At 38.9% G+C, this 288,358-nt stretch overlaps 3 protein-coding genes across 5 annotated transcripts; all 3 read left to right on the forward strand.

Annotated features, from left to right (window-relative positions):
* Positions 1 to 26,772: 26,772 nt before the first annotated feature.
* Positions 26,773 to 204,008, forward strand: CRIM1 (cysteine rich transmembrane BMP regulator 1). 3 transcript variants are annotated; one of them, XM_063391002.1, is made up of 17 exons: positions 26,773 to 27,261; positions 41,636 to 41,809; positions 109,468 to 109,710; positions 118,961 to 119,081; positions 133,379 to 133,500; positions 145,616 to 145,798; positions 150,271 to 150,468; positions 166,869 to 166,997; positions 178,488 to 178,644; positions 181,266 to 181,387; positions 185,384 to 185,593; positions 189,883 to 190,098; positions 193,174 to 193,395; positions 197,740 to 197,934; positions 198,926 to 199,048; positions 200,441 to 200,628; positions 201,036 to 204,008. In XM_063391002.1, exons 1-17 carry the CDS (start codon positions 26,910 to 26,912, stop codon positions 201,210 to 201,212), a joined length of 3,132 nt encoding a protein of 1,043 aa, XP_063247072.1. In that variant the 5' UTR covers positions 26,773 to 26,909; the 3' UTR covers positions 201,213 to 204,008. The 3 variants fall into 3 exon arrangements, with proteins under 3 accessions (XP_063247072.1, XP_063247073.1, XP_063247074.1); XM_063391003.1 differs by lacking the exon at positions 109,468 to 109,710; XM_063391004.1 differs by lacking the exons at positions 109,468 to 109,710; positions 118,961 to 119,081; positions 133,379 to 133,500.
* Positions 204,009 to 206,262: 2,254 nt separating this feature from the next.
* On the forward strand, positions 206,263 to 233,176 carry FEZ2 (fasciculation and elongation protein zeta 2). The gene is made up of 9 exons (XM_063391005.1): positions 206,263 to 206,638; positions 208,025 to 208,133; positions 211,046 to 211,162; positions 212,578 to 212,722; positions 215,378 to 215,646; positions 218,405 to 218,485; positions 222,585 to 222,660; positions 224,848 to 224,913; positions 231,010 to 233,176. Exons 1-9 carry the CDS (start codon positions 206,403 to 206,405, stop codon positions 231,024 to 231,026), a joined length of 1,116 nt encoding a protein of 371 aa, XP_063247075.1. The 5' UTR covers positions 206,263 to 206,402; the 3' UTR covers positions 231,027 to 233,176.
* A 17,712-nt stretch (positions 233,177 to 250,888) lies between these two features.
* On the forward strand, positions 250,889 to 279,137 carry LOC134547788 (opsin-5-like). Its single transcript, XM_063391908.1, has 6 exons — positions 250,889 to 251,009; positions 259,533 to 259,738; positions 273,216 to 273,315; positions 274,649 to 274,753; positions 277,655 to 277,878; positions 278,541 to 279,137. The coding sequence occupies exons 1-6, from the start codon at positions 250,889 to 250,891 to the stop codon at positions 278,979 to 278,981; spliced, it is 1,197 nt and encodes a 398-aa protein (XP_063247978.1). The 3' UTR covers positions 278,982 to 279,137.
* Positions 279,138 to 288,358: the final 9,221 nt, after the last annotated feature.

A 288,358-nucleotide genomic window follows, 5' to 3' on the forward strand; every position in this document is an offset into this window, starting at 1 on the left:
TATATTCATAGATGCCAGTGAGGAACAGCATTGGCCTTTTAAATATATTTTATCAGCTTTGATTTGCTGTCTAATCTTAATTCCTTTCCCTCTTCTTTTTCCCTCTCATTTAATGGTACATTTCTATTTTTATCTATTTGGATCTTAATTATGTTGCCCAGAGTTTGTGTTTTGATTTTATATCAACATATTATTTTTTGTATTTTCATATCAACCTGTCTTAGCCCTATGAAGATTTCATGAGAACCATGACATCATAAGAAAGTTATCTAAATTTAATAAGAGGAAACCAAGTGGGGAAAAAAACCTTAAGAAAAGTAAACAAGGGCTTCTATTGCAGTAATTGCCAGTAAAAGTTTACAACATATCCATTCTTAATGAAACAATACTCTGAACAATGTTCTAATGACTCAAGCGTACACAATATCTTTCCTATTCGAAGAATCCATGCAACATCTAAAAAAAAGAGGTTCAGAAATCAAACAAATAGATTATGTAACTCTAAAGTATGCAATTGTAAAGGAAGACAAAACAAAAAGTGCTGAAACAATTCAAACTTACAACAAAATTTATTGAAACAATTAATATATTCAGTCGGTACAAGCAACTTTGTTGTGAATTCTGAGCAGAATGAGAACTAATAAAGAGCAAAACCAAAAAGGCAGGATTGTTCTTGTCATGTGCTGAAGCCAGGCATAGATGCATCCCTCGCTTTGCCTTTGCTGCTGTGATTCTTTTAGTGATTCTGGTGGTGCAAGAGACTCTGTTAGACATCAGCTTATAACTTCTGCCCTGTTTTATCTGGGAGCCTAGCATATTTCAGGATATCCTGTATCCCATTTCCAGAGGCTTATATTACTTCTTAAAGGCCTCCAGTTTCAGGAAAGTTCACTTTAAGTATGTGCTTAATCACATTCCTGAATCAAAACCCAGAAAATCAACTTTGTTAGTGCAATTTTTAATAGATTTTGTTGGCAGAGCAATTTTTATCATATTAGTAGAATCAATCCACCTTGATGCCTTTATCCTTTTAAATAATTGATATTCTCATTTGGCATTTTTACAATCCTACATTAAGCATGAAGATTTCCTATTGGAGGTGTAAAATAGCCCTTCTGAAAGACATGGGAAGGGAAACACCCCAATACTGTTTGTTGAAACTATGCTGATTCTGCTTTGACATTCACCAAAGACAATGAGATACAGTTACCTACTTATTTTGTATCACTTTTGTTATTGCTGAGGTTGAAGCACTTTTTCCTCCTATAAATCTTCATGTGCATATTTACATGAAATCAATAGCTAAAAAAAAATGATATCCAAACCTAAGGCTTTTTATTTTCAAAGGACATTCATTTTTATGTACTGCTCATGATGCAACTCTTGGGGCTTTCCTGTGCAGGGCCAGCAGCTGGACTTCAATGATCCTTGTGTGGTCCTTCCAACTCAGAATATTCTGTGATTCTGTACTACTTGACCCACTGTATTAGATTAAGAAGATATAGATAGATAGATAGATAGATAGATAGATAGATAGATAGATAGATAGATAGATAGAATTAGCTTTATTGCCTAGAAATTATGATAAATGCTAGGATATAGGACAGCTATCCTGTGATACAGGATACAGGATTTAATCAGTGTCTGTATTACTTTAAAAATAGAAGATCACCTAAATAGAAAATAATGTAATAAAATCATCTCACAGGTCTCTGAGATTCTCATCACTTTATTATTCTCAATCCTTCAAAATCTTAGAAAAATTACATCCTTTTAACAATACATAAGGAATATGCTTTTCTTTTTACAGAATTTCTTTCCTGGCAAACTTTGTAAAAAGCAGCAAATCATCATGCTCCATCCAGAGCATCTGTTGCTAAATTTGGCTCTTTTCTACTTACTCAAATGTGAGGAATATTTCTAGAGGCCTACATTTTATAGAATTGACATGCCAAAAGTTCACTGACCACACTGTCTTCATAAAAGCTTTGTTTGCTAGTTAGTTGTTTCTGAGTGCACTTATTCAAAAGGGTTTTGAAGCTGCTGATGTGTTGTATTTGGTTCTTTTGAAATGCTGAAAACAGTGTCTTATTATGTTTAGATTTTAGCTTACCTTTGTAACCAGTTCTAATTGTTTAATTTACTCGTGCTCTTTTAAGGTGGACAACAAAAAAAAATCCTATCTTTTCAAATTACTTGAATTATTTGAAATTACTCCTTCAGTCAACTGTCATTATGTTGAATTAGTAAATAAATAGCTTTTTTAATTGAAACTAAAATTACAGTTGTCAAGTAAATGTATCCAGATGAAACATAAGAGTTCAGGGCTTGGCCAAGATTTCCCTGCCCAGCCTGGACAGGACTCTTCATCTTCTTGCACCTTAGTTTATGTGTTGCAAGATGGAAAAAGAGTAGCTCATCTCTTAGTCCCCATCTTCGTGCATTACTGTGATTTTTATGCAATGAGATTCAAGAGCTTTCACTAATTATACAATAAGAACCATAATTTGAGAACAGATTTAACACATTTGTGATTTTAAGGATAAGAGTAGTCCCCTTTACAGAGTCCTTAGAATTAGTCACAAAGTATGAAGACTACTGTGGTGTATTTGCAGTTAGGTGCCATTAAATTACCTTCTTGCTCTAATTTTTAAGAAAGACTTAGAGTCAGCTCCTGACTTAGCCTTATGATAATGACCAAGATAGAACGAAAGAAACTGCATTTCCCTTTGTATCATGACATTCTGAATCCAGGCTGAAGGTTAGATCTAGCCTACCTTTTTTATGACAGTGAAAATGATACATGTTTTTCTCTAAGTATCAGGTGTGCTTTTCTTCAGCTGCCAATTAGATTTAATTCTGTTGTTAAAGGATTTGGCAGTTTGTGACTATTAAAAACAGTTTACAAGGGATATTGTTGCCCTTGGCTGCGTTTTGCATTTTAGCTGTATCCCTATTTAAAACCTCTGTATTTTCCATGTCGCATGAATTGTCAAGTGTCGTCTTTCAGAAGAATGGAGAGCACCCTTCGCTGCAAGCATACAGAGTATACCTATGCTCCTAGTATGCTGTTTATGTATTTTATGTATTGGCTTAATATTTACTTAAATGCACATAAAAGAAAATAATATCTGTATGCTTCAACAGTGAAAAATAAACAATACAATCATCACAAAAATGAAAGTCAAAATGACAGAATATTTTTTGTATATGCACAGCAGCAACAATATGTAGAAATGATCTAAATTAAATCTTCCCAGATTTAACTTCCAAGTAAACACCAACTTGGGATATTCAGCATTTCTCATTTTAAAGTAACATGCCTTCTAGGAGAACAAATAAATTTAAGCCATTTTAGTTTGGACAGAAAATGAATTCTAATTTGCAGACACCTTCTCAGAGAAACCTCTAACGGTAATGTCTATTCTTAGCAACAGAGGAAATTCTGAGTACCTCTGTGACTTATGTTATCTGATACCTAATGTTTCTGAGCAGTTTTTGGGGGGGGTGGCAGCAGGGTGAAGTCCCGCATGAAGACACCATAGGCGTGCAAGTGTTTGCTCCATCTATGATAGAGTAAGTTCCTTTCAGAGGAGGAATGTCTAAAGTAAAAAGTGTGTATTTCTGTAATTGAGATAAACTAGCCCTAACAATTGATATGAAGTCATGAATTTTGGCTTGGAAAATATGCACTAGCTGCATTTGTATTTTGTTTACATAAAAATTGGCATTCTTGCGTTAACTGTGAAGCCCTTAAAACTAAAAAGAACCATATCTTATTCTGATAAAATACATATGTTTGTTTACATGATTATATCATATACATACACATGTGTGTATATATGTACATATGTATATACACACATATTTCCAAGAAATGAGTAATTAAAAATGGGCTCAAAATATTTCTCCAATCTCTTACTTTCTAATATATTATACCCTTAGTAAAGGGAGGCTTCTCAATATTTGATTTTTTAAACTGATGTCTCTCAGCATCGAGTGTGAAGTTAACACCAGTTATGAATACAACCTCCCTGCTGAGCAGCCATTAGAAAGTTGTTCTTTCCGATTCCTGTGTAAATATCTAGGTTAGATTCCTAATAAAAAATTCTGTGAACTTTAGCTGAAACAAAAATAACAGAACTATTTGAGGTTTGTTACAGTCACTTCTATATCCAGCTGACCTTGTCCCAATTTTAGCTTTGTTTCCCTTTTCTGTGTGGCTTCTGGGAAACCGCCTGAAAATAAAATCTACTCAGAGGATGAAATTCTGAACTTCTTACTCTGATAAAACTTCTATCTAGCTCTGCCTTGCAAACAGTTGCCTTTGCACTCCTCATTTTTTTCAGAATCAGTGCTTAAGTTCAGCTGCAAAGGCAATAATAATCTAGAACAAATTAGGATATATTGAACACAGTCAATTTGTGCCAAATGAAGATTCATAATACCAGGAAAAAATTACCACCAGTTCAAGCATACAGAAATCTTAATAGTAAATAATGGCTGTACATTGAACGTTTAGAATTTGTTTACTGTTTTGGGTTTTTTTTAAGGTGTAGAAAAAGTAGTTAATTAACTTTACCTGAGAAGCTAATATTAAGTTCAGCAAAGTATTTTCATTTCAGACCATACTCTAAGGACTAGACTATGCCTTTGAAAAGTGAGTACAGAGAACTTTTCCCAAGTTTTATTCCTGAGATGAAAGGGGTAGAATGTGTTGCTTCCCTCCTCCAAAGAAGAAGCTAAGATTGTCTAGATTTTAGCTTTGCACTGGGCTGTAAAGCAAGATCAACACAGGTATCTGCCTTTTTGTCCTTTTATGTCCTATACTGAGGGCATGGACTACTTGTGTTACCTACCTAGCAACACTGAGAAAAATATTGGGGGATTATAGTCTTCTTTTTCTTTGTTTCTCGCTCTTCCTTAGTTTTTCTATTTTTATTATCTTGACTTCTTCTGTAAAGTGCTTTAAAATGTTTAATGACAATACTACAATCCTTATATTTATTTTTAATTGAAACAATAGGAGACGAATGCCCAGTCACTGGTAATTGTTAGAGCAATTTTCCTTTAAATAGTAAAGAATGTCAGTCTGTTCAATGATGATCAAGTATGTAGCAGCAAAGTTTAAATTTCTGTCCTTGTTTCTCAAATATGCTAAAAATTTTTATTCTGTTCTGGTAAGCTAAAAGAATCTTAAAACTTAAACCTCAAAGATCTCATAAATCAGAGTTTTCCCAGGGACATAATATATGCTTATTGTGAAATACTGTAATAAAAAATCAGGAAGCCTAATTTGTAGTCACCATTGCACTTCTGGGCATTTTGTAAGCAGAAGATAGACTTCTAACTGAGAATTTACACATAAACTCTTCTGATCTCGTAAGCTGTCACAATAGACAGCACAAACATTCATGTGTGCAGTCCTGGCCCCTGTAAGTGTTGCAGTGCTCCATTAAAATGCTTGCTAAACCTCAAATGCTGCTGCTCAGAATACTGTCAGTGGCTAAGGATAGATCTTTCAAAGCCTCACAAAGCCACAACAAATGAAGCACTCCCCAGTGCAGACCTGAGCTGCTCTGACCTCCAGAGTGGTAAAGGTAGACTGTACAGGCTCCCTGGCTGCCCTCCCAAGTCAGCTGCATGCTATAGTATCAAAAGAAAGAAAAAAAAATCCTGAGGATTGCATGAGACATCTGTGAAAGCCATACTGTGCAAATCTTTTCTCTGTATCCTGTTGTTTTTAGCAGAATCACACAGGGAAGTACAGCTTTTGCATCTTCCCCACTTTACCCAGAGCAGTAAATTGTGAAGTCTAATAGAAATAGCCAAAGGATTAAGACAAGAAGGACCTGTGGGGCGGTATTTCATGCTCATCTGATTTTTTTTTCTTCTAGTAGTACAGCTGTTGACGTCATGTGGGACTACCAACAAAAACGGAACCAAATGTTTTATCTACTGGAGTAAATGCTAATACTCACCATAAGGGGAGCAGACACCAAGAACTTGTGAAACAGGTGCTACAAAACACATAGCTATATTTGGAAGAGATTTTTATATACCACCTACATGGCAGGGCATGAAGTATTGATTTCAAACTCTTTAATCATTCATCTTGTGGAAAACCCCCACAAAGAAATACTTTGAGAGGAAGTCTGCAACAGGATAGATACACAGTCACAAAAATATGGCAACAATTTCATAAGATGATATGATACTAAATGAATGATAAACTATCTATTCAGGATATAACATTGGCCATGTTACATTTTATGACCAGAAAAACATTTGCAAGAAAAGCACTGACATACTTAGAGTTTTGAAAAATTACCCTCTTGAGCATCCGGTAGGATACAAATCATTCCCAAGAGCACCATGAGTTCTAGCATCCTTTAAAAAACAACAACGGATTAAAACCTTTTAATGTATGTCACAGGTAAATTATGGTCTGTTAACTGAAATAGTAGATTTTAACACAATCAGATGAACTTGATTTCAAGTAAAAGTTGTCTTACAAGTACATTAAAGTAGGAAAATGGTAAAATGTCATGAATTAAAGAGCTTTGATTTGACCTACTTGAACATATGCACTGTAACAGTCTTGTTCTGCAGTACACAAAAGTTCCTGGCAAAGCAAAGCTTTTGCAGATCTCACTTTGGTAAAACTAAGTAAAAGAGAAAATTTCTTTCTTCTTTTTGTCTCTTTTGCTTCATTCACCATGTATCTCTAAATGGCAGAGATGATTATGACGTAAATTAGGCACATAATTAGCCAAATGAAGGCTATAGAACATGTCATGTACACAAAGTTAATGACACCCACTTGAAGTGTTTAGTCAGGAAGTGCAAATAAGAAGTTTTGAGACCTTTATCAGTACATCTTTAAAGAACTTTAATGAGGATATAAAAATTATATTCTCAAAGGTTTATAATTTAGATGATTCTGCTTGGATGTTCCTTAGATTGGCACATTCATCTGTCTTATTTAAGGATTGTTTTTTCAGTCTCTTAAAGTTATCTTGATGGCAGTGGTACAGTTCTAGTAAGTAGTGATTTGTGAGAAAAGGAGATGACTGAACATTTGCAGAGACACTTCTTTACCTTTCATTCATTATTTTTCTTTTAAATTTAAGTTAAAATAAAAAATCTGCTTGGAACAAAGAATAGATGTGAATCCTCTGTTCCACCCACCTGGGCAGCCCATTCCAATGCCCAGTCACTCCTTCTGTGAGGAACTTCTCCCTAATACCCAATCTAAACCTCCCTTGGTGCAGCTTAAGACTGTGTTCTCTGTGCTGATGCTGGTTGCCTGGGAGAAGACATCAGTCCCCACCTGGCTACACCCTCCTTTCAGGGAGTTGTAGACAGTGAAAAGGTCACCCCTGAGCCTCCTGGTTAAACACACCCACTCCTTATAGAACTTGTGCTCCAGACCATTCCCCAGCTCCACTGCCCTTCTCTGGAGATACTCCAGCATGTCAACAGCGTTCCTAAACTGAGGGGCCATAACTGGACACAGGACTCAAGCTCTGGCCTAACCAGTGCCAAGTGCAGGGGAAGAACTTCTTCCCCGGTTCTGCTGGCTACACTATTGCTGACACAGGCCAGGAGGCCATTGGCCTTCCCAGCCACCTGAGCACACTGGTGTTGGCTCAAGTTCATCTTGCTGTCAGTCAGTATCCTCAGGTCCCAGGCTGCTGTCCAGCCACTCTGTCCCCAGCTGACTGTGTTGCAGGGAGGGGTTGGGGAAAAGTGCAGGACTCGCCACCTGGTATTGTTAAACCTCATATTGTTGGATTCCGCCCATCTCTCCAGTCTGTCCAGGTCCCTCTGCAGAGCCCTCCTACCCTCCAGCAGATCAACACTTGCACCAACTTGGTGTCATCTGCAAACCTGCTAATGGTGAACTCAATCCCCTCATCTGGATCATCAATGAATATGTTAAAAAGCACTGGGCCCAGTCCTTGGGGGACAGCACTAGTGACCAGACACCAACTGGATTCAGCACCAATCCCCACCACTCTCTGGGCCTGGCCATCAACCAGTTCTTAACCCAGCAAAGATTACACCTGCCCAAGCCACGGGCTGCCAGTTTTCCAGGTAGACATCCACAGCCTTTCCTGCATCCACCCGGTGGGCCGCCTGGTCACAAAAGGAGATCAGGATGGTCGAGCACAACGTGGCCCCCTAAACTTGTGCTGCCTGGGTCTGATCCTCTAGCCATCCTGTAGGTGCTGCATGGTGGCACTCAAGATGATCTGTTCCAAAACCTTGCCAGGCACCAAGGTGAGGCTGCCAGGCCTATGGTTTCCCAGATCCTCCTTTCAGCCCTTCTTATGGACGGGCATCATGCTGGGCAGCTTCCAGTCATCTGGGATGTGCCTGGTGAGCCAGAATTGATGATAAATGATGGAGAATGGCTCGGCAAGCTCATCGGCCAGCTCCCTTATCAGCCTAGGATGGATCCCATCTGGTCCCATAGAATTGTGGGCATCCAAGTGGCTCAGCAGATCACTAGCTGAGTGATTCCTGTCACTATTCCTCCTGGATTACTGGGGTCTATTCTGCTCCCAAAATTGTGCTGATGGGCATCAGCCCCTCAGAAATTTATAGATAACGTGGGTTTTCCTATTCCTTTGATCATCTGTCCTTGCTACTAAAGGGAGTGAGCAGAACGCCTCCTGTCCCAATCAACCAATTGACCAGAACCTTTAAGTCCTTTTTAATTATCCTGGTACTGTTCTTATCAACCTCATCACTGCCAGTGTGAACAAGCAGCAGAGGGTAATAACCAGAGGGCCGAGTTAGTTCAGGGAGTCTCCCAGTAATATCCCATTGTCTGGGCCCCAGGGAGGCAGCATAGAAGTATCTACTCCATAATGAGGAAATGTGCTGGAATTAAGGCTTTTTCCTTTATGGAATATTATAATATGTTCTCAATTATTAATTATTAATCAATTCATTTAAAAAATGTAATGATCAACTTCATCCAAGAAAAACTGGAGCAAGGTCAATTCCAATGGTCAGTACACTTACTATTACTTCTGCAGCAGTCTTTTTAAAAATGGAGACTAGAAGGATGGAAAGAATGAAGATGAATGAAAAAAAGGCTATAAGGTCTGATACTATGAATTCTTCATTTCCCTCTTCTAGCTTGTTTAAGAACTCTTTCCTCATTCTTTAGAGTGCATTCCCCAGAAATTAAGTAAAATTATTCCATATTTTGCTTACCAAAGGGCAGAGGGAACCAAGCCAAGGTCTGTTCCCATCCTGTTCTGGCTTATAAAGAAAGTCTTAATTCTTGGTGGAGTCAACTGCTCCCAAAGGCATGTAGCAATACCATAAATATTTCAAATACCAACTGTATGCTGGGAAGCTCCGGGAGGCATTGAGGTCTCAGTGGAACAAGATGCCTCCCCTGGGAAGCCATGAGGTTGTGTAATGCTGAGCTGTGCTTATGGGGATAACCAGGCTTCCTGTGTTGCTTATTAAAACTTAGATTACTTCTTGTTCCTTTTAAGTCTACATTTGTGGTTTCTTATTAACCATTCCTTTAGCATATTATCAAAGTCTGATGATACAAAGTCCAGTGTGTGCATTCCTTGACTTTTAGTCCAGTTTCCTCAGGAATATGGCTTGCAGCTATAGCGTTTGTAACCTTTTCGTGTTTCCTATCTGCTAGCCCCTGGAAAATCTGTTAGCTACTTCTGCCCAAATTCAACAGGGAGCTGAAAGACTCATCTGTATATATTTCCTACAAGTCTCATGAAAATAACTGGCCTCAAAGGTCGAGGGGATATAGACATTGCTGTTCTGGCAGCAAAGGCTGCAGCATGAGTGCAATCGTAGTTAGGCATAGGAGAACCCACATGGAAGTTCACCCTCAGAAAAAAATAATATAAAATAAGGCTTCATTAGTTCCACTGTCTAGGGAAATACTTGATTTAGATAATATATCTACATTCAAAAATCAGATGACAGGAAGATCTTTGTTAATTTATGGATCATTAACAATTTTGTGTACTAATGCATTCTCCTGATCCTGCTCTCATCAACATCAAAGGGATCTTTCCACCAAGTTAAGAGGTAATTGGCTAGGCCCATGTATAAATTTTTATAACACTAACATTAAAACATAATTATTTTTTAAAAGGCTCAAAAGCAGAAACAATAGAAACATTTTAATCCAGTTTTAAATGCTGTAGTAGATTTCATTTATACAAAACAACAGCATAAAAGGAAACCACAAATTCATATTCATAAAGTCATAAATGAGTGTACCATAAGTGCAAGTAATGTTCACTTCCTTCACTATTCCTGCAATTATTTATATTTTGGAAATGAAATTTTCCATTATTCAGGAACACTCTGCTTACAGAGGAGGTTTTCATTGAAGTGCAAGATGGCCAAAGTTATTCTGCTGGATGGAAAATTATTGTATATGAGGTATGGGATTCCATGACTACTTTTAAAAAAATCTATATAAATTAACATGAGAATATTCAGAAGGCTTGGCTTTCTGAATATTCCACAGATTCATGGAAGTCCTACAGAGGCTTCGGTAAATGCCTCCACTGAGAAAATATTTCATATCTTCCAGTAGCCTGCTATTCCACCCAAGAGAGCATTCATACGCTTTTGAACCTAAGTTAAAGCTCAGCTAAGAAGCCATTAACTGTCCAGATTACTCCTGTATTGGAAAATCCTTCAAGGGGGGATGGAAATTCCATGGCAAACTTTTAGCAGATTTTCCACGGTATTGTTCTTGTAGGGGAAAAGAGGGGTTATGTTCCCACAGAGTGATCAGTGGGCCCAGTCCAAGGGGCTCTCACAGGATTCATCAGGGTCTAGGAGCACCACTCAGACATAAAATTCCTGTGTCTTCTGATAGCGTTTTTGATCTACTTCTCCCAAAAACTGTATTATCAAGTTCTTTCTCTCTTGTTGCTAAATGGCATATGTAAAATTATATACATATATTTTAAAAAAAGAAAACTTGGTATTTTTGCTTAAAGTGTGAGCATTTGAGGTGTCTGTTCTAAGAGAAAGTCATCAACTTGTTGCTCATTCTGCTTGAGACCAAATTAGTTGTGAGAAAAGGCTTCAGGTGGGAAGGTGAGAAAAATTATGGCAGTAGTATTTCATTTGAAATATTTATAAACAGATCCCTATTTTACTCTTCTAGCGTGGCAGTAATTCTGGGTAAAGTTCTGGGTGAGATCACCATGTCCTTCGAAGAGCTAAAGAGGGCAGCATGACACTCAGAGCTTAGGAGGCTGCATTACAGCTTGGTTTACCCAAAATGTGTCAGGAAAAGAGAAGACTGCTGTAAAGGAGACCTGACTGCCACAAAAGAATACAGTAGAGAAACTAGATCAAATTATTACCAAAACAGCAAGAAATCAGACTTCATTAAATAAATTAACCATGTCTATGAGTAACTTGAAACAACTATATCAAGGAATTAATTATCTGAATTATCATTTTTTCTTAAGAAGGCAGAAATAGAAATTAAATGTTATGAATTCCTGATTTATTCTGTGTGGTAATAATTCTGTAAGTATTCAATTGGAAATGGCCTTCCTTGGATAGTAGGAATGTAATGCAATACAGTTTTTTGTTTGTAGAGCTTCCTCTTCTATTTTTATCTGCCTATAATATTCCTTAAACTTTTGTTTACTACCATTCAGAGTGTATTCAGACTTCTTGTAGTAGCTTTGCTGCAAAGGAACTGACATTATACGTTAATAACATATTGTGAGGATGTCACCAAATCACACAGAAAATGGTCACTAGTTTGGTTTGAATTTGCCATGCAACATTAGCAGAATAATTTTTAAAATATCAAAAAGTAATAATTGACATATCTACAGAATGGATGGTTTCAACATAATATTGTTTATGTATGCGACAGAAAAGGCAAAGAAAAGAAGGGCTACGCCATCCAGATGGGAAAGGAAGATGCGTGCTGGTCTCCAGCTTCTTGAGAAGTTTTGAACTAGTGTTACTGGTGCGTGGCACTCTGTTCTCACTGTGTCGTGGTTGCAAGGGAGGTGAATTTTTTTTCCAGGGGGATGTGGGCAGTCCAATCAGTGATCAGCTTTTCTGCTGGCACCTAGATTGGTCACTTGGAGGTTTGGACACGCCTCTGAGGACACAAAGAGTTAAAAGCAGGAGTCTAGGGGGTTCGGCCTCTTTTCAGATCCTGGTTTCAGCAGAGAGAGACGTCTCAGGCCTCCTTCCCCTGCCCAGCCACGAGGCTGGGTGGGGGAGGGGAAACACGTGGTCGGCTCAGGTAAGCCAGAACCCCCGGGGGGGGGGAGAAGAGAAGGGACAGGACTGGAACTGAACTGCCCCATCCAGGATGGAGGGGTGGAAAACTGTGGAAGTGCCTTCTGTGTGTGCTCACCCCCTCTTCCCCCCAAACTCCGGGAGAAGGTGCCCAGCCACGTGGGAGTTGTGGAGCCTGGGAGTGCCTGAGCCTGCACCCTGCCGAGAAAAAAAAAACTGTTAACCCTTGTGTAGCAGAAAGAAACTTTTCTTAGACATTGATTCTCATGACTGGTGGTTTCGGAGAGAGGGAAGCGGCCTGAGACTGAGATGATAAAGCATGATTGGAAGGAACCCGATGGAAGAATGAGAGGAGTAGCCTTCTGAGCTGGACTTCTCTAGCATAATGTCAGCCATGGACTGAACTTAAGTCTCTTTTGAACATAAACTGCATTTTTGGGTGGATGCAGCTGCCCTTGCTTTTGCTACAGTGACTGGCACTTGAAGAGTGGAGCGAGCAGAGAAGAGAGGGGGAGGGTGAGGTGGTGCCCTCTGCCCTCAGGGCAGACCTGCTCCTGGAACCCCGGCCCCTGGGTAAAAAGGGGAGAGCTCGGCATGCAGCATCCTTAAAAAGCCCTGTATGTAGTTTTGGCCTATGAGACAGCGGTGAGAGCGCTGGACATAGGAAAAAGAGAGAGTCACCCTGGCAGACTTCTCCGGGCGGTGCCACGGGTGACATGGGAACACATAAGGAGTAGACCTGTGTGTTCTGGAGAACAGTCTGTGGTGCCAGAGAGACTCCTCTCTCCCTTGCTGAATTGAAGATTAGTTTTTTTTTTGAGTGGTGATTGTTTGATCTAAAACCCAAAGGTTGGTCTGTGAAAAGTGATGGGTGGGGAGGTAGAAACTGGGAGAAGAAATGTTCTAAGAAGTTTTTATTTCTGTCTCTGTGTGTGTTTAAGAGTATTTCTGTCCCTGTTCTTATGTAATTAATAAAGTTTTGGTGGGTTTTTTTGTTTTCAAGGTTTAAGCCTGCTCTGCTCTGTTCCTGATCACATCCCACAGGAGTTGTTAGAGAAAAAACATATATTCATGGGTGCATTAACATCTGGCCAGTGCCAACCCATGACACACTGTTTCCTGATACACTGTGACCGAGGCTTTCTCAGTGCTCTGACACTATCCATCATGAGACAGAGGCCTGTTAGAAAATGAGACACGTAGAAATAATGTAGTGGTTGGTGGCTGGAAAAGACATGAAACCTCTGAGCTCAGTGTTGTGCTTTAATGCAAAGTGGAAGTGTCCCCACCTAAAGAGACTGAGGATCTGCCCAAAGTCATCTGTGCTGTGCTGTGGCCATACTGTTCAAGAAGGAATATAAAACAGATTCAAGTCCTCTCAGGTAAAGACAAGATCTCCTTAACACTTTCCACCTTCCTAAGCTGTCTGATATGAGGAAAACCCCTGACAGTAATACCACTAGGAATCTGATTTTCCATCTCTCTGCCTTTTATCAGTGTGTACCTAAAAACCAAAATACTTTAGTGTCCTAAATGGCAAACTAATGACTAAAAGCTACCAAAATATATTTCAGCTCTGGAGAATCAAAAATCAGATTTCCCCAATGTGAATGAATTGGGTTCCATTCACTTTTCCAGATTTTAATCTTGATGAAGAGAAATAAAAAATATTCAAATAGCCTTATTGTCTGTGTAATTGGTTTGACAGCTGACTAAAAATTTGCCACAAACCAAAACCCAAAAATAAACAGAACAAAACCACAAAGAAACCACTTCAGAGTCTCTGCCCCCCAATCAAGGTTCTTTGTGTAATGCAGCAGAAAGGAGTGTCACCCTTCAAAGATAAACTCTTTCAGATTGTGTTGAATAATTCATTTTCTGTTTTCTGACAATTTCATAATGGTTGGCTTGTCAAGATTCCATGTGATCATGTAGAGCAGACTTGGATACATGTAGAGATTTTCAGCTTTCTCATCTGCCTTGCTGGGGTACAAAAATTGTCACACTGTCCTTAGATTTCCAGCTATTTTTTGCTGATGGAGATGAATGGTCACTGAGACACATAATATACATAATATCATTGTTGCCATACCTCCTGTACTGGAAAAGATGTTATTACTACATTTGCTGTTGTTTGCTTTTGTAGAAAAAGAAGAGACTTGAGCTAAAAACGTCATCTGTTGAGCACATATGCTTCTATTTCCAAGAATCTGGATAATTAAATTATATTATCTGTTACAAAATGTTCTTCATACAAAAAGTGGTATTTGAACAAATTATTTTAATTAATACTGAATTTTAATGCATGTCATAAAATGTCATTTTTTTCCCAGACAGAATATGCTCTTCTTGACTGATGTGATAGTGGTAAATTCATGTAAAATGATAATTTAGTCTATTAATTACCATTTTTGCCAACTGACAACATTCACTCGCTACTTTTTTTTTTTTTTTTTTTTTTTTTTTTTTTTTTTTTTTTTTTTTGTGGTATGTATTTGCTCTCAGAGGATGCTGTATATAGGAACTTCAGCCTCTCTCCTGATCTACTGTTCTTCCCTCATTTACTGCTATGTCCTTTGCCTATAGCCTCAGATTCTTTACTAAGGTCACACTTTTAGATAGTACTTTAAATAATTCCAAAAATCTTTGGGAGAACTTATACATAACATAACAGAAGTCATTCAAATAAGAAATGAGCTCTGTTAAATACCCGAAATACAGAAATCTTTTTCTGGGTTTTTTATAAATTCAGTTTCAATTTCACAGGACTGTGTGAATAGAGATAGCTGCAATTCTGTGAAATCTGTAGAAAATGTGTGGTTTTAAACTTGTCTAACACAAATCTGAGGAGAGGAGAGGAGAGGAGAGGAGAGGAGAGGAGAGGAGAGGAGAGGAGAGGAGAGGAGAGGAGAGGAGAGGAGAGGAGAGGAGAGGAGAGGAGAGGAGAGGAGAGGAGAGGAGAGGAGAGGAGAGGAGAGGAGAGGAGAGGAGAGGAGAGGAGAGGAGAGGAGAGGAGAGGAGAGGAGAGGAGAGGAGAGGAGAGGAGAGGAGAGGAGAGGAGAGGAGAGGAGAGGAGAGGAGAGGAGAGGAGAGGAGAGGAGAGGAGAGGAGAGGAACTAACATGCAGTTCTGACTGAAAATCACCACCATTCTAGAAGTTCAGCATTAGTTAGTGGCCTCTAGAAATTACCTTTTTCTTATATTAGGTTGAGATTATATTTATTTGTAATTGCTGGTTCTTCAGTTTTTGCATTTGGAATATTTTCATAGTATAGTTTTAATCCTCGCATATCCTGAAGGATACAAATATATGTAGACGTAGAAACAGCATTTTAACTAACATTAACATTGGCCACTTCAATGTTATTTCTAAAGATACTGGTGATTTTGTTGCTTTTTTAACAATAATAATAAAGAGAAAGGAAGTGTTCTGCAAACATTGTAGCTGTGAAATAAGCAGAAAAATACATCTAAATGGAGTCCTAGGAATACCAAAGAACCATTTCTCTGCCCTTCTTCACCAAACATATTGATAGTTTCTGATTTCCTTTAGGTTTCATCCAGCAGTGAAGGTCATCCACAACCTGTCCCACCTGACAGAAACTGCCAGTGCATGGTAGAACTTGAGCTTTCATCTCATTCATCTGAATACGTCACAACAGGTGACAGCCGTTGTCTGCACTGTCCCCAAATTGTTGAAAAAGCTCATTTTATAGCCCTAGTGCACCTTGGTATTGATCCCAATGAGTAAAAGCTGTGAACAATAAAACAGGAAAGTAACTGAGAAAACAGACAGAAAGAAATTAGTATTTTGGAATGAATGGGAAGTTTTGCAAAAGACAGAGCACCTGATTGCTCTGATTTGAACTCCAAACAGTAATTTCAGATAATATGGCTTCAATGTAATCTAATATTTCCATATTGAATAGTGAACACTATTCCTCAATTAATATTTTCCCCAGCAGAAGGTTTAAATAGAAAGACACACTTTGGCATTTAAAGCAATATAATCTAAAGGACAACTGTCAGGTTTAACCTTTTACATGTCACGACTGTTAAATGGTTGAGACTATTGATAGACAAATGTATAACAGGGAAAAAACAACTAAAAAAATTAACCTGTAGTAGCTTATAACACAAGAAACATTATTAATAACCAATGGCTTGTTCACATCTGAGAATTTCAAATATCCTAATAATATTCTATGTGTTGATGTTTTCTGGGTAAGTAGTCTTGTTTCCTATTTATTCTACATATGCCATCAATATTGTCATGGTTACAGTCCAGCTAAATTATTAATACATATGTACAAAAATTCTGAGAGCAGATAGATTTAGAATGAAAACAAGCATTCCAGCATTCCAGATTCCTTCTCTGCCTACCAAAAAAAAAAAAAAAAAAGGAGACATCAGAATCATAGTTGAATAAAATTACATGTATTTCACATAAGTAATTATTAGGTAGAACTTTATGAAGTTAATTAGAGCATTTTTACCACCTTCACTGGGTGTTCTGTCCTTTTGTTATGTGCATACAGTTCTTGTGATAGAATGTTAGCTTCAATGGGTTTTAGGAGTGAGACAAATTAAGATTTGTCTACTAAAAATATGTTCATCAGACAGTTATAGTTAAACCAAACTCTTTTTGTCAACCTTAGGCTTTAAATTTCACTTACTAAAAATTGCATTTTAATAGCAAAAAGACAAAGCTTTGAATAGAAACTAAGATGTCTGAATTATTCAGGGTGATCTGGAAAAATTAATTGATACAGAGAGAATAATGGACGTTCTGGGAGTATTCCTTTTGATAATTTTCACTTTTCTTTGCCTATTTTGTAAAATAAAAAAAAATCCTTTTCTTATAACAAATGTAAAATATCAAAGTTATTATGGAATAATTCCTAATATAAATACCCAGGTGGACTTGAAATACTGCATACTGCATAATTACAGGTTTTTTAAGCTTCGGCTAAAGAATTAAAAATCCTTTATCTTTTTCATATTTTTAAAGTTGTGTCTTGGAATTGTTATATTGAGAATGAATACCCACAGAACTTCAAGAATCAGAAGAGTCCATTTGTATCATTTGTTTGTGTTCATTCCAAAAGGTTCTCTATAAAACATATGATCTAAACCCAACTGCACCAATTAAGCTGAATCAAGGACTATGCTTTCTTGTACAAGTTAAAACAACAAAAACAACAACAACAACAACAAACCCAAAAAACCCAAAAAACCCAAAACAAAACAAAACCAAAACAAAATAAAACAAAACAAAAAACCCAAACAAAACAAAGCAAATAAACAAAAACCCCACCAAACTCTCTCTGTAATTTGAGAGATAAGAAGCTTTTGCCCTGCCTTAATGCTGGACATAACACAGAATTGTGTAGAGAGGACGGAGACTTTTTTACATCCCACTGCCAGCTGTTCTGAGTCTCTTTCATGTAGGTCAAGGGAACTCCAAATTGTTTTACTTTTCCTGATTGCCTGCTCAGGTTCTTGAGACAGTATCAATGGTTTTATCCTCATTAAATTTACTACAAAGACCAATATGTCAACAGGACTGGAACACCACTCTAGTCTCGGTCTGACCATAAGATCCAGCTGAAGGCTGAGAAATACATTTCCAAAATGCACATCAGTACAGTATGTTGTGCTTTCCTAAGATGGACTGTAGCTGAGACAGAGGGTGAAAAAGCTGTATAGAGCTTGTACAATAGTCACAAGTGTGATCTGCTTGCTGCTTGCAAATGTAGTAATGAAAAATCACCTGTAGAACCAAATCAACCAGACAGTAAAGAATACCTTTTTACTCCTACTCTGCATGGTTGTGAAGAGTTAAGCAGACACAGCATAACAGTAAATATTTCTCCTTATTACTAAGTATGAAAACTCTAACAGCTTCACTGCCATAAGGTAACAGGAGCCCTGTAGCAGTGTTTCTGGTAGAATTCAAAGATTAGCTTGTGAGAGTTGATTAACTTTTTTTTCAAATTTCTAATCTCAACTCTTTCTATGTTCTTTTCTGAAGAAAAATGTAAAGAGAGGAAAAAAAAAGCAGTCAAGAACTTAAGAGAATACATTAATTATATTAAACCTTACAAAGTCTTTCATAACTAAAGTCACTATCACGAATTAAATCACAATAAAACCTACCTACATGCTCTAGAACCTAGTTACCATGTGGGCAAGTTATGAAAGGCTATAATCAGGTGTGGGGGCTAGGACAACTAACTAGGAAGGGAGATGGGAATTGTTGCTTTATCCCAAAAATAAGGCATTTCCTAGAAAAGGGCTCAGCTTCAGCTCAAAAGCAATGATGACCTGAACATTGAGAGAAGAACCCTTCTGATTTAAAATGGCATAATATCTCTCAAATGGCATAATAGGCTGCTGACATTAATCTCCTATATATTAAGAGGGAAGGACTGGGAGAATAATCTGATAACATCTTGTAGTTTTATTTTATTGTTAGGAAGTGATAGAATTTGAAATATGTAGGAAACTGCTAATATATTGCAAATTCCTACCAATGGTAGGATGCTATTCCCCATAAATCCATCCAACTCATCTATCCCCCTGGTTTGAGAAAACTTTTCTTCTCTGCCTGTTTTCTATGAGTCTGAACTAATCAAACCATCCTCCTCCCCATCTTTCTTCTTGCTGAGACTTCTCCTCAGGGCTTGTTTCCTCTCACCATCATTTTTCATATGAAATGGTAATTTGTGAGGCAGAAATGTTTTGAGAAGCAGGAGATGCTGTGCTCTCTTCCTGACTGCATCACTGCCCCTGTTACAAGCAAGTCTTCTTACCTTCCTGCTTGTTTCCTTAACTCCCATCCAAGTCTCTAAAGTTAAGATTCCAAGGTCACACTTGAACAGATCTGTGTTCAAAGCACGGGGTATACAGCTACATTCATTTGCTTCTTGCAGCCAAGCCTGACCAGGAAAGCTACTAAATGTGCTTTCCTGCAGACTGAAAGAAAAGATGTATGAACTTGCATGTAGTTGAGTATCTCCTAATGTCAGATGGGTGTATTAACATTTGTTGAAGCCTACAACAAAATCCAGATGTGCAACATCTCTCAGGCTACTTACCAATTTACAATATGAATCACCATATTTCTAAGTATGTACAGGGGGAAAAAAACCAAACAAAAAACCAAACAAACAAACAAAAAAAAAAAAAACAAACAAAAAACACCCCAAAAACCACACACCAAAAAACCCACCTAGGGATTAGCAAATAGATATTGCTAATATACTGAAATCAGCCATGGAAAGCCAATTTGTATCCTGACATGAATAAGAAAATATTAACAAACAAAAGAAAAAAATCATAGTAACGAGTAAGTAAGGCCTAAATATCCTTGGAAGAAACCAGTCATATGTGAGGGTTTGCCCTAAGATGTTACAAAAACTAACACAGACTAAACAATTGTTTTGAATGCTGACCTATACTACCTTGTTCTCTCACTGTAACCACACCCCAGTATACTTTAGACCAAGTCTAACCAAGATATTAGAATGCTGAGCAGATAGACTGTCTGCTAATTATCATCAAGAGAAATAAAGAAGCTCAAACATTTTATAGAAGTACACATTTACTCTTGGAAAATGTCTCTGCTTTACTGTCATAAGCAACATTTTCTTCCAAGTATTAATGGATGAACTAGCAAAATCTGATTCCCTCAACGTACTTGGTAGATACCAGAAGACAAACTTCTTTATTTGGCATATATGAAGTTGCTGTAATCAGAACAGCCTTTCACATTGTCCTAAACATTTTTGCTAACCCACATCATCATCCACAGAACCAGTAGGGATAGGTGGCTTTTATGGCCAGTTATATTTATCAGCATTAAAATCTAAAAAGAGCTCAAAAAAACCACTGGAGTTTTTCTGTGATTTCTTGGACTGAAAGCTTCTATCTAGCTTTAATAAAGGCATCAAAAATAGATTAAATTTGCTAAGTAATGGGGCAGGTTGAGGTTGTTGTAAAAACCTCTGGCATCTCTGAATTCCAGCCAGAATATGCAATGGTGCCTGAAAAAATTATAGAAGCATTGTCAGGAAACTCACAGGGGGTTATATAGCCCTCTTGCCATAAAGCAGGATCAGCTATAATTGCCTCTCAATCAGCTGCTGATGGCTTGTCCGGGTTATGGACTACTTGTATATCAAGTCCAGAGACTCCCGAAAGGCTCCGCATGGGCCAGCTCCCATCCATGAGAAGGAGAGTTGTGCTGGCAGGACACCGACACGCTGGTTTGCTCCCACCCCCAGGTCCCCATGCTCTGCAGTCACCACTGTCTCCAGATCTCTCTTTTCCCTGTTTAATTCTCATGGAGTGATCCCATAGATGATCTTGCATTCATCCTATACTTCCTGGGGTTTGAGGTAGGGTTGGGTTTCAGGTGGTTTGTTTCTTTCCTTTTTCAGCATTTGATTGAGCTGAAAGCCAGGAGACAAGCTGGTTTGCCCCTATTTGAATTAGTCATTTGAAGAGTTCCAAGATCAGACAAGTTTTGATGAGTTTGAACTGAAATAGAAAGTACTACAGCTGGGCCCCGACTTACCTAGATAAGCAGCTACCCACCAGTTTTGTCTGTACCCACCAGGTTCAGCCATCCTGATTTTCCTTCAAGAGCTCAAAACCATGTCCAGAATAGGAGGTACCTTTACTAGAATGCCACGAACTTTCCATGGACCTACTAAATTAGGGGATTAGCTGTGACAAACCCTCGTTCACATCCAGTGTATCCCTGATCCTATTTGATTTAATCTATTTTATACTGCAGTTATTGATACATGGCAGATTGCAGTGAAATAAACACAGTATTTTCAGATTTATATTCTAACATTTTAAATCTTATCAGTATGCAGCACTATGAAGAGGATTGTGGATGCTGATCTAATCCACCTACTTTTCTGGTGGCCAGATTTTCTGTAATAAAAATGCAAATAATCCCTAGAATGACATACCAGTTTAAAATACTTCTACTTTTCTTCAGTAAACTGACAGCAAATTGTCTTTCCTTGCTAAGTATGCTTATTTGTTAAGAATATTTTCTTCATGCTAAAGAAGCTAAATCCAACATGATCTTGAGTGTGATCAATTTACATACAGCACTGCATTTCTAGACATAGTAGATATTTCTCCCAATATGTTTCTGGTACATATCCTTAAATAGATATTGAGTCCCCACTTCCTTAACTTGGCAATTTTAAAGTTATATATTCTAGCACATTAAGGTTTAAAGAAATCCTTGGGTTGAATGCACAGTTTCAGTGGCTTAAATGCAATGTGAAGAACTACACGTGTAAATGCCATTCCTATTCATTTATAGCTTATTTATTTTCAATTTGTATTAATATACAGCTTCTAAATTTGAGAAAAAAATTCAAAAGTAAATTAGTCAGGCAATTGTATTTTAAAATTGCTTATGCAGTTGCTCTAAGGCCATTATAAAACCAGATACTTTTGCTTCTATGTTCCACATGAGGAATCAAAGATGTATTAGGAAAAAACTGCAAACCCGCTTGTTAGGTATTCCAAACTTAAATTTTGAACTACTGAGCTGTCCCAAGCTAAGGATTCAACTGAGAGGAGAATCTTGCAGGGCTAGAAAACACCCCAGAGACTTCCTGATGGGATATTTATTAGTTATGAAATGGTTCAAGACAATTCATACAGAGATTGTTTGTATTAAAATGAACTCTTATATTCGCTTTCTCAATTTACCACCATTTTCCACTTAGGGGTTTCAAAACACCTTGCAGCTACTAATGTAATAAGCCCATGATATTTCTGTGAAGATGACAGGAATTATTCTCATGTGATTTAGACTGACTCAGCACTGCTTGTATTAGTGGCAGGTTTCATCTTGATCCTTTTTCTTTTCTGGTAGTAGAGATTGCTCATGTGTATAACCTGTTTACAAAAGAGTTTATGTCAAGAGACTGCTACAAAGGAGACATAAATGATCTTAACAAACTAAGGAATGAAAAAAGAAATTTAATGTGCAGCAAAGACACAATGAGGTACAGAATAGAAACAAAACATTTGTGTAGGAAAAAAAATACAATTTTGGTATTAAAAGCATCAGTGTTCCCAAATGTAGAGATATATAGGGAGTTACCAGCATATCTCGGCACAGTAGAAACAGTGTGCTGTTTTGAATTGAAATGGGGACATTTTGACATTTTATTTAGTGTTGGGGGGGGTGAAGACGTTTTTATTTTTGGTAGTATAAATGTCTTCAACCATGTAATAAAAAGAAATCATTTCAGTTATCACTATTGTGAATTTCAGACTTACAGGAAATTTACACAGAACGCGTATTTTTCACGTGGGGAGATTTACCAGAAGGAAGGGTGGTGAGGAATCAGTGAAGGGGATGGTAGTTTTCTCCTATCACTTTGTGGTTTCGCAAAAGCTCTGCATTCCGTGATGACCAAGAAAGCTATACAGCTCCACTCAATTACTGCTGCAGCTTCATCCAGACTAGATGTGGCTTCAATACAACACTAACATTACAGGAGAACAAGCCCAGGAAATTTCAGCTGCTGCAGCCTGTTTGTCAGAATGCTTTTCTTCCTCCCACAGTTGTATTCAGCAGTATTTACTAACCTGTTTCTAGGGGAAATAAGGAGCTGGGTTTCACTTCAGTAGCTGAATCCACTTAGTCCTAAGCTATTTGGATCAGTAGAAGCCCTAATAAATCAAGAAGCAGGTAGGAGCAGGGATAACTGAATTTCCCAGTAAGAAGAAGATGGATCCACTGCTTCTTGCTGGGGAAAGCAGGGATATTCACTTTCCCTGTGAAGTCATCAGGTATCAGATTTGCTGACTTCCTAGGAGTACCTCGTTGTCCCTATGGACTCTTCTTAGATTTGGGGCAAGAGAATTCTCTACGTTTCCTGTTGAATCTGTGCCACTGTGCAATGCAGTATTTTGATTCCTGGGGCCAGAAGAGGGAAACACAAGCATAAGCATGAATAATTTGTGACTTGTACCTAAAGGGCAAGACCTAAGGAGACAAGAAGCCTAAATTTTGGTCCTTGTTCCATACATGTTTCTGTATTTTCCTCTCTTACATGCAGCTATCACAGGACAAATTGTGTATGGATCAGGGTACTAATCCTGTTCACAGCTGAAGCCTCTCTCACTTGGCAGTCAGCTCAGAAGTTTGCTTCCTTTTTCTCAGGGCCCTACAACATTCTTATCTAAGCTGTCCATAGCTTTCCTCTTCATCTGTTTTTGTACTGCTTCTAGAGCTTCTTTGTTCATTTCCACACAAGCAAACAGGCACAGTAGGTCCAGTGAATTCTTTGTGTGTTGAATATACTATACATCAGTACAGTACATGACGGGTAGGTCTGGCATGTCTGGGAAATATTGAACTGCCTGAGCATGCAATCCAACATGTCTGGGATTTCCATGCTGGCTATGTACATAAGTCCTGGAAAAATACCCACGTATTTTTCATAGACCAGTTCATTTTTTCACATGAGGGGATTAATACATTGTAATCAGTTCACTTTTCATCTTTTGATAAACTAAGCCTATTAAATTCAAGCCTCTGACCACGTATTGTATGGGGCAGCATCCTCCCTAGCACTAAAATCACTGTTGTGATTCCTTTCTGCACAATCTCAGGTTTGTGAACAGTGTTTTAACAATACGGTCACAGGAACTGTATGCCTCATTCAAAAAGCAATCTCAGCGATGCTATACATGGGAGGCAAAACCCCTTCATGTGCCTTGTCAGTAAAATACATGACCAAAAGGCAGCGTTTCCAGGTTCTAGGTAACAGTAGGTTTTTACAAACTACTGTCATCCAAATCACAGCACGGTTTTTGGTGGAAATTTCTGGTGAATCAAAAGTACTCTGACCCCTGCAGGTGCTTCGGCAAACTGACACGAGAGGGCTGAGGATGAGGGCAGGAAAAATTTGCACAAAATTTCTTACTTGGTGTGTTGTTTCACCAGGGAGTATCATTCATTTGCACAACATTCAGAGTTTGAGGCCTTGTCTAACGTGACCTTCAGAGCGCTTTCCTGACCTACTGCTTTCCAGAATTCAGGAACATACAATGTTTTGGTTGTCCTCAAAGGCATACACTGGGTTTGTTTATACCAAAACACAGTGCATTCAGCAAGACCAGCTTGCCATTTACTTTCTAAATCTGTTAAAAAATACATCACAGTATTACTTCAGATACTATTGCCCAGTAAATCGCTGCTTGTCCATTTGTTGTTGAGATATGTCAGCTGAATGGCCCTAATCCATGAAATGTATGCTGTATCAAGTGTTTTATTGCAATAATAGGGTTTCACTGAGAAACAGACCAGTATCTTGCAAACTATTGAGACTAATGAAAACATCGTAGCTCTTGAAAAATACCTCCTACAGTTTAGTTTAAGTTCTGAATGGATCACAGTACAGCCTGCTATCCTGCTATAAATATTGCAATAATGTCTAATAATGGCTATTTTAAAATAGACAAATATGGAAAACATGTTTTTTTAGACAAATATGGAAATGCTTTATTTTTCAACATCATGTTACATGGTTGCACTGTTTCCATTACCAATGGGCCTGTTCTAGCAATAGGGAATCTTTGATGCAGTAGGTATTTAGGCTGAATTACAGTGTTTTTAAAACTCACCTAAAAGGTATGCTAGCACTGGCAGAGCTTTACATGAGGTGACACTATAGTGTTGACTCTTCCTGGTGGCAACTTTGCATTCCCAGTTTGGAGCTTTACTCTTCCATAGCAACTCCTCGGCTGATACGAGAACTAGCTGTTCCTAAGTGGATATGTGTGCAGGACTAGAGAAACTGTAGAAACCATACCTTGGCTCCTCTCTAATAATCTCTGTTAAGGTTCCAGACCCTCCTTCCCAAACTCCTGGCACTGCTACATGCAACACAAGCCTTCCCAGGCTCAGCACCCTGCAGCTGACAAAATCCACTTGCGGAGCCAATGGCTTCGTACCCTAAATGACCCCAGCTCCGGGCATTCCTGACTGCGGGATCCATCGTTCCCTAAGCTGCCGTCGCACCTCGGGCTGGGCAGGACACGGCAGCAGCAGGTCGCGCTCTGGGATTATACCGAGGGGCTGCCCTGTCCGGCCGACTACCGAACCTCTCCTCCGCCCGCTCGCTGCCGCCCGCAGCAAGGCAGCATTCTGACCTCCGGCAACACCGTTCCCCTTGGCGTCTCTCCCTCGCCCCGGCTCCTCGGCCAGCCGCACTCCGCCGGAGCGGGCGCGGCGCCGAGCGCTGCCGCCTGCCGGCCTTGCCGGGCCAGCGCCACAGCGCCGCCGCATCTCCCGCCGCTCCGGGCCGTCCTCGGCCCGCGCAACCCCGGCGCACCGGGCGGCGGCAGGGCCGCGGCTGCCCGGCCGGCTCCGGGCAGGGACGGCAGCCGCTCGGCAGGGAACGCCGGCCGGCGGCCGCGGCCGCCTTTGCCCGTGTGCCGGCGAGGAGCACCGGGCGGCCCGGGGTCGGCTTTTGATGCCGAGCTGGGCGGGCGAGCGGCGGCACCGCCGCTTGTTTATGAGCGGCGGAGGGGCGGCCCGGGATAGCGCCGCGCCGCTGCCGGAGCGGGACGGCCCCTCCCGCCCCCGCGGAGCGGCACCGCCGCGGCCGCCCCGCACCCGCGGGGCACCTGGGCGCGCCCGGGAGCCGGGCTGCGGGAACACAGCGGGGCGGGGCGGGCAGCGACCGGCTCTGCTCTCCCGGGCGCTGGGGCCGAGAGGGTGCGGAGCCGCTCCCCGTCCCGGATCCCCGCGCCCCTCGAGGGAGCAGGCAGAGGAAGAGGAGGAGGCTCTCGCCGCCACGGCCGGGGACGGCGAGGCCCCATGCGCGGCTCCCCGCAGCATCGCCCTGCTGGGGCTGCGCCCTTCGCGGGGCCCTCTCTCTTCCCGCCCCCGGTGTCCCCCGCCGGCCCGTCCCCAGCCCGTCCCCGCGGTCTGGCGCCGCCGCCCCGCTCCGCTCCGCGCCCGGAGCCCCGGGAGGGGGAGGGGAGGGGCAGGGGGAGGCGGAGGCGGCGGCCGCTGTGGGGCCCAGGCTGCTCCTCGCCTCCGCTGCGCCTCTTCCAGCCCCGGGATCTGGGGCTGGGGGGGCGCGGGCGGAGAGGGGCGGGCCAGCCCCGGCAGCGCCCAATGAGCGCGGCGAGGCCGGGCGCTCGGGGCGGCGCGGCGGCGATCGGCGCCCAATGGGGGCAGGGCAGAGGGCGCACTTGGAGCGGGGCGAGAGTGAGGCAGGAGGCGAGTCGGGACTCGGGACGCGAGGGGGACAGAGCCAGCAGCCGCCGCCGCAGCCGCGCTCGCAGCCGCTCGCACGCACCGCGCCGCGGAACCGGGAGCCGGCGGGCGAGGGACGGAGGCACTGAGGGACGCCGCTTCCCGGAGGGGGCAGCGGGCGGAGCCGCCACCCGGAGGAGAAGTTTGGCTGAAGCCGCCGCCGCCGAGAGAGGAAACTTTCCTCGGGGGGCCGGAGGCGGGGGCGGCGGGAAGGAGCCGCGGCACTCTCGGGTCCGCCGCCCGGCGAGGGGGCTTCCGAGAGGCTCCCCCCGGCCCAGGCCGGGCTGCGGCGGCTGGGATGTACCTGGCAGCGGTCTCGGCGGGGAGGAGACGCCCGGGCGGAGACGGCGGCTGGCACCTGGCGGCCGCGGGGTGGCTGTTCCTGCTGGCCCTGCTGCTGGGCGAGTCGGGGACGCGTGCTCTCGTCTGCCTACCCTGCGACGAATCCAAATGCGAAGAACCCAAGAGCTGCCCCGGGAGCATCGTGCTGGGGATCTGCGGCTGCTGTTTCATGTGCGCCCGGCAGCGGAACGAGAGCTGCGGGGGCGTCTATGGGCTGCACGGAGCTTGCGACCGGGGCTTGCGCTGTGTCATCCGACCGCCGCTCAACGGAGACTCCATCACCGAGTACGAAGTGGGCGTCTGCGAAGGTGAGAGGTGGCGGGACGCCATCCATCCCTCCATCCATCCCCCGGGGTGGGGGGACCCGATGGGCGGCGGGAAAGGAAGCAGGGCGCACCTAAGACGTCTTGGGCGCCGGTGCGCCCTCCTTCCCTTCCAGCCCGCCCGCCTGTCCCGTCTGCGAGCGTGGCTTCTAACCTTCCCTGCTTTAAACCCCCTACAAACTCCTACGTAGAAGTTTTGCCCTTAATTTTCTGACCCTAAACTTTAGGGTTCTACCAATTCTCCGTAGCGTGTCACTGGGTTGCTAATAGCTTGTATCAGCTACTGATGCCCAACTAAAATTCCTTGATAAAGGACTCGGGAAGAGTTTGGCAGATGGAGATCGGCGGAGGTCAGTCGTGCACACATGATGCCCATTCCGGATTCCCTCCTGTGTAAAGAAACAACAAAGACTCATCATTTGTTATAAAGTTTTCTTTCCTGTTCCTGTCACTTAATATCTCTCTGCCTGTCCTGCTCGGCATATAATGATAAGGGGTGTCTTTTTCCCTGCTGAAACATCAAGAGCGGGGGGGAAATACCCACGGCAGAACTCCTCTCAGAGTCACTTCAGCTTCCTGCCGTCTTGTGAGGTGATGAATTGGTATGAAATTCAAAAATACTTTGCCCCCCCCTTTGGTTTTTATCTGTCAGAATTCCCAAGATTAATTTTTTATGTGTTATAAATTATTGAAAGGTCAGAGACAAATTTTTAGTCCCTCTTTCTCTTGTACTTCCAATTGCCTTTTCCCCCAAGTTGAGGGAAAACATGGCGCTGTAAAGAGATTGCAAATAAGCAGTAGTTTGGGATGTGTATAAATGTATATGCGATTCGGAGCGGGAGCTTCGACAATTCTGGAAAAGGAGACGGCGCGGTCTCCTCTCGGCGGGTAGAGGGCAGTAGAAAGTCCAGAGCGCTGGCGAGGCAGCATCTGTCCAAAAAACTTGCATTTAAAATGATGCACTATTTTAAGAAAGCTAAACCCGGTCGTTTTTAGTGGGCAGCTGACCTTTGTCCTGGCTCTCGCTCATTATTAGTTTAAAACTCCATTTGCCTCCATAACAAATAAATTGCAAACCACAGCAGAGCACGCAGTGTGTCCCCGCCTGTGCTACAGGCAATGCTGTCAGCCTCGGGAGCTGATGCTTGGGTGGAATGAGCTCTAGATTAAAAGCTGGACTGTTAAACATTTTACAATGGCTCTAAACTATTTTGAAGACCTTGGTTGAGACTATGTTGCTGAATATGTACATTTCCGTAGTCTCTTATTTTTAATATGTATTGGAAAACCTTTTGTAAATAGAAACGTGCAAGCAAAGGTACTTGGAAAACTTACCTGGTTTTGCAGGAGTTTCTCTTGTCGTCAGTTTCTGAGTAAAAGCTGGGCCGTCTCACTAGTTAAAGGAACCAAAAGCCTACAGTCATTAAAGGACTTAATGTTCCAATTCCCTTACTGTATCACAGTATGGACATCTCTGGCAGTTTAGGAGTATTTCATTCCTTTGAAGTGATGCAATCTGTACATTGCTGTAGTTCAGCTCGAAACACGTCCCATCTACTGTTGAAAATAGTATGAAGCATTTGTTGGCAAGATTGTGTTTCAATTAGTGTTGTGGTTAGAAACTAGTTCCAGCTGTCCCTATAGCAATAGTCCTAGGGGATGGAGATAATGATCTATTAACTATAACTAAGGGAGATATGTTAAAAAAAGGACATTAAAGAGGAAAATTATCTGTTTAATTTTCATTCTCATAAATGAAAAGGAACCGAGCTGAGCTGTCAGCCTAATAAATAGCCCTGCAATAGTCCTATCAGTGAATTGTCAGGAAAGTGCCACATTCTAAGGAGCAGAGGTAATATGTTGTTCTTCCTGGTGCATGTTTTGCACATGAGGTGGCAGCAGGGATGAAAGGGTACTGATTGTACTGCCTCTGATTGTGAATATGAGGTTGAATAGCTCTGGGTTTTTTTGATTGTGGTGACCTAAACAGTTGTTCAGTTTACAGGCACACATGCAACAGGCTATGCTGGTGATGCCTGATGTGAGTAGCATTAAGCCATGCCTTTATCCATTAACAGAGTAAAGGCTGCACTTTTTTTCGTGTCTTGCAAGACAAGAATGCAAACCCTTTCCTTCCCCAGTCCAGTGAGGAGGAAGTGGAAGTGTCTTAGAGATCTCTGTGAACAGAAATTCATGTTTTTACTCTCCTTCCTGTCTCTAGTCTTTTCTTTCATTGCAATTTTTTACACTGAAATGACCCCTACTGGCTACAGTTATAAGCATGGTGTTTTGTATCATTTTTGAAGCTTCATCCCTGTCTTATTTCAGACTATCAGCACATGCTAGGCTACAGAAGGCTTTGAGAGCTAGAATAGCAACAGGTAGAAATGCTTGTCTGCTAGCTTGTTTTTAGCATTTAACACACTTGACATAAATGGATTCCCTAACACCTGACAGAGGAGTCTCTGTGGCATCTGTTGCTGGCAGCTTCTCTTTCTGAAATTACAAACAGACTATTCTTTGTTAAAGCACTGTTTATTAATGAAATCTGTTGCTGATCCTGAGGGGTTTTTTTCCTTTTTCATTCTAAAAGCTTAAGAAAGTTCTCATTCATCTCACCACCTTAACTATTCACATCTCTAAGCAGTTCTACTATTCTGTGTTGTTATGGTGAAATGAGTAAATGCCTTTCCTGAATGCAGTTGTATTCTTAATAATTCTGAGGTCCTAGTGCTGGTAACTTCACCACCTAAAGAGCATTCTTGAGAGATTTTGCACACCTCCAGCCTCTGTTGACTCTACAACATTCTTTACAGGGATTTGCTGGATTGGTTCTATGAGGTGTTGAGAATCTACACCCCCTTCCAAAGACTCTTAAGGTTGAGAAATTTTGAATGCAAAGCAGGAACTGCCCTTACTCTCTACCTTTAAAGATAGTCCTAGAGCCGCCACTGAATTAGACTGAAGTTCTCCAGAAACACCTTAGCTTTGGCTTCTGCAGCAGTGCAGCTGGGCAGGGCTCTGGTTTTCCAGAGGATCAGAGAGCCTTGAAAAAGCTCTGCCTAAGAAGTTAGGTTACTCTGTGAAGGCATTTCTTGAGATGACTATTTTTTGTCTGTTTCCATGCTTCTCCAGTTTCTGGTGCTATTAGGTGAAGAAGCCTAGATTGCTTTGCTAAACTCTTCAAAGTCTTGACAGTAGCAAATAACATAACACCGAAAATGACTGGAAATTATTTTAACTATAACAGAAATGTAAGTTTTTGTGATATATTTGAAATGCATAGTTAACAAAACTGCTGGTCTGAAGGTGTTCTTGGTTTCTCTTTAGAATATACTTCCATATGAATTAACCTCTAGATAGACATTGAAAGAAGGTATCTCTGTGCCACTACCTTACCAATAATATCTATTACTTTATTTGGTTTTGGTTTGTTGTCTGTTTTAGTGGGGTTTGGGTGTGCTTTTGCTTTTGTTAGTTGGGTCTTGTTTTTTGATGGGGGTGTACAGTTATTGTTGTGTTCTTTTTTCTTACTGTAGGTAATTTAAGGCTTGCCTTGAATACTCAAGGCTTGTCTGCCTAGTAATAACTTCTGAACTCAAGTTCCCTTGGGACCAGGAGAAGGTTGCTGTAGCAGATTTTAGGCAATTATTGGGAAGTTTGTGTGTTAATCTCCTAGCGTGATGGCAGAAGCTTTCCTTACTGTGGCTAGTCCTAGTCTTATTTACTGAACTGCATCTTTTTGGGGAGTCTGAAGCATTACAGTCTGTTTCACTCCTTGTTGGGGCAAGCTGGGAGAGCTTGGATGTGTTGATTGTCCTCTTCCCAGCCATAAGTCTGCCTAGTTTTCCTCCCTGAGAAATATATAAGTGTATGATATGTAACTGAAGCTTAGTGAAACTGAAGCTGATGAGATAATTTAAACCTTGAAAGCCTAGCTATTTTTTTTCAAAATTTGGAAGAGAAAAGCTGAGCTTGTTTTTTTTTTTTTTTGTTCAGGTGTTGGTTTACATGTGTGCTAGTGGAGTTCTTCCCTGCTTTACTGAAGGAAGAACAACCTGCCTGCAGACTTGATAGTAGTTTTATCACAAGTAACTTTGGTAGCTAGTACCCTGTGGATAACCTTGTTGTTTTCCGTCCTGTGCTCTCTAATGGGTCAATGGACATGAAGCCTTCAACTTGGTGCTCTGTCTTCAGACAGACTGCTGTACTGCATGCTTGGCTTCTTGCCTGTGATGCACTCCAGACCCCTAAAGATCAGGCAGTATTTTGCTTTGAGTACAAGTTACTGAAGTTCAAGTGACCTGGGAGTTGCATGTGGGTAACCCAGTTGTTTACAGCAGTTCAGACTGGAACAGTGCTGCCCAGATTTCTTAACGTTTTGTTTGGTTGGGTTTTTTTTCTTTCATGTGTAGTGAATGGCTGGGCAAATGTCCAAGTGGTTCTGATGTCCGTCAGTGCAAGTGCAGCTGTTACCTCAGTAACATCAGGTGTTGGAACTGATGATCTAGTTGGGGACTTCACCAATATTAAGTGGTGTACCAATAGCTGTTGGTGTGAAGACAAAGTACTTTGTTCAACAGCTGTCAGCAATCCAGACTATCAGGGTGATAAACAGAAAAAATATTTATGTTGTCAATATAGAAAACGATCAGAAGAATTACTTAAGTTGTGAAACTGGAATGAGAAGTAGTTCTTTGAATGTTCAGCTTCTGATATGCTAGTCTTGATCAAATTTAACAGTCCACTTCCCCTACTCCTCCTTCGTGCCGCCCCCCAAAAACACTTAATAGGAGAATGCTGACTTCTTACACACAGACTGGAAAATTTATAAGCTATTTCTATTCTGTATTCCATCAATGCTGAAATCTCAACATCAGTAAGAATATGTAACTCTGAGTGTGGCATGGAATTTGAATTGGATCAGGTGCTTATTTGACTTGGAAATGGTTTCCTCTCTGTTTCTGTGCATCGTGTTTCAATTTTAGAAATGACTTGGTTCCAGTATTTCAGCAAAAATTAAGTGGAAAAGTCTAACAGATATGATGCAGGAATTAGTAGGATTTTGCTGTTGTGGGTCAGTACAGTTAGTTTAAAACAAGAAATCTCACTGTGGATAGGCTGGATTACTAAGTTTTTAAACTTTTGTAAGAGGAATATTGTCTTTTTATTTATTTTTAGTTTTTAAAACTTTATATAAGCATCCTCTACTTATGTGATTTTTTCCACACAGAAAGTGATTATTTCACCAGGTTCCCCAAAATCATGGTGCTTATTATTTTTCCTTTTTTAATTTGTTTAAACTACCTTCAAACTTGCTCCAGGCATCTTTGCTGGTTTAAGCACCCTCTAGCTAATTCAAGGATTCTTGCATAATTTAACTTCTTGCCTGGTACTTAGTCAACCAAAATGTTATTTCACTGACAGGCATATTATGTAATAATTAACCCATTAATATGGTTCAAAAATGCTGTCCTCTTCCCCTCCTTGTGCTGTGCCCCTCTTAAGGATTCTTCATCTCAATAAGTAAAGTTTATAGGATCTTGCAGACAGAACCAAATGTTCTCTGTTTTAGTGGATTAAATACTTTGTAGAGGTGACCTATTAAGTATCTCTTGTGACTTATAAACTGCTTTTCATTTGAGAATGCATTTAATCCACAGGGAATGTAAACTTGGAAATCATGAACTCAGGAGTTTGCCTGAGACTTTGAGCCACACAGGTTCAGTCTGACAGTGCTGGAATTTGGAAAATGACTGATACTGACACAGAAAGCTCCTGTATATGGAGAAACCTACCAACATAAACTAAGATGGAAAGATACATTTGCATAGAGACCATCTAGATTACATTCCACATCAGCATATGGATTAAAAATAGTCCCTGGGGGTGCTCTTGTCTAAACAGATTAGTTTGGCCTTGTTTTGGGGAAGTAAGCCCTTCCTAACGTTTTGAGAAGAATGGAAGCAGTTCACACCTTTACCAGAGGCAATACTCGGTCCCCAGCAGATTTCACTGGGTATACTGGGTTCTTAACTTGAAAATCTGCCAGTCATGTTAACACCACCTTGTGGGTCATGATTGTGCAAGTCTTTATTAAGACTGAATAAGAAAACAAACTGGGGAAGGAAGGGTTGTGGGCAGGAGGAAAAGCACTGACTACCTCATAGGCATGCACCAATTCCCATGTTCTTACTCATTGGCTGAACTTTAGCCTTCTATGACCACTGTTAGGCTTCAGTTGTTGGTTGGGGTTTGTTTGTTTGGATGGGCTTGGGTTTTTCTTTTTATTGGTGAAAAATGTGGCAAGTCTAATGTTTCTGAATCCAAAAGAGCCCATTTTGTTGGGTCATTTATCCTTGAAATGAATTAAAGTTCAGTGTTTTGCTGCAGGCTGTGTTGTACTCTCCTCAAGATTTTTCCAGAAAGGCTGGATGTACATGTGGAGGTATTTCTTCCCCTCACTGATGGGTTGTTGATAAAAAGCTGGGGTCATATTGATAATAGTGTTACGTGCACTGATGTAACCTGTGCTGCTTTCACAATAGAAGTTATGAACTTGATGTCTATCTCTAAGTTAGGTTTTAGGAAAAGAAAAGAAACCTTGAGTGTAATTCTAAATCCAAGCTTGAGTTTTTCCTGTAGTCCTCTGTGACTAAGAGATGGGGTGCAATTCCTCTGAAATACATTGTAATTATGGTGTTCAGTGGTGCTGCATTAATGACTGGGGGGGAAAGTGGCAAAATATTTAGGATATCAGATTTCTTACAATAATGTGGACTGTTCTTGGTATAGGTTGATTCACTCATGGCCCTCTTACAGAATTTGTCTTTGACAGAACTTTTCCTACTCCTGTCAGCTTTGCCTCTGCCTAGCAGCTCCAGCAAGCTGCCAGCCAACTCCTTGTTTGCAGTGAAGCTGCTGTGTGCTGCTGTACTTCTGAAGCTTGTGGGTGCAGAGTGCAGCTTGGGGGGGAAAAAAAGGAAATTGGAATTTTAGACTGCTTTGGAAAATGGTTATGAAGCTTTGGCCCTTTTCTGAGGCTTTAGCAATTATTTTTGTGAAGAGTTTTCTAGAGCTAGAAGAAAAAATTGCTATGACAGCTGAAACACTGCTGTCCATGCTCGTTCTAATCAGGGGAGTACTGGCAGAGGCTTTTTCTGACCAGTTAAATCCTGAGACAGTGCAGTATTTTCAGTCAGCTATTTACCAATAAGACATGTTTCTGGTCATGGGATTAAAATAATTTGCTCATGAGTCTTTTTTCAGGTGTGTAAATGTGTAGGGGTCAGACTTGAAAACTCATGAGTTATTATTTCTGACCATCTTTTGGAAGAAGGCTTTTGGAAGTACTATTTACTTTTGCTGTGGGGAGCCCTAAGATGAAAGTCATAAAAAGCCAGAAGACGAAACTCTCCTCCCCATCCCTCCCTCCCTCCATTCCACCCCCCCCCCCCAAAAAGGGGTGGGGGGCTGTACCTGGAGAAGTAAAATATTCCAGACAGTGTGGGGAAAAGAAAACTTCTAAACTTGCAGTAGTTGTCCATGTCACATGCTTCACTTAATGTTTCCTTGCCTTCTACAAGACTACTGTAGAGTTTCTAGAGATAATTCACTGGAAAGCTGGTCTGTTTAAATACTTTTTGCATTCCTTAGTATGGAATAACTGTCTTCAGACACATGGAGAGCTGCTGCAGTGAAAATCTTTCTCACTACATTGGGGATTTAATCACCTGAGATACATGCTAAGAAGATAAAGCAGGCAGTCAGGTTGGAGACAAGCATTACATGCTTGTGTTCCTGAGGTAGCTAAATGTTATGGTACAGTTCTGCTTTCTAGCTTTAACTAGAAATTTTCTCAGGCAGCTGCAAAATGCTTTTGTACTGCTGTACATTCCACATGAAGATTTGATCTTGGAAAATGGATCATTCCGAAATGTGGAAAAAAAATGCTTTCTCACAAAACTCTTAGCTGTGTGTCTTACCATAAAAGTTTCTGCTGTCTCTAGTCCTTGATTCATGACTTCAGTGGAGGAATAAGTTGCAAGAGGGGAAAGGATTGAAGCCAGTGTATGAGCTCAATCTCACTTCAAGGCTAGTCTTTCCTTCTGCTGCTTTTCAAGGTCTGGGGCTGGGTTTCAAACATTCTTTAGTGGTAATTAGTCATTTCTATTGTTTAGCTCCTCCAAAACATGAATTTCCTTTCCATCATTCTTTTTTCCTGTTCAAAGAGAAGCGAGACTCTACTGCCAAGAAGCATTTCCTTTTTTTATCTTAGCAAGTTAGACTCCTTTCAGAGTCTCATACCATCCTAATGAATACCACTGATTTGAAAATGCTGTTGTGTGTATTAGTGTGCTGGAGTGGTGGGGCTCAGACCTTGGGTCTAGTTTTGTGGAGGAGTTTCTGAAATGTTCCCCCCTCTGCCTCACAGTTCCCAGAGGTCAGTACCAGTCTCAATACGGATTGCTTCTCTGTTGTCTTCAAATGTATATTTAAAAGGATGCAAGAGTCTGTAAGGTGTGACTTGGACAGTTTCACTTTCAGGTCACCAATGTCTTTTACGGTGTCTTTGCTTTTCTCAGCATCCTAAGAGCTGCCTGGGATGCTTTAAAAAAAAGGGGGGGAAGTAGCAGAGTGATATGCTGCTGTTAAATGTAAATTATGGGAGTTGACTCAATCCACTCCAGTTAAATTACAGTTCAAAGGGTAGGGTGGTAAACAGAAGATTATTGTGGGCAAAATACTTGTGTGTTTGTTTTCAACAGTGCATTTATTTCAGTGTGTTTCTTGCTGTTTTGAGGTGATGTGTTATCTAAACTGTGAAGCATTGGTATAGCATTCTCCAAACAGTAGCTGATATTCATTAGATGTCCAGAAAGAAAGACAAGGGTTAGGGCACAAAAGAGAAGTTTCTGTGGCAGGCAGGAGAAACTGAGAACTTGAAGAAAAGGAAAGAAAAAGTTTAAGCAATGAAAAGCAGTCTCTATGAAGGTCTTTCCTGGTTCTTTTAGCTTGCACCAGTTTTGACATGATCCTTTGCCAATGGGGAATAATAAATAATAAATGTAACTATAGTGAGGTTATGTGTGCCTTGAAAGTTAGACTTAAAGTTAGTTTCTCAGTAGCATGCTTTTCTAAAAACACAGGCAGCTCTTCAGGCAAAGAAGATGAATGCTTCAGTCGTGACCATCATGCCTTGCATGATGCTGGTATGTAGGATTTAGTATGGAAGAAGTGATGGAATGCTGCTTACCAGAGACATATTTCTCAGACTATTTCCCAGACTAGACCTGTTTAAGGACCTCTTGTTCAACTTGTTAATGCCTTAATCCTCTTCCCTACTTTAGATGCATGCTATGACAGGACTTGGGAATTCAGCAGCCCAGAGCAGTATGTGAATTTTTAGCAAGCAGAAACATTTGCTTTGCAGAAAGGAAGTGATTAAATGAATGACAGAAGAGAAAAGGAAAAAAGTTTGGAATTAATGTGAAGTCTCCCTTCCTGTGGCTTCCTTTTGGTATGAAAGCACAGTTAGAAGAATTAAAAAGGTATTATATCCGAGACTTAACTTTGATCTGAATAAATGCAGAACTACTTTATTATCTGGAACTTGCCTGAATGAGTTGGAGAGAGTGGGGAACTGCATGTAGATAGAAATTATTTGAAAGAGAAATGACTTTGAAGCTGTAGTTATGAGCCTGCTGGGAGCATTTGAACTGCTGTGAGGCTTGTGTGTAAAAGGTACTTAAGTGACCGTATAACAAGGCTCCGGTGACAACTGAGGATGACTAAAAAGTGCAGCCCTTTGATTTTTTTGCCCTTAGCTGATCATGCCAGCACAATGAGGTGGTGAAAATCAGAGCTAAAGAAAGATCAGTTTGGATGAAAGCTAGTAGTTTACTTGGGCTTCTTTTCAGCTGCATTGCTTCTAAAAACTCTAGAGTGTTAAGTACATACTTGATTTTTGTATTTTTAGATGTCCTGGAAATAGCTAGGGAATAGGATGTGCATACCAAGGTTTGAGGCATAGATTCCTATATTTGGGGTTTTCTGGCCCTGCTTGCAGAGAAATAAAGCTTTCACAAGTTAATGCATTTCAGTTTCTTTGTTCACATCATTCAGATTTGAGTGGTAGGCATAAAAAACCCAGTCTTCTGAAAAGGAAGCCTTAGAGCATGCAGGAAAATGTATACAGCCTGGAATAGTTCTTGAACTGTCCCAGGTCCCAAACCACTGGTATGTATAAGTTTATTTTTTGAATACTCCCCAGGACATGATGATCTTTGTGAGTAACAGAGGCTAGGTTATAAGTTTTGTACAAGATATCATTCCATTGTCAGTTGAAATATTGCTGATCTCTAAAGGTGCAAGAGGCTGTACTGGACCACTGTTTATCTGCATCAAGGAGAGCACTAGAAGGCTTTGTATCAAGTATCCAAAACTTGGAATTGAAGTGATATGCTGGATTCATCCCTTTAGCTCATGTGAATACTTTCATGAATTCCAAAGAATTTTGTTCTGCCTGTATTGACATGACTTCTGAGAATTTATTCAAAGTGGTAAACAATTATTCATCTAACAGGACCTTGAAATTCTGTTCATAAGAGTACTGTTCATAAAATCAGCTAGGAAAAGGAGTCAGTCTTTAGTCTGCAGGAAAAATCATGATAGACTTGGCACCGCTTCACAGAACGAAAATAAGCTCTTGCTACATGTTTGTTACTTCATTGATGGAAATCTTGTTTCTAAATAAACTTGTGTGAAAAGCAGGCTAGTAGAAGATGTGCAGGCTAAAACTGTATTTGCATTCTTCCTGTCTGAATGTAACTTTTTTGTATTCACACAGAGTAATGAAAAATAGACATCTTGTTTGAAGATTCCACGTGTTAGAAGTATACTCTGAACAAGTATTACAAAGGGATTTCTCTTCTCATTGGGACTTTAATGGCTACTGAGCTAATTTTTGAGCTGTGTGGCAGTGAAGATTCAGGTGCACCTACTTTTGGGCCATGTGCTTCCTGTGTACCTCCTTTTCTGGAAACTTAGGAGAGCTAGCAGATGTGGTACGAAGCCCTAAGCTGTCCTGGAAATCAGTGTGTGTAGTGGCACACTGTAACCAGTGTGTGTAGTGGCACACTGTAACCAGTGTGTGTAGTGGCACACTGTGACCAGTGTGTGTAGTGGCACACTGTGACCAGTGTGTGTAGTGGCACACTGTGACCAGTGTGTGTAGTGGCACACTGTGATCAGTGTGTGTAGTGGCACACTGTGATCAGTGTGTGTAGTGGCACACTGTGATCAGTGTGTGTAGTGGCACACTGTGATCAGTGTGTGTAGTGGCACACTGTAACCGGTGTGTGTAGTGGCACACTGTGATCAGTGTGTGTAGTGGCACACTGTAACCGGTGTGTGTAGTGGCACACTGTAACCGGTGTGTGTAGTGGCACACTGTAACCGGTGTGTGTAGTGGCACACTGTAACCGGTGTGTGTAGTGGCACACTGTAACCGGTGTGTGTAGTGGCACACTGTAACCGGTGTGTGTAGTGGCACACTGTAACCGGTGTGTGTAGTGGCACACTGTAACCGGTGTGTGTAGTGGCACACTGTAACCGGTGTGTGTAGTGGCACACTGTAACCAGTGTGTGTAGTGCCACGCTGTGCAGTGCAGCTGCGTGGACGTGTTCTGCCATGGGTAAGGGTCGACTCTGCTCTCCGTGCTGGCTGGGGCCCACCTTACGTGGGGTGGGCAGCGCTCGTGTGACAAGATCCTGCTGATCTGTCTTCCTTGAGAAGATCCAGTGCTGAAAAACCACACGGCAAAGCAGCAGAAATGCTCTAAAATAGTTTGCTAGAAAAGCAGCAGCATTGCCATCTGTGTGTCCATCCAGCCTGCTCTGGCCTGGCAGGAGCAGGGCTGAGAGTGCAGGTGCTGCCTCTGGGTGCCTGTCCTGCACCCAGGGGTGCAGGAGGAGTGCTGGTGTCAGAAACAGGGAGCAGCACAAACACTTGAAGGCTGTTAGGCTGGTCTGGATGAAGCTCTGGTCCTTGCCTTGCAGAGTTTCAAACAGCGAGTCTTGGACCATAGGTGTAGCTTTTGTTCTTGTCCTTACATGCGTTACTGCTGTGACTTCTAAAATACAAATTGTCCAGGCTGTATTCCGGCTTCTCAAAAACAGGATGTATTATTGTTCTCCAAATTCTCAGGATTTTTTGTGGTTTATTTTTTTCCCTTCTGTATGCATGGCCTTATCACAATGAGAGTGTCCCAAGCATTGCTGGAGAGGCATCTTGCTTTGAAAGAATTTTAATAGTTTCTCTTCAGGAACTTCTGCACTTCCTTTGACTTTCATTGATACAGTTGCTGTTTTGGATGATAGGTTAAGCTAAGGAAAAAAATTACTTCCTGAGGTTAGTGACTACTCTTCCTTTGTTATTTTTATGGAGAAGAGCCATGAGGTTCCCATGGAGGTTCCCAACTTCACAACTCAAATGGACTTTGTTGTTTATCAGTGCTTTTTTTTGTCAGCAGAATAGTTTGCCAGCTCATAATAGAAAGCAAGGAGTTTGTTCTACAGGGAGAAATATACCTTTGAGAATCTGCTGTGACACTTCCTGTAGATCATATACAGTACTGAATTGGTAAACAGCTCTTTCTGGATATTTTTTTTCTCCAAAAAACAGGAAAAACTTTAGATTAGCAGATACTCTGCATATTTCTATGAGTGGAAAGAATTTACTTGCCAACCTCAGCATATGTGTGTATATGCTGTTATTTGCTATTAGTTTTTAGGCTCGTGTTGAGCATCAGGCTACTGAATGACAGTTTTGTATTTGCTGTGACCTCTCATACTGGAGGACAGCCTCTGATAACACCAACAAGAAGAAACCCACCCTTCATAACTGGAAGATATTTTAAGTGTTTCTTGGCAGGATCTATAGTGGAAACTTGCTTGTTGCTGATAAATAAAATTGGAGTGAACTACTTAGACTGCACAATGTGAGTGCTGCTGTTGAATGTAAGGATATAAAGATTAAAAATTCCCAGTTTTTCTTTTTGTCATTAGTAGAAGTTAGTGGACTCAAAAAATAGTGCAACTATTTTGTAGGACTTAATTTTCCAAGCTTGTCTGTCTATAAAACATCTGGCATTCTGTAGCGAAGAATACCTGATGCTTAGTTTGGTTCCTTCAATCTTGCTTAAAAAAGCATGTGATAGGACAAGGAGGAATGGTTTAAAACTGAAAGAGAATAGGCTTAGATTCAATTTTGGGAAGAAATTCTTTACTGTTAGGGTGGTGAGGCACTGGAACAGATTGCCCAGAGAAATTGTGGATGCCCTGGAAGTGTTCAGTGCTGGGCTGGATGCAGCTTTGAGCAACCTGGTCTAGTGGAAGGTGTCCCTGTCCATGGCAGGAGGTTGGAACTGGATGGTCTTTGAAGGTCTCTTCAAATCCAGGCTCTTCTATTTTTCCACCTTGATCAGTCTTCTGAATTGGTGGGACGTTGCTGTATGTGCACCTGATCTAAGGAAACTGAGATATTGTAGGACTGGTAATAAATCCAATTCTGGGTTGACTGGATTTGTGTTTCTTTCTGGAGGAAAAAAAAAAAAAAAAAGGTAAATTGTATTGCCTGTGGGCTCCTAAAAGGAAGATGGGCAGTTGTAGAGCGGGAGCACCAGTTACACACATTTGACAGGACTCATTCAAAAGGAACAGTTATTTAAGCAGAAAGACTCATTCTGGCCCCACTATCCCTAGATCCTTGACAGCAAGGAGTGCAATGTGTCTGATCAATTCTCCAAGAATATGTACGATAATTCAGGGCTGCTGGAAAATTCATGTTTGGTCATATAACGGAATCAGAGGTGTGGCATTTTTTCTGTAATAAAAAGTTATCTCCGTGGAGTGAATTTCACATGAAGCATTTTTTAATCATCTCTTAAAATGCTCTCTTTCTGACTCAGTTTTGACTTCTGTAACAGCTGCAGATTCTGTACAATGTTCTCACTTCCATTACAAACATAACTTCAGCTATCTGCAGAAGTTATTTCTGTTAGAATAGCACTCATTTGTACTACAGCTGTGCGCTTTCTTGAGATGATACAGTTTTTCATACAGATGGAAGGAAGTAAACAATGCCAGTCGCTTTAGCAAAATGGGCAGTAGAATAGCTGAAAGATCTGGTATATGGCAAATCCCACTGTTTAGATTGATTGGTTGTTTTTTTTAATCTGTTGTCTTCTGTTTAGCACTGTGTTGAACTTGAAGTGAATCACACCCAACTCCAAAGCAGCTGAAATTTACATACTGCAGCTGAAATCCAATAGTGAGCGAGTTTGTTTGTCTGTTTTAGATGAAAACTGGGATGATGATCAGCTTCTTGGATTTGAACCGTGCAACGAAAACCTTATAACAGGCTGTAACATAATCAATGGGAAGTGCGACTGTGACACCATTCGGACCTGTAACAACCCGTTTGAGTTTCCAAGCCGGGATACTTGTCTGTCAGCCTTAAAAAGGATTGAAGGTAAGCACTTGTCTTCAGTAATTCAGAGTTCGTAATCTTGTCTGTGCAGTTGATGAAAAACTAGAGTACAGTGTGTATATTTAAGGATGACTTGTGTAGTTTCAGATACCTCTGGTCTTCTATGTGTCAGAAAACAGGTGGATGTTTTAGCAGAGGATAGTACCTTGCAAGCTTGGAATTCCAAACGCTTAAGTTTGAGATGGCAAAAAACATGGTTTATGTACTATGGTGTTGGCAGATTTTAAGACTAAATGGTTCTGTTTGTAGTTCGTGGTAGCTACCTTTGCTTATCTTCATGTGGAGAGCAGTGTGGAATACTCTGTAGATGTGTTAATGTGACTGAATCACAGTGGATTTCAAGAATAAAGGCATAGAAAAAAGAGTAGTTACTGATTATACTTACATCTTTTATTATATGAATGCATGAATTGCTATTTTCTTTAAGTTTACGTGACCTTACCTTACTGCTCATATTTTACAGTTCCTGTGTTCCTTTGATTAGATTTGTATTAGGCCCCATATGTTTATGCTTATGCATACATCCATATTTGTTTTTTTGGGTTTTTTTGGTGGTTTGTTTGTTTGTTTGTTTGTTGTTGGTTTTTGTTGTTTTTGTTGCTTATGGCTAAACTGGAAATGAGTTGGCTGAAATATATTCAGCTTGAATTAAATTTGCATGGTGTATTTCTGGATTGTTCTGAACAACAATTAAAGGAGTGATCTTGGACCATTTCTATGATGCTGTAATTACTGTTTATTCTCCAAAGTGTTCAGGAACACGCAGAAGTTGTTTAGTGGTATGGACCTGCTTAATTAGACTACTTTAAACCAATGTTTAAAGTCACCTTGAAAAAGTTAATGTATTTATCTGGCTACTGACCATAAGTTAGGAGAATCTGACTTAAGCAAGTGTGATATGTTGTACTTCTTTTGTGTTACAAAAATTGATTCTGTGCTACAGACTTTAATGAAGGAGATGTTGTGAGAAACTGAAGAAACATACTCATACTCATGATCGTTGTTCATGATGTGCTTACTAAAGGCATACAAGTGCTTGGTCTGGGATTTTTGTGGTTTTTTTCCTTTTGTAACTCTAATAAGAGCAGAGGCAGAACCTTTGGTCTTTGTTGATGTGGTAGTGAGCCAATAGCATGTATGGGTTCTTCAGTCTTACCACTTCTCTTTTGACTTGTGAATATGTGACTAAGTCTGTGGTATTTCAGCAGGACTCCACTGGCATGGCAGTTCATTGTGTGTTTAACTCACTATGAAAATCTGCTGTGGGTTGTCTTTTTGTACTTTGCAGCCTTGGAAGAAATGGACTTAGCGTGTGGAACGGCATAGCTGAGGCAGGTTGATTCTGAGTCACTTGCTTTCAGCGATCTAGTTTTTTCAGCTAAATTTTCATTTTAAAGCACCAGCATTTTATAATTAGCCATGAGGTAACAATATTGTACATGTAAACTGTCTGGTATAAGAGCTGTGGTGCAGTCATTTTTCCAGAGGTGTAATTTTCTTTCTTTTTTCCCCTCGGTTTTATTTCTTTGTGGAGTGAGGGGAGTATTCGTCCAAAGCCTCAGACTGTGGGGCACCAGTAGAAGTGTTTAGGGCCTGTTGACTTTTAATTTTTCACAGTTGGAAAGGATGGCTGATGCAAGTGTTGAAGCAACAACGGTACCTTTAAATAACAGAAGTCTGGCAGTTACAACTTGAGTGTTATAACAGTCCAACTTTTACTCATAAGAATGTGAATTTGCATTTCCATCCTCAGACAATCAAACTGTACCACTGAGGGATGTTGGAAGGTAAATCCCTTTGTATTTCCTAACAGACAGGCAGAAGTCATAATGTAATTTTGGTTTCTGCATTTTACAGATTTAGTCTGTTAAATTTGCCTAGCGAGTTTTGCACTGTAGATGCTCACTCCTTCTTTCTCTGACTAGGATTGGTAATTGAATGCTAACTGCTAATGGAGCTTGTTTCTTTAAATGTGTTAGTTCTTGTTTTGGTAATTAAAACCAAAGTAATGCTTCATGCTGTACCTAAGCTAACGGAAAAGAAGAATAACTTTTTTCCACTGGTGCTTGCCACGTCCCTGTTTGCTAAGCAAGCCAAGTCTCTTAGGTAAAATGGAATAGACACTTTGGTGTGTTCGAGCCAGTATTTGCTGCTTGAATATTTCAGGTTTTCAGATTTTAATAGTCTGAAAATGGAATTCAACCACTTGGAAAGTCCACCTGAAACATGGCTTAGGTAGTACACAAACCAGAGGGCTCTATGAGCTTGTTAAAACAGAGAAATCTTTCAGCTTATTTAAGGCAAGCTAAATCTTAAAGTGTAGTGTCATGTAAAAAGGGATGATTCATAAGATCTGTTAAATATGTCAAATTAAGATTTTCCTGAAATCCGAGGTACTGATGTATACTTCATTCTTCTGGCTTGTCTGTTAAAGATAATAGCAGGAAGATTTAAAACTAGTAATTTAAACCTTTAAATACTCTATTAGGATCTGTTGCCATGGAAAGTGGGACCAAGGGAGGGTAGTCTAACTTCTCTCTCTTCACCACACTTTACATGGATAATTAAATACACAGTGTGATTAAAAAGGCATAAGTTGAATACCTGAATGATGGATACACCATAATCAGAGTTTCTGAAGAAAGCTGCACAGCTTGCTGAAAGCCTGCAGATAAGGAATCTGTTGCATAGATACAACCTGACAAGTAACAGTGAGCTGAAATCTGGAATCCCCTTTTCCATATAGGAATGTGCTAAGGGGTTGAGGCTTTTGCTTGTACTTCATTTTCTTGTGCCTTTTTCTGTTAGCACCTTCCCTTTCAAGAGCCTTTCCAGTCATCTTCCTTCTTTATCTAGTTTGTCTTATACTTGAGTTTTTCAGCTTGTGTGTGGTCTTCCCTTGATGTCAATTCTAGCTTTCTTACTCTGCTAACCCAAAGTTTTCTCTAGTGAGCGTAATGTAGGATCTTTCTTTTCTTGTTGGCTTGGATTCTGTCTGCCTTCCTGGGCTCCTTGTGTTTCATTCCAACTTTACCTCTCTCTCTGTCCCTTTCTTTGCCTACCTATTTACTTCTGTTTGTATCCCACTTCACTTAAAACAACTTCCTCTATTCCTCCTTCCCAAAATCAGGTTACCTTAGCTCTAATGTCGTGTTGTTCAGATGTCGTTGTCAGGCTCTGAATGTTCTTTATTTTATTTCCCTGAGACTTGCTCTACCCTGTACTGGGAAAGCTTGTAATGAGAAGAAATTAATCCCTACTCAACTGTGTGTAACCTCTTTAGGGGCACTGATGTCTGTTGGGAAGAAAGTGTGGTGAGGCTAAAGTGCAATCTCAGTAATGCTCAAGGCAGTCTACATCCCTTGCCATTGTTTTCCTGGAAAACTGTAGGATTAGATACATTTTAAAGGATTGTTTTGGTCATAGAACTTGGTAGCCAAAATCTGTCTAATTTTCATGTAGACATGAAAATGTTTGAAGAGTTGTTACTTCAATAGAGTACATAGCATAAAGCACATTTATGCTTAGAGGCCTCCCAACTCCATCACCAGGCTTGAAGTGCCCATTTCTCTACGTGGACCATCAGTGACCTTTCATAGAGAAGGTTTGTATGGAGGTCATGAACCATCCTACGATGAGGAAATGCACATATTTGGGCCCAAAAAGAAACTGTCTGGAAAAGCTATTGCATACCTAGTGATAATAATACTAACAATAATAGATTCCTGTGTTGGGGTGTTTGAGTTTGGTTTCATTTTTGTTATTGTTGTTTCAAATGCTTTTGGTTATTGTCTTGATGAGTGCCTGTTCTGATATGGTTCAGGAAATCCTGTGTTCTTGAGCTTGGAAAGCTTTTTTCTTTTCAGGAGCCTGATAATGATGACAGCTTGGTTGAGCTGGAGTGGACTGTGAAAAATATGGCTGGGGGTGGAAAGGGACTGTCTGCTGTCCTTCTGTCCTTCTGTCTGCTGAGCCACAGTTAACAGACAGGAGTCTCAATAAACTGCATCTATGCATTCTTGCAGTCAAAATTTGCAGAGAAGTAGCTGCAGCCAGCACAAAAGAGTAAGTTCTTCAGACTTGGTGTGAGATGTTGAGGATTGGGGATGAGGAACTGAGAGGAAGTAATTTGTTTTCATCAAGATAAATTTGTAGGACATTGACAGGAAGTAGCATGGAAAACTTGTAATGTAGTGCCTGTTCAGTTAGCTGAAAATCTAATTTCAATTACTCCGGTTCTGGAGTAATTGCTTTTCTCTGTCTGCTTTTTCTCTCTCTCTGCCTGACTGGGAGAAGTTCAGATAGCCCTACAGAGCTTTAAAGAACAGGAACCTAAGGCTTAAGCCTGCTGTTCCTCCTCTAGTAGAGCAGGCCTGGAGCTGTGCTCTTATGAGCTGCTGCCTCAGAGGCATCATCAGGTCTTCAAGTGATAGCTCATTTCTTACTACAAGTTCCCTGCTGGAATAGCTATCTCCTCTTCCCTCTGGGAAGTGAAGGGAAAGTTGGGGGGCAGTGTATCCAGTCTTTCACTGAGTGGGCTGGGTTCTCTTAAACTGATTTAATAAAAACTTTGGTCTGCAGATTCTTTCCGAGAGTCTGCTTTGATAATACCCAGTTGTGATATGACACAGACAAACACGTTTTCCAGAGAGAGAATAAGTGCCGTCAGTCATAGCAGTGATGGTGGGTTTGCCTCACAGCTTCAGTGTACACTTGAGCTCCGAGAGGAGAAACCAGTCAACTTCATCAGTTCTACTCTATCCAAACCATAAGCATTTTCCATATCAAACTTAAACTCAGTCTTTATTCAGAACAAACGTGAAGGATAAAGTTTGTGCCTTTTTTGATGAAAGATGTGGTTAATCCTTTAGGTAAAAGAACTTCTTTCACTTGTATCTCTGTCCACATGTAAAACATGCTGATGATACTAAATCATTGAAACTGTTCTTTTAAGAATTGCTTCTTGGTTACCTGGCTTGCACCTTTCCAAGGTATTCACTGCTGTCCTTCATAGGTGAAAGGAAAAGGCCTTTTAAGTTGCTGGTATCTATTAAGCTGGCTTATTGCAACACACTCCTTGCATTCCATTATTTTTTACATGTAACTGAATAACTTTATGCTGACAAATGTTGAAATACCTGTTAGACCAGTCCTGGAATAACAAATATGAGAAGGTAATTTTATTCTGAATGCTTGTTGGGTTGTTGTTAAGGTGTATTTTGTGTACAACTTCACTTGTGTGGTCTTAATGGCTGTATTGAAAAACTAGAATGGAATAGATCCAGCTTTATGCTGATTTATCAAGCAAAGAGTGAAATACTTTCAGATGTGTTTAATCTGATATACTTTCCACTCCCCTTGCACAACAATTAATGTATGTTTTTGCTCAAATAACTGAACTTTGAAGGTTGGCATGTATTTGCAATGAGGAATGCAGTTGTGGCAAAGATCCAGATTTTACCCTTAAACATGCTTGTGAGAGCCAAGTAAGTGCCTTTGAAGGCAAAATTTCACATCAACACAGAGAAAACCAGAAGTGTAGCTTTTGGGCTTTTTTTCTGAATGCATAGAGGCAGAAGGGAAAAAACCCCACATTTGATATGGAAATAATACAGATTACTAATGGTTTTTAGTACTGATTACTTCAATATACAAAGCAATATTCCAAAACAAAAAAAGAAAGAGAACTCGATCATTAACTCAATGAGAGGGTTCTGTGACAGTGGCACATCTGGCAGTGCAGTTGCTTTCACAGCTTGACAGTGCAGTGTTACACTTGCAGGACTTATCCCTTTTTCCTGAGTCTAGTTGCTCAGAGAACAATTCCCTGATCAAGGAGGTGTGATCTTTTTAGCCAGTATATTGGTTATTTTAGCATGTCCTGTTTTCAAGGCAAGATATCACACAGACAAAATCTATGTTATGAGATTTCAAGCTAATCAGAGGAAAACTGTATAGAAGTTTCAGAAAGATATCAAAAGGGAAAACAGACTTTCATATTTCTGTATTGATGTGGCCGGATACCTAATTTTAGGCTTAATTAGATTATGAATAATGCAGTTTGTATTAACAGGGGAAAAGCTGCATTGCAGGAACTAGTTTGGAGGAAAGATTGAATATAGAAGACAAAACTGAGCAGCTGGTTAAAAAACCCTAAAGTGTTACCATCACAAAAATTGTTTACAATTTGAAGTAGTGCAGTGTCTTTTCCCTTTTTCCTTGCCATTTTATGTAAATGTGTGGTGTTTTGGCAGTGTAGTAACTGAGCTTATTGCCTTGCTGTGCTGCACTTGCTCATGTGAACACCTGCACAGATGCCATGCCTGCTTTCCTATGTCCTTGGGTGTGTAGTGCATATGGAGAGCATACTGGATCTTCAATTTGTGACACTTCAGTTTCCTTCAAACTTGGCAGTTTTTGAGACTGCTGTGGACAGAAGTGTAACCTTTACTGGAGGCTCTGGGATAGGACTGCAGGGAAAATGCTTCCTACAAAGCCAGCAGTCAGATGTGATGGTCAAAGCAGGGTTGTTCCTAGAGACAAAGGAGCATTATTCTTGCCTTTTTCTATTTCAAATGCTTACCTGCATTCACCTGAAACTGAATACAAGATAACTGATTGTACCTGGAGCTTCTATGAGGCTAGGAAAAAACAGGGCAGGTATCTTAGAGCTGGTCAGCTCTTGCACTTGGTAAATTCTGTGCCTCCCAAAAGCTCTTCTCCATGTTGGCAAGAAGGCTTGAAGTATGTCCACTTCAACTGTAGTGGCAAGCTACAGGTGTAAATGAATGCTTGACCTTACTTCTGTTCAAGTTGAGGAAGAGAGTGAAAATGGAGCAGGTGACTTTCAGCAGAATGTTTCCAGATGCAGTGTTGATTTTAGGGATCAAAAGTTAGCTACATGTGACAGAAGAGACCTGAGCAAAGATCTCAAGTTGAATGGTGTGTAAACATCACGTTAACGTTGTATAGTAGCAGGAAGCTATATTCCTGTGGCTGGGTCACAGGTCTTGTTTTGACAGGGCAAGTCTTGTTTGGATATATGTGGCATTGATGCTGACAGAGATAACTGAGTGTTGAATGAATGTGTGCAGTGATACTGACATACTGGTCAACATGAAAATTTTAGTACAGTGGCTATGTGTCTATAAATAATAGGAAACAGTTTATTGTAAAAGCAACCTTTTGTTGTTGTTGGATCACCTCCAGTAACTTCATAATTGTCTCTTTAAAGGGATGATATACCAATATTTTGTGATTCTGAACAGTTCTATAGCACAGGACAAACTATTTTAGCACTTTTTCGCCAAATTTTGGCCTTGAAGTTGTTGTGGTGTTGTTTTCTAAATAAAACAAACACTATATGTCTTCCACATCATCAGACTAATTTTTCTTTCTAATAAAATGAAGCATTACTAGCAAAGTGTCTAAGATGTATGTATGTATGGAGACTTGAATCAAAGCAAGATCATTTGAACCAGTTGGCTTTTGGAGAAACTTTGGTTTTAAATATGAAGCCTGACCTTGAGATTGGTTGGGTTTTCTTTTGAGAAAGCCATTCAAAGACTTTCTTAGCCTTAATGGTGATAAGAAAGAGCTCTACCTATTCCAGAATTCCTGCATATGTTCTCTTCCCTGTTGTTCTAGATTCCTTCAAGTGTTTTGTGTTCAAAGTATTTTTTAAATTAGAGTTGTTCATGTTCATGAAACTTAAAACTTCCTTCTTCATTCAACGTGGTTTGTCTAGAATCAGGTGTTATGTAAGTTCTGCCTTTCTGTCCAGAAGCGGTAAAGCTTTCAATAAATCTTGGCTTCTGTAAGGAACAGAAAAAAAATCATACTTTTGTATGTTTTAGACATGTAAAAATTGTTGTCATAGTGACAAACCAATCTACATAATTTAGGGTGCTAGAATTTAAACGATTTGTCGGATATGTATGTCAAAATTGCAGCTTCTAGAAATGACTGCACTAATAATGTTAAATGTTGAACATTTTTGGCACTAGCATATAACTTTAGAAGGACAAAGAAAACACTCTTTTGATTTAAAACAAGTATAAAAAAGACTCCCAAGCCCCAGACTGGAAACTCAAATGTGCTTTTGACCCCTGGTTAGGAGGTGCAGTCACACACAGCAGCAGAGGAAATGCTTGACATTCTCATCATGTGAGCTGGGGCTTCCAGCCCTTTTGGCACACTTATATGGGTACGTCTGAGGTCTTTCTTTGCAGTTGTCACGTCAGGCTGCTTGTAGACGTAAATATGGAACAGAGTAATGCCAAAAGCAACATGTTTCATCTTTCTGCTTTGGGTCTTTCTGTAATTTGTGTCTATTGCTTTATGGGAGTTTTGAACACAAGTTCCTAAACTGTTGTTCATGTTTAGAAGTCAGGATAGAATACTGGTATCAAGGTTTTACCGCTTGAGTAAAAATAATATATTTTTAAAAAGCTAATCTGGATGCTTCTGAAGAAAACCACTTCAAACATCCAAAATGGTTTAATAAATTTATGACTGATACACCATACTACAATGATGGATAGAAAACAAGATGTAACGTGTGTTAAACAAAATTTGTTAATTAATATGTTGCTATAGTTTGTGGGCAGTGTGGGTATTCTTCACCTGGATAGATCACTTGTGACAGAAAACTACAATAGCACCATTGATGCTGCTGCTTTTCAGAAGTCTTGAACTTCATACTGCCATATCAGTTGAAGAGTTAAGGGGTGTACTTCAGTCTGTGACATCACTCTGAGCATCTAGTCCTTGCCATGGTGCATGCCCCTGCTCTTGGCTTCCAGCTTGCAATAACTGGATACCTTCTGCTATGGTTTGAATATCCTGTAACTTAGGCATACTGGGTAGAAGGACAAACACCTTGAGCCTGGAACTCATCTGCTAGGCCTGAAGAGCTATTGGGAGTTAAATGCTGTCAGTCTCCTTGAGCTGGGTCTGTCCTTGACCGAGATGCTGGCAGCTGCCAAGTCATGAGTAAGCAGGGCAGAGAAAGGTAGGAGTCCTCATCCCAGCTTTACTAGAACCTGGAAACTCTAAGGGAGCCAAGCAAGATCAAAGTGCAGAGTGTATCTGTGTGTGGAGGAGGGGAGAAGGGAAAGAGAAAGAAATACCTATCTTTTTTTCCCTGACATCTGCTCCTAGTGTTGGAGAGTTAAAATGCTTAATGAGTTGGCATGCTAATGCTGTTTGTTGTGTGACCTTAGATATGTTGAGCAAGAAAGTGAGTATTCCAGGACAGTGGATATTTGGGAGAGCATACAGGTAACAGAGGGTGGATGGGATTCACATCCTGGCTCGAGGGCTATACCCGGGTAGCAGAGCCCTTGCAAAGAAACTTGTGATCTGAGTGGTTCACTGATAGGTGTGAATCTCCTACAAAACATGTGTACCTAACACCTAAGGAATGAGTCTGAGGCATGGTAGAAAATGAGGAGGACAGGAAAATGTTGCCATTTCAACAAGTGTGCTGTTTCAGAAGTTTTCATTACTGCATAAAGTTATTCTTGTTTTAGCAAGATTTTTATTTTCTGGGTGTGTACTTGCTTAGTCTTTTTCAAAACTCTGTGGAGTGTTACTGAGATTCCTAAACCAGGTCTGTAGGAGCTGTCATCATATAAAGGGATGGTACACATTGGTACTGCCTAAAAATGGTTTACCCTCTCCTTTGCCATTGTCTGAGCAAGCTATCTATTGAAGTGAGATTAAATAAGGGCTCTGGCTAACCTGGTTAACAACCCCTTATGTGGATTGTCCTGTTTAGGGAACTGTACTTTACTGCTGTGTTCTGCAGGTTCCCTACACTGCAGAAGAGTTTCAACAGATCTGTTCAGTACTAATGTGAAGTGAGATTAAGTGAAACCTGAAAACTGAGATAAAGGTGAAACTTCACAATAGCACATCCTTAACTTCTTTTGAGTGACACTCTAACATTCCAATAATGTGAGTAGCTGTCCTACATGCAGACCAGAACATGAGTGCTCATTGTAAGAAAGCCCCACACTTTCTGTAAGCCACCATTGGTTTGGTTCAGAAGGCTGCAGACAGAAGTGTCCGTCTGACATTGAGTCTTACTCAGAGTCCTGCATTTGTCAAGCATTGATTTGCCAGTGCACTTATTCTGATAATATGTGTTTCTCAATCCTAGGGACCATTGCTGTAAAAACTACTAGCTCATTGACAAGAGAAAGAGTGCTTTGCTTTCTAGCAGAAATCTAGTCTGTCTTTACAGCTGCAGTCCATGAAACTCATCACTGTGAGATCAAACATGGTTTCACATCAAGTCACTTGTGCACCTCTTTCCATTGCTATGGTAGTTCTTGCTTGATACTCCACATAACTGAAATTCAAATCTGTGGAATATGGAGCAAGAAATAAAACTTACTGGAATCTTATTTTCTCATAAAAGCCCAGAGGTAATCTGTGAATCGTTGCTAGGTCTTCAGGGTTGGCTCACCTGGGAATCCCTTGTGGCAGATCTTCCCTTTTTTTGTTGTTTTTCTCCTCCCTCTTCTTCTTCCCCACCTCTTAAGGGCAAAATTGTCATAGGCTACCTACAGTTAAGGAACTTTCTGGGGAGTGTAAGGATTGCTGTGGAGTTGGAGGAAAAACTTGAGAAGGCAAGGGAAAATTGTCAGAAAGATAAGACAACTGTATTATGTTTGTGATTTTGCTTATATTTTGGGGTTAGGGATTTTTATCCTTGTTGTTTGTAGCATGTGGCTTGTTTTCTTTTGCTTAGTGAGGATTTTTGTTATTCTTTGGGGTTAGTTAGCTTGTTTTTTCTGGACTGAAGTTAAAATACCTCAACCTATGTGTTATTTACTAAGGTATGTGTGGTAGATACAGACCAGAAGTCCTCATGGTGTTCCAGGGTTACAAAAGTTGGCAAATGGGAGCTTAAACCTAAGTAACTGTGATGTATAGCCTAACAAGAATATGACATCACTTTAAATTTCTTTGTCAGTTTTCCCACAGAAGAAGCATATCTGTCTTAATTGTTTGTTACCTGGCTACATTTGTGTGAGGTGTGTTCTCTGAATGTGCCTTTGAAAAGATTTCTTTTATTAAGAATAAATAAAAAAACCAGCAAGCTGCTCTGTGCCATGTAGTCGGGTGGTTTGGACCCATCCTGACTAAGTCAAATGAATTGATACTTCCTTTCTCATCTGTGTTTTGTGTAAATAGAGACTGACCTAGTTTAGGCATTAAAATGCTTCTGGTTTTGAATCCCAAGTGGAAAAGGGGGCTTTTGAGTTTATGGCCTGGTGAAAAGGGCCTTCTGCTGCCTCTGCCTTAAGGAGTTCATGTCTCAGTGCTCCTCTGTGTCCCTTCTCCCCTTGCCTTGACGTGACATGCTGTGTGTCCATGCTGTGACCTGGGGAGGGGAATCCCTTCAGCTATTGGGGCCAACAAAGATTCTTTATTGACAAATTGTGATTCAGACAGTGTTGTGAAGAAATGAGGCTTTTATCATTCTTCTGCTTTTGCCTCTCAGCCTCTGCTTTTCCCTGTTTCCTGCTCATGATTACTTTTGAGATTTATTAGATTTGAACAATGTCAACAAATATTCAAAGATATTACCATTCTGCAAGTACTGAACATGAGCAGGTGACTGAGACCATACAACAGGAAATCCACTTCAGTCTGAGGCAGCAGAGAATCTGTGGGAGCTGGAGGACCGATGAAGAGAAGTATACTATTACTATTTGAACTAGAAAAGCTTCAATTGAAACTCTCATCATCTTGAGTGCTACAGAATGCACTTCTGAAACGAAGCCACAGGCAACCAGGCTTAGTAATTTCAGTGCTAGTGAAACTGTGTGTTCTCTATTCTGTTCTCTGCTGTCAAGTGCTTACCATAATAAAAAAAAAAGTAATAATAATGTGGTAGATACAGTGATTTGAGGCTCTAGATGCCACTAGGTGGCAGAACCCCTGCATCTATTTTATGGATTACTTTCTGTGCCTTGGTTCTTCATCTGAGTATGAAATTTCTGAGTGAAAATACTTTTCAGCTGTCATATAATGAGAACAGACATCAGTAGGGATGTTTACATGCTATCCTATTTGGGCTCATGTTGGCTGCTGTTGTGGGAAACATGGGGGGCTTGCAACACACTCTCATCCTTACCTGTTCAGACTGCTACCCCTTCTGAAAAGCCTGCTATTCAAAGCAGTTGCTTGCGTTTAGTTGCACTGAGATGCCAACACAACTCTTTTTCTTGATCCTGTTGTTAAACGATGAGAAATTAGGAGATGACAGTGACATTTAAGAGGAATGCTTTGTAAAGAATCCAGTGGCAGGAAGATGGAGATGGTGAATGGTTTAACCTGTGGTAGAAGGTGTGATTTTTTGAGTGTTGGAACCTCAGTGTTCTGGAGTGACTCATTTTTGTTGGTGAGACCCTTTTAGCCAAGTAGTTACCAGTTGGGAAACAAATGTGTCTTGAAGAATACCTGTTAATAATTCTTTTCAATAAGGTTCCTCTTCTCTTGATGCTAGCCTTTGATTGCAATGTGCTTGTCATCCATTCATTGAGGGAGATCATTTTAGCTTTATTTTATTGCTGTTTTGACTTATAGGGCAGCTGGGATGGTGGCTGAAAACAGTCCAAGAATAGGACTGCCTGCCTCTATTTACTCGTAGAGGGCTATGTAGTTGTGGGTGTTGGGGGCAGGATGAATTCTGCAATTATGTGTGTTTACATGTTGTATTAACTGGGATGCAGCCCTCATCTTGCTTTAGGGGATACAGTGCTGCTAAGGTAGGAGACATCCCTATCCTCGTGATCTACTCATAAATGTGCCATCTCTTGTAATGAAGACATCTATGAGTGCATGCTTAGTAGTGAATCTGGTAAATACTGATTGACGAAACTAGAAGCAATATGGGTCTGTTTCTTTTGGTGCTGGATTTGAGGAACATCATGTAAATATTTCAATTTGGAGTATTAGACTGAAGTGTCAGATTTCAAAGCAACACGATTAGGGTTTTCAAAAGGTATTAGAATCAACTTTTAAATTCTAAATAATCTTTTAATTAGAATTAACACATTGTGATACCTACTTGTATTTTGCATACAGTTGATGCTGTGTTGCATGAGGACAGTTTTATTCAGATGTTTCTGACCACCCATAAAGACATATGAAGGGATAACAGCTTACTTCATTTGTTGGGTAAATATTGGCTGATTTATGACTTTATTTTGGTCTTCTGGAATAATCATATGTATGAGAATCACCTTTTAAGTGTAGTATCTTGGAGGAATTGTACAAGTCTCTTATTTCTCAGTACGTTCAAATAGAAGCTTGCATGCAAATGGCTTTTTCTCACCTCAGTTTTCTTTCAGTGCTCCAGTCAGCTGTGCACAGTCATCTTTACCATTTTAGTACATCTACTGTGCCTACTTCTCTTCTCCAGCTACCCTGCATGAAATCATTCCTTGCTCCTGATGATCTTTCTGGGCTTGCCCACACCTCATGAATCCCTGATTCCTTCCTTCATCCTCTGTGGATCTGCTCTGAGCAGCTGGCTAAGAAATGCAAGTGCTGGTGCAGCTCTGCAGTACCACACTGGGGATGTGACTGGGATGTTTGTGAACTTGTGCTCTTGGTGGTGCTTGATGTAACTCTCGTTCTAGTCTGGACAGGGTGGGTTTGGGTGGGATTATTTTGCTTTTTTTAAGGAGGAGATTTGGGGCAGTCAGATTCAGGCAGCATGGCCTTTTTGGAAAAGCTCTTTATTGGCAAATATGTCTGAAGCTAGTTTGTTTTTACTGTTCATTTTTAAGCTACTAATGTTTTTTTGAAGCATCTTTGTGGAACATGTATGGAAATGTTCAAAGAAGTGCTGTGAAGGAAAGACATTCAGGCAAAAGTAGAGTAGTTTTCAGGAAGGTGCTACTTTGACTCTCAGTCTCTTTATCATAGGGAGGTAAATTGAAATAACAACTCCAAATACCAAAAAGTCATCTGTTTTTAATTTAACTATATTTTTTAAAATGCACTATGCTGACAGAAATGCCTGAAGCATCTTGGTGTTCAGAATTAGGTGTATAGTTTCTCTCTTGTATCCTGTTCATGTCATCAGCTCTGTATAATTTCTACCTATAAACCAATAGCATGGAGATCATTCAGCAGGCTTCATTTGTGGTGTAACAGCCAGCAGTATTTATGCATAATATGCCTTCAGTTCCAAGTTATGCTCAAGTTATTGTTTCCCTACATCATACAGTAGTAAAGATGGTATTTCTTCAAAGTTTGAGGTTGATTGTAATAAATTACATTATGAGGGGTTTTTCCTACTTTTAAGTAGAACTTTAAAAATTGTGCAGAGGAAGCAATCTTCCTTTCAAGAAAGGAAATTTGTTAACTCTGTATTTTCCTGTGACATGTTCAAAATAGTAGACTGTTGGAAAGTTGCAACTTGAGAGCTCCAACACACAAGATCTGTGTAATGCCTGGTGAATCTTGCTACTGCACCTTGAGATGTAAACCTAGGATACTGAAAGCAAGTTTGTTCTGAGCAGATGAGCAGTGATATCCAGATGTAACATCCTGATTTTGTTGACTGTTTGGAAGTGGTGGTGATTCCTGGTGAAGCTATTGCAATGAGGTAGAGAGAAAATAAACTCCTTAAGCAGTTTTGGCAGACCTGAGATGCTGAAGATTTCAGTGTTGGTGAGGGGGATTACTGAAAGGAAATGTGGTGGGCATGTGGAGACACTGGATATACTATTGCAAAGGTAGCTGTGGAGTATGCATTAGGAACAGAGCTGTTTGAGATAATGCTGTATTTCTGTCCTGTTGATGAGACAATGACTAGTACTGAAGAGATGCTCTCCTTTGTAGTAGAAGTCTTGCATGGGATCTTGTGGGTTTTTGTTTAGAGAGAACTGGAAATCCACCATGAGGGAAATATCTTTTGTGACCCATCAGCCTTGGGTTATGTTAGACCTTGTTTTGAAATATGCGAAACACTGTGTGATATCTGCCCATGAGATTGGGTGACACTCTTGGAAAGAGGCTTTACTTTTAAATACTCTTTTGTCCTGATGTATAGGGTCATACTGAGGCTGTATGAGTGCAGTGAGCTTTATTTAGAAATTCCTGAAATGATAATGATGATCCTTTTAGTCTTCCTGAAACAATATGCAGAGAAGACTGACAATGCTTGTTTGAATGTCCAGATTGTGGATGTGGTTTGAATGAATTTTCTGCTGACTTCTGCGTGAAGAAATTTAATTTTATCCTTGCAAATCTTTTTTCATTTCACAGTAGATGTAACTGCTAACTGGGATGCAAATGTTTTAATTCTCCAGTGTAGCTTGAAGTGGGATATTATTTTTCTGCTTATTTACAAGAGTGTGTCGGGGAGTGATGCATTGGTCTGGTGTATCTTGTTCCCCTTAGGGACCTCACTGACCTCGGGCTATTGGTTTCAGAGGGCTTCTGTGGCTCTGCCTGGCCAAGAAGCTAGGCAGTAAGGTTCTCTAGAGATGTCACACTGCATTAAGTGAATTAGATTTGGACTGTGCAGCCAGTGGTTCTTACCAGCTCCAGCATGATCCTTTTTAGCAGGTGGATTAAGTCTATCAGCTCTGCAGTCCCTGGCTTCCATCAGTCTTGAACTTATGGATTCGTTGGCACTGGAAAAGGTAAGTCCCTTAAAAGGGAATTTTCTTTGGAATAAAACCACCCCATCAAACCCAGCATCACTTTCAGTTAGTTTTGAAGAGGCAATTGTAAAGAGTCAGTGCTGTGTATTTAGCCCTTTATTACTAAAACTGCACATGCCAAATTACCATCACTTGGAGCATAGCTCTTGTGTTTCTCAGCGTGACTTTTTGAGTCTGACAAAGTTCTGCTGGATCCAAGGGGATCACAGAGTGCTCAGGAGCAGTTCTGTGGCTCTTCCTTGTGTGGTCCTGTTTGGACAGGGTGGGAGACAAATTACAGACTGCAGTTGCTGGCTCGTTCTGCAGTAGTGGGGCTGCAGCTGATCCACAGAACTCCAAGAGCAAATGAGCTGAGCAGGAGCTTCCATGTCTTGCAAATGTTTTGAGGCACTCTTCTTGTGTGTGTGAAGGTGCTGACCTTCTTTCCAGAAGACTGTGGTAGAATTACCTTCTTTCAAGTGCAGTAAGTGGTTATTGCCTTCACTTTCTCATTCAGACTCAGCAAAAGGAATGTTAAACAAACAGATGTTTGATCTGTGGAAAACATTTAATATCTCTCAGGTAGAGTCAGGTCATACAGCTTTCTCTCTCTTGTTTAGAAGTTCATCAATGGATTGTGGTTTTTTATGTCCAAAAATAATGACGTGATTGAGACTTCCCCTGTGTGTGATGTAAGAAGAGATCTGGATATTTACAATTCTTACTGTTCCACAGTGAACACTGTGCAGCAGTGGGAAGGAATGATGACCATTGTCTGAGTCAACTCACCTGCCCCACCACAGGTCTTGACCACATAGGAATTCAAATGCAATTCAGTTTTTGATTCTTAATCTATAGAACTTAAAAAAGCAGTTAAATAAAGGGTAGAGCCTTAAGAAAATACTAATGGAAGAAGAATTTAAAAACTGGGGAAGAGGGATAAATGTTAAAAACTGTTCCTGACTCGCTTTCTAGACAATGAGAGATTTTTGGTTTCTGATCCATTAGAAGCATTTCTGCAAAGGATACAGAATTTGTCTTGCCATATTTCCATCCTTTTTGCTTGGAAAACAGGTGCTGAATCATGAGTGAGTGTTCACTGAAATTATAGTACTGGTGCACTGTAGTTTTCACTACTGAAGCTTCTGGTGTAGCAAACATGAGTTGTAATCCATGTTACATTGTAGGTAGTTTGACATGGAAACTTCCTCTTGTTCAGTCAACAAACACGATGGTAACTGCCTCTCCTATTTCTGTCACTAATTTTGCTCTTATAGTTTTCTAACTATAGTAATTTTCCTTTTTACATGCTAACATTTGTGTTGACTTTTTCTCAGCTAGTTGAGGGAGCTTTATATTCTTACATTTCACTTAATTTACTTCTAGGGTTAACATTTTAGAGAGAAGTTCATTGTTCCTGATAATAAAATCCTCTCTTCTGATCAAGACGTCTGCATTGTTCTGTCCTGTATTCCCCAGAAACTATGAAATGTTCCCACTTCAATATTATGCCAAAATTGATCCTTGCTAATTTCATGTGGAAGTACAGGATAAGTTTTTATCACTGTTTATACTTTCATGGTCAAGGCAAAAAATATAAAGTGTGTTTTTAGATGTTAGTAATAAAAATTTTAAAAATTAGATGTAACTAAAAACACCCCCAAAACAATAAAACAATCCTGAAACATCCCAAAATGAAAAAAAAGCCCAATATTTGGATAAGGTAGGAGAAGTGACAACCATGGTCTTTTCCTCTCAATGGCTTCCCTATGAAGAAGAGATAGAATCTAAACTGCCTTAATTTTCAGCATTTTACTTTTGCATAGTCATGTTTAGATTCTCTAGTACTAGGCACCTTGCCTGTGTTCCAGTTAGATTTGAAGAATTTTAATTTTAAGAAGTCAGCTTCTTTATTTTCTTAAAGTTCCAGGTTCTATAAGAAGCAGGTTACTTTTCCTAGGTCAGCAGACATATAAAAATACAATGAAAGCATTAGTGCTTGGAGAGCTTCCTAACACTTAAGTGTGGTGGAAATTCCTTACTTGCAGTCTTCAGCTCAGACACAACCTCATTTTCATGCTTTCACAGCACACTTGTCCTTTTAACAAGAAGAGGAGTAACGTAAATGGGAGTCCTCAATATTGACTCCTTGCTAGTTCTTTTTAATTCTTGTGAAGCATTTCTTCCTTAAGATTTATTTATTTTTGGATTTTGGAAATAACTTTATTAATGATTGTGACAGACTGTGGAGTCCTTTAGCTTTTCTAATTCCTTTTGGAATATAAAATATTTAATGTGAATATTAAATAAATCTCAATTTTTCTCTCTTTGGTAGTTCCCCTTCCCCCTTCCTCCCCACTTTGTGGATAAACCTTTGCCAGTTGTAGTCTTCACCTGTAGTATTTCCACCACTGTTGGAATTCTTTTTACTCTGACATGTTTATACAGATGTAATTACTTCTTGTAATTCCACATTCATAACATTCCTATTACAATGTGCTCCCATTAGTTCTTAGTTCCCACTATTGATGCTGTTTTATTTAATATTGGGAGTTTTCTAAATGTTTTCTGTTATAACACAGCTATGATTTTGTTCACTGAAAAGAATCCTGTTTGCTTTATGTATTTGTGTATATAATGTATATGATTTCAGATTATCTGTTCTTATATTCTTGTCAACTGATATATTGCTGACTGAATTCTAAAATGTTAATTTTTAAAAGTATCTTTTAAATAGTATCTAAAATCTCAGTTAAAAAATAAAAGGACTGTCTGTCCCTGTAAGATTTGAAGAGCAACACCAAAATATTTTTGGAGTAACATACTATTGTACTCAGCCTCATTCCTGTCTCTGTATTGCCTGCCTGTTGCCTTTTACTTTCAAAGCTGGTGGAACAGGTAAACACTTCAAAGACTGAGGAAGAGGATGCACTTGAGCTCCCCTCAAAGCACTTTAGAGAGGAAGTACAACTGACTCATCAATGAAATTGTCTATACAGGAAATGCTGGTAAGTGGACGAAATGAACTGGAAAAACATTGTCTGTGGTCTTTTAATTTTAGCAGCCCTGAAATAGGACTACTGTTTAGATGAAAATGTATGTTTGCTTTTCAAGTTGAATGATGCTAAGTTAATCATTCTGGCTTTACACTTCTCTTCTCTTCTCTTGGATTTAGAGTTGTCCATTTCTTTCAGACAATACAAGAAGTTACTTTTCCTAGCCTGCTACCTGTCCTGACTGGCTTTCTTCCTTACAGTATATTCTCCTGTTCATTTCACAGGAAGAATATTTCTCAGCAGCAGGTCTACTTATCCACATAATTAAAACACTGCTTTTTCTGGTGGAGGGGGGAATTGCGTCCTGCAGTATCCATGGAAACATGTCTGAAAGTGTCTTGGATCTGCATTTAAGTCTTGCTGCTCATTTGCTAACTATGTTGTGTGTTAGTTACGCTCAAACCAGTTTGAATCCTTCTGTAATCAGATTTACTTTGTCTCTCTGAGATGTGGGGGATACATGATCTGATAATAGCTAGGTGAATGTCAGCTCATTAAATTGTAACTGCTCCTGTCCACATGCTTAGCTTACTGCAAATGCAAACTCAAATGTCTAGATTTAGCTGCAATTTGCAGCTGGGACAGAGTGAGCACCCTGTCATTTCTTGTCACCAATTAGCAGATAAGTGCTATCATTTTAAGACAAGGTAATATTAACATGGTTTATATGGCATAATTTGTGTCCTTGCTATCACTGGAAGTGGAAATTTAAAATTTGACCATTATTATCCATGCTTAATTTCTGTTCTGTTTGTGTTTCCTTTATACATTACTGCTACTCTACATTAAACTTTTGTGTTGTTTTGTTTTTTTGTTTTGTAAGCCCAAGAGAGCCCTTCAGTAATAAAATAGATTTTTGTGACTTCTTTTAGAGAAACTTTCACTGTCATAATTTCCTGGAAAAATTTACATAGGCATTTTCAGGTGCTTTGGATTTTCTTTGCTCTGAATTGATCATCCCTACCCTCCTTACCCCCCTACCCCCTTCAAGTTCCAAACACAGTTTTTCATTAGTTAATTCTGCCAACTCCAGACACCTTTAGGTGCATAGTTCTGAGTAGCCTCAGGTGTTAGATGTGTATGTCATTGACTGAAAAATTTTATGCTCGGACCACTAATGATTTTATCCCAGTGAGACCTAGAAATTTTGTGCACTTTTATTTTTTTCTTTCCTTCTTTGGAGGGAGCAGCATGTAGCAGGCTTTCCATCAGTATAGGCTGGAATCTTTGTTTCCCTTCATTATTTTCAAACACCGTTTTTAATGGCTTGAGAGACTGTATTTTAAGCAAAGCTCTGCTTGCTTATCTTACAAACTTTGCTTGCGTTAACAAAAGCAAAAATACTTTCAGAAATACTAGTTGTCCGCTCTGCTGCACAGCTGTTGAAAACTCTCAATAGCATTTTGCTTTTCTGGTGCTGTCATTCCTGCTAATGCTTTTCCATACTATAATTACTGATGTAGTTAATAGTGAACTTTGAGAAGCAAACAGATTTTCTGTGACAATTTTTTTATTAAACTTTCATACAAACATCTGTTAACACCAGAAAGGACTGAAGTAAATGCCATTATGTCTCCAGGTAGTATTTTGGAGCTTAAGGCTCTAAGGAGCTTCCATCACTCCAAGTTAATTTTAGCGATGAGACAGAAAAGTTCAAGGAACAGAAAACTTAAAGTCATCTATTTGATTATTGAGAGACAAATGCTGCTTCACAAAAGTTCTCTTATGAACTGCTTTTGTCCTGAAATGCCTGTCTTCAAGATGTGAAGTGATACCAGACAAGGCAGTGTGTGTGTATGTGGGTTTTGTTAACCTGCAAAGGAACTGAAAACTGAAATGGGATAGAGTAAGAAATGCAGTGATGCCTATTGATGGCAACTTTGACTAAAGAAAAACAGGCAGTGGTGTGATGAAGAACTGGGTGATTTAGATATAAAAACAGAAGAGGAACCAAATAGATAATAAAGTTGACAGCTTAAGGTCTGTGTGAGTATCAAAGAAGAAAGTCTGAGGTGTGATGGTAGCTGGAGTGGTGCACAGGAAGGTCTAGGAATGGAAGTAACAAAAGAGGTGTTAATAACATAACTGAAGAAAACAACTGAGTGTGTTTGAGTTATGAGAAGAGGAAAAGGGAGAAGGTGAAGGCAGCAGTAGCTAAATAAAAGCCCAGCTCTGTAGCTAGGTGAGGATAAGACAGTCTTGAGAAGGCTGCAAGATGCTTGAGCTGCTTGAGAGTGGTTGAGAAGAACGCCTGTCACTGCGGGTGGAAGAGTGTCACTCTTAAGCAAAATTGTCTCACTGGATGATGAATCACTGACAAGGAAAAGCACAGAAGATACAGCTGAGGAAAGTGAAGAGTATTCATTCTCTGGGGCAGAAAGGTCAGCTGTGGATTTGGAATTTAAGGGCTCTCTTTGCTTTTGATTTTGACAGAAACATGACATCTAACAGAAGTGATACTGCAGTCCTGAAAAGTCATTGTAGTGTTAAATACCTGTTGAAGGGCTTTTGGCAGCCTGGTGGTTTACAAATATGTTCAGAGAGCATTTGATAAGATAGATACTGAGTAGTGACAAGGTACAGTCTGTCAGGGTGAAGAACTGCAGTATTGCCCACTTATAAGCTTGTTTTTCTAGGTCAGTGGATCTGTTTGAAGGAATGTTCCTTCTGTTATTGTAATTAATTTTATATTCATGGGCAGTGAGTGAGTGGGAGTAGCACTTAAAGCAATGTTAGAAGCATTGGTTAGGTGTTTGAAGGTGTTTTGAGCACTTCTTTGTAGAGTACCTCCTGGGTCAAGATTTTTGATTGCATAGTGTGGGTTAAATCTTCAGTGCCCTGGGGTATGGATTGTTTTTTTTTTTTTCAACCTGCTGGTCTTCATGCTTAAAGAGAAATGTTTTATTAAGCTTTAAAGTTTTGGAGCTATTCAGCTTCTGACTTCAAACTGGGAATCTTCTCTTCAGTTATCTTGGCTAATTCCATATGCAAACGTTATTCATTTTCATAAGGGTGTTGTATTTGTTTGAATGGCAGGAAGATTTGGTATACTTCTATTTTTCCTTCTATTCTTAGACAAGCTTAATGCTTGTTTTATTCCCCATTTATTATAGCTCCTAATATTCCTTTGCCATAGTTTTTCTGCTTGTGTTTTGCAGGTAAATGTTTTACCATAATTTTGATTGAGTGGTTTTTAAGCACTGTTTGAAAAATACAGTGGTCTAAATGTAAACATCCATCTCTGTTCTTCTGGAGAAATGAAACTATGACCTTTTCATAGAATCAGAGATTCACCAAATGTTTTGGGTTGGAAAGGATCTTTAAGATCATCTAGTTCCAACCCCCTGCTCTAAGCAGGAACACCTTCCATCATCCAACCTGGCACTGAACACTTCCAGGGATGGTACAACCACAACTTTCCTGGGCAACCTGTTCAAATGCCTCACCACTCTCATTGTAAAGAGTTTCTTTCAAATATCTAATCTAAACCTACTCTCAATTTAAAGCCATTCCCCGTTGTCGGGTCACTACATTAATTTCTAATTTGTCCCTCGCTACGTTTCTTGTAGGTACTCTTCAGGTGGGCTGCACTTACATCACCCAAAGCCTTCCCTTTTCCAGACTGAACAAACCAAATTCTCACAGCCTTTCCTTATAGTAGAGGTGTCATCCCTCTAATCATCTTTGTGTCCCTCCTCTGGACTCAGGCCAACAGCTCCATGTCCTTCCTGTGCTGGGACCCCAGAACTCAATGAAGTGTTCCAGGGGGCAGAATCCCCTCCCTGCCCTGCTGCCCGCGCTGCTTTGGATGCAGCCAGGACATATTTGGCTCTCTGGGCTGTGAGTGCCCGTGGCTGGGTCATGCCCAGCCTCATCCACCAGCACCCCCTGGTCCTTCTCCCCAGGGCTGCTCTCAATCTGTTCATCCCAGCCTGTGCTGATACCAGGGGTGCCCCAACCCGGGTGCAGCACCTTGCACTTGCTCCTATTAAACCACATGAAATTCCCATGGGCCTGCTTCTCCAGCTGACATTTTGAGCTATCCCTGTGAGTGTCCCTCCAGGAATACACCTTGGCAGTCTGTAAAGAGAAGACTCCATTCCCTCAACTTTTTCACCTTGGTGTTGGGGTATTGTTTGAACTATGCTTACCTTAAAAGAAGGGAGCTTGACAAGTATCTCAAGTCATTAATTCTAACAGATGTAACTTCATTGATGTGTTGTCTTTATTTGACACGGGATGTTTTCTGTGGTTTTAATCTATTTTATCAAATAATGACAATTTTTCTTATTTACTGTTGTTGCTCATTTTACCCCTCTTTCCTGGGTAGCTGTAGTTCCTGGATGCTTACAACTACATGTAATATGATGGACAGAGCTAAAATAGAAAACCTATTTTTTGAGAGTTTTGAGTTAGAGTGTTTTCTGTAAGTGATAGTAAAATGTGACTGTCCTTGAAAACTTTATATCATTTGTGGAATCAGTGGGTTATTTTTGATTCTTAGCTCCTAAATGATGGAATTTCAACAACTTTATTCACAGAAACTTTCTTGTAAAGAAAGTTAACATCAAGGGAAGGTGAACCTCAAATAGAAAGATTATCTCATTCTTGTTTTCTCTCATCATTTTATGTGTCATCACATCAAACTCTTGAATGTAGCTAAGATTTTATACCTCTAAGTTCCACAAAGATTGAGTTTCAAATGTGATAATGCCAATAACTTTGGCAGCTGAGATGCCTGTCATTTTTACTTTAAAATAAAAGCCACCTTTTTTGATAAAGCAGTTGTAAAAAGCATGTTAGAAGCATGAAGTCTTATGACACTTTGTCATGTGTCCTCATTTTAGACAAGTAAATTATCTCAAATTAGCTCACACAGTTCCTAAAAACAGTGTTTTGCACTAGTCAATACATTTTATATTCCTCCTCTTCAAAGACTTCTGAGAATTGATAGTTTTTCCCCCTCTGTAAAGATTAGATTAATTTTGCAGATACTTCCCTAAATTCCAACAAAAGGAATAGGTAAGTATAACATGCTTGTCCAAGCCCTTTTTAAGAAGCTGTATGTATACAATGCAATCAAAGAATTTGCTGATACACATGTACAGACAGAATATTTTAATATAGGAATGATGCATATAATCTTTGTGTGATCATGCTCTGGAGGTTAGAGAAGATTACATTTGTAGAGAAGCACAAATATCCTTTCGTATCCTTTGTCTTCAAAGGGCAGTAGCCAGTGCAGCTAAATACTGCAGACAGTTAAGTTTTGTTGCCTAAGAGCACATGGTCTTGCCATAGCAAAACCAGAAATTGCCTGTAATAGCAATAAGTTCTATTCCTGTGTAACTTGCTACACCCCATTAAGCTTCAACAGTTCCCCCAGTGTTTAGATTGCACAGGTTTGGATGCCTCGAGTGTGCATTTGGCCTTTGGCAACTGTTTATAGCAATCTTTCTTTTCTCTCTGATTCCTTAAGCAGAGATTCCTATGTAAGAAATATGTGGCGGGGAGAAAGAGATGTCAGCAAGTCAATGCTTCTCTCTAGCCTCCTGCTGCAACAAGCAATTACTTTCCTTTGTTCTTCTTCATGATGGGTTGGTGATGAGGTTTTTCTGGATTTTCACATGCAGCATAGGTCTCCATGACATGGAGATGTGGCTGAGATAGAAGTGCACGTCTGGTACTTCCCATGATTGACGATTCTTTTGCTTCCTGGTAGGTGGGAGCCGTAACTCTTAGTATAAGGACTCTGTTGTAGGCTGGAGGAAGAGGAAGACTGCAATAAAGAGGATAACTGGTAAGTAACACTTATGCCCCTCCCATAAAAGTGCTCCCAATTTATGGCAATTGTTCTGGAAAATAATGTTTGATTCTGGATGAAAAAAGCCCATTCCTGAGACTTCCCAGAAAATGTTCTATATTACCTAGTGACATATCTTAAACTCCCAGAACATCAGAGTAGCTAAGAATAGTTGTTTCAAGTTTTGAGGGTGCCAAGGGCAGTTTCAATATGAAAGGCTTCAAAGTAGCAGGTATTTCCACTATATTTCTAGATTTAAAGTGCTCAAATACTATGTTAGGTAGTGTATTCATTTTTGCTGTTTTCTATTCTTATCTGTTAAATAGGAGAGCATGGTTTCCTTGCAAAAGGAGTACAGCCATTTCAAAACATTTGTTGTTTATTTGTACAGCATTTTGATGTTGTAAGCAAATGTATGCTCATTAATTCAATTGCCCCATATGTGTTTGGAATTATGTGTTTCATTCTAGTACTCTTAAAATCTTTAAGATTTCTAGGCAGTGGTAAAATAGTCTTGAGGTGTTTGACTGCTTGGTGTTTGGATATTGGTATCAGTAAATCCCAGTAAAATAGCACATGTATCTGTAACCAGAAGAGAAGGGTGAAAAAATGACAGCTACCTGTCTTGTCCACCTGTATTTGAGCAAAATGAGTGGTGCCACTTAAAATTGGTATGTGTTGCCATAAGTGTAGCCTTGAAAAGCAGATGACATCCCAATGCTTCATGTTGAAAATGATTCTCAACTTCTTGATGCGGTGTGATGAAAATTACTAGTTTTACATACAGCATCAACACTGCAGCTCTTTTTTGGTGTTGATTTTCAATATAAACTGCATGAGAGTGATTACTGTGCCAGAGCTGGCACTAAAAATTACAGGAGAGGTTTCAGGAATTGTCCTGATTGCCCTTGGCCACCTGGTAAGTTTCATAAGGTATTAGAAGGCAATGATAGCCTAAATAAAGTAAAAATAGTAAAACATAGTAAAAAATCTGGTCACAGTAAACAAGGAAGGTTACAGTGCTTTACAGGTAAATTTTGCAGTAGTTTTGCAGGTGCAGTCACAAAAACAGGCTGTGTAATGCTCATTCATTGCCCATCCTACTGAGTGGGCAGTGAGTTGGGGTAAATTTGTGTTTCCAGAACGTAAGTCTCTAGAAGGCTTTGAGAAGACTTGGTAAGGCAGTTTTGCTGACAAAGAAATCTGCTTAGGCAAGTAATTTTTCACATTATTGGCTGAAATCTGCATGGTGTTAAAAAAAAAAACAAGCTATGGGCAAAACAGGAGGACAGATGGATTACAAATGAGTGTCACATGAGTTTGCCTTAGGATCTTGAGTAAGCAAGGATAAATGGTTCCTTCCTACAGGATAGAATAAAGCATTGTTACAAATTAAAATTGCTGTCCCTTGGATCTTTCAGCAGTACTTTAACAAGAATGGGAAACATTGGAGGATGAGACACACTTGGTTTGTTGCTGGGCTTTTTGTTAAATATGTAAATATAAACTCATCTTGTAATCCTTGCAAAAGTCAGACTTTTACTTGACCTCCAATTACATGGCAGCATTGCCTTCAAAGAGTTTTACTTTAAAAAAGTCAGTTGATGATTCATAATTTAATACTTCCCATGGTTTTATTGTCATCAACTTTGCAAGATAGAGTTATTTTTGGCAATGTTACCATACTGTCATAGATTTCTACCCTTCATGCCTTGAAAGCATATTAGTGTCTTAAATCCATATTAATACCTGATCAGACTTTCTTAACTTAAGCTCTGTATGAAGTGGAGGTAGCTGGTATGTAGTCTGGTAGCTCAGCAAGTAGAGAAAGACAGAATACATGAAGTTTTCTGTAAGTGGCAGGGTTCCTCCTGAGCCCTTTGAAAGACAGATATTCTTTCTGCTTCAGTTTCTTAATCTGAAAAACTGCTATGTATCTCTGTGAGCTTAATAAGAATTAGAGGGTGCTCATGTATTTTAGTATCTCTAATAACCGAGGCAATTGAGGCTAAAGGGCCAGGCTTGCTGGGCTCTGAAGATAAATGGAGTTATCTCACAGCTGATTTTAGTGGACAGTTACAGTTTAGTGAGGTTATTTAAGCTGAAAAGAAAGTAGTGAATTAGTACTGAGAACTTAAATTACTGGCATCTTCTTGAAGCTATTAAAAGTCATAAGTATTTAACTTGTATCCACTTTCAGATGTCTTGAAGGAGTAAGAAACACTTTGGCTACACGTGTCAAATAAAAGCAGTGTTAAAGGCTGGCACGTATGTCTTTAGCCCTTAGTGTGCTGTGAGTTACACAGTGACCCTTTCACCAACACTTTGTCTCTTGCACTGATGCCACTGGGAGAATGTCCATTAGTAGCTCTAGCTGTAAACAGCATTGATTTCTGCTTTGATATATCTAGTTAGTACCCAGCCCACCTTACTGCTTCTGATTGGGAGCAAAGGGCTTGACAGTCAGTTGCAAGAAGAAGCAAACAGATTCAATGCAAGACAGGTCCTTTTTTTTTTATTTTCTCACTTCTTTTAGAAAGCATGAGAAGTCTGCTAAATTGCTTTCTTCCTTCTTCCTATTCCTCTGAGTTGTTCAGAAAATTGTAGTGGTAATATTCTTGCAGGTTTCTGTGCAGCTTTTATTTCCCATTCCACTTGTTCCCATACGATTTGGAAAAGTGGCATTTCCCCACTTAGGCAACAGCTGATTTTCCTCCTCAAAGGAATTACATGGATATGATGAATAACTTCTACTTATGTGTGAAATTTCCCATATGGAGATGATTAAAAGACATTAACTACAAAATAGTGTATGACATGATGTGGAAGTGCCGTAGTTACTGCTACTCCATTGCATGCACAGGGAACCATTAGCAATCTGGCTAATAATTGATAGCTTATAGGTGATTATGGCTAATGGTGGTTGTTATAAATTATGCATGGACCCTAAAGGGAAAAAAAAAATACTCCAAGACCAGAAATTGTTCCAAATGTATATCCTACTTAGAGTAAGGGAGAAAAGACAACTGGTTAGTTAGGAAAAAAATTTGTAGAATTAAAGACGAACAGTTTTGCAGAAAGCAGTTGGTGAGTGATGTGGAATGAGAAGTACTGCAGTGTGATTTTAAAAAAAACCAAAAAAAAACCCAAAAATCACCCATACAAAAAACCCCCCCAAACAACAAAGAACCCCAAACACAACAAAAACCAACCCTTTTTTTAAGTTTTAAATGGTGAAGCATGCAGCCAACTTCCTAAGAAACAAGAAATACCCACTGTAACCTAGTACATTGGGCTGAAATGATGTTTGTTCAAGAAAAATCTCACACGTAACCCAGAAATTGTTTAGAGCTAAGAAGTAAATGTAACTGAAGGAACATTTTGAAAGTGTGATGTTCACAGGCTGCTTTCCAGGCAGGCAGGTTTGGTGTCTGACCACCCTTCTGTGAAGCACGTTTCATGTGTGTTGAACTGGAGTGGAACTTGCTGCAATTTGTGACTCGGTTGCTCTCCCGCTGGGCATCTCGCTGCAGAGCTGTGTGCTGCTTTCTTTGTAGCTCCGGTCAGGCTCTTGGAGCCAGCACCTGGAGCAGCAGTGCCACTAAGGGGTCACCTGCTGTCATCAGGGCTACAGCCACCGTGCTTTGAGGCTGCTGCTCTGCCGTGTTATTCACTCACCTTGCATTCCACCTGACCAGTGAATTTCTCCCTTTGGTTGCAGAGGCGTTACAGGGGACCCATGTCCACGTTAAAGTCAAGGTAAATGATATCCACTGCTTTCCTCTCATCCACCAAACCAGTCTTTTTGTTGTAGGCAGCAGTGAGGTGTAATTCCAGCAATGGTGGCTGTTCTGAGTCACTTACTTCATGTACCCAGAAGTAGCTTCCACAGTGTCTAGCTCTGTATTATTATTCTGTACACAGGAATTCTGTAAGTCCAGTTTACTCTTAGATCTCTCCAACTTTACCTTTCTCAGTCCTAATATAGTCCTTCATCCTCATGAATGTGCAGTGGCAGAGAGCCAGGAGGGCTGAAAATATCCATTATCAGGAAAGTCTGAGGCAAAAGAGATAGAATAAATCAGCCTTCCCCATAAATTTTTACTGCTAGGTCTTCCTTCCATTGGGTAGCTGCTCTTGCTTTCCTTAATCATCTTCTTGCTGTCATTGTAGCCTTCAGAAGTCCCTGTGGTTTTTACCCCCACTACCAGTTTCAAAGTACAGCTTTGGCTTTTTTAATGTCATCCTGGTGCATCTGAGCAATTTTCTCTGAGTAGCCCAACTCTGCATACTCAGGAAGTGCCTGAGAAAGGTTGGATTTACTTAAGCTGTGTACGGATTTTGGTTTTTTTAGACTGAATATATGAACTGATCTACACTGTATACTGAGAAAAACTTGACCCTTGGACAAGGACAGCAAATTTTAATAAATATTTGCAGCAGTGGGGTTAGCTATCTTTCAGGTACACAAGAAGGAAAGGGGCTTTTTTAAAAGTCAACATTAAAATTTCAGTGCAAAGCATTATTGTAGTCTGTCTTTGCTCCCAAGATACTGTGATACATTGTCTTCCTTGATGACATTGTATGGAGAAAAATAATCATGGTTGAAGTACACGTAACAGCTTTAGAAAAGCAGTATTTGATAAAATTTATCAGTAAAACAAACAAAAGGCCAGATGATGAACATTTGGGAGTTACTTGCTTAGTACCAATCCTAATTGAATTGGTTTTGGCATTGACAAAAAATTGGTCTTATTCCAGTATATGTGAAAATCTATGAAAGAAAATGACAATAGTTGTCTATAAGTTTAAGTATCTTTTCATGCTTTCCTAGTAAATTCAAGCATTCGGGGAGTTCTAATAACTGTTTTGAACAGAAAATGCTACACATGATGAAGGCAAGCCAGAGATGTTGTGCCTGGGTGTGTGACTGACTAATAAACACCACAGGGCAGAGCAGCACCTCCCACAGTCAGTTGCTCAGCAGAAGGTTCAGATTAAAGCATTTTTGTGAGGATACTGCTGTGGAGATTTAGCACCTGTACAACTGAGGGAAGAATTCTGTGCTTTGTAGCTTTTCTTCCCTTTGATTTTTTGCATCAATTTGGTGATCTGCAGTCTCCTCATTGTTTTCATTGGCTATAATTTACTGCAGCAATTCTTCATACTTGCTTTATTAAGTAGGTGATGGGAGCTGTATAGGTAATTCATGAGTCATACAATGTTAAGTAAGATGGGAAAGAAGAGTGGCAAAACCAGTGAGTTTGGCTTTATAGTGTTGACAGTTATTCACTTTGCTTCAGGAATACTGAGTAATTAACTGTTTCATTAATTACCACAGACTCATTAATATAATAAAGCAGGACTTCAATTGCAGCAGAAGCTGAAATAAAGGTATTGGAGAACAGTATAAGTATGATAAGGGCAATGCTAAATGCTGGAATGTTGAAAGCTGGAGTACCAGTACACTGGGATACTGTGTCATGTTAAAAGAGTAGATTTTGGTATTGCAATCAGTTCTGGAAGTGGTAGGATATGTATTAATGCTTTCATAGGATTATGAGTTGTGCAAGAAGTAAAGTATATTATATATGTCCAGAGAAACCGGGAGTTTCTGACCATGCTTCATATATTTTGGAGGAATGCAAAGGAGATAGAAACAATTATTATGGGGGGGAGAATAAAAATTGATTATTTAATGAACAATGTAATGACTGAAGATCTGTTGGGATGCAGCTGAAAAGGCATACTATAATTAGGCCATTTGATGACCTGGAATAAAAGATCTTCCCTGAAGCTCTGCTGAGAGTCAAGGTTTTCATTTTCATTCTTTCACTAGTTTTTTCTCTTTCCAAGTACATACACATGGCGTCTATTAATATTGAGATTTCATAAATAGGCATTTTAGGTAATGTAAATCATAATTGTTATTTCATGTATCTCCTACTTTTTATAATCAGTCTCTTGTAGCAAACTCTGCACAGAGAAGTAAATGCAGGTTTTTGCAATTTCAGAGCTCCCTGTTTTTAAAGCAAGCATGTTTCAGTGTGTGTATCAGTCATATTTTTAGGATGTGAAAGAACACTTTATGCCATTTAAAACTTTCTGACTTGGACTGTAACATAGTCTGATCTAGCAGTAGCTTACAGGAAAATAATGTTCTGGAAACTGCATCATTCAAGGAAATTTGGCACTTTATTTTTACTCTGTCCTTAACATTTAGTTTTTCATTCAATTGCATTGCTCATTAATTATAAATTCCTACTTCTGTGGTTTCTTAAGAAGAGCTCTTAAGATTTTAATTGATAGTTCATCATCTTAAAATCACACTCCAATTCTTAGTTTCTTAATTTTTGGAAGCATATTTATGAATGGAAGGAGAAATATTTTCAGCACCAAGTGGAACATTATTCAGAGGAAGAGCCAAGACACAATGGAGAAAATGCTTAGTATTCATTTTAAGGATTCTCCTGTTAAATTGCAAATCATGTCAGGCTTCACCTTGTCTGCAGTACAAATGTGGAGAGTATAGTGCTGCCTATTACAGGTTTAACTCTGAAAGAGTAGAAATTAATGAAACCTAGGCACCTGTTTCTTGGATATTACTCTAAAAGAAGAGGAGTTTTTGTATTTGGAGTAGTAGTTCCAGTAGGGTTATTAATTATGCCTGATCTCCTACATGAGTTTAGGTGATAGATTCAGATGATTTAGTTCAGCATACTTTCAGGTTATAGCATTTTCTAACACCAGAATCTTGTATCTTAAGCCAGAAGATATCATCCAATCTGACCTCCAGTTTAAAATGACAACTATAATTTTAGCCAGTGAAATTTAATTGATTAATTGCAAGATTACTCATATGCAATAACCAGTGGGAATACTCAGATGCAGTACACACCATAAACCAGAGAACTCTTTCTGATTCTTTCCCAAAAACCCATTACATTGAAATTCAGGCCTTCCTTACTCTAAGACAAAAATGGGCATTCAGGCTAGTTGTTTTCAGATTATATAATAAAAGCAAGGGTGCTGGATAAAAAAATTGCATGTATGTAACATCAAAACTTAAGCTCTTAATAATTTTAACATTTTGGAAAGAGAAGCAAATATCCTTTTTCTGCTTGCTGTAATGGATTTTCTGGTTTGGATGCTTTGAGGTAGAACTGTCCTGTACCACACTTACAGTAGGTCTCCCAAAATGCTAAATTTTCACTTTAAAAACAGATTATGTAAGAGTACAAAATGTCAAGTCAAACTGCACACCACAAGAATTCATGTCTGCTTGGTGAAATGTTAACATTAATGGTTTAGAATCAGATCTATCTATTCTGTCTTGCAGCGTTTTTCTTTCCAACCAGGCAGTTTTCACAAGCTTTCTGATTCATGGTAAGCCTTTCCAAATCCCCACCTAGACCTTGAGAAGATCCTGCTGTCTTTTCCACATCTGTGGCTGGTTTGTTCACCTGTTGTGTGCCTTCCCAGGGATCTCGTGTGCACTGGGAGCCTGGGCTTGCTGTGTCTCTGCCTGTCCCATCCTGAGACTGTGACAGCTTCCCCTGGCTGGGTATGGTAGCTGCCTCCAGGGAAAGGGACACTTTCTGTCTTCCGTAAGATCTCACCTGAAAGAGTTCAACACACTGCACACAGCAAACATGCAGTCTTCTTCATGGTTCCTCACCAAATGCTGGGTGTTTGTTTAATTGAGGAATAACACACTCAGCACTGAGTGCTACAAGCGTGCCCCTGAGTGAGCAGAGCGCTGTCCTGAGGGTACTCCTGCACATTCTGAGATACCCGACCTCGATACAGGAAGAGCAAAGCTGCCTTAATGACAGCACTGGACAGGTTAATCCATTGTCTCTCCCTTCTGATGTGTCTGTATGGGAACCTGGCAGGATTCCACAGCGCCCGTGATGTGCCTTGGGCTGCTGCAGTGGCCCCACAGCACTGCAGCTGATGGTTCACCACAGCGTGGTTGCTTTGTGGTGAACCGTAGGAAGTCTGGCTTGAGACCATTGCCAGCTGCTGTTTCCAGTGCTGGTGCAGCTCCAGAGGCAGGAGAAGGGCAGGGTTATACAAATAGTAAGGCCAAGGAAATGACATAAATCTAAAAATCAGTTATCTAAAATAAACCTCATCTTTTTCCACAGCGATTTTTCACTAAGGCTTTGCAATAATAACGCGAGTGTTCCCAAGTGTTGTGTTTCTGAAGGACATTTTACTTCCATAAGGAATTAGCATCTTCAGCCAAACCTTGAACTTTCCCTGTGATTGTTAAATATGAGCTGAACTCCCTACCAGTCTCTCCTATGCTGAGGACTTCAGTTCTTTTTCTGAGGCGTAGTCAGCCATTCTGGTCTCCTGCCCTGTCATCTATCATACTGTTTCAAAGTGCATCCTTACAGCTGGTTTGCATTGAAAGCTTAATTTTATTGAAATTTAGCTGATGTGACTGTTCAGGAATCTTGAATTACAGAAGATAACAATTTTAATATTACATTATCAGTATAGTCTTATGCTGTAGTCATATGCTCATGAGTAGTTCCTTCACTTTATTTTACCTACATGTATTAAAAACCATTTTTTGTTGTTGTGAATTGTTGTAATGAAGTATAGCAGTTAAATAGCTTGATCAATGTGGCTAGCAATAAAGCCAGGCTGCATTAGGTTGTGTGTTTTGAGGTGGTGTTGTTTTTTTTTATTTTTAAAAGGGCATTGCCTTGATGTAAGCCTAGATAAGCATCTCAAATTACACTAAAGGTTAGACAGATTAAAAACATGACATCTTTTTCTGTTCAACTTATATAGCAAGTAAGCGCAGGATACCAACAAATATGTAACTGCAAAGAATCAGTGGAAATCTGGTTATCATGAAGGCCAGCATTGGAAATGTAGCAGTGTCAAGATTTGTGTTTGGTATCTTAGCAAGAGCTTAATAAGGATCTAGGGATAATGACACTGTGGGACAGTCTAGTAATCTGAGGGTGGCAGCTGCACTTTCTGTGAGAGTGACCATTTGTCCTTCAGCCTCGCTATTTAATTGTTATTTTTCTTCTCTGTTTATTTCTTAGGTTATGGATACAGTGTAATGTATCTGAATAACTATGCTACTTGAATATTCATTACTTGATTATTAAGCAGGTCATTTTAAATACAGTTAATTTTAAAATATAGCTTGTTTTTGCATGGCAGTGAGCCAGATCTTGCCTTAGGTATTTGTGTTAGGTGTGCATTCTGCTTGCTTTTCATTTTGACTTGCTCTTAGTGCATAGCTCTCTTTTTTTTTTTTTTTTTTTAATCTGTTCAAGAACCTTACTAATGATAGCTAGCTTGTGCTCTTAGGAAAAGGTTCCTATATGTGTTTGTAACTTTTTTAGAATTGGAAAAGGTCATTCTACTTCCTTTAGTCTGTTTAGTGTATAAAGAGAAGTGTATTATAATTCTGTAACAGGAGAAAAAATCCCTTTGAATGAGGTATATATATGGATTTTAAAGATGAAGGTGTAAAAGATCTAGAACCTGCAAGCTAAAACTTGGGGGAAAAAATCATTAATGTTAAGGCTGGTTAAGCTTTAAATTAGTATTTTTCCTATCACTTGCAGTTTTTAAGTCAAGCTCTGGGTATCTTTCTAAAAAGATTCATAGGCTTCATTAGAGAAAATAGCTGCTTTTTTGTTTGTTTTGGTGGGGTGGTATGTGAGCGTTACAAAAGTCAATTCAGATAATACTGATTCTCCTGCTTGGAATTGAAATAGTGTGGGGATACATATGTATGAATGATTACAAAATTTATTTGAATGGACTGTAAGGCAAGGGAGTAATGATCTACACTAGTGAAGACAAAGTCATCTGGATGAATCAGCATGGATTCACCACAGTGAAGTCACGCTGACCAGCTCAATAACCTTCCATAATGATGTGACAGGCTTGGTAGATGAGAACAGCAGACAGTTGCCTGCCTTCAGTAAGGCTTTTGGCACAGCTTCCAATAAGATCCTCATGGAGAAGCTGATGAAACAGGGGCTGGGTGAGCGGACAGTGAGGTAAAAACTGGCTGAGTGGCCAGGTCCACAGAATGGTGGTCAGTGGTTCGAAGCCTAGCTGGAGTCTGGCAGCTAGTGCTGTACCTAGGAGTGGGTACTGGAGCCAGTCCAGTTGAACATCTTCATTAATGATTTGGATGAAGGGGCCAAATTTGTTAATGATACAGAACTGGGTGGACTGGCTGGTGTACCATAGGGTCATGCTGCCATCCCTAAGGATCCTAACAGCCTGGAGAAATGGGCTGGCAGGATCAACAAGGTGGAGTGCCAAGTCCTGCATCTGAAGAGGAAAAACCCCAGACAACACCAGTGTGTGCTGGGGGCTGCCCAGCTGGAAGGCAGCTTGGCAGGGCTGTCTGGGTGAGCATGGGCCAGCTCTGAGCCCTTGCAGCAAAGAAGGCTGATGGTGTCTTGGGGCTGCATTAGAGTGTTGCCATCAGGTGAAGGGAGGTGATCCTTTCCCGTTCCTCCAGCCTGATGAGGCTGTACCTGGAGTAGTGTGTCCAGCTCTGGACTTCCCAAGAGAGCTGTGGCCACAGCAGAGAGTGCCCATCAAATAGGACAAGGATGATCACTGACTAGAGCATGTCTCTCATGATGAAAGGCTTGAGAAAGCTGGGGCTGTTTTGCTTGTAGAAGAGGAGGCTCAGGAGTGGTCTCTACAATTATTACCTGAAGGCGTGGTGTACAGTGGACAGAGCCAGGCTCTTTCCAGTGGTGCCCAGTGACAGGACCAGAGGCAATGGTCACACACTGAAATGCAGGAGGTTCCCTCTGAACATCAGGAAACGCTTTTTCATTGTGAGAGTGACCAAGTGCTGGCAAAGGTTAAACCAAAGTCTTTATCCTTAGAGATACACAGAAGCCATCTAGATGAGATCCTGGACAGCTTGCCCAGGCTGGCCCTGCTTGAGAAGGTTTGGTCCTGGTGTATTTCTGTCTTCCTGATTAAAATAAGATCATCCAACTGACTTTGTTCTATGGAAGAAAAAATATGAATTTATTAAAAATGTAAAGGCTACTTGCAAGGGCTTTTATATTCTCTTGCACAGAACTGTGAATTTCAGCTTAGGTCTTCAAGGAAGAGGATGAGTGATATAACGCTTGGCTGAAAATAATGCAGTGTTTACTGCAGGGAAAATTTTCTAGGGTAGGCATGTAAGACAGGAAGGCACTGGCTGGATCACACTGTTCTTTCCTTTGAAAATAGAGACTAATCATTGTTGTCAGTGCAGCTTTTAAAATAAAGCCCTAAGGGTTTTGTTTCCTTGAAAAAATTGTAGAGTGGTAGAAATAACATCCAATTCAGAAATTGTGATAATCGTGAACTAAATATTTGAATTTATTCTTCTGTGTTCTTAGCATGCTTCCATCTTAGTATCTTCAAACTGCAAGGGTTGTATTATGTAAAAATATAAAAGCTGCGTTCTGCAATAAATGATTGCTTTAATAGTTGTGTTGCAATGCCAAAATATTGTAAGAAAATGATCATTTTCCAAATAACTTTCATGTATTTTTTGAAAGATTATTTCAATCTCTTGCCCTAAAACCTTGGATGAGGAACATGTAATTATTATTCTTTAGAGTGTGACTTGATTTTCATACAATTACCACTCAGACTTGGAAGAAAATTGACTCTTGGTCATGTGTCTCACCTCGCATACAACATCCAGATTATAATTTCATAGTTCAATTAAGACATTCTTCTCTTGTTTTGGTACTCTAGAAGAAGTAACCATGAAGTCATGAGAAATCCAGTCTTTAAAACAAAATGTTTGAAAATACAGATTATCATTTTCCCCGCATGTATCTTTTGGGGGAGGAAAAAATCCAACAAATAGTGGCATCCAAAATTAATTTTTCCAAGAAAGTTTGTTGCAAGTAAATATAGAGCAATGGCAAGAGCTTTTTTGTTGTTCAGCTTTTGGGGTTTCGTACCTCTCTCCCTGCTACTTTTCATGAGTGTCCTACTTTACCTCAGCAATCTTTTGGTGTTTTTCTGGTTCACTGAAAGTGCTACAGAGTTTAGCATTTCAACAGGGTCAAAATCCTGTCTTGCACAGTAGACTAAACCTTGATTTTCTGTTATTATAGTGATAGCTGCTTTAAATTCAAGAAGATGAAAGATGCTGTAGAGTTTTTTTAGACTGTTCTCTACTTCCCCATCAAGTGCTTAATCATTTAATTCATGGAGCTAGTTTAAAGCTAAGAAAGTATTGCAAAACTACAGTATTTCTACTTTTCAAAATGCTTTTCGTGTCATGCTGACTTGTTCCAGTAAGAGGACTTCAGGAGGAGAAAAATAATGTTTCATTGTGTGAGAAGTTCCTTAGACATCTTGTTTCTGAACTTTCATCTCTAAAGCCTCATCGAGGAAGGTGTGAAAATCAAGCTGTACTTGCTCACTTTTTTTCATCTGCTGGTTGCAGTATAACCTTAAAGAATGTCCTGAAGTTATTGTCTGCCACTAGTCTGTATTACAGTATTTGGAGGTTGACAAAACTTCTTCACTTAGTGGGGGGGGCACTTGAACTTACTTCTGTGCCTCAAGGCCTTCAAAAAGCAGCTCTGTAGAAGAGCCATAAAGAGTTTAAAGCTGTCCCTTCAACTAGTAGTTGCAGAAGTTTAATCTACCTGATGACTAATGGTGAATGCTTCCAGCATGGAGAGTTTCTCTCCTCTGCTGGCTGAACAGCTCCTCTCAGCCCTCTTCCAGCTGTCTGTCCAGATCAGCCTCTGCTGAGCCCTCCTGCAATGTCTCTTCTACACTGCAGCTCTTACCTTCTCCCGTACACTCCTGTACTTGGCATAAACAAAGTTCATCAATGAAAAATGTAGTTATATCATTTCTTGCTACTTCTAGTTTACTTAAAACGGTCTCTTTCATAGCAGACCGTGGTCTCAAGCAGCACTGCAGCATCTCTTTTAGCCTTAGTATGGTTATTAGTATATAAACATAAGTTTAGTGTAAAAATTACTCATAATACTAAGAATATGAACAACTCATTAAACTGCTCCTTTCTAGAGTGCTTTGTTCTTGCATCACAGTCTATTTTACCATGTCTCTTTTCAAAGAAAAGCCCAGAAAATCTATACATATATAATGGTACATCTGTTCTTTTAAGAGTCGAAGCTTTTCCTTGGCTGTTTGGATTACGATAGTTTCTGGTAGGTGTAATTGTGATACATTCTGCACTTTTTTTAGTGTGTCAAAAGTATGGATATGTTGCATTAACAGGGAAACAGGTTAATAGGGAAAGTGGGGAAGGTGATCCAGGTCACCAAGGGTCTGAAATGCCTTTGCAGATATCCAGACTTGTCCATAGCACAATGTCAGGTTGGGGAAATCGGATTCATAGTTCAGATACTTCAGCTGGATGGCTCAAGTTGAGCATGTCTAGTTGATACAAAGCTCCTTTTCATTGTTAGAAGAGCTTGTGCTGTGTTTTATGTTCTTCTGCCTCTTTTTGCATCTTCCACGGCACCTGCACTAAGCAAAGAAAGATGAATGGTATGTAATTAACAACTAAACATCAGGTGATCACCAGCTAGTCTAAAAGGCAAAAGAGTATTGAATTAAAAAAAAAAAACAACAAACAAACAAACAAATCCCTGAAACTCCCCACCCACCCCATCCCTCCAAAATACCAACCCAAAGCCAACAACACAACAACCTTTTCTACTTTTCTGTCTCTCAGGTTACTAGATAATGGCAATAATCAGTTACTGGCTTTATTCTTCCTTATCCTTACCTTTTAAGAGTTTCTTTTCTGTATTTCAAACTCTGTCCTTATTTGACTGGAGTTGGCAACCAGTTTAAAACCTCTCAGGTAGAGGTGCTAGCAGATTGCATAAGCTTGAGAAATTCAAATAAAAAAGGATTAACTTGCTTTTAGCACTGGCAAGAAATGCCAGTATTGCTTCTCTTCTCTTGTTTCCTTGAAGAAATCCAAGTTGACATTGCTGAAATATGATGTTTTTTCTCCTTAATAGAAAATACTGGTGCTGAAATACAAGGAGTTCTGGATTAAAGGGCTAAGTTTGCCAGTTAGAAGCAACCAAAATACGATTTCAAGGGGAAATTATAAAAAGTGTTAGTTAAAATTTCTAATGATGAAACATAATCTAAACCAGACTTTTACTGCTACCTTTTCTTGTTTTGTTGGAGTTTTTTTCCCCACTATGTAGTCTTTCAACTTTCATAATTGCTTTTTATTTTAAAACTTTGAGCAATATCTGGCACTTGTGGTTTGGTTTCAAAGAAAACCAGACGTGGATCTGAAATATGTTTGAAATCGAGAGTTCAAGGGCAGTATGTTGAATGGGCTTGCAGAACTAATGACTGGGTGGCAAACAATAGAAAGAGGCTATTTTAAGGCTTTTTTCTGAATGAAATAGGCCAATGCTGCTTAAAAAAAAAAAAAAAAAAAAAGTTAGATTAAAAATCTTTTATCTTGACATTTCCAAAAAGTGAGCAGTTTCCATTTGCAAAAGAAAGTAACTGCTGTGGTCTAACCAGACCTGAAGAAAAGTTTGGGAGTCTGTAATAAGCAAGTGTATAAAGCACTGCATTGGTCTCTGGAGAACATGAAGCACATATTTACCACTGTTCCCAGTGTTATATGCCTCTGCAGATCAAAGTGCAGGATTAAAGCAGCAAGTAAACAAAATAGGAGGAAATCAGCAAAAATCAAGTAAATTGGGGAAAAAATATTTCTTAACAGAGATTGGTGCTAAATCAAAATAAACCTGATAAATTGCAGTGAAGAAAACCTATCTTTTGCTCAGAAGTAATATATATATTTATATATAAAGTAAAATTACTTAGACTATTGCTCAGACTACTTCAGGGTAGGAGACGCAGATGAACCTTCTGCTCCAGAAAGGTTGAAATGAGCCTTTGGAAGTGAAGGCTGAATCCAAGGTACTTGTTGCACTTGACAATCTGTTTCACATTTACCTTTTCTGATGAGAATACGTGCAGATCTCAAATGGAGTATACCCAGGCACTTGAGAAACACTCCAGGCAGAGTGCTGCAAGCCCAGCTGCTTGCAGATGTAGCAGGGCTCCTGCCTGGCAGGCGGAATTGCCACTTCCAGAGGGCAGTTGTTTTTCTGGAATAGATTACACACTGTACAGTTACAAATGCCTTCGTTCTGCCTCCTGTTTCTCTTGTATTTTACAATTGCCTGTTTGTTGGATCTGAGGCATAATTAAGTAATTAAAAAGATTAATTGGTTTCATAACTGAATTTGCATTCCAGGGATTCTGGAATTGCAGGAAGCTATTCATGCAAAAAATGCCTTTGTGTTAGTTCTAAATAGCTCTATAAATGTGAGACCTTATTGGTTTTATGACCGTAGCCTTTAAACAAATAACTCATCTGTCTTCAACATGATTAATTATTTTTAATGTTTAGGGTGAAATTGATTGTCAAAGGTGATTAAAATGTTTTTATCTAATAGTTTTTCAGTACAGGATTTACAATTTAATTAAGATGTTGCTAGCCAGCTGTCTTTTACATGGAAGAAAATATTCTCTTTGTATACTTGTTTAATTAACAGCAGTTATAGGTAATAGATCTATTGAAGGCTTATGTTGTAGCACAGACAAAAAAGATTTGTAGTTGAGTTCATAATTTTTTGTGTTTACACCAAATGTTATAAACAAACTCGTAAGTTCCTTGTCATAGAGCTTATGTGGGCAATTTCATCTGTTTTCTATTAATATTGATAGATCTCAAGGCCCAGACTGGGATGCTATGCTCTAATGGGTGTCACTTTGTGGTGCAGTGTAATCCTCTATAATTTTCTTCTCATGTAATAAGAATTTGGAAATTGGAGAGGGGAAATATTTATATAAACAAATACCACATAGATTTCCCCTAAGGCCCAGCTTTTTTCAGATAGTGCATGTGTACTTTTATTTTGGTTTTGCCCTAGATGACAATAAGTAATTACAAGGACATCATTGTTTTGCTGTAGATTGACATGTGTGTGGAAATGTTACACATGGAATACAGATTTAATTTACTGGATGCAGATTTCTCATAGTTTCTTCTAATTAGCTTGTATCTGTTGTTCATGAAGTTAGTTGGTATGTAAACTGAATTTCTCATACAGCTGTTTATAGTCAGGATGTTTCCAGGAATTTCTTTGGAATAAAAGAAATTTCTTCCATTTTATTAAAAACATACTGACAACAGTTGCTAAGCTTGGGATATATGATTTGATTTCCTTTCAGTTTTCAAACATATTTCCTCAGAATTTAGACTCCACTGAGCTTTGCCTATCTCATCTTCCTTAAACTCAGTTTTACATTTTGTTCCGTTTTGTTTGTAGGTGCTCTCCCTACTTTCCTGGTTGCAGAGTGGGGCTTTTCCCACTGCTGCTGCTGCCCAGATGGTGTCCTTGCGGGAGGAGCAGCCTCGGCCGTTCCGTGGGTGAGTAGAGGCCATTGGGATGGAGGCCTGGCAGGAGCGCCTCTCCCCCTACTTGCCCCTATTCTCTTCTTGCCAGGCAGCCTGTAAATTCCTCTCAAACTCTACCTATTTGGCATGCAGCATTTGCATTTCCCTCCAGTTTACAGGCAAGGTGGAGGAGGTCTTGTGACAAAAGGTTTTATCTGGAGAAAAACTCCTAATAGTCTCCCAGTCATGTGGCAGCTCCTGGTTAGTCTCTTAACTGCAGTGAGAAAGAAGCATCCATCCCGTGGGCCTCTCAGTGTCTGTGATTCCTTCCATCAGAAATCTTGGTCACAGAGCTAAAAGACCACAAAGTGTTACAGGTGTTACATGACTTGAACGTACTCTGGTGCTTCCTCTGTTTCTTCTTCTTCTCCATCGATGGTCACTGATGAAATCTGGAGTCCTGCTTTCTTAGGAATGGTAGAGACATGCAGGACTGCTAGTTAGTATGGGCGTGGGAAGAACCAAGAAAACTTTTTTTTCTTGTTGTTTTGTTTGGTTTGGGGTTTTTTTACAATGGGGCTCCTGTAACCTGTATGGTTTGGCCTAGCTAAAAGAAAATAAGAGGTTGAAAATAATATATTCCGTTCCATTTCTTTTTAAAGACCAATTTCTTATCTTTTGCCTGAAGTAGTTCAACAAGATACTTAATCACTGATCATGAAGTTTTTCATGTTGGTTGGAAGTGGTGCTTTAAAATGGTGCTTGAGTCAACAAGTTAGACAAACTCTTTCAAACTATCAAGGTTTTGCTTTCCTTAAGTGGTAGGATTAAGTCACCTTCATGCTGAGCATTACTTTGTTAGCTAGTAGCTCACTTTAGGATTTGCATAATGCTGTCTTTAAAATAAACCAATGTAGTTCAAAAGCTATATAGTAGCTGTTAGTACTAAATGAGTATCTGAAAGGTTCATTTGTTCAAGATTTAGTGACAATAATCTGTTAAAGCATTTAGTAAATGAGTGCTTGAGTTTGTAGACCAGCACTAGATAATAATTTGTGGTAACTGCAAAGCTACATAAATGAGAGTCTAAAGAATGTGGTGGTAAAAGGATCATTGCCATTCCTTAGCATCATCCATTACTTAAAATAAGCACCTCTCATCTACAAAAAATATGTAAGCAAGCAAATTACAATAAGAGGAGGCTTCTGAAGTAGATGTACTTTGAGGTAGAGAAGGCTTTTATGGTACCTGCATAAGTTTTTTTTTTTTACCTTATACAAAGATTATTTCATCTTTATTAAGACAAAACCATTTATTACGATCTCTGTTCATTTGCCTAATTAAATAGTATTTAAATTTAGGCTCTCACCATTTGAGTTGGGTACTATTTTATAGAATCCTGTGTTATATCCTAGGCTGTGGTCAATTAAAGTAGGCTTGGTGAATCCTTATTCAGAGCAACGTAAGAAATGTTAAATTCAGATTAAAAACCAATGTATTGTTTACAAAATGAGATTCATTTTCCTATGTTAACTTGGAGCTTTTCTCATTTCAAGTTGTAGTTGATACGAAAAACTTCGAAGAAATTTTGTCTTCAGTTTCTTGAAACATTTTGTGGTTGATGTTTCCTTCCTGCTGTCTTGATCTTGATTGTACATTACTTCTTGTTATCCTTTGCTGTTTCTCTGTGCTTTATTTTGATAGGAAAAATCCTTTCAGAAAAATATCAGTTAACATGTACTGTTTGAACTGTTGTCCAGTCCAGTGTTAAGTGATGTATTGCTGCTGTTGTATTAATGCTAGAAAATACAGGAGGTTAAAAAAAAAATCATTTACTGCTATCATCTAAGGTCCTGAATCATAACAGATACTATGTGGAGATGCTTGTGTCTTGTTCTTTTAATGAGTTCTGCAGACAGCTGTAGCACTGTTTTATGCGTTAAATGAAGGGTTGTGGTGGTGTTATAATTACAGTAAGAGTGGCTAAGTGGTGACTTATATTTTTGTGCTTGTGTTTTACACATCTTAATCAAAAAAGTCAATACAAGGTAGAGACTAAGCGCTGTCTGTACTCAGATGACTATTATATCATTTTTTTAATCAGTCTTTTTGGCTGATATTACTGATTCTGGCTAACTGAATGATATTTTAGATAGATGTAAGACTTGGGGAGGGATGGGATCTCTTATCTATTAAAACTGACATGGTCAATGTGCAAATACCACATCCACATAGTGAATGCAGCTATTTGGTGTCTGTGAAAGGAATCGTCTCTGTGTTAACTGTCTGATGTGAAGATTTTTAGAATTCCATTGCACAGTTATGTCCCTTTGCTCTGTGTGGAAAGATCTTTGCACAATGAAGCTACATACTACACGTTTGTCAGAAAAGTATCTTGAAAACATTTTTCACCATTAGAATGAAGGCTGAAGGTGGTATGAAAATTGTAGTTGATGCCTGTATTTTCAATCCCTCTGTAAAGAACTGATCAGAGAGGGAAATGGCAGGTGTGTGCCTGTGTTTATCTGCAGTGTTTGACTTCTTAGCGAGCAACAGGAGCGATTTCTGTTGCAGAGAAACCAATAGTGGGCAGGTGGCCAAAGCTGCCTTGGCTTGCTGAGACGCCACAGAGGAGCAGGATGCTGACCGAGTCCAGCTCGGGATTGTTGTGGGATGTAAGTGAGCAAGCAGCCCTGCCAGCTTTCCCTGTGCTCCGTGAGAAGCCGTGGTGCCAGCTGCCCGCAGCAGCGGTGTGGGCGGTCGGACGCCTTCGCTGGCACTGCCTTCAGGTAGAGATCTGAACCGTGGTGTTAATCCCCTTCTGTGTACTCTGCGTCGCACCAAGGGAGAATTTTCGCATTTACTGCGTCACTGAATAAAAGCTATTTACGCAGTATGATACTCCTCCTCAACTTTATCACCTCTTCCACTCCTTTAAACTTTTCCCAAACTAGGTTTTTGCACATCTGATGGTAAATGTTCTTGGTAGCACAAGACCTTTTTTTGATATTGATTTGACCTTCAGGCAGAATTGTGTTGGTCTCCTCAGCTGCCCAGTTAAACTGTCTGATATTCTAGCCAGCTCTGCATATTTCGTATCATCATTAAAAACCGCAGTAGAAGTTAATTTGAATATTTCTTCTCCTACATGTGCTTTTATAGACAAAGTGGATGAGTTCATTGCTTGTTTGGTTCTGGCAGTAACATTTAATGGAGAAAGCATATGCTTGGAGCAGGCGTGCGAAACACAGCTGAGGGTTGCTTGTGGGGCGAAGGAGGCTTTGACCTGCTTGCAGGTTTGTTTTGATGTGTTCTCAATTCAGGGCTTCCAGCATGTTTCTGAGCACCACACTCTGTGCCAGGCTGATCAAAACATTGACTTTTTCTCCATTAGCTGCATCTTCTATTTCTTAGCTTCCCGTGGCTTCTGTGGTGCTGTTGGTCCCATCAGGAGGTAAAGCCAAGGAAGTTTACACAAGGAATGCCTGTGGTCAATGCCAATGATTCTCTCTATGCAGTTTTCCCTGTTTGAAGGACAGGATTTTTCTCAGTCTTTGCTGTGTTCTTCTGCTGTTGTGCCATTCCTCATGATCTGTCAAGCAGAATTAACTCTTCCCAGATTTGTGGTACCCCTGAGTAACTCTTCTGTCTCCAGACAAAACAAGTGTTTCTCGTTCATTTACTTTTAGCCACTTCAGTGGTGCTGCCTGAGGGAGGCATTCTTGGTGTTCTCTGGAGGCCCAGTGTGATAGCAAACACCTTTTCCTTTGAATACAGTAGAGTTTTTTTGATTGACCTTGATATGTGTTTCTTTCCCATCCACATTTGTGGTGTTGCAGAGAAATTAGATTATGACTGAAGAGATTTGAATACTCTAGAAACAGATTTTTCAAAGAGACAGTAGCATGTTTTTTCTCTTTCTTTTTCTCAGTCATCTTTATGCTTCTGATTTACTGTTAACAATAATAGGACAAAAATCCGCTAATATATTTCATAGCTCTTATCAGTAGCAGGAGATACATGAATAATATTGTAGCAAATTCAATGATGATTTTAATCAGTGGGTTTTCCATAATGTCATAATGTTTGGGGGGTGTTCATATACGTATGCGTGTGTGTGTACATATATATAAACATAACTAAACCTACAGACCTATCTGACTAAATGTTTCATAAATGGGAAGCAGCAGTGTTTCATTACCTATGTAAAGTAGCCCATTTCTTCTGTATCATTTCAAAGAACAGCTGCATGTATTTTCAATGTCATGGATAGTTCAGCATGGCAGAAATACCTGCGGTAAACCAGTATGCTGGTGAGAAAAATACACTGGTAATGGTAATGGAATAGAGGTGGTGTCTGTTTCGTTTTCCCCAAAGTTTAACAGTCTTAAATGAGTTCTTTAGCAATTGTTCTTTTGCTGCTGTTACTGTAATCAATGGTAGTTAGCTTCATTTATTGTAGAATAATATTATGACAGACTTCTTTATATGTAATGAAGCTGCTATATGGTGATGATGAAAGGATTATATAGCCAGGATTAAATAAATTCATGTTACAAGCCATGGGCATTTCCAGTTCTCTGAACCTCTGTTTGTATAAACAGACTGACAATTTTATTGATTTTGTCTCCCAACAAGATTTAATAATTTCTTTGCTTTCTTCCATCCCTGTACTATAGAGTAGAATATTAAACATTGTTTGTATGTAACATTCTTTTACAGTTTACATTAATTTTAAAAGTTAATTGCAAATTAATTTTAAAAATTACAGTCTAAAAAAGTTTTGTTACAAAAATTTCAATTTCACTTGATATTAAGGTAGTGACTTCTGGTATGGTCTTAGAAACTTAGTCCAAGTAGGCTGATTTGATTGTTCCCATAGCCATAGAAACTGAAGCACTGTGTCCATGGCATGTTTACAGCCTCTGTTACTGGACACAACAAAGAAATAGCATACACATGGTGTAACATCCAGCCAATTATTTCAGGTCTGTGTTCTCATTCTGCTGTTTGCTTGTTTAGTATTACAGAAGGTGTTTCCATACCTTTTTCTTCTCTAATAAAAATGTAGCTTTTACCATCTGATGTTAGAGAACAGCCCGTCTTAGTTATCATTCTTGTCTATTGCATTTTTACTTTTTCAGAGAAATTGCTCTGCTTTATACTTCATTGGATGATGCATTCTGCTTCTGCATTCGTACATGTGTGTAGTTGCTTCCATTATATCATGCCTGGTACAGTAACTAAACCCATAATGTAATGGGGAGGGTGCATTTAGTCTTCAAGTAGTCTCTTTCCTTTTCAGTGCTACAAATTAGTTTTCTTGAAATCTGATGAAATTATGTTAAAAGTTTCGTTTTTGATTTATACTTCTAAGGATCTCATTTATGAGCACTGCTTCTTTATGTATTCTTCCTGTATTTTTTCTTGAGTCAGCAATAATGAATCTTTAACTCTGGTGGATTTGGGCTAGAACCAACAAGAAACTACTTAAAAAAAAAAAGTAAAAAGGAATCCCAGCAGACAGCAAATGACCCAATTCTTAGTGCTTGTTGCCAGCTAGGAGTGTAAACTTATGATGTTTTTACTTGTTAGGGTGTGACTGCATGTGTTTACTCCTCTGCCATAAGATCTCTGAGGGCAAGCTTGTGATGTAAAGTCCTTACAATTAACTTACTGTTACTTTTTAAGAGCACAGTGTTTATTCCACCGCTGATGGAATACCTCAGGCGCAGTACGTAATCTTAACAACCTAGTTTTGTTTGTAATACTTATGGCTTTTTTCCTGTCAATAAAAAGTTCATCAGGATTTAATTTCACATAATTTTGGGCTGTTCTGTGAAAATGTCTTTGTATGAAAACTGAGTTGACTTTCACTGTTCTGTTGCTGATGTTCTGCTGACATTTTGAGCAGAGTAAATGTACAGTTGTGGGCTTGCCTGGTTTCTCTTGAAGTTTGTTGCTGAGCCACTATGGCAATTATAAAGTACTTACTAAAAGGGTAACATTTTAACACACTTGTCTCAGAAAGCATGGCCCATATGTGTCAGCACAGTGGATAACTTTGCTAGCATGACACCAATGAAGTCAACAGAACCAGCAATAACTAAAGTTGCCTGAATTTTGGTGGGTTAGGCCATTAGGGCACTGTTGTGGTTATTTTTTGGTACAGCTGTGCTGTGTAACAAACAGGCAAGTACACTGGGTGTTTAGTTCTCTGAATGTTAGTGACTACATCAGGAACCTGTTTGATATCACAGGTGCAAATTTAGTATTACCAGCCTCTCAGTTATATTGTTAGCTCCAAAAGATATATCAACAATTATTGGGTTCTCTTTGTCCGTTCCTTGTCAAATCTTCTTTCAAGCTAAGGATGAGTTCTGGTTCTTGTGCTTCAGCATGTATACCTTTAAATGTAGGTGAATGTACCACTTAAAAGTCTTAAGGGGGTGGATGGGGCGTGTTTCCTTCTGCTGTCTTGTTTCTTTGTGTGCATGCTATGGTGCAGGACAAAAAGGCCATCACACCTGCCCTGATAGTTGCTGTACTCTTCTCCTGCATTCTTGGTGGCATTTCCTATGGGAGAGAGGTAAAGGAGGGAGCAAGTTACAGCTAGTATTGAGATAGTTTAGTGATTCAAAGACTTCTGTTGCTGAGCTTTAAACATGTAAATTGAAGGGTTTTCTGCTATGTCTGCTTCTGGATGATTTCAAACCAAAATGAAAACAACAAAGTGCAGTCCCAGAGCAAATAATCAGTTTAGATTATTTTTTTCATTAAAGGTTTTGTATTAAGTACATTTTAATGTCCATTATTAAAAAAAAAAAAAACAAACAAAAACAAAACAACTAGCTCTGAAGAAGTCTGTACCTCAGACTTAAATTTAATGATGATTTTAATAACTTGATGATTTTTTTTTTTTTAACTCGGAGATAACCTGTATCTGTAGGGAATCTGTGTTCATAATATGCTTTCTTTTACCAGCTGTCTCTTTAGTTTTTGATACAAAATTATCTGTCAAAATAGACACTGCTTGTAGTTGACCAGGATATAAACCATTCAGAAAATGTTTGCAAAAGTTGAGTAGAGATTTAAGAAAAACTTTTCTGTCGATGGGCTTTTAGACATGAGAAGGCAAGGGAGGATTTCATGCAGTCTTGTAACTCTGTGTTGTCAGGTGTAAAGATTGAAAGCAAGGAGACTTTTGGGCTCTTTCTTCTCCCCTCAGATTTGGAGAGTGCATTGAAAGGAGGTTGTTTGAATTAAATGGAATAGGGATGGGATCTGGAGAAGGAGGGCTGGCCAATTAAACATGAGCTGAATAGATGATGAGGGAAACAGAGCGAGGAATTTAGAAAGGAAGAACTAGAACAGTTGGGAGAGTGATAAGGGCTGTTTGAAGAGGAGGTGGGGAAGGAAGATATGCAAAGATTTGTGGTTTTGTACTTTCACTCTCTGCAATTCAAGCTTGGAATAATTGACAGATTTCATGTATTTACCATTGACTTACCAAGTTAATTAGATCTTGAGTCACTGTAATGTTGGTCCAGATAGCAATTCACGACTTCCCCTGCCTTACAAGGTATTATCATTGGAAAATATTTACAAGCATTGTAAATCTATGGTGAATCGAATAAATATCCTTCTTACTTGTGAATTCATACAACTCCGATTGATGCAAATTCATATTCTATCCTGCAAATAAATGCAGCTTTGTAAAAGAAGTGTTTTCTCAGAAATCCTTGAATTCATGTGGTACATGTCGAGTTACATTCAAAAGGATCTGTAAATGCTTCTTGTATTTTATATGTTTTTAATAGTCTTCCAGTTGCTGTCATGGAGTAAAATGTTTCTGCATTTAATTATTTACTAGGCAACAGTAGTGGGGCTTGGAAATGCATAAACTAATGTGGATAGAGTTGGTCTGGAAACTGAGTTGTTAGGGAAAACATTCTGCTGAAAGAAAATATGGTATTTAACTAAATTCTGATTCTCTTTGAATATCTCAGAATAATCAGAAAGAATTGATCTCCTTTAAGAGCTGTACTTAAAGGTGGGTAAAGCTGCTTGAATTCACTAGGATACTATCTTGCAAGTTGATTTCTAATATTACCATGTGCTGGTTTAGAATGGGAAAGAATTGCTTTTCTCCATAGCAGCTTGTAAGAGACTCGTTTTGGATTTGTGAGGAAATAGATTTGATAACATACTGGTGTTTTAGGAATTGCTGAAGAGCGTTAACATGGAGTTGGGACCTTCTCTGCTTCTCATGCTGCCCCAGCAGCGAGTTGTCTGGGGGTGCCAAAGGAGATGGGAGGGGACACGGCTGGGACAGCTGACCCCAGCTGCACCACACCACATCATGCTCAGCACTAAAGCCTGGGAGAAGGGGAGAGGTTTGCCTGCACTGCTGCTTCTTTGGGACTGGCTGAAGTTCAATAGTGGTTGGCTGTTGATGAGCAATGGTGGGATTTTTGCATTATTTGTGGTGGTTTTGTTTTGTTTTTCTTTGAGGGATTTTGTTTTTCTTTTTATACTACTCCTTTTTCCTTAAGCTGTCTTTATCTCAACCCATGAGTTTTTGCACTTCTGCCCTTTCAGTTCTCTCCCTATCCCAGTGGTGGGTGGGCAGTGAGCCAGCAGCTGTGTGGTACTTGAACTGGGATCAAACCATGACATGAACCTTCACAATTGAACTGAAGTTATCCAAATGAAGTCTTGAAAAGTTTGGCTGATCGTCTGCTGAATGTTTTGAGTCAATATGAAGTAGTAATCTAGACTCACGTGCTTTCAAGATCTGCCAGTGGCATGTTGTATAGATTCCTCTATATGTGATTTAAAGGTTTGCTTGCTTATTTGGAGCCTTCACCATATTTATGTTAGGTTTGACATTTTGCTTCTCTATTTCATTTTAACTTCTTCTGCAATTTCAAGTATTACAGAAGCTATCTGTTTGATACTGCTGCACATGAAGTTGAATCACTGTAGTGAAGTTGAGGCTGCAGTGAGCCTGCTACAGTTGAAATTTTTCTACTCCACACATACATATTGTATGATGATGTATGGGTGTTGTTTAATATGCATATTGTTTGGTTTTAATATACAAGATTCTAGTGTCCTGTCACTATGTCCTCAGTATGTTTTGTTTTAAAGTCCAAGCAGTATTTATTTTCTGTTTAAAAATAAAATTTAAAAAAAATACCTTTAAAAAGAGAGAAAAATATTCCAGTATTCTTGTTTCTCAGTGGTGCATTTGCCATTTAGGCTTGCTTAGTATACAGATCTGAATTTAATCTCTGTAAAAAAATACAAATATATTAATACACTAGTTATGTTGTAATAAATATTCTAATAATGTTTAAATATATTATATATAAAGAAAAACAGTACTTGAAATCTCTGAAAGATAGAGGTATTAAAAATTTACCAAAATGATTGGCATTTTGCACCACTGTAAAATAGATCATTATTTTTACCTAACTGTAACAGGATAGTGTTATTGAAGCACAAAAGTTATGTAGCTGTAGCATCTGAGCCTTGTTAGCATAACAAATGTCACCCACTTAATGCTGGCCACTGTACAACTTTATTTTCAGATGCTTACCACAGTGCTATGTTTTGTAATAATAACTGCATCCACAATTGGAGCATCTGTGTGACTGGTGTTACAGGGCAAGCACAGAGCTGTGGCTATGGGCACAAATGCAAGTGTATTTGTTTTATTCCAGTCTTTGTCACGACCAAGTCCTTTTTTTTAAGGCAAAGGCTTTGTACTGGAAATGAAAATTATTTCTTATTGAAAATCTTGCATTCTTAATGTTGAGTTCTTAGAAGAAGAGAAAATGCTACTACAGGCTAGTAATTTATATAATTAAACACAGTGTTGATGTAAATAACATGTATCTGTCTAGTTACTCTGTCTGGTCATTTTGATTTACCCCAACATGTGGTAAACCTCGATGTAATCAAAAGTTTGTGATAGCTGAACTGTGGTTGCTAGTGAAGGTGGTGGGTGTGTTTGGAAGGAAGAATGTAGCCTGTTGTGTCCAAGTTTGGTACCTTGGGACTGGCCTCCTACTTGACTAGTATAAACGTGGCTGTGGTCTTTTCAGACTCTGTATGAACGTGGCTGTGGTCTTTTCAGACTCTGTATGAACGTGGCTGTGGTCCTTTCAGACTCTGTATGAACGTGGCTGTGGTCTTTTCAGACTCTGTATGAACGTGGCTGTGGTCTTTTCAGACTCTGTATGAACGTGGCTGTGGTCCTTTCAGACTCTGTATAAATGTGGCTGTGGTCTTTTCTGGACAAGAGTGGGCGTCTAAAGAGGGGCTGCAGTGAGTGAAGATGCAGGACATAACTCCTAGCCTGTGCCACCCTCTTGGGTGTCAGGCCTTTTGCTTGGAAACAAATGAGCTTGTAGGATAAGTTTATATTAAATATTTAGGGACAAATTTGTCTTGGAGTTGAGGGGAAGAGTGCTATTGTTTCTCCTCAGCTGTTATTCAGTACAGCACACCATCCTCAAGTACTAGAAATAGCAATGCTGAGATGAGAGGGAAGGTTGTCATATCTCACCCTAATGCTTCTGGCACTGTCCCCTTATGTCAAATCAAGTCAGTAAATTATTGAAGAACATATGTTAACTCTAGGAGGAAGCTTATTGGCACATTAGTGTCTATATGGCTCTGTCAACTGATGAATTAATCTGAGTTCAGAATTAATATTTAGATCAAGGGCAGAAAAGAGTATCTGATCTGACCCTGTGGGGATTATATTGCATACCGAAACTGTGAAGGGTGGATGACAAAATACTAGTCAGGATTGTTCCCTTCATAGCCAAAACAAGCTGAAGTTCCTAATAAAAATAATAAATACTTCTCTGCAAACAGAGCAGTAAATGTAGTGAAGTTCTGAAAATTTCCTCTTCTTTATTCAGGATTTGTCTACTACAGGTAAAGTTGAATTCAGGTCACAGTTTAAGAGATGAAGAGTGCATAAACTCCCCACTGCAGTAGCAATTTGTGGACAAAATTAATTTCTATTTTTTACATAAGCCCGTGCTACTCCTGAACGTTTGAATAGCTTCAGGAGACATAACTGAGACAGATGGAGGATCTATCCAAAAACTGAATCCAAGGTTAAAAATACATGTCTTTGAACTTTTCTTTTGTCACATCTGTTGGTCATAAACTTCAAAGTAAGATAATTAAAAATTTTCACGTTCCTGTTTGCCTGTTGCCAGTGATGGGATAGAAAACCTACCCTAAAATGCTTTACTATGCTAAATAGTACACTATTTTACTCTACTAAAATGCCCCACTGGAGCGATATGATACTAGTTGGAGAAGTTGTTTTGCCTTTGGGAGAAGCTGATCGGGGCAGGAGCGGTGTGTGGCGGCAGGGAGGATGCCAGCCCGCAGTGTACCCTGGCGGGGCAGGGAGGATGCCAGCCCGCAGTGTGTCCTGGCGGGGCAGGGAGGATGCCAGCCCTGGCACTGTGTGTGCCGAGCCCGCAGTGTGTCCTGGCGGGGCAGGGAGGATGCCAGCCCGCAGTGTGTCCTGGCGGGGCAGGGACGATGCCAGCCCTGGCACTGTGTGTGCCGAGCCCGCAGTGTGTCCTGGCGGGGCAGGGAGGATGCCAGCCCGCAGTGTGTCCTGGCGGGGCAGGGACGATGCCAGCCCTGGCACTGTGCGTGCCGGGCCCGCAGTGTGCCCTGGCGGGGCAGGGACGATGCCAGCCCTGGCACTGTGCGTGCCGGGCCCGCAGTGTGCCCTGGCGGCGGGCACGGCGCTGCCAGCCCGCACAGCTTCCCCGCCGCGCTGCTGCACAGCCTCAGCATCCTTCCTGCCACGGCCGTGCCTCGGCAGGAGCTGGGGAACACCGTCTACAGCCAGGAGACCTTTTCTTCTGTCTAAAGGAAGAAGACGAAGGGATTTGATGCTGTCTTCAGCGGCCTCGTATTTGGCCACAGAGAAGATGTAGGTAGGTGCTGCACCAAGGTGCACAGTGGAAGGATGAGAAGCATCAGACAACAAAAACATGCCAAATACATGGTGGGATGTGGGAGGGATAAACCTCCCCGAGAGGAAGTGCAATTGCCATCCTCAGAGTTGTCTGAACTCGCCTCGATCTGAGCAGCTGACTAGCATCAGCTTTGCTCAGAGTGGGAGAGCGGACCAGATGCCCTTATGACTCTGCAATTGGCAGACTTGAAAATGATAGATCCTCACCAAAAGTGGCTGAACGTCTCAGAATTGCCTTGGAAGTTCTGAAAGTACTTGCGATGGGGAAGATGCTCAGGAATTTAACTTAGTGGCACCATTCTTGGGAGCGGTTCTGGACTGCTTATTACCTGAAAGGGTTTGTTTTTCTCTTTTTCTATAGTTTCAGTTGGAACAGGTAAGTTCTGTGAGACACGAGTACATCACAAGGTGATACCTGAGAGACATTAATATATGACATAACCTGACTGTTTTTGCTGCTGTCTCTATCTCCTATATCTTTATTGTTAGGATGCATTTGAGATAGCTTGCAAATTTACTCCATTGGGCTCACCTGGCTGGGACAGTGGTTGGCTCTTCTGCCTTTTCTTAGAAGAAAATTCTTCTAAGAAGAGGAATTCTCAAAAAATTGTTTGGGGGTGATTGACCAAAATGTTAAAGTGTTTTTTCCATTCTTGTTTTGTTCTGTTCAGAATAGCATGATTCTAGCAAACTCTCTTAACTGTATATATGGGTCTATAGCCTAGGGCATAATGGTTATGTTAAAGAAGAGAAATGGGTACATCATGCTTTGGTTTAGACTGAATTTTGCCTACTGAGAACTGAGTGAACTGAAGTTTCTTTGCAAGACACCAATTCACAACTACTTGCCAGTGACTGACTAGTGAATATGTATCTGTATTACTTTTTTTCCAACTGAGTCTAGTCAGGGATGACAACTCAGATGTGATTTTTCTATTGAAGAAGAACTTGTCCATTTTTTCTTGAATACTCAGAATTTTTAGCAGTTGTAAAACATTTTCAGATACATACTAAAGAGTTGGGATTTTGTTTGGTTAAAATGGTGTGGTTTTTTGTAGCACCTAAGAATCTTGACTGAAAAAAGGATCATGTGTTGCACAAAGCATGATATCACATGCAGAACAAGTTCCCCTGTGCTTGTAAAGAACTTGTGTTGCCAAAAAGGATGGTAAATTGGGGAGTGAAACAATCAAAATAGCTTGTCTGAATTTACTGAAACCAGGAGTTATTAACTCAATTCAGTTAAATGTGGTCCTGAAATTTGGTCCTAAGTCTTCTGAACTTTGTCAATTGGTGTATCCTTTCTATTTTTGTTAGATGTCCCTTGGTTTGGCTACTTCGTTGTTATAGAAGTGTTTCTATTCCTTTGGTCATGTTTTTGTTGATTTTCTTCTCTTTTTGTGGTGCATTTTTTAAAATTTGGCTTTGGGTGGGGTTTTTTGTTTGCTGTTTTGTTGGGGTGTAGAGAATGGTTTTGTGGGGTTTTGTTGTTTGGGGTTTTTTAAGTCTGTGATCTTATCATGTTGTAATGCACAGGACAAGAGACAGTAGGAATCCACACAAGTAGTTATAAGTCATTTCTACGTCAAGCAGCTCAGGCAATTTATGCTAACAGAATGTTTGTTCTTAAATCTTGCTGCATAAATAATTCATTTTGTAAGACAGTCTTACAACATTTCTTAAACAGTGCATTTACAGGTTATTTAAGCTTGTACTGTCCACTCTTATGTGATCCAAGTGTTGCTTCTTTTTGTGGCATAATAGAAATTGTAGCTGAACTTGACATTTACTCAGCTTAATTTTTATTTTTTAACATTTTTTTTCTGAAATAGTTGGTGTTTAAATATATTTTAAAGTGTCTTGAAATCTATAGCATAATTAAAGAAAATAATGTGAAGTGGGAGAAGACCAGTTTATTAAAGGTGATAATTAAAATCCTGCTTTATAGAACATTAGTAGGTCAAGTGTGAGGTTAAGTGCAAGAGATTTATTCAACTTAGCTTTGTTTCTTTTTAAGCATTCACCTAAGGCATTTATAGGTCATAGTGCATGGGGAGGGTATGCAAGTAGTAAGAAATTTGAAATAAAATTTCTAAATTTCTTCCATTGTATTTTAATAATTCTTTTTTTTTATGCTGGTGAGATTCTGAAGGCATGTTTTACAAGGCATGCAGGTGACAAAATTGACATTGTTGCATCTTATTTTGCTGCTATTGATATATTAGTAATACTTAATCTTGCCTTTCCTGCTTGGTTATATCCCAGAGACTTCGGATAAATGTTAGTAAGTCTTGATCCAGAGTTCCATGAAAGCAAGTACTTATTCTGTGTTGAGAAAGTGCATTCATTGCATAGATTGAATGAAAGATTAGAGCAGAATTATTTGATTAGCAGCAGTAATACTCTGTGGTATGTTTTGACCTTATTCTTTTTGTTGAAAAAAGATGAATTTTGAGTTGTGCTTATTAAAAGTCTCCTTTAAAGCTTACCTTATTAATATTGCCTTTATTAGCAATTAGCATCTACAACTGCTTTAACTAAAGACCTGATTTTTTCATTTTTTGTCATTCATTTCTGTTGCTGCTGCTTTACTGTGAGGACTGCTGTTCAGTGAGGTGTACTGTGGGTGAGATATCTTAAGTGACATGCGTGATACCTCATCATGTGATACTAGATTTTATTCTCTCTGCTGTCTTTTTCCAGCCAAATAGGGGGAAAGAATGAAATCTCAGCTTTGAGATGTGTAAGCATCAGTGGTTGTGGTATTTGATAAAGTTTTTGGTGGCTTTTGCTTTCTGCTGTTACCTTGTTGAATGTCAACAGGCTTTCCTGGTTAGCACTGCTCAGGCTTTGCTCACTTCTGCAATACTTGGCCTGTATGAAGGAATAAATTTGCAGCTTTGGGATTTCTTGAATGTATTGTGTGAGTTTATAGGATCAGTGCAGTATCATGGTTGTAAGGGTCACTGCATCTTTTGAGAAAAAAACATTCTTAATGTTTGCTAGTAACCTCAACTTCTTTCTTCTATTTTCATTAGTCTATTTCACGCACACAGAACTTTCATTTTTGTTCACAATAGCTTTCAATTAAAATTCTGTCTTGCTGCTCACGTTGCCTCCCAGGGTGTGTTTGTGAGGTAGAATCCACTGTCATTGTAGCATGAGAGTGTACAGAGCTCATCCCTTCCTTGGGACACTCAGTGGATGTTGTTCAAAATTCCATTTGCTGTCTTCCCACTCATAGAGTTTTTCCAAGGAGTCTGTCCTCACCAAATACAACATTGGTGTCTCTTGACTGTTTTAAAGCTGCTAATAACTTCTGTGGATAATGTGCCATCTTCATACTTGACCAATTTATTAATAAATTGCTTTGTCTCTGGTCACGGAACTACATACACTGTAATGTCTGCTGGAAACCTTTATACATCAGATTAATGTACACTCATTGTCTCCTGGGCTGTGCACTGTTCTGGGTTCGATTTAAAAATGGAATGGCTTTGGATGTGACTGAATCCCAAATTTGTGCAATGGGTGCCATCATGGGGATCTTGCTGGATATCATACTTATTTGCTTCACTTTGGAAGGGCAACTGGATCTGCAGTTTGGTGGTAGTAACTCTTCCATGTTCCACAGTGCTATGTAACCTGCATTTTAGTGCTTGTAAATTTGATCTGCATTCAAGGCTTAGCTGAACTGCCCTAAGAGACTATGCTAATCTAAAGCTTCTACATCTGAATTGCCTAGTTGGTTCTTTTGCAGTTGTGTCATTGAAATTGCTGTGCAAAATGCCACAAATATGCTTTTCCTTAGCGCTTAAGTGAAAGTAATATTTTGTATTAAGGTAGATTTTTACACAAAACAAGTACGTTGCTGTGTGTTGTACTGATGGAGATGTATAATAGGAAAGACAGTTCAGAAAAGATGTGAAGTAAATAGTATTTGAGATTTGCTTTAAAGAGGACAAACAACAAGTGGATAACTTAAGAGGAAAGGTCAATGAAGAAGACAGAGTAAGAAAGCAGAGCATGAAGAATCAGAAAAAATGTCTGAGGATTATTTGTGATACTTTTTGGTAGTTATGATTAAAAATAAAAATAAAAAAAATTAAACAAATACACCTGGGAAAAAAACCCCAGATTGCCATGCTTGCAATCCTCTAGATCTTTTTCCCTTTAAGCTGCTCTTGGGAAAAAACTCTCCAGGCAGTTAATACACAACTGTATGCTTCAAATGAGATCAGAAACTGAATCTAATTAAAGAACATTGCAGCCAACAGCATTCTGGATCTGAGAGATTATTTCTATATATTTGGCATAGGCTTGTTGGTCTTTTTCCAGACTTGCTGTCTTTTGTTTGTAATACAAGGTGTTGGCTTTCATCCAGTTTGAAACAGAGGGGTCCAAGTTTAATGGCTACTGAAGTCAGCAAAATACTTGTACTCGTCTTAACAGACGCTCAGTACTATGTAAACTCTGAATTTCTGCTTTTTTGTAGTTTTGAGATTTAATTCCCTCTGTGGGATGTTGCTGCTTTAAGGTAAAATAAGGGATGCTGCAAGAGGGTGGTGATATCTAGTAGCATTTAATGGTGGACTTGAAGATGCATTTAATTCGTATCATCAAATATTTTATTTATGTACATAAATAGTCCTGTATAGTTCTGTGCAGGCACCTGTTTAGTGAAGATCTGAGGAATAAAGACTGTGGATATTGGTGATTCTCAGTTTGTCTTAAAAGTAATCTGGCTTCATACATTTTGTGCAGCAGTACTGCAGAGCAGAACAAACTCCTCGTACTGTGATTCCTTGTGGTCTTACTGTGTGTGAAGGCATGTGTTGCACACATGCCACCCACCACCACCCCTCAAATGTGTAGATATTTCTGGTTAGGATATTGGTGTCGTTTGAAAGCAAGATGAGTAAGATGATTCTCAAATTTCCAGGTGTCTGTTCATTTTTCCAAACAGTTTTCAAAAACCTTTGGTCAAACATTAGCTGTCTTCTCAAGCTTAAGCTGTCTGCATCTTAGAATAAAATTGAAATTTCTTGTGCTTTTTTTGTCTTGTTGCTTTTTTCCCAATAGATATTTTGTTTTTCCTTTTTTATTTGTGTGAATGACAGTTGTAAAAATACAGAAACACATTCAAACTAGCACTGAAAACAGGTATTGCAAGCAAGAGCTCGGAATTCATTGGAATTCCTTGCATGATTTTTAGATGTTTTATTTAATTTTATTTTGCCTAGTGCAAATGTTCTCTCGAGTCAAGAAAGTACAGTTTCTATTATATTTATTTAATCAAATTTTTATATGGAATATGAGAAAGTTGCCTTCAGTATAGGGACCCAAGAACAGAGTCCTTTAACTTCTTTTGCATTGGAGTCTTCTGATAAGCCACTTATTTTTGCATTTTGCATTTTAAGTGTCATATATGGCAGTTTATTAGAAGACTTCGCCTTTGGAGAAAAGATAATGTTTTATGTGAAATATCCACCATTTCTGTGTTCAGTGAAATGCTCTTAACTAGAGTGTTGTTTAGTGTCATTTCTCAGCAAAAATATATCTGGTAAGAATCAATATCTACTTTTTCTGGAGGACTGAGATGTTTAAATTCCTCGGGTTGACAAATTCTCTTCTATTTGTAAATGTTGTAAAGAGTTTGTAGAATTTCTTCACTGCAAGACACCAAGAATTTCTGCATCAGAATTATCTCTGTCAGTATAGATTTTCCCTAAAATTATAATGGCTTATTTTTGCTTTGCTGTCATATTTCTTATTATAGGTAGAGGTTTTTTCTCTTGTCCTAAATAATGCATGGAAATGTTGTTCAATAATGATGCAGGATTGGTAACTGATGAGTAACAAAGGAACAGTTAGTTGCCATCAAAACTCATGCTGGGGAGACAAACAACAGAAATATTAATGTAAAAGAAGAAATAAAGGAAAAAAAGCAAGAATTCGGGAAGATCTCTGGTTGTATGGAAAATCTTGTACAATAAGAATGTGTTTAAATTCTAAATTAGAGAGGTTGTTTTGAAGGGCTTAGGAAGACGCTAACTCAGACAGGTCAAGAGTTCATAGAAGTTGGAGTGTGAAAATGTCTTGAAATGGCATTGGCCTTCTCCATTGAAAGCAATCACTTTATTTGCCTAAAAGAAGGAAACCATGCTTCTCTTTGTAGTTTCTGACTACTGCAGTATCTTACGTTGTAAAAAGACCAAAATGTTGAACAGGGTTTATTTTCCTAATATTATGCATCTTGAGTGGTTTTGTGAAGGAATTTTAGAAACACGTAGTTAAGCCTCTAATAAACATACAGAGGTTAAGCTGGTAAGAGACAGAGGTTCTTTGAAGGTAATAACTGGGAAAACTAGTTTGCATACTGGAGTTTACTTGCCAGAAGTGTCGTAAGCATTTAGGTTCTTCTTTTACCATGCGTGGGCTTGCATTTGTGGGTTTTGGTGGGGCTTTTTAACATCAGCAATTATCAGAGTGAACCAAAAGAAATCACATACCTTAAATTTATTTGTATTAACAAAGCAAGGCACCAAGGGGCAGACCGGAGTTGATTCAATTTCGCTAACAACAAAAATTACATTTCTTTGAATATCAAACCCCTCATTTCTAAGTTAATGTTTACAACTCTGTAGCTTTTGTTAATAAGCTCTAGCAAATGGATTGCCCTTCCTGCTGTTCAGTCTCAGTTGCTAGCTTCATACATATGTGAATTCTTATTCTTTGTAAATTCATGTATGTATTTTCATTATAATTTGCATTTATTGTGAATGCAAGTGTTTTCTAAGTCCTTGTTCTGCTTATGTTTTTAGACTTTGAGTAAGAAGCAGAGTAATTGGAGACTTTATTCTGGGTGTGATTATGTGGTAAATTGTTGGGTGCTCCTTACATCCTGAGCTGCCTCCAGAGGTGTGTCCATTGGGAGGTATACACTCATATATATATATATATATATATATATATATATGAGTGTGTCCTCAAATTCAAATCCCTTTCTCCTCATCACATCAAACTGTGCATTACAGTGCTTCTCCTTCAGTGAATACTTGTGATTATTTCTCCAGATATCAGCTAGGCTCATATTGTTTTCTTAAGCTTCTTAAGCTGCATTAGGCAGAATTGTTCCAAATAGTTGTGCTTTATCATTATTTTGGTACTCATTCAACATTACCTTTGGTTTTGCAGCTGAATATGTTGTTGTAATAAATAATACTTTCTGCTTTATGTAAACCTGATGTACACTTTTGTGCTACTGGTGTACATTTTTGTAAGTCATCAAAGTATATGCAATTTATACTAGTTATAAATCTAGTGTTTCCATTTTTGGTTTATTCCCAGAATGATCTGGCATTCTTCAAAGTCCTAACTCTGTAGGTGAGACCATCTCATTACTGTTTACATATTCTTTCTTTGAAAATTTCAGTTGATATGCCAATATAAAGACTGAGCAATAGTAGTAGTACCATTCATCCAGGATAATAGGCTCTCTTATGTAAAGAAATTACAATGTACCATGTTATTCCAGCCGTGACAATATTGAAAACCTTTTAAAATGTTATTTTACAATAGAGGCAACACAGCTGTAAATCTGACTAGAGCCATCTGTTCATTGCTCCAACTAACTTCTGAAGGATTTTCACTACTGAAGTTTAAAGGTGCTTTATTTCTATTGGAAGCTGTGCAGTTAGCAGTAGAAATGGATCCTGTCCTAGGGATGGCACAGCTTCCCGTGTTCTGTGCAGTGGACTGGACTCACTCTTTCATTTCTGTCAGCTAATCTCATCCATTATTGATTTGCACTCACTTGTTGGTGTCAAGCTAATACATATTTGTTGAAAGCAGGTTTTGAATGAAATCGAGGAAAAGTAAAATTTCTTTTGAGTTTTCAAGACCTGATTTTTTTCTAAGCATAACAGAGGAATGCTGTGAGCTGGGAGGTCTGAACCCAAATGCAACCCAAACCCAGCTGCAACATTTGGGTCTGAACCCAAATGCAACCCAAATGCAAGCCACAAACACTATTGGTTTTAAAGATCTTGCATTTCCATTGAGATGCAGGTATTTGACAGATCCTCATTGAGTCTGTTAACTCTTTCTTTGGAAGACATCAGTTTGAGGTCAGGATTGTTTGTGACTCTGGTACCGGGTTTTTTGGAGTCTATTTGTTTGTTTTGAATTACCACCTTTCTTTTTAATATTTCCAGTACAGGAAAAGAAAGTAGTTCAGGAAATGAAATTACGAAGTTGTAATAGCTTTGCTATCTACCCAAAGGGGATTATTGTCTTCCTTGACTGTAGCTGTCTCGAGTGATAGAAGCCTTTTTCTGGTTATTTGGTCCTCAAAATGGAAAAGCTTTGGCAAATCTGTAGTGAATACCGTGTTGCAAAGATGTGTATCCATGAATGCATTTCTCTTAAAACCGGGATCTGTGACTGTCCTTTTGTGTGACTTTTTTTTAACCCAGGTTAGTTCCAAGTTGTTATATTAGGAGAAGATTAGGCTATAATGTGGGTAAGACAGATTGCCCCACTGTGTAGTACATAAAATGTGGAGCACCAGAATGCTGGGAAGTGTAGCAAGACTCATTTAGAAAGTAGAACGGATTTTAAATAAAGTTCAATTTTAGGTAAAAGGTCAGGCTCTAGTTCCTTTTTTTATTTGTAGCAGTTCATCCGTATACAGTACTGTGCATATTGTATGTGTAAGTTAATCTCATTTTTTAATCTACTATAACTGCTCTTTTGATTCTTGAAAATCCTTTTGGGTATTTTGCATTCCAGTATCGATCCCTGTCTGTCTGACTGCTTCAGCTGGGTAATCATTTTTCTTGTTTATCCCTAATCCTTTTAATATTTCCTTCCTGCCACTGTATTACAGTACAGTATGCCTATTGTTTGTAATGTATCTCAATGATGACTGTAAGACTATGCAATAAAAATGACTGTGTTTTAGCCTAGATTTCACAAAAAATGGTTTACAGTGAAACAAAAATGCAAAACTGAGCACGTGCCTTTAAGCATGTGTGCCAACTGTAGTACACTGCTTTGTTTAGTCATGCAAAGTGTTCATCATTATAAACTATATCCTATTCTGAACTTCTCAGAAAAATGAAATATGAAGCTTGCTATTTCAAAGTTCTTTTTATTCTCTGTATGGATCTAACAGAAAAATATATATATATTCCCTCCATCTCTGTATATATACACATCTTTGTATATCTATATGCATATGTATTGAAAATTTGATTTTAAAGAATCAACTGTTGAACTATTTAAATATCTCAATGGAAACACTTGGACCTGAGAAATACCAATTTCTCTTCAGCCATCTCCTCCAGTAAAACATTCTGCCCTCGTTTCTATGGTAACTGAGTAAGAGCATCACATGAAGTTCTGACAAAATGATAAAAATTCCTCCCTGAAATGGTTTCCTGAGAAGCATGGATCTGTTCCGTTTCACCTGAAGAATGAGAAGACCCTCCCATCCCCATCAGGGCTTTTCTCCTCTTTTTCTCCCACACCAGATCATGCCCTAAGATCCTTTCACTGTACTAACCAATGTTTTGACTGTTCTGCTTTTCTTATTAAATAAACTTGGCATGGACTTTCTCTGCATGTCAAAGCAGAGCATGCAAACATAATGAAGGAAAAGAATTTGATACAGAGGTGAAAGCAAAGCATTTAATTTTTCCTAGGCTATTTTTATTTCCATGCTGCTTGGGTATTTACAAAGATGGGGAGGGTTGGAGGGTGGTTTGGGTTGGTTGGTTTTTGTTACAACTGCTGTACTTTACCTAAAGAAATGAAAAATGCCTGAGATTTTTTCCTGCTGTATTCAGTGACTGTCTTAATAAAAACATATCTAACTAGTACCCAGTTTGAGTATTGCATAAACCTTTCAGGAAGGTAAAGAAGCTGCCTTCTCTCAAAGAAAGCATTGGTTGTAGCATAAGTGCTTCAGTAACTTGGTATTGTACCTCCATTTCCCCCTAATAACTTTGTACGGTCATGAGAAGTATAATTTTAAAAATACATTGTAGCTTTTGATATGGAGAAGCTGTGTGACAAAGTTCTGGGTCTATGGCTGTTGTTTTATGACAGTCACTTTCTAAAGTTAATTGAAAAAAAAAACCCAAATCCATATCTTGATTTATTATGTATATTATTCTATGCTTTGAAGGTTGTTCTCCTCCCCTTCATGTACTTTATAACAAATATGCTGTGGTTGCAATGAAAGGTCAGTTTGAATGTTGTTATAGCTCATCTTCTGAGATGCTCAACCTTCCTGTGCACTTCTGAGATGACAATAAGAAACTTTTTTTGAGACATCCTAACTTTTTAAGTGAATGATGCCTGTTTTAATAATAACGCACACAGTGCATTGTATCTTATTTAGCTATTATTTTTCAATTATACATTGTAACTTAGGTTATTGTTAATAATTGTAGGGTGTACTCTCTCATGTGCTCAATAACAGCAAGTCCTTCTTGCAGGCTCATAGCAAAGCACAAGTAAGCCTGAACCTTCAGACCTACAGAAAGTAAAGTTTATCTTGAAATGAAAAACTTATACCAGTAGTAATTTATATCTAAACATAACACTGTCACTGGTAAACTGAAGACCTTTATTTGAAATTGTCTCTGGAGTTGCCTTTTGGAGTAGGGATTAAGTTTGTTTCCAAGGATAGAAGTCTTGTTTGGAATTCATCAAAATGTTAGTTTTCCTGTTTGGATTGTGTTCAGTTTATAAGAGTGTTGTATTTCTAGCTACATTTCTGAATTTCTTAAGAAAATTGTCTGCCTCGGAGTAGATAGTTTGCTAAAGCTTGATTGATCCAGACTCTTGCTTTATCTCTGTAGAGATTCTTTGTTGGCTCAGGCTGCTGAGATGTCAGGGATACCAGAATGCTCCAAGCTTCGGTGGTGTTTGATGAAAGCCTATAAAGAGAACATGTCCCACAGAGAAACCTCATCAGAAAACCAACCAATATTTTCAGTTCCTTGTGTGGCTATTTGAAATGCTGCTTTTTTGAACATAAAGGCAGCACTTGCAGCCAACTATGTTTTTTTCTTAGTGAGTTGTTGGTTGTCTGTTCGAACTTCTATGGAAAGCTTGATGGATGCATCCCTGAAAAATGATTGTTTTCCTTATTAATGGTAGGAGTATTTTTTTAAGGACATACTGAAATGCGATTAAGTTTTATGCTATAGCAATTTTACTGTCTCTGCATCCACTTAGGGTTGTATAAAATTCTTCTTGAGAAGGAATTTGCACTATGAATGAGAACAATGTGACACATGTATCTTGCTGAGTAATCTGTTTGTTAAGATGCCCTATTATTCAGGAATATGTATATATTTGCTGTACTAACTTTTTTTCATTGTGAATCATATATATATAGTCACATCCATAGTTCTCACTTTCCTGAAAAGCCTAATTCTTTAAGTTCACCACAGTGCTTTGAAAAATGAAGTTCTCCTGTTTCTGGACACACATCATATTTGTTTATATTCTCTTTATTATCAAAATGGAGTTTAAGCCCTGATGCATTGTTTGACTGTGAATAGATTGGCAAGGAAGAACATGATTTGTGTAATAGGCAGTGGCTTAAAACATCCAGAGGACAGGTTGGTGCTTTGTAGTGTATGTGTCTGTTTGACAGAGACGCAGTAGGCTCTTGTGAATCCACTTTGGTCTGTTGAGAAGCTGCTTTGAAGCAGTCTGTATGTTGTGTAAAAGGGGCAAAGTAGCAGAAATAGCCCTGGTGAGTGATTTCTGAGGGTTTTTTTGTGGAATGCAGCTTGGTATTACTCTGTTTTCTGTCTTAAGGCTGTTGGTGTATTTTTAGTTATTTTGTTCTTACACGGTTTTTTTAATGTTCCTTTTGTAAGGGGTAGAAGTGTTTGTTAATAAAGGAAAAAAAAGCTATTAAACAGTTCTTGTTTGATGAAATCTTAAATAACTGTATCAATTGGAATTAAATCAGGAATTCTGTTAAAGCTGTGACATTTATGGCTGTATTAATGTTTGTAATTTATTTTGAGAACAGATTAAATTTTGATGCATTCTTTGAAGAAGTAATGAAAAGGTAGAACTAGTTTAGTGTAATGAATCTCTGTGGATAGAGATTTTGTCATTTGATGAGATAACAAGAAGAAAAACCTTGAAACTTTTCTGAATGGTTGCTTAGAAATAATGTCTTTTATCCAAACTTGGTGTCAAAATGAGGAAATTTTACTGAAATGCAGTAAAACTGAACTCCCATCTTCTTACATTGCAGTGAATTCTGGACGTGGAAAGCAATTACACTGGCATGATTAAAGCTTTAAGTAGCATTTAGTAATGCTATACCTGGAGCTGCTGGATTTTCATGTTTTAGATAACAATTATGTTCAAGGAAACACTTTATATACTGCTGACCACATATTGTTTTAGTCAGTAGCTGCTTTCCATAAAGGAAAGCAACATCTAAATCAAGAAACAAATCGTGACATGGTCTGCAAAACGTTTCTTAACCTGCTTTTGACTGTGCTGTGGGCTAGAGTTTGGGAAGCTGAAAGATAATTGTCTATTGGATGATCCAGCTTGCGTGAATATATTTGACCTTTCTGTTGCTCAGTTGCATTTGTGTATTGGAAAGGGAATGTTTCAGCATGTACATCGTTTGAGATGTAATTTGGAAGCACAATATTTGCATGACTATTAATAAGGAGTTATTAGTAGAGCTTTGTGTGTTTGTTTATTTTTTGGGACTGTGAAGTACAAAGTAATAGTGACATTGGATTAAGAAAACCTTTGGTTTATAAATACCTTAGTGGTGTTACATTCCCTGGTATTAAAATGTAAGCGTGTCTTTGCAAGGTGGTAGTTGGGTTTAAATTATTTCCTCTGAAAATAATGCTGGCTTTATGTAAGAGTCCTGTCAGAGTCTGTAACCTTTAACTACATTGAACATAATATTCTAATGTGGATAAGACTATCAAAAATACTGAATGAATATTTCATAAAAAATACTTGTCATGGTTCTCCATTTTAAATTTCTGTCTTCTATTGCTTGTGATGCTTCTTACATGTTGATAGTGATGTCCTTGTTTTCATATCATTGCTAGGTGATCTTACCAAAACTCCAGTAGTAGACTTTGCATTGGTCTTCAAAAATTATACATCTAGAGTCCTGAATAGTCTGAATTCAAACAGTTTGATGTGCATTTATGACAAACCTTTCCTTTGGGAAAGTTAACCAAATTGGTCAAAAATAGTTTTTATTGTATTTGACCAATTGCATTGCTCAAATTTTATTTGTATTGAGTTATCTAAGCAGTCCTTAAGGAAATGCTTATCTTCATATAGATACATGTATGTGTGTAAATGCTGTCAAGTGAAAAAGAGCAGGTCAGCTTTAAAAAATTTTCATAATTCAAAATATTTCCATGAGAGAGATTGCATGAGAATGGGATTATCTATTAGTCTTAAAAAATTGGGATGCATAATGCTAGGGCACATAAAGTAATGAACAGCGGGAATTTAAGGATCATCATGAGTACAAGTGGTCTGTCAAGAGCCTCTCATGAGTATGTGCTTTAAAGGCTGCTACTGAAACAGTTCAATCGCTTCTCTGTGCATGTTGGGCAAACATGCAGCAGAAAATGAAAATAATTTTGAAAGCTAGAATGTCAAGCCTTTTATTATATCCATAAACTAAAGGCTATCAGTAAAATACTGAAACTACTGTGTTATCTATTATTTATAGAGCTCTCTGCAGAGAACCTATGTAACTAGTAATGTTCTGTCTGAACAATGTGTTTAATAAAGCAGATAAGAATCTAAACATAAGGGTAGGTTTGAAAAAAACATTGGTCTTAAAAATATTATTTAAAGTTTTAGGCAAAATACATATCTAGTCAAAGCTGTTTTAAAGATAGATGAAAATAGTAGGATTTTTAACTGTAAGAAAAGAGCTATAATGCTATCTCATAGCACGTTTAGGTTAATAGTCTTTGATGGTTGTAAGAAAAAACATAGTACATGAAGGAATCACAGAATATCCTGAGTTAGAAGGGATGCATAGGGATCAGGACCATAGTCAAACCTCTTATCTCTTAGTATTCAAGCTGGTGAAGTATGTAGGAACAACACTTGTAATGTGAATATTGGAAGTGTGTACAGGAAAAATCCTCTTCTGCTAATGTATTCAAATATGCTAGCTGTTGAACATTTAACTTGCTTTTTGAATATGTGAGAACTCAGTTCAGATTAATAAATCAATCCATTTAAATCAGTCCATAATGGAAGCTCTTAGGAAACTGAAGGAATAGGTGTGAACATCAGGGGTGACATGATATAGCAAGTTGTTTCTCAACATCCTGGCCGAATTTAAGTTCACAGCTCTACTTGAGGCTCTGAATTAGAAATTTCGTAAAAGATTTTGTAAGACACCTAGCATTTTGCAAATACTGTAGTTTTTAAAGGGTATTTGATAAATTTTGCTGATCAGTTCATAAGCAGCTGTTTCCTTTTTTATTGCTTTGAAGAGAGGGAGCTTATCTGAGTTTATCTTTACAACTTCAGTGTTTTATTGACACTTATGGCATGATGATTTTTCTCTCCCTTTCAGAAGAGAAGCCTGATTGCTCCAAGGCCCGCTGTGAGGTCCAGTTTTCTCCTCGATGTCCAGAAGATTCCATCTTGATTGAAGGCTATGCACCTCCTGGTGAATGCTGCCCACTCCCAAGCCGCTGTGTGTGTAATCCTGCAGGCTGCTTGAGGAAGGTTTGCCAGCCTGGCTATTTGAATATATTGGTTTCTAAGGCATCAGGAAAGCCAGGGGAATGCTGTGATCTCTATGAATGCAAGCCAGGTAAAAGTAGATACAATTTCTTTTCCCATTTTTCAATTTTTTCTGTCTGACAAGCAAAATAGTCTATATAATTGCATCCAATAAGGCCTATAGAGCCTCTAATTTTTTCTGATTATTCTTGAAAATTAATTATTATATGTAGGCAATACCCATTAAAAAAAAGATAAAAATATTATTGTAATTTTTACTTGCTTTTTTCTTTAGACAGTAATTTAAACTGAGCAGCACCTAGTGAGAATATTGCATTTCTGTAAATGCTACTAGTGCAAGTGGCATACTTTATATATTGATTAGATTATACAGAGGTTTTTCATAGTAGAAATACATTGTGCATGGACAGGGAATTAGGATTTCTGCTTTAAGATTTCTCTAGATGATGAAGTGTTGACCCTTGGAAATTGCAGAGCAAAAAGATTATGGAGGGGCATACGAAAAAACTGTACAACATTTTCAATATTTACTCATCTTCCATTTCATGAGAACACAAATCACCCTTCCTTGTGATTTATTATTCCAAGTGAAGTGGAAGATGTAATTCACTCTTGGATCCAGGCTTTGGCAAGATAAATAGTCAAAACGGAGGACTGAAAGCGAGCATATAAAATTATATAATCCAAAACATTATATGCAAACAGTTTCAAGTGTACTTAAACTGTGCCTTTCCTATGCTTGTTTAACATTTTCTTAAATCTTCCACAGAAGACTGTACAGTCTTTCTATCTTCTAGCGCTTCTCTTTGTGTTTTTTTCCTAATATTCAGTGCAAATCTGTATGGAAATATAAGCAAACTTTTTTGTACCCTGTCCTGAGTAGTTGGTGAACAAGTCTTTACTAGAAATTTTTGCTCTGGAACATTTTGTAAACCATGAGCTTCTTTCATCTAGAATTAGCTGTAATTTCTTGTGACATGGTCTTTTCAGACTCCTCCCTGATTATGTTTCCCTTCTATAAGTTTTTTTCAGTTAGTCCACACTTTAATATGTGGTATCCAAAAGCAGACTAATATTTTGGGAGAGTCTTCATCAGCACTAAATACTTTAGAATAATTGCCTTCTGTTTCTCATGCAAAACTTAAAATAAGATTTTAACTGTTCTGCAAGAGGTATTTCTAGTTGGTGAACTGCTGTGATGTCAGGATCTTTCTGTAGTATGTCTGCTACTGAACATTTATTTGTACATTTTAATTCCTCCTATATACTTCAATTATGCCTTTACTGAATTTTGTCTTGCTGACTTTGGATCATTTATCATTTTCAAAAGAAATTTTAGCTCTGATCTTGTCCACCCAAGTATTATTTGGATTTCCATCTTGTAGTTGTCAAATAAGTCCATCCAGACTTCCCCATGGAAATTACATCTTGAAAGCTGTTTTCAACTTGTTAGTTTTACAGAATCTTCGAATTAAATGTGATTCTCTATCACATTAGTGAATTTATGTAACTCTGTATTGTTTTCTGAAGTGATTTGTATTTTTTTGCTGTAGAGAGTTTTAAGATAAGTAATAAGTACATGGGACTAGAAAAATGAAGGTGTGTGTTAGGAGGGTGGAAGAGCAGGGGCTTTGAAAAGATGGGGAAAGGAAAGAAACTAGCAGGATTTAAGGGAAGCGTAGAGCTCTGCAAATGGGGGTTAGAAATGGAGAGACCTGTTGTGGAGGGTTGAGTGCCCACTAGAATTATTTACTTTTTTTCTGCTGTGAGATAGGATTAGGAGGAAAAACAAAGCAGGTTCAAACTTTAAAGGGTATAGAGAAAGCTTTATTAACAAAACTATAAGAGGGGAAAAAAATTCAATAAGAAAAAGAATAAAATCTTTAAAACACTTTTTCTGCGCCACCAGCTCCTTTACTTTCTCATTGATGACGTGCAGAGACAAAACTTAGAAATTAGGTCAGTTTACCACCTCTAAAAATAGCCTTTCATCAGTTCTTTTAGAGAAAGAAGTCTCTTTTTCTATGCCATGGAAACTTCTCCACAAGAAAAACAGTTCTCTTATGGCTTCAATTCCCACAAATAGCTGCTGCCTGGAATCTGCATTTCTGAAGTCCCTCCCATATTATGCAGCTTTTCCACAGCTGCATTATGGGCCATGTAAATTCGTGGGGTACCATTTTAAAGATGAGCAGTTCAAAAGCAAAGGTTCTTTTCATCTCTGTCTGTGATAATTTTTATGTCTGGGAACAGAGGTCTTCTTCTCTTCCTGAGGGCAGGTCTTCATCTCATCTCTCTCTCTGTTCAAACTTCTCATAAGAAAACACCTAATTCAACATTTATTTGCTTTAACACAAATGCCTTTGCTCATATCTGCAGTTTGAACTCTCTTCATCTCCCCATACGTCTTCCACAACTTAAAGGGATATTTGAGTATATTACAGTCCATCACCATGGCTTTACAAAAGAATTTCAGCCCAAGACTAGGGATCTTCTCATTCTCCTGTCATCTCAGACTTGACTCCTCCTTCACTGACCTTGATGTCTTCATATTGTCTATATACGTGTCTTCACTCTGTCCTTTTCTCTCACTCAGAGAGGATTCAATTCTTTGCAAGCTTCATCTGTGCAAGGAAAGAGCTAATATCTCACCCGAGGCCTGCAGAGATCATGACGGTCAATCTGTGGTAGACTCAGGCCATGTTGGGGCTGTGCCGGGACCTTGGGGGATTTAGCTGCATTCAATTCCACTTCTCTGCACGGCTGCAGCGCTGCTCCTGTGGGGGAGAATCCGCTAGGATCTCAGCAGGAGCTGCGCCAGGCCCAGGGGCCACGGGGTGCAGCGGGGCCAGCCCCGCCTGTGCCGTTACCGCTTCCCAGGCTGGAGGGAAAGAGAGCCTCTCCCGGGGTTTATTGATTTTTAATGTGTGTGCACAGAGACGTGTCCAGCTTCCTAGTGGTTTAGCAAGATGTCAGTATTCAAAACTAGTCACTGATTGGTTTTGTCACAGCGTTTCTTAAAAAAATCACTTCCGTGGGTGGCTTCTCTCCTCACTGAATATCAATCAATGCAAAACCAGCACACCTGGTAATAAACACTGCATCTTCGGAGTCTGACTTGGTATCCTGAAGAATTGTAGGCAAGAAGAGTTAGAGAGGAACTGACCTATGTGAATTACTACTGAAATGCCATGTTGCTAGAAAAATATGAGTAAAGGGCAGAGTAAAGCCTGGGAGGTTGGTGTTCATGCAGAGACTTTTGTGGGGCTGATGTCATCAGCTTTACAGGAAGTAAACTTGTCAACAGGTCTATGGAGTTACGGCATTGAACAGAGAAAACTATTTTTCCATTATGTGCCACAGACCTAAAAACTTAAATCCTGTGAGTAATGCTTCCAAAACACTCTTCCTGCACCTCCATGTCTGCCTAACCAGCCTCAATAGAGGTTTTGCACCAGCAAGGGCTTTCTAGTGGAAATAAAGCTGGGAGGACTACTTTCTATGACAGCAGTGCTACTTTATGCCAAGATAAAGTGCTCGTGTAATTAAAGCATAAATTGTGTTTATTTTTGTTCCTGAAAAAAAAAATCACTGCTCCCTGGTTTACTGCAGCATTTGAGTTGGGAGCCTTCAGCTGAGACCTGCCTGTGTTCAAGTGCTGTGTTTGGCACAGTGGAGTTAGTGAAAGGAAAATAGAAAGCGTTTCCTTAACACTAAATGCTGGAATAAAAATAATGTATTTCATTTTGAGATCCGCTTCCTCTTCTGCCCCTTTTACTTTAGGAATACAGTTGAAGGCATTGGTACTCAGTTAAAACGAATACTGAAGAAACTTAGTAGCTTAGTCACACATATCTCTTAACCTCCAGTTTAATTGCTTTAAATGTTCTTGCTCCACCAAGCATCTCATCACAGTTGTGGCACCTACTGAGAACTGTAGGAGAAGGGAATACAGGTGACCTTATCCCTGATAAGTAACAGCTCTGTTAATTACCCAGTACAGCCTTACCCTGATGAGTCACAGTTATATCCAATAAGTGTGATAAAAGGGAGGGGGTTAGCTGGTGAGGGATTTCGCATAGAGGACTATGAACATGGGGATCACGAAGACGAAGGATCCTGGGAAGAGAGAATCACTGCTGTGAGGTCAGTCTGGGTCTGCAGTCACAGCCTGTTGTTGGAACCTGCAGTCACAGTCTAGCCAGGTAAAAGCCTGCAGTCAGAATATGCAAACTGATACATTCAGTCATAGGTTAGTGGGAAATAACCAGCAGTCAGAGGCTGCAAGGGAATCCTGCAGCAGGAGCTTGCTGCAGCTGGAGTCAGTGAAGACTTGGAATCAGGATGGCTGAGCTGTAAAGAGGAATAAACCAGGACCCTTTTCATTCTGTGACAAACAAGAAGTCTTTGTCTTGGCTCATTTCTGCCCTCTAACAAGAGGACTGCTGCAACAAGAACAAATGCATCATGCTCATTTTTTTACTGTGGTTGCAAAGCTCAGAGATGAGATAACCCTAGTTTGGTTCCATAAGCAACCTGTTTTATTCCTACAAGATGTGTGTAACTGTCCATTCACAAGTAGAGAATTTAGTCTATGTGGATTGAATATAGTTTTAAGCTGAGGATTGCATTTCTCAAAATGTATTTTCAAAATTTTTTTTCTCTTAAAGATAGTTTGAATGAGCAATCTCAAATGGAACTGCATAATGTTCTAATAGCAAAAATAAAAATAACCTAAAACAAGATTTGTGGGAACGTATGTGCTAAACCACTATAAACAAGGACGTTTTTAAAATCATGTTTGTTTATTTAAAGAATTTGAGTTAAAATCTAAATTAAAATATATTTTGCTGAAGTTGAAAGGAACTCTAGCTGTCACTTCTGAATATAACAAGCTAAATAGTTTACTCTGGCAGTTGTCCAAGTTTGTTGTACCTTTTTTGATAATTTTTGTTGTTGTATATGGTGCAATGGAGAGTGTCATCTTTTAGTTTCTGACATCTTTGGGAAAGCATTGGGAAATGTCTGCCATGATAGACGTGTAACCTGTGTTGAAAAGACCACTCATTTGTTATTTTTTCAGAAGTCTTTTTGGCAGAGATTTCATTCACTCATCTCCAGCATGGCCTGAAAATTACTTATTTTTTCCTGTACCAAATATTGGTTTAAACTTGACTGAAAAGAAAATGTTATTGTTTGCCTTACTTCTTTGGGGAATTCTGTGCAGTGGGCTTGATGGAAAGTCTGAGATCAGCAGCATAATGTAGTAGGTAATGTTTAATGAGGCACAGGGAAGTAGCTTGTGCTCCACCCTGATACAGCTTCAGCATTGAAAATCAGGTCTGGAGCTCATACCATCTTGCACTAAGGACAAGGGTCAGCAAAATCAAGTTTTTATACACAGCTCAGAGAAATAGAATTCTATAATGTTTTCCTTTTATCCTCTGTTACTTACAGAAAAGTACTTACATTGTTTTATTGGATAATCTGTTAAAAGCTTACGTTGACGGAACTTGAGATAGGAGTGGGAAAGGATTGGACAAAAAAAGTGAGGAAGAATTACAGATGCATTTCTAATGGAGCTGGAGAAATGGCTTTTAAGTTGTCAGTGAAGGTGAGGGAGGGGGAAAAATCGGCAAATGTAGAGATCCGTGTTGGGAAATATCTGGGATAGGGCAGTTAAGTAAGTGATTGAGGCAGTGATACAGCTGTATTGAAGGTCTGGGAGTGCTGTGGTTGTATGTAATATGTTCTGAAGTGTCATGGAATGTAAAAAGGATGATGCCTTGCCATGGAGAGATATTTCCTTTCTACTTCTCCCATGGCAGACAATGTGACTACCATTGTGTTGCATTGTTCATGAGGAACCAGTTGAAATGCATCTGAACTGAAAGAAGAGGATGTCATGTATTCTTCCATGCTGTAAAAGCAGACTGTGTATCCTTGTACTGAACCCTCAGAACTTTGCAGCTTTTGAAACCTTAACCTGTACTGAGCCACTGTTTCATCAGAAATGCAAATACTGACTTGCTCCTTCACCGTTAGATGCGTAGGTATTTATTTAGATCTTGCCCTGAACTGTACATTGTTTTAGTTGAAAAGCCAGCCGTTTAATTAATTGAAATATGTAAAGGTGAAATTTAACACACTGAATATACTTTGTTAGCTTACTCTCCTAGAAAGTTTTAGTCACCTGGTTTCATTAGTGGTTTTAAAACCTTTGGTTTTGTAGTCTACACAGGAGGTAGCACATTACTGCAGATATGTCAGGGCCTGCAACTGTGGCAGGGTTTCTGCTACATTCTTGTGGAAAAGTGGTGACTCTCAGACGCTTCTATATGCAAATTCAGTACATGAGAAAATTCTTGAAGACTTTTAAGCAAAGGTTGATTGGGTGAATCTTCACTGATAGTAAATTGGAACATATTTATGAGTTCCTGAAACCATAGATTTGTCAAACTGTATTTAAAGCTTTAAGTTTCTATGATAAACAAAAACAGTTAGTTTAGAATAAGATATATAACAACAGTTTATAATAAACTGTTCATGAAATGTACACATGTTAGTTATTGGAGTCACAGTAGGATGTGAAAAGAAAATTAAACAGTCAATGGCAAATGTTTGCAGTCTTATTTTTCAGAAGAGTACTGCAGCCAATCTGGGAGATACCTTTTAAATGAAGAATCCAATTACAGGCTGTTCTGTAGCCTCTGAATATTTTCAGCTTAGCTATAAGTTTATGTCAATACTTTTTCCAGTTTGAGAAACTTGTTTAAATCTGAAAGCAAATAGGAACTTCTTTTCCTTTTTCAAATATTTTTCATTTCTTATCTCTCTTCACCTCTCTCCTGTGAGGAAACTGAGAGAGATGGGACTGTTCCACCTGGAGAAGAGAAGGCTCAGGGAAGATCTCATCAATGCATATGAATACCTGAAGGGCGTGTAAAAACAGAGCCAGGTTCTTTTCAGTGGTGCCCAGTCATAGGACCAGAGAGGAGAGAAGCACATAAAGAGACACAGGAGGTTTGCTCTGAACATCAGGAAGCACTTTGCACAAAAAGGGTTGTGGAGGCCAGTGGACCAGTTACTAATGCAGATACTCTCTCTTGAAGAGAGAGCAGCCCCTAAGCCCCTAGGCTTCAGAATTGTGTTAGCTCCCCTGAGAGAGTAACCCTAGGGGACTGCTCTCACCCTTGTGGTGACCACGTGTGTCACCGCCATGAGGCTTTGTGGCTCATATGTTAATCTGTTGTCCCTCATTGATTGTTTTCCGACTTTCTGGTTTTTACCTTACCCAATTGGACCATTTTCAATCCTTCCCCTGATTGGTTCTTTCCCTCCTGCCTCCTTTTTACCCTACCTGATCGGTCTATTTTTGATCCTCCCTCTGATTGGTTCATTTCTCAATCCTCCACCCGATTGGCCAAGCTGTGTAACCCCGCCCCCTGGCTTACCTATATAAGTTCATGCTCTTGCTGGTTCTCTGGGTCTTCACCACTGGACCCCTTTGAGGAAGCAGCAGAATAAAGGCTCTGAGGAACCTCCAGACAAAGACCCCATCTCTCCTTTCGCATCGCCCTGAGGGTTCAGCTCACAACTGAGCTGAAATCACTAGGCTGAGCTGAAATCACTAGGCTGAGCTGAAATCACTAGGCTGAGCTGAAATCACTAGGCTGAGCTGAAATCACTAGGCTGAGCTGAAATCACTAGGCTGAGCTGAAATCACTAGGCTGAGCTGAAATCACTAGGTGGTTGCAGACGGGCCTGTGCAACCAGGTGTGTCCTTTTCAGGAGGTTTCACTGACCACCACTGCCCACTGCAACAGAGGGTGACTGGGCATTGACGAAGTTTTCCCAGAGAGGTAGTGGAGTCTCCGTCCATGCAGATACTGAAAAAGCACCTGGGTATAATCCTGGGTGGACAGATCTACATGGCCTGGCTTGGAAACCTCTAAAAGGTCCTGTCCTACCTCAGCTGTTTTATGATTATCTAATTATGTAATAATAAAGATTAAAAAAATCTATTTGCATAGTCTTAACTTGGGGGTTGTTTGTAATGCTTTTGAAGTTTGTACATGATTAAAAATTACAGACAGGGCTGCTTTTCAGTATTAGTGAGCCATGTGCTATTGCACTGTAACCACTGCAATGGAGATATGCAGAGCAGATGAAATTCTGAGACTGATGTCTCGTGATGACAGAGTCAGTTATTGCTATGTACCACTGAGGATCAAGCTTGGAAAAAAAATGGCCCTTTGAGGGCTGTGAGCTCTTGCAAGAAGTGTGGGTAGCATTGTCAAGCTGCTTTAGTAGTTCAGTCAGCCACTGTGATAGTGTCAATGTTGCAGTGACGTTTAATCAGTAATCACGGATATCGTACTCCATAATTTGCAGTCTGGTAACATTCTGTTCATGCTGCTTGATCAGTCCAAAAGAAGCTAATTTTCTTTGAGCGGGAAACCTGTTTTATTCTGCAGTTTCTTAGTATAATTATGAAAAGGCATAGCAGATACACATTACCTGAGCTGGTAGTGTTTGTTACCTGGAAGATTTAGTACCAAAAAAAGAGAAAGATGTGTTTCAGCTTTCCTGAGTACGTTAGAACATTAAATATTTATTTAGCCTGGTTTGGGTTTTTTTCTTTTGCATTTCTAGACATTTGTTGCTTTCTAAAAACTGTCAGTCAGTCTTTCTCGTTAAGTAGAGTTCTTCATCTCACTAATGAGGAAAGATTTGTTAATTTGCATTTCATTTTTGCCATATGTAAATATACAAACAAGACAACCTAATAAAATAGTCTTTTAAAATGTGCTGTACGCATATGTCTATATATAACTATCTATATATGTATCTATAGTATATGTGCAGATATATAGATATGTGGATATATATCTATACAGCTATATATGTAGTCTGTGTGTGTATATACACATAAATATACACATATATGTATATTGTATCCCTTTTTAAAAATTCAACAGTGAATGGTTTACTGTTTTAAAAGCTGTGGGGAATATATAGTCTTCATAACTAGGGCACTTCCATATTCACAGTTGTAATGATTGTATAGGGTTGCCTGTCTAACTTACGTAAATTATTTTATTAACTAATATCAGTTCAGTTGCTTCCTTATAATTTAAAAAAATGAATCTTAAAGAGAAAGGGAGACTTTTTGTAATGTTACCTAGCAAGCATGCATTCACTGGACAGGTTTTGTGACTCAGAAGGCTGATGCATAGGTGGTTCCTTATGAGGAAGTAATTCGCAGAAAGCTTCGAAAGCATGAATAAAAGAAATGTTCTTCTTCCCTTCCTCTGTAGTGTTCAGTGTGGATTGCAGCACAGTGGAATGTCCTCCTGTTCAGCAAGTTGTTTGCCCCCTGGATAGCTATGAAACCCAAGTCAGGCTGACGGCCGATGGCTGCTGCACCCTGCCCACAAGGTTGGTGTCTCGATGGCTCGGTACTTCTGACTTGTTCTTGACAGTTCAAGCACTGTAAATACTGGATAATAATGCCTGTGACAATAAATGCTGGTGCTGAATGAAAGCTCTGTGAAGTAGGTTGTATCAGTCTGATGGAAATACAGACTCTTGTATTTTTAAAGCAGGCAAAAACGTCGTCACGGTACAGGTGCGTGAAGTTGGTTTCTGCTGAAATTATTTGAGGAGTTTGCATCTCTAGATTGACTTTCAGTTAATTCAATTAATTTTGCAAAAGTTAACTTTTGAAGGTGTTTGATGGTAAGGATTTAATGATGGAGATGACAGAAGACATGCTAGAAAAAATCTCATCTAGTTAAAGGAGAAAAAAAATCTACTCCTTTGTATGTGGAAGACCACTGTCTTCCATACAAAAAAAAAGAACTCTGGAATTGTAAGGGAATAGAAATTTTAAGTACTTGCTTGCATTTTACTTCTGTTGTTGTTCAAGTAGGTTTAACTTACTGTGATTAAAAAAAAAAACAGTTTTAGAATTAGTTTTATTCCACAATTATGCACCACTGTTTGAGTTGGTGTTTTTACAACAAATTTCCCAAGACCTGATTCATGAATAGGCCAAATAAATACATATTCAAGCAAAAATTAACATAAATGAAAAAAATCTACACCAAAAAGAAAGTTTTCCTTGTAGATGTAACTAATTGGCTTACCTAGTGGAAGGTCTTCGCAGCCATAGAATATTGTCATGTTCTGAGCCCCTTGTATGAAGCAGTAAAAAAGTTGCGAAGAATTCAGAAAGTAGATGATGACAAAGATTGTATAATCAAGGTTGTTCTCTTTTGGGGTACCCTTTGGATGCACATTTACTAGGGCATCTGCTTTAGAAGTGTTGTTTCCGTGGCATATGTGAGTCTTTTATTGCATGGAGAATCAAAGACCTTTAATAAAATTAGGGCAGGAAAAGAGATATGGAAAATATCCTTTAATGCTCTAATCCTACTTCTTAAAATTTAAAAATATATCTAAACTTGACAGGTTTCATTTGTAATTGTAGAATACTGATAGTAGTCTTCTTATTAGCCTTACTCAGTGAATTCTACAAATGTTACTTAATTCAGAATTGTTTTCTGAATTTTGTATACCAGAACACGGTATGGATTCTAGTGTGCTCCATTTGTTCTTTGACATATCTTCTGTAAACTTTCTAGGAACTGCAATCATGTATTAGTTCAGAGCTGACCTGGCTAGCTGGGACTGTGCAGGAGTCTGCAGATTTTATACAGTCATCATACTGCCATTGTTGCAAATATAGCTCAGCATGTTCAAGACAACTAGAATAAAATGCTACTAAGGACTGTATTCAGAAAGATAGATTATAAAGTCAAAGAAGCAGCCATAGATTAATATTTCATAAATTTAGAGTGTAGATTAACACTTAGTAACATTGATACATTAGAAAGATGAATGGTACATTCTTACTTCCAGATTTGTTTCAACTTATTGGATTAAAAAGTGATACATAAGCCAAATTATTTTGGTTTCACAAAAGTAAAATTATGTTCTATTTTTATGCAGTCTAATATAACTTGTGGTTTGATTTTTCTAGTGCTTGGACGAAGGGAATGAAAAATAGCCACTTTATTCTTTGTCAGTGATAACTTCAGTGTTCCTTCTACCAGGAAATATAGAGTACCAAGAAAATAAATCTTCATTTACTTCAGAAAAAATACCAGTTTGAAATATCTTCTATTTCTAGTACACATGTGGGAACTGACCTTAAATAAAACACCTAGAGCAAGCATGTTCTTGAAAGAATCTTTTTATTTTGTAGAGAATGTTTAAAAATAAAGTTGGTTTGCTAAGCACTGACTGATGTCTGAAGTGTCCTTGTCCACGTGTGGCAAGTCAGTGTGAAAAAAGTATTCCCTTCTCCTATGCACAAAGGTCCCAATCGTACAAGCAGGCTTGCCGTGTGTTAATTACTAGATAATTGTGAATTCCTGAGACCTCTTTGAAATCAGTAGTTGTGCATTCCTGGGAGCAGAGTTTAACGAGAGATCAGAGCTAGGATAGATGAGTACTTAGCTCCTGGAGTCTTAGGATCTGATCTTATGATTGAAGGGGGGTTTGTGTTAATACCTCTGCCCTCCTTGATGTATAAAACTGCAAAATACCTCCATAATTGGCATAACCTGGTATGTCTGCAGGCAAGTAGAAACAATTGTAGATGTCTTGTACTCCTCCATTATTTTTTAATTTCATGGTTCAGTCTATGTTGCTGTATGTTGTTATTATGTGGGTTCCTATTTGGATTGCCTTAAATCAGCCAAAGCAACAATACACTTTTTAATGGAGTGGGTGAGAAGGAAAAAAGAAAAACTGAATCTGGCAGCAATATGATCACATAGATGCTTTACATGTTGTGTGCCTGCTAGAAGTATATTTAATTATTTTGATTTTCATATACTACTGTGCTTCTTAAGGAAGGCAGTGCCATAATCATCATTCATGTGCTGTAAGTAAAGATTTTATTTGAAGGGGGGGATAAAGGAACACAGGCATGGGGATAAAGAAAGTTTTTAAAAAATTAGAGGAAAGAGAAATGCATGTATGAAAAGAGAAAACAGAAAGGGAAACAAAGTGCAGTTACTTGGAACATGAAAACTGAGCCATTTGACTTCAGGTTCAGTGTTTCCTCAGATTTGGAGACACCTTTTATATTTGAAGGGTCTCTGTGAGACTTGCATGTCAAAATTTTAGAAGAGTGCAGATTTATGGATGAATGAGTCTACAGTAGGAAAATAGGATGGTTTTCCTTAATTTCAAAATTTCTTAATAAAATATTAAGAATGATGAAATATCAACATTGCCTTTTCTGAGATTCAGTTTAGAATCACCTAAGTGCATATCACATCTCTTTTTCATTGTTAGAATTAAGTTCAAAAGAAGTGACACTGTAATTTTTTAGCATGCATTTGAGAATAATTTATTAAAAGCAGAGATATTGTTCTGTAAGGTCATGGACTTTAGACAGGCATTTAGACTAGATGAAATTGTGGTTTTAAGACTATGAACGCATTGAAGAAACGATGGTCATCTTTTTGATTTACTGCCACTGAAATAAAAGCATAATACAAGCAGAACCAAAAAGCAATTAAAAGGGAGTGTCATGGTTAAGGACAAATGACATGTCACTGAGCTGGTTGACAAGTAGTTGATAATTTCATATACAGTAGGAGCAGATTGACTTTTGCCTCACATCTTGTTTTGGTGTGTTTCTTGTACATAATGTGCTAGGAAAATGGAGATCCTTAAATCTGATGATAAATAGGCATTTCTTTTGTGAGCAAACTCTTGAATGCGTATTCATAACAATGAAAGCTCCTTGAGCAATGCCAGAGGAAAAGTGGAAATAGTAAATGTCTGATACCATAAATTCTTGTTCTTGCACTCAGAGGTTACATTTAATGTTACACTGATTTCTAATGCAGTGGTTCCAACAGAACAGAACATACTGATTTGGCATCAACATCAAAATACCAGTTGCTTCAACTTTCATCAGACTTTTATGAGACATGTATCTTAAATTTCCAGCAATTATGTTAAGAAAACTAAATGCTTGGAAAACAGGAAAACAGCTATTATGTTAGGAAAGCTTAGAACAATCTGTCTCTGGTTTTGGTAAAGATGCTCGCTTCTCCAAGGAGGTTGTTGAACAAAAAATGTATTACAGCTCTCGCAGAAAACATTACTGTAGTTTTTTTTAATGTAAGTTTGTGGTCTTCAAATAGAAAATTGAATGTGATCAATATCAAGTTTATAGAATCTGTTCTCTTCAGATGTTTCCATTTTTTCCTGCTTAAATGAAGTTTCTTCAAATTTTCAGATTCCTTTGGGAATTAATTTTTAAGTGTAAAAATATTTATCAAAATCTGTTTCAATTTTTATCTGGGAAAAATGGAACAGGACAGTGATTATAAACAGCTTATATTTTTATTGCTCACATAGTTTTTGTGTTTCATAAGATTTTTACAGCATATATGGCCTGTTTGGCTAGCTTTGCACCAAACATTGTTGGATTATCTTTTTTTCTTTGTGGCTGTTGTCAGAATAATTTGGAAGTTTAGTCTTTATTAGGTCTCTGCTTCTTGCTACTGTTTTATACCCCTGCTTCTATGCTGTCATCTGTTTCAGATTTGGTAATTTCAAGATTCATTCAGTGCTCTGTTCTCAGACATATTTCACATACACACTCCTCCCCCCTCCCCCAGCTATTCTTGGTCAGTCTTTTAATAAAACCAGATAACTAAGAAAACTTCATAGAGAACAGTGAGATGTTAGCACCATGCCAATACTAAAATCAATAAAACGTAAGTAATTAAATCTGGTTGCCTTGTTATCAGTTCTGAGAAAAATAATGGGAAAACTGATAGAGGGCTGAATCAAGGATTAAAGGATGTAATTATAGCTGGAAGCAGCCAGTGTTGCTGGAATCTGATTTTGTCATCAGAAGATACTAAGCTTGCCTTAAGAACTTGACCATCAGAGTGCCTTCCTTTTCAATTTCTGTCTCCCATCATCACTAGTTTTTTTTTTTTTTTTTTTTTTTCTTTTTTAATTGGATTCTAGCATTAAACAAATAAACAAATGAAAAACCAACTAGGTCTTTTCAATTATTTTTGTCTCACAGAATGTACTTTATAAAATAGAAATGTATCCCCTTCCCCACACTATTTAACATCGAAGGACATTTCCCACACCTCCCTCAGATTTTGGGAGTGACTTGTCTCCATGAGTCAGCATCATTGTCCTTGAGCTCCTTTCAGGAGCTCTTGCAGCATATGCATGCTGGTTTGAATATCTTCCTGATAATATAGGAATATCTATTATAGGAATATATATCCTATAATATTCATATAGGATATAGTAGTATACCTCTGAGAGGAGAGAAGCATCCAGGAGTATGTTCACTAAATCCCAGTAATAAGTTTGCTTCACATACTTCTTAAAAAAGCTGACACCATAATGTTGAATATGTTCTAGATTTGAAAAAGTTCAGAAATAATTGATACATGTTTATCTATCAAAATTTCCAGTGCTTATTTTCTACCTGAGTCCTAGCTTTAAAAAAGCAGTTTCAAGAATGATATGGTGGGATGAGGAGAAGAAAAAGCAATTGTAAGTCAAGCATAACAGGAGCAGATAAATTCTATATGCCAAAAAAGTGATTAAAAGCTTTTTACAGATACAGTCTTGCAAGATTGGAGCCCAAAAGGCTTGGGCCTGGTGAATGAGCAAATGAAGATGCTTTGAATTGGACCATTCACTGTCACTTAGTTACAGATAGCTGAATGACATTACAAATGCAAACCTCTCGGTTGGCTCAAGTAGCATGAAGGAGTAGGATTATATTTGTATTGTTTAGAAGAAAACCTCTGGAAAAAAATTCTGAATGAATTAGTCATAGAATTCCTTTTTCCTTGTTTAATAGTCTTGCCCTGTCATTTTTTCCTTGTGTGGGGCTAAAATGTCTCAGTCTGTGGCTTCTGTGAATGGCAATGCCACCATTTGATCTGCAGTATGGTAAGGAAGTGAAATCAGCTTGGTCGGCAAACCCAAGTGTCAAGTCTCTGGATGATAAAATCTTGTTTTACATTTTCATCATCTGCTAAGCCCCACTGGAGGGTCAGAGGCAATAAATATTTGCATTAAAGATTTACTTAGAAAGCAGCCCAGTTCTTCCCCCCAATTTTTAAATGCTTTTATTTTTATACAGCTCATGAAAATGAGTGATACCTTGATGTAGTAGGAAATATTTTTTTATATAAGGTTTAATTTAAGCTATATCTGGATAGAAATGGAATATAACTTGGAACAGAACTAGACTAGCACTTTCTATCATATTTAATTACCTTTCAATTTATGACATAGTAGGTAGAAGAGTAAATCTACAAAAAATGTACTTCACTCAAAGAATCTTCTTAAGAGAATGCTCTTTTTTGTCTGTCCTGTACTAAAATATATTTAATGTGTGCATTATTTAGCAGTTCTAAAGGCATTAAGGCTAAGTAGCAATCTAGCTCTATAATTTGTAGATACCATTGCTGAATTGGTTTTGATTCCAAAGGAAGAAATTATCTATTTTACTTCGAATCTTTTGTTCCTAATAAAAACTTGTGCTGTCTTAGGCACAATATAGATGCCACTTGAGAAATTCACCATTAGCAGTTTCACTTGCATTTTTCAGAAAACCTGTAGATACCTTAAAAAACATGCTGTCTTCATGTAAGTCAGTTGGAGCAAGGGTCCTGTGGCAGATGATTATGCAAAAATCACACCTCTTTGGAGAGCATTTAAATTTATGTAGAGTTACTGTAGTGATAGGGCAAGGGATAATGGTTTTAAACTAAAAGAGGGTAGATTCAAGTTAGATATTAGGAAGAAAGTTTTCATCATCAGGGTGGTAAAATACTGGAAAAAGTTTCCCAGAGTACAAGTAGGTGCCCTATCCCTGGAAATGTTCAAGGTGAGCTTGGATGGAGCTTTGATTAGCCTGGTCTAGTCGAAGATGTCCCTACACGTGGCAGCTTTTCTATGATTCCATGATTTTTTATTGTCCTAGATGACTTTATTAAGTAAGCAATTGCTTTTACTGTACTTAATCTGCTTTTATGGCCCTTGGACATGTTATTGTATCACATATTGTGTCCACAACATGTTGCAATGTTAGACTTGCCAGCCAGTGTTGCGTATTTCTTGTTACACCGGGGTCTAGGCAATCTAGTGTCAAATACAAAAATCAGCACAGTTCTTTTCTTCTCATTCTGTGTCAGCCACCAGAATCATAACTGAAAGTTTACTGTTTTAAGTTCCCTTTAAAGCTGTTATCAAATATGTTTGCATTGTATTTGAGAACTGCTGTACACAGCTAGTTAGATAATGTTTTTGTTCTGACAGAATCTGTAGAGGTGGCCTCTTGAGTCTCTGATTAACTTTGCACCTACCCCATTTAGTAGGAAGGGTATTGAACCCATTCTGTTCATTCTTCATAGCCTTTTGGCTGTTTCAGATCTTCTCTATGTCATTCCTTGTGATTCTCACATTTGTCTAGATTTTCTTAGGTCTTCCTGTCTTTGGAAGACCTTCATTTTATGATAATATTTTGGTGTTCCATACAGCATTCACCACTTGGATTCCTTCAACGTTCCTGAGAGGACAATCATGATTTTCCAGCAAGTGTAACTTTTTCTTCATTTTCCCCTGTGCCAGTCGCCTCTCTTAAGAAACTTTTGCTGATACAGGGGTCTCCCTTGTATTTGTTCTAGAATTGTAGATCCTTCTCCTCCACCCATCTCATCCTCAAGAATTGGTATCCAAGAGAAAGTGGTTGTGGATCCCAGGTTTTTGTTAAAGGAAGGTTCAGCTGGAACTGTTAAGACCAACCATTGATCCAAGAGTTAATGGTATATTTGCTCTTCCACTGTGAAACTTGTAAAGAAATTTTAAGCCAGATAAATTGAAATGACTCCTAATTTTTATCTACTTTTAGGTGGTGTTTTATGCTTGAAATTAGAATGAGGTTGTAGTGTCTATAGAATTTGAGTTTGTTTCCATTCTTTATAAGCAAGCTGGTGTTTGAACTCTTTCAGCTATAATAAGCTGGTAGATGTCTTTCTGTTTCAATTCTGTTTTCACTTGTCAGTCTAACAATCAGTGTGTACCTTGATCACACTGAGTATTGTTTTTTGTCTTTCTCCTGAGACTTCCCACTGTGTTTTGTTTCATTTATTCTACTTAATCAGCTATTAGCTTGTTTGGAAATTGAATAAGTGATTTAGTTGAGAATCATTTCTGACGTGAACAGCAAATTTCTGTTTGCATCACAGAGATCAATAATGTCTGACTGTTGTCTTCAGACTCGCAGGTGCACAGATGTCTAGGGAGACCCATGTACATAATAAAACAATAGAATTATAATCTGGATGCTTGCATTTTAAAAGGGAAGTAGATATGAGAATTCCTCAGCAGTTTCCAATGATACTTGGGGCAGATGATAATACAAACATACAGAGGTTATATGAAGAGTGTGAAGTTGTGTTTCCACTAGAAAATGGTGGGAAACAACATGTCAGAATTCAACAGCCACAAATTCTGCTTCTTTCTTCCTTCTCAAATTCAGTTACTGAGTAAGTGAAAAGTGGAAGGTTGTGGACCATTTTAAAATAAAAAGTAGTTTCTCACTGCGGTTCTTTGAAATGTCATAGGTGAATTTCAGTCCGGTTTTGACAAAAGCGTTACAGTGCTTGCATGCCTGGTTTCTACTACACAGAAAGGGTCTCATTTATTGAACGGAGTTTTTTGGTCTCAAAACCACTTGGATTTTGGGGCAAATTTTGGTCATTTTTATTCAAGGTCGGGTTGAATGGGACTCTGAGCAACGTGATGTAGTTGAAGATGTTCCTGATCATGGCCAGGAGTGGGAGTGAACTAGACGACCTTTAAAGGTTCCTTTCCAACCCAAACCATTTTTTTCTCACCTTTCCTAAACCTGTACAGAACTGCCTTCAGGGATTTGAAAAAAGTGTTTAATAGCATGAATGGCATAGAAAAACTAAACATGAAATAATTATTAGGGTTTTGGGTTTTTTCTTGCAAAGAGGAGAAACTGGTCATGAAATTAAACAATAGTGAATTTTGGGGAGATTTGTGGAATTTTTGCTTTTTTGTCAGTTTTCAGGGGTTTTTTTTTTGTTTTCTAATGGCAAAGCCGTCTCCAATGACTTAGTTGTAGGGAGATATGTCATTCAGAAATAAGAAAGGTTGGAGTTACAAGAATATGGAAGTTTATGAATTACTTATAAAGCAATTTTCTGTAAGTGGTTTTTGACTGGAAGTGCTTGGGAATTGTGTTTTATTTGTAAGAGGATCAGATATTTATAATTCCTCATTAAACAGCGGTTGAATAAGAAAACAAATAGCTTTTTCATAATATCAGAAAACTGACATTTGTATAACATCTTAACTGGTACCTTATTTTTAGATTCGAAATGTTTGTTATATTATGAAGGTGAAGCTGATAAACCTAAAAAAAAGAGTAACTGAGGTACACAGCAGTAAAAACCATAGAGACCAGCAACAGAAAAAAGCACCTGCTCGGATGGCAAAATGTGAGAAAAATACAGGGTTGAAATAGTTTATGTTGTATTTTATTTCCAATAATGATGAAATCGAAAGGCTCTATACATATATTTGTGTACTTGAAAAAAGGCAGCACACTTGAAAAGTCAGTGCATTTGCCCACTGGTTATATGCCTACTGTGTCTCTGGCATCACTCTGGTGACTATCCTCTTCTTCTGTCTTGGCCCTCAGGGAAACAGAGCAATTGATTTAATATTAGTCAGAGGATGAAATCAAGTTTTTTAGCCAGATGAACTCTTTAGATCCTTATCAGCCTTGGAATCTAGTTGATGTGAATGCTGATTTTTATGAAAACTTCCCTTGCTTAGCATCTGTTTGCAATTTCCTAATGCTAATAATATGCAAAAGATGCACCAAAACAGTTCCCTTTCATGGTATCTTCATCTTTTGTAATATTTAAAAGCCCCCTGTGTATAAAGATTACTATACTCATGGAAAAAAAATCACTATTATGTTGGGTGTCTCTAACAATATCTGGATTTTAAAAAGGAATTCTTACTTGGAACCACACTAGCTATGATTTCTCAATAAGTAAACCCCCTGAAAAACTAAAATAGGAAGAACTTCCATATAAGTCTGTTTACATAGCAGTGATGTAAAACTTTTCAGCATTTGCAAATAGTCTCATAGTAAGTGCTATGTGCAACTTCCACAGTTTTTCTGTCATCTCTCTTTAGAGGTTTATTATTGATCTTTGAAATAAAATACTGAAAGATTTCTAGGAAAAAATCATTATTTTCATAACTGATTTTCTGAATACTATCTTTCAAACCAAAAATGCATGAAATAGTGATTCTGAATTTGTGAGCAAAAGCTCTCCAGTCTGCCTGACTGAAGATTTAGGAAAATTTTAGTTGAAATTCATGTATGGTGGTGTCCTAATGGCTTTGGCTTTACCTGCAGTGCAGGCAGTGGCTTTATCCTGTCTGCTTAGCTCACATTGTGGATTCAGGTGTGAATAACATGGAAATAATTCTTCAATAATTTCATGAGATTGCTGTGTCAATGTTTAATTTTGCTGTATTATCATCGCTTATATTATGTGCTTGGCGGTTGCCGGGGTCTTGCAGTTAAACTTTTCTTTGCCACTGTCAAGCTTTGATAATGCTCTTCTGAAAATTACTGATTTCACAGTCTTCTTAAGTGCTTATATTATTAACACATCTGTGGAAATTTTATCTACTATACTGACTAATAAAAGTGTTGATAATGTTAATGAAAATTATACTAGATTGCTGCAAGGAGGGGAAAAAAAAAGGACTGTGATAAAATCTCCACAGGAATGTGATGTATGTTTCAGGAATGCTTTTTTCTAGTCTCAGTCATTTAGACTTTAATTTTGTTTTGATCCTCAAAATAAATATCCCTCTCGTCAATATACCCCTGCCTCAACCCATCCATTCACTGCTAATAAATCTTTTTTTCCAGGGTGCCTGTTCTTATTTTCATAGCCATTATGCCTTGTGCCTGGAGAACTCTTTTGATCCTACCATCAAAACAGCTTTTCTGAGGCTAAGCAAGCCCTTCTCTCTTTAAATCTGTTTAACAACAGAAGTAAATGAACCAAGATAATTGGATTTGAAGTAAAAGTTGTCATTTACAAGTATTCAGTTTGATTTTTTTTTTGTCTTCTTCCTTTTCCTTTCTGCACTTTCGGGGACATAAAGAAAAAAGCTAAGCAATTATATTAAAAGAACCCCAAATAACAAAAACCAAAACAACCCCACCACTAACACACCTCCAACATAAACTAAACTGGTAATGAAGTTACTAATCTTTTGAAGAACTTAAAAACTGATTTTAAAAATCAGGCCATTTATATTACTGAAGGAGTCACCTTCCTAAATCTATAAAGAATTGGTTAATGTACATCACCTCATTTCTGCTTCTTTATATGCTGAAGTTTGCCTTGCTCGGCTGTTGAAATTTCTAGCATTACTGTTGTTGGTGGGTTTTGGGGTGGTAATGTTTTGGTGTTGGGTTGGGGAGTTTACGTGTTTCGTTTGTTTTTTAGCCTGAAGAACTGGAGATAATTTTTTTTATCGGTCTGGTTGATTCTGTATTTGCAATTTTTAGTGCAGCAAACCTCTTCCTTGGGATTTCTGGTTCCTTCCAGGCCATGCCACTACCTAGTCAGGTGCCATAAAGGCTCTTGCATTACTGTTTGGTTCCTTTTGTCTTTCTGGACCCTCTCGTAAGGTAACATTCTGGTTCAGGGCTGTTCTTCCTTGTTAAAAGGACGTGTTCTTGGCCTGACTTGAGTGCTGTTATGGTAATAACAAGCCAGGAGGCGTGTTTCCTTGCAGCCTTTGCTAATAAGGTGTGTCAGGGGCAGGTACTGGGTGCCAGCTTCCCAGTCCCTCAAGTGCTGCCCTCCCTTGAGCGCTAGAACTTTTGGATGCTGGATGCCATTTGATGTTGCAGTGGTGTCACTGCAGGCCGTGTGGAGGGAGGAGGTGCCCTACGGCGCAGTCTCCTCTCGGGGCAGCTTTCCTTGCAGCAGCTTCTGCTGTGGCTGTTTTCCTTAGGCGAGCTACAGTTACCAGGGGAGCAGCTCAGGAGCAGCGTGGTGCCTTACTGAACAGCAGTCTGAACAGCTGAATTTTAGAGAAATTAGCCTGAGAGGGACCCTGGCCGCTGTCAACAGGCTTAACTCAAACTGACCTGCTGAACTTCTTCAAACCTAATGTTCCATTACCAAGGGTAAGATACACACAGGTGGATAGCTGCCCCTGGCAGAGCACAGACCCGGGCTGCAAATTCTCTTCCGTCCATCCCTCTGCTCCAGAAAGCACTTCAGAAAAATCCAGCTTTATAAAGCTCATCTTGCTCTCTTGCTGAGACTGGGATCACTTATTCCAAATTTCCAGATGTTGTTTTGGCAGCATGACAGCCATGCTCAGCTACCAGAATTCCTTGGGTTTCTTTCTGACAGACTTCTGTCTCCAAAACAATGTTTTCCATGCTAATAGCCTGGACAATGGTCAAAGGTTTTCCAAGCAAAGCTGGCTGAAAAGAATGCAGACTATTTAAAAGTCCATCTGAGATCATTTTCTACTTTGACATTCTCCTATGCATGGATTATGTTTTAACCAAATAGGAAGTCAATTTATAAAATTTTGGAGTGTTGAAGTTTCGTTTGCTTACACTGTGAGTATGCAAAACTTCCATTACTCTGAATAGGAAGGGAGTCTTTTCTGCAGAAAAGAACATTGGCTCCCACCCATCTTTTAAATATCTCTTTCATCCCTCTTTATGGAAGATAGTCCTATCTTCGGTTATTTAAAGTGGTGATTCATAGTTTCTTGTGGTTTATTTTTGTGGTTTGGGTTGTTTTGGGGTTTTTTAAGCTGTTGACTAGGAAAAAAATGAGAGGGGCAAGTACAAGTTATTAATCTAATCATTTAATATTACAGTTCTATGAGTTACAGGGAATGTGGGACAAAAAGAAAGAAGATAGTTCTGAGAAAGTTTATTTCGAGGGCAGTAGAAATCAGAGTGGTAATTTCAGCTCATGAACATTGGAAAATCAGGGTCTACAACTATTTTCCTAATGTGTGCTATTTTCTGTGAATTTTCAGGAAGTTTGATCTACCTATTTTCCCAGAGGTCATCAGGATGTTGAATATAGGGTTATTGAAGTGAAACTTCAATTTTTGTTTTGGTATTTAATACCACTTTCAGATTGAGTCTGCACTTTTTTCTGTCATATATGTTTTAAAAGATTTTTTTTTCTTTTTCATTAGTAATATGTAGGTAGTTCTTCCTGGGTTTCATTCTTCTCAGAAAGGAAAAACATGTTTCAAAACAGTCTGCTACTGTTAAGGTACAAATTCCATGAACCTGGCAATGCGAGATTCCTTGACTTTACTTGTGTTTCTTGCAAACTTCCTTTTGAGTAAGACCTTACACTTGAGAATATAGCAATTTTTTCTAACACTGATGAGGGTTAAGGGAGCGCATTAAAAACCTGTCTATTGGAGGTAGTTCTTCCTCCTTGGTTGGATGCTGATCTGAGATGAAATGGCTGATGGGCAATTAGGGAGACATGCCCAGCAGAAGAGAACAAAACTTCTTGTTTTTGAGCATAAAGAATGAGCAAATGCATTAAGGGCTGATGCTGCTTCTTACTAACGGGTTGTATAATGTTAGGATTATCTTGGGATACTTAAAATATTTGAAATAGTTATTAACAAGTAGAGTTCTTATTTCTTTAACTCATAATTACAGGATATTCAATGACAAGAGTCGTTGCTGCTTATCCGTATAATGTGCCCATTGTTCAGGGCAAGAACTCTGTTAAATGTAAACTTATCAAAAGTCTTAAGTGTTTGACTTTTAAACTGTTACGTTAATCATAAAGCAAAGAATCTGGAAGCAAACACGACTGTTGTTTATCCACATTTTATATCTCCCAGTTCGTTAGGCTGTTTTCTTAAATAAGCAAATAAATTCTACTCACATGGAGCAAGTAGCCCTTTTAGAATGATCCAAAACTAACCAGAGCATTTAATATACCTAGCTTCCCACGTTATTTGGTGCCACCTGAGAGGTTTCCCCCTCTGCAAACTGTACCACCATCAACACCAAAAGAGAACTTCCAATTATTTTCATTCAGCTGAGATTTACTGATTCTGGTCATCTTTTCTCTTTAATTTTTCTCAAGATTACACTGGATATAATGTGGTTTCCTAATGAGAGAACACCCTTCTGATGAGTGAATGCAATTTCTGTTACTAGTGTTTCATCAATTTTTGTTATTCAAGACAGAATTAGAGGAGGAGCCTTATTTTGCAAGTCTGGGGAACACAGTTATTACAGTTTTCAGATTTTTACACAGATGAGAAGAGCACCATTGGTGTTGCACACTATCACCTTTTTGTTTGCTTGACAGCCAACAGAGTTTGAATGGCTAAAAAGAACCCTTCATGTTGATAAAATATCTTGATTGTTGAGTTAATAAAAGATGATCCTAAGACATGAATATGCCAAAGCTGTAACTTGTGCTCTGACTTTCTGTTTTTCTCTTGCTTATTCTTCCTCCTTGTTCGTGGCTTCCTTTATTTACAGGGTTTTCCTTGCTGTTCTTTGGTTTCAGATGCGAGTGTCTCACTGGTCTATGTGGTTTCCCCATGTGCGAGGCAGGCTCCGTTCCCCAGATAGTCTCACGTGGAGATGGAACACCTGGCAAATGCTGTGATGTCTTTGAATGTGTCAATGGTATGTGAAACTTTCTCTTGCACCTGTAGAGGAGGGGTTTATGTCTCTCTGGGGGATGCTGGGCATTTGGTTATTTTTATTATGTTGTCAACATCTAAGAGAATTAATTTTCTTGAATTTCATTCAGTAAGAAGGAACTTGGAGTTTAGGTGAAGATACTGACGTGGGGAGCTGTCATTTTGAAGTTGTCATGCTGCTTTAGTTTCTGAAGCACTTTTCTCTGTGACTCAGAGAATTATAGTTTTAGCAAGACTCCCTCACTGCATGTCTCTCATATTGCCTTTTGCCAGTAGCAAACACTAGAGGCCTTCTAGTAGTGAAATTTTTAACCATCATCACAGCTGCTTGTGGCAGCACTGTGTATGAACAGTGCTGTTCATGTGAAAGCATGCTGTTTAGACTATGGGGGTAGCTTTAAGAATCAATTGCAAAGTAATTTTTAACACGGGTGTACAACCTTTAGAAATTATAAGACCGTGTAGGAATATATTTATTATTGTTCTTTGCTTCCAAATCCAAATGTTTACAAAATACTTAAAAACCTTAAATTTGTCATGTAAGTGTCTCTTCTCTGAGGACTGTTCTGTATAGACAGCTGTATATATATGCTGTGTATATGGTGAATAGTGAAGACATGATACTTGGCTATTGGTAAGGGGGAAAATACTCTTGAAGAATTTCATAATTATTTCTGACCATTAAAAAGTAGAAGTTTTGCAGTATTTATTAATTAATATTTTTCCAGCAATATTTGATCTTGTTTAGTGGTGTGTGTATCAAATGTTTGAAACAGCCTTTATTTTACAATTGTCACTGCAAACGGAGAGAGATTTCTCCAGGAGGAGATCTGTGTTATTTACACACAGCAGTATTTTAAATGCACAAATGCTGATTAAAAATAATCGTACATATAAGGGGATATTATATATAAAAGTAAAGCTTTCCCATATGAATAAAAGACTTTTTATCAGGCAGAGTTACAGATTCTTTAGCTTTTAGAGTAATTCTTTCACTATTTGAGTAAGATTGTATAAATGTAATTTATCTCCTTTTTGTTTATTTACACTAAAGTAATACTCACCTTTCTTTGTTTCATATTTGTTTCATTCTGTTAAAGTATAATTTGTGAATCTGATTTACCTGTGTGAGACACCTCAATGCAATGTTTAATTCAGGATTTACTTCAGTAGTTTAATAAAGAAATACAGAGCAAATTTCTGAGATGTCTCAAAGGTACAAACCATCATGCTAATTACTTCTCTTCAGCCTTCATGTCATTTGTGGATACTGCTGACAAAACTCCTGCAGTATATCTATTGTAGCAGGTGTGAGATGGAGCTGTTTAAATTGCCCACTTTTTTTTTGTGGTATCTTCATGCCCTATTTTTAGATTCATTTTTCATTGGTAACAGTGAATTTGGACTGTCTTTAGCACTGTTGCCTTGGGCATTGCTGCTGTATTGTGCACTGTAGCTCACTCCAAAGATTCAAGCAGCTTTTGGATCAAGATTCCTTTTTGCCTCTCAGGCTTTCTATACCTTAGTATAGAAATATGAATATTCCTATATTGAATATTTCTATGAATAAAGAGTAAATTGGAAGAAAAAATAGGAGTTTTTGAAGGGAAGGTCACAGAGGGGAGCAGAAAGGGCAGATTGGAGAAAAATTAAGGTTTTTTGGTTTGTCTTATATATGTCCTTAAAAATCAGTTTTAGTTATTCCAGGCTGGTATCAAAATTATCTTTAATAAGTTCCTCTTTTAAAAAAGAAAATAATACTGAGAAAACTGAAAAGCCAGAAAGCTTAAATACTTTATTTAGAAAACCACATTGGTCATTATGTTACTTAATGCTACAATCAAATTTTAAAAACTAATGCTGTATGATGGGATTTTAAAGTGCTTCAAGCAAACTTCCAGGTGCAGTTATTAATGATGCTCCATTTTGGAAAGGAGAAATAGTTACAAACCTGAAGATGATAAATATTTTTAATAACAATCTGTGAGCAGTTGTGAAACAATTCATGAGTGTGGGACATTTGTATTGTGTGCAATATCATTGGTAGAGAAGACAGAATAGTCATAGAACATGATCTGCATTGCTTAATAATCCGGGTTTTTTCAAATGCATTTCAGCATGTTTAGGTGGTTTTGATTTCAGGGACAACTACTATTAATAAGCCCTCTGGAAACCTCAAAATTCCTAGAAAACTATTTGTGACAAGAACTTCTAGATAAATGTTTAATGCAATGACAAGCAGGTACATCTTGTGTGTATGTGTGTATTAAATCTCTACCATTACTCTTGTCAGTTTAAAATGAAGAGAGGGGAATGTTCTTAGTGAAACTGATAGTTGAATTCTATATCCAGTTCTGTTTTTTACAGTATTTTGAAATACTAACAAGTGCAGAGGAGATACAATCGATATCAGTAACAGATGGAGAAAATATCTTACAGTGATAGGCTTAGATCAATTTCTTTGCTTCATTAAAAAGATGCCTTCAAAGTAAGAAGAGTCAAATCTGTAAGATCTAGGACAAGCTGTTCTCAGCAGTGAGGGTGGCTAGCTGTTGGCACAAATTCCGGGAGGATGCTGAATTCCTTATCTTCATCCTTTCCAATTAGGATCAGATGCCTTTTTGAAGCATGTGTTTTAATCAAATGCAATTTAATGAGTTTATAGATGGTAAGTGGGGAAGTTGTATAATCAGCATTACCAACAAATTTCATTAGTTACTTCTGTGTTTGAAAACCTCTGAAAACAAGCAAGAGTATGGAATAAAAAAGAAATGTGATTGCTCACATTAGTATAGTTTTTCTGCTATTGTAACATCTATTGCATTAAATAATTAAAATAAGTAAATAATTCCTTTGGCAGTGGGGGGGAGCAATACTGATCAGGAAGAATACTGGAAATAAACCATTACAGATCAGTGTATGCAGACTGCAAGAAATCCAATTTGTGTATTTAGGTAACCCTGATGATGGTCAGACTGTTAAAGCAGGCCAGACTTCTGCAGTATTTATTGCAATTGTGGGCTGTTGTGATAGATGCAGAATTATTTGTTGACAGTATGGGTAGGTTGGCTTTGCTGTGTAGGAAAGAGCTCTGCTGCAGTAGAGTAACAGGGGCAATGTTGAGGGGATGTTTGATAATGGCTGCAAAACACGTGTCATGGAGAGACTGCAGTAAGTTCTCTTTGTTGTTTGTTTGGAGACAGATCAGTTATTCTTTTGCACATGGTTTTCCTGGATTTAGTATAAAACTGATGTGGAAGCTCTACAATATATATGTAGATTTTGTGTGGTTATCTTTGTTACTGATACACACTGTCTCAAACTAGCTTTTGGATAGTCTCTGTAAGAAATGCATGTTAATTTGTGGCAAAGTAAACTTCTGCAGTAATTATTTCTTTTGTAGATTGTAATGGTGGTGTTATTTGATTATAAATACAGCAATAAGTCAATACACTTTCTTTTCCTGCTTCAGATTTATATTGGGTGTGTCCTTATGCTTCACATCATATGCAATCTGCTGCTTCTCATAGTTTATTCTATAATTATATAGACATTATAACTCATCAAAATAACATTTATTCCTGCTTGGAAAATGATCCTGGTATTTTCATTTAATTGGAGCTTGTTGTTAAGTAGCTACTGTCTGGAACTGTCCAATCTTTGCACAGATCAAGCTTTTTTTGGGGGGATTTTTTTAATAATAAAAAAAAAATTTAGTAAGTCCTGAGAACAACTTTCTTGTTACATTGCAGATAATTTACAGTAGTTCTGTGGGATATTTTAAACATCAGGAATAAACGAATGTATGCAGATATCAGAGTATTTTGCATAAAACTGTTACACTAACTAGAGACATAAAGTTGTGCTTTTTAAAGCACTGAAGTATGTAAAATGTTTCACTATTACAGTTAATGCTTACTGTCATTGGAATGTGATTCTTGTTCCAAAGGTCAGTCAATTGAAAAGGTCAGTTTTAAGGCATGCATTGATTCCTTCATTTTGAAGGGAAGCATCTTTGTCGGTAAAATCATTCTGTGTTGTTAAATGGTGGTAGGGATCAATCCAAGGTTCCCTTTTGACATGATCAAGTTCCTTGTCGTGTTTTATCTAGGCTGAGTATTTGAGCCATCCCTGAGCATACCCTGCCTGGTCCTTGGATGTCAAAATGAGAGCTCAGACAACAGTGTTGGCTGCAACATTGTTATTTCTTTTTGCTCCTTTTTCCTTGTCAGGAAAAGGTTTTTACTGTTTAATTTGTAACTTAAAGCTTGCAACTCTGTGGAACTGTTGGCAAACAGTGATTTAAAATGCAATAGTGATACGATTTTGTCAGTCATCTGTGCTTAGATAGCTGGCTGGCTGTTTCTCCTAATCTTATATTCTTGATGACCATCAGAGCGAGCCCTAGTTTGTGCATGTAACACAATTTTAGCCTGAAGGAGACAGAAGTATGAATTGCTAAATTTAAATCTCTGGCTGCCATAAAATAGTATCGCTAGAGGTGTAACTGATGCAAGTAAATACATCACTGCTTTTTGCATACGGGAATCAGAGATTTGCACAATGGTGTTCAGTAGTAAAGTTTTCAGGGAAGAGCTACATCCATAGTCAAATGGACTCATTTCTGAGAATGTGAAGTCGATATAAAGGAAATGAGGCAACATGGGAAATCTAAGCAAATTATTTCATCTTACTGTATGAAACTGAGCAAAGAGATTTTGTCTGTTGTGTGGTTCTGCTGCCCTGTTCCAGGGAAAGTGAGTCAGTATTGCTTTGTTTAAAGGCAGACTATACCAACTGCTGTGAAGTTTCCCCACTTGCACTTACCTGAAAATTGCTTTTCATCTAGAGAATACTAGATAGTATGTGATATTTATTTGGGGAAAATTGAGTGAGAGATTCCCAAGGTATGCAGTCTTCAAAAAAATCCTGCATTTTACAGAAGCTAGTCTCTTCTGATCCATACAAAATATATTATTCACCAGGACTTTTGTCTGCTAATCCTGGTGTGATGCTTTTACTCATTGGGGAGCTTGTAAGGAAAGCAAATTGATTCGGCATTAAATTACAAGCATCAACAAGTGAGTCTAAAGAGATTAAAAACTGCATGTGCAGCAAGAGTTCAAGTGCTTGGAAACAAGAGAGAGTATCCAAACTTGCCTGCTCTCTAATTAGGTATTGATGCATGGATCTCTTGAATGCGAGTTGCACTTAAAGCACATACTGACTGTGAGCTGTGCCTTAGAAATTTGAGAGAGCAATTACCAGGCATCCTGCAGCTGCTGCCTTCTGTCAGTCAGGGCTTTCACTTCTGAGTAATTTTCCTTGAAAACAACTGCTACTTCAAAACTATTGTTGATTTGTTTGTGAAATATGATACATTACTCGTGTGAGTGGTCATCATCAATGTGTCAGCATGGTTCAAGGTCAAGGGGACCAGGCTGCTTTGTGCCATGGTCATGTGTGAGCTGTGATTTTAGAGCCCAGATCTGCCAAGGATGGCTGTGGAGTCCCAATGCATTTTCCCTGGGGGTTGAGTTGTGGACTTTCATTGCTGTATCCACTGAAAGTGGGACTACCTGATGGATGCATGAAAATAACTAGCATTGATCCTGGGAAGATCAAATCACACCTTCCCCAGCACTTAAGACTTTGACCCTCTCTATACTGCTGATTTAGGCTGTACTTGTAATTGTGTGGTAGTACAAAGTGATCTCCTGCATCAGTAAGACCACTTGGATGTGACTCATACTCAGTATTTTATAACTGTTTCTGTGAATTCTTTTCTCCTCATTTGAGAAGATAAATTGACATAAAGGAGGCATTTCTTTTTTCTCTGTGCCTTCTGGCTATTTTCACACTTGCATCTCTATACAGTGGTACTGCATTGGAAGAGAGATTAAAAATCCTCTTTAATCACACTTCTTGTCACTTGCTCCTCACAGCAATTGCAGATCCATTATTAATCTCTTAGTGCAGGAAGGGATAAAGGTCTCTATTTCTAAAAGGAAATAAGAATGGCCTGTTTCTAAAGGGAGCATCAATTAGTACTGAAAGGATTTTATGGGGAATATAGGATCAGCAAAGAAAATACCTTAGAAGGAGGAATGAAGTTGAAGTGAAGTACCTCACAGACACCATCTACCATGGATTTCCCATTATTTATGGTATTAATCTTGGAAGTCTTTACTGCACTTTCATTAAACTTACTTTATTTATGTTCTAAAGAAATAAGGATTTGACCAAGGTAACAGTCTGTCTCAGAGCAGAGAATTAAATAGTCCTAATCTAATTGAACAGTACTGCATATTTCTCTTTGGCCATCCAAAACCACAGATTTTTGTGGTGGACTTCAAATAGGCAGCTGCTTAAAAAGATGCAAAATGCAACTTATGATGCAAAAGATAACAAATTGTTTTTTACTTAATAAGATTAACATTAAAGGAACATCTGATACCAGAACGGTATAGTGATTTAGTTGTTTTGGCCTGAAGTTTGGGGTTGGGGTTTATTGTTTTTAATTCAGTCAGAACATCTGAAAAGTATTTAAATATCATGGCAAATCACCAGTCACAACTGGATGAGAATTTGGTCTAATGCAATGAAAAACTTGGTCAGTCTGCCAAACCAAGTCAAATGTTTTAGGTCCTCTGAACCTGTAGTATACTTGCCCTAGTCAAACTGGGAAAAGTGTGTGAAACAGTGCAAGTTATTACCAGTTACATTTAAAACAGGAGGGAAAAGGAAAACACAGAAAACTGAAGGCTGGGCAACCCAAAATTCCTGGTAAAAAATAGTCTGTAGATAAATAGATAAAAAAGATGGGGTGGGGATTGTCAGGACCACAGCTGGATGTGAAACCAGACTCAGAACTCGACAGTGGTTCACTAGGAGCAGGAGGGTTATTCAATTGGGCATAGAGACTGAGTTTTAAAATCAAAGTTATTTTTTTAAGTAAAAAAGGACAAAATCTATTTTACTTACTTTGTTAGTTAATGAAAAACAAGATGCTGTATAGATTTGCTGAAATTATATGACATATACAGAGAGTATTACAGGTCAAATGGTGCAGTTCTGCCTGGGTTTCAAAGTTTAAAAAAAATAAGTATATACTTGTAGTGTTTACTTTGGTGAAATAGTTATGTTTTTTGCCAAAGTGAATTGTCTTGATAGGTTAATATATTCAGTAATGTTCTGGCTCAGATATTGCTAGATTTTTAAACTTGGACGAAGTTGCCAATACTTTGGAGGACAAGGTTAGAATTCAGTATTTTTCTCAAAGCATGGAAGACATGGCTAGACCTGTTACAGTGCCAGACTGCAGCCTTGTGTTACAGGTTTGGAGATTTTTCCCAGCCCCCCCCTGCTATTTTTAACTTCTCTCATGCATTAGAGGCCTCTCATAAATGTCCTGGCAATGCATGAGGGGCTGTGCCAGTACCTATTAGTGGTGCTGTTTCAGATGTCTGTGCCCTATTAACATGCCTATGGCTGACCTGATCACAAGATGTATTTTCTCCTGTGATGGACTGACAGAGAGCACTGGGATTTAAACTGATTCCTCTCTTATGAAGAACATGTCTTGCTTCCAAGGATTGCTTGGCAATTTCATCAAGAAAATCTGTCACTGTTTGGGGGTTTTAGAGCATAGCCACCACCCTCTGTGGCCCCAGCTCTTCCTTTGTTGTCCTGGTATTTTCCTGTAGTAGGACAACAGGATGTAAAAAAGCAGCACTGCTTAATTTTGAGGAGTTAAGAGGAAGTCTCTTAGAAAGTCACAGAAACAATCAAACTAAAAAACATGACCCAATGGAGAAAAGTTAAAATTGAAAGAAATGTGTACATTTCATTTGTAAGCGACAATGTAGGCAGGGACACTCTGAGGTGTCCTGAGGATGAGTCCTCTTAGCAAGAAATTTGTATACTGGAGGATAGAAAAAAACTGTAGAACATGAGACCTGGAAGATGAGAAGTGTAATGAAGCTTAGAGGAAACGTCTTTTCTATTTGTTTACTGTTTCTTTCTCACCTGAATTACCTCTTCCATGATTTTTGCTATTATCAAACTGGAATTGTTTAAGGTAGGTTGCATTTCCTCCGTTACTGTTAGTTTTAAAGCCAAGATTAAGGCAGGGATATAGCAGTTAGAGCTGAATTTGGGTTTTCTCAGCATCCCAAGTGTCTTTTAATTTCTTCTACAGACTACAGTTGCCACAAAACAGTATTTTTAATAATTGTATAAATAAATGCATTAATTTACAAATAATAGTTACCGTTTTATGTCAATTTGAGTTTCTCTGTTTCTAGATGACCTGTTTAGAATATGGAGGACCAGAGGACTTTTTGAGCAATCCTGTAATTGTGTAATTACAGCAATCCTGTAATCCTGTAATAAGGAATGTGCTGCTTAGGGAAACTAAGCAGCACAACCTGAAGAGTAAGAATCCAAATAGTTTTTTCTACCTAGCTTGTTTTTATATGCCTGCAAAGAAGCAACAACATGCTGTTGTCCTGTAACATTGTTAGGGCCAATTCCAATGACATGTAACCTTCTCTATTTTAAATTTTCTATCAGCTCAGCTTTTGAAAAATGGAAAGCTTTTTTGTATTTTGTTTATACAGACACAGGATTCAAATTTATCTGTTTCCTTCCCTTTTATTTAATAGAAAGTTCACAGCATTTACCCAAGTTCCTTCCAGGGCTCTGGTACAAATACTTCTTTATACTGAAGGAACATTTGAAGTCCTCAAATCATGAACCTTTTAATCCTTTAAACAACAGAAAATTGTTTTGAATCTTGGTTCCAGTTTGGGAGAGCTGGAATTTCTGATACTACAAAAGAAAATGCCCAAACTTGCCTACAGAGAGCTGATGCCCTGAAGCAGCCCATGTGCTTGGTGTAACCGTGTGCAGAACTGCTGCCTCGCAAGGGAGGATTTGCCAGACTTGCATGTGTTTCTGAGCTGTTCTGTGATTCTAGTTAAAGAAAACCATAAGTATTAGGAAACTACAGAAATCTCAATAACAGAAGTTTTACTTTGGAGTAGTTCAACCCACAGAACTAATGTGTATTTCTTTATATTTCCATGTAGAAGGTAAAATACCTTTGAAAACTAACTTGATAAAACAGATTGTATCCCTTTGCAGTTCAGATTGGTGATAAAGGTTTGAGAAATGATCACTGTTTGTGTGAGTCTGTGGGGTTTAGTGCCACCTTTTTGGGCCCTCACCCCCAGAATAAAAAGGCTGTGGCCATGGGATCTGTAGAGCTAAACTTGTGTCAGAACTATTTTTCTTTTGACTCTGCGGAAGGAACGTTAATGCCAAATCAAGTCAATCATAGTCATGCTTGAATTTATATAGAAGCAGAGATGTCATTTGTTCTTCCACTGCCTGTGGAACCCTCTATCTTTCTGGGGACCATCCCCTCTGTCCTGGCTTCCTTCACGGATGGGCAGATGTGTCAGTGCTTGGGCTGGATCAATCTTGTATTTCTGGGTTATCTGAGAGCTGGGAGACACTGATTTTATATTCACAAAGCCATGGCCTCTGTCTTATGCCCATTGCTTGGTTGTGGTATCATCACAAACAGGATTTGAAGTCTCAGATATGTTTAACTGCTTTGTGCTAAGTTTTGGCAATTTGAATTTCTTTGTGACATACTTAAGCTCAACGAATCCTACCTGTAGTTTTCTCTTTTTTGGCAGAACAATGAATTCATGAATTTAGGAAAATATGCATTTATTTCCTATTAGCTTTATGTTCTTGTATCCCTTGGTGACTGTCGTACTTAGATCAATAAGGCAATAAAATTGACACTAAAAAACAACAGAAACAACAACAACAACAACAAAAAAACCTTTCAGTTCTTTCATGGAACTGAAAGATCTTTCAGCATATTGTGGTGGAAGAAATGCATTATGATAATTTTACTGTGTCTTGCTCACTCTTTCATCAGGCTTCCACCTGGAGTATCTAAAGCTGTTCTTTGTTTTAGTGCTTTTTTTGCCTTAATCAAGACTGGAGTCTTACAGATGGTTCTAACAAAAGTAATCCTTGTCTTGTAGCTGGATGCATAGGTTTAGGGCTATAGTTTAGTCTAGATATATACACTTACCATAAGGCTGGATGGTAAAAATGCACATGCAGTGAAATTCTGCAGTGTTTTCCATTGTAGGGAAACCGTGCTGTTTCCTTACAGGATTTGCAGTTACTATTTACATAGTCTTGTTTGGACATGTAAAAATAATGACGATTAATGGGTGATGTTTCTGCTTCTAATGAGGCAGGAATTCATCTCCACTGCTCGGGTATGGGGGAACCAGTAAAAATCTGAAAAGCTGCAATCAAAACAGTGAAGCCAGAAGCAAATGGATTAAAGGCTTTTTGAGTTTTGTTGGCACTTTTCCTTTTTGAGGAGGTTTTTAAACTAACAGCTTGAGCTGCATAAACTTGAAATATTTCTCAAGTGTTTGTTTATCTGAATTGCTTTCTAATGAGGTCATAGTTGTTTTCCCGGACACAGTGGTATTTCCTCCTCTTGCTCTTATTTTTAATGCTGCTTTCTACATTACGCCTTGAAGACAGAACAGGCATCTAAAAATCAAAGATTGTTCAGGATACTTCCTGAGTTTCAACTCTAATGCTGTACAATTATTTCAAATGACTCAAGGCTGGACCACAGTATAAGCATATGTTGAAAGAAGTACTTGAAATGGTTTAGAATTTTAAAGAAAACCTGTGTCATTGTCAAGAGAAACTCAGATGTAAAGTTCTTAGCTCCCAAAAGTTAAGAGAATTGGGGTGGGTTGAAAGGAATCTCCAAATGATGATTTTTTCATTTAAATATATTTCATCTCCCATGTGAGACTGATCACTAAGCAAAAGAAAACTCACCTGAGCATAAAGTGGGCACCATTTTCAACTCTGTGTGGCTAGGCATTATAAGTAATTAAAAAGTCTTTATCATTTGTTCTACAGAAATCAGAAACATGGACAATTGTCCTTTCTTTTCTTTGCTGTTTGCTTCAAATGCAGTGAAACACGTTGGGTTTACCTACAGTATTTGATAATGTTGTTGCTGAAATAAATAGCTTCCTGTTTGCAGAACCTTTGTTTTTTCAGACTGTTAGATTTACAGCTTCTGAAAAAAGCAGACTGGTGGACTACATACTTTTGTACTTCAGCTGGCTGCTTTCACAAATTTTGGGCTAGTGTCACAGGAGGCCAAAATTTTATTCTAAAGTGGGGAGAGAGAGGTGTCTTAAGTCACTGAGCAGTATAATGATGATACTGTGAAGTCATGGTTTCCTAATGACTGATGTGGAGTGCTGTAGTTGAACATAAATTTGGAGTGTATTTTCTAGAGTGTCTTGAGTCACAATAATTCAGCCCTAAGCCATGGAACTGCACAGTGTCGTGGAAGGGGAGGGATCACTTGGGCTGGTTGAACTGAGTGACTTTTTGAAACACTAAAGTGATCATGTAACTATTAATACAATTGAGGGTTTTTTTCTGTGGGAAGTATGGTTATGAGCTGGCTGTTACAGCTCTAGGTTGCTTGAAAAAAAGAAATGTTCAGTTCTGCATAACAGATCAAGCAGTCACAAAATGATTGGGGTTCATTTTAGGGGTTTTTTTAACCTATCAATTGGACAGCCTTAGTGCAATTTATCCACCTGAGTACCAAGTCCTACTTAAGAAACATCAGAAAATGACTTCTTAAAACAGAAAAACATATTGTTTCATCTGATGAAATTTGAAGTAGCTTCAGGTTCATTGAGAAATATTTAGTATCTACAAAGAAATACCAGCACTGCAGCCTTTTCCCAGTATTTTAAGGGGTTTTTGATTGAGACTTTTAATTGTAGACAGTTGTTCTAATGGTTATTTTGAACAGCATTTTATTTTCTTCCATTGTTGAAACAGAAAATAAAATATATCATGTTCTTAAAATGAAATTGTATTTTAGTTTAGCAAATAAAAGAAAAATCAACTGTCTCTTTTATAATCTGCTTTTGTCAGTAACAACGTAAGCATAACTATTTCCTGTTTTAACAATATCTGTAAAAATACTTTTTTTCTTTTTCTTCTTTCAGAAGTGAAGCCAACTTGCATATTTAACAGCATAGAATATTATGATGGAGACATGTTTCGCATGGATGCTTGTCGGTTCTGTCGGTGCCAACGGGGAGTCTCTATTTGTTTCTCTGCCCAGTGTGGTGAGCTGCACTGCGACAGGTACTATGTGCCAGAAGGAGAGTGCTGCCCAGTGTGTGAAGGTACAGTCTCTATTTCATCCTGTCTGCTGTTAATTCTGCTGCCCTTTTTTTTTTTTTTTTTTTACTTGCCTTTTTGATGGAAATGAGCAAACAAGGGCTTTAGTTCTTCTGAAGTTTGCAGATTCCACCATAATTCAGATTATTTCTACGGTTCTGCTGTGCCTGAATGTGCTGTCATGTTCTTTGCACTGCTTCTCTGACCTTGACTACTACATCTTGGACATGGCCAAGTGTGCAGTGCATTTTGAGGGGGCTTCTTTACAAATGACATAAAAAGCTGTTTCTAATTTCTGCACAGCTATTTAGACAGCCATCTCCAAAGCTGCAGTTGTGACCCTGAGACAAATTTTGACTGCTTTGCTACTTTCTTCTTATTCTGTTCAGCTAGAGTAGTGCACACAACTACTTTGCTCTAAAATTACAGCAAAGCAGTAGGGCAGCAATCCGATGTCAACATTTTTATGTCAACATTTTTCACTTCCTCATTTGCTCTGCTCAGAGCCTTGTTAGGCCTGCAGTCCTCCTAAAAAGGGCTCTGTGGGAAATCTCGCATTGACCCTGTCGCTTAGATTAGAAGTATTGGAGGCATCTTCTGCCAGAATACCGCCAGGATTCCAGCAGAGGAACAGCAGGCTGGTGCTGTGCACTTGGCTCGTGCCTCAGTGAGGGTCAGATTATGGCCACCCAGGTAAACAAAAGTCCTGTGAGGCACTTCTAGTCCCTTTGTTTAAGGTGGACATAGGAATATCTTCTCAGTAAGTGAAATCACCTGGAAATCCAAATTCTCCTCAGTGGAGAGGAATCTAGTAATTACTGTGGATTTCAAACACTTTGCAGTCTCCTTAATATCATTATTCCTGTAGCTCTTCGCAGGAGCAAATAAGCCAGAAGATCCATTATAGTCATGTTTTATTCCTAGCAGAGAATTAGAAAGTAAAGTACCCCATAAAAATATATCTAATAGAGGCAGCTGTAAGAGCTGGACCCTCTCATTCAGCACAGGATCTGGTGACAAATACATCTAATAGGGGCAGCTGTAAGAGCTGTGTTCCTTCTCATTCAGCACAGGATCTTGTTACAAGCTACTGAAAGCTTCAGAGATTTAAACCCAAAATCTGGATAATAAAATATCAGGTGGGTAATTTAGGAAGTCATTTTTTAAAGTATTTGTAATTTCTTTATATATTGATGTATATTTTATATATTTTAGTGTAAGTTTGTATCAGGTTGATACATAGTGTTCACATGTAGAGAAACTGAAATCCAAGTGTTGTAGGTTTAAGTATTCCAGAGAGATACCAATTGTTGTTTGCTCTGATTTAAGACCTGGCCTAGACATTCATTGTTGACTGTACTTGAAGGCAAGATCCTAGATTTTCGGTCTTTCCTAGTGCAGTTCCACTAACACTTACAAGAAGAGCCTTCATGCTGTAAGAAAAGAAAAACAACACCTGTGCTATACTGTCATTTAATGAAAGATTGAAAAAGTCTAGAGAGGGCATGTCTGATGTGGTGAATCCTCCCAAGCAAGTGCTGATTCACTCCTGAAGAAATGGCTGTATGAGATGCTGCTTTATAGAATATATAAAATCTCTTGGGTTCATTTCCCATAAATACTATTTTTTCTCATATGTGAATATTCCAGGATTTGGCATTATGAAATCATTGTGACAATGTATATAGATATATAAATAATGTATCTGTATATCTGCTCTCTCTCCTCTTTGTTATATTCAGATATGAGTGCTGATTTTCCACATTGGACTTGCAGATATAGATATACCCTTTATCCTCTTTGATGATTTAAATATTCAGCTACCTTATTATTTATCAATGAATTGTTCTGTCATATCATCATGCCACAATAAAATTTGATTTCTCCATTTTTGCAACGTTTGAATCAGGCTAGTAAGAAAACCTGATAACATTTCATTTCATTTCAGGTTGATGACTTGGTGTGTATTAGTCTGCACTGGAAATTTCTTCTTTAAGACAGGTCTTTAGTAAGAATAAAAAGGATAATGTTATATAATTATTAAGTAGTCTTTTTATTCTAGTAATGACTGTGGCTTAATGCCAAGTTACAGTGTCCTTTGTTGCACCACCTGGTGCTCTATGGCTTGCTTCCTTCTCTTGTGTATTCCTCTGATAGGGGTTATGGCACTGAATGAAGGAAGTCTGAGTTCTGAATGATTGGATAGTAAGATATATGGTGGTTTTTACTAGAAATCCCTCTTGATTTAGTGGCATTCTTTTAAGTGAGCCTAGACAGCTGGCTCCATTAACGTATTATAATTGTCCTGGTTCCTTTAAACTCTTAAAAAAAAAAGAAAGGAAAAGGTGGCTCTGGTCCTTTTTAAATAACTTGGGTAAAGCTGACACCTACATTGACAAGGTCAAGTATTTTGAATGGGCAGAACATATCCACCCATTCATGCTTTTATAGTTGTTGGAGAAGTGGCATTTCTTTCTACCTGCTCTTCTTCTGTTGAGTATTTCATGACTTGTTGTCAAGGTGATTAGTTACTTCCTACAAAAATGTACTTGATTATAGAAATAGCAAGAAATAGAAAGCTTCTTTTTCTCCAAGAATTCTAAAATGGCAAGTACTAAATTTGGTGTGAGTTGTGTAGTACAGGCATAAAAAGCCCTTCTTGACTTAACTCCAGGAGGAGTTCTTTCCCAAAGCTCTATTGGCTATATCAGCATTAGGAGATGTAATTTGCTGGACTCAATTTTTAGGTTTTAACACCACTGACCTTTTAAAGGTACCAGGAACTATTAGCAAAAGTCTTCTATGCTTTTTCTGTGCTTTTTGTGTATTCCTCTGTCAATCAGAATCCTGTACCTAAGCTGAATGATTACATTCATTTTATTTCTTTGTGTATGATTTGATTTTTGGCGAGGTCAAACAATTTATTTACAGATGCAAGGTCATCCTAAAACATGAAAGATGCCAAGTTGAGAATTTAGGAAGCATTTTAATTTTTAATGCCTTATTTTCACAACCATCTCTTTCTGGTCTTAATCAGAATTTTACTAAAATTCTGAATATCAATACAGCTCAGGATGGGGATGGTGTTGTGTGCCATTTCACTCCAAATGTTTGGAGTGTCATAAAGTGGAATGGAATAATAAAGTGCCTTGGAATAAGACAACAGCTACTGGCACTGCTACAGGTTTTATCTACATTCAAAATGCATTGCCTTCCTTCCAAAGGAGACTGATGAAACTTCAAGGAAATAATTCACGTTTCATTCAATCCTTTTTTTCCTTCAGATAGGACACTTTATTTCTCCCAAGTCCTTCCATCTTAACACTCCTGGAAAATTAACTTATAATAAGTCACTTGTGCTTATTTGGTGTCTGCTAAAAAAAGATGTTTTCAGGTGTATTTATTGTTTTTATTCTATTAGATTTGCTTTAATGTGTAATTTGTAGTATTACTTGCTTTGCAAACCTGACCTGCTTACTCTACATTCTCTGATACTTCATTTCTAAGCCTGACAGTTACCTTTTATTAGCCACCATGAGAAGTTGTATACATTCACATAATGTAGATATCATTTTAACTATTAATATCAGTGCAACTTACCACATCTCTGGAGTACTATTATCTCTGAAGAGTAAAAGCTGCTTTTATTTCAAGTGATGGGTTAGCATATACAGACTTGCATGAAACTTGAAGAGAAATCTTACACAAAGTACGCTTCCTAAAATTCTGTTTTTTTAAATACCCAGATCTTAATTTGATTGCTAGCAGGGACTTGTGGCTTTTCAGGCAAAAACCTAAACTGAAATGAAATTGAAAACTGACCCTGTTGGAAAAGGTAGTATATCTCCAAAACTGGGGTGAGGTGCAGCTTAAAGGCATTCTTCCTGTTCCAGCAGCAAATGTGCCAGAGACCTCATCTTTGCTCGTAGTGTAAAAGAGGGTTGCAGTGCTGACATGAGTTATTCCAGTGGGTCATTTAGAAATGTCGGGACAAAAAAAGAATCAACAGCTCCAAGAACCATTTAGTCCTGAAGGGCAAGAACAAAAAATTAAAACATTAATTAAAACACACATCTGTAATGGGATTTCTTAGAGAACATGGACATGATGTGTTATGGAATGAAGTTTGAGCTATCCCAAACTGGACCTCAGTTATGGGCCTGTGTAGAAATAGACTGTGGCGCAGTTAGAATTGGAGTTTCGGTGTGTGTATGGATTACATAGGATAGTTAGAGTAAAATTATGGTAGCTACCTTAAGTTGAGATTGTTTCCATTCCTTTTCACACTGAATGCCAATTAGAAAGCACCTGCAATTGTAAATTATTTGAAACTGTATATAACCAGCCATTTCGGGAATGAAGAGGAGAAGGTATGATTTCACCATATTGGTTGTGTTCTGCGTTGATCTGTCCAGCTTCCCTATAGTCAATAGAGACCCTGGCTTCACACATCCCCTTGCAATGGCTCTCGTTTCAGACCCGCTTTACCCCGTCAATAACCCTGCTGGCTGCTACGCCAATGGGCAGATCCAGGCCCACGGCGACCGCTGGCGCGAGGACGACTGCACGTTCTGCCAGTGCGTCAACGGGAACCCGCACTGCCTGGCCACCGCCTGCGGGCAGAGCTGCGTCAACCCCGTCAAGGTGCCCGGGGAGTGCTGCCCCGTCTGCGAGGGTAAGAGTGCTGCGCCCCCTCACCTGGCTTTGCTCTGTCACGGCTGCTGCTCTCCTGGCAATTTGCAGTCTACGTTAAAACTTTGGAGGGTTGAAGAGGCTGGTGTGGCGTTGGCTGGTTACTGAATCATCACTGAGGTCAGAAAACGTCAGTGTGGTTTAACTACGCCTCTATGTTTTGACACAAAGAGTATAGTAAGAGGTGGTTGAGATCAGCATTATTTACTCATTTTTCTCTTAGTTTGGCTTAAACCTATAGGAGAGGTTAGAAGGTCCAAATGTTTATCGCTAGGCATTACTGTTAATTGGATTTTTCCTGTTTTCTTCTTTATCACTGTCATTTAGTTTCAACTAACAATCTCTTTGTACAACCTAGTTTGATATTGATATATCAATATTGATATAATTATTTCAGTGAAACTTATAAAAAGGGATATTACCTGGGAGATAGATTAACAACACAACTTAGATTAACTTTACAATTTTTCTGTTGTTGTTTGTGGAAATACATGTATGTGGTATAACTGACTGGGATTTAACCTAACTATAAATTGAAATGCTTGCCCAGCCTGATAATGGAAATGTGAAAATAAGACGTTATTATTGTGAGACATTAAAAAATATTTTTAATTGTATATGTAAGTGTACATTTAGAGATGCATTTTATGGAATAGCTGTTCATCAGGAAAAACACCAGATAAATTTAGAAATGGTTTATCTAGACCTAGAGCCATTTTCAGAGTATGCAGATACTTGTGGGTGCTCAGTGAGTTGCCATTTAAGTTTTTCTCATTCCATCTCTGATTAAAAAAAAAAAAAATTATATATCTATGTGTGTCTCAGGGCCCTTCTTTTCAGGGCCTTTGCAGTATCCATCCAAGTAAGCTCTCTGGGATATTTAGTTATTAGGATAGATCTGAGAAGCATAAAGAGTTCTTAAAGGTGCTCTTTAACTCCAGAATTTGCATCACTAGGTATGAAGAAGGTGTTTGATACATGTGTAAAAGCTGCCTGTGAATTGTACAGAATTGCACTACTTGCACTGAATTGATGTCACTGTTGGGAAGCAGGTGAACTGCTGTTAATCCTCAGTTATCACCTCAGGAAGGGTATCACAGAGCCTGTGCTGTCACTTCTCATTATCCAGGTGTCTGAGCCAGACGGGGAAGGCAGTACAGAGAGAAAGGCTGATGGAAGTATTTTCAACGTGTTAATACACTGAGAGGATTCTTTTCCTCTAATGAGGGAAGGATAGGCAAAAGTCTCTATTTTCTTCTTCCAGACTGGAAAAAATAGATGAGAGGTAATTGAACTAAAATGCATATAGATATCTAGATATATATGTATATAAGCTAATTATGAAGAACCGTGGGAAGCAAACACAGGGTCAAGCGTAGGCTTCCATCCTTCATTGCTGAAGGTTACAACATAAACAAGCTGGTGCTTCATTAACACACCACAGTGTAATGGCTCTGCAGTGCTCTCAGGACACAAGTTGGGTCCTCTGGAGTAGGCTGTGTAATTCTATGCAATAACATATTTCTACTTTTAGAAGAGGATGTAGCTGCAACTGTTTAAATCCATAAAAGTTGGCTTGTGGTTCCTTGGGTGTGTGACATATGGAGTGCAATCATACTTATGATACAAATGAAAACTGACACAAGAGAATTGTGGAATCAATATTTAAATTAGGTCCTTGTGTCATCTATATTATGTTTTATTAAAAAATAATCTGACTTATTTGTTTGTCATATTAGCTGTTGTGTGATGTATGCTTAATTGTAGTCATCTAGTTTTGAGTGTGTCATCTGGAGGGCAGTGATACTGAAAGGTATTTTGAGGAACTTCCTAAATTTTAAGCTTAAAAGCATCACATTTGCCTTGGTGTTTTTTTCCAACAGGTAATGAAATTATGTAAGTGGTGGAACCAACAATTAGTAGAAGTGCTTCTAGTTCATGCTAGGACAAAGTTTCAGCATACTTAGGTACCAGTGGTTAGATAGTATCTGAAAACACTTGAATTTTCTCCTCTTTTTTCCTTTTCCCTCTCCCACAGCAAACAAATATAAGCAAAACAGATTATTATGGTCGATTATTGCAAATTATTTAATTCCAGGAATCCAGATATAGGTTTGTTTCAATGATCAAAAAAAAAAATTCTGGACTCTTAAAACACAGTAATGAGTTCAGGTGCTAGCACCCAAGATTAAAAAAAGTTGAGTTTTCAAAAAGCACCTTTGGATGATTTGATGAGAAGTTATAAGCATCTGAGACTTAACTTATCCTGCAATAAAAACAAATTTAAAAATCCCTCAGAAATGAACCATCAAGGGTACCAGCAAATCTCCTGAAGTTATGTTTTGGAGCATCAAAGAAGTTCAAGGCTGTTGTGCCTTGTGATTAGCAGCCTGAATAAAAGTATTTAGATACATGAGAGCAAGGTGTTACCTGATTTGAACTATGACTCCTGCGTGTCTTTCTGAATCTGTTAACGTTTTGCTGTGAAAGCAAACATTAAGACAATCTCAGAACATTAGGAAAAAATAATAATAATGTCAGATGTTGACTGTCTGCATTTAACATTAAGAATGTGTATCTTGATTTTTTTTAAAAAAAAAAAAGGTAATATTTGAGCTGATGGCAGCAGGGACTTGTGTGTTAGCTGTGGACTTCTGGCCCACCTCCAAGGTCGGATAGCTTCATGTGTCTTAAGCCTTAAATCTGAGATTAGTAGTGTTTCTACTTGGAGTTTAATGCGTGGGGTAGGAAACAAGTACTGCCTGCTTTCATTACAATACAGCTGTCACTTGCTAACCCACTAGCAAGCAGCTTTGTTAGCTGTTTTCTGGTTTTCCTTGTTCTAAGGCTGAACTGGATAAGTAGGAGTGCCATAGGAAGACAGTTAAAAACTTTCACTTCCTTCGCACAACTGGTTTTTCCTGAATTTTAGTTATATCATTTTAATGACAGCCTAGTCCCATCTAAAATGCTATTTTGTTTCTGCCATCATCCAGCCACCTGACATCTCTATTCTCTTAATCAGGTAAGCTGCATGGATCAGTGCCTCTTCCCATTTTAAATCAGCTTCTCACTCTTTATCCTCAGCATTGTTACTGTTGATGAAGTTCTGCTGCTGATGCTCACTGTGTTGTCCATGACCTGCAGGGGTGATGGGAACAGGGGAGAATGAGGTCCTGGCTGGGAAGCTGGCTTAAAAATCAATCCCTTCATTTTAATGATTCTAGTGAAAAAGATGTGCAGTACCTTTTAATGGAGCTTCAAGCAATGAAGTAAATTCCAGGCGCATTTTTTCCTAAAGAGGAATTAAAATGCATCACTGTCAGCCATCTGATGCTTTTCTGCATACCGCCTCATCGCATTTGTGTATCCACAGCTTAACCTGAATTTTGCAGTGCACTGTATGAGCAGAAGTGTTGACTGTCCTGTGCTCTCCAGTTTGATTTCTCCATTCTTCTCCTTCTCTAATTTCCTTCTGTTCAGGAAAGAGAAGCCGAATATCTAGTGTGGGCAAGGGTCTGGCATTGGTGGCATTATATAAGTGTTATATTTTCAACTATGCAAGTGATTAAAGGAGGAAAAGCAGTGTATTTTAGTGATATGTTCAATAAATGGGCAAAAATAATGTAAACTTTGCAGCTGATTTTAGAATAGTAGTTTGCTAGTGATTGTAAAGATAACCATACCTCATTTTACACTCCTTTTTTGAATTACTTCCAGTTCTCACTAACATCTCAACACTGTCAACAAGAGTAGATACCATAGAGAAATAACATAGTTTTTGCAGATTAGTTTAAAGTTACTTCCTTTTGAATGTTGTATTATGTAATTGCATCATGAATATACTTTGCTTTTTTGCTCTGACATGTATACTACATTTCTTGATTCAGCTGTAGCTCTTAACTTTTTGCATTAACTTTTTCACTTTTTTTGTGGACACTAACACAGAATGTAGGAAATAATTATTTGTATTTTTCAATCTTAACTATGCATCAGATCTAAAGCAGGAAGAAGAATAGGACCTGCTGAAAATCCCCTACTATCTTAGTCAGTTCTGTTGCTGATAGACCAATTCATGCTCATATTTCTATTTAGAAATAAGTTTTAGATAAAGAATAATAAGGAAGACATTTTGTATGCTTATCACTATTTTTAAGAATGCATTTATTCCTCATCGGACTTCTATTTACATTTGAAAGAGAACCCACTTCCAGCAGCTAGCTTCAATTGTGTGAGCTTACTTTAAGCGTGTCAGATATAAGCTCTTTAATATGCAAACCAAAACATTTAGTCAAAGGTACTTCTATCTATATTTTGGTTTGAGTGTTGAGGGATATAGGGATTTGTGGGGCATGAAACTGATAAGAAAATTCTAATCAAAACTGCTTGTGGATCTGGCCTGGCTGTGGCTCATCCAGAGTAAAAGGTTATTGGTATCAGTCACTTCTGACTCTTCCTCTCTGTCTTTGATCTAAATGCTGCTGTACCTGCAGGTCTGCCAATTCAGTTATTTCTTGGCTGGTTTATAATCAGTTTCAATGCAGGACATATTTGTTCCCCTAGATAAGTTTACATTCCAGCAGCTTCATAAGGATAAATTTTTTCTTGGCTTACATTTACAAAAAAATTTTGCTGCCAGAGATCACATATAACATACTAGAAATTCTCTGTACAAAGATTCTTGAAATATGAGCACAGTATGTCAGCACACAAATATATTCAGCCTTTGAATATGGTAAGTTCCAACCAAACATTCCCATTCTGTCATGAAGAAAATCCTGATATTCTTACTACCACAGTGAGAAAACCAGGCTGTGAGGATTGAAGAGATTTAAGTTACATAAAAATAGCTGTTGACATTTTCCTAAATTATAGACCTAGATGGAGCAATTATGATATTTCTGTTACTATACAGAGTTGATTTGTGTCTGTTCTCTGCAGTAAACCCTTTTCAATTCTTCCTACCTGCTGCTGTATGTGTGTCCATGGTGCACATCCTGTATGTGTGCTGTGCAATACACGTTCCCATGTTGATTGGATGCCCAGATTGGTTTGAAATGTATAATTTTCTGAATGCCTGCCTTGGGTTAGCTGGACTTAGGGAAGATGGTGACAGTCACTCCCCTCACTTCAGTCTTGCCTCCTGCTGCTGGAAGGGGAGGCTGAGTGAGATGCTTGAGATGCTTTACACTTGAGCTCCCTGGGGAGATTGATGAGGAGGAAGAGACAGAAGCACAGAGGGGTAGGTACATGAAGGAGAGGGGTATTTATGGATGTGGTGTCCCAATACAGTGAGTTTGTATATGGATTTAATTTCCAAATCTGTGGGCAGCCTCTCTTGAGTTGCACTGTAGCTGGTATCCACTCGTATCTTTACCAGCTCTGATGTTTATACTACCTCAGATCAAAGCTAAATTTATTTTAACTGTAGACAACAAAGCTGAAAAGAACAGCCAGTGTCTTGGAAGGCAGAGTATGAACTCATATGTGTTTTAAAGCAGAGAACTGACAGAAAGATGCTGACCAAATTCAGCAAGGGAAAATACAACGTGCTATGCTGTGAGGAACCAGATAAGGTTTGATTTTTGTGTCAACATTGTTTAACCAGAGGTATATGGGGGAAGGACTGCACATGTACCACTTGCAGGAGGCAGCTAGGAGAAGATGGAGGAAAGCCCTGTCTCTAGGAAGACTGGCTGACAGCCATTTCATGTCTCACATGGAATAGGCAGTCAGCAGGAGACCACCAAGGACACTGTGTCCTCCAGAGTGGTTCTCCAGCTGGGTGGCAGAAGGTGTTCACTCAATGGACTGCAGGCAAACATTCAACTGGGCGAGTGGTCTCCTGCCAGTGAGCAGACCTTGGGAGGCACTGGGGGTATAAAAGTAACTACATCACAAGCTGCTGGGCTCTTTTCTTTTCCCTCGCTGTTTTTGCTTGCTCTCACTCACTTGCTCTCCCTCTTGCTGGCTGGACACCTGTTGACCACCTCCTGTGTCCTGTCCTCCCACTTCCATCTTCCTCACCTGCTTCCAGCCCCATGTCACCGATCCAGCCCATCACCACGATCCCTGCTGCAGCCCTGTCCGGGGCTCTGGACCTCCTGCCTGATCCTCACTCACCCCGTGCCCGGCCCCGCGGGAGCCGTGCCTGTCCGGGAGCTGCGCGGGCTCCTGGGCCGGCAGTGTGCACACACGGACGCCGATGGCATTCCAAGTTCTGGTGGTAACACGTGCTTTTTCTCTCTGTCCCCCTCTCTCTCTCACCCCCCACCTGTTATTTTCTCTTCTCCTTCCTCTTTTCGGTCTTTCCTACTCTTCTTTAGTTGGGCATCACACCCTTTTTGTTACCAATAAATTAATTCCATCCTCAGGTGCTCTGGTTTAGGAGGGGCACTGGCAGATCATCTGTTTTAAAAGAACTCCCTGCAGTTCCCCTTTAGTGGAATGTGACATGCTTGGAGGAGATTCCTCATGAGTCCTGAACTGGAGTGATTGTTAAATAGCCACTTTCCAGGAGGGGTTTGGTGATTAAGGGGGAAAAAACATGTTGAACATGGATTAACAGGGCCTTGAGAAGGCAAATACCATACTGAAATTAGGATCAAGAGAAGAGTTCACAAGACCTGAAGTAATCCTTTTTGCTCTCTTTCCTGTGAGCCAGTACGTCCCTGGATGACATGGTAGTCATACTTGGTTCTTTTCTGTACATTGCTTCTCTGATAAAGGTGCAAGCTGGAAAGCTTTGGAGAGCTATGAGCACAGTTCAAAATTTGTAAAACACATCCTGGGAAGACAGACTGAATAAATTGGATTGGTTCAGCTTAAAATAAAACTGTGAAGTCAAAATGTGAACATAGCAGTCCTCAAGTGCCTGAAAGGTTGTTGAAAAGAAAAAGATAAGACAAAAAATAATGGAATTGGATTACAAAAGAAAAAGATGGGATTTAGAGGAAGGCTGAAAGTTTTCGAGGAAAACAAAATTCCCTCTGTGGCATGTTGTGACTAAGATTGTCTTTTTGATGTGTTCGGGGCATGGCAGTTGTATTTGCAGCCTCAGTGAATAGAGATTTGCTCAGGAAATTGCTTGCATGACTGAAGGCAGTAATGGTAATTCCCAGGTAGTTTTCAGTGTTCATGAGAGTGATGGCTGTAGGTTACCAATATAGAGCCCGATACACCTGGGGGCTTGGAGGGGAAGAGTGTTTGGGGGTCTTTTTAACTAAACATCAAAGTGATCACAACCCTTTTGGCAAGACACCTTGATAGAATATGTCCACTTAAATCACTTATTTCCAGTTACCTGACACACCAAAGCCCATGGGCTGTGCATGGGGCATATTAATCAAAACCCAGTGTATGAGGCAGGGGACTGGTACTTTGAGGTGGCTGTTTCCATAGGGAGAGAGGCAGAAAGCCTTCCCACAGAAAAGGCATAAAATTGGAGACAGAGGCATATTGAGACACAATAGGGTGGAGGGGACGACCTTCCTTTATCCTTGGCCTGTCCCCAAACTCAAGCTCTTCAGTTGACTCAGCTTTTCAAAGGCATGCACTTCCTTTCTCTGGTGAGAGCTGGGAAAAGTAGGCCCATTCCCTTCTGTGGATCCAGCACAAAGAATTAGTTTTAAGCTCTGATGGGTGCTTCTGTAACTCCTGTAGTGATATTGGCCCTTTGGGATTTGACTTTGTTTATTTCATCTATTATCTATTTATCTGTTTCATTTGCTTTCTCTCTCTTTGTTTTCCAGACTTCTCTTCATTAAGCACCAAGGCTTAGGCAGTCATATTGGCCTTCTGTGCTTTTTTAGAGCAAATGGCTTACTTTTGCAGCATGAGAAAGGGAGAACATTTCTTCAGATTAAAAGAGACAGCTAGGGAGAAAGGGGGTTTTCAAGTGCCATAAGAGACTGCAAAATTTTGATATGTGCTCACACTTCTTTAGGCTCAGACCAGCTCTTCATGGGGGCTGGTCTGGGTTCTTGTTCCACTGCAGCTAACCAGATCCATTGGCCATCAGCTGCAGTTAGTACTGCTGCTTACACACCTGCTTGCTTCTTGCTGGGCTAGCAACTTGGCTTGCTAGGTAACATTACTGTAGTGTAAGTAGCAATTCCATTTCTAATGAATTTTACAAAAAAAGAGGGAATATACCGTATGAATATATAATAGCATGTGAATAATAGTAATGAAGCTGCAGTGATAGAAATAACTCTTCCCTCGGGCCATCTGCATCTGTGGACAGCAAATCAGAATAATAACTGTGTTCACAGGAAGTAAATATTGGTTAGTATAGCATGATTTTTTTTTAACAAGATAATAAATACAAGTGTTCAGCACTGGCATTGATGCCAAAAATGTCCCTTAGGAAAGTCTGTAGTTGCTCCTATTCCCTTGCATCTCTCAGAGGCTCAGGCTATTCATAGAGAAAGCTGATACACAGTAATTGGTTATCTCACAGCACGTCCTTCTGCAAGAGAGCCCTCAGGTACAAATGGCAGGGTGCCAGCATAAGCTGTGAATGAGAAATTAAGTGTTAAACAAAATCCCCTCAGAGAATTTTCATGAATAAGACCCACAGTACTTTGCTGTCATTATGGCTGACACTTTATCTTCACAAAAAGAAATTAACATTTTCATCAATAAAGGAATCCAAACTCTAGCTGAGATGTAATTCAGTTCAGTTCCTTTAGCGTGTCTAGCACTTCATTAAGTAAAAACAGGCAGCGGAGTCCAGTGAAAAGAAATTTGATTCATTCAGGATGAAGTCAGTGGTAGTGAGCAGTGTTCATTGACACGGGGTGTGGGCCCAGAGCCCTCCTTAGAGCATGAAATGTAAGTTATTGTTCGGCAGCAGCGCTGCAGCTCCCAACCAGCCTTTTCATCAAAGTCAATTAAGGGATGCAAACGCCACGCTGCAGAGAGCTGGGCTTCTCTTTGCCAGATCATGATTTAGTGTAGTGGTTCTGGAGAAGGCAGCTGAGCCTGTTGAACCACTGTATGATGAAACCAAACGGGCCAGTGCAAGCCAGTGAAATTCAGGAAGACTGTATGAGAATGGAAATGTTTTCATGGTTTTCAGTGACTCGTTGAATTTAGTAGAAGACTGCTGAAAGGATAAATAACCAGAGAATCCTAATGAATATGTATCAGAGGATGTCTCACTTATAAACAACCTCATGGATCCTTCTAATGTTTTCAGCACCAATGGTTTTCATAGATTTGCCCCAGATGTACACTGATTTTGTGTTTATCTTCACCTAGTAAAATAAGTGAATGGCCTTACTAATGTATTTGGACATATCTTGACAGACTTAATTTATTCTGCTTTGACAAGGTGGTGGTTTCTTAATGTCATTCCACCTAAAATTGTCAAAAAAAGTTCTTATCAGCATTAAAAATCATTTGATGACTATACATGCCTGTTAAACCAAAAACTGCTAGAATTGGTTTTGACAGAAGGTTTTAACTTCACATTTTGGGAGTAGAAAGTATGTATTTTGATTGCATCACTGCAAAAAAGACATACATATACCCCCAGCTTCTTTACTATGCAGCAATAAATAGTCACTGACTGTAATAGTTTAAAGAAAAAATACCTATTTTAGCAGTTTCAGGTTGGCAGCATGAATAAAAATTGAGACAAAAGGCTGCCAAACTGAACTATGTGTTTTGAGATATTAATTAATATATTTTCAGAGTTACTTGTGACATTAGAAAATTATATCACCTAAGTCCTTGCATACCTTTATAAATTGTTATGTGACGCTGAATTGTTTGAACCCTGATAGCCGACACAGAGAGCTACATTCTGGGGAAAAATTTCCTGTGAGGCATTAGGTATTTCAAACTCAGGAAGGAAATTCTTTAGCCCAGGACTCAGGACTGATATTTTTCATGTAATGAATTGGAGGGGCGGGGAAGGCTGGAATGCGAACTATGAGGATGGAAAACATTTAGCCACTCTTGGAATGATATGAATGTTTTTACAGGAAGCTTAAGTAAACACACATGCTGCTGCTTAGTAGGCTGCAGTTAACTTTTTTGGACAGTAGACAAATTTTAAACAAGTATGCAGGCTCGAATGAAAGGCTGTTGAGCAGCACACCCTTCAGGCCTAGTTTTGAGCCAGTTATCACTTTAAACATTAGGTAAAAAGTTAGACTGCTGTTTGGTTGGGGTTTTTTCTGTGTGTTTTTTTATGGTAAATGTTTGAATGTACTGATTTTGAATTTCTTTAAGTCAGTTGGTACTGGTTTCATAGGATCAAAACATCTTACTCCTTTTAAAGGTATAGTCTGTGTTATGAATTACTACAGAAGAGGGAGCTATTTCACTTTCCCCAAACATGAGCATGTTCTTTATTATTCATGCTGGAGATCTTTCTCCTTGTTTAGTATATGATTTTTATTTATTTTTTCTTTTTCCTGCAGAAGAGGCTTTTGTTTTATGAAAACAAAAGAGATGTTGGACATTCTAGAATCCTATTCTGTTGAGCTTATTCAGAAATATTTTGCAGAGGAAAAATCTTAGAATACAATAGTTACTTCCCTACTTACAACCACTTTTATAAAACCATGGAGTAGCTATTTCCCTCACATGATATTACTGAAAGTATGAAAAAGACCCTTTTTGGAGTTAAAATACTGCATTCCAAATGAAATAAAGCAAAGAGATTGTTTTTTTGCAGATTGTTTATGCAAACCTGCATAATCTATTGTTAAAGGAGAACAAATAAATGAGACTGATCAAGCTGGTTGTGGCTGTTACTAAATAACTCTTAACAGAGAATTACCCTTACAAACACCTGGAAGAAATTTTGCTTCCTGAATTAAAAAGCTAGTTTTTAACTTATGAAGTAGATTCAGAGAGATAGTGTTAGGCAAACATGTACTTATTTTGCAAAAGGAAGGCAATCAGTACTTGGCAAAAACATACAGAAACCATCAGAAATTGAAATGCTTGTCTTTTGATTTCAGTTCCTTGATTAGGATTCATTAAGAATATTGCTGCTTTTACTGAAAATGTCCTGAGTTTATATTAAAGTGAAATTCACAGTCATGCAAGTTGGGAAGGACCACTAGAGAGTCCTATCTCCTGCTCAAAGCAGATCCAGTGACAGAAAGGTGTAAGGGCCTTTTCCCAGGTAAATTTTGAGTATTTTGAAGGATGGAAATCACACAAGTCTCCATGACCATGTTGTAGTTTGATGACCCACATGATTTGAAAGGAAGATCAAAACAGCTTTTATCAAATTGTCTTTTCCCATTTCACGCTTGTGTTTGTTGCCTCTCATGCTAGCCTGGAGCCACATCCAAGATTAGCCAGGCCTTGTCATCCTTCTACCCTGAGGTTAAGGAGTGGCAGACAGCCCCTGACCCTCCTTCCCCAGGCTGAGCAAGCCCTGCTTTGTCTCAGCCTGTCATCGTGTGCCACCTCTCCAGCCCCTGGCCAGCTCAGTGGCCTTGTGACCTGCTTGCTCAGGTGTGTCCATGTTTCTCTTCTACCATGGAGCCCAAACCAGGACACTGCTCCAGCTGGAGGATTCCTAGTGCTAAATGGAGGGAAACCATCACTTCCTTGCACCTGCAGGCTGTGTTGCTGCTGGTGCAGGTCCCTCTTGTCCTTCACACAAACAAAAAACTGAACTCTTGGTTCTCTCATAATAATTCAGCTTTGTAGTAGAGCAGTTAAGTATAATCCCTCTTTGCTTTCTGATACAAACTAGCCAGGGTTCAGATTTTGAACATCTCACTTCATTTTTTGAATGTGATAGGAAGGTGGGTATAATTTTTCTTTCTGGTTCCATACATAAGAAGGAAAGAAGGATTCTAGTTAGTTAATTGGCTTTTATATAATTTATACAATTATGATTAAATCTTCAATGAATGGTTTGTTTTTAATATGCAGATAAACACTAGAAGTTAACAAGATTGTAATCAATTGTAAATTGTCCCTGTTTTTTTCTTTATTTTTATTTGTTTTCCAAGACTTCAGCAGTCAATGGTGTATTTCAGTTTTCATTCTTTCCCTTTTTTTAAATAATTGATCAAATTGTATATATAATAAAACATTAATCCTGAGAAATAAATTTTCCCTGATCTCACTCAAATATTTCTCCACCATGTCTGCACCAATTTCTCTCTATATCTGAACACTCGAGCAGTACCTTACTACCTCAATAGTCATCAAAGTATAACAAATATAAGGTACAGTACTGCACCTGATTGATCATCCTATGTTCTTGTGGGTGTATTTATAGTAGTTCACATTGTTAACAAGAAAATATCTGCTCTTTGTACTACAAGCTGTGTCACATCACTCAGAAGTGGGAGGACTCAGAAATATATTTAAAAAAAAAAAAAAGGAGTATAGGGATTGCTCATATTACAAAAGTATTCTAGATTGAAAAAAATCAATGAAAATACTGTTCCACCTTGATATCTTGTTCCTTTTTTTTTTTTGACAACCAGTTTTTGTGTTGGTATTGTTAATATAGGCCCTTAAGGACAAAGCCATCTCCAGGCATTACTTGAATGTCACCCTTCTTTCACCATAAATCCAGTTTGATTTCAAGCTGGAATGGTAAGATTCAGGGTTTGATCCCATATTATAGAACTTTTCAGTGGACTAGTCAGACTGAAGGTCCACCAGCAGCTGAAATACCCGCTGTAGATTTTAAAATCATTCAAGTTGTTTTTACATAAATGGCATTGTAAAAAATTAATTCAAATATTTTTATCAACTTCAAGCAAACAAATAATTTTATCAACAGCAAGCAAATTAATAATCTGCACCAAAATTCAGCAGAGAAAGTATGAGAGATGATGTATGGAAGCATGATGTTCTAATAGGAATCTGCCTTTAACTTTATATATAAGCACTTGACATCAGCAAAATCTGTGCTCCATTAAATAATCCATTGTTTTCATCCAGACTCTCTTCAATCCCCCCCTCTTTATTTTCCTCTCTTTCCATGCTATGGTTGTATTGTTGGTAAAGCACACAGGCAGAAACAGCACCCGTTTTTCCCACCCATTGTCTGTGCATTTGTGCGCTGGATCTTTCCTCAGCCGTTTCTACCACGAGCAGCAGTGAAAGCCCAGCTCAGATGGTGTGGTGGTACTTGCTTTTTCAAGCTTAGCTGCTGCTTGCCTATTCAAATAGCCACAAGTCTGGCAGAGCAGATCTGGCTTTATTTGTTGAGTCTTGTCTAGTGAAGTGAAAAGGCCTGAATTTATTTTTTTTTCCTGGCTGCATTTTTGCACATGTGGGGGTAGGGAATGAAATTATTTCTTTTGTCCTCTGCTTGCAGCTCATTGAGAAGCAGGCATGCATATAAAATTACTGTATCTCGGGGCTTACCTTTAGGGAGAGAAAGGAGAAAGAAACAGATTTGTAAGCTTGACTGGAAACACTGAGGATGCTGAAAGCAGGCCCAAAAGTGGAAGGTAACAGAATAATAAAATACAATGAATAGAGGATGAACAAAAACTTTTCAGATTATTACAACAACAGTTTAATTTCATCCTATATAAGAAATTCCATATTACTGCATGTATCAAAGGCACAAAAATTGTGTCCATGTGTCCAAGGCTAGGGAGCATCAAAATACAGATGTTTAGTTTGGAAATTCACCAGAAATTATACAACAAATATCTATATATAGATATAGATGTATAAAATTATGAATGATTTTCCTAGATGTTAAGTTATACCTGCAATTACAGGGAAGTTATCTTGAAGGGTAGACTTTAATGATGGGGAGCAAAACACAATCCTCTTTCTCTCTAGCTTTAGTTTACACCCGAGTGGATCAATGAATGCTGACTAACCTGCATCTCAACTTTCAGTAAGGCTTTGTAGGCTTTTTTTATTGGGACATTTTTAGCTCTCATCTGCAGTCAGGTGGTAAAGCTGCAGTCATTTCAGTTCTCCGGATTGTGTTAGTGTCAGTGAACTTTGCTCTGGGCAGCAGTAATGATTCATATGATTTGTGCTGGTTTTAGCTACCTGTGAGTCCAAGCATTGCTGTGGCCTTTTTGTCACTTGGAGTGTAAGGCTTGTGGTGGCTGACCAATAACCTGAACGTAGCTTCAGGGCAGCTCTTGCATTCTGGCCTTTTGCATGTTTAGGATATTTTGGTTAGAGAACACAGCGATGCTAAAAACCAGTTTGGTTGCAGAACTAGTTTATATACTCAGAGGCCTAAACAGCCAGGATTAATTAATGCAATTTATCATGTTATTGGTGTATATTGTTATGTAGCAATACGTTCATGATTCCTAAGCTAATGGTTTGGTGAAGTTGCAAATGTTAAATATTATACATGAATGGGATTTAGTTGGATACTTTGCTGAATGAGCTTGAAAACAACGACAAAAAGTTCATGTAGACTAAAAGAAATCTAGTTTGGAAATCCATGGATTTTGAAATAGTTTGCTCATTGTGGCTCTTCTTCCACACTACACATGCAAACTCAGAGCTGTGAAATGAAGAGTTGATGGAAATCAGTCAATCCTTTGACCTCTAAACTCATTATTTATAAGAAATCCCTATCAAAAAAAAAAAAGGGGGGGGGGGGGGGAATTTAAATAAGAAGATATTTGAGGGATTTAGAGAGACATGACACCATTATGCAGACTTCCAGTTTGTGCATGAACAAAGCTGTTGGTGTTGGTCTATATATATATTTAAGATGCATTGCTACTTTTCTACTAGAAATTATACAAGCAACAGAATTTGAGTGTTCCACAGCAAGTGCATAATCTGAACCATGACCTCTGAGATAAGTTTGAAGTTATCTAACTTAATTCTAGTGTCTTTAATGCTGTGTTGTTAACTCCAAATTCTGGTTAGCTGACCTAATTTAAAAGGATTTAAAACCTTCATTGACTGCGTAGACTGTTATACTGGGAAGAGCAAGGCTGGAGAGAAGCTATGAAAGCTGAAAATTGTGAAAGGCAATGAAAGCAGAAAAGTTCATTCTTGTAATAGGATAATTTTCAGTTGACTGGAAGGAATGGGTACAAAAGCCGCTTGCTGGAATGTAGCCAGTAGGCACAGAATTCACTATTTTGCTTAACAATGTATATTTCTAACAACTTAATCTATGTTGAGTAATATTTTACCCTTACTCTGGAAGTAAAGGCTAGCTGTCTATAGGTGTATTGGCAAAATCTGTGGTCTGAGGATGAAAGATAGTAACATGTGGCCACCTCCACTCCACAAAATATTTTCACAGTTTATCACTTAAGTATGGAAGGCTTATTAAATTTAATTTGGTATAAATCTTCATTTTTTGAGATGGAGAAACAGAGTACACTTAAACAATTGAAGCACTGAAATGAAAGCTCACAGTTCTTTAAATCATGCAAATTTTGTTTCCTGGATATTTTGTATAATGTTAATAATGCTGATAACTATGAATTCATTGGTTCTTCAGTGCCTGAGTTCTATGAACAACACAAGATAGACAAAATTAGTCTCAAAGAGCAAAAAGTTCAAGAAAAAAAAGATAGGTATTGCTTTCCTTCTGTATGCTGTTTTATAATGGTCATTTTGAGGTTTCTTGTTATTTCCATAAGTCTCTGGATTTTGTTTTATTTGAACAACTTTCTATACTAGAGCACTTTAATATTACTGTGTACACTATGTATCAAAACAAATTTCATACTCCAGTATATTTAAATGGAGTCAAAAAGTAAGTATTATACTGTTGATATATAACTTATAATTGGCCATAATCTCCTTAACTTCAGAAAGCATAATCTCAGACTGCAAAGTATACTGTAGGAAGTGATGTTTTTGATAAATAACCATGTTAAATGCTTTCCAGTCATCTTTCACATGCAGTGCATCTTACATTCCCTTTTGGTATTCAGAGTCTCTTCTGCTATAAATTTCAGTAAAGGTGATGTTATTCACACAGAGAAAGATTTGACTTCTGAGTTCCACGTTTGATGTGCAGCTTGGTAGTATCAATCAACTCAGCTTTAGAGAAACTCTGTTCAGTTTGTAAAGCAAAAAATCTACATGAAGTTTCTATTAAACACTTCTGGAGAAAAGTGAGCAAAATAAATATTTTACGTTTAGTTTGAAACTGCATGTGCAGGAAAGCTGATTTTTTTAGTGAACAAAAAAAAATAGTATTTATTTCGGTTTCAATACTTTAAAAATTTCCTGCAGCTTCATGCTGTTTTTGTTGAGTGTACATCAGTTTGAAACAAAGTCTGCTTATCAACTTGTTTGTAAAGTACCAGGAATATTCTTCAGAAACAAAATTAAAGTTACTCTCTTGACTGTTACATCGTGTATGGATTTTTGTAAACTTAATTAAAATATTCAAGAATCTCAAATTTATTTGTTGTTTCTTTTCCCCAGAACCAACGTATATCACAATAGGTCCACCCACCTGTGAGGCTTTGGTGAACTGCACTTTGACTGAGAAGGACTGTATCTATAGCTTCAAGCTGGACCAAAATGGTTGTCGCATTTGTCAGTGCAAAACTAGTGAGTATGCAGAAATACGGTGGCTTCTGCCTTTTGTATCGAGCTATTTGTGAAAATGTGGTATGCTGGTTTTTTCCATTCATAATGTTGATTACATATTGTGTTAGTACATGTGCGCTTTGTGGCTGTTCATCTTTAAAGAACTGGGTCCTGATTTCTGACATTGCTTGCTTGCTTAAAATGTGTTTGGAGCAAAACATACAGTGTTTGACTTTTGAGGTAAAAAATTAACAGCTGGCTAGAAAAGGTAATAATTCGGGACCTAATATTCATATAGACTTTGAGAAGTCTTATGAGAATTCCACATTTCAATTTCCTCTTTGTAAAGAATTTTAAGAGCATTTAGGTTTCTGCACTCAAAAACTCCTATTGCTAAACAGCCTATTTTCAACTTAGCTTTTTTTGTCAAAATTTAGATTTTGAGGATAAAAGTTTGAAAATTATATGCTTGGGTGTGGGTGTTTGTATATCCATAGTTTGTATATCCATATTTATATTTATTTCTATAACATATTCTTATATTTATTTTAGATACATATATTTAGTTAGCATTTTTCCAGGCTCTAACATCTATTTCTTCCCAAAGCAAAAACACTGTGCCTTGTGAGAACTTCGTGTGTATCAAGAAAAATGTATTTTCTATCTGTGTTTTCTTAAGACTTCAGTGTTTACAGGTGAAATATAAAGCAGTATCAGGTTGTCTTTTGGAACTGGCCAACAAAGGACACCTGTGGAGTACTAGTCTCAGCTGCAGGACGCATCTCTGTGGATGCCAACCCAACCTAGGAGTGGGTTTAAACTCTCTTTGTAATGTTGTTGGAGTTTTTCAGCTTTCTTGCAGCCTCTAAGGCTTCTACAGCTAGAGTATTACTCCATTCCTCTTCTTTTGCTTTCAGTCCACTCATTCTCAGCCACTTTCCAAACCAACGTGACTATTGTAGGGGTCCCAAGTAGAAATGGTCAAAATAAAATTCTTAAGTAGTACAAACTAAAGAGCTTTAGGAGTGGATTGGTGTTGGAGAGAACATCTTAACAAACGTAAATATAGGGCAAGCCATAACATTATCATGGCAATACAGAAATAATACCTTTGATTACAAGTTGTATTCATGGAAGGGTGACTTTCCTGAGGTTACATCCAAGCCACCACATACTTGCCTTACTTAGTTCTTCCTAAGGAAAACATTAGACATGCTAAGGTCTGCTTTTAACATTGTAATTTGATTTTTCCTTCTCCTTCTGTTATTACTAAATTGACTGGGGAGTTTGACACAAACAAGAAGATGGACATACTTGGCAAATTTCATCACGTGTGCCTGTGCATACAGTCCTTCCCTCCAGTTTGGTGCACTGGAGACACACCACTCCAAAGGACAATTTCTTTTGTCCTAGGTTACCAGACTGCATAGGGACACAAACCACATCTAAGGATGTTCTTGCTTAGAGTATTTCTGATTAAATAGTGCATAAGAACCTATTCAGGGGAACTTTTCTCTTGCCAGATTTACTTGAGGTTTTCTTCACTTTACAGTAGCAAACTGTCTGGAGCAAAGTTAATAGTATCATTTATCATCTCTTTTTCTCAGTTAAATAATATGACTAGTAGATTGCTTAAAAATCTCAGTCATTTAGAAAGCAGAGACCCTTATTTTCTAAGGAAGCGAAGAAAAATAACAGCTTGGAAATATTCATCATTTGGTGGCTGTCAATCAAAATGACAGAAATTGAATTTTTCTGTCGAGTAATGTCTGTCGCTCACAAGGCTCTTCTCTGGACAAAAGAGTGTGTGAGAAATGAGAAAAGAGGAATCTTAGGTCAAATATGCTGAAAATGTACTGTGCTAGCGCTCTGCCTTTTGAGATCCTGTGTACTTTAATGTCCAAACCCGTTCAGTTGCATCTTGGTTCTCTTAAGGACGTCAGAACATGTATTATCTTTAGCTCATGTAGACTCATGACTGTGGACTTTTGGGAACATCATTATCTTTATACTGCATCCACTTGCTTCTTGCTGCTGTAGGCTGCTCAACAGAGTCAAATTAACTTGTCTCAGTAAGGAAGCCCCTGTGCCCACACTAACATTTGAAGTCATCATATCCTAATTCTACTAATCTATTTCCAATAAAGTTTCATTTTTTGTTAATTTGTCTTTATATAGCTCTACTAAAGTTGTTATACTTCAATTATTTCAGCCAAAATAAAAGCAAAATAATAAAGTGGGAGAACATAGAGTGAAGGTGTAATTTGTTCTTCTTTATTACCTTCATTTACATTCATCTTGCCAGAAATAAGTACAACAGGTTTATTTGGAATGATTATGTAAGCACAGTATAATGAAACTTGCTTGATGCTTCATTGTAATTTAGTTTTGAGTCTGTCTCACCTCGTTCAAGCCAACTACAGAGTGAGAAGGAAGAAAGAAGCACATGAAAACATTTCTAGAATATTAATAGAAGTACTTTACTTTTTCTTTTATCCTTCTTTCTGTTTCTGCAGTGAATGCAAAAACATTCTGTAGCAACACACAGTGAAAACATACATGCTGTAAAGTAAAATAAAATAGTTTTAGAAGTAGCAGAGCTAGACCATAGTTGTAAGAGAAGGGAGGAAGAAAAAAAGAAACACTGAGCAAAGAGTGAGCATAGACTGATATGGGAAGAAAGTTCAGTAAGTACACATGGAACCACAAATGATGAGGAAGAAAGAATGATCATACTGACCAGAAGCATCTACAAGCCAAAGCAGCACTATATGAAAACAAAAGGTAAAAAGCAGAATCCACAATCTAGGAAGAACCACTGCAGAACACCAAGAATAAAACTAAAACAAGTAGGAAAAACTTGAAGGGCATTACCCAAAAAAAAAAAAAAGAGAAAAAGAAGGGATGGTATAAGATGATATAAGACCGAAACAGAAAAAAGTAAATAAGAAAAAAATTTTGTGTGTGGCAATTGCTCTTGTGTTTGGAGTGTCTAAACCTTTACTTTCATAGGGAAAACTGGAGTGGAATGAAGTCTTTAGGAAGACAAATCCATTCAGAGGAGTCCTTGTGGAAGACCAGTGATCAATTGTTTGTGAGGCAGGAGTCCTCTTACCCCAAGGAAGACTAATGGCATATTAAATAATACCTGCTGATTGAAGCAACATAGGATTTGAAATCTCATTGGTAGTTGCTGCTGCACACAAAGTCATTCTTCAGCAGGCATCTGCTGTGCAGACCTTGTCTGTTCCCTGGATTAGTTTCATGGGAAAAACTCCTTTAAAGTCTCTCCTGCGACTGAGAGTAGTGTTTCACCCCAAATGAATTGAACATGTAGTACTCCTCAGGATATAACTGTGGGAATGTATGACTTTAATTTTTTTTTTAACATTTCAAATCTTACTAAAATGGAATTAGAGTGCTCCTGTGAATTTTAAAAATCGTTTGCATCATTTAGAAGGCTTACCTTTGCGGGTCCAAGGTGCAGCTGTCATCCTGTTTCATTAATTTCAGACTCCTTATGGAGAGATGCAACTGGAGGAGGCTGAGATGAGTTGTTTTCCCTGCACACTGTAATGCATCACCTTCCACTTCATGTCGTGGTCTCTTTTGTCTGTTAAAGTCATGTAATCACTATTCAAAAATAAGAAATCTTGGTATATTGGTGTTTGCACAGTCCTCTCAACGTGAAACCTTCCCAAAACACATCCTGTGGATACACACGGCAATAACTTTGGAAGGGTTACTTTTCCTTTAATATTTTTCCTTTAATGAGAAGAAGGTGTTTTCTGCCATGAAGTTAAAAGGAGGCATTATCATTCATTCTGTACTAGCACACACTGGAGACATGGTCCTCAATATTCTGGCAAGTCACACCATCTCCCTTTACAGCTGATGAAGCAGAGGGAAATCCCAGCATGGAGCTTGGGTTTGGCAATGTGGGTCTTTATTGAGTTGCATAGGCATTCAAGGGCAGGATTGGAGGGTTTGAGAAAAGCCAGGGAGGTTCGTCTGCAGGCTGCCTATAAATAGCAACAGTTAAAGCTCTGAAAAAGCCTAGGGACTGATGATGGGGAAAAAGTCTGACACAACTTTTCAGGGACTGCAGTGAGAGAACATATCTCAGTTCCTTGGTTTTGTGTGTAAATTCTTCAGTAGTTAGAGTCCTAACCTTTCAATCTTATAGCCAAAATTTGAATATTTCATTCCTGTACTTCTGTAAGTAGTCCATACTCAGGGATGTGTGTTCTCAACACTTAAACTCTCTCAGTGTTAATTTTTCCCATTTAAATAAACTTACTTTATGTTTATTTCTATGTCAAACTGAGGTCAGACAGTAAATGCGTACTAATCACACAAAATGTACAATGCAAAATTCCTGGAAATAGTAAAGTAAAATATAAATTAGGTAATAACACTTTTCTCTTTCAGTAGCAATTGTCTTCCAGTGTTACTTTGATTTCACAACATATTCCATGAAAAATAAAAGTTATAAAATAAAAATTCTCCTTAGTGCTAAGGAGAGCACATATTAGATTTTTGAGTAATTCTGTAAGACAGAAAAAGGATGTCTTATCCTTCTATTGTGATGTAAAAGTATATAGCTATTACATGCAAGACTTCAGTTAATGAAATACAACCATAAAAAAATTAGGATGAAGCACACTTCCTCAAAATTCTCAGATCAAAAAGACTCAGATCAGGAAAAAAGTACATATTCTTAGTAGAACAAAAGTACTAACTCTAAGCACACAAGCAGATAGTGTAAGTGCTCCCTGAAGAGGATGGAATTATGATGAACAACTCATGCCAAATAAATATTATCTGTATTTTCACTGGAGTTTTTGGCAGGATCTCTGAAGATTACAATGTGTTGGACTTGGTGCTTACAATGTATATAGTGCAACAGAAGCAGATGAGAATTTCACTTGGCTTGACTTGTGAAAAAAACCCAAAAAACAGTGTGCTTGAAGCTTGATCATTCTACAGTAATTCCACCTTTGAGATATCACTGCTGCAGTTTCATTTTCATGAATTCATGTGTTGTATGTGACTCCTAGATTGTTTAGAGCACATATCCAAGTGGTTAATTTGCCTCAACGGACTCCCAAGATGATTTCTTTAAACAGGGTTTTCTAGCATCACAGCGCCCAGTCCCTTCATTTTTATCCAGCTTTTGTGAATCATGATTTAAGGCTAACAAAAGGAGGGAGGGTTAGTGTGGATCTGTGGAGGCAATATATTCAGAGAATTCCAGTTACTGTTAAGTAACCTAGTTTTCTCCTTCATAAATTTGCCTCCCCAGATCCCCACCCCCGAAGATTAAGCAGCAGTAGCAATCCACACCGAGAGGACGGCTGAGGAGTGCTTAATTATAAAGGTACTGTGAAACAGTTCTCCTGAAATGATCTGTCCTCAGCGCCAAGAAAATATTACTGGTAAAGGTATGTAGCTAGCTTTGTGTAGCCATGCTACAAATTTGTAAAAAGGGACACCAGCTTAAGCCAAGTTGAAATACTGACATAATTCTTGTCATGTATCTATTCATATTCTTTGGCAGCTGTTTTTTTCATCTGTGAATTACAGGACTGAAAGCTGAAAGTATTTCAACACAGAATACATTTTCAAAACTTTTTAGAGTAAGATGATTTTCAGTCCTTACAGTACAATTATCAGTGTGTCCATATGTAGAAAAATATATTGGAAAAACATAAATACCCCAGTTTAAGAGCCTAGAGGTTTTTAAATACCATATATATGCTAGAAAAAAGAAAGTCTTTTTTTTAAAAAAAAGAGCTGGAATTACAATCAAGCTATTAGAAATTCAACCAGAAGACTCTTTTTAGTGCTAACATGCAATTCATGGAATTGAATTTTGTTTACTTTTTAGGGTTTTTTTGGGCAATATTTTCTAACACTCCAAATATTCATAGGTTCATGTGAGGTAGGGATATGAGCACTCTGAAATTGGGAATAAATCATGCATACAATGGTTTGAATTTAGGACGAAGACCTGTGATTCTTTTTGAGCTCCATTGCCCCTGAGATGCCATAACTAAGGAGAGGTTGCATTGTATCCAAAATATTCCACTACTAAGTTAATTCTGCCCAATGCAGGCATTGCTAACATACCATGGCACAGAATGTTTTTGTTGTCTTCTTTGCAAGGCAGGACCTCGACTGTAGTAGATCACATGAGTATGTTAGCTGCTCTTACATGCTGAATTTTGAACATGCTTTTCTTTCCTCAGCAGCCAGTCGCACAGCTTAACAGGCAGCAGACAACCTTTTAAAACTAGAGTGGATGTTAGTGTTGAGAGTAAGATACTCACTGGAAAAGAGGTTTAAAACTCCAGATAGTTTGTGTGCAGCATGTTCACCATATCTTTGTAATCATCAATTCTCAGGACTTTCTTCTATAATGTTGTCCTATCCTCCATATCCCAAAGAGATTCCTCTTGAACGGTGTAATGCTCTTCCAAAACTCTCAGTATTTGTTTTATTATAGTCTGCATGTATGAAATGGTTTGTAAGTGTGTGGAGAAAGTGGGCAGAGAAATCACTGTATTTAAAAGGAGTTTATGGACCAGGCTTAAATACCTCACCAATATCTGTTTGTTTGTTAATAATTCATAAACGGGTTTTTTTGGAAGACTAATTCATCTTCAGCTTTTCTTTCTGCTTGTATTTTTTCCAACAGCATCACATTAAATTGACCAAAATGAATCCAGTAATTTGAAATTCCCACATTCAAGTCAGAATATAATATGTTTAATTGCATCGAACTACAGAACAAAGTACTTACTAGTACTGTAGTCTTTAGAGGACTCAAAGTCTGTAAGCAATAGCTTTTGCCAGTGTGGTGAGGACTAGTAAAGACTGTGACTGGACTGTGAACCAGCTGGAGCTGTTGGTGACTGACTTTGCAGCTGCTTTTGCAGTTGTGGTTGCACATGGCGAAGAGAACTTGGTCTTGTTCTTGTTGCACGGTCTTGTTCTGTGGGCGGGACTCACTGCTATAAGTACTTGGTGCTTGTTAGTCCTCAGCTGAGTATACATTCATCTTTTCCTAAAGCCATAGCTCAACAGTATCATTCTGGAATCATCCAATATCCTGCATCTGAACTCTGAGCTTGTCGTGCAAGTTGTTTTCTGTATTGACGTCTTTATCGGCAATTCATGTTTTGTAAGAAAAATTAATGAATGTGCTTCTACTAACCATGTAGCATATTGTACTAACCTCTACTCTCCATCCAGATATTTTCCTAAGCAGTACAATGAGAGATGTTTTCCCTTCAATTGATTTCCTGTTCATCATTTTGTTTCTGTTTTAGTCTTCTACTTGCTATCTAACTATCAGTTTAGTTCCCTGGGTAATATCACTATAACTAATCAGTCACAAAAACGAAAAAATAGTTTATACTATGTGATCAGAAGCTTAATCCCATTCTGTTAGAGTTGCAGTGACGTTCAAATGCATAATGCAGTTCTGTCAAATGGTAGTTTTCTTCTGCATTAGCTTTTAAAATGTTTGCTGTACCCTTATTTTCGCCTGTCTTGTTGCCCTGATACTCTTTTGAAGCAGTTATTAGACCAGGTAGGGCTGGATCTCTTCTCTGCAAATACATTCATGATTTGGGATTCAGTTTCTTCATGAAATTTATTTAAGCAGAGATGGAAAACACCCTCAAACAAATACTCTCCTAACATTTTGTCATAATAGATTTCCTCAGTTTGTTGCAGTTGACGTTCATGAACTAGTTTTCTTGGTTCCTCAGTATGTGTCACTTGAAATGTAAAACTTGAGCAAAAATTCTGGTTTTACTTATCCTTATATAATGAATTAGTCATTATTTTAGTAGTGATTAATTTAAAGCAATACCTAAGGCTACAGGAAAATTGTCAGGACGACAATTGTATACGCTGAATTTTTTTTTGCAATTTTTCCAGTCTTTTTCTCTTTTTTTCTTTCTTTCTCTGATACCTACGCTTTGCTTTGTGACATTGGTGATTCACTTAATTTTCTGACAAAAATACCTGGCTTAAAATGCTGGACTATGCTTTTCATCAGGCCTGTGCAGCAGACATAAACTCTGTGTAACAGATGGTACTTCATTTAGAGAATGCCTGCTATTTTCATGTTTTTAATAATGTTTTAATAGGAGACATTTAGATGATTAGATGTAAATTTAGAAAACAGACCAGAATTCACATTCTTAGTTTCATGACACTACATTTTTTCATAGAATTTTTTTTAAAAACTAATTAAAATCAATTTTTATAGTTTGTACTGTCATACTTTCAGAAATTTAAGTGCAATAATTTAATTCCAGTAAAAAGCATCTTATCAGAATTTAATTTTCAGCATCCTATTAGAAAGACTGTGAGCAGAGGTCTGTGGAGCTTATTCTGATCACCTCATACATAACATTGACATAACACTAGAAAGTCGATATTTTAACAGTTGTCTGCACTGACTTCAGCAAGCTTTCCCTTTATGTTTTGACATAGCCAGACTTTTGATGATTTTTCATATGCTCTTCACTGTCTGATCCTGAGAGGCAATAGTGATTATTAGTCACCCACCTCAAGCTCTGACGAGCTTTTCCTTCTTGGCCACTTACAAAGTGAAAAATCTTTTGAAGATAACTCACTATGTAAAGGATTAGGCAAGGAGGATATTGCTTCAAGACTGGATCTCCTGGTTAGTATGTCAGCTGACTATTTGAGTTTTAAGTATATTTAACATTATAAGCTACTTGGGATGAGGCACTGGGGATGTCTTTCTGCTTGTGTAGCACTGCCTGTAGACACCTTGGGCCTTTTAATAAAGTATAGCAGCTTTACATATAACAAACTTGTTTCGCATCTCTGAAAAGCAGTTTCACTAGCTAAATCAGAGCAGAATAGAAGACTGGAAACAAAGTATTTGGCTGTGGGATTCTGAGGCATCACTATTTTACCACCTTCTATAATTTCACAAACTTGGATGTTGTATTTTCATAGCTCTCCTTAGCAGATAATCTGAAGACAAAAAAGATAAAGTAATATGCCGACCAAAAAAAAAGTTCTTTTTTCTGTTTTTTTAGATATTTTTAATTGTTATTTCCAGCTCTTCCTTTTACTTTTTTAAAATACCTATGTATTTCTCCCACACCTTTACATATATACCTTTTTTTTTTCATCACCTGTCTTCCTGATCCTATTGTTTATAGACAGCCATGTAAACATTTCATTTCCCTGACAAAGTATGCTTCAGAAAAGGAATGGCTCTGCTCAGTTCAACCTATGCAATTCCAGGTTTATTCACTGATCAGTTCTGAGCATCTGCAGCAGATATCATAACTTACATTACATCAAAGATCTGTCCATAACTGGACTTAGATCTTTTTGGAGATATCTTGGTGTACTTCTCTATACATTCTTTATAAAGTCCAAGCCTAGCTTAAAAAATTATGGCTACCTTATAAAGTCTTGAATCATGGTTAATTTTATTATGCTATGTGTTGCTAGGGAATACTTCTGTACAAACATCCTAGTATAAAAATCCATAAATGAAAGACATTTTTTATGAAATTCCCATTATTTTAACTTGCTTCAAGAAAAGTCTTTGTATTACACATAACTCACTCTTTACCAGAGAAAAATAGCAGTTTCCTCTGCATTATGTTTTAAAATCAGCATTAGTGGCTACATATTAAAAAGATTAGTATTCTTTGTAGATTGGCTTGACTTAATCCTCTAAAGATGTGTAAAACTTCATGAAGATCTTTTTATGTGTGTTTCTCTCTAAAGCAAGAACCTAAAAAAGGGTTACCATTGCTGCACAAAGGTTAGATCTCACTGAGAGTAAATGCTTAAATCTTTTGGTATTGATTCTCTGCTTCCAGACACAATCTCTAGAGATTATGAAAGGATCTGGCATTTCTTATTCTGTATTCCGAATGGCAAAAACAACCCCAAACGTGCACCCTTTTTTGCTTCAGACACCCAATTTGCATAAAAGTGGAGAGGTGAGAGCCATGACCCTGATTATGTTCATCCTATTTAAACAGAGCACTGTTGTTTGGGATAAGGAGACTCTTAGGTTGTATGGCACTTTCATGCCCAAATTCCACCTCAGAAGTAGGCAGTGAATTTGCTGGTTTTCTCTGAGGTTTTGGTCTCATTCTGAAACTGTAAGGAACATGCCTTCTTTACCAAATGAGCATTAACTTGGTAGAATAGATAAGGAAACACTTGGCTTAGCCACTTCTGGTTAAGTCTATATTTTGGAATCTTAAATGCAGCATTACAAAAACAGAAGAGGAAGCATTTAAGTAAAGCAAGATTCCTTCTGTCGTTTTCCTTCAGTAAATTACCCTTTTAGAGAGTAAGTCACTGTTAATAACAGATCTCCTCTTTGGAAAAAACGTGTCCCTAAATATTCATCCCCCTAAAGGAAAGTGGTCCTAAGGTCTCAAATGAGGAGCACATCTGGAAGAATAATCTTCAGCTGACCTCTGTACAACCAATACTTTATAATGGTGTGGATGTTCCAGCTAGAGACCAGCCATACTTTAAATATCAATCTTAAAGTCAGGCCTTTGGATATCATCCATCATATTCTTCTGTTGAAGAATCTTAATTTTATTTCCCTCTTTTTCTATTTTATCTACTTTGGCTATTGTAATAATGGTCATTGCTTTCCTTTGTGTTTCGCATCCTTAGTGTAAAAAAGCTCCATAATATTCTGTTTCCTCTCACCTCTGCAACCAGTTTTATCCCATAATATGTTAAGAGTGGTCTTTCTGGAATTTCTTTTAAGAAAAGCAAAAAGAAACTGATCAATCTCAAAATAGTAAACTGCAATGAGAGGGAATATAGTGAGCATTATTCATCTCTGTACCAGAAAAATTGAGATGCCAACAGTTCAACATCTTCCTCATGCCACAAGAGGCAGATGAAACTTGGTACTGGACTTCAAGAGAGATCTTTTAGTCTAGCATTGCTTAGCTTTGATCACATTTTAGAGTATTGCAGTTACATTTTTAAAAAGCAGATCTTAATCAAGATTACTGCAAACAGCATTAAAAAAAAGAAGTTTATAATATATCCCACCCTTTCAGTACTTATTTAAAATAAGTAGAAGATAAATAAAGATGAGCTATACTGAACCTGCTAAACCTGTATAATATGTGGCAATTATGTGTTATTTTAGACGTGTTATTAAAAGCCAGTGGAGTGATGAATGTTGGACTCCATTGGCTGTGCATCTGTTCATAAAATCCTGTTAGTTTGTGATACCAGGTGGTAATCCCCAAGCTGCTGACAGGAACTGAAGAATCCTGTAGGGTCTGCTCATACAGTCTGGTTTGTTACTGGAGAATTCTGTCAAATATTTTTAAAAATAGGACAGTCTGAAGGTAAGGCCTAGCAGCATTGAGAAATGTACAGAGCAAAAGGGAGCAGAAGGTTTGGCGTGCTGAGGATGTGTTTCACGCTGTGCTGAGCTGTGTGTGTCCTCTGCAGGGGAGGAGCTGTGCACCGGCCTCATTTCGGGCTGTTCCTTGGATTGCTCCTTCGGCTTCCAGACCGACGCGCACAACTGTGAGATCTGTCAGTGCCGGCCGCGGCCCAAGAAGTGCAAACCCATTGTATGTGACAAGTACTGTCCCTTTGGATACTTGTACGTATTCCCATCCTGAAAGCACACCCTATGCAATCCCCGGGGGTACTGAAAATACGCAAAAATCCAGCCACGTGCACTTGCGTTGGCTTTGTGGCAAAGCGGGGGGAAGTGTAGGAATAGAAATGGCGTTACAGATGTGGCACTGCAGTATTCTTCAAAATGGATTTTGATCAACAGATTTAGAAACAAGCTCAAAAAACAGCCAAGTATAAAAGGAAAGCAGTGCTAATTTTTTTGGATGAATTTGACAAACAAGATGAGAAAGCTACTTACAAATAATATCTCTTACATGTAGCTTTTTGAAATTCTTTTGGCATGCTTTGATAAACCTTCATTTTCTAGCCCATTTATTGTATTCAATTTATTATCCAATATTTCAAGTTTCTTTTAATCTTGACAGCAGACTAGTTTAATAAGACATTTTTGGTAATTCCAGGATTTGTGATGAATAGCACTATATCTTATGTATGTTTTTGTCAATGCGTTCCAAAACTGTATTTGTGGTGAACTTCTGTTTCCATAAAAGTAAATATTTGTGGTATTTATTCAATTGTGAAACAGGTGATGAAAATTAAGCGAGTCTTTTGTCACATCAATTTCTTAGTAAATAGTTCTGGTGGAATCTCTATATGTTTTACCAGTAAATTTTATTTTTTATGAGTTCATTCCATGTTTCTGCCTGCTTTTCATAATAGTTTAATTTCTACCTCATGACAGCAGATCTTCAGATAACATTCAAATGAAATTTGTTTGTTTGTTTGTTTGTTTTTGTTTGTTTTTTGGTTTTTTTTTTTTAGGGATTTTCAATGAAATTTACTACATTTGCAGCTCCTAGTGTTCAATAGTAGTACTCCTTAACTTTCTGGTTCATTTTAGAGTTCTCTTTGGCCCTCGTTCATAAATGTTGCAGGCCCTTTAATAGCCATCTCTACTATGATGTGTTCTCTTAGTACATTTAGTAGTAAATGAGAGAGGAAAACAGGGGATTTTAAGTTAAGGTGTTAATAAAATTATATTCAGGCATGTTGACTTCAGGAGTGGCTGAGACTTATTGTCAGTTTTGCAAGTGAGAGACCAGAGGGAAGTTACAGAAAAGGAATCCTGTAAAGAGCAGTAATTTTAGTCAGTATGTATCATGCGTTTCATATATTGACCTACAGAGCATAATTATTACGATTCATGTGTGTGATTTTTCTACTTGGATAAGCTGAACCACACTCTTCTTCCTTTTTTTTTTCCCCTCAATTGTGTACTAAACGGTTTTATTAGAAAATCTATATGAACTATATAGCAAAAGCTTTTTTTAAAAATGACAGCCCATTTTAATGGGCATAGTATGGTAGTAGTAAAATTTAAAAACAAGTTGATTTCAAGCTGATGCCAGTGTTTTCAGGAACTGTGTCTTGGGATGATTTTTCCCACACATTTTTGTGCACCTGAAAAATATATGAACTTTAAAACTTTTTAAGCTATTTGGAAAATAGTTTTCAATTTAAATTCTGGGTTTACCTACAGAATGTAATTTTATTACGTACAATGGCTGATGTTTTTAAATGATGAATGTTTAATATAATCTTCAGATAATATTTTAGAAACTGGAAATGAGTACTCTAATCTTGTCACTGTACAAAATACATGAATAATTACCCTGAATGAAATTAATAACATTTAAAGATATATTCGTATGGAATGTTTGTAGTATAAAGGGCTAAAGTTGTGGCAAGAACTACTTTAGGATCACTTCACTTTGAGTTTTACCTTGGTGTGAAAATTATTTAGATTTGTGGTTGTATAGCACATTTGTTCAGTTTACAAATTCTTTTTTAAAATGCCATGTATTTGACTTCCTTGTGTATTGTGATCATTAAAAACATGGGGTATAATGGAGGACAAATCTATTTTAATGTAAACACTTAGTCAAAAATAGGACACAAAAGAATGAAATATTAAAAGAAAAATATGTTAGAGAATGAACAGTTAAGGAGTAATCATCATATTTGTGATTTTTTTTAACTGTTAAAAGTTAGTAATTGGAAATACTGAGTTTGTGTATCTTTAAAAAACCCAAAACTTCTTCATAATTGTCTGAAAAAGTCTGCTAGATAAAATTTATTGTTTGAAAGCTCTACACAGTAATGGAAAGAAGCATTCCTTTTGATGGGATAGGAAGACAGAAAGTCTTTCATTCTCCACTCTACTGTATTGCAATTCACTATTCTCAGCCTTTTAACTAAAAATGAAATAAAGTTTTCTACAACTTGAACCAGGCTTTCTAGAGATTTACATAATTTATTTCTCCTCTATCCTCCTAGATGATGTTGTATAACTTCCCATGTCTTTTCTTTGTTTCGTACATCTGTGTTGAAAGTTTGAATAGTATTATCTGTCTTTGTGAAAAAAGACAAGGAAGCATTGAGCGGAGGATCCACTGAATGGAGGGAGCATATGCCAGGGATGGAGACTTGTATAGCCCATAAAACCACTGAATCTAAGGGCAACAATTAACAATAATTTTTTGTAGCTCATCAATCACTTCCTTAGCAGGGATGCTCTTGCTTTAAAAATGTAGATATTTAAAGTGACTTGCTGACCTTTTACAAATTATTTTGGTCATCTAGGAAGAACAAGCATGGCTGTGAAATCTGTCGGTGTAAGAAGTGCCCCAACCTGCCTTGTGGTAAAATCTGTCCCTTGGGCTTCCAGCAGAACAGTCACGGCTGCGTTATCTGCAAGTGCAGAGGTACGTGCCAGTGCATCACCACCTCTAACTACAACTTCTTCTCAAAGCAGGTGGAAACCAGGGCCAAAGAAAAGCAACACTGCACACATGGTTTACAAATTGGAATATGGTAACTGGGAGGGAACCAGTGCAACATTGCTCAGAGGAATGTATTGTTTTGCTGGTGTTTGTTATTATCTATTCATCTTGGCTTCAACTGAAAGCTTCAGTTCTGCTTTCATCTCCCATTCCAAAGTCACAAAAAGTTTATTGTTAATAAAAACTGGATCAGGATTTTAATAAGCAACTACTAATAATAAGCTAGTTGAGGGCATTTTTTCAGTAGTGATGTTCATCTTGGCTTCTTCACCGTTGCCTTTTCTTTACAAACAAGTGTTGGATTTCATAGGTATCCAGTCTATCACCTAAAATTGGAGTGCTGTTTCTTGGATGCTTTTCATGCAATCTTAATGAACAATGAGTAGAGAGAACAGCTTTCCAGGAGAAAGGACTTGGTATTCTTAAGCTAAAAATTTCTCCCATGCCACATCCCAAACCTGTAAAACCCCCAAGTTCGAGGTGGATATTGAGATCAGATGTTCATTTGTTGTCTTCCGTACACTTGTGCTGCTTTTAGCATGTCTCTTCTTTCTAACCTGATATTTTCAGATTATGTTTTGTGTTAGTCTGGATATCAGACTTCCTTCATTGCTCATCTCCATGTGTTGCACTTAATAACTTTTTGGTTTTGCTCTGTGTCCCTCTGATCCTAACTGCTCTTTCACACTTATTTTCTTTGAGTCTTACTTGTATGTTTTGATTTCTAGCTGTAATCAAGTAAGTTTGATTACTTTCCAATTTCTTTGTCTAATGACCCTGTTCTTAACTTTTCACTATTTCTTCTTAATTTTAAAAATTTTTACTATAAAAAGTAAAAGGATAAGCTATGGGAACATAGCACTGGAAGAAAATGTGTGAGTTCTTGAAGTCACACTCCTGTAGTTGAAGGCAAACATGCAATCATATGAACCAAAAATATCCAACATTATCTTTTTTCTATATAACATAATGCACTACAGATAGTTTAAGAAACTTTCAAACTTCTAGCAAAATAAGAGTTGCAATCTTATAAACATTTTTTTTGCAGATGTGAGAAGCAGGGATTTCATTGACATAAGCTACAATATATGACCTTTATTAGAAATTAAAACTTTAAAAATTAAATAAGCAAGGGTAACTGCTGAATGGTATCCCACTGAGATAATTCTTATCACTCAGCTTGTCATTTGTCTCCATGTCCACAACCAGAACACTTTTCCTGATTGTCATAGTGCTGTGACTAAATATACACAAAGTGTTCCCTTAGTTGTACCATAATTGCCTCCCAGACTACAAACTTTGGTCACTAATTATGTGTATGCACACTTTTAAGTGTTTACCCTAACAAGTATGGATTTTAAAACATGCACAATTATTTGGTTAAATTAACTTGATCCATCTCTAAATAGTATTTGTTGTTGTCATGATCATAAAAATACCAAGCCATGAGCATATCACTTCAACATCACTTCTTTAGCAGCTTTGTCAAAGAATGATTAGAACAATCACTGGTATGTTCTGGGGAAAATGTGAGTCCTTGTTAAAGTTTTGACCCAGAATCCTTAAGTAAGAGGAAGGGTTGGGTAAATCCCCTGCCTGTGAATTAGCTCCACTTTCTAAATTGCTGCTGCCAGAAATAGCTTGTACTAGGATTAATAGAAGTAGAACCATAGAAGTACAGCCTGGAGTAGTACTCTGAAAAAAGGTGGCTCCACTTCTTTACCCTTACATTAAATAGAGTGTATCTGGATAATCCTTGACAGATGTTTGTCTAAGATTTAATTTATTAAGAATCTCCACTTTCAAAAGACACAAAAAACCCCAGAAGAAAACAGAAAGAGAAAAAAACCAAACATTTCTAAAATAGTATTTTCCTGTGGTTAGAAACATATTATGTTTTTAAATGAATTTTCTGAAATTATTGTCTGCCTTTATACACATTGAACTGGTTACTTCTTGTCCTGAGCTTAGCAGACTTATGGAGCAGCTAAGCACCATTCATTTTAGAGTTCTTGCAATGCTTAAGGGGTTGCAGCTAGGGATTTATAAACATTTGGTGGGTGGGAAGTAGGTTTCTAAGTCAATCAAACCCAGTTCTGTGGTTTCTTATGACTGTTCAAAAATTTCATACTGTACTTTAGCCATAGTAAAATCTTCAGGCTAATAGAAGTATTTGTGCTGTATTTAAATTTACAGTGATCCTGTACTTGTGTCTTATATTGAACTTGCCTTTTCTGCAGTGGTATCACATTACACACTTCCTTTCCTTGTGAAATACTGTATCTCAGATCATTGCAATCATACCTCTAGTTAGCTAGTTACTCCCATTTTGTATTTACACATTAGATTTTTTCAAGTATTAGCTTTTGTACTAATTGTTTTCAGTTTCCAATTTTTAAATAGAATTTCAGTTTGTAAGCTTAATTTTGAATACTTGCTTATGTATGTTTCTCCAAATTATGGAGTGTACTTTAAAATATTTCAGGAAAAAAGTCTGATTGCTTCAGATACCCTTTTCCCTTGCTAAATAAACTAACTCTTACTGTCTAGGACTTCTGAGTGTCAATAATAATTTTAATGTAGGGAGAATTAATATTAATATATTTAATACAATTCAAATCGTAATTTAAACACTTTGATGCTAAAGTATGAAAGTGTAGTAACTGAAATAAGTTTTTTCATAGTATTTCTGTTCATGCAACAGGATGAAATCTGTTCTAAGAAATAGTTTGTGCAGCATTTTTGTTTAGTTGACAAAATGGTGTACTAATGTGACTTTTGTGTACTTTCTATTCTGATAATGTGCCTCAAACTAACTTTGTACCATCTGCTGGTGAGATCATCTTTGACAGATCTGCCACAGCTGAAGAAGTGCTGACCTACATACTAGTGTGGAAAAAAAAAACACCACCCCGACAAACCAAAAAAAACAACCAACAAAAAAACTGAACACTTCCTAAAATAATGTGTAAACATTACTACTTCTCATACATGATCCTTTTTAAAAAGAAAATGTAATTAAGAACTGAGTACAAATAACCTTATGTCAGCAGAACGTGGTTGACATACCACAGAAAACAAGTCAGTTCACTGACAAACTGATCCTGCATCCTTCATCATAATAGTGATGTGGATGAGGGAGTGTTTGGCTCTAAATTCACGCTGCTGATGAACAAAGAATATATTGATGCTGAATCCTGCAGCACTTAAATACCCCTTAAGAAACAAATGAAACTCTATCCTTGTATGTTCTGACAGAGTACAAGTAATGCCACAGTCTAAGCTACTGTATTATCTTAATAAAAGCTAAAAGAAATGAGGGATGAAATTCCCATAATTCTCTTCCAAATATCTCATTTATCACAGTAATATAAACAAATAATTTCTCACAGGAAGTACTTAATGTAATGTTTCCAGTATCTACCATTACCCTGTTAGCACCTGATTGCAATTTTTTCACATTTATAAGACCATCCATATCTCATTTAAATGTTTTTATGTTCTACTTGCTATCAGATACATTATAGAAAATCTAATGTGCTATGATATTTAAATATTTCATTTTAAATATAATTCATGCTTTCTGCTATTTCCCTCCATTGCATTTCTCCTTTTTTTGTATATTATTTAGACACTACTGCATTTCTAGTTGATTAAAAAAAGTATATGTTCAACAGAAGGAAGTGATTATATTTTCCAAGGAAGTACATTCTACTACATCCCGTTGTCCCCTTCAGTATACATTTTAATTGTTTCCTGTCTGGTTTTACTTTCTTTTTAAGTGTAAAGGATAGAACTATTATTTATTTGGTCTTATACATGCTTAAAAAATAAGTGCAACCGAGACACAAAGTTGGTGTTTCTTCCTAAGCAACAGATGCTCATCAGGACACCTCATTTTCCTTGGATATTTTGCAGAGGCAACAGCTTCTCTTCTGCCTCCTGTTAAAACGGGCTCTTGCCTGTCCATGGATGGGCACCGGCACGAGAACGAGGAGAGCTGGCACGACGGCTGCAGGGAATGTTACTGTCACAATGGACGGGAAATGTGTGCCCTCATCACCTGCCCCGTTCCCAACTGTGGCAACCCCACCATACACCCAGGACAGTGCTGTCCCTCGTGCCCAGGTAACACATGATTTCTTCTACGTGCTCTGTAAGGGAGTTTCATTTCACTTCTGTTTCTTAATGCATGAAAATAATCTCATGCATGCTTCAGTAGTAGGCAGAAATGAAGGTTTCATGCCCTAATGCCATTAAGTTCTCAGCTGTGGAAAATGGGAACTTACATATTTAAAGCATGTGCAAGTTGTGGGTCCTAACATGGTTATCTTTGACACATTGGAATTTTTAAACTAGTAAAAGTAAGTAAAATTTTCTAGTCTCTTACCTATAAAACAGCAAGTAATGTAATAAGCCATTACATTTTCAATTTTAAAGTTACTTTAAATGTATCTCCTGATGTATGTTTTACAACCTCTCCTAGATGTACACAAACAAATGTCTTAAGTAAATTATGATTCTGTGTTCTGAGGGAAGGCTCCTCCTATGCCACCAGCAGTAGATTATTTCAATACTTTCAGTGGGAAGGCCAAATACAGTTCATGTTGCATTCCAATACAATTTAATAAGTGTTAATGTGAAAAACATCTATAAAAAATTGTAAGTAGAATGTAAGATTAATGCCCTCTGTTTTCAGAATTATTCCTATAGTATTCTGTGTGCTAAGTAGATTAATTTGTAATACAGTGATACTGTCTATGACTTCATTGGGACTCCTGTTAGGAGTAGGAACAATGAAGCTCATGAAGCCTCTATAAATAGCAGAACAATAAGACAGTACTGGCAGGATATAAGCAATTAGGAACTCGTTTGAATTCTTTGTAAAGAACAAGAAATCCTAGGGGCAAAATAAGCAGATCCTCTTTCTGAAAATGACAGACAAGAGTGCATCCTCCCTGTGACCTAAGATAACCAATCTCTTTAGATTGCTTAGACAAATGGTGATCAATCCAGTTTACACCTTTGGATAACGGGAAAAATTCAGTAAGCCCCCAGAAAGATGGAAGGTTCCAAAGGGTCTGTCTCTCTTTCAGCCTTTTCACCACTACTTGTGTAGTATTTTAGGAGATTATATACTTCATATGGATGGGGATAGGTTATCAGTCTTGCCTTCTATAAACAAATAAGTTTCAAAATTTAAAATGTATGGTGGCTGTTCCACTTCCAGCAGTTCTCCTGTTAGGTCACCAAGGGTCATCCTTGACTTCATTCTACTGTCAGCATACTCGTGCATCTTGATTTACTGGACATGTACAGAACACCTCAGAGCATTCAAATAAGAGTAATGGTAATTTTGGTCTTTCAGCTGACCAGCAGCTAGTCACTTTGTGTATGGACAGTGAGTTTGGGTAAATTAATTCACAAGTCTTACATTCAGTTTGTGGAAGAAAGGTCAATATGAAGTTAGCAGAACCTGTTATCTCACACTCGACATTTCTTGTGGATGAGATCAGCATTTGATTCTGAGCACCAGCAATGTTGGTCTCTTTCATAAAAAGCAATTGCTTAGCCAGCAGTGTCCATTCCTTCAAGAGAGAGGGTCTGCATATGTTTCTCTGTCTGACATCAATCCTGCTTTCAAGACACTGGTCACCCAGCTTCTGTGTAAGCAAAGTCATACTTGGCGTAAACTCTTACAATGCTAGGGCAGACACAGCATTTCAAAGATGGCATATATAAGTGTAGGAATTACTATGGCCAAATCAGTCTCAGGGTGGGGTTTCTTCTCCCCACTGAGGTCTTACATTTGTTAGAAATGTAATTCTGATTTTGCAACATATTGATTCCCTGCTGATGATGTTAAATATCCATCATAGCTTTAAGTAGATTAGAACATGGTTTGGAATTGTGAGACTGTGAGCATGTCACTCAAATGTATATGCCATAAGGATATTGAAGTAATTAGCAGTCCTGATTTACTGGGTTTGGAATTGCAGTCTTAATCTATCAATAGCAATGTGGAAGCCCTCAGAGATCATTTTGCAAACTGAAAAAGAGGTGTGGTTACATTCAATTCCACATTTAGTTAGTTTTCAGCAGAGCAAGATATACCTTGCATGTTAAAACGTCCCTTATAATCACGTTCCTATATATTAAGACTTTTATGTGGATCATCACAATGCTTGTGAAAATCTTAGGGTTTCCTGTAAGATTTAAAAGCCATTAATTTCTAGTGTTTCACAGAACCGTGCCAGGTAGAAAATATTTGTTTGACCAATTGTTTCTAGAGCTAATGTAGTGAGGGCCACCTTTGTGGCCCTTCAGTTGCAGTGATACATCATTATCAATGCTGCTAAGGGGGCAGTAGGCAACATATACAGCAGTGCTATCTGGTTGTGCTTTTTTGATCAGGAACAGTAATGAGATGTAGCAAAACAGGCCATGACTTTGCAGAAAACTAAATGCAAAGGAGATGACTCAATTTCCAGAAAATTTTAGTATTGCCTTTGCCATGGTGAGTTAAGACACCATTGCATAACATGTTCCAGCTGAAATAAAAATCTAACAGTGACAAGGCAGCAGACTAGCCATCTTATTTCAGGTAAATGCTGCTGAATCGTGTATGTGGTTCCTAAATGTAAGCAATTGGAAAAGCATAGCATAAGCAAATTGGTGAAATATAAAACAATTCCCTGAAAGAAAGGCACAGGTACTTTGTGAATATAGTAAGATCAGCCAGAGTCAGCTTCTTTGAGTTCTACTGATCATTTTCCAGAAATGAAAATAAAAAATTGAGTGGCATTTCTTCTATGTGGCAGTGTCATAGAGCAAAGGCATGAATGCCATTCTCCAGACAGAAACAGCAGTGCTAGAAATGTGAAGAGAAGACACAAGCACTTTGTGAGCCTTAGCCTGCCTAAATTACAAGAGCTGCTGTGCACTTAATTTTTCTCTCCTTAACCAAGATATTTGGGTTAGGAGGATGTTCACATTAAGCATCATTATAATGAAGAAGGAGAGAGGCACCTTCAGAAAGTGGTTTGGAGATGCAGCACAATTAGCAAGAAGTCATTTTTTTCTTCTCCTTCATTCACAGCATAGGAAACCTGAGGAGGTTCAGTTCTTAGAGAGGCACCTAACTTAGCTTTCTAATGTCAAGTGGATTGAATTCCATCTGAAGGACATCACTTACAAGACTGAAGCTTCACTTTCTAGCCTGTAGCTTTCAAACTCATGGCTTCTGCAGCTGAAAAAAAAAAGTGTTGTGTGAGGCATCTTGATATCTGTGCATAATGCATGGAAAAAGCTGGTGGACTCACTCCAGGTCCAAAACAACCAGCATGGTAAGCAGGCAACTATTATTGCCCTTATTGCCCCTAGTGTGGGATAGGCTTCAAAGGATTTTAAGCAAGCTGAGGATGGTGGCACAACCTTTTCTTGATGGTAAGCATTGCTTAAGCATTTAAGGTACCAGATGGGTTCCTTTCTTTTTCTTTTAAAGCACCAAGAGGTGAAGAGTTCCTCCCCCCCTTTTCTTTTTTAATGCCTCAGAGGCTGGAGTGTACTCATACTGAACAAGGGAAAGTTTCAGTTCCTTCCCTAATATGAAAGAGGTCGAATTTGTTCTCTAGAGTTGCCAGGGTGAATCTTTTAGCCAGGGCTGCAGAGATGATGTAATTAATTATTTGAAAAGAAAGTAAGGTTCACTTAGAAAAATACAATTACTAGAAGGATGAGGCTATATACTGTGGCATTTCCTTGGATCCAGTTGTTTTGTTTTTTTCAAATGTGGCAGATATTTTTTATGGAACAATGATAAAACACTTCCACTGATATTAAGTGCTTATACATTTTTAGGGGGCTGGGAGGGGGGCATTCTATGTTTCGCCTTTTGTGGTGGATTGGGGTTTTAAGGGGGGGGTTGTTTTTTTAATGTAGCATCTAATAATACAGATAATATAGACATATGTCTGTTGGGAAACTTAACCTTTACCTGGACTTCCTAAATCCCAGAGGAGAATCTTACTTATCCATCCTTCAGGAAATGTAACTGAAGTTAATATTTAGCAGTTAAGAAACTGACTGATCATTAGAATTTTTCAGAAAATGACAATTGTCTCTTGGAATTCCTAAATCACAAGTTAGTTTGTTTTTTTCTGAAATGCCAAGAATGCTTGAAGTTATCTCAGATTTATATTAACTAGTCTTTATTCAGACTTAGTCCTAAATTGTTTATTGTTTATGTATTTCCCATTTTTCATGAGATGCAGGTGCCATAAAGTCAAAAGAACTTAATTAAGAAAAATTTATATATGTATTTTCAATAATAACAGAAATTCTTCATCTTGTGTACAGTTGTTAATTATAAGATTCACAGTTGATTTTGCCTGTCTTCCAATCCTGGTTTTTTCCAGATGAAATAATAGCACAAAAGCCAGAGCTCACCAGCCCATCAATCTGTCATGCTCCTGGAGGGGAATACTTTGTAGAAGGAGAGACATGGAACATTGATTCTTGCACACAATGCACATGCCACAGCGGACGTGTCCTGTGTGAGACTGAAGTCTGTCCGCCTCTTCTGTGTCAAAACCCCACCCGCACACAGGACTCCTGCTGCCCACAGTGCCCAGGTATGTGCTGACATCCAGCTTTCATCGGAGCTCTTCCTTTGTCTGAGGATGTCTGATGGTTCAGTGTGTGCTCCGGTGGTTCTTTGTTGCCTTTGTTCTTCAGCAGTTTGGAATGACAGCCTGCAGTCCTCTAATTCAAATGCAAAACTTGACTGTGCAAGAGAGATCTTAGGTGTAAAGGGGAGTTGTGGCCCTGAACTCAGAAAATCTTGAAGGCAATCTAATAACGTAGGGGTTGTGTAAGAACCAGAGTCCTTGAGAGGTTTTTGAAATGTGCACTTGTGTACGGAGACATGCAGGATTAGAGAAACTTTGAAAGCAGTCAAAGTGTTAAGTAGATACAGGCTTGTTTCTTTTTCTTTCCTCACACCTTGGTTTCTATGAACATTTTTATTACTATCTTGTCTATTTGGGATTTGGTCTCAAAAATACTTCTGTTTGTTTTTACTTTGACATGGTGTCATTCTGAAAGTGATATGGAGGCAGCTGAGTAATATCAAAGCATTCCAGCCTGGCAGGTGTGCCAGGCTCCTCCTAGACTGCCTCACAGTGTCAAGAAGATAACAGGATTTACTCTCCCCCAAGGAAAGATACTCGATTATAAATTAATATAAATTCCTATTTTACTTAGCAAATGGAGGAGTTTATTGCTGTGGAAATTTAGTACAAACCTGTGAACTGCATGTAAACTCACTAAGAAAATGTGCCTTTATTAAAACCAAAATTTTAAAATTTACTTTAGGAAAAAATGGAAGTTAGGTTTTGACCTTAGGTTTTGCTACAAGGTATTTGTTTGGGTTTAGGTGTGACGCTTTTTTCCTGACAAAATATTTTCAGTAAACAAGGTAGCCAATTCTCCTGACTTACATTTTTTCCATTATCAATAATGAACAGTTGCTTACTTCAAAATACTGTTTCAGAGAAGCTGATCTTTCCTCACAGGCTATATAATAAGCTTAATCTCATAGTTTAATGCAGTTAGATTGAGAATCTGATCTCAGTGCTCTTATCAATCCTTTCTTTTCTTCTCTTTTTCTTAGTCCTGTTTCTTAACCCATAATGTCTGTTAAGGTACAGCTTCATTGCAGGAATATGTCTCCCCCATTGACAGGCATGAGAATTAAAGCAAGCCATTGGCATCAGGCTGAAGCACAATCAAGTTCCATTTGTTTCTCAACAGCTTATAATTAGCTCATCTAAGATCACTAGTGAAGGTGGCAGCAGCATAATAGCTTTTCACTTTCCATCATTCAAAGACTTGGTCTGACATGGTAGAAGATGGGATTCGGGTTTTATATCTCTTTTTTGAGATTAATTCCTATACACCATGCAATTTAGAGCAGAGTCGCTTTCTGAGAGGCTGCTTCTTATAGTGATTGTTTTTCACTTTGCTTTCCTTTTTCCAAGTATTTTTTCTTTTTTTTTTCTTGCTTTCATTTCTTTTTTTTTTTTTTTTCTTGATTGAGTAAACACACCAAAGGTCTAAATAAGCATTATGCTAGAGCGTATCATGAGGTCTTCATCCCATGTAAGGACTGAGGAGTCATGAGGCTCTGTCCTTTTCGTTCTTCTGAAATAGGGAGCCAATGTGTAACAATTCCACTGTGTTCTTCAAGAGTGAACCCTCCGTTAAGCAGTGTCACGGGTTAGCACTGGCCAGATGTTAGTGCACCCATGAATATATGTTTTTTTCTCTAACAACTCCTGTGGGATGTGATCAGGAATAGAGCAGAGCAGGCTTAAATCTTGAAAACAAAAAAAAACTCACCAAAACTTTATTAATTACATAAGAACAGGGACAGAAATACTCTTAAACACACACAGAGACAGAAATAAAAACTTCTTAGAACATTTTCTTCTCCCAGTTTCTACCTCCCCACCCATCACTCTTCACAGACCAACCCCTGGGTTTTAGATCAAACAATCACCACTCAAAAACAAACTAATCTTCAATTCAGCAAGGGAGAGAGGAGTCTCTCTCGCACCACAGACTGTTCCTCAGAAAACACGGGTCTACCCCTTATGTGTTTCCATGTCACCCATAGCACCGCCCGGAGAAGTCTGCTAAGGTGACACTCTCTTTTTCCTATGTCCAGCGCTCTCACCGCTGTCTCATAGGCCAAAACTGCATACAGGGCTTTTTAAGGATGCTGCATGCCGAGCTCTCCCCCTTTTCACCCAGGGGCCGGGGTTCCAGGAGCAGGTCTGCCCTGAGGGCAGAGGGCACTACCTCACCCTCTCCCTCTTTTCTCTGCTCGCTCCAACTCTTCAAGTGCCAGTCACTGTAGCAAAAGCAAGGGGCAGCTGCATCTACCCAAAAATGCAGTTTATGTTCAAAAGAGACTCAAGTTCAGTCTATGGCTGACATTATGCAAGAGAATTCCAGCTCCAAGGCTACTCCTCTCATTCTTCCATCGAGTTTCTTCCAATCATGCTTTATCATCTCGGTCTCAGGCCGCTTCCCTCTCTCCGAAAACCACCAGTCATGAGAATTAATGTCTAAGAAAAGTTTCTTTCTGCCAAGCAAGGGTTAACAGTTTCTTCTCAGCAGGGTGCTGCAGGCAGAGGCACTCCCAGGCTCCGCAAACCCCCACGTGGCTGAGCACTTTCTCCCAGAGTTTGGGGGGGGAAGGAGGGGGGTGAGCACACACAGAAGGCACTTCCACAGTTTTCCACCCCTCCATCCTGGACGGGGCAGCTCAGTTCCAGTCTTGTCCTCTCTCTTCTCCCCCCCGGGGCCTCCGGCTTACCTGAGCCGACCACGTGTTTCCCCTCCCCCACCCAGCCTCGTGGCCGGGCGGGGGAAGGCCTCACACGTCCCTCTGCTGAAAACCAGGATCCGAAAAGAGGCCGAGCTCCCCAGACTCTTGCTTTTAACTCTTTGTGTCCTCAGAGGCGTGTCCAAACCTCCGAGTGACCAATCCAGGTGTTAGCAGAAAAGCTGATCACTGATTGGACTGCCCACATCTCCCTGGAAAATTTCACCTCCCCCCCAACCACGACAAGCAGCTACAAGAGAAGTTACCCACTGTAAGTTAAATAACCTAATCTCTCATCTAATGTTTCTGTTTACAGATGAGACTCCTCAGCCCTCTCCATCAAGCAACGAGAGCATGCCCAGTTACTGCAAAAACGATGATGGAGATATTTTTCTGACGGCTGAGTCCTGGAAGCCCAATGTCTGCACTAGCTGCATCTGCATGGATGGTGTGATTCGGTGCTACTCCGAGTCTTGCCCACCGGTGTCCTGCGAGAGACCTGTTCTGAGAAAGGGACAGTGCTGTCCTTACTGTATTGGTGAGCAAATAAACATAGTTGATAACTTGCTGTTCCCTTCCTGGGAATAAGACAGAAGTTTTATTTCTAAACTGAAAGGCTTTCCCTGTTTGGTGAGATGCAGTCTATGGCACCAGTGGAACTGGAGAGTGAAGTCTGCATATGGAGCTTTGGGGATCATAATTTGTGGGTTTTAGGTAGAAGCACATAGAGATATATATATCTAATTTGCCTACAAACTCCAGAGACCATCCTCCTGGAATCTTGGTAAGAGACCTTATTGAAAAGGTTACATTATAAAAAAATTACTTTATTTAAAGGAAGATCTACCAGGTAACACATATGTCAAGATTTATGTGATAATATGAGGAAACCATTAATTATGACTGCAGAAGATGAGCTGAAGCATTCTGAAATTTCACAGAATGGAGAACTGTTAATAAGGCATCTAAATTAAAATACAGGAAAAATGGAATTTCATTAATGATAATATCTTTGAGATAAAAATAGGGAAAAAAATTAAATACTTAATATGCATAAAGGATTAGGGCCATGCACTGGTGTTTAATTTGGAGCTGAAGTAAATGGTGGTTGCTGTAGACAGCGAAAATTGCCAGCCTTTTTTAAAGTAGCAAAATTGGAGATTACTGATCACTTTTCCACTGTGTGTTGGATAGGAGTATTTATGTACAGATGACTTTTTTTGTGAGTTCACAGTAAGTAAAAAGGCTGTAGGATGGAAGCTGCTGATAGAGAAAAATTGTAAAATGTGCTTACTGAATTTAAGTCTTTGTAGCATTGTTGGAAAGCGTTCAAAGCTTACTTACCTTCATGTGCAAAAATAGTGGGGAGATATACAGTAGAAAAGAACAGTAGGAAGGAGTATAAGAAAATCGACGTGCTTTTAATATTTAATTGAACATGTGAGTCAATTTGCCCATCTATAAACAAAGCAGTCCTTCATCAGAAAGATGTTAGAAAGATTGTGAAGTATGTTTAGACACTGATACAACTCTTGAAATCATGTTATCATTGCAGATAGAATAGCTTTAATAACAGGTGATACAGTTTTATATGATGTACAAAGAATTAGATGGAAGGATGCCTGAAAAAGTTACAAAGTGTCCAATCTTCAGTTGCCTTTGGAAACCTACTTAGATTCTTGATGGTGGTTTTTGAGGCCAAAGTACAATGTTAATCCTGTTACTATTTCTTCTCATGGTTTGCATACAAAATGGGGAGAATTTAAAGTTTCTTTGACAGCTGTCTTGCCGCAGGCTTTTCTTCCAGTGAGTTTGAACCATAAAATGATTTTAATCCAGAAAACATTTTAACATTAAAAACGTATAGAGTGTTTGAGAAGCTGGGCAATCAAACCAGTAGACTCAGAACATTAGTTCTGCGTTGGAGAATTCTGTGGGTGACGAGGGGATGCACATGGGGAACCTGTGCAATGAGCTGCAAAAATGAAACCTTTAAAACCTTTGTGTCTACATCTTGCATGTCAGGTTTGCAAATATATAAACACAGCATGTAGATACAGCTTCAATTAATTTACTTTAAATCCTATATAGTTGTATAGTATTGCAAATACTTAAATGTGTGATCTATGAAAGCTTAATGTTTGTTTTTTTTTTAGTAGCAACTGCTCAGCAAAGCAAAATACAGAAGACAGATTTTAATTAACATTCAGATTAAAGATTTTCAGTGATGCTACACTTTACTAATCCATGTTGTCCTATATAGTCAGAATGTTTTGTGTTTTAAATAACTGAAATTCATGGAAACTTAATTTTTTTATGGTTTCCATGAATTATATATACGCTTGCATGTAAGAGGAGTCAGGTCATGCACTTGATTTTCATCTTTCTGGTTCTTACTGGTTTACTCTTCATTTTTGAGAACTGTGAAGCACATCTCTGTGTACATTCTTTATAATTATTTTCATGTAATACTTGATAAAATGTTTAGAATCATGGAATCATTTAGGTTGGAAAAGACCTCTAAGACCAATGAGTCCAGCTGTTAACCCTGCATTGCCAAGTCCACCACTAGATCATGTCCCCAAATGCTGTGTCTACACATCTTTTAAATACCCTTGGGATGATGATTCAGTCACTTCCTTGGGCATAGGCAAACTCAGTCATAGGAAACAGGCATTTTCGTTTTTTGGAATTTGAAAAATTATGCAATATTTTAGCACTGCATTATTTTATTCTCCTTCTTTCTGGATCCAGTTTATATAGACTCAAATTCAAAACTTTACAGTCTTGGATGCTTTGTTGTTTGAATCTTCAAATTCATCTTGTGTTCAACATTCGTCTCTCTCATGCAAAGAAAGATTAATTTGGAAAAATAACCTAGTTTAGAGAGGATAAAGAGATATCTATTTGATTAGAGACAAGATTAGTCTTCTACAGCAAACAGAGCAATGACTGTTTACCAGTCATTTACCAGATGAGACTGATTTTCTGGTGCAGCTAGAAGAAATTTGGGAGAAGTGGGTAGAGCTAGACACTGAACTATGTTTTTATATGCAGGTTTCTTACTGCAAGTCTGTCTTGTTTCCACTGTCCTCAGCACCTGTTGATGTTGTGGCCTTCATCTTCATCCTTGTTTATAATTTCATAGAGATGGACTCTAGAATAGAAGACACTCACAGGATGGTACTTAAAATTTTCCTCTTGAGGTTCAAAGGTTCAGCACCATAATTGTGATTTTACCTTTGCTCATTCTTCTAAAAATTATTTGCTGAATGAAATTGTGATATGTTCTTCACAAATTTGGAAAAGCCTAAGCAAGTTAAAGGACTTTTCCAGACAAACCAGCTGCTGAATTGAAGAAGCTGCCCTAAGTGAAGGTAACATTTTGGGAGCAAATCTGAATAGGCCAAGAGCGCTCAGCTTTAGGTCTGCATGGGTAAAGGGCAGCAGAGGTGTGCTCAGGCTGTGTGCCTCACCCTGTCCCCAGACACACCCTCCTAACACAGGGTTCTGCTGGCTCTATATGCCAAATACACATCATCTAGGGAAGAACCTGATGTCCTTCCTGCAGCTTGCAGCCACCTTCTCATGCCCACACCACATTCACTTACAAAATCCACTTGGAGAGGTTGGGACCCAGCCATACTAAAAGCCATGAAAGCCATGAGATACCAAGGACCTTAATAACCTTTCTAGATAATTCCATTAATGTTTTCACAATAGTACTTCTTGCTGGTCTTCTTTTGTATTTGAATTTACTGCCTCAGATCCGTTGGACTGGTCTGCTGCCAGCCTTGTTATTCCAGATTGTGTCACTGTATTATGTTGTCACTAATTAAAACCTCTACTCATGGCTGACATAGGGTAAATATGTCTAACTGAATACTTTAAGATGTAATCTATGTGAATGCTAAACCAGTATTTATCTGAAAGTTTAAGTTTATATTTAATTCTGTTATCTCATTCATATCTTTAATGTGCAAGCTCATGTCATCAGCCAGTTTCATAATAATTTTTGCCTCTAAGAAACAAAGGTAGGATGAAGCTAAGATGAAAATGAGGCTCTGTTTAGCTGTTGGAGTTTCTGTTGTGCTTTTTTTGGCTAACTTTAAAGTGCTCCAGCATCAAAAAACATCTGAGGCTAAGCAATTCATACTGCAGACCACCTAAAAGGCTTGCATAGGATGCAGCATTAAAAAGTGGTGTATTGAATGCCTAGGCAGAAAGATCACATTGATTTCAAATTTGTATAATATTAATCATGAAAAAAATGTACTGAGTTTACTTATTGCTCTTTTGCTGGGATATTCCATTGATGCAGTTGCAGGGAATTATCAGATCCCCTTCAAATCTGCTTTATCATTACAGTCTAAGCATTTCCTGTTATTTAACCTGAGAGTTCCTCCAATTATTCTTGGCATCCTGCCTAATCAGCTTTTTAAAGTATTCTAGACAGAGTTCATCATTCTTGAGTTAGTAGTTAGAAATGTAGGTAGTTACAGGTTAGGGGTTATTTTAACTTAATAGGATTCATTGGGAAACAAGGAGGAAGACGAGTAGTTGGCAGCCTCAGTCAAAGAGAATGAATTTTTCTTAATTTTCACAGCACTTTTGATATCCTCTTTTCATGTCGCAATCATCCATCCTCTAGCCTCTTGCATTAAAAAATGAGGAGAAGCAGCCCAGGCTAATTATGTACTTCATAACGAAGTAGAAATTACACTCTTTTCCCAAAGATTTTCTGGAGGATGAAGAGAGGATCTTTTAATTACAGCTGGGATTTCTTTGTGGCAATTGTTTCGCTTTTGTGTCTAGGAAGGAAATCAGATTGGTGTGTAATTGGCCGTTCCTGCATGATCACAGCAGTGTTTTCCTTCCACAGAAGACACAGTTCCAAAGAAAGTGGTGTGCCACTTCAGTGGGGAGACGTACGCGGATGAGGAGCGCTGGGACATCGACAGCTGCACACACTGCTACTGCCTGCAGGGTCAGACTCTCTGCTCCACCGTCAGCTGCCCACCTCTGCCCTGTGCTGAGCCCATCAACGTGGAGGGAAGCTGCTGTCCCATGTGTCCAGGTAATGTGATGTGACAGCCCGGTTTATTGTGATGCTGCTTTCCTAGGGCCGATAATAAGGGGTTTTAATTGGGTTTTGAATGTCAGTCCATGTTTGAGCAGCATCACAGAGGCAACAGACTTTTAGGCTTCAGGAAAATTGATATTCTTAACAGATAGGCGCATTGTGCAAAAATATAGTTTGAATTTCACTTATTCTGAGAACTGTGAACTGAAAAATTACTTGCTTGCCCCCGTTTTGTCCTTTCACAAGGCTATGGAAATATGTTAATGAAGTGGGAAAATTAATATCCTTACATCTCTGCAGATTATGTCACAGTGATTAACATTTCTGTCTTTTCTGAGACTCTTGGTTACTTTTCAAATATCACATTGCTTTATTTATCACTTTAACTTGGCTTAAAAGCAATGTGACATTTTCTTAGCTACGGGCACAAGGGGCATAAGATTTGCAAGTGGTTTTAATGTGAGTCCTGATATACTTCTTCAAAGCAGAACTTTGCTCACCTGATTCAGTCAGCTGGTAACTACTTCTGACAGGACAACTGGGGAGATTCAGCAGTACCCCTTCCTGCAATTCCCCTCCTTTGAGAATTACAAAAAAAGCAGGGCAAAGAAACCAGTAGGGACTGGTTACATATCAGCTGGGAAAACGTAGCCTTCCCTTCATTTTTGGGTGGAGGGTTTTGTTGAGTATCACAGAGGAGCAAGCCTGTAGTAAAGCATGTATTCTGAGATGGTATTTTCAAAAGCAAGTTTGTCCACAGCAGTCCTTTGTCCCATTCACATTATTATAATGATAATGGCAACAGACACGTATCCCACATACAATAATTTTTAATAAAATCCCAGGCTAATGAAAATTCTGAAACAAATAAAAGAATTTAAAGGACAAAGCACTGCAAATGGGCAAGTGTATTTCCTCAATTAAGAGCAGCACAGAGAAATTAAGCAGCCTGTAACCTGTCAAACACATTTTTCTCATTTCACAGAGATGTATGTACCTGAACCCACTAACATCCCCATCGAGAAGACAAACCATCGAGGAGATGTTGAACTAGAAGTACCAAACTGGCCAACACCGAGTGAAAATGATATAATCCACATTCACAGAGGTCAGATCTGATATAAACTGGGATAATTTAGGACTGTGTTTATTCCCCATGTTTTAACGCATCTACTATTTCTGTTCAGGTAGCAGTTGTATCTGAAAATATTCTTCACTGCATAATTCTTACATGAATTTTGCTTTAAGTAAAGATGAGTCAGTCAATTAAATTTTATTTATCCATTTTGGTCTCATTATCACTCCATGTTCTGCATAGAAGAAGCATCTGTGTTGGTATGATGGAGTTCTTTAAAATTTAGAATACAACAAAATGATGGCTCAGAAGTGATTCTTCAGTGTCTTTTCTGATTCCAAAACTAGAAAGCAGGCCATTGGAGTTGACAGACCTTCATTTGATCCATTTGACATTCTCAGGAATAGATAAACAAAGATGCAAAAACATTTACCACAGCCCAAGGTGTACCACATGTGGCCATGATGTCAGACCTTGGACAAAAAAAAGCACCTCGGGTATAGAGAAACACAGCCAATAAGGTTGTCTAAGGATGTAAATGCATCTTTTGTTTAAAACTGCACTGTAATATTCCTCCAGCATAGAGGAAACACTGTGCCACAGTTTTTATTAACCTTTCCTAATTGAAGGACAACCTAAGCTATGTATTTTTTTTAATCTGAGGATGATTTCATAGCATTTTATTGTTTGGAGAAAGGATGCATGAAATGTAACTTAGAACAATGTTCTAAGCTTATCCTTTTATAACTACAGCATTTTAATTTCTCAGGTATTATTTTATTATTATATAGCTGGCTTGCAACTATCCTGCCTGGGGATTATAAACACACTGCAAACTGTAAGGGAATTTTGTATATGTCATTGAAAGTTACCATTCTTTGCAATTACAACACTTGCTGCAGTCTAGTAACTGGAAGCAGTCTGTTTTCATAGGCTGAGTGCTGCAGGTATTGTAATAGCATCTCATCTCAATAGATGAGAGAGTGAACAACACATATGTCCTACCAGTTTTTAAAAGCAAAAAAAAAAGGAAAAATTACTTTCATCTTAAGATTTCCAAGTTCTCATCAGCCTGGAAACAGAGTCTGATTTTTTTTTACAGGTGAGAATTTGGTTGTGATCAGATAAGATTATGCAAACACAACTGAGTTAAGAGGTTATTGTCAGACTTGGTCGTTACTGTGCTTTAGGTTTCCTTCAACATCCTCTCTTTTTGATGGCCTTTTCCTGACTAACATAGTCCCTCTACAAGATAGTAGCTGTTCTAATTTATGTAAATAAGGTGACATTGCAGGAGAGAAGGTCCAAATTCATATGAGTGACAAGATGTACAACCGAGATTTCTGTATAATTCCATTCTTCCATTCTTCCTTAGGGCCAAGGCCTGTTGATCATTCCTAACAAAGGCTCCCATTTGCCTTGCAGACATGAACCACCTGCAGGGAGAATACCGGGGTGGCAGCGGGCCACACCCCAGCGAAGACACATCCGTCAGCTCTGTTGCCTTGGTGACAATCCCAATCACGATAGCGCTGTTACTGATCATCGTGTTCCTGCTCATCAACCAGAAAAAGCAGTGGATTCCAGTGTCCTGCTACAAAGCTCCAACAAAGGTGACATGTCTATTGCCAGGCTTTCCCATTTTTATGAAACCAGGAACAAAAAACATTATGGAAAATGTTAAGCAATAAAGAGGCTGTTAAAAGTTGGGGAAAAAACATCTGGGGCAACCAGGTTAAGCCTTTGTGTGGTGCTGAATTAACAGAGAACAGTTAAACCAGCCCAGCAGGGACAGGAGAATACCAGAGCTCCATTCAGAAGATAAAGAATGGTAACTCTGAAGAGAGTGTTGGTCTGTTACTATGTCTGACATAGGCCAGCTTAACCAACATCCAAACCCTTTCATTGGCAGTTTGATTTTGTTTTGTGCTCATGGACTTGAACTAAATGGACTTTTAAAATTATGTGTGGAGTACAAAAATAGTATGATTTACTCAATGTTTCCTTTCTGTTTTAACAGCCTTCTTGCCTAAACAATCAACTGGTATATGTGGACTGCAAGAAAGGTACCATGGTCCAGGTGGACAGTTCTCAGAGGATGCTAAGAATTGCAGACCCAGATTCAAGATACAGTGGATTTTACAGCATGCAGAAACAGAACAACCTACAGGCAGATAATTTCTATCAAACAGTTTGAAGAATTGCACCCTTTCCAAGGATTTAAGAAAGAGAGAGAAAGAGAGAGAGAGAGACAGTCTGCTATTAAAATAAAACTAGAATTGTGCAGTTGCTTAGTGGATTGTATTGGATTTGTGACTACATGTACAGCTCTCAGACCTTTCTGGGATGAGCTCTGACTTCTGCAATGTGCCAGAAAAAGCATTCCCACTTTTCCTTGAGATAACTGACCAAGTGTTTTCTTAGAACCAAAGTTTTAAAACTTGTTAAGATGTATTTGCTTGTAACATAGCTATAGAGGTTTTTTGGGAGGGGGAATCAGGGGCTAGGGGTAGGCAATGAAGTAAAAGGAAGCTTCAGACAAGAAAAGGTGGTCATGCTTGGCTGGAGGTAAAAATATACTGCCGAGCAGCAGGATAGTGGTTTTCCTTGTTGCTCTGAAATTGCATCTGTTGCAGCAAAAGCCTAACCCCAAGTGAAAAAAAATATGAAAAGGTCTGATTATTTTTTTCCAGCTGTTGCTACAGTAATATACTCCTAGAACAGAATTTGTCACATCACAGGTGTGGTGTACCTGCAAATATTTTTCTATATGATGAGAAGCTGCAGTAGTTAATGAAATAGCAAGGAAAAGATTATGGCAGAAAATAAAGGGTGGGTTTATTAAGGATGTATAAAATTATACCTTGTGCTGCTTTTTGGTTTTATTTTTGGTTTTATTTTTGTTTTCTTCAAAGCTGATTGGCTAGATTAGCCAGACTTCAGCAGAGTTAGCAAATGACTGAGGCCTAAGTAATTCCTGATATGAGCACTGGATCTTTTGACAGCAGTATTGAAGGGAGGATGGAAGGAGGAAAGGATGGAAGGAAAAGTCAAGAACACCATGCAGTTCCAGGGGCTTTTGTTTGTTTGTTTTGTCTGTTGTGGTTTTGTTTTGTTATTTTATATCAATCTCTGGTTGTTCATACAGGAGAAGGAAAAATATTTTTGTTGGACAAAGCTCTTGCATACATGAGAGTAAAAAAAGAGACTGTTTTAAGGTTGTTTTTTTCCTGTTGACGTTCTTATTTACTGGTATGCAGATTTAGAAACTACTTCCATGCTAGGAAGCTGCTTAATTTTAATTCTATATTACTCAAGCACCTTTTTTGAAGCTCAGAAAAAAAAAGGAGATCATGCTTCTTTAAACTTTAGCATTGTAGGAATATTTATGTAAATATAATTATGCTAAAAAACAACAAAAAGTATTTGTATGTTTGTGTATATATATGTATATACAAATGCATGTAGGTATACATATGTATAGATACGTGCATGTGTATATACACTATACGTATATATACTGTATATATGAAATACTATGTATACAGTATATATGTTTTCTATTTTTTTTCTTGTTGAATGTATTTTTATCTGAGAGAGATTTTACCCAGAGCAGAAACAGATAACAGGCATTCCATATCAATGCTTAATTGCTTGTGAGTTTAGGAAAGACAAGAGAAGAGCATCTCATTCTACCTACAGTTTGATTTGATTTGATTTGATTTGATAGTGTTTGTGTGTGTGTGTGTGCGCGTGTGCACTCTTGTGTTTGCGTGTGTTCAGTTCGTGCACGATTATAGCAGTAAGCGTTGCTCTTGCTACTTGCTACATTTCAGGGTGTTTCTTATTTTTCTTTTCCTGCTTAGCCTTAAAAAGGCTTTTTAATGAATGCATTGGCTAGAGACACTGATGACAATATACATGCAGCACTAATCAACTCCAAATATAACAGTCGGCTCCTGGATTTTGGTTGGTTTTGTTTTTCTTTTTTGGGTTTTTTTGTTTGTTTGGGGTTTGTTGGTTGGTTTAGGTTTTTTTTTGCAAACAATTGTTTGAAACAACTACTGGAATATTGTCCGCATTAAGCTGGAAGTTTGTTGTAGCTTGCCTCATTTATAACTCTGACTGTATAATACAATATTAACTTTCCAAACAGGTCTTGGCACTTTTATACTAATTACCCATTTGTGCATTGCCTTTTTTCTTTTACAAATGCTTGTCATAAGAGACACAGATACCCAGTATGCTTAATGTGAAAAGAAAAATTTATTTTTTGTAAAGGAACTCTCAAGTATTGTTCTAAATACTTGATCAGAGATTGCTGAACTTTAAAACTGAAAAAAAAAACCTAATTTATTATTATAATCACCTAATTTATTAATCTGAAGATTAACAATTTTTTTTTTGTTTTAGAATATCAAAAAGGTGTTCTAGCTGTTTGCATCAAAGAAAAAAATAGGTGTATCATTAAGGGTCAACATTTTTTCTGTTTATATAACTTCAGTTTCCAACCACCAATAAGAAAAAATGTAGTCTCCCCAGTGTTTTGTATTCAATCTGATTATGAAACAGAAATGTTTCTGTCCAGTAACTACAGAAATTTTGTCAAGACAAAACATCCATTCCTTGCATAAGAGTAAGCAGTCTTTATCCAGAAATTGTAAATGCTTGCTTTTGTTTTACAATCAAGGCCATATTCTGAAAATATTAGCAGGATATAGGACATGGTGTAAGATGTTTTTATTATTATTATTTTATTATTATTATTTTAAAGATATGATTTATCCTATGTGCTGTATCCATTACACTCTTTTACTTTGGTTCCTGTTGTGCTCTTGTAAGAGAAATGCAGATATAATTTTCTGAAAAATAGATGCATATGTGGCACTCGGAGTGCACTGCGGTTCAGCAGATTGCTTGTTTACTTTTTTAACTGTAAGGCGGTTTCTTGTAATTTGGCTCTTGGCAGCACAATAAAAAATTTTAAACCTTAGGATGCGTGTCTTCTTAAATGTTCGTATTTGTTACTTCTGGACACTGGTCCTTGAGACATTAGTTTATAGTTTGATATCATGATGAGTAGGAATTCTTATTATTGTCATGCTGACCTGAGATCAGAGCAGGTCAGAAAGTACTGTGAGTAAAGAAGAGTTTGCAGGTGCAGAAAGTTCTGCATATTACACTAAAGAATTTTCACAGTAGAGACTTGGTGGAATTCCAAGTATTTCCAATGTACAGATGAATCGAATGCAAAGTTAGACCTTTGCCCTGCAGTGGAGTTTATGTGGTCTAGTCTTACCTGACAGAAAGCCATGATTAACCATAAAAGATTCTAATGCAAGGTCCTACAAAAAGTGTATGGAATCAGAATTTGCACTTCATGGACTTCCTGAGCCACAGATCAACTACTTATCTATTAGGCTATAATGGCTTTTTTCTTCTAGTAATTTTTAAGCTAATTACCTTTGATGTCCAAGTTCTGGTATGTAAGATCCTGAGGCAAGGTGGTTTTTAGCTTAACTACTTGCTCCGTAGAAAACTGCCTCCTTTCTTTGAAGCTACTCTCCTAGTGGTTTCATTTAATATCCCTGACACTGCATTCAGAGCAGCAGTAGGTCAACATTTATATGTCACCCATTAATTTAGAGACCTCTCTCTTGTTTCTGTTTTTTCTTAAGCATCCTGAGCCACGATTCATCAGAAATAGTTCCATACCTGATGGCCAACCTTTCCGTTCCTTGTATTTCTATGTACATTCTTTAAAAGGAAGGGTTGGGGGACTGGGAATGTCCACATTGTTCACTTGTGGTACTCCCTGGATCTAGCACGGTATTTCCTGTTTGGATTGCTGCTGATGGCTGAGTCAGTGTTCTTGCAGAGCTAGCTGCAATAATACAAAAACCCCAGTAGTTACTGCAAAGCCCATGGTTTACTTCAACTAGGATGGATCTGTATTTATGTACATCCCTTTACATTTCTGTATGCTTAATTTTTTCTCCCTTGCTAGTTATCTGTTCCAGCATTATTGCTCCTTCCCAAGACTAAGGCTATGGAAGACACATGTCTTCTAGAAGAGCGTCTTAAAACTCTGCAAGCATTTTAGGTTTTCATCAGAACAAAACAGAAAACATCATAGTACTGATGTATCAAACAATGATGCATCCATATTTTAACACTTAGTAGTAGTCTTGGCCTCCTCCTCTGCCTTACAATGTCTGAAAGGATCATATTTGGAATGCCTATTTACACTAGGGTTTGCCAGCTTGTCATAATGCTGAGTAGGATAGGATGTAAATCCATTCAATGACCTCAATGGCGCTCAGATGCTTAACTAGGAATGCATTTTCCACTTGCACTCTTGCCAAACATCAAGCAGGAAGTACAGAAAGAAAATTGAAGGAGGCTCAAACCGAATCAGGAACTTAAGCAGAGAAAATTCCTAGTGCATACTTCAGGATATCAAAAGATTGTGGCTGCTCAAAAAAAAAAAAAAAAGAGATAAAAAAAAAAAGCCCATCCTAACCTCCTGCGCATAAGGGCTCAACACAAAGCCAGCAAAGGATGGGCGCAGGAGTCACAGCGCTGGTAAGAAAAAGTATCTCCAAAGCTTAGATTCTGGCGTACTAGGTGACTGAATGGAAGCATCAGTGACAGTAATAAAAACAAGTTACAACAAAACTCCTGCAGATACTCCCACCACGGCAGAGGCGCTGGAATTGGGTGATCTTTAAAGGTCCCTTCCTACACAAACCACTCTGCGCCTCCCCCTCCTGCCCGGTGAGCCGCCCCTACTCGATGCGGAGCTGTCAGTCAGTGCGGATACCGCTGTGTGCGGCTCCGCGACCGCTGTCCCAGCCCGGCCCAGCCCGGCCCGGCCCTCTGATCGCTATCCCAGCTCGGCCCGGCCCAGCCCAGCTCTGCGATTGCTGCCCCAGCCCAGCCCGGCCCGGCCCCGAGATCGCTGCCCCAGCCCAACCCAGCCCAGCCCGGCCCTCTGATCGCTATCCCAGCTCGGCCCGGCCCAGCCCAGCTCTGCGATCGCTGTCCCACCCCAGCCCGGCCCAGCCCAGCCCGGCCCTCTGATCGCTATCCCAGCTCGGCCCGGCCCAGCCCAGCCCGGCCCTCTGATCGCTATCCCAGCTCGGCCCGGCCCAGCCCAGCTCTGCGATCGCTGTCCCACCCCAGCCCGGCCCAGCCCAGCCCGGCCCTCTGATCGCTATCCTAGCTCGGCCCGGCCCAGCCCAGCTCTGCGATCGCTGCCCCAGCCCGGCCCAGCCCAGCCCGGCCCCGAGATCGCTGCCCCGGCGCGGCCCCGCCCGCCGCGCGCCTGCGGGAGCGCGCAGCGCCGGGAGCGCGCAGCGGCGCGTCCCCAGCTGCGGCGGCGGCTATGGCGGCGGCGGCGGCTTCGCAGCGAGACCCGGGCGATTGGCAGGACTTCTCGGGATTCCAGCCCTCCGCCGGGAGCGGCCCCGAGGCTGCCTGCGACAAGGGAGGCTGGGGCGGCGGGGATCTCGGGGCGAAGCTGTCCCTCTGCTTCGAGCCCCCGCAGGCCCGGGCTGGCGGCGGCGAGAGCCGCGTTCCGCTGCGGCCGCTCACGGAGCAGAGCGCGCTGCAGGACGACGAGTGAGTGCGGGCCGGGGCGCGGAGAGGAGCGGAGGGGAGGCCCGGCCCGGCCTGAGGGGACAGGGCTGCCCGCCAGCCCTGCCCTGCGGGAGCGCTGCCCCTGGGCCTGGCCGAGCCCAGCCGGGCTTGTGGGCTGCGGGAGCGGAGCCTTTCCCCGCCTCCGGGGCTGCAGCCGGAGCCGCCGGGCCTCGGCCGTGGGGCACGCTCGGCCCCGCGGGTGTGACCTGCAGCCCTCCGGGTTCATCCCCGGACTGCCAGGGATCGCAGAGCTTTCTACCCCGCCGAGTAGCGAGAAGTACTTGTTCTGAAGTGCAGTGACCGTGGTTAGTATTTGTTTAGCTTCTTGCAGAGTGTCCGCTGTCTCAGTGCTTGAAATTAAACGTGGAAAGTGCAGAAAGCAGGCGAAAAACAAAATTGCAGCTGCAACTGCGATAATTGTTTGGGATTTTTTCCCCTGAGGAATAGAGCCTATCTGAGCCGTGCTGCGGTACAGGTTTTAACATTATTTTACTAATTTTTCTTATTTTACAGTAAATTTACTATGTCTTGTTCTAAGAGAAGAATTTAAAAAAGCCTGTTAGCAAAATCCTAGATGTGTGGTGTAAACAGTGAGGTGAGTTCAGTGAACCATGAATCACGCTGGGCAGTGATGAGGCTCTGTCTGCCCTTCTGTGTCTGCCCGGGCCTTTCCTGTGACCTCCTGTGGGCCTTATCTAGGCAACCATTCCAAACATCCAGCCCAGCAGAGCGCCTGCAGGCAGGGCTTGGCTGGGGCTTGAGGGAGCAGCCTGCTCCCAGGTTAGAGACTGAGCTGCTTCGCCAGCTTGGGGCTGTATGGGCAGGACAGCCAGAGAGGATGTGCACTCTGGAAACCATAAAGACTCACCGAGGACAAGAGTGGTGGGCTGAGCTCTGCAAGAGTACTTCTTGAAAAAAAAAATAAATTCTTCCATAATTTTAGTCTGATCTGTACGTTTTCATTATTCTGTGATAAATGGAAAGGAAAAAAAAATATTTGGCTCGGAATTTGCTACGCAGCCTGTGCTAAACAACATTAGGAATGTAATTTATAGCTCGGCTCAAATTTCATTGAAGGAAAGGCTCATCCACCCCCAGAAAAGATCTGGAGTGTAGTTACATAATTAGTGTAGAAACCGTGTCTTCATTTATTGTTTTGTTTCACTGCTGTGCATACATTGTTTGAAAAGGGAGGTAAACTATGTTTCTCAAAAACATTTTCTCATAGGTTTAGAACACTGATGAATATTTAGGGAGAAAAATAGAGTTCCTGATAGAGATATATACCCATTAGGAATATGATTATTGCTGATTCAGTTGCTGCTTGGTTTGGGGTCTGCATTTTTGTTCCTTTATTCTTTTCTCCAGGATTTGGAATGCCTTGACTGATAATTATGGTAATGTGATGCCAGTTGACTGGAAATCATCCCACACGAGAGCTTTGCACTTGCCAACACTGAATCTTTCAGAAAAAGGGGTAAGTTCTGATCAGCAGAAGAACCCTCTTTGGATCCTTGGTGCTCAACAGGGAAGTAAAATTGTTTGCATTTGTATAAAAGAATGTTGTTATTAAGTGTCTGAAAATATTTTTAGTACTTGCCATTATACATGAGAGCTGTTTAAAAATCAAAGAACCATTGATGTATGTTTGCATCTCCCTGGACTGGAAAATAATTCAGGGTTAGTTTTAGATGACTCTTCATCAGAGCCAGAGCATGATAGAAAAAGTGTAAAGTGAGATAGTGTTTCACATCAAATCTTTCTGCTGTGTGATTCATGTTAGACACTGGTCTGGGTTAGGGAGGGAATGGGGCAGAAGTACTCTGATTTAGTAAATCCAGTGAGGACTTTCTAAAGTTCATCTAATTCCACGGTCAGATGGCTTCTTTAACAAGAAAGGTGGCCCAGGGGACACTGAAGTGCAAGAGTTTGTTTTGTTTTCCTTATTTAAGAGATAGAATAGTTCTCTGGGGGAGGAACAGGGAATTAAGAGCTTCAGTGAGGTTTATAGAAAGGGTCGACCTCTGATGATCTTAAAAGTGGATTAAAACACGTCAGGAAGAAGAGCTAAGAGGAATTCCCATCTCACTGGTTTTCTGAGGAAACCAGTGGCTTATCTTTTAAACATAGTGAAGTTCAGTTATGTTGTAAAAATACCTGAGTGTGTAGTCTGAGAATCCGGTAGTGCTTTAGCTTCTGCCATCCATCAGGTGATCAGCAGATGTGACAGGAGCAAAGATTGTTCTGCTGAAGGAAATACTTTGGGGTTCAGTAGAGGAAGGTGCAAATTTGGAACTCATTTTCTTGATTTGAGTCTCATGATAATCCCTTGAATTTGACTTGTGTTTCTTCTAATTTTTATTGAGTCCGTGTTCAGATTTTATGTGTGGTTTTGGAGTAATTAAATTCTTACATTCTACCTAAAAATACAACTCTGCCATGCTGTTACCTTGTGTCAGGGAAAAATGGACTGGAAGACTAACGGATTTCTTGATAAGGAACTAAGTATAATATATAAGAAAATGTTTCTTTTAGTTTTTGTAAATTACTTGCTGGAAATTATGAAGAAAGTACATTAAAAAGTGTAAAGTGGTGTTGCTGGATTAGAAAGAATCTTAGGTATTCTGCCAGCAGAGAGAAAACCAGTTCCTAGATTAAATGTATCTGAAGTTTTTTCAGCTTTCACTCCACATGGCATGCCTTCTGATGTGGAAAGGCTGTGGGAGCGTTTGACATACTTTTCTTGTGCTGCTATGTGTTCAGCAGTGCTGCTGGATATGTGACAGCACATATGGACCAGCTAGTATCTTGTTTCATCTTCTTACAATGAAAACTAACAGCTAAGCAACACTTCCCTGATGCGTTTGAAACCAATAACGTGCTACCAAAATTGTGCAGAAAGCATTTCTCCTCCTGTTTTAGGAGGGAAGGATAAAAGGTCAGTAAGGCTGATCCGCCTGCTCTTGGTTCCTTCACAGGACAAGTCTGTGCACACGTTTGTACATCTCTGACAGGAAAGAAGTGTGGAGGCGTTGTTCACGGTGGTCCAAGGAATGTGCAATACCTTGTTAGTTTTGTTTTCACTAGGTTACTTTTAAATGGGTCATTCCCTGGTAGCAGGAGGACAGGAGGAGGCATGGAGTGTGGCTGGATGGAAAGCCAGATGTTCCTTTTAGTCCAGATTACAGCTGATGCCATTTTTGGTGGTTTATTAGTCTATGTTATCAAAATTTATTTGAAGGTCTCTCAAAATGTTTCTGGAGATGTCAGAAGGGAGAGCAGATCTCCTTCTAGATAAGCTGTTATCCTTGCTTACTATCCCATCATTATTGTCATATCCTATATGCATGAAGAGTTATTTGAGGAAAGCAGACATTTTAAAAATGTCAAATTGCTGTGTATCTGTGTGGTAGGTGAAGAGAGAGTCTGGAGCTTTGTCACTGTACGGTTACTGGAATTCAGATTGTGGAAAAAAGTGGGCATTTGTCTTCGTACTGAGGGCTGAAGAAGTGCAAATTGTATGTTTTCTCCTACAGATGAGCTATCTGGGGATAGTAGTTGCAGGTTCAAAATTAATCTAAGAACTATTAAGGTTTCTGAAGAAACTGAGAAAATTGGAGGAATTACAAGAAAAATTGAAACCTAATACTGAGACCAAGGACTTTGTACAGCCAGTGATGATGCTTGTAAAAAGATCAGTTAAAGAAGTTGAGCTCAAATGGCAGATGTTGGGGATTGCAGCTTTGAGGGCCTTTTCGAGGCTGGAATCTAGTAATAGACAAAGTACAGAAACAATTTTGTAAATAAACCAGGATGTACCACTGTGTGAGAGTAAAATATGCCTGACTTACTAAGGAGGGCTTGTGTCTCTTAGTGTATGTCTGTCTTTGGTTTGAACCAGTGTTCTGATATCACCATTCAGTATCAACTCTTCTCAGGTTTTTTCCATGTCTTTTATTGTGTGACAAAGTGGAACCATAAAAGCACTTAAAAGTAAGAGGTTTGTGTAACATTAGGCATTATAAGCAAGTTTTTCAGCCCACATAGACATCTGTCAGTCTTCAGTTAAGATTTAAGTATTTACTTGACAACCTCCCATGCAGATACCTGCATGTCAATGTGTATATGGTCTTTGTGTACAGACATTATTTAGCAACAATAAAGATTGACAGCAATTTTAACTTTGTCCAGACGCAGTTTTCATTTCATTTTCCAGGCTATTTGATGGAAAAACCTACTGATTCCATTATTATGGGCCAAGATTCAGTTTCATTCTTAAAATTCAATGGTAGTTCCCCTTTTGTTTTTTGTACATGTCACATGCATTTTATACCCTCACGTTAGGGGTGTATATATATTTATATAAATACATCTTTTCATGCTTTTTAGATAAATGACAACTTGAACCTTGACTTGTCAGATGATGAAGAGCTGAGAGAACAGTTGGATATGCATTCTATCATTGTTTCCTGCATCAATGAGGAGCCACTCTTCACAGCAGAGCAGGTAAAGTGTTCAGCAGAGACAGTGTTGTTGTTTGTAGAATGTTTTTTTAATGTTATTATTATCTGTTGTTGTTCTTGCTAAGCTTCTTGGTTGTTCTTTGTTTAGGGTTTTAATAATGTGGGAGATATCATGACTTCATTCAGATTTGATAAATGTTTCAGTACTTCAGGTGAGGTTGATACTCTGGGGTCTTTGAAATCTTTGTGTATTTCTTACCATGGATTAGTCAGGAATGCTACTAAATTAAATATATATGTTAAAAAGCAAAAATATTTTCAGAATCTTAGTGGTATGATAGAGTTTGTAGCTTTCCAGCATGGCTGTGTGGCAGTTCATAGTTTCACAGGGCTTTGTTGTTAGCAAGAATTCTTTGAAGTGTTTGCCTAACATGAGGGCAGATCTGTGTTTCTGCTACTGAGCTTTTGAATTACTTGGTATCTAAAGTCTTCAAGTCCATGGATTTATGTCAATTACCTTGAAAATTGCTCTTGTAAGTAAGGCTAGTGAGAGTCAGGTCTATTAAGGTCCTGCTTTAGTAAGCAAACAAATAATCTATTTTGTTGTTGCTTAAATGGTCAAGCAATGGTTAAGCTGTGAACTCTGATGAACACAGTTAGTAGTAATACAAGAGACAGGACTGCTTGAACTGCCTTGGCCTTGCCTTTTTTACTGTGGGTTGGATCTCAGCACTGACTACAGCCTTTAAACTCCTAAAAGTTGTTCTGTTATTTATTCAGATGTCTTGTTAGTAATTTAGGCTGTAGAAATGTAGGCATTTATGTGATGTAAAGGAAGCTATCTATGCACAGAATTTCTGTTGTCATACTTTCTGTTTGGCTCAGGTCTTATGCCCAGGGATGCAAATCGGCTTCAGGTTATGGTAAACCAGTTCAAAAATACTTCTCACAAGCACAGATGATTTTCAGGCTATTCAGAGGGGCTTTTTGGTTTTTGAGAAGGTTTTTTGAGTTTTTCTTGGTTGTTCTTGGTTTTTTTCTTCGTTTTTTTTTCTTTTTTTTAATTGGGGGAGGGGTGTTTCTTTTACATAGAGAAATGTGGTAAAATAGGGAGTGGGGGAGAGAATTGATTTTTGTTGTTGTGTCTTCCTTCAACTGAATACTCAGGAAAGATACTCCAGCTTGCTCTTTCATTTAGTTCTCTTAAGCAGAATCATGGGTACCTTCATATAGAAATAACCTCGTCGTTTCAACACACTGCTTGTTTTGGCATCACCACTTCACTGTTACAAGGTGTGATTATGCTCAGAGAGCAAGGATGGAGAGGAAATGTCAGTATGGTTTTGTTGATCCTCTTCCATCCAGTCTTGGTGTAGTTTCATCCAGCTTTGCTTCAAATTGCAAGCTCTTCATTGCAATTTGTAGGAGGGTTTTCATGAGGGTTTTCATTTTTCAAAGGTGATTGAAGAAATCGAGGAAATGATGCAGGAATCACCTGATCCAGAAGAGGATGAAACGCCCACCCAGTCAGATCGGCTCTCTATACTTTCCCAGGAAATTCAGACCCTCAAGAGATCCAGTACAAACAACAGTTATGAAGAGAGTAAGTGGTATTTATTTAGTATTTTTGCTCTTATGCTTAGTGAAAATACTTCAAAGGGTAAATTTGCCACGTGTTTAATTCTTAGCAAATCTTTCGTATGAAATATCTGCATTTAAAAATATTTTAAAAATGTCCTGAAATAATAGCCTAGATTTAGTACATAGAGGACTTACCTTTGTCAGCTTTCTTATTTTTCTTATTTTTAAGAATAAAAATAAGACTTTATAGAAATTCCAATTTAAAGCAAATATTCTGAAGGTTGATACAGTGGAATGAAATTCCTTCACGAGTAAAGTGATAAGTTGGTCATTTTTTATTAAACTTCATTATTTTCTGTAAAGTGAGACACTTTCTTGCTGCCAGTACAGTGTTTAAGATCAGCTAAAGCTCTTAAAAGCTATTCAGTAAATAAAGCTTTACCATACCTTTGGTACAGTTTCAGTCATTGCAACATATCTTGATAGACAGTAGCACAAATAAGGCAACCATTTTTTTTGCCCCATAAGGACCACACATATTTTCCATCCTCCTTTTCCATTCCTCTTCAGAAAGCTTAAAAATTAAAAATATCCTTTGTATCCTCTAAGATACAAAGATAAAATCATCTGTGCTTCCCTATACAAAAGCAAAGGAGAAATTTGATGACCAATTTAATAGTAGCAGGTTGAATTGTGTGTAAAAAAACCTGTGACTAACCAGTTTCATGATGTAAAAATTTGTTTAATCTGTGCATTTGCCAACATGAATTCTAGAAAGCAGTAGGGACACAAAGAATATTTGGTAGATGATCTTTCTACTTTGGTCTTTCTTAAAAAGTTTGATGCTTTCTTTTCTGTAGTCTGGGTCAACAGTACAAACTCTGTAGGAGATTCAGAAAACTGGCCAACCTCTTGTGGCATGACTTAGAGTTTCTGCTACATTTCAGATTTATGGAAGAGATCCCAACCATGAAAATGGTCTCTTAACTGTCTTAACACATAAATTTCAGGAATGTGAAAGCAAAATGTATTGTGTTCAGCAGGGCTTCCTGCTTTTTTGACAGTTCCATATGTCTTAGGGTTTGGAGCTAATCAAGCTTGCTGGGTATTTCATATCATATCTATTTTGCTTTGCCTCAGGAGTCCTTCTTGTCTGTTGCATCTTTACAGTTTAAAGGTCAGTCTCGACGAAATAATGCCTTGAGTTACTTTGGCAGATAATTTAACTTTGTTAAATTACCTCACTAGTTTCTCAGAATCTGCTTTCATGTCTTTCAGGTCACTATTTTATTAAAAGCTCTTGCTACTTATTTTTAGTGTGTGAAGATGCTTCAGAATTGGTCTGCATCTCCCTAAAATTTTTACAGGTTTTTCCTAGAAACTGTCTGGTTTTTGTAGGATAGATTAGAGATTTTCATTCATTTAGGATTCAGAGCAGGAAATCACTTGTATTTACTTTTTTCATGGATAGGAAAAGACATACATTAAGGTACTCCAAAAATGAGGCTCTGGTTACACAAGTGATTTCTTCAGCCTACTAAATTTCAGTCCATGTAGTCTTCTGCATTTGAATTCCTCTGTCCACTCAGCTGCATTAGCTGAGTATTTCCTATGCAGCCCTTTCAAGACTTTGATAATGACAACTGATCCGTCAGCAGTCAGGACTGCAGTGGGTAACCTGCTACTAACCTGTGCTTTTACAACAATTGGATATTAGGCTGTGAAACTGTTCCTAAGTGCTGGGACTCACAGGTGCTCACTCTCAGTACTGTTACACTGTTTGAACAGAGTTTAAGGCCTAAGCTACCTTGAAAAACTGCCTGACAGAGAATTGTCTTAACAGGTTTCATTGCCTTCTCTTCAGTTAAGTGACAAGGAGCTTTCTCCAATCAATTTTCCCTGCTGTAATCTAAGAGAAAGAATTCACATTTCACTTACTACCTTTGATGCATCTAAGAGCTACACTTTTTTGTAGTTTGTGGCCTTATTTGTATTTTTCAACACTTGTCTGTAGGTGCTTTCCCTTACAAGAATTCTTGCAGACAGGATATTTACTATACTAATTCAATGAAACTAAATAATTGCAAGCATCTATGCAATGTCCTTAAACAGATTGTAGCTGTTAGTGTAATCAGGACTAGCTGTTTCTTAAGTGCCAAATAAGATTATGTTCTTTGACACAGCAACTGCTGGGACTTGCCAGCGTCCTGGGTGTGTCAGACCTAAACTGGAGTAGAAAGCAGTCCCCAAAGATCTGCTCACTTTTAACCCAAGCAAGCCTCAAAACATTTTCTTGATCATAAATGCACTATCTGTAACCATCCCCCAGTAGTTCAGAAAATACAAAAGCCTTTTCCTCTGAACAGTGAGTGCAGAGGAAAGGAATAGTTTATAGTTGTGTCAGAAGTTTAGCACTTAATTCAGCTTCCACCACATTCTTCATATTTGCAGATTATCACAGATTTCTTAGAAGTAGAAAGTTTAATCATCTTTTTGTTGCTAATCTTGTCACCTCTGGGATGTGTTTATTCCTTTAGGACTATGGTTTTGTTCTATGTTGTTTTAGAACTGAATTTTTTGTTTTGAGAAATTTCAGAGTACGTTTTTCTTATAACTCCCACAAGTTTTCTCATGCTTAAAATCTTGACATACTGCTTTTTATATGAACTATTTGTAGGAGTGAAAAGATTGTCTGTTGCTGAATTAAATGAACTGCTAGAAGAAATTGAGACTGCTATTAAGGATTATTCTGAGGAGCTGGTACAGCAGCTGGCTCTACGAGATGAGTTGGAGTTTGAGAAGGAAGTGAAAAACAGCTTCATTTCTGTCCTCATTGAAGTACAAAACAAACAGCGAGAACACAAAGAAACAGCAAAGAAGAAAAAGAAGCTGAAAAATGGTAGTCCTCAGAATGGCAAACAGGAAAGAGGTCATATGCCTGGAACAGTAAGAAATTTTTTATAAGTCTTTATACATTTAAATTGGGTTTTGTTTTTTTTCCACTATGGGAAGTAGTAGTCCTAGATTATATTGAGATACCTGGTACTCCTGCTTCCATGCCTTCATGCACAAACAAGGCGTAACCTCTTCCTATTGAGATTTTTTTTTCACAAGGTCATATATTTTACTCTTGTCTTATTCAGAAATTTTTTTTAACTGTTTGCAAATCAGCCTGGAACTAGCATACGTTTCTTGTTAAAAATACTGTCTTTGGCTAAACTGCTCTGTATTCTGTTGTCAGTAGGCAAATTCATTTACGTGGTTGGTTTCACTGGGTGAATTTTAGTATGTGTTAGTCTTGCAGGAAATTCAGTACTATTGTTGCTGTAATTGCACAGATATTTATTGATCATGCTGGCTTTTTGGTAGGAAAAGAGTGAACGTCTTACCATGGATCTCCTAACCTGTGGCAGAGTTACTACATTCAACAAGAGACAGGAGGGAGGCCAAACTGTAGTGCATGTGTACAGGGAGGAGATAATATGTTTTATTCTTTACAGAACATAGCAATAAAAGGAAAAATGTCTTTCAAGTAGAGTTGGATAAGAGGAGTCAAAGAGCAAAAGAAATTAGGTTATTAGCTTGTCACATTCTCAATGCAATTTTTTCTTTCCTATCTGTCTAGTATAATTTAAAATTACGTAAGGGAGCTATTAATGTTTGAATTTCTTAGCGCCTCTTATGGAATACAGAAAATGTGGTTTTGTAGATCTTGGCTAAGTCCCAGAAAGAATGCTTCAGTTCAACATCAGAAGGTTTTGGGGGTTGCTTTTCACATGTAAGGAATAAACATTTGTAATGAAATATTAATAGTTCAGAATTTATTTCTAAACTTACAAGCGTAAGATTCCTGTGATGTAACCCAAACAGGGTTCTGATCTCATCTGTCAAATGAGAGATGTTTGTGTGTAGCTAAGTTTCCCTAAAACTTAAGAAAGTCTATGTCTGGAAGACTACAAAATTGTCACCCCTTTACAAGAGCAGAGTGAATAGTTCCTTTTTCCTTCCCAGTCATGGAAAACCAAAAAGGGATATTCTACTTAGAAAGAAAAATAATTACTGTGTTTTGAAGCTTGAGTCAAGTGATTCAGAAACTATTCTGCTTAGTTTAAAGATTCGAAACTTGACTGATGCTTTCAGGTATAATTTACATGGTGCCAGGGTAAGACATTTTCATATTTGGTCACCTCAAGAGAGAGATGTGTCAGGTCGTTTTCTAAGAGGGATTGAACAGACTAGCTCACAGCTGAGACTGTAGCTGCATGTGTGTGATTCCTTTGCAAACAGATTTCATTGTCATCAAGGACAGATTTGAGAGCCCTCTCCCAGAAAGAGGTGCAAGGTTCAAAGTTCCTTCCTTCAACAATCCTTTTTTTTCTTTTTATTTTTTTGAAAGTGCTGAGAATGTGCATGCAGATAGTATGTTCTAGTAGCTTTGTGAAGACTGAGTTTCTGTTAATAAAAAATATAATAATTGGTTATTTTGTTAACTATAATGAAGTCTCATTTTAATACAAAGATTTGAAGAAGAATTAAATTGTCATACACTTAAGAAAATGAATTCTCCTGTAGATACTGTAACTGATTTTTTTTTTAAAAAAAAAGGTATATTAGTTTTTTTGTCCTTGCTACCCTCTTTGGGTGAATCAGTTTCTTAGGCTTCTAAACTTTTGCCTCTTTCACAAGGGGAAATGGAGGGGAGCAGTTAAAAATAGTCAGGGCTTGAAGATACCAGTTCCTTCAAGTAGGATATCTTAAAAGAATTAAGATGGCTTCAGCAAAATCTGTGTCTTTACTGACCTTGTGTGCTTCAGAAGGTAAAAGAATACTGTATTCCAGCACATTTTATTCCCCTCACATAAATAAATTCAGATAAACATGCTGAGGTGTGCTCATCATACTGCCCTGTGTCAGCAGCTTGGCTGTTTCTTCTTTTTATGTTCATGTCACTTGCTGATTTTATATCACATGCTAAACATCAAAACTATTTTGATTTTGATTTTATTTTTTTCACTTCTCCAGCAAGCAAAAGGGATTACAAAGTTCAAGGGAAAACGTGTAGTTGAATTAGATACTGCTTCTTCTTTACTTGGATTCCATGCAGTGGAACTTGAAATCACTATGGGGGTATTATTGTCTCATAATGTATATTTTTTGATATTACAAAAAATAGAGAATATTAATTGTTGCTTCAGTTGTGGAAAATGTAGCACAAAAGCATTAAAAGTTTTAAAGAGGTGGAACTGAAAATTACTGAAAATTACTACCTCAGAGCAGTGTTTCTAGTGCATGCTTAAAATCTGAAAAACTGGTGTCTATAATGTCTCTAAACATACATTGTTCAAACACAAATGTTAGAGGGGATTTTACTGTAAGCTGAACTTTGAAAAATGCTATTCTTTTACATTTCTAAATGAAACAGCTGTAAAAGGCAAGTCTATTATTGAGTATTCAGTGTGAAGATTTCATATTTTTGAATACGTTTTGATGCAGAAATACTGCTTAACTGCCATTACAAGGTTTGCTTTATAATTAAAAAAAATTAGGTAGATGAGTGAAGAAATAGAAATGTGCTGAAATACACTTCGGAGCTTGTCTTTGCCATTTGTCTTTCGTACTCTTGATAAATGCTGATTAATAGTCTTCTGAACTTTCTCTGTCCCTTTTTTTTTTTTTCTTTCTGCTATGTTTTCACTACTTTTAGCGCTTCAGCATGGAAGGGATCTCAAATGTCATACAGAATGGCTTCCGCCACACGTTTGGAAACTCGAGTGGAGAGAAACAGGTGCTGGGCTCTCTTCTTCCTTTTTCTCATTCTTTGCCTGCACTTTTGGTAGGAGTTGAGATCTTGAAAATTGACAGTAGCTGAAGACAAATGCTGAGACAGGAAAAAACAGGATAAAATGCTGGAATCTCTACTCCTTCCCTACCCCACGTTTCTGATCAGCCTGCAGTCTCTTTCTCTCCTCAGCAGCTCAAGAGATTCAAGACTTGATACCCTGATGCACTGTGCTAATTACCTGTATTTCTTAGCCCAGACTAAAAGTCTCTTTTAGCATAATGCATGCTTTGGATACATTGCATGTCTGTAAAAATCTAATAACCAGTCAAAGAATGTGTATCAGGTTAGATGTAGTGTTTCAGCCTTCAGCATTAGCAACTTGCATAATGAAAAAAAGGTTTTGTTTTCTTTTTTCTTCAAATGTTCAGAGCTGATACATCTACAAACAGAGCACCTGGAAAATGTATAGACTGTATTGTCTTTTGCCTTTGAAAACAGCATGATTTTAAAAGTAGCCAAAAATTAGCAATGCAGATTACCAATATAAAATATGCGAGCTATAGGCAAGATTGTGTTTTTTCATTGGCTATTTAAATATTGAAATGTAGAGCAGAGAGACAGTTTCAGGGGGCATCATATAGATGTTGTGTGTGCCTTGGAAGCAAGATTCTCACGCCTTATTTTAAAATAATAACTTGCCTGCTGTTTCAGATCTGTAGTGTGTATTTTATTAACTGCATTTTGAATTTTAGTGAACTGCTAATGCTTATGCTGTTATTTAATCTTTTGGCCCTCTACAGAATATTGGTATTTCACGTTATTTAATGTGTACTCACTATTTTAGTTTATGCCGTTTTGTCAGAGTAGTCCATTAAAGTTATTTTTTTCCCTGGTGAGAAGTCCATTGAGGCAATAAATTGACTGGTAGTTTAGAAGTCAAGGCTGATTAGGCTTTTGTCTGGAAGATGAGTGTTGTATCCTGCAGAGGAGTTTGGGAGGTAAAACAGTTCCTCTCAAGTCATTCTGTAATCATGAGGCTAGAAATCAAAGACTTGCCTAGTTTCACAGGCAAGGTATGTGTATGAGATTTTATGAATACATCGATCCAGTTACTTGTTTGTCCTCAGCTCTGGGGATCTTGAACACATGCACAGAGCTTACCTAACAAGAGTTTTTATCACTCTGCATTATCACAGTACTTGTGAAGCTGTACCACTGTGCTGGTTTGTTTTTTCCCTTGGTTATCTTCACCATAAATTACAGCTGATTATACCTGTATCTTTAGGTATTTTAAATATCATGTATTTTCATAAAGTGAGCTTATTTAGCTATGCCACTCATCATACTTTTGGTTAAAAGACTTTATCTGCCTCCTATGTAGACATAAGTAGCATAATGATATGTTAAAAATAACAGTGATCGAATAACTCTTCCAGTCATTTTTTGAGTTAATTTATTAATGTTATTCCTCATGTTGATCATTCTTTTCTCCTGATTTATCTTTTTCTACATCCTTGTGGTTATGGGAGGTTTTTATTCCCCTTCCTGTACCTTAAAGAAAATCATGGAAGTAATATGAGCTTAAAATGAAATATAGGGTAGAAAGGTGGAAAAGATACCAGCTCTGTTGGGATTTATGCCTGGAAATCCATTTTCCATTGGCATTTGTTTTCTGTTTGGAAGGTTTTTATTTGATCAGGGTTTTTTCTCTCATTACCAAACCCTGGCCCTGCTTTTGAGATACTGATGTAATCTTCTTGCGACAAGTTGCAAAATTGAACAAGTATCAGATCTGCAGTTTCTTAATGCTGCTCTCACAATATAAGTTTGAGAGGGTTTTTTTGGAGTGTCATTATAAACTCACATTCAGGTGTTTTCTGCTAGCAGGGAAGAGTTAGTAAGGTGGAATTGAGATGAAAAAAACTGCAAGGACAGACAGGTCTTTGTGCACCTTGGAAGCCAGAAGTTCCTACATGTAAGATTACAACATAAAAGGGTTTGACAAGTTTGTATAGTTTTTTCAGAATTCTTTTCCATTTTTTAATTTTAATGGCATTTATCACCTTCTACTACCATCTCATAGTGGGTACTACTCTTCTTAAAATCATTTTCTGTGCATGTGTTTGAGACATAAGTAAAAATTGCTTAAGAGATTTTCACCCTGTAAAGAGAAACTTCCAGTGTGAACTCCCTGGTCCTATCTGATAATGTAGTCCAAAAAAAAAATAGACATTGAAGTGTTGGTAGCTCTTTCTGTGATCATACATCCAGAAGAAAATTCAAGACAGTCATCTTCTTTTTGATTTTCAGGCATATCAAACACTTTTTCTAGGTGATGAAAAATTGCAGTGGGAATTGCTGCTTTATCATGTCATCAAATCTGCTTTAAAAATTTAGAGGTCACAGCAGATTTAACACTTGGTCTTGTCAGTAAGCTACACTTCAGTCACTCCTTCATTCTTTTCATATGTTATCCATCACACAGCAATTCAGGAAATGAGTTTTTATAGTGCTGTTATACAGACTGATTGTTACAGCTGCAGAGTTGATGAGTAGAAGGAAAGTATCTCTGGAAACTAAGAAATTCCTTTTTTTGTTTTTAATTGCTACTGTTAGAGAAGAAAAATGAAAGGTGAAGTTTACAGGAGAAGGGAAACGGGGTTAATTGATATCTGGTACAGTGAAATATTCCAGTATTTTATTGTCCAGATAAAGGATAGAATGCCAATTAGTTCTGAAGGCTGGAAAAGACAGACAGAAATCTGGTTTCTGTGTTAATAGATCCACTTTCATCTCTGCCATTGGCAGATTCAGCAGCCTTATATCTAGCTGTCAATTCTGGTAATTTTATTATGAGCAGTTTTCTGGTGACACTTGTTGGTTACATCTCCTGGAAAAGAAATTGAAAATTGTTTCCTGAGAGGCACTGCATACTTTTCTCTGCTGTGCTGAGTGGACATGAGAAAATGCCAAAAGAAGAGGGAGGGAGAGAAGCACCCCGTGTTTGCAGAAGGTCTTGGGGAGGTGTCAGTACCACCTGTACAGTGGGAAGTGCCTCTGAGCTGAGCCTCTCTGACATTTATACAGATGATGTGGGTGGGTGTGAGGTGCGTGATCCTGCTGCAGACATGGCAGTGGCCACAGCTGCTGTGGCAGCCCTCAGCTCCTTCTGCCAGTGCAGCTCTTTGCCATAGGCTGGGGTAGGAGTGACTCTCGCTGAAGGGCTGTTCCCACCAGGCAAGGGGACCTTGCACCTTGCTTGTAACGCTCTCTGCTTGCTGCCTAGAGAGCTACCTAAACGTCAAGCTGAGTAAGACATTGAGGGTTACTTTGCCTACGGCCTTGTAGCTGTGAAACCAAAATAAAGTTCCTGTTCTTAAAGATTGGCTTGAGGGAAATCTTAGGAAGCTTTTCCATTGGGGAAAATTCTAGCTATTTTAGTACTTTTGAAGTTTGGACCTCTTTAAGGGGAATATGCATTCATATAGGCTGCAAAGTAAGATGTTGCTTAAAATGCATGTCATAAAAGACCAACAGGGTTACATCAAGAATTTGAAAATGAATCTTAGTTGCACTGCAGATATGAAAATCTTGAAAGATTTAAAAAATTTTGTTGTGGTTCTTTTTTTTTTAAAGCAGACAAGAATTAAAGATTTCAGTAAATAGAATTGGATATAAAAGGAGTTGGTTTGAAACTATCTGTTACCACACTCAACTATGAAAACTGATAATTTAAATCAGATTCCGTGTTCTGGGGTGTTACGTTTCATTAGGTTTGCCTTGTTCTTTTTGGTTGGAAGTGTATAGCAGCAGAAGGTGAAAGCCATCTGTTTCCATTTCCACCTAACTGTGAGGCAGCATCATTTTCTTTGCAGAGAGGACAATTACATGCATGACTTCTAGTGGCCACACAGTTTGGAAAAAAAAAACAACCTTAGTTTCTATAATAAAAGCTCTGAGATAGAAAGGTAAAATCTTAATCTATTCTGAAATATGATTATTTGTGGCTACCAATTTCAGTTGCTACACTTTTACAAAATAAAATGCAAACAACAAGGTTGCATGAAAGGACTGTCAAGTAACTCTGTTTTTTATTTGACAGTACTTAACAACGGTCATTCCTTATGAGAAGAAAAATGGACCCCCATCTGTTGAAGATCTTCAAACATTAACCAAAAGTGAGCATATGAAATTCCCTTGATCCTTTCCTCATTGTATTTCCAGTTGTGGCTGCTCAAAGCCGATGAATCCATCCAGTTCTCTCTCCCCCCTTACCCTAGGACATGTATATCAAGATGCATGATTTTAACCATGGATTTTGGCCAGCTTGTTTTCTGAGCCTTCATGTTAGGTTTGTTTCCTAGCTGTTGTCTGGAACCCTGAAGGCCAGACACCTGCATGTATCAGGAGGTAAATGTTCCTACCATGTTTTGATGTTGGCTGCATATCATGCAGTTTGTTCCTATAGTGCCTGATAGATCCCTGTTTGTTTACATTTGCTGTGCTTTATTGAGGTTATTGTAATGACTTTGATGAAATGGAGTGGATGTCAAGATACTTAGGACTAGTTCCATAATGAGTGCACTTGATTGCCTTTAAAATAGCTTCTCTCCGCGTTTTGGTGGGGGATTTTGTTGTTAATAAATTTTTAGTAATTAGGAATTCCAAACCAAACAAAGTGTTGACAATGCTTTGAATTCCCCATTCTTCACACCTTTTTTAGGTCAGATCTTCAAAATTATTGTAAGTTCTAAGCCCTCTAGTTGTTTGATTTTATTGGTTGTTTTTTTTTATTCTAATTTGCAAGAAGTCACGGTTGTATTTAAAAAAAATTACTCATTAAGCTGGTTTAATACAACAGAGCATCTCTAGGAGTCAATTGCATCTCCACTGGATGTTTACAGGAACACTTTAAAAACAGATAGTAAAGTGCATCAGTGCATTGGATCAGATTTCTTTGGAGAATCTGAGTATGTCTTAAGATTTTCAGCAGCAGTTCTGTGATTCCACAGGTGGCTGAGGGGTGGTAAAAGGCTCATTGGTTGTTTCTTGGAAAGAGAAAATAAATATTATATTAATTCTAGAGTAAATTAAATGTTTAAGTAGGAATTAAAGTTCCCTTTATTTTTCTACAGTAGGCAGCCTTAGGTGTTAATTCTTACTTAGTCTGTGACAAAGGATTTCTCATTTTATGTTTATTCTTGCAATGAAATTTTATCCTCTTGCCATATTTAAATTTCACTTGACACTATTAAGCATGCGTTAAAGCCTCTTGAAAGCATTTTGTATTGTTTGATGGTTTATTAACAAAATGTCTTGCCCAAATGCATTGTAGAGAGTATTGACAGTGATTTCTGTGGGCTGGTTGGAACTTGACCCTGTGAGTCAGTTGTGGATTTGTGACTCACTGTCTGCTGTTGTTAGGACAGGCAGTAATCAGGTGGGTAGGGTTCTTCAATTGGCTTTTCTTTCAAAGCTTTGTATTACTCCGTGGTTATGAACACTAATGTCTTACTTCAACATAAAACACTTGTTATAATTTGAAACAAAACACTTGTTATAATTTGAGTTTAGAGTCTCATATGAGGAATTTGGAGTTTATTCAATATTGCTTTTCAGTATAGTTTTGTATTTTTGCTTCTTTCAGTCATGTCCTGAGCAATTTATAAAGAACAGTCATTGTTTTTCTTTATGTAGTTATGGACAGGCTTATATGTGTCCAGTCAAGCTTGTCCAGGTGTTTTCCTTCTTCAGAAATAGGCAAGATGGACAAGATCCACTCAGTTATGTCACAAAATGGCATTTTTGCATTATTATAAGTTAATGCCAAATTAAGTAATGTAGTTAAGATTTTTCGAACCCACAGCAGATAACATTCACCATTTCAGGGATGGAAAAAAAGCACCACTAATATTTCCATAGAATTATTCACAGCATTTTTCCATTATCTGAGGTAATGATTAAAGATATTAAGTAATGGAGCATACTCTTCTGTCCTGAGATTTCCAGCCCAGCAATAGTTGTTAACATACTTTAGTTTTGGATGTCATGACTTTCTTTTGGTGAGAATTTTTTATAGAGAAGAGATGCTTGTTGTTGTTGTTATGACCGATGGCATTTTACTGTAAAATATTAACCACGTAAAATGGGACTCCTGCATCCCTGAACTGTGGAGCTCAGTGAGAATTACACAAGTGAAAGGTGGAAAGGATGTGATGTCTCATTGTATCTTCTCATGTTTCAGTTGAGAGATTTCTTACATCTCATAGTAGTATCTCTATGAGTAGTTGGAACTGCTCCAAGGTATTTCTTTTAAGTGTTGTGTTTAATTTATGACTAAATACCTGATTTTTTTCATATTTCAGTTCTGCATGCCATGAAAGAGGATAGTGAGAAAGTGCCCAGCTTGTTAACAGACTATATTTTAAAGGGTGAGTATGCTTCTCAGCAGAAATTTTATTTCATTCTAAATTAATTTACATTTAATGTGTATATGAAAACAGTGATCCTGCAAGATTCATGAATTATGTTGCCCTTTAATCAAACACAGCTCTCATTTATGTGCTATTTTGTCCAAGCATTCTGAGCATACAGTTCATAAATAAGACATGTTTATTTTGTTTGTGTTAGTAAAATATAGCAATCTGCTGAATGACATCAGTAGGAACAAAGGAGTCTGGCTTATGAAGTGAAATGGGTATCGTTAAAATCTTCCATGGCACAGATTTTTCAGTAACTGGAACTCAAACTGCCCATGGTAATAATGCATTTGCCATGCAAAGTGCTTACTACTTCATTTCAAGTGTTACCTTCTGATCAGTAATAAAAAGTATTTATTTTACTTATTATACCTTCTTCAGATACTGTTTTAAAAGTTGTTGTTGGCGTTATTTACTTTCCAGTCTTGCTCTTTAATTTGTTTAAAGAGTGTCAGACATTGAAAAATACTGTTTGCCTTAGCTTTAAGGAGTTGTTCCAGGTAGTTTCCAGGTCACTAAATTATTTTAAAATGTTTTTTGTCTGACTTCATTTTTGCCTAGCTCTTGTAATGCTTACATTCTTACTTAATTCTTGGCATATGATACAGTTTTCTTAAGTGTTTAAAGTTTAGCAAATGCATCAAACTCCTGAGATCTGAACAAATGCCCGTGCAGAAGGATGATGGATGTCATTTTGTTTGCCACCAAAATGTTTCTAATATTCTGCTTTTCATGTGCTGCAAAAGTTTTTCTCTTCTTTTGGTATCATGCATTCCAAGTTTCATCTTTTTTTTCAAATATACTGTCTTTTGGCTTATCTCACTCTAAATGATTTTTAAAGGGTTTTTTATTTCTCACACAGACTTGCAGTCATTCTCACAGTCTCATCTCACTGATATATGAAAGTACTTTCAGGTTTAAGTTATGGATAACATATAGTGTGCTGTCACTTCAGAAAATCTGAAAAAAGCCATACAATATTCTGGAAGCTCCAACAGATTTCCTGTTGAGAGATCCATTTCTAAGGTTTTGTGTAGGGTTGAAGAACTGGCACATACAATAAGAATGCAGAGATTCTTTCAGTTGATTCCTTTGATTTTTCTATTGGTTACCTAATCTTTTTAAAAATTCTTCCTAAATTAGACAGATGTCTTTGTGTGTGCCATGTAGGATCATGGTCAAGGTTTTTTATAGTGGTAATGGCACTAAATCACAGTTTTGTGGAGCAGAATCTTGACCCAAGAGGATGAACTGTTGTCAGTAATTAAAACTATTTATTCTTCATAATACATCTATCTGGTAGTAAGTGTCTGGATTTAACAGTGCTCTTCACAGTGTCTGCTCTTATTTTTAGATGTAGCTATCCAGAAGAACTTTCAGATTTCTGGGATATTGAGAAGAAATTGGCATCTTAGGGAAACTGAGAAATCTTTTTTAAAATCAAAGAAGGCTTTTAGAAGTAGATTGAACATACCAGAGGATGATCTAGGAAGCTTGAACCAAAGTTCCTTCCTGCCTCTTGTATGCTCATTACTTAAAAATCACCAAGGGTGTTCTACAAGTGAGATGCAACAAATGCAAAAAACATCATGCATTAAATGTCTTGGATCAAACTGATCATCCATCATATGCAAACACTATTAGCTTGAAATTGTGAAGCACAAATTGTGGGAACATGGAGAGAATCATTCGCATCCCTCACTGTGAAAGGAAAAGGCAATTTGCCACCAGCTGCCACTTCCTTAGTGAACAGAAACAAGCATTTCTTCATCCTGGGTGGGTTTGTGTGCTCAGTGGTCGGCAGTTGTGAGCACACAGCTAGTGAGCATGGAATTTTACTCCTCCTTTCACTGTAGCTTTAACTAAGCTGCATATGCTATGTTGGCATTATGTTAAATATTTATAACTCAGCTAACAGTGTTACCTTGTATTGTAGATTTATTCTGTGGCAACGGGGAAAGTCTTCCAGTTGTTTCTGAAGTTGTAACCTATTCCTCTTTTCCTGCCACTAAAACTTCTGGCCTGAAACTCCCACGAGGCTTTCATGGCACAAAATACTCCCAGCCACCAGTCTGTTGTCTGGACATGATTTTTAAAGTTTGTTACAAAGAGGAGATTGGTTGAATTCTTTACAACCACTTAGATCAACATTCAGCTGAGCTTTAATACATGAAATTCTAACCTATTTCTTAAATTCTGAAACAAAACGAGTGGCCTACTTTTTGAGGATTCTGCTCTTTTCACTGTAGAGATTAACAATGTGTTGGCAAGTTAAAATTCTTTAAGAAGATTTAGCGTTTAAATTTGTTTTCTGAAAGAAATTCTGAACCCAGTGGTGTAATCCATATAGTACAGTGGTAATTGTATTCACTTTACACAGAATTGATTTCATTGCTTTTTCTTAAGCTTTAATCAAGAAATGAAATTTTGAAATGTGTGAATTACATCACCAAAGGTACTTGGCTCTGTTAAAATCTGTTGAATACATGTTCCTTTGAGGATCAATTTTTTCCAAAGTTGCAACAGAAAAAACAGACAATAAATTATGTGTGACATTAGGATATGTGTAGCTTTATGGGAAATCTAGTTTGGCGTCTGACTGCACAGAGGTAAAACCTTTTTTCAAAATTTATATTCTGTTTTACAGAGCAGAAAAAACCCTTACAAACATGTGCTTGATCATTTTTTAAAGCAGCAGTGTCTTGCTATTCTGTGGTATGTAAAAAATTAGGATATGTAGTCTTATGATGGGTGTTAAGCTATCCAGAGATTTATTAATAGACTTGCCCAGATATTAGTTGTTCAGTGTTGAAAAATTACTAAAATTGTTCAGAAGCAAGAACTGAAGAAAAAAATTACAGGAAAAATACTATTGACATAAAAGTATTGTTAGTACACTGTAAAGGAACAAATAGAAGAATGCTGTGAACATGGAAAGGTGAATGGAACCATAAGACTGAGCATAATTGTTGATGTAACACAAAATAATTCTGAAATTTGGGTCACGTAGGAAGACACACGCAGACACCCCCCCCCCCCCTCTGTCTAATACTCACTATTTTCATTTAATAGTGATTGAGTAAAGTTGTTTGGGCAAGAGCTGGAACTTGAAGGACAGTTCTGCAGCCAGATCTGCTACTGACCTTCTGTGTTACCACAGATCATTCTTAAATTTCTTTTTCATAACCACCTAATCCTTCTGAAATGCTGGAAGTAGAAATCTTCGAAGCGTGGTGTGTGCAAATCCAGTGTAATAAAGAAATTAAAAATAACAACTCCGTGCATTTCATGTTAGGGGATAAAACCACCTCTATATGCATTTCTCAGTAGGATTATTAGTTTTGAAATTATTTCTGGTGCTTGCTTTCTTTAAAGCATCTTCTTTCCCCAATTTCTACTGCCCCCTTGTGTCCCCCAAAATGTTAAAAATATTATCATTTTCCTTGTCATGCTTAAGTCCCTCTTTCCAGGGGTCATTTAGTGCTCCCCTGGATCTTTTCTGTAAGGAATATCTCCTCAAAGGTAAGTATCCCAAAGCCAGACTTAAGTACATACCCTGCAAAGAGTCTGGTGCAGTGCAGCAGCTTATCTTCTCTTGTTCCTGTTGCTCCTATTGCAGCCTAAATTATTTTCAAGGGGATATTTTTCTTTTTGTGAGGTTCTGTTTGTTTTTACTTCTCAGTGAACATTTCTATCCTAAATTTACCAATAATGAAAGGGAATTAGTTATTTGCTTTGCAAGTGAACTCTAGTTGTTCTCCCACTAGCATAAGATTCATACTATATTTTATAAATTTAGACTTAAAATAAATGGTAGCATGCAACTGATCAGTATTTGCAATTGGGTTTAATTTTTTCTGAATGTATACTAATATATCAATATTCTCATTATATTTTATCACTAGGAGCCACTAGTGAAGGGGAAACTGGGATTTGAATAAGGGTGGGGGAATGAATTTACTGACAGGGAAAGAAATACCAAACCAAGACTGAAATTCTTTATCTTAGAAAGCACACCTCTGGACTGAAGCTGGCAGCTTCAGTAATGTCACAGCATTTAAATGCTATTTGTTCTCATCTTTCTGTTGACCTTTTTTGATGGTTGAACTAATACAATGTGACTTGAAAACACTGTGTTTATGTCCACTGGAAGACCTAAATAAGCAAAATGTTTTGTGCATAAGTTAAGCTGTAAAGCAGGTCATAGCTTTATAGCTATGTGTCATAGCTTATAGATGCAGTGGGTTTAAGTGTTGCAGCAATAATAAGTGCCATATCCTTTGATGAAAGTGTGTTTGTATGGACAGTGCTCATTGAATTTTTACTTTCTTTTTAAAGCTTTCAGTCTTTCTTGTGTGTATAATGTAATGACTTTCTGCATAGTGATTAATTTGCAAAGTACAATAATGCAAGTAATATTTTATATATATGATAAAAACTAATATTTATATTACTAGCATTATGTATATTATATATAGTGCAGTAGCCTCTGTAGTCTTTGCCGTATGCAAGTTTAGGTTGCTTTCTGAAGAAAATGCCTCTGTGCAGTTGTTTGTCTCTTCAGTCTCACAAATAATAATTGCCAATTTCAACCCCTCAAGACAGAAGCAGGTGTTGTGGGAGTAACAGAAATACTGTAGGGAACAGCATCTAGGCAGGAGAAGGACTGAAACTGCTGTCTGCAATGAGCTGTTGCCTTGAAAAGCCAGCATTTCCTTGGGTCTGATATATTCACCTACTTCAGGGCTAGTACAGGGGCTCCTGTTTGTTTGGGGGCAGGAGAACATGGGGAGGGCCTGCTGGGATGGAGTTCATTGCAGCTTTAAAGTAGAGGCTGAAGACAGAATTGTGGGAAGGGGAATTATTTGTTTTATTGCTATATGGGTAGTGAAGAATATGTGACAAAATCTGCTGGAAGCAAGAGTTCCTTAGTGTGTAGCTAGTTCCAGAACAAATCAATGACACAGAATTAATTACTAGGGTAGGTTGTCTGGTATCACATCTAGACACGTTATTTCTACTTCTAAAAGATTACCACTTTTTTACTTCCAGTTTTTACAAAATGTGCAGATTTGGCTTTGTGTACAAGAGTAATTTTTACATAACAATTATATAAAATGTATAAGTATGTACTAAGAGCTGAAATGTTTGCCTTTGAAATCAGATGTGTTATTACAGTAAACTTTATAAGATGTATTTATTGCTAAGTTTTGTGTTCGTTTCTAATGGTCTTCAAACAGTAATTGTGACAAAAATAGAGTGCTGAAAATAATATGCTATACATTACTAGTTAGTAAAATGCATGAAGTGTCTAGTATTGTTTTCTTCTTTCTTCTGAATGTAGATGTCATGAAAGCAGTGATTGCCAATCTTTCTCCTTGCTATTTCATACCTGATCTTTCAAGTAAAAATTTACTTTTTTTTTTGTTTTAATGAAGTAAGAATTTGTACCTTGTCCTATTTTAAAATTATGCAAGCATTTCAGATAATGAGAACATTTATTTTCTTGCCTTTGAAGTTTTTGTTTAATTGTTACACCTGACTTCTTTATTTGCTTTTGTGTTGTGCTAGCATTGGTTTGAAAGCTGGATTGCTCTGAGGTTTGTGTCTTACATTGAAACAGGAATGAGAAACACATGAAGGACATGTCTTATCTTGCCACTGTGTGATTCTAGTACACGCACCAGAATTAGAAAGTAGAGTTAGAATCTCAAATTGTCAGTGCATATTTTTAAAATATAACTGCATGCGTCACCTGTTATTTAATGTTCTGTTTTCTGATACAACACTTTAAAAAGCACTATTTAAGACATGACCTTTAGTTAACTCATTTCTGGATAATACTAGTTAAAGATAGTGGGTTGTGTCACTTCATTACCTTTAGAGAGAGGCTGAAAACTTAATTGCCAGTTTCAGTTGATTACTAGATTTTACTGTGTTACTAATAGGGTAGAATCCAACATTTAAATATCTTAGTATATACATTACATTTTTATGCAGACCAACTTCACTGATATTTATTGATGTGTATTTGTGGGTTTTTTGCAGTTCTGTGTCCTACATGAAGAAGGCTGCCTTTCAGAATTAGCCGTGCTCCTTTCTGTGATGAGAAGCTTTCCTTGGATATAACTCATAGTATTTTTTCATTTGGCACTATACCTAAAGCAGTATTCATTTACCTCCCCTGTGTGTGTGGATTTTCTGATCCTACAGTAAGTCATCTGGGCATGACAGCTCATCCAGTTTAACTTAATAGTGCAATGAACTGGAGCAGGGAACAAACATTGTACAGTTTTACTTGCATTGTTCTGACTTTTTAAAGTCTATTTTTACATTGTATAGCATGTTGTAAATCCTCCTGCACATTTTGTTGTTGGAAGGAAAGGTAAACTTTGAATAGTGTAAATAAAATAAGCCTCATTTTAAGGAATCCATATTTAAAAGCATCTTTAGTTCCTAAACAAAGATGAAGAAATGGTGTTAGTCAGACTTGGAATTTAAGATTCAAGTGAGTTCTCCAGGACACTCCAGAAAGGTGATTGTGAAAGTCAGCAGTCAAGACTGCTTTGTAAATGGTAACTTCAAACTATACAACAGATTTGTTCATAGATTAACAAATCCAGATTTTTTGGTTTGACATAAGTAATTGTGTGTTGCTTGTTCTTGATATTAACACAAACATCTGACTAATATAATATTTCATGTTTGGTTTTATTTTCATTAATAATGTTCATGTGGCTTAGATATTCTCTCATATTGCTGCTATAATTTTACTAGTTTTAAAAGGTGTTTGATCTTAATGAAAATGCTTCAATATATAAACATTTTAAAAGGCAGTATCTTTTTAAAAATACATGTACAGTTTGAAAAACTTGCACCTGGCTTCCAAGTTAGTATTATATTGAGATGCTTGTTGTTGTGTATCTCTGAAATTTACTACAAATATCTCTTGTAAATTGTATGCACTGTCTCCTCTGTGATGATGTACCTGCATTCAAACAGATGAGAATGTATTTTACAAATCCTGTAATAGAAACATACCCCATAATCTCAACTTTAAATACTTGTCACAAGTAATTGTGCCAGTCTAAAAGATGAGATTGAAAGTAAGGAGTGATAATAATAAAAAAATTAAAAATAAAATAAAACCCAACACCAAAAAACCCCCCAAAACCTCCCTTTTTTCTAGGTTGAATTCCTATTGATTCTTCATCCAGATGTATGTACTGAATATCTGAAGGTGTTGGAGTATAAGGTTCTAAAGAGATAAACATGTTTCTTTTTCAGGTTTTTCCATCTAAAGTCCTCAGGGCCTTTGCTAGTTAAAGAGAAATTTGACCCTGAATACCTTGCATCATCTTTAATGTTCAACTTTATCATCATCACCAAATACTATTTTGATCAGTAAAACAACATGGTTTGAAGATAGGTTTGTTTGGGTTTTTTTTTTCCTAAAGGCCTCAATATTTTTGTCTTTTGTGCCTTTTTCAGCTTAAAATTCTTTTTCTTCTCCCTCTGCCCCACTTGACCACCAATGGATACTTGCCAGCCTGCTCAGGAATAAATCGATCCTCTCCATAAGTGTGGCATATGTGAAGAAGTTTTTTTGTTGCTTTATTTTAATTCATTTGTGGTTTCTTTAAAAATAAGGCAGCCATTTATTTCTGTAGCTGATGTGTTACAAATTCATTATGGCATGCTTTTTGTGTAGAAATTCTCGGTGTTGTCTGTTGATGCCTGGAAATGGGCAAAGGGGATGACCCTGCTTTATTTTCAAAAAGGTGCACATATGAAACCCACCATGTCTCTGTGTGAGATTATTCAGAGGTGCTTCAATCTCCTGATGAGGCTTGAAGTGACAAGATTGAGCAAAATAAAGCAACAATTAAGAGAAGAGTAAAAAAAAATACAACAACAAAAAAACTTCTGTCAAAGTTTATGTTACTTGTAACAAATCTTGGATGGCTTAAAGTCACAAACTACTAAAAGTAATGAAACTGGAAATAGAGACCAGAAACAGCTTTAGTGAGCTCAGTATCTGCTTGGGAATTTCATGCCTCTCATCAGACTAAACAAGATTTCATTATGAAAAGTACCTGTTTACCTTGTATGCATTAAACAACAGCTGCCAAATGTGGCAAGTATTATATGTATACCTATATATGTACATAAAAACACAGATCTCAAAATATTTGAATAAAAAGAACCATGCAAATCTGCTTTTCTGCTGAGTTCTATGTATTTTGCGTTTTCTACTATGCATCCTTTTTGTCCAGATCCATTATTGAATCTTGCATTCTTTCAGGCAGATGGATTTCATTCTTCTTTTTAGTTTTAGCCTGTGACAGTTGTAAGTGGCCACCCAAAAACAGCCAAAATATATACCTTAGCAGAGATTTTGTGAAAATCCACTCCATTTTTGATAAGAAGAGTTCTGGAGGCAAAGTTGCCCTAAAGTCATTGAATTTTAAGGTACTTAATTTATTTGTATCACTTTGCTTTATTTGTTTGTTTTTATCTAAACTTTTTTCTGTGTTTCAGCTATTTTGTTTTAAATTTATTCTCTTCATGAATAGAGCTAAAATTTTGAGTCAGGGTTCGTCTGGATAGAATGTCAGAGGTAGTCAAGAGTCCTAAAATTAGGTGGTTTTGGTTATGGGAAGAAACTTGAAAACAACATCAGTTCCCTTCTGGTGATAGATAATGATGTGACAGGACTCTCAGTGTGTAGGGAATTGGTGATAAAGAACATCTGCTGTTGACTGTGCCAGGTAATTGTAGCCTTTAACCTGGAGTGCTGTGGTAGCTGTTCACATGATTGTTGCTTCCAGAGTGGATTGCCTTGGGATTCTTTATGTGTGCTTACCACTTGGAAAGCACGGCCAGACCAGAAACTGCACCCTGCGTGCTGGGCAAGAGAGTTGATAATCAAGTGTGTGTCTGCACAGGACCTTGCACAGCAGCTGCCTCCTCATTTCCAAAGGGACAATTTATGGACTGGATTTCAGCTTGTGAAGCTGTAGATGGTGCAGAGCCTGTACAGCAGGAAGCCTGCTTCTCCAGCTCTGGCAGCCACAGACAGTGGACACCAGCAGCCTTACTGGCAAAGCTTTCTAGTGGGGTGCTGGTGGTTCTGATGGATCCAAAGCAGAACCTACCAACTCCTCATGTCATTCTGCAGTATATCTTTCTTCTGGACAATGGTGGAATTATTATTTGATTCAGGTAATAATCCTGATTTTTAAAACTCACGAACCTTCCAAGTTATCCCTGGATATAAAGACATTCCAAAAACCACTAAGACTGTCATACAGTAAAATACAAAATCTCAGAACAAAATGGATCTTGAGTCACATTGTGCGAATTTAGTGTTCTGCTCTTCTTATGGGCCCAGCAGTGTTTATTTTAACCATGAACAGAAACACTGTATGATACAAGCAATCTACCTTTTTTTAATGCAAAGACACTTTTACTTTCAAGGCGTCTACAATTTTGCAGGTAGCAGGAGCATTTTATAGGGGCCATCTAATGATGGAGAAGTGCTAGTTACATTTCTTAGAGTTTCTTACACATGCGGAAACAGAAGGAATGTGTTAAAGTGATTTATCCTGGTGAAATGAAATGTCTTGTTCTCTTGCTAACATTCTTTTGACCAGGACCTACCTCAGGAATTCTGGCTGTTTTGTTTGAATGTCTTGATCAGTGGTGGCTGTCTGGATTAGCTATTCAGTCCTAACAGTAATTCATAAACTCTATGAACTGTGAGATTTAGTTATTGAATTTTGTTGCTGCATTTTTTCCTCCTTTTTTTCCTTTATAGTGTCTAGAACTTGGATACCAGGGTTGTCATCCTAGAGCACATTACACAGGATTGTGTCCACAAAGTTCTGGAATGTCTCCAGTCAGGGATCCACAGCCTCTCTGGGCAATCTGTTCCAGTTCTCAGTCACCTGCCCAGTAAGGAACTTCTTCCTCGTGTTCAGGTGGAACTTCCTGTGCATCAGTTCCTGCCCTCTGCCCCCTGTCCTGTTGCTGGACACCACTGAGCAGAGCCTGCCTCCATCCCCTTGGCTCCTCCCTGCAGATACAGACATGGAGGAGGTCCCCTCTCAGCGCCTCTTCTCGAGGCTGAACAGGCCCAGCTCCCTCAGCCTTTCCTCGAAAGAGAGATGCTCCAGTGCTCAGTCATCTTTGTTACCCTCCATTGGAGCCACTCCAGGAGCTCCGTGTCTCTCTTGTCCTGAGGAGGCCAGAGCTGGACACAGCAGTGCAGGTGTGCCTCACCTGGGCTGGGCAGAGGGGCAGGATCACCTCCCCTGGCCTGCTGGCAATGCCCTTCCTAAGGCACCCCGGGATTCCACTGGCCTTCCTGCCCACAAGGACACACTGCTGGCTCATGGGTGGCTTTTTGTCCACCAAGACCCCCACGTCCTTCTCCACAGAGAAGGTCGGACCCCGAGCTCTACTGGTGCAGGAGGCTCTTCCTCCCCAGTGTAGAATCCTGCACTTCCCTTGGTTGAATTCCAGAAGGTTCCTCCCTGCCCATCTCTCCAGCCTGCTGAGCTCTTTCTGAAGGGCTGCACAGCCCTCAGGGGTATCGGCCACTCCTCACAACTGTGTCACCAGTGAACTTGCTGGAGAGGCATCTGCTCCTTCATCGGGGTCATTGATGAACAAGTTAAACAATACTGGGCCCACTACTGTCAATCTGCAAGTTCTCACATGATCCCAGATGCCTGGGTCTCAAAGCCCTGTTCCAGAAAACTTTCTCCCACCAAAGACTAGAACTGGCAACAAGATGTGAGAATCTCAGAATGTAACAACCAACTGGTCATTCACTCGTTCATTGATACCACACTCCTCCCTAAACACACCCCTTAGAGTCAGTGTTAGGAATGGTGCTGTTTGTTTGAGTTTGGATACAATCTTCACAGAGGGCTCACCTTATCTGAGCTGTCTGATGGCTCTTCCAATTGAAGACACCGGCACAGTTGCCATCAGAAACACCAATATCCTTTATTTATGTCCATTCTGGAACTAGCAGTCTGAAATGGTTAGGATTAGAACTGGGCTAGGGTTAACATCCTTTCTGGAGTTAGACTACTGAATGCCCCAAGTAAAAAAGGTGACATGAGCCCATTCCCACCTGGTCCTTATTTTCTACTTCGGAAAGTAATTTGTGGTAGAATCGCTGTAATGGCTCATGGCTTTCTAAGATCTGAATATTGCAGGTTATAGACGACTGGCTTCTGTGGCATTTAAGAATAATACTGTTTAGTTCTTTCTAAAACGACACCCTTAAAGGACTTTTCTTTTAGGCGAGTGTCAGTCTGAAATGCATGTGCTTGCCACAGGATGGCAGCAGTCCGTCACCACTGAAGCATCCCTCAGTTCCGGTGTTGCGTGTCAAGACGAAGGCCGAAGATAAGCTGCTCATACGCGATCACTTTGTGAGGGTGGTATGACAAGCACAGGAAAGGCTTTGTGTACACTTATTCATTTAAGCCATGGTTTACAACGTTGGTTACAATGTGATAATTTGCTTAGCTAGAAAAGCTGGCCCTAGGTATGAGCTCTGAATGCTTCCTCATATAGCAGTTGGTATGGGAGTTCATTCTGTGGAGGGTTAAATACTGAGGGTAAGGTAAGGAAGCTCTTTTTAATGCTCCCCAGTGAGCACGTATTTCCTACCAATATCTGGGGGGTTTTCAGCTTTAGGCCTATGTTTCCTCTTCTTAAGGCCATCTGAACTATGCATTGCTGCAGTGTGATGCCCATCTGCAATATACCTTCTGTTTCCCTGGAATTCAAGACCTGCTTGAAGACATTTAGTGCCTGGAGCCAATAATTACTATTTCTATGTCTATGTATAACTACTTATAACGTGTTTGCTGTCATCTCTTCTGAAACGATAAATTAATTGTTGTATCCATGCATCTGAGTGCACTTGTAGCGATCCCTGGTAGGTTCTGTGGTCGGTGACTTGCCCCAGCACTGACTGGTAAAAGCAAGGCTCTGTGAAAGCTGAGGGGGCCTTATAGCTGTGACCATGTAAAGGACTTGTGAAATTAAATTATTCTTCTACGACCTTGCTTCATGAAAGCTGAGCCATTCTGTTAGAGAATACAGTTTTAAACATCAAAAAGTGCAGGAGCAAAATAGGATTTGTAGCCAGCAAGCCCTCTGCCCTGCAGACAGTAAATCATGCTGCCTCCAGCCAGGGACACGCTGGAGTGTGCACTAGAGTTCAGGGCCAGTGTCTCTCACCCCTAAACCCAGTAATGACTACAAGCATGAGCTGTGCTATGTGGTGCTTCTGCAGAGGTGTCTCAGCTGCTCACAGAACCCGAGCTAGCCTATGCCTAGGGAGCACTAGAGACTAGAAACCCCTCAAGCAGGGCATAAAGCCAGGGATGAGCCAGTCTGCGTGGTGGCTGATGTGAAAGGGGGTGTGAGGAAGGCAAGTGACAGAGAGAAAGCCCTGGGCTTCAGGGGAGCAGACTTGGGCTCTTTCAGGCAGCTTGAGATGGGGTGCTCAGCTTCACCATGAAAAAGATGGCAAAGCAAAAGTGTAAGATGAAGGCGAATCTTAGCTTCACAATGAGCAACAAAAGGATGCTATAAATGTCAACTGCCTTGCTAATAATATATGACTCAGTATGGAGAGCCCAGTACCAGAGAAGGCATGGGACATTCTCTGAGCTGTTAATAGCACTCTGACAGACTTTCCTGGCTGCTTCTGTTAGTCCACATAGCAATGCATCAATTGCTGTTCCAGAGCAATCTAAAAAATATGTTATTTTTGTCAATTCTTTTCCTTGCACAGATGATGGAAAGTGCCCTGAGAGTCTTTGCCCAGCTATTTGATGCCATGTCCCTTTGGGGTCTGCAAAGTAATTTTCAGGTATTTGAAGGAATATATCCTGAGACAATATAATACTGGGATGACACATTTTTATATCACCAGAGTCAATAATCTGAGGCTGTGTAGGGAATGGTACTGAGAGAAGAAAGACTCGAGCTCCTCTTTACTGCAGAACCCTTTTTCCCATGGTGTGGGAGACATACTCCTTCCAGTGTTGGCTGCATGTCACGGGGGTAGATGGGGGCACATCCAAATCTAAAGTGACAGAAATCATACTCTGATGGGGGTGAAGGTGCTTAAAGTCAGAAAATAAAACAACATGTGGAAAGTCCTGAGGGAGGCAGGAAAGGCACAGCTGAGATTTACTGCCATTGAGAGTGTCAGGCCAGAGGTGGGATCAAGGATCTACTTAACAAAGCGTACCTCCTCAGCTATTGGCAATATCTGTATGATCTCACGTGGCATAGAGATTTAGGTTACAGATTTAAAGATTTAGGAGGATAATTGTGAATGGGGTGTGTTCTGTCAGAGCTCTCCACTTGCTGTTCCTGCAGTGGCAATGCAGGCTCCTGAGCTCATCACAAGGACAGCATCAAGAGGCATCTGATAAGAGATCTCCTGCTGTTCGCACAGGTCAGAAGGTTTTTGTTGTTGACTAACAGCTGAGTGCAGTGTTTGTATTCATACATTCTCAATCTTCTGTTGCCGTCAGTTTACACTCCCAGAAATCCCAAACAGGGTAAAAAATCTAGCATTTCTGCAGAGAACCATTTTGGCTGCCATGCTGTGAATTACCTCCCAGGGTGTTTTGCTGTGGGAAAAGAAGGAACCTCATAGAGAATGGAGACACAACCTTCTGTCTATGACCAGTTGCTATTGTTTTTGGGGTTGCCTCTGTCACTTGAAATTACACAAATATCTTTCAATCTGACTTTTTCTTGCTCCAAGTGGAAGTGAATGTTTGGTAGTAGTACTGCCACAGTATGGATAGCTCTACCAACTCCTGTTTCCAGTCAGGATGTTAGAGAATCAGTTCTTGTAGCCTTTTAAAGGAAACTTCCAGTAGCCTTGAGCTTTACAATTCTCCTTCTCAAGAGATACCGCGTAATTGAAAGCATTATGAAAAAGCAAACATCTCTGACCTAGTATCAGGAAAGAACCTTAAAACTTCCCTCAGGTGCAAACAAGGCTCAGATCACTTGCCTGAATTGTGGCCAAACCCTGAGACTGACAGGGATTTTTGGGTTTGCCTGGGAAAATAAAATATTTGGGTTTGCCTGGGAAAATAAAATGTTCTTTGTGAAAAGCTTTGGCACCCTAATGGTGCAAAATGCCATTCAAATTTTATCCTTTATTTTTCCAGTTTGCATTGGTAAAGTGACCTGAGAACTGAGAGTTTTGAAAGTTCACTTCTTGTATGTCTGTGAACAGTGATGGTCTCTGTTTTCCCTCAGCAGATACAGCCTTGGCCAAATCCTGCCCAAAGGATTATGAGCAAATGTGGGCAACGTGATGAAGTGCCCAACTCCTTGGCCATGTCAAGCTGCAGTTTGGATGTAACTCCTCACCTCTTCTGACCTTTCTTGGTAGCATGTGCTCTTGCCCAAGTAAGCAGCCCATTTATTTATACACCAGGCAAACAGCCCTGTAAAGCTGATACTGCTTCTTTTGAAGTGCTGAAGAACTTTACCATTTATTTACAAGATCAAAGAGACTAATTTTCAGGCAAGCCACTATGAAATCCCTACTGGAGTTATCTGTTCCTGTTTCTTCTCTAAGAAGTCATCTGCTTCCTTCCTTTCCCTAAATTCATCTCAGAGCAGAGTCCCTGCAAAGGGCATGGATGTTTTAAAACTTTCCAGGGAAAGAAGAGACAGTGTTTTCTCTTCTGTAGGTCTTGTGTTGTTCTGAATCTATTCCTCTTGTAGAAATGCTGCATTCATTCACATGGAAAAGTTTTTTGTAGCTCCATAAGGTTTTTCAGTGAAAGTTACTGATACCCATTACCGTTTTTGTCAACCTTTTAATTTGAAGTTGCAGTGTCAATACCATTATGTTATAGAGATCAGCTTAGAAATGTGAAATACTTGGAAGCTTAACAAACAACAAAATAAATTTTTTGTCTTTACTTATGTCTTGCATCAATGTTTCCCACAAAAAAGGCTGGCATCTGTAGCCTGTCTGTGTACCACCACAGCATCTTGAAGACTGATGAGGTGATGGTATCTCTGTCTTCTGTAAGACTGTTGACTCCAGCCTTGCACTGAAGACACAGACAAATAACCACTATTCCCGTTTTTTAATATCATTTTAAAAGAAGAGGCTAGAAAAGTTTATTAGTAATTCTCATTTGGCATTATTATAGTTTGAGAAAGCTTTACCTGAACCTCTTATAATCCTTACATCTGAAACTACTTCTCTGTTGCAGGTGTTGGGACTGGCACATTGCTTCAAATTTGCAGGGAGGAGCAGGCTAAAAGAGTGATGGAACACCTGCTTTTTTTTTCTTTAGGAAATGCTGCTGGAAAGCAGCCAGTTTCAAATAAACCCAGTGAACTGAGGAATACATTCTGATTTTGTACAGAATACATTCTGATTTTGTACGGTCCTGGGTTTTGGATGGGAAAGGAAACAAATGACTACTTCAGCTCCTTTAAATCCTTATAGAAGGGACTGTAAAGGAAATCAGCCTTGCCCCACCCAAAAGCCCAGGAAGAGAGAGTGGGGTGGGCAGTGGTGACTGGAGGGGAGAGATGGCTGAAGTGCTGCAACAGACACAGGCATCTGCCTGTGCTCTTGTCATCCCATCACCCCAGTTCTTTGGCAAAGGGATGACTGCATGCAGGCTTTATCCACCTTCAAGGGGAAACCTGGGGCTCTTGCACTGTGAGTTCAAGAGGCAGGAGCTGTTCCTCGCAGGTGCTGGGGCTGAAGCATGGCTGGTGCTGCTGGTGGGGCTCAGGTGTTAACAAGTCAGTGGAGCAGCAGTTCTGCCTCTCCTGCTCTGCCTCTGAGGTACACTGCTCTGGAATCACCAACTGACTGTGTTTCATCTCTAGGGTAACCTATTATGTATTTATCATACTTCCAAAATATTCTTAGGGGAGCCAAAGCCCTGAAATTTGACAGAGTTTTCTAACATTACAAAATACACAGCGTTTGTGACATTTTTCGCTTTCTTTCACTGGTATTGTTGCAATTGAGTATGAGTCTTGCCTTTAGTAAATAAAAACTTAATGGAGTTAAAGTTTCATCTGTAAAATCCCACTGCTTATATGCATGTGTAGCTCCTTCCTCTCTAATAGAGTATGTACAATTTGGTTATAAAATGTTGTTTATATACAGTTTATTGGCAGAAATATGCCTTCTATAAAATGCCAAATTAAATTCTGAGCCACAATGGAGACCCTTCACTTAACACTTGTATTCTGTGGCATAATGATTCTTCTGTTAAAACAGTTCATGTCAGGAAATAATGTCTGTGATAAAACTTGTGGGTTTTACCATATGCCCCAGATACCTGAGATTTGTGCAGAATTCCTTTGGCAATCACACAAAAGAGCCAGTAGGTACATAGTGGCAATCCAAACCTCAGTTTGCTTTTCTAGAAATTGTACTCCTGACTTCTTCCCCAAGTTTGGAAGAAAAACTGAAGTGGTTTGTCCAAGAATAATGGTCCCACTAACTTTCCAGAGTGTGGATGTTAGAGTCATATATCCTGTACAACAAGGGAACAAGAGGCCTTTACCATTGTGTAAGTATAAACACAGTGTTTGGGTCTTTTTCATATATGTATGGAAAATTACTAGCCTGAAGTAAGCTAAATCATATAAAGGGAAGGAAATTTCTGTTGTCCTCTTTCTTGGGAGCTCACACATAAAGGCTTTCAATGTCTTTCAATAAAGATATTTCAATGTATGAATCAAAGCCCAGTATAAGAGAAGAAATAAAAGGGTAGTATTTGATGTTAAGCAACAACGTAAGAAGTAAGGAAAAGTGTCTTATTATCCATAAAACTTTATAGTCTTGAATTGATGGTGTATTGTTATATAGCTTGCAAGTGATTCTCTAAACACTTGTACAGTTTTTGAGTGACCTCCTAATAGGTTAGGTGCTTTCCTAGCTCTAATCTTGGTTGTGTGAATGACATTCTCAGTATTCTGGAAATGTTCATTATCCCTGTGAGTGTGAGATGTGCAGGAGCATGAACTAGGTATCAGAAGAAAAACATCTTTCCTTTTCAGGATTCTGGGAGGATGTGTTGTTTCTGATTTTTCAACAGAAAGTTGCAGGAAGTCTATAAGGGGTAAGAATCCATAAAGAGAAGAAACCAGCATGTCTAAGACTCCTCTGATGCAGCAGTTGCCTAGACTGGTCATTGTTATGAGCCACTCCTACTACCTGCTCCCACACCTGCTGGAATGCTAACATTAAACATTTCATAGGAGTCTACAGGATGTAGTTTGTAATAGCAACTGGCACCTGGAAACATTGATGTGGATTCAGCTGACAGAAGCATAACAGAGTTAAGATTATTTATATTTTCAGTGATTTCCTCCTCCTATTGTGTATTCTCTTAATCTAGGATTAAATTCTAATTGTGGTTTAAATCCTTGGAAAGTTCATCACTTTGAATGGAAGTTCTAGGAAGACAGCATACCTGAGGTTTGAATGGGAAGTTTCAGGGTGTGAACCTTACTGCCCTGTAAATTCTGGATGTGTTGTGCAAGGCAAACACAAATAACAGTAACGAAGACAGAGACCTCACAGGCTGTTCTCAGACATGATCAGAAGGGTAATGCTATGAAAGCACAGTGCGCTAGATTTTTCTCTATTTGATGCTGGCTGCACACAATCTCATATGAACATGTTAAGATAAAAGTCTGTGTTGTTTTCCTAGTTTGGATGTTGGAGCTGAGCATGCTCAGTGTCATCAAAAGCGATTAAAAAGCATCATCCAAAAGGAAACCACACTTTTCCAAAGTGCTCAGAGTCAACCTGTGCATAATTTGACACAGTACAAGAACAGATGGAGTTAAGCAGGATGCTTGCTTTTTTCTATAATTTTATGTGATGAAAAAAACTTTAGTGAGGCCAGTGCAGCTCTGTCCAGCCACTGCCTGATCTGTGTAACTGGTAGGCCCACAAATTATTGCTGTTGCTAGTGATAAACCACAGGCTGTGTACAGGCACTGCAGTACTAGGGCATGTCAGGCTTGCTTTGCCTCAAATTGCCTTAGCCTGCCTTGAACTTCATTCTAGCTGGCTTAGCTGTGACAGCAGTTTATTTTAATTATCAGGTTACTATTTCCTGATTTGATCGTGGGATATAACCATAATTTTTGTAAAGACAAGAATAGTGAGTGATTATTTTGTGTAAAGAGAAATATTTATTCCATCATTTTAATATTGCAATGTAAAAGAAAAAAGGCCTGGCCTGGCAATTGGGGGCTGCCTGTGGCAACCCAAGATGCAGGGGAGAGAAGTGCAGACATGAAGAGGATAAGAGAAGAGGACATGGGAATGTCAGTCAAGAGCTATGGACAGCTCAGCAGCACACAATTAAATGTAAATAGAAATAAATTACCTTGGACACATGCAAAACTGGTTTATAGAAAAGAGGTATACAACATATGTAAGTTGGTTTTTTTTTCAATACAGATCATTCAGACATAATGTGGAGTTGCAGACCAAATAAAAAGAACAAGCTGTAAAGTAAGAAAGAAAATGTACCAAAAGAAAATGTACCAAAAGTAGCCCTGAGCAAAAAGAGAAGGAAGAAATCAGCAATTTCAACATCATGCTGTTTGGGCACCACCATCATGTTCCTTACAGAAAATAAATGGAAAAATTATGCTCCCTGTAACCATTTCCTCCCCTGACTGAAGCCAACAGCCTGAAGACTCAAGAGAAAGAGTGGAAAGGTAAGTATAACACCAGGGAGAATGGTAGGTGCTAGGAAATATGCGTTGTATTGAATAGTTATTGAGACTTTTTCCTGTGTTAGTGTTCTTTATTTATTTTCTTTTGTCATAAATGAAATACATTTGAAAGGCTTTGTGCTTCCCTTTTCCTTCCCCTGTCTTATCCCCTAATTTGCTGAATTTGCCATAGGTTGTTTTGTCCCTAGAAAGCAACTTTAAGATTCCCCTGACATTAAAGTCCTGCTGATACATAAAATGCTGGAGGTTTTATTCTGCTTTTTCTGCAGAGTGATTTCTTCACAAGAGTCAAAGTCACAGATCATTCAGTGCACCTGCCCCTGTTAGTGTACTCTAGAGCTTGGTAAGCAGAAAAACCCCAATACATTCTGCCTGTTTGAAACAACACCTAAGAAATTAGAGATCACTTTTCATGTTTTAAAACATGTACCATTTTGAAGTTGCAGGCACATAATGCAAGCCCAAAATTGGGGAAAATTGATGCTCTCACTGGGCTCCCCTCTGAACTGGAGCAGTGAAGCACTGGTGCAACACAGGAGTAAAAGCACTGCAGTGACAGAACACCAGCCAGCCACTCTTTTGAAGTGGGTTTGTTTAAACCTGCTACTGTAATGAGCTCACCAAGGATGACTGGAAGGCTTTTAAAGCCAAAAAGCCAAGTTTTACTGTAGCAGGAGCTACAGTAATATCCTTTTAATTTAAAAAAAAAATCAGTATTCATGAAGGCAGGTTAGAAATAAAAGAGCTCAAATCTTGGATTCCTTAGTGCCACAGAGAGTCTCCTGCCTTCTAGCCACACTAACAGTGGTTGCCAAGAGTGGCCCCACCTCTTATTGGGAAACTCTCTATCACCTCAGAAGCAGGACTTCCCACATTTCACTTGAGATCTCTCACAAACTGATTCAGCTGCTCAAAAGGTTTTAATTTCCTTTACCATTACCTAACCTGCCCAATGTAAGTTCAGCTAAGAGCAGGGAGTTTAAATAACACAAAGCTTCAGCCATCACCTAATCTGCACAAAGTATTTTCCATTCTCTTCAATCATCTTTCAGCATGAAAGCAGAATGTATCTGAAGCAGCAAGGTAGCCTGTCTTAATATTAGCATCAATCTAAACAATGTTCCTTGAGAAATAGTTTGTTTCAAACTATTGGGGTAATAAGCATATTGGGGTAATAAGCACTGACCAAGCACTTTTATCTGTCAGGCAGTTTTCTATATCTGTCACAAGCTATAGAACACAACCTCTCAGAGAAAAAATAGCATTCAGGATTGATGAGAACAAGAATAATGCATGAAACTGAATAGTCTAAAGTCCATAGAAATCAAGGTAGGAGTATGGATTTTACAATATATTCATTTATATGAAGTAACCATTTTCTTAACTCAGTTTGGCAAATAACCTAACACAGGCAAAGAAATGTGGTTTAGACATTTAACTAGAGAATACATAGAGTGCAATTGTTTTCATGCTAAAATGTCACAGCAAGGGTTAATGTCCAGGGTTAAACAGGCATGTGTTGAAATATAAGTGGTCAAGCATGTTCACATTATGATCACTCTTCAGTTTAAATATTTCAAATGTGGTTTTGTTCTACAAAATTGAACATCGGCAACAAAAGAGCAGATTCAGATCTGGTTCTTACAGGTAAGCAATTCCAAATTGCTTGCAGCAGGCACAGCCATTCCCATTTGTCCATCAACATGTTTTAAGCATTACTTACTTGAACTCGAGATTTTTTTTCCTTTTCATTCAACGTGTGTTAGAAAAGAATCTGTGCAAATATTTTCAAGAAGTGTATTTTATTGGAACCAGGAAAAAAATACGTGATCTAAATTTGGAAAGATCTTCTGTCACTAATATAAAATGCATTTTCTGGCTACCTCGATGAAGTCCATAGGCATAACTCATGATTTTGTGACTGTTCATTGCAAGACTAAGTGAGTTCTTGTTGAATAGTGACAGTTTTTTCATTTTGTAGTGAATATTCTAATTAAATATTGAAGTAAAAACGAAAATAATTTATCAAAAGGATCTATGTAGACATGTTCCAACTAATATACCATTGGATTTACCTTGAAATCCCTCAATTATATTTCTGTAAAATCTCTGACAATTTTATACCTTACAGAGACAAAACTGTATTTTCATTCCACACAACCAATTTTCTATCTGCTTATAGTTTATTTTAACCCATCCCTTCTGAATAGTTTTCCTTTTGCCTCCTCCTTCTATGGTCCTTTCCTTTAACCCATGTGTAACAGGTACTGTGGAAAAATAGTGAGAACTAACGCCAGCCTTCTGACATAATCACTCCTTTGGCAGCTGCCCAAATCTGTGCTCGTCAGGAAAAACAGGTGCTTGTTAGGAACATTCATCATATGTTTTCTGTCACCCACAGATTTTCATTTTTAGTTTTTTTCTGGTTTTCTGTGTTGGAAACAGTACGCTGGATTCTAATGTAACCAGACCGAGTATATGTCAGGCCAGTTGGTGCTGCTGTGATGCTTGCCTTTTTGTCCTGGTGTATATGTCACTTTGAAAACACTTAGAGAGGCAAATAGGGAGGATTCAAAGGCTGTTGCGCATTTTAGCAGCACAAAAGAAGGTAATGCTGCTGCAGAGTATTATATATATATATATATATATATATATATATAGGTTTTGCCTACTGCTGCAGAGACCACTGGCTACTTTGGTATGTTTGTAAAATGGGCTTTATTGCCCTGTTGTGTCCTAATCCTGTCATTTAATCTCCCTTTATTCAGGCGTCCTGAGATGTCAGTGGTTTCAGGGGCTTTCCTCGCTCCTTTGCCTGGGGCAGCAGCTTCGCTGAGCACTCAGGTGCAGCCCCGAGTGGGGATGCAGCAGTGGGGATGCAGCAGGGGGGATTCAGCAGGGGGGATGCAGCAGGGGGGATGCAGCAGTGGGGATGCAGCAGTGGGATGCAGCAGTGGGGATGCAGCAGTGGGGATGCAGCAGTGGGGATGCAGCAGGGGGGATGCAGCAGTGGGGATGCAGCAGGGGGGATTCAGCAGGGGGGATGCAGCAGGGGGGATGCAGCAGTGGGGATGCAGCAGTGGGATGCAGCAGTGGGGATGCAGCAGTGGGGATGCAGCAGTGGGGATGCAGCAGGGGGGATGCAGCAGTGGGATGCAGCAGTGGGGATGCACCTGGCGGGGCTGTGCGGGGCCGGTGCTGTGGTCCCCCCGAGGGGCTGTGGGGGGCACTTGGCGGCAGGACTGAGGTGCCCTGGGCTGCTCCCAGCCAGGGCTCGCTCCGGAGTTCTGGCCCTGCACAGGTGGGCCTGTCCCTGCTGTCCCTGCTGTCCCTGCTGGCCCTGCTGGCCCTGCTGGCCCTGCTGGCCCTGCTGTCCCTGCTGGTCCTGCTGTCCCCCCAGTCCCTGCTGGCCCTGCAGGTGCAGGTCACCGTGGGGAGGGGTGGCTGAGCGCGGGGCAGCAGAGCGGCCGCAGAGGAGGGGCCACAGTGTCCCTTTGTCCCCATTGTTTGCGTCCCTTCTGCGGACCCACCATGCAGTTCCTACGGATTTAGGAGAGGGGTGCTTTAGCATTCTTTTATATCCAAGTCCATTTTTATATGCCTTCCTACAGTCCCAGCTGTGTCAAACGCAGTAATTTCTCTGTACCACCACAGCGTTTTAGTTTTCAGGTCCTGTTCTAGAACTGCCCACAGCATATGCTGCTGTAATCCTTTCAAAGCACTTTGTGAAGATAGTGAAGGCACTCGGGGATAATCCCTGTGAAGCCACTAAACTGGTCACCACCAAAGCACTGAGAGACATGAAACTGGGCTCCTGTAATCTGCAGAGGGAGCCTTTCTCTTGCTTGGAAGCGTGGTGACCTGCAGACCCATCAAACAATCCACATCAGCATGCAAAGGCTCTTCTCTTCACTGGAGGATGGAAGAGGAGGAAGGAGAAAACTGCAAGTCAGTCAAGGTATTAATCACTCTCAGTGTGGAAGACCGGGGTGGGGGGAAAACAATCATCCAAAAAAAAAAAAAAAAAAAAAAAAAAAAAAAAAAAAAACAAAAAAAAAAAAAAAACAAAAAAAAAAAAAAAAAAAAAACCACCACCTTAATCATGGAGAGCAGTTTATTCAAATTTTTTTTCCTTAAATACCAAGAAATTCTTTTTTTCTCTCTTTCTTCCTTCTCATTATTATTACAAGGGATAAGGTTTGGCAGAAGACTTTCTTATTAAAATGTAAAATTGAGGTCCATGGGGCTGTGGTATTTCTATTAAGCCAGAAGAAATTCACAACTGGGAAAAAAAATCAAAATTCAGGTTCAGGAAATCAGGGCAAATAATGCAACTTGCCTTTTATTTTGGCAAAAAGGCATAATTATCATTGTTACTTATTACCATTTAAAGTGCTTGTGCCTGAAGAGGTCACATTTATGTAAATAATAGAGTTTCTTTGCATGAAAAACCTTCTCTATTGGTTGTCCCTCTCCCTATTTAATCAAAGTAGGGAGAACTAGCACTAGTGTGACAACAGATGCCAAACTCAGCCTTGGAAGTCCAAGCCAGATGCCATGGAAACTGCTTGTGCACAAAGGGAAGTGTTAGCAAGCTTGCTCTGCCACCTCAGCCCTGCCTGTGGTGTAGCAGATCAATACCCCCTATCCCTGCCATGAGTGTGGATTCCTGCAAGGTGGGAAACAACCCCCGGTGCTGGGATACCAGGTCCTGGCTGTGCAGCAGGAGAGATCTCCACAGTGTGAGGCTGTGCCTCATTGCAGGGGGAAGCTCTTGGGGAGCTTTTCTCCTTCCTCTCACTATGCTGAGGAGTCTTGCCCAGGGGCCTTGGACTTGTCCCACAAAAGGGCTGCTGTTTCTTTTCCAGCAAGAGAGTAGAGGGGGCATGGACCAGGTTTCTACCCAATGTAAAGTGTTACTCTTTTGCACATCTTTCTCTTGGTAGTTGATAAAATAGATTCTGACAAAAACGTAAGCATTCATGGACAGAGATTTTGTGATGGATTCTGTGCTGAGGACCTCCTCCCTGACCCACGTTCCTTGTCCTGAAAATAAGTGATATTGCTGTGCTTTGCTGTGGGCCTTCCTGAGCACTTTTGAGTGTCCTTGGGCACTGCCTCCAGCAAGGCCTCTATCCCTGCCCTCCATCTGAACAGCGATCCGACCCACTGGCAGCGGATAACCAGCTGGAGATGGCTGCTGCAGCTCATTGCTGGGAATGTGTGACTGTGCACGTGTTCCCTGGGAAAGCTGATGCACATCCAGGCTTTGCTGGGGGCCCAGGGCACCTAAATGGCAACCTCAGAGAGCAGCACCACAGCAGAGAAAAGGCCACGTGTGCCGGGCACGCCAGGCAGCCTTGTGAGGGATGTGTGCATGGTCAAGAGATGCCTGAAATTAGGTGGGATGGGAATATTGGGGCTGACCTGAAACTGTTGCACAGCACAGCAGTGAAGGCCTTGGGCCTAAAGAGCACTGCTAGGGCCATTTTTAGTCACTGAACTGGTAAGTCCTGGTCACTCCACCACAGTCTGCCAAGCAGTGAGCTTTAGGAGGCTTGTCAGGGTTCAACAACAGCTGTCTACTGGTAGGTCTCATAAGGAGGCAGAAGATGGCCTGTGGCAAGTGGCTGGGAAAATCAGGGCAGGGCACTCGGCTGCAGAAGTCTGATCTTTAGGAGCTGCCAGACCCATCCTGCAGACTTTAGAGAAAGAGAGAGCAGGAGTCCAGTGCCTGGTACAAGAGCGAGAGGCTGGGGACAAGTCAAGCCTGCAACCCTTGCAAGGCACTTTGCTGAAGCAAGAGTGTGGGTCACTGTCCTCACCTTTAGCAAGGGGTGAGAGGCTTCTCTCTTTCATGACAACACGGCTGTGTCTCTCTCCTCACTGCAAAGGACTGCTCTCTCCTTTCATTCTTGCCACATTGCCATTATTCCCCTCCCATGTGGTGAGGCTTCCATAACAAACACAGGGAAAGCTTGACAGTCTGCTCCAGGAAGGACAAGTTCAGCCTCTGGACAGGGGACGTTCACAGTGAGGAGCAGGGGACAGGGGACATTCACAGTGAGGAGCAGGGGACAGGGGACATTCACAGTGAGTTCTGTTTCCTTCAGCTGCTTCCACCACTGGGCCCAGTTTGCTGCCCAGGGTGAGAAGGGACAAGCTAGCGCAAGACAGGCACAGGGATTTCAGTGCAGTAAGAACGTGTTGCTCACCAGGAAACTTTGCTGCTCCAGATGGATTAATTTAGACTCAAATTTTCTAATTATGACTACAACTTGACTGGTAAGAGAGGCCATATCTTAACTACAATCATTGATACCTCAGAAAAGACTAAAAGTATTCCTGGTTGACTCAAATCCCATGCACTTCAACAAAACAAGATCTCATTTTTTAACAGCAGGGGATAAATCCCACATCATACTTGGAGCTTACTCCAAGACTGCAGGGTACATAGCAATCTAAAAATACGATCCAAAGTACTTACATTTTTTTTCAACCTGTACTGGAAATTACCTTACCTTCTTTTTAAATTAACAACTGTCCTGCTGGTGAAGTAAGTTAATAGATTATTTTTTCTGCTATGTTAAAGTCATATTCTCAGGTGGTGACACCTCCCTGTTTTTTTCTCACTGTGCCATTTTTTAATTTGTGTGAGATTTTTAATGAATTTCATTTGAACTAGAATTCCACTCATCTTCAGTGGAGAAAAAAAGATGAAAGTACAGCTAGGTAAGCAACATATCAGTATGGTGTGGGTGTGCCTGTGAGCCTGTAGCTTACGTTGTGTCATCTTATTTTAAGGGAAGTTGTTTCTTTTGTCAGATACACTCTCTTCATTAGAGATTTTTGCACATAGCAGTAATGAGGATACAAGGAAATCTGCTGTCTTTCGCTGGCCACAGGTTCACTGGCTGTATTAATAGATAGGATTAGTGAAGAAGAATAGGTCAGAAGGCTGCAAAGCTCCTGTCCCTCCAGATTTCCTTCTTTAGATCATTAGTCTTCTTGAGAGCTCCCTTGAATACAGCGAGCAGAAACTGAGGAAAAGGCTGGAACCATTTTATTCACCAGGACATTCTGGGGAAGGGGAATTTCTGGGTCAGAAGCTCCACTGAAAATGTCTGTCCAGTTTTCTGCACAGGCACCCTGGAGGAACAACAACATCAGTTTTCTGACCAGAGAGGCAGCTGTAACAGAGCAAGGAGAGACTATCATAGGTTTCTACCTGTTGGCTTTAGGTAGGTATTTGGCTTGGGTGTGAAAGGAAACTCTTAAATAGATGTTGTTATCAAATTCAAAGGGATTCATTTGGGTTTTATCCCTAATGGAACAGAATGGTAGAAAATGTAACTTTTCTTTTCAGCAATTGCAAGATCAGAGAGGTACAGCTTGCTTTTGTTAAAAAGAGATTTATAATCAATGCAGAAACCTTGAGGAAAAATAAATAATCAAGCCTGTAAACTTTCAACTAATGTTCATTATGCTTAATATGTGGGAAGATAAAAGAAGTACCTTATCAGAAGTACGTGATAATTCTGTGTCTTCTTGTGTTTTAGCAGCACTAAATAAGTGTTCCCTGATTTTCGGAGTTGTGGCTGTTGACAGTCAGTTGGCATCCTACAATTATCTTCTGGAGAGACACAAAATATGTTTTGTGGTTCTTAACTCTAATTGTTTGTATTGTTCTTGCTTTAAATGCTGGATGTATATAGAAATTGACTTCTTCAAATAAGATCTAAGAAAGATATAGGTACTGCAACCTTTTCCTGTGTTAGTCACAATACCAGTGGCTAAAAGTGTTTCTTTTAGATTTGCTGGAAGACAGCTATTGCAAGTGTCTAACAGGGATTTGAAAATGGCACTCAGTATAAATGCACTCTGATACCACTTTTTGTAATTTTGTTTTGTTTGTTGAAATATTATCTATTTTGGGCAGACTTATTGCCTAACACAAGGAAATTTCATGAAATTTCAAAGAGTGCAAGCATGCTAGGTAATAAAAAATTTCAACCACAGAACCTCACAGAAAAATAGAAGAAATTTTAACTTTTATTATATCTGTTCTTATAAAGAGCATGTACAAAAATGTTTCTGATTTTAAATGATTGGCCTAACAGATTTTTTTTTATTCTAAACTTATTACATATTTCAATTAACTTATTAGCCCTCTGCTTACACTTGACAAAGGCTTGAGGAAGTTAAAATGTTAAATGCTAACTATTTTATTATGTTTACATTAATTACATTTTCTTATATTTTCTTAATTATAAATTACATTTTCTTACTTTTATGTATAGGAGTTAGGGAAAGTTGTACTTAGAACAAAAATAGAGATTCTAGTAGAAATATGTATGGCTTCTATCTTAGGAGAGTGATTGTAAGGTAAATCAGAGGTATTCCAATTTATCCCCACTCTGTTCACATGTGTGTATCCCCTTGTGAATGGCTGGGAAATGTCTGCACCATCAGCTAAAGAATTAAGCAGTTGCACTTAAGACTAGAAAGAACATCTTAGGTCAGCAAGGCCAGGCCCCTGCTGAGACAATGTATAATCTCATTTACACAGCTATTATGCTCCCTCACATAGCTGGCTAGGGGGTTTCTGGTGTTGTTATCACTCTTCCAATTGAAAGCATGTTCCTGATTTTGTTTCTCTGTTGGATAGGAGCCTTCACTGAAATTCTTAGCTAAAATGATCACAACAACTTTATATGATTTTTGGTTACTCCTTTTAATTGAAATAATTTTTTTGCCTGCAAAGGATATCCTATGGCAAATCTGTGTTCCTGAAGGAACAATCATACCTTGAAGTCAACCTCTGTATTCCTATATTAAGTAATTGAGGGAATTTTATTTTATTGATTAGTTTATTGGGAGGAAGAGGGTAATTATATTTATTTATATCTTGTCCCCTGTCATCTCAGCAGCTTTATAGCCAGGACTGAATATAACATCCAAGCAAGGTCTTGCCATCACTATTCACATTCATATTTACATTCTATCAACTCTACTGATCCCTCCCAGTATTGCCTTTGCATCACACTGGTAGTTCAAACTTCTTCCTTCAATCAACCAGCAGAGATGTTCTCCTCTGCTGCTTCCTGGCAGTGATCTCACATCTAGCAAATATCTAGGTGCTTGAGCCTTTAGGCTATTGGGGTTTGATTTCTTCAGATCCTTTAGCCAAGCTTCCAAGTGCTTTGCATGTCATAGTTACTGTTATTGAAACTTACCTCAAGAGTCAAAACTCGAGTTCCTTTTCTTGCAGAGTATGTACAATCAGAAGAAGCACTACACCAAGTAAAGTGTAGTTAGATCTGCTTAAAATTGATGGATGTATGTATACCTTTTGGAAATTATAACTTTTGAAAAAATCTGTTAGTCATACATAAATCAGGAAAGTCCTAGTTTCTTTTCTCCTCAAAGGTCTAGTGTCCACTTCTTCAAGCACTAGCCACAGCAATTTATAGTTATTAGTTTTATGTACACCGATAACTCATTCTATCCAGGGAGCTGTGATGTGGCAGAACAAGTTCTCTGTCATACAGACACCCTCTTGCCCTTCTGGGAGCAGAGAAAAAAGGCCAGTCCATGCACTAATTCCTGTACGTCTGGTGCTTTAGGGGTCTGTCAAGACAATCTACACTGGCAGGAGTCTATGGACCCTTCCTCACACAAAGCCCCTAAGATGTTCATATTTGATACTCTTGGGCTTTTGATGCCTTGGAAAATGGCCTCAGTGATTACATTTCTGTAGCTACTAAATATTTTCTTCTCTTTTGAATCTAAGTGTGGCAGTGCAGCTTCTTGCAAATTCTGATGTACTTTTCCAAAACCAAAGAGAGGTGTGTGATAGGTATTAGCATTTATCCAGAAGATGGGGTTCCTCTGAACCTCCAAACCATCACAGCATAAAGTCCTAAAAACCTGACTGCATTTTGCCAAGCCTTCCCAGAGTCACACATCTTGACAGAGGACATGAATATCCAAGAACCATGACTGGACACCTTTTGCTGAGACGAGACCCTTGTGTGTCCCCTTGTGGAAATTCTCACAAGTCACAGCACAGCTGTCATTTGTGACAGACAGGACACTGATGCCCGGGTCATACATGGTGCAGCAGCCAGGCAGTTTTGGATCCAGATGAGGGCTCCTCAGCCCCCTGTGTGGAAGCCAGAGCGCAGCGGTGTCGCACGCTGGCATCACGAGCAAACCAGTCGGAAGTGCCTGGTGCATTTTGCAAATGCTGATGGACTGCACTGCTTCTTGACACCCAAGCCACTGTTCCATCACTCTCCTTGCTAAAACTTTGGCCAGGGGACCAGCAATGTGGGGGGAAGGCGCAGTGCCCATCCAACAGCAGTGATCCATTCTTAGAGGAACTATCTGCAAGGGGTAGCAACCGCGGTGTTACCCTGCGCCAGGTCACCTGTGCCAGCATCCTCTTTCTGAGGGCAGCACTCTGCTCCCATCCTTCCCTTCCCTGAGCTCAGACAGGTGAAAGCTCATCCTGCTGCTGGGATTACATCTGACCCCTTTTTGCCTACGCCATAAGTGGTGAAGTACTGTGGAAAATCCTTGTCCAGTTTAAATGATGAGGTACAATTTAAAAGCACTGCCCACTGCTGCTGACTGCTGGACATGGGGGGGGGGGGGGGAAATATAAAGCATTTTTTGCTTAATAATTATTAACTGGAATTCTTAAATTGAGTTTTTTTCTGCATTTACACACAATCGATTCTCTGTTCATTTCCCCCAGTTTCACATTTAGCTGGGCTTGTTAAAGTAAATACGATGCATAAAAGGAAATTTTAAGTCAATAGGAGAGAGTATTTATTAAAGAACTAATTCTGACTTTTTCTGAGTGCTTCCTTCAGAAAGGCATGCTGAGTGCACTACCACAAGATCCAAACATGCCTTTAAAAGGCACTCACTTCTGAATGGTAACAGTAAACTGTCACTTGACAAGTGACAGAATGAGTGTTATTCTGGGATTTTGTTTGACAGATAAATCTGAGAAGGTGGGAAAGGAAACAAGCTATTCACAGAACATTCATCCCCAAAATTATTGCATTTGTTGAACAAATAATCTGTCCATGCTTTGTCAAGTCTAAAACAAGATGACTCTTCTCCTTCCTGCCAGAACTGGCAATATGCCCTGGACAGGATATTGTGTGTATAATTGGCAGCAAAGACTGAAAACAGAGTAGGGTCACTTCACAGTTGCAATAGTTCATGACAGCTTTGTAAATTGTCTGGATTTTATCACTGTTTTAATTAAAGTTTTCTGGGTGGAAAACCTCTTGCATCAAGCCTCTTCAGATAGGCATTTATGCATTTGTATATGTAGTTGTGTAAGTAACTGGTTTCATTCATACCTGCTCTGCATTAAGGTGCTTAATCCAATTTCTGTCCCAGAAAGGGTTATTTGCTGAGGAAGGAGCCTAGTTTGTCTTGTGATGCTGAGTCTCACCTTTTGCACTCATTTCTTGAATTCTTCCTCTTAAGGTTTCATATTTTAAACTGCATGTGGCTGAGTTGTAACACCCATTTTTCTATTTCAGTCTTGCCAAGTTTTGCAAGTAGAGGCCATGCAACAATGTCTAATAAGAACAAGTCTAAATAGAAAGCATAATAACCTATTTTGGCTGGGCACAGGTGAAATAATTTATTGGAAATGTGGATGACCAGCTCAGAGCCATCAATTCACTTGTGCCAAATTTAGTTCTTCAGAAACACTGTTAACAATGAAACTGCATGCATCCTCAAGTGCCTATTGCTTGTTCAAAGACCATCTCAGGTACAGGAGAGAAAAATAGGGCATGTCTGAATGCACAAGCTTGCGTGATTTGACAGAAATATTTGTAAAATTATAATGTATTTTTTCTATATCCTTACAGTTCTCAGTGTTCTCAGTTGCTTTCAGCAGAAGGATTTTCAGCCTCCTTAGTCACTCTTTCTGGCTACTTTTCTGGTGCTTTCTTTGCAGGGGCTGGTGGACATCACACTGACATAGGAGTTTGTGAATAGCTGAAGGGCTGCCAAGCAAGCTGACTTTCACCAGCTTGCTTGGCAGCTTTTCTGTAGCTCCCCAAGAAATCACGGATAACAGCACCAGACTCCCTTGTGGAGTGCTTTTGACATCTGTGGATTAAAATGCTCTCTTAGGGAGTTATTCCAGGAGAAGGATTACCACTGAATTATACAGGGGTGATACAACATTTTTAATACTGCTGTCTGTCCTATTCCTCCTATCTCACCGTGTTTGCAAAACTACTTCAGTATTTACATATTACCTGTGTATTTTGCCACATCAGAACATCCAGCACCTCTCTGATGAACAACTCATGTCAGACTGTGCTTATGGGAAAGATGTGGTCATCCCTTTCTGAGTCTTATGCCAGGTGGCAGTGCTCAGTTTCTACCTAGCTGCTCTTTCTTTCTCTCTCACCACATTTTGACCTCAGTTGAAATCTGTCTTTTTCACCAGGATTACCTTTGTATGCTGGGTTTGGATTTTGGGGTTGGTTTGGGATTTTTTCTGCATATTCTTTGGAGGGAATATTAGGCACATCTTGCAAAAAATGAAACAGGTTCCCTCAGTTGTTTCTTTTCTATCTTCTGTTTTACTGAGATAACACCTGGTAACGTGGAGGCACTTCAAAGTTCAGAGGTTTCTTTTCTAGGCTCTTGATCTACCTCTGATGTCCCCTGAGGCATGCACCACCTGCAGCTGAGGAGATTTCTGCCCTCAGTGATAATGTCAGAGCTATTGCTCTGCTTGCCTTACATTTTCAGCCTTCTTCCCTGTTATACTGTCAGGGCTTGGGGGAGGAAGGGAGAGGAGTTGTTTGGTTTGAGGCGTTCTTTTGATTGAGGTGATTTTCTGGTTTGGGGTGGCCTGTTTGGGGTTTTTTAAGTCACTCAATACAGGCAGCAACCCAGACTAGCACATGTATCTGATGGCACATAGATCCAGTGTCTCATAGTCACTAGTCTAAGTGACAGCACTTTTATGTGACCACTGATTTTGTTACTGCATAGTTTTCTTCCTTTTTTTTTTTTTTTTTTTAATCTAAATTAATATGATGTACTACCCAGACAGACCATTTTAGGGACTGCATATGCCAGTGCAGGCTCTTCACTCCTTTGTTTAAAAGGACTGTGCCTACCTGCACAAATCATACTTGCTCTGTAACCTTACCTCTCTCAATGCTTCCTTCATCTCCAACCTCATTTTGTGAATGTAACTCCCCAAAATTATCACAAGTACTATGTCTCTCTCACCTCTCATTGTTCTAAAATGTGCAGTGTTGTCTGATGTGATGTTTTGCTCAAGTTCTTCCTTAAGACACTTCAGCTGAAAGCTGCCTTACCCCCCAGGCTAGGGGCAATTTGCTCTCTGTGTTCCCAGGAAGGGCAGGTGTGAGGGTAGCCCTCCTATCCATTACACTGCACTGGCAAAATCCTGCTATTTACAAAGGAAGTGCCATTTTATTTTGTCTGCCATTTTAGCACTATGTCTTAATGTGGACAGGGAAAAATATTTCATACCTACTGCCTTGATCTTACCTTGCAGAGGAAAGAACCAACATACACAAACAACACAACTCCCATGTTTGCATTGCAGGCTATCCTCATTCATTCCCAAAGCTTTCCTCCCCCAGTGCCCTGCTCTGCCTATTTATAATACCTAGGCTCAAACAAAAGTCAGAAAACCCCTGAGTTAAAGTGCATGCAGTTGTTCAAAACCAGACTTGATTAAGAAACATTGTCACCTAGTGGCCAGAACAAGATATATTTATTATAGCTGATCCTGTAACAAGGATACATACATATAGAATGTATGTGTGTGCCTCCGTGTATCACTGCACCCGTGACTGTTTCTGGTCAATACCATATGCTGACATCCCAGCTCTTCCCAGCTGAAATACTCTTCAGTAAACCATGTGCATTTACTACACAAGGCAGAGCAGCAGTGGCAAAATACACAGATTTGCAGCTTGGCAATGCTGCAAAGATAAACTATTAGAAGTAAATTGCTCCACAGAAGAACCAGTTCATAGAGCCATACAGAGACTGTCCCATCAACTACCTCCCTCCCCCTCCAAAGCACGCAGAGCACCTCACCAGGAGATATCTGCCCAATGTCTTTCTTTACAGAACAAGTACCTTGCTCTTTGGCATTTCAGCTCCTGAGACTCCCACATGGCCTGGAGATTGAGAGGCAATTTCCTCCCCTCCCTTCCTAGCCACAGTAGCCTGGCAGTGAAGTGCTGGATTCTTGGCACTGAAGTGCCCGAAGGAAGGCAGCTGCCCTCTTGCTACAACATTAAACCCATCAGCCATCTTTCGTTGCACAGGCTCCTTTGAATATCCAGAGATGCTGTGCAGAGCCACATCTTGTCAATCACAATCATGTCACATCCCTCTTTATTGTGTTTGTTCTTTTGCTGTGTCGATATACAGCAGCCTTACTCTGAGGTATCTACTGCTGGTGCCTGGGCAGAGGGCTGTGGGTCTGCTCTTTTCTCCCTCACCTGGTGATGTTGTAACGTGGCATAAGCCAGCAGGTGTTGCATTCCTTATCCTGTCATAGGCAGCAGACACTCTAAAGCGGTCATGTCTTGTTCTGCCTTCCCAAGGTGAAGTGAGGCCACCAATGCCACAAGTGGCAGAGCTGGTTTGTGGATAGGAGCAGGAGCCAGCAGGGAGCCAGGAGCTGCCTGACAGCTGCTCAGCCCTCCACCCCCCCAGCCAGCTAAGCCACATGTTCAGCACTGAACCTGACACTTGTCAGTATGCTTTCAAAAAGCCATTTATCTCTACACTTCAAATTCAAATGTAATTTCAAAAAGTGGGATGCAAGCTACCAGGGTCTTGCACTGATGGGCAGAGCAATAGCTACGGACATTTGGAAATGGTTCTCTAGGTCTCTCCAGCAGAATAAGTGACTTTCACCAGCTTTACACTTATCTCCCTTGTGTTTTGCTCACATATTTAGACACATACAGGTCAGGCAACTCTGTTCCTAGAGAGTAAGAGAGAATGCAACTTTCTGTAAAAATTTAAATAGAGGGGACTTTGAAGTTCTATTCCAAACATTGTCTTCATATGGATTATCATGTGCATTACTGAAAAATATTCCCATCTGGCACAGACTTTGCTGCAAGGTTCTAGATTGTTCTAAGAGAGGAAACCTAGTTGTATTAGCTGCACTTTTCTAAGGAGAACTGATAAAGCAGCTCTCTGGCTACATGCCTGAGTTTTCTGTATACACTATTGTATATGAGGAACTTAAACAGCAGCAGACTTTGGCAGATTGTTAGTAGTCTCTGCTCTACTCTACCAGTCTTCCTTCCTGTTTTCCCCTGGTGTGACACTTATGAGTTTCATCATCCACTTAAGGAAAAAACTTTAGTGAAAAAATCCACTTTAGGCCCTTAAATGGTGCATCTTCGGTAGGTATAGCAGGAGCTCTTTGTGCTTGTTCTGTTTTATTGCTACACTCACTCACTTGCTCCTGCTTCTGAAATGTACCCAGCCGCACAAAGGTTTCATGCATAGTTTTCCAGTGGATAATCTAGTTTAATGTGCTTCTAATGGAACAAAAGGGATTTTTAGAAGATATATCATGCATTTACATACTCAGCAGCTTCTTTCTTCATTCGCTTTTTTGATTTCATAGAGTCATAGAATGTACTGAGTTAGAAGGGACCTTAAAGCTCATCAAGTTCCATTTATTTAATTTTTTTTTCCAGGTTGGTTGTCTTGGTTTGGAAACAGCATTGTGATTTTTGTCCTGTATAAGCAGAGACATCTTCTGCAGCCCACCGACTACCTCACATTTAACCTGGCAGTGTCAGATGCCAGCATCTCTGTGTTTGGCTATTCACGGGGCATCATTGAAATCTTCAATGTCTTCAGAGATGATGGATTCATTATCACGTCAATATGGACTTGCCAGGTAAGACTGGATTACACTTAATTAGACAAAAGGGATGTAGCTATTTCTGTGGGTGTGCTGTATATAAATAACCAGACAGCACCCAAAGCATGAAAGCAGGTAGTCACTAACCTTTCAAAAGGACAGTGTTCTCTTTTGTTACACCTAAAATTCTATGCAGTTGATCAGTGCTTCACCAAATTTCAGTGGGTTTTTTTCCTGTGCATTTACAATAGTTCTTACTAATTTGGGATTTTTTACTTCATGCCAGAGATCACACTCATGTTGGAAAATCAAGGTATAGGCTATGCTTGTCTTCAGGACACCTGAAGCCAACTTGGTTGCTGCTTTAAGCCAAATGTTAAAGTGCCAATGTTGATTCCTGTTTGACAAGGTGTGTAGGGCAAAGCCTCCACGCAGCATTTGGGCATAGTCATACATTTTAGCATGCTAATTTTTGCACTAACTCAGTTGTAACTCTTCAGTCAGATTCCTAAATTCTTGGTTGATTCATAGCCTGTGGTAGAAGAGTGATTCAACTTTATGGCACAGTCATCCCTCATCTTGGAGGGAGCTTTTTGTTGGAGTACTCGGAAAAAGTTATTATTGTTAGTTCTGAAACATACCTGTGTGGACAGATTATAAATGCACCCCATGGACAGAGAGGCACAAAGCTGGCTCCCTGGTGCTTTCAGCAACCTCTGTGAGAAAGATTATACTCTGTTTCATCAAGGAATCAAAAATCTGAAAATGACAGTATAGCCTACGGCAAGGTGTAAGAAAGATCATGATGAAGGAAAAGGGAAAGAGAAATAATCCTCTTTTCTTGGAGGCTTGGTTTTTTTGGTTTTTTAAAGGAGGAAGTTGAGCTATTGTGCAACATAGATGAAAGAACATTTACAGGTCATCTCCTCTCCATTTCAATAAAAAGGTTCAGTTTATGCAGAGAGAAAGACTTCCTGTAGGAGACTGATTAACCTAGGAGCTGTAGCTTGATCTAAAAAATTATTTTTTTACTGTTTAAAATGTATCTCTATAGTCATTTGGCAAAAAAGGATTTATCAAAATGAAGCTAATTATTTCCTCAGTAAAATCACATTCTTTCTCTAATGAGATCACCTATAGTTGCAATCTAAGGTCTGTTGAGCAGAACCTTTGAAATTTTTTATTAATGGAAAACTTAAAAGTCATCAGATAATTAAGCATATACCTGAAAACTGTAAAATTCACATCCATACTGGGAATTAAACAGATGCATGTTTTCCTCCTCTTTCAAGGAAGGATGGAGCTAGGACTGGGAAAGGAAAGATAAAATCTGCATCTCCAGGTTCAGTTCTAGCTTTGTTGAGGATTTCCTGTATAAGACAGGGTAAGCCGCTCCATGTGCAATCCTGACCCAAGGTCAGTGGCGTAACTTAATGCTTACAATTCACAAGGTGGAAAGAGGCAGCATGAAATGACCTTTCTGCATCCCTACTCCAAGCTCTTTCCGAGCCCTGTCTGTACTGTGGCTCCTTTTTCGGGGGCTGTATAAACAGCACACAGGAACTGGCAAGGAAAGGCACACTGCACACAAGGCACACTGCAAGGAATGGCACACTGTGTCTGTGCATCTTGGTTTGTGTGGGAACTTCTGTCAGCAGCACTGCAGATTTCTTTCATGAGGCTTCTGCCTGGGAATCTCTCTTTGGCTGACTTGGAGCTACCAATATGATGATCTGACTGGGGTTTTTTTAAGATTTAGAAGTACTGGGATAGAGGGGTGCTTGAACTTTGTGAGATGGACGTATGCTTAATCTTGCTGCGCTTGAACTGCTTTTTAAAGGGGAGAAGAGCTCCATAACATTTTTAGGGTACCCAGACAGTCAGGGTGTGTTATGCAATTTGGTTTGGATCTTCTTGTTTTAAAGACTATTCATTTGTAAAATTTGGATAGCAAGCAAAGTTTCAAGGTAGTGGGATTGAAAGATTTCATGCAGGACACTAATAATGTATTGGCATTTCTTAACACTCTGATTTGCAAAACACTAAAGTTTCTGCTTTGGTAGTCCTCTGTAGGCTGTAGAGGGTGACATTAACCATTCTAAATATGAATTTGTAATGTTGTTAATACTAATTAAAAATTAATGGTAATCTGGAAAAGTCAATTTGTACTTTGAAATTAAGTTTGGATTTGTTGTGGCTTGTTGAGTAGTCAAGCTAGTTACAGCTTGTTGAGAGAATATCAGATAGGATTCCTGTTTCCATAGAGATTTTGTTCTGTCTTGGGGAACCTCAAAAGCATGTGTAAACTCTGACATTCATCTTCTGGATTTATACATTTGACAAAACAGATGACAGTGATTAAGAAATAGGTTATGGAGGTAGAGTAGCTGGATTCTAGCAAGCATATTGTACAGAAATAGGAGGAAGCTTCTGTGCATAAAAAAAGAGATGTGAAAATTTCCACATGTGTGTGGGCAGCCAGCACAAAGGTAATTCTGAAAATGTTTAATGTTGAACAGCAATAGTGTTTTGATTGCTGTAGTCTGAATTTGAAGTCTTACAAATTCCCACAGGTAGAACATGAGGAATGAGGACCTTTGTGCCATGACGGCAAAGCCCGTGCTTTCTGTCAGGACCTGCTGAAGTCGGCGTCTCTGACTCCCCTCATGCACTCAGGCCTCTCTGCAAGTAGCTGGGGTGACATTTTGCATACATGAGCATGGCTCTTTCCTTAGCATGGCCCGTGTGTTTTCCCTTACTTGGTTCATTTTGCCCAGTCCAGAGGACGGCCTTACTTGGCTTTCTGTCCTTGTCCGGTTCACTACACGTTGGCTCCTATTGATCAGTCAGCTTCTGCTGTCAGGTATGCTTAGGGAAATTTTATTTTCCCAAGCTAGCCTGTCATTTCTGTTTATGAAGAAATTCATGAGCTCACCTCACTTAATCCACCTAACTATTTTGTTTTCCTCTCACTCGGGTCTCCTTCTGTGCCCTCGGGTAACATTTTTCAACATTAAGGTTCACCATCCTTGGCTGCCCCGGTTGAAGGGAGGGGGGAAAGACAGACAAAGAGTACTTCTCTCAAAACAGCCTAGTCTTTGAAAACTCTCTGTAACAAAAGATACATCTCCAGCTACAAGGGCCATCTCACTGCATACCTGCTGAAAAGGACAGAGAGTTCTCCTGTTCTCCTCCTCTTTCTTCCTCCGTATGGAAGAGGCAACACCTTTCATTCCCATGCCAAACATTATTTTTTGAGTCTGACAGGGCTTTTCTCTCATTAATGAGGCTGCACAGTACGTCTGTATCCAAATGCTGCCTCTGCTGAATGCTCTGTACAAATACAGTGTTCCAATGGTGGCTTTTGGAATCTGCTTTCACTTTTATGCCTCTGCCCTACCTCTGTCTCATTTCTGAACTGGACAGAGGAAAGACAGTCAGTCTCTGGCACATCCATTTTTCAGTCTCTCCCAATATGATGAGTAAGTAAACTGGTTTGTACAGTAAATTTCAGGTCAGGGAATGTAACCCTGTGACCAAATGCCATCTGTTCCCCCACTGACCATATTCCTAGTGAAAAACTATCTCAAAATATATTTTTGTCTTTCACATATTTTTTATTTGTATGTTCTGCTGAACCAGAAGTTGCACTGAAACATGTAAGTAACAGTGTGCAAATGTAGAAAAATACTTGTTCTCAACAGGCAATTATGGCTTCTTCTAAAATTTATTTATCAAATGACAGAAAGTTTTTCTTGTATTTTTCAATCACGTGACAAATACAACAAAAGATGCAGACTTCTGGAGGCCTCTAAATACAGGGAAAGGATTATAACCTATCTGGAGCCCATAGGTACATTGCAGTCATGTCTGAAAACAAGAATGGGCCATGGAGTGCCTTAGAATTTGAAATCCTTCATAATCCTGGTACTTCAGTTTAAATTTGTTTCCAGTAGTTCACTTTTCTAATTTTTTAAATTATTTTTGATAATGCAGTTTGGTTATTTAAGCATTAATTTTTCAAACACCAAAAGTTTTTACTGTGAGGATCAAGAAAATTTGATCTTACCTGTTCTTACCTGTTCTTCTTGACTGTTCTTACCATGTGCTCATTTTGTTGGCATAGGCCTCTTTTAAAAAACATTTCTTATTTCTGAGTGTTTCTCTCATGTAAGATGTGTCTGGGCTGTGCACCCCAGAGCACAGGGTGGTTGTCCCCAGGTCACGGTACTGTCACAGACACAGTCCCTGTCCCTGATGTGCTGACTGATGCTGTTATCACAGATCCACTCACCTCACTGTCAACATAGGTATTCCCAGTCCATCTGGCCAGTCAGATGGTGCCAGAGCATCCCCAGCAGATCTGACTCTGCACAGAAACAACCCTTGGAGCAGCCATTAAAAAAAAACAAAAAACCAAAAGTTCCACTTTGAGGTATTAGTGAGCACCAGAGTAGCTTGTGTGACAGGATCCAGCCCTCACTGACTGTCCCTGCAGTCTGCTCTCACCATCACAAGGAGCAGCCTTCAAGGACCTGCCTTCAGCCTCACAAAGCTGCTTCATGTTGTGCAGAATAATAAAGACACTGAGGATAGCAGAAGAAAGAGAAATTATTGTTTCATCCTGTGGCTTGGTTTACTACAAAGCAGGGAGGAAATCTGGTTTTGAATCCTGCAGTGCTTCCATGCTTCACACAGCGCTTCTTTATTCCTGTCTGGCACACCCTGGACAGGAGCACATGGCAACGTGGGGGTCAGCAGTGAGCCCCACAGTGCACACAGGTATTGTTCTACTCTGTTAGCCCTGGTACACTCATGCACAGTTTGTCTGACAGCACCAGATCTGTGGAGTGTGTGCATCCCAAAAGGGCATGGTGTGACCAGGAAGTCAAAAATTATTTAGAAGCATTAGACAGTGTGTATGCATTGAGGAGTAAGTGGCCCACTGGTGTCTGGGATTTCTTGCACTCTAGCTGATTTTCCAGATTGTGGTGTTGTAGCTCATCAAGTTGCCATCCGAAATCCCAGATAAATAGGAATTCTAAGAAAAGCTAAATTATACGTGCGAAATCCCTGTTTTAACAGTGCTGCTGTTGGACAAGGAGGGTTCCCTTCCCTCCAATGGATGTCTGACATTAATGTAGGGAGCCTCTTTTGGTCTCTAGCCCCAGTATTTGTTTACTTTAGGAATAGTTGGGCAACCTCTTATGATAAATAGTCTTGGGTCTGTGTTCCAAGGCAGGGAATGTGGGTCTGAGCACCTTTAAATGGAGAAAAGTGAAGCCAGCTCTCCCACACATTCTATGGGTGTAAAGGGAGAATAGGTCAGCAATCCCTCTGCTTTTTACTGTGACACTGCCTAATTTTTGAAAGGTCTTGGACAATTAAGGGAAGGAAATGGCTGTGACTGCCAATGAATCACAGTCTTTTGTGCTGAAAAGTAAAATATGAAAAATCAAACTGAGGGTGAGATATGTCCATCACCTTGATCTCTTGGCTGCCTTAGGAGCCTCATTTGCTCACCAGTTTTGCCACCTCCAATCCAGGAGTAGAGCTCAGAGCCACAACCCTCCTCTCACCAGGCAAGTGACCAAAGCCTGCAAAACTGAGCACATTGGCCCTTGCCCTTTTTGGAGATTCAAATTCCAGCCACCACCTCTTGCTAGCACCTAAAAAAATCCAGTATTTTGGGTGTTATTAAATATCTAGAGCTCTAGCATGACATTTTTGAGAAGAAATAATGTCCACCTTTTGTAAAAATTAGATCTAAATATCTGAACCACCAAAAAGAAAATTACAACAGTAGAAAATGCTGAGAAAAGTATGATAAAAACACATGGGATCTTTTCAGAAGTTTTGGGTAAGGGTAAGGCTTTTAATCTTGAATAAATTCTTTTGTATTTTATTAATAGCATTTTCTTTCTCAGAACATGCTTTTATCTCTTTTCCTATACACAGATTGTAAAATATTGCTAAATCTTGTCTGAGGAGGAAGCAGAGGATTAATACTTTCCTCTTTTAGCAAAATCTTCTGTAAATTGTCTGATAAATCAAAAACCCTAAAGTCATTTATGTTCTTATAAACAGAGTAAATTTGGAGCACATTGATTTCTGTCCATTCAATATAAGTCATAAAGCCAACCAATTGTTTATTAAGGTAGAGTATCGACTGTCTTGACTTGGTTAATGATTTTATGTGTTTTATAAATACCCAGAAAGTGTTTGCACATTACTTTATGTGGAGTGGTGCTCCCTCACACTGTGGGGAGATGAGAGAGCAGCGGTAGCTCCACAGTCCATGTGAAGTCCAGTAATAAAAGCAATGTCAGATGGGAAGGGCCAAAATTAAACCTTGCAAGTTTTCTTTTTACTGCCTTCCCAGTACTGCTGCTGGGAAGATTACTGAGGAAAATGACAGACAGCCACTACTGCCAAATGTCTGTATGCATTGTCTGTCAGACTTGTTCCAGCTTAAATACCCATTCACATTGCTCCGTCATCCATTAATTTTTTCCCTTCTCTTTTTCTGAAACAATTTTGTATCTCAATTATGAACCCTGGAATGTATCCTCATTCTTATTTCCTTGCCTACCTGAGATTTGGATACTAAAATATAAAGTTGCAGAGGTACTAGTTGTCCCTATTTCTTTATTTCTGGTCTGCCTTCATATAATCTAGAGTGTACACATTGCAGTCAAAGAGGCAAAGGCAACTCATGTAGGCATCCGTGAGCTGAATTTTAATGAGAAAAATACTTCATCTGCAGGGAAGGGGGAAAAGAGTTCCTTTGCACAAACAGAATCATTAGCAACATAGAAGATCATTTCAGTGTAACTAATGTGACTTCAGGGAAGTTCCGCCACTTTTCATTAGTCATGAATTCTCCTTCATTTTCCTCTAAATTATTATTTCTGCAGTCAATTGTGACTAATTAGGTAAGTTATACATTTGATGATGAAAAATTATGAATGCCCAAACTATCTGTTTCCTTGTTCAACAAGTCTGATGTAGCCCCTGCTGTGACACCCAAGCACTGTGTCAAACCACACACTGCTGCCTGGATTGGGCATTTGTTGCCTGAGAGTGGTCCTGGAGAACCAGGAATTTACAAAGCCTAAGCACTGATTTCTGTACTTGCTTCTCCTCTCCTCCCAGAGGACTTTGAAATACCCTTTTCTTATTTCTCTTATGTGGAAAATAGTAGTCTTCCACATTCTTCTGTGCTGATGTTTAAGATATTAAATGTTTTCTTTCAAAAAATGCTGTCCATCACTCCTTCATCATTCAAGCTCTTCTCACCATAAGGCTGAACAAATCATGATTTTCTGACTCCTCTCTGTGCGCCACATCCTCTCACTGGCTTTTAAGCAAAATTTCGTCTGAAATTAAAATATCACTCTGATAAAATTTGTAAATATCTTATATAGTTTTATCTCACATTTACTCATCTCTATCACAAAAATATATTCCATTAAGTGAATACCCTGATAGTGCTTAGGAAGCAAATCAGGTCCTGACCTAGATCTTGTGCTGAGTAAATCAATGACAAGACAATGCTACTTGTAATGGGCTGTATATGACATGACATCCAGAACTTCCACACCACTGTCCCTGCAGAAAGGGATGACATTGCACCTGGTGGGTTTCCAGATCACTCTCTAAGGCCAAAAATAAACTGTACCTTTTATACTTCCTTCCATGCTCTCCCTGGTCTACTAGGACTTATTGGAAATGCTTGTGACTCTCCTGTTATCTTGGTACAGGATCCATGGGGGAGAAGAACACTAACCTAAGAGAAGATCTGCCAGTAGCCATGCAGCTTTTTCAGGTTTTTGGGAAAATAACATGTTCCAGTCTTGGCCATGTAAGGCCGAGCTGGTACCATCACTGACCTGCCCTGCCTTTTGCCTAGGACCTTCATGAGCAGAAGAACAAGCTCAAGTGAAGGCATTCAGCCAGCAGTCAGAGATGTCCTTGTATAAACCTGAGGGTGGCTGCGTAAGCAGATTCTTCTTGTTGGGAAGCAGCCCAGATGATTGTACTTTGGAGAATGTGGAGACAGTCTCTGGGCTGTCCTGTCAAAATCCATGAACAGTGGGACCTCTGATTCACTTGAGGTGTGTAAACCTCAATAAACATTTATTCTGAAATGGAATAGAAAATACTTTGAAAAAAAAAGCGTGATTTGAATCTGTTGTTCGTGGATCTCATTTATCTACAGGACACAAAGCCAAGCCTTGCCTTCTGTGATAATGTAAAGATGAGACAGACAGGTGACTCTTGTCTTCTTTTATCTGTGGATTTGTTTGTTTGCATTGATGGTGATGCTAACAATAAACAAATAGATTCTGAATTAACATCACTAAAGTGTAGAGGAGTTTTGGCTCAGGATCTCTGAAGAGTATTTTACAGTTTAGCACAGATGTTCCCAAAGGACAGTGCTAGATTTTCCTATCTAGTGCTTCTTAATTTCCCTCTACACTAATTCACAGAAAGACAATGGCAATTCAATATTTAACCTGAAGATGGGAATCTTTCCATTGTGTCTGGATCATCTGGTGGTATGAACTACTTGCTACCCATTTACTCTTCATGAGGGGACGTGAGAGGCACAAAGCCACGGCATCTACGCAGAGCTAGAAAGCAGGTGGTGCCAAGCATTTGGAGATGGAGTATTTGAAGTAAGATTATTATCTGATGAGGCTGTGTAAGGAAATTCTGCAAGCAATTTCTGTCTGTTCATTAAATGCCGTGACCTCAAGGGCACCCCCGCCAACAGTGGGGTTGTTGCACTCTCAGATGTGCTCCTTGAGAGGGGCAGGCACAACTAGGAGTGGAAATTGTGGCCTGAGAGGCTGCAACTACAGCAGCTAAAGGTCAGCTCAAGGTAAGTATACCTTGAAACTCAATTGATTAACCCGGTAGATGAAACTGGGTTCCCCAGGTTTACTAAAGCCAAAACTTGGCCTGCATATATTAATGGTGGCACTGAACATTCATTAACTATATAGTATAATTAGTATAATTACATGTCTGGAGACATAATACTATAGTCTAAATTACTGCCTTCATATTTTTCTATCTTTAGAATATATGCCATCCACAGGAAGATTTAATCACTTTGTGAGTGCAAAATACTGAATGTCTGATGCTCTCACTTAATGGTTTAAATTCTTTAATCCTGCAGCATATAAATTCTCACTATTTACTCATACATGGAGTGGCATTTGTGTCAGAGGCCCCTAATGCCTTGGGTTAATGCCATCACCTCTAAGTATAGCTACCCTTGAAGCTTACAGAGATGTTTTAAAAGGCAGAATGCAAACATACCAGAAAAATGTCTCATGAGCAGAAGATGTTGTGGGAACTGTAGTAAATTATGAGTCTCTTTCGCCTCCTGCATTGTAGAAAATCTCAAAGAAACTATCTGAGTGCTTTAGGAACACTATGCATTGTGAGTTTTAAGTAGTCTTCTGTGAAGACTAATTTTGATTATTGAACTTGGTAGTTCTTCTAGAACCTCTGTGAATAAAGAGTTACTGTAGTCCAGTTGACACATCATAGTGTATTTGAGAGATGGGAAAATTATGTTGTCATCAGACTCAAGTGGAATATTTTGCATTTACTTCAAACTTTAAGAAATAGTTTAATTTTAAGTTAAGGGGTTTAATTTTAAAATATCTATTCAAATGTATCTACAATTGCGTTTACAAATGTGTTTCTTGACAATTGATTTAAGTGCTTTTGTGTTTCTTGGTGTTGAATGAGGTTTATTGCCATTATCTATTTACACTATGATCTCAGGTTAATCTGATCTGTATTAAAAAAAAAAAAAATCTGAGAGAGGTTATTGTGGCAACTTTAAGTATACACTGTGGGCAAGTAACCCTTGTTTGAAGTTTATGCTTTTCTTTACGTATTCATAATGTCATTTTCAATAGAAGAAAAATACAGGACACTGTGGTTCTGAAGGGAAACACATGGACTTTGGGAAATTACAACAGATTTAGCAGTTGGCCAGTGGAGGGAGTGAGGCAGCCTCTGTGGCTGAGATCAGTGTTTTGGCCCAAAGTGAAGTGTAATAGCTATTTTGGCAATCACTTTTGTGCAATTAAACCTTGATTAATACAATAATAAGAACAATAGGTTATATTTTATTCTGCTTTAAATGGAGACAACACTTATGAATCAGCTGGGATTCATAAGTATTAAAGGTAGTAAAAGTGAGGCACACCCAAGCTCACAGCTAAAAATTTTGTAGTGCACTGGGGATTCCTAACTCTCCTGTGTTGAAGGAAATGAATTTGCATGCAGTAGGAGCTCTGTTTCTTGTGGGTTGTAAATAGTGCTCCGAGAGCATTAGTGAGATTTAAAGTCAGGCACTAGTACAAAGCAGAAAAAACCCCACAATTTTTTCTTCAGTTGTGTCTTAGCTTCCAGGCAGCATAAAGATAATGAGCACCTTCCATGCGTGTCTATATAGCCAAGGGAGTAATTCTGGTAGAGCACTGAGAGAAAAGCTTTTAAAATTGCTAATCTACTCCTGCTTCTTAATGGGTGAAAAGGAAAGCTGGTGTATTAAAATTACCATGCAATCAACTTTGTGTTTATGTCAGAATTCATCATTGCCTGTTAACACTGCTGCTATTTGATCATAATTAATAATAGGAAGGAAAAAATTGCATTACACAAAAATGGAGGAAATATTATGACTATGGAAGGAAGGAGCTGGATGGGGGGTAGAATAAAAGGAAAACCAGAACTGTGTTAAGGGGAAGAGCATCAATCTTCTAAAGTGATTAAATGTTATTTACTATACTAGTATTTCCTTGGCTGTCACTCCATATGTCTTTAAAGATGCAGAAAACTGAAATTATCACATATTTTTGTAACCTGCAGATATTAATCTCTGTCTATGGAAATTGGGACTATGTTAAAGTAGTTTTTCTGTTGTTACCTATTTGGATGCCTAGCAGTTGCCTCGCTACCTACTGTCAGTGTTGTCTGCTCAAGAGCAGAAAAGTAGCAGAGATCTTTCTTCCAAATCCAGAAGGCGTAATCTTGAAGTAATTTGGTTGTATCTAGAGGAAGATCCCTTATTTTCTTCTGAAGACATATGTCTAAGTGACAATGATATGAAAGTGTTGCAACATTGACAAACCTGCTGGGAATTGATTTGTTCATAGCAGGGCTCAAAAGCCGCTTGTTGCCAACAAAAGTTTGGGACAAGAGTGGTCTGAGCATTATGTTCCCAAATCAGCCTGATGGATGGTCTCTTGTGGTTGCATGGTCTCTCACAGTTAAATGTTCCAGATGCTGTGCTCCTGTAGGGGCTGTTCTGCAGCTCAAGAGCCACCATTTAGGTCCTTTATTCATTTCATCCCAGCTCTTGTCATCCCCAGAGCTCCCTCTGCTTCCTGACACTTCCTGCTGTCACCTGTTGCCAAGCCACCAAGCCTGTGGCCAGCACGGGGGCAGTGACAGCTGCCCTGGGAGGCTGCTGCCACTCAGCCACTTACAAACCATTTGGCCCTGGTGGCTCTCTGGTGGTAGCCCCCACACCTGCAGAAGATCTGATGAAATGCTGTATGAAAACAAGATGTGGTGCTGATAATGGTTCAATCCTATGAGCTGTGCAGATAAAACTGCATTAGTTTTTGTTTTTAGCAAGACATCACTCCAAAGAAAACATTTAGGCTTTTCATTCTTATTGTGACAGCTTCATCTTAAAGGCCAAGAGTGTATTTTTAGACCCACCTGCCACCCTTGTAGGTGTGCTCAAAGGCTGTTTGAACCAGTCACTTGATATAATTGTCTCTCTTTGGTCTGACATCAGGGAAGGAGGTAGGAGAAAAATGGTTACGTCTCCCAGTGATAAAAAACCAGATCTACTTCAGAAAAACTCCCCTGTTTTTAACATAACGATACACGTTGAGAAGCCTGTTCTGCTCTTTTAATATTCAATCTCATACCTCTTTAGACTTTAATTCAAAGTGTTTATTTGCATCCTTGTTGAAATCCTGCTTCTTTTCTAATCTAATAACTAATGCAATTCCTTAAGATTATGACCATTATGTTTTCTGCATCTATGAAGCATTGGTAGTGCAAATGGAATAGTGGCAGCTATTTGCACCAATGAGGCTGATGAAACACAGAGCACATTTATATATCCAGATATTTCACCAACATCCACAGCACACAGCAGGCCAAATTCAGCCAAGTGCAGCTTCTAGCAAGTAGCTGAGACGTCCAATAAAGTCTGTTTTAAACATGGTTACATTCATACACCAAGCATGAGCTGACTGTAATTGGAGCACAGGTGAGTGTAGATTGTTGTAGTTTCAAGCCTTGCATGCATTTAAAATGTGGTGGGTCTGTAAAAGTTGGCAATAAGAAGTATTCAGAGTCAGTATGAGGGCACTAGTAGGAAGAAAAAGCACCAGTGAAGGAAGTGATGAACCAGTCCTTTTTCTCACCCTTCACCCAATTTAATTTATACAATCTGCCAGGGTCTTAGCTTTAAGCCTGGATTAAAGCCCCAGATTCAGTGCTGGGATAAACTGAATTCCACAGGAGTTGTGCCCATGCATACAAAGACACAGTTTGTTCCTGTAGAATAACGATGTGCCTTTCCACTGATAATTTCAGTATTTTAATGCCAAGTTACAGTCCAAAGACACTTGCTTGATATTCTTGCTTCACTAGTTGTAATGCTGGCACCTCCAAGAGCTCTTCTGTTTAATATATGATTGCAAGAGTCCACAAAAACGAGGGACTGGCTGTCAGCATTTTGCCTGGATCATTTCCCAGCCGTAGAGTGCTCCCTAGCAGATGGCTGCATCCACGTCCTCTGCAGCTGGCAGAAGTTCCTGGTTGTACCTGGAGCTGTGGCTGTCCTGGGATGTGGCTGAGGCACTGATGACAGCAGGAGCCACAGAGCTGCACGGCTCTGCCTGTGTCACAGCCAGGGCATGAGGATCAGGGCTTCAGAAATAGCAGGCACCCAGCAACACCAGATATTGAAACTCAGTCTACTGGGTCTATTCAGGTTTTGGGGTCTTTAAAAAAATCTTTTCTCACTCGACCCAGCCCTTCACCTCCTACATTCTTCCCTCTTTGGCCTAAATTTCTTAGGATCAGTTTGCATGTTTGTTCTGCATAAGCAGGGCAGCTGCATCCGGGGCATTTTTGTCTGTTCAGGGCTTTTCTTCTTTCCAGTTCCAAGTTTTTCTCCTTCATTTAGCAAGTCATTTAAGGGAAGCATAGATGTAAGGGTGTGCTTGCTTGCTTATCGTATGTACATGACAGAGCACTTATATAATTTTGAACATTTACTTGCTCACTGATCCTATAGAAGATAACTGCACCTGACATTTTGTATTTCCCTGTTAGTTGGGTTTCTGGAAAAACTTTCAAGTTCATTAACATGAAAATGACAGGAGAAATTCCAGTGGTTCTTTTTCCCATCAAATCTCTGCAGTTACAGAACATCCTGTACTGCTTTGTTTTTCAGGTTGATGGCTTCCTGACACTTCTTTTTGGCCTGGCTAGCATTAACACCCTTACAGTGATCAGTGTGACACGCTATATCAAGGGCTGCCATCCTGAGAGAGGTAAGGAATAAAGGCAAGTCCAGTTCTGCCTTCACAGAACCTAGTGCAAATCTGTATTTCTCTCAGTCACTGTTATCAGTCAGGCAAATTATATTAGATATTAATTAAATGCATTGAAAATCAGGACATAATACAGTCATTTACATTACAAACACGTTTTCATTGAATCCTTCAGGGTTAACTCCGGTAAGAACCAAATTATTACAAGTGTGCTTGGGTCACCATGGGTAAATTCATCCTTGTGGCAAAGACCACAGGTACTGCTGACCCTCTGTATTCCTCAAAATACAACTCAAATTGTTCCTAAGTTATACATCATTATCTGGATCTCACTGAAAAAATCTATCTTCTGTGAGATGATGTTTGAGAAGTTTCCAGTCAGGGATCAGATCAATTGTCATGCCTTTGTTGCAAGTGGCTTGCACTGTCTTTCATGCAGGAATCTATCAATTTCTGCAGGGAAAGTATGTGTAAGTACATGGGATGCATCAGACAAGTTTTACTCTTTACCAGCACAAGGAGTATTTGCTGTGAAAAGAACTTCTTCAGGGAGGTAAGTTTTTCCATAGAAAGTTCTTCTGCAGTTTGGTGTAATGATAGACTTGTTGAACTTTCAGCACAAACTGCTGCTGGAGCTGATAGAGTTTGGCTGTGATGTAATCCTACATCTTCTATTTATTGCATGTAAGAAGTCATATTTAAAACCCACATTCTCTTTTGTGAATCTCTACCACATATCCATCAGATGGTGTGCATAATTTATATTTGAATCTCAAGTAAATCTGAGCAAGTACCCAGTATAACATCACAGAAACTTTGAGGAACAGAAATTGGTGGATGCATAAATATTTCCCACATAAATGAAGAAATGACCACAGTGTATGGCAACTGCAGGTCAGATGGAATCTTTTGTATTGAATGGTTAATACAGTCTGAGCTATTTTCTCCTTTTTAACAGGGAAAAATTTTGAAGCAAGTGAGAAAATCCTCTGAATTTAGATTTATCTTGTTCATTTCTGTGTAAAATAAATCTCTTTCCTGCATTTTACAGAATTGCAAATCATAAGTCTAACATAAAATTCACTAATTCCACAGTGCTCAACAAACTCATTGTCTCCTGCTTAAAAAACAAAATTTTCCAGTTTCAGTGGTAACACAGGCCTGACAGATGCTTTCAAAATCAAACTTTCCTTCTGAATACGCATTTTTCTATCTTAATTGTTCTTAATAGCTGTGTTTTACTTTTTAGCTGGTGGCATAGGAGTGCATTAGGATTTCAGAGATATGTTTGCCTTTCCACGTACTGTTTTGTGACCCCAGCATGCCATTGCAGGTCACTGCATCAGCAACAGCAGCATGTCGGTGGCTCTGGTTCTCATTTGGGTGGCAGCTTTCTTCTGGTCTGCAGCTCCACTGCTTGGCTGGGGCAGCTATACAGGTAACAGGTACCTTTCAGCTGTACTTCCTTGGCACCTCTCCACTCAACAAAAATACTCACCTTTCTTTCTTGCTGTTTGTCATAAGCCAGACTGATTACCGGTGGAACTGAGACAATCATTCATCGTGCGTGACGTAGGCAGAGTGTTGCCTGCTTTGGTATCAGCTATAAAGGGAATTTTTTTGAAGATATCACAGGAAAGACTTGGACCAAGTGCATATTGCCTATGGAAAAAGAGAAATACTTGGCATGGTTAAGCAGTGAGATAAAGAAAACTATCAAAAGATATCCTTCAAAACCTGTCAAGTTTAGGAAACTAGCAAAGAACACAAGTTCCAGCAAGTTAAACTTGAAACTATAATAAGATGAGCCAGAAGGATTTGGCAAAACAATTTGTTGAAAATATGAAAACTTACATAGCACAAGAACTCAAAGGTGTTGGGAAGTTTGTCAGTCCAAGAAAGAATTAGGGTGCAAGATAAGGCCACATTAAAAAAGGAGGGTGAGGGAAAAAAGGAAAAAAATTGTATAGTGAATACTGCAGAAATTCAATGGCTAAGGCATGTAACAGACCAGAAAATTTCTTCATAGGGGAAAGATGGAGAAATTGCCTCAATTTAAGCCTGTAAGAATTCAACAAAACAAATATCTAGGAACAAATGGTAATGATACACAAGTCTCAACAACTGAAATCCTATGACTGACATTGTCCAGCAGTTATCTGTCTGGATCCTGTAAGCCCCTGCATTCTTTGAGAAATCATGAAATCCATGGAGACTTACTGAAGCAGCTGTGTGCATATATTCTCTTACTTATTAAGTACATAAGCTTTGAGGTACCTCTGGACCATTGAAGTATGGTTGTGAGAAAAGCTGCCATTCCCATGGTTGGTTAAATGTTCTATCCTTCAAAAACCAAAATACTCTCAAGATATTAGGCTCAATGGTTTGAGACAAATTCAAACTGTTTATTAGATGTTTGAATTCTATGTCACATTTTTGCACTCTGGACATGTCATGAACTTGGTTGTTTTGGACTGGTAATTTTCTGTGTATCTTCTGGTGATCTGAGTTCTTTTTACATTAATCTAACAGCTCTTCATTTATAGGGGGACTTCTGATGTCTGGTTTTGCCCTTAAAATGGATCCAGGGACTTTTTGGGCAACACTATTTTGTCAGGACATTCAAGTGTCTCCATGGACGCTTTTTGAATTCAATTCCTTGAGAGCAGTTTTCAAGACTGCTTCTAGGAGTGCTTTCCCCTGCTAAGACCCACAGCAATTTCAGCTTCCTGGGCCATCTAAACACACCTCCAGTGAGGGCACCCACAGAGACGAGGGAGCCCAGAAGCAGAAAATCCAGCAGCAAATCCAGCACCAGCAGACCACAGCACATCACAGCTGGCTGCCTTGGGCCTTGCACTACCACACAATATCTTCAGGGGCCCCAGGCACCCACTGATTTTTGGGAAAGCCACTTGTTTGTGTCCCTGCAGAGGGGCAAAACATAGCTCTGAATTCTGACCTGTGGAAAATCTGCCAGATTTTCTTTTCCTGCCATCTGGAGGTTGGTTTTATTTGTCAGGCAGAAGTTTTCAGAAGCAGAAACCTAGAATCAAGACAGACTTTATGGTTATATTTTTGAATCTTGAGGTCTACTGACGAAAAAGGCAAAGGAGAGAAAAATCTATTTCTATTACAGAACACATTCAGACAGCAACATCTAGAGCTTTTGGTGATAAAAATACCAAGCTCTTTTTGATGAGAATCACAAAAGAGATTTTAAGCTTTTGCTCATTTAATTCCTCCTGCTTAAACCTCCTACCCCCTGTGAGGAATTAAGTGAATTTTTTTCTTCAAAATTACCGCTGGATGTTAGGGAGAGATCTGCTGCTAAATCATGTAGTCTTCACCTGTATTGTATCTCCGGGACCTGTTAATACTTGACTTACCTAATTTTGATTCATGCTTCATTTATTTGTAATTCAATTTATTGCCATAGCTGTCAAGCAAAAAACCCAGCTTCTCCCACTTAAAAAGAAAAATATGCAATTCACAATCTGCAGAAAAACCTCCAAAGTTATGGAACTCAAGTTTTCTATCAGGACATCTTTGCAAACACATCGGGGGACCTAAAGAACTAAACTGTTATTCATAAAAGTGTTTGAGCCAGAGACTACACGTTATTCCCACTGCCTTTTCCTTACACCCCTGATCAGCTAGTGTCTCACTAGTGGGAGACCCTGCAGTCTGCCTGACTTAATTTTTAGAAGTCTGCATCTCTGTGTTGCAGGACTGCATATTTCCCATTTATCAAAAGGTTTAATATCTTTCTATTTATATGTTGTTTTAGCTTCATATAGTCTTTATAATTATCTGTATCAATTTAGTCTCATGGCTCTCACTGTAGTAGAAGTTCCATTACCTCAAGGAGCCTCAATATTTTTATTTCCTGCTTAGTTATCTAAGCAGTGACTTTACATTTGGCATTTTGTCTATGGAATTCCATGCCATGCTGTTTCAGTGCTCATCTTAGGAAGTTACTATATAGATCATTATGACAAATAAGAGTACATATCACTCAAGGATATAAACCCATTTTTTTTTAAACAAGAAAGTGTCACAGTTTTGAAACAACAGTTTGTGCATTATGGATTTACACTGGCAGTACAAATTTGATGGAATAATAATACACATTAAAATTTGTTAATGTGTGTTAAGTCTAAATGGTCTTGAAAAAGTGTTTATGTAGGAAGTAATGTCATGTCTCGTTAAATCAGAAAGATCAATCCATTGTGTAGTGCTTAACAGAAGAAAAATACAACATTTTAACTAATAAATAATTGCTCAAAAAGTAGATAAATGTTCTAAAAATGCTAACCAACATATTCTTGCTTTCCAGATCGCATGTATGGCACATGTGAGATAGACTGGGCAAAAGCCAACTTCTCTACAATCTACAAGTCCTACATCGTCTCCATTTTTATCTGCTGTTTTTTCCTGCCTGTCTCAGTCATGGTCTTCTCCTATGTGTCGATCATCAACACTGTCAAACTGAGCCATGCCTTGACAGGACTGGGTGATCCCACAGACAGACAGAGGAGAGTGGAGCGGGACGTCACCAGGGTGAGCTTGGGTTTCATACCGGGTGGGATTCCTCCCATTGAAATCTGCCTTTCCAAAAACTGATCTCAACTAGAACAGAAGAGAACAAAACAAATCAATTGCATTTCCTTTCTTTGTAACTCTAGCAATAGAGTCTGAAGCCAGTGAAGGATATGAGGTTTGTTTAATATTTCTACTGCATCAATTGGTTAATATTGGTTCTGCATCACATTTGAAAAATAATCTAAATACAGTTTGAGTGGGTTATATAGCACAAACCCCAAAAATTTGGTTTGGCATGTGCTCTTTTCTTTCAGAAGTTACACTACTTCTGAGCATACTCAGAATTTAGAGTGGAGATTTCAGTTTACTCACTGTTTAGTTAAATCTACCTGAAACCCTCTGTATTCATATAAATATATGGAAGTAGCTATTTTCATTGCATCAGATGAGGCATTCCTCAATCACACCACCATGCCAAAATTCAGTACATAGCTCCTGGGTCTGCCTGGCTGCATCAAAGCAAACCATTTGCTTGCCCATATTCTCCTATAAGCCCTACTTTCAGGGCAATCCAGACCTTTCCCTTCCAGCTAAGTGTTAAAGTCACTATTCTCAGTGTTTTGCTCCCCTGACATAGTCTTCCAAAATAGATTTAAGATTATTCTTCTTCTGTCTTTTAGGTTTCTATTGTCATTTGCACAGCCTTCATTATTGCATGGTCACCATATGCTGTCATCTCTATATGGTCTGCCTATGGTCACCCTGTGCCCAACCTTACCAGCATCCTTGCCAGTTTGTTTGCTAAGTCTGCTAGCTTCTACAACCCCATTATCTACTTTGGAATGAGCTCCAAATTTCGAAGGGACATTTTCATCTTGTTCCACTGTGCCAAGGAAGTCAAAGACCCTGTGAAGCTCAAACGTTTCAAAAACCTCAAACCAAAGCAGCCACAGCCTTCTCAGAAAGAAGAGAAATATGCACCAGAAATGCACCCTGCACCAAGCCCTGATTCCGGGGTGGGAAGCCCGACCAACACCCCACCTCCAGCAAACAGGGAAGTGTATTTTGGTATTCTGGATACACCATCCAATAACCCCAATATTGAATGTGATAGATTGTAAGTTTTGTGACTGCTTAATACACACACACTTTGTGTTCAGGGAGACCCTCTACAGAGCAGTGCTTGAGTAATTTACTAATTCCCATTCCATCTGTTTCTTGCTATAGCACTGATGACTGTGCAACTCAAGCAAATCAGATGGCTACATTTCCTTCTATGTAGGTACAAAATGCTCCAAAGAACATTAAAATGTGGGCAGCACACCCAGTGCCAGAAACACTTGATTTTCACATGCATGCAAGAAAAGAAAGACTGACTTCAGGAGAGCAGGCATTAGCTAGCAAAATTAACTAATATGTTCCTATCCAAATTTTATCAGTTCTGGACTGATACATTTCTAAGTATGTCTTTTGCTCTTTCACAGTCACAGGCATAGATGATAGTTTTAACTCTGTGGTACTTCACAGCCATGGCTGTAGGAGAAGGCGAGCCCTGCTGAGATTGCTGTGGAGCTGCTACAGCTCCAAAGGGTGCAAGGTGGCTGAAAAAGCCATGTTCCCCTGCAGGGTACCCGGGTGTGCCCACCATAGAGCTCCCAGGCCCCACAGGCACCTCATGGGAGTGTGTCTGATCATAGCATCAGAGAATAGTTTGTGTTGGAAGGAACCTTATAGATCATCTTGCTTCAACCCCCCTGCCATGGGCAGGGACTCCTTCCACTAGACCAGGCCAGAGCCCCATCCAACCTGGCCTTGAATGCTTCCATGGATGGAGCATCCACAGCTTCCCTGGGCAACCTGTTGCAGTGTCTCATCACCACCCTCACAGTAAAGAATTTCTTCCTAATAACTAATCTAAACCTACTATCTTTCAGTTTAAAGTCTTTCCCTCTTGTCCTATCTGTCCTAAAAAGTCCCTCCCCATCTTTCTTGTAGGCTCCCCTTTTGTGCTGGAAGGCTGCTGTGAGGTTTCCCCAAAGCTTCCTCCAGACTAAACAGCCCCAGCTCTCAGCCTGTCCTCATAGATCCCCCTCACAGGCCACCCTCTGATGCCCATGTCTGACTCTGTGTCTATGCAAGGACTAGGAGTTGTAACGTATTGAAAATACCAGCCTGGTATTTTCTAGTTGCTGTGGTATGAGCAGTGGCTTCATATTTTCCTCACTGGTTTGCAGAATTATTTCCATCCCCACTGACCATGCTTGTGAGCAGTGCCTGGCTGTGGTGTTCTGATTCAGGAAAGCTGGCCTTTGATTTTACTGATCTGTCTGCAAACTGATTGCTGTTCTACCTTCCTCTGAAGGTGGAACAAGAGATGTACAGTTAATGATACCAAAATGACTTAGGTTTTAAGGGTACTGATGAAGTGTGGCATCAGAGCTATTTACAAAATATAGCCAGCACTTCACTTTTGCTTCTAAAGAAAGTGTTACCTGCCTATGGGTAAAAAGTGACTCTGCTGTAAACACAACTAAGCAGCAACTAAGGCTAATGATTTAAATAGCTATACTGTAGGCCTGAATCAGTTGCCAGGTGTTACAACATCCAATTATATCACCAAGTTTATTTTACAGAATCAAAATGAGGAGATATGTTTTCATAATCCCCCATCCTGTAAATTACCTGCATACTCAAAGACTTCTTTTAAAATGTCTCTGTGTTAGCAATGGAAATTGTGGGTTCATTTAGTGCCATTTGCAACTTAAACAGGGGAAAAAGAAGGCAAAAAATAAAAAAGAAAAAACCAGCAACACTCTTTGCTAACCTCCGCTATTTATGAACTTCTGAAATCTTGCTGCCTGGGTGTGCTGAAATATAGTTGCTTTGCAAAAATATGCTCTTCCAGATGTGTTTCTTGGGAAAGCTACTAAGAGAGCCCACCTCCATTTCCCCCATTACTCTATCTGTTTGGAGAAAATCATCTGTGTTTTGAAGTTAAAAACAAATAAACATTATAAGCAACACTGGGGAACTGTGCTTTCTTTCATGGTCACAGATCTGAACAACAGCAGTATTCATTTTAGTGGAAAATTTTGAGATATGGATGCTATTTCATTACCATAAATAATTAAAAGAAAGTAAGTAAATAGTTTGCTTTCAGATACAAGTGCATGCTGTGGCTACAGAAATAGATGAAATTGTTTAGTGCAAAATCCTGTAGCAGCTGGATAAAGCCAGGCTGGGCTAACCAAAGCTAGCACACTGTTTTGAAAGCTTCTAATGGTAGCACAAAATCCACCTTAGTAACCATGATGGACTGAGACTTCTCACTGCTGAAAGTGCTTGGGTTTTGCTCCACAGAGAGGCAGCAGTGGCCCACAGCCCCCTTGCATTCCCAGGGACACCTGCAGCCACAGGTGTGCCAGGTACCTGCCCAGAGGCACTCTGTGGCTGTAGTGCCAGCCTGGTTTGCAGTCTGTGTTTCTGCTCATTTACAGAATCCTAGAGAAAATTGCAAAAATGCTGATGATCTGCAGGATTCAGACTTGGACATAGAAAGATCTAGAACAGGCAAGGATGAAGGCAGAGCAGCAGACCTTTTCCACAACAGTCCCCAAACTCCAGCTGAAATATCTATTAGTTCATACACCATACACACATGGTGGGGTTAGACCAGGGGAAGAAGAGGGAGTACAAAAAAAGCCAGAATAGGAGCAGAGCAGAGGAAAAATATAAAAAGGAGGGAATCCAGATCAGCAGGGGAGCAAGAGGCCAGTAGTTGAAGGATGCATACCTGCTGAAAGACAACTAGAACCAGACAACACAGAACTTGTCTTTACTTGACTGCCCAAGACCTCTCTCCTGCAAGACCAACAGCTCCAGTCCTTTGTGGATACATGGTGACACCACAGAATTACACAGCTGGTTTCACAGGTTTCACAAGGTGTCTTTGCCGACACCAGCCTGTGCTCCAGCTTCAGCAAGAGCAGGAGCACACTTGTCACTAAAGTTACTCAGGTAAAAAATCTTCCAGCCCTAAAGCATCAATGCCCTGTTAGTTGTACTCACAACACCAGCAAGTGGCTAAAGGCAGAAAAAAGGTCCAGAATCCATTACTGGAGTTCACATAAGGGAATGCAGATCAGCATTTTAAGTGTGGGAATCAGCACAAATCCATTTGTAAAACACTTTTCCTGTGTCCTGGATTTCTTCCCCATGTCTCTGGTCCCTCATGTGGCCCAACAAGGCTGGCCCCTGCTGCTGCATCACATCCTGCTGAGCCAGTGCTGCCACTCAGAAAAGAGCAAAGATCTTGGTGACTCGAAACAGGCACAGAGGTGTAGGTGTGCTGAGGAATGTGTGGGGTTCCATGATTTTTATTTAGCAAGACTGAAGGACGAACAACGCAGAGAGTCCCAGAGTCAAAACACTTCTGCCCATAACCTTGCTGATCCTCACAGCCTCGGATTTTCTTTTACAGCTGGTGATTTTTAGCAGCAGACATGTGAGAAGGCTGTTGTCTTCACTGATATTCTGGTGGCAAGAAGGCTTCTCTGGAAAACTGCAGGTTTGAATGTTCTCCATCTGAGATGGTCTTACAAGGGAGGTCCTACTCGCCTTAATGAAGAAAAGAATGACCTCCAATGTTTCCTGTTTAGCAATGCTATGTTTTTACATTTTTCTAATACCAAAAGCTGGTAAGTGTACCAAAGGTGGGGCTATATATCGTATCACATCCATCCTAGTGCTGCCACTTCCCATTTTGTGAGGGCACAGAGCAGGCAGTCTGCATGGGGCAGGCAGTCTGCATGGGCTGCATAACAGAACCTAGTTCTTCACTGCCTCAGCCATGGGCCTGTTTCAATTTGGGTTGTATTGAGTGGCTTAGTGCCAGCCTGCACAAATGAGATCTCATCTCTATTGCTAGTATCCAAATGGTCTCTTGTCGTGAGGTAGGAGAACAATATTTAGATCTCTCTCTCTCTGGCATAGAAATTCTGGCCTGTAGGCTCCTTCTGTCTCTCTTGATCAGTCCTGGATTCAACTGTGAGGTTTTGTAATTGTTGGGGTTGTTTTCATGTATGGCACACCAAACCAATAGCACCATCTGGTAAAAGGTAGTAGGCCAACAAATTCTACCATTTTTGCAGGATGCTGTCAGCATTTTCTGGCTGGTTCCAGCAGGATCCGAGACAGAGACCTTATACTAGATGCAAGGAACCCACCCAAAATCTCCTTGCTAGCTGTTCATTATCCATTTCTGTAATCACAGCCTTTTTGACATTGCTAAAACACCCTGGCAAAAATTATGTACATAACGAAGTCACCTTGAAAAATGATTGAAGCCCTTAAGCCACCCTTTAAATTATGACTTTAGCTACTCTACACATTAATTTCCAACCATTTCCCAACTGTTTTGATTAGCTATTGATTAGTACACTCAGCAGGTGATTCTTAATGGCCACATAATTCATGTGTATCAAAATCTCATCAGATCTTACTTGATTATGTCTTATTATCGATATTATTCATAATTATCAACATATCATTATTATACCAAAATCACTGCAGTTATTAATCATGAAGTGCAGTTATTAATACTCACATGTACATCCTGGCCTTGCAAGTGGATTACCAACATCCCTGTCACTGACACAACCCTTTCCCTGGGGCTACAGAGTTCAAACAATTAAGTTAATTCAGGATTGCTTTTATTCAATTTCCACATTTAAAAATAGCCTCTTCTGGACTGGGGAGAGGGGAAAAAAATATGATAATCCTTTGTTTATTTCTGCCAAGAAAACCTTTTGGGCCCACATTTCCCCTGCTAGCATTTTTGCTAAACTGAAAGCCCTTCAGGATGTTGGCACATTGAAATACATAACAGCATTTCTTAATAGCTTTGACATTTCTAATGCAAACATGAATAACTTGAGTGTGTAGTTGGAGGGAGTGGGATAGCTTACTCCAGTCCAGTCCCTGTTCTCAGCGCTGTTATGCGTTTTTATCTTATGACTCACATAAAAGTATTTCTTGTGGCAGAGACCAGAAAACAGGAAACCCTTCATCCCCTCTTAAGACAGTGATTTTATTATGGTGTGAATTACTCAGGTTTGCACCCCCTTGCTGGCTCTCTCTCCACCCCACAAATTCTTCATTCTTGGCTGCACAGACTGACACAATATGAGAGATTTAGAGTGTGCCCACCCAAGTATGGCCTATGGTTTAACACTTTCCTCAGGAGAGACAGATGGAGACAAAACCCCTTTCTGAGGATAGGGCTTAACAAGAACATTCTTCTGCTGCTACCCTGGAGAACAGTTTCACCTGAGGCAATAACAAAAAGGGTTGGTAATACTACAGTGGCTCTGTTTCCAAGCCAGCCTGGCAAACCAAGTTTTCTTGCAGTGCTGTGCTTGTCCCTCTGTCTACCTCTCAAATTGCTGAAAGCATGGAGTCCGACCCTCTCAGTAAATCAACAAATACAAAAGATTTTTGCAAACACTTCAGGAACTCTGTAGACCAAAGTGAGGGTGCCTGCAGGGTAAAATGGCTCTGTGTTTTCTTTTGATCTGAAGTGCCTAATTCCCATCTGCAGCAAAGACCCCCCAATCCCTTCCTGCATTCATGATGAAGGAATATGAAAAGCTACGATCTTGTGCAGCTGGGAAAAAATACCTCTAAGGTCCTCATTATCAGTAGATGTTCCTGCTTCCTGGGAGATGGCAATTAGGTGATTCCAGACAAAGCAGGCTAAAACTGAAAACACAATCTTCTCCAGAAGAATGGAGCAAGGGTTCTACTGGATACACATATCCACAGATCCTGCAAGAAGCTTTGTGCCTGGAAAGATCTTCATATACCCAGATGCAGATTAAAAGAGGTAAATGAATTGCACTGGCTGCAGGAGAGAGCAAAATCTTGTCATCTGGACCTATGCTTTTCTCTATAGGTTTGAGTACCCACAGGTGCATTTAACACATACTTCTTAAAGGACTGTCTTTTCTGGGTTGGATTATTTATGTATCATCATAAAAGAGAAGCAAGACTGAAAATGTCTTGTTGTTCAGGAGACGCACAAGAATAAACATAAGATTCGAGGAATGTCCAATAGTACTACAGTAGGAACACAGAACAGTAAAATTACTAAATGGAATGTAATGAGCCCATTGCTAGTAGAGAAAACAGGGCCACACTGAATAATAAAAACAAAAAAAGAACTACCAGCTGTCTGTGCCAATAATCATCTTCTTTGATGCTCAGTGAATGAGACAAAAGCCCTCTGGGGATAACAAACATACAGTATTTAATTATGTAATAGGATGTAACCTAGTAAAAGGAGAGTGGAAGGACTTACAAAAATCACTGCAATAAGTGCCCTCCCTGGCTGATATTTGACAGTCTTCTGTAGCCTTTGACACTGTACACCAGCCAGCCTGCTGCTGGAAAGAACCACTGCTAGAGCAAAGCTGGGATGGTCCTGGAGGGTGCATGTGTGGCCAGAGGCACCTCTGCTAGCTCCAGCACAAAGTCACTGCAAGCTGCCCAAGCACAAGGCACCTCTGTGTGTCACATCTGCCACAGTATTTGCAAAAAACAAGTATGAAGTCGAGAATAATGTCTGGCAGCACAAGCGAGAGGATGAGCATCTCTTTGTGATGTGACCTGGCAAAGCCTTATCATGTGCCAAAGACAAATTTCTGATGGATTCATATCAAGTTCATGTTCATATAGGGAGTTGGAGGAACTCAGGGCATGTTTTGCACCACTGGTAAACCGCTGTGGGAAATGAGCAATATTAAATTCCCTGAGAACAAGTAAGCCAATCATGAAATAACATGCAGCCTATACAAGAATTTAAAGGGAATAGAAAATGGGCTTTAGCTCATCCTTAACTGATACCATGTTACAAGCCGTCAGCTTCCTTTGTTGAAAGGCAGTCAAATACATCAGCATTATTGTGTGTCCTATCAGAAAAAAATCATCCCAGGCAAATGACCAGTTCAAGAATTTGAAACTTTAAGTTCTTAGCTCCAGAGAGGAGACCCGTATCTGCCCACGATCTGGAGGAGCTATTGCCAGACCATTCCACATCATTGGAGTCATCCACTTTGGAAAGCAGATACACCTTACTCTTTGAAAGATGCTACACATTCTTCACAAGGAAGTCTTAAGTATTTTGATTTCTGACTGAAATCAGAGATTTTACAAGAGATGAAGTACATGGACTCAGGAATTCTGGGAAAATGTGACTCTTAGTGGGCTGTGAGAAAAGACCTGGCTAGCACTAGGAAAACTAGACAGATATTTATGCTGATAAAGGAGCTGAAAAGATTGACATCAGAAATTAGATAAGGGGAAGACTATCAGCTACTGGGCTGCAGCACACTTGAGTCTTTCTCAGGTTAGGCTAGACCTCCTTTTTGCTTATGCCTCGCTCACTGGCTCTCTGTAAGGTTTGGTGTTGTCCACTCACCTCTGTTGACTCACCATGAGGAGAAGCAACATTGCAGTTCCCCATTTTCAGTCTAACAGAAATCCCATGTTTCAAGCTTCATGTTTTCAGCTTGTTTTACTGGCACATCCATTACATAATACTCCAACATGCATTATTGGGAGGGGCTTTGGGAACAGATGGAGAAGAGCACAGCCAACAATCAGAAAGTTAGCAGGGGTGAATACACCACCAGAACACTTTGTAATAAGAATTCTTACTATGAAGAGTGCAATTTTTGCCAAATGTTTTTTCTCACCCAGCCTACTGTGAAAATGGACTACCACAATGGAATAAGAAATCATGGGGAGTTCCCACAAGGTTAACTCATACCTGATTCTCATACAAAGAGCCTTTTAAACATTTACCATGTTAGCAGAAAAGAATAGGTCTGGCATATGCATTAAAAACCCACTACTGAGAGTAATTTCCCTGAATGTCTCCTGCAAAAACAACATGGATTTTGGGGTCTTCTCCCCTTTACAAATATATGCAATAGAAATAAAGCTAACAACATTAGTTATATTGCCACAATCTATTCCTGGAATGATATTTCTGACCTTATAAAATTATAGTCTCCAAGTAAGACCCACTCAGTGAATCTGCTCAATAACCTAAAGACTTTTCCCTAATGCTTCCATCTGCAAAATCTGGTGTAGAACTTCACCCAGCAGGTTCATTTGTAGTTCAGTAGGCACAGTCAGGTTTAAGGATGCTAAACATATGGCCTCTCAGTTGTAGATCCCAAAGGTTTTGGTGAAGATGACATGCCTCATCTGCCTCCAATCCTGAAGAATTTGATTGCTTTCTGAGTAGCAAAATGTACCCAAAGAACATCTGCCATAAAAAAATCTTTATCTTAACTTTTTAATATAGTAAGGAAAGTAAAAACTAGCTGTTGTGTGGGCATTTGCAGTCATTAGAAGAATTAAATTATTTTCTCTGCTCAATCACAACAGTAGGTTTTACCTCATCTGTTGGTCTCCCAGACTTCTGGCATCCCACTGACCTACCCATCCTTCAAAGGGCAGAAGTATCCTGCCACCCTTACCTACAGATTACAACAGGAATCCCTCATTTTTGAACTTTGCATTTTCATTTGTTAGGTTAAGGTCAACACAGCAAAGACAGCTTTTCCAGACGTCACACAGGAAAACCAGCTCATTCCTGTTGGTCTGTAAATCCCTGTATTAGCACAGGTTACAAACAGAGGATGAACAACCAGACCAGGTAGCAAGGGGACATGCTTCCCATCTCTGGCTGCCATCCAGGTATCCTTCCATGACACCTGGATAAACCCAACAAGGATTAAATATTCTCAGCAGGGCCAGGAAACTGGTCTGGTCTCTGTAGCTGGCCTCCCCCTTCAGCACTGCTTTGACTTAAAATTATTTCAGGCTTTGTTAACCAGGCGTGGTCAATTTGACTTCCTCAGCTATAACAGCTTAAAAAACAAGTAATCCTATTAATGGGAGAAGCAGAGTGTAAAAGTGTTTTGAAAGGGTTGGAAAAGCCAAGAGGAGCTGCTGGCACATCCTTGGTGGGGCATCTCCCTCCTAACAAAGGCACACAGAAACCCCTTGTTAACGCAGCGGGGACAGCAGTGTGGCTTGTTCTTTGAACCCCGCAGTCCTCAGGACCGTGACACATCACTGGGGCTCACAACCACTACAACAAAGCCCTGTGTGCCATGCAGACATACAGACATGCAGACATACAGACATGCAGACATACAGACCTGCAGTTAAATTAACTCCAGAGGCAAATTGCCAGTGCTGCCCACTTCCGATCCTACCATGACATCTCAGCAAGGGCTTATATAAAACTTCTCTCTAGCTCATCAACCCAGCCTTCACTAGGCAGCAACAAAGAAATGTCAGAAGTTATTTAAGAGTATATCTTTAGCCCTGAAATGAGTGTTTGTGCTTTAGCTGAGGTGGGAGAGGGGAGTGGGAAGAGGAAGATTGAGAAGTGTTCATAGTTATTCATATGGCAGCCATGGAG

This window comes from Prinia subflava, chromosome 2 (assembly GCF_021018805.1).
Source record: "Prinia subflava isolate CZ2003 ecotype Zambia chromosome 2, Cam_Psub_1.2, whole genome shotgun sequence".
NCBI lineage: Eukaryota > Metazoa > Chordata > Aves > Passeriformes > Cisticolidae > Prinia > Prinia subflava.

Coding starts and splice junctions, on each gene's coding strand:
- CRIM1 (XM_063391002.1), top strand. CDS start 26,910: ATGTACCTGGCAGCGGTCTCGGCGGGGAGGAGACGCCCGGGCGGAGAC. Junction 190,099..193,173: donor CTGCTGCCCACAGTGCCCAG/GTATGTGCTGAC, acceptor TTCTGTTTACAG/ATGAGACTCCTCAGCCCTCT. Junction 197,935..198,925: donor CTGCTGTCCCATGTGTCCAG/GTAATGTGATGT, acceptor CTCATTTCACAG/AGATGTATGTACCTGAACCC.
- LOC134547788 (XM_063391908.1), top strand. CDS start 250,889: ATGTCTGTCCAGTTTTCTGCACAGGCACCCTGGAGGAACAACAACATC. Junction 274,754..277,654: donor TGGCTGGGGCAGCTATACAG/GTAACAGGTACC, acceptor CTTGCTTTCCAG/ATCGCATGTATGGCACATGT. Junction 277,879..278,540: donor TGGAGCGGGACGTCACCAGG/GTGAGCTTGGGT, acceptor TCTGTCTTTTAG/GTTTCTATTGTCATTTGCAC.
- FEZ2 (XM_063391005.1), top strand. CDS start 206,403: ATGGCGGCGGCGGCGGCTTCGCAGCGAGACCCGGGCGATTGGCAGGAC. Junction 206,639..208,024: donor AGCGCGCTGCAGGACGACGA/GTGAGTGCGGGC, acceptor TCTTTTCTCCAG/GATTTGGAATGCCTTGACTG. Junction 222,661..224,847: donor TCTTCAAACATTAACCAAAA/GTGAGCATATGA, acceptor TTCATATTTCAG/TTCTGCATGCCATGAAAGAG.